Genomic DNA, 288,358 nt, shown 5'->3' with positions numbered 1-288,358 from the left:
ATTTTCTGTATTAAACATGTATTGCTTTTTAAAAAAAAACAGATTCATCAAGATATATAATTGGCCACAATAAATTGAACCTATTTAAAGCATGCCTGCATGCTCAGCCTGGTCTGACTCTTTGTGACCCCATAACTATAGCTCGGAAGGTTCCTTTGTCCATAGGGTTTCCCAGGCAAGAATACTGGGGTGGGTTGCCATTTCCTTCTCCAGGGACCTTCCCAACTCAGGGATCAAACCCACATTTCCTCTCTTGGTAGGCAAATTCTTTACCATGGAGCCACCTGGGAAGCTCATATTTAAAGCATAAAAGTGGATAAATTTTGATGTAGTGTGCGTCACTGAGCCTGTCTCCACATGAAGGTGATGAGCTGTCCCTCATCCCCAAAGTTCCCCTGTGCCCTTTGTGACCCTGAGCATTCATCCCTCCCCGTTCCAGTGCCAAGCTGCCGTCCCTCATTTGGTTTCAATTTCTAGAATCTTACATAAATTGACGTGTATAGCACACATTCTATTTTGGCCTGGCTCCATTGTCGTTCTGAGGTCCATCCAAGCCGTCGTGCATGTCAGTAGTTGTCTAGCACCACTGAGCAATATTCAGTTATCTGGCCACAGCGCAGTCTGTCCTGCAGTCAGGTTAGTGGGCATTCCGGTCGCTTCCGCTCGTTTTTACAGGTAACGCTTCCATAAACATTCATGTCTTTATGCCTGTAGATATTTCATTCGTTCTTGTGTAGACAGCTCTGAGTGGAATGGCTGGGTCACACAGTGACTCTTTAACTTTTGAGGAACTGCCAGATTGTTTTCAAGTGAACTGTACCACTTTTACATTTCTACCAGGAGCATGTGAGGCCATCTTGCTTTCTTTTTAAACATTACTTGAGAAATAAGTGACCATCTGCTGCTTTAAAGGGACGATTCAGAAAAGTCAGAAATATCTAGAGTGAGAAAAGTTAAATTTCCCTTTCATTCCATTCCTTTCCTAGCTTCTCATATATACTTGTCACTAAGAGCTCGGTGCGTGTTCATCCCAAGCCTTTACTTTTTGCTTGGGCAGGCATGTGCGTGCGTGCACATGTATTTTTATGTGCAGATGTGTGTGAGTGGATTCTCTGGTCCTGCTGCCCTGGCTCTAGCGTCTTCCTGCACAGTGAAGCCTGGAGACCTCCCTTGTTGGGTGCCTGTGGCTCTACATCAGTCTTTTGAATGGTCACCGAGCATCATACTGTAATCATCACGGCAGGAAAGAGGTTTTTAATGCAGTGAGAATTTATTTACCTGTCGCGTGAAAGAGGCAGGCCTCTTGGAAACTGTAAATGAATGTGAAGTTTCTTTTTCTTCTCACACTGAGAAAGGGCCGCCGCTGGAGAAGGATTGAGTTTCTTGCAGTCAATCCTGGTCTCCTGGTAGCGCCATAGGCTTGGCCGCCCTTCTGGAGGGTGAGAGAATATTCTGTGAACATTTACTGGATGCCACAGATTTAAACAGCTCTCCCCCCGTGTTATGTGTATGCATATCTCGTGTCTGTCAGAGCAGGATTGCCTTTTCTGGTCCCCAGCGGGGGGAGGCTTTGTCAGTGAGGAGGTGCACATACATTTAGTCATTCTGAGAAGGGCAAAAGGGCTTCAACTCTTCAACTTTCAGCTTTGGAGATGAGTAAAATTAGGAGTTTCTTTTTTATCATGTGAGAACATTTACCACACCTGCCCAATGTGGTGAGAGAATTTACTCTCTGGTTTAAAACAGACAATAATGTAATCTATGCCTGATGAACTTGACAAAAAGGCAGAACACAGCCTTCTCCAAGTGTATAGTTTTTTTTATTATTTTAACAGTCCAGTGTTGCTGGGAATACATTAAATGGTTCCTCTTTATACCTCTCTCAACAATTATCTGGAGGCTGAGTCACTTATACATACATAAACTTAGGACTATCTTATAATATAGTTATATACCCTGCACTTAAATTTATATCATAAACATGTTTTCATGTTATCAAATATCAATTCAGAAGTTAAATACAACTATTGGTAATGTCACAATATTTCAGATATGGCTATTCCATAATTTTCTAACCATTCCCTTGTGATTGATTGATTTTTGCTAATAGATGAAGATTTTAAGTACCACTAAGTGAAGAAAAGTTATGAAAACACTCATCGTGATTCTTGGAAATTAGGTTCTGGTAGCTATACTGTCAGCTATCAAGTCTTGAATTTTTTTTAACTCATCTGATGATAATGCTTTCCTCATTATCCTTAAATTAAATGTTTTATGCTACTCTTTTTTAACTTTACTCATCTTAAAGACTTCAGTCTTTAGAAAATGTACAAAATCTTTACTCATTATTGGATAGCAGCTTCTCATTACACATTACTTGCTAGTCTGTGATAAGTGTGGTGGGTCAAAGGTCTAAGTATCTGTGTGCAGCTCTTCATCAGGGACCTGCATGTCATAGTCTGTTTCACACATGGTGTTCCACCGTACGTCATCTGCAAAGAATAACTTAGAGACATCATGACATTACCCCCTGTGGTGGTGGTATAGTCACTAAGTCGTGTCTGACTCTTGGGACCCCATGGACTGTAGCCCGCCAGGCTCCTCTGTCCATGGGGCAAGAATACTGAAGTGGGTAGCCAGCCCCTGGGTTGCCAGGGGCTCTTTTGGACCCAGGATCAAACCCACGTCTCCTGCATTGTAAACGGATTCTTTACCAACTGAACCACCTGGGAAGCCCACATTACCCTCAAATCACCTCAAAATGCATTTCTAAAAAGTAAGAACACTTTCCTATGTAACCAAAAATAATATGATCACACCAAAAATTAACAATCATTCTTTAACATTATTTTTTTTCTTTAACATTATTTAATAGCCGTATAAATTCAAATTCCACAAATGTTCTCCCAGATATCCTTTATAGCTTATTTGTCCAAACCAAAAACAAATTTCAGAACATACATTATACCTGGTTATCATGTCCCCTTGGTGTCTATTAATCCAGCCTCTACTTTCTTTAGTCTCTTTCTTCCCTGAACCTTTTTACTGCAACCACTGGGTCTGTAGAGGTTCCTTGCATCTCCATGAGTCATTTAGCTGGCTCTTCTTTCCCCTTCATTTCCAGGAAGTTAACACGTTACAGGATGACTAGACCCCAGGTAAATATCTTTGGCTAGACTGCATCCCAGGTGATGCTGTGATTCAGAATGCATGACACCAGGGGACACATAATATCTGGTTGCTCCACCATTTCTGAGGCTAAAATCAATTCTTAGTTTAGGGTGATGGCAGTCTGATCGTCTGTTGTACAGTTAGGTATCTCTTCTGATGACCAGCACCATATTGTTGCGGTTTGACTTTGGTTCCATACGACTCTCCCAGGCCCCATCTGATGTTCCCCTAGTGTCTTCAACACAAGTGGGTAGTCCTCACTTGGACCTGCCTTCCCGTAAGGACTTGCGAGATTATGATTGTCTAAGCCTCTCATCCTTCTGCACTCAACTAGCATTCTTCTGTGAAATAGAGCTTTATCTCATCAACTGCCACTATTTGGTTACCCTGCAACATAGTTTCTACTGGAAAGGGATTAAAGGTATTTTCCCCTTAATTACGTAGTTTCCAAATAAGAGGTTGTGAACTAACTGCCTCAAATGAGTTTCTTCTGATTTTCTCTTTTTAAAGTATCATTATGGACTCATGACTTTTAATATATTCAGTGGGTGTGTTTTTATTGAATTATTTTTGACTCCCATGATAATAATATTCTCATCAGAAACCAATGAGCCAAAACTGAGTGTAATTTAAAATAAAGTTTCAAAACAAGAGTGGTTCCAAGTATAACCTTCACACATTCTGGAAAGAGGAAGTGCTACTCTCTAAGAGAAGGATGGAAGGCAATTTAATTAATTATTGTTATCATTATTATTCACATTCGTGTTCGCTCCTCATCTTCAAGATGTGGGAGAATTCCAGATGTGCACCTGACGGACGGTCCCATTCACTGATTGTCAGCGAGTTAGGTGTGTATTGTTACGAAGGCAGCACAAATAAACTTGTATCCAAGGTCAGGATCTAGTTGACTGGCCTCCACTTTGAGAGGCTCCCAAACACAAAATTTTTAAGATTTTTCTCACATGCAGCTGAGGGCCTGACCTAGGCCCTCTTTTTCCCTCACATAACAGCATATAGAAACAAGATCAGAGTCCAACCCTCAGAAAGTCATGGTTTCCCCACCTTAGTTTGCAGAAGCAGCAAGGAGGAGACTAATGTTGTTATTGTTAAAATGGCTGTTGAGGCAGGTGTGTACACAGGGTTCCCTGCCCTCAGTGACCTCCACGGTCCTGCAGGACGCTCTTGGATTGACTTTGGCCTGTCTCACTCCTGGTCTTCTCCCTGCGGAGCAGATGCAACTGGGGAGAAGCCAGGGCATCCCTGCTCCCCGCTGGTACTCGGCCCTGTTGTGTGTGCTCTCGGCAGAGGCTGAGGCACGCTCCCGGGCCACCTCTTGTGCCGTAGTGCCTCAGATGGGAAATGCAGAGGCTGCCATTAATCTGCAGGTTTCTTCAAAGGAAGAACAAATGTTTATATTGTTTTTAATAAATTTTGTTAATTGAAGTGTAATTGATTTACAGTGTTGTGTTAATTCCTATTGTACATCAAAGTAATTCAGTTATATGTGTGTGTATATATACATATATATATATATATTCTTTTTAAAATATTCTTTTCCATTATGGTTTATCATAGGATGTTAAATACAGTTCTCTGTGCTGTACGGTAGGACCCAGCTGTTTATCCATTCTGTATAGAAAAGCTTACATCTGGTAACTCACCTCCCACTGCATTCCTCCTCCAACCCCTGCTTTGGCAACCACCATCTGTTTTCAGTGTCTGTGATTCTGTTTCTGTTTCATAATAAAGTTCATCTGTGTCATATTTTAGATGCCATGTATAAGTAATATAATATGGAATTTGTCTTTCTCTTTCTGACTTAACCCACATTGCATGATAATCTCCAGTTGTATCCATGTTGCTGCAAATGGCATGATTTTGTTCTTTTGTATGACTGAGTAATATTCTGTTTTATATATATATACACTTGTTGTTGTATAGTTGCTAAGTCATGTCCAACCCTTTCGTGACCCCATGAACTCTACAGGCTCCTCTGTCCATGGGATTTCCCAGGCAAGAATGCTGAGTGGGTTGGCATTTCCATCTCTAAGGGATCTTCCCAACCCAGGGATCAAACCCGTGGCTGCTGCCTCAGCTCCTGCATTGCAGGCAGAGTCTTCACCACTGAGCCGCCCTGTATACATATAAGAAGGTGTGGTATATATGACCACATCTTCTTTATTCGTGTGTCAGTGGGCATCAACGTTGTTTCCATGTCCTGGCTATTGTGAACAGTGCTGCTGTGAACATAGGGCTGCGTGTATCTTTCTGAATTATAGTTTTGTCTGGGTGTATGCCCAAGAGTGAGACTGCTGGATTATATGGTAATTCTATTTTTAGTTTTCTGAGGACCCTTTTACTGTTTTGCACAGTGACTACACCGTCTTCCATTTCTTTCAGTAGTGTAGAAGGGTTCCCTTTTCTGCACACCCTCTCTAGAATTTGCTGTTTGTAGACATTTTAATGATGGCCATTCTGACTGATGTGAGGTGGTACCTCACTGTAGTTTGGATTTGCACTTCTCTAATAATTGGCAACGCTGAACATCCTTTCATGTGCCTATTGGCCATCTGTGTTTGAAGGAACAAAATTTTCGAACCAAATTTTACAGCTGTAAGACTCACTTTGAAGGGGGCGACAGAGGATGAAATGGTTGGATAGCATCATCTGTGCCATGGATATGAGTTTGAGCAAATTCCCAGGAGATAGTGAAGGCTAGAGAAGGCCGAGGCACTGTCGTCCGTGGGGTCGCAAAGAGTCGGACATAACTTAGCGACTGAACAACAGGACTCACTCTACCTCATGGGAGTAGAGACTGTTTTCTTCATCAGTGTGACCCCAGAGCCTAAGATGGTGCCTGTCATATAAACCGTTTCACTATCATTTGATGAACAAATAAATGAACTTGATAACCAAAAGTCCATTGCTGGCCATATATAAATTTTATGTTCTCAGGAGAAAGAACTCCACAACAGTGACAGGGGCAATGACCACCAGGCGGGGAAGGAAATGCTGTGACAGCGCCTTCTGTCTCAGGCGGGCCCTGGGGCTGTTGTGGATCTCGGTTGTCCCCAAGACAGGTTGTAGTAAACCATATGCATGTCCCTCACAGCTTTCAGTTTCTAAAAATAAATTGCTTTTTTTAGGTAAAAGGTCAATAAGTTCTTGCAGTTAGTTACCCTGAGAGATGTAATTGGTGAAGCATAAGGAACTGATGGACCTCAAATCACTTGTGCACTTTAGCTTGTGATGGAACACCAGTATGTTCTCATGAGGTCTGACCTGTGATTTTGCTTCTCGTATCTGCAAATAATCAGGCATGACAACACACACACACACACACACACACACACACTTTTGCAAATACAGTTCACTCATAGGCAGGGTCACCTTACCCATAGGACTTTCTTCGCTAAAGCTTGTCCCATCCCCACCTCCCCACACACACACAAATGCACTAGCTGGGGTAAATGGTTTTATGTGAGACTAGCAGCCAGTTAAAAAAACCTTTTAGGAATAAGACAGATGTATTCAGCAAGCGTCTGGCTCAGGGAAAAACAAATAGTCCGCAAACCAAACAGCACTTCTGGGCTTTCTGAGCTTTTGACATTTTAATCAGCATTCTTGATTTTACTCATAATCCATCTTCCCTTTTAACAGTAAAAATAAATCCTCCCTTGAACTTTTGCCCTCTAAAGTTTTGATCTCTGAAGGCATTCTTTCATAATAACTCTACTACCCACAAAGGGTATCTGTCCTAGATTAAGCAGGTTTGGGATAAATGCTATTCCCTGGCCTGCTCTGGTTTCCCAGAAATGACGCCTATCTCTCTGGACTAATTAAACTCCTTCCTATAAGGCCAGTGTACTTGGACCTTGTGTTAAATAGAGTTACATTTTTTTTCCCGTCTCTCTTAAAACAATCCCAAGTAGAAGACCCAGAAGAAATATGCCCAGCTGAGAGTTAAGCAGGAAAATGTCGGCAGTGGACCAGGTGTCAGTTCAGAGACTTAAACTGAAAATCTCTCCTAGTAGCAGAAAAAGAGTGATTTTTAAAATTAAGGTGGGCAGGAATGTCACTCAACTATTCCATCTTTATTATACCCCTTGAGCTTAATTTCCTCATTATGCCAGTGTTGATGAGACCAGATGAGAACCAACCTTTTCTACACTATAAAGCTCCCCCGGAGCTCTGTCAGGCCTTTATCATCCATTTTCCAGATTATCCTTGTGTTCTGCCTGCTCTGAAAGTCACATAGTGCCTTTTACTGAAAACATAGGCACCTGGCCTAAGTATTTTGACAAAATCTAAAATAAAAAAAGACTGGCTTCCAGGAAGGAAAATCTTTACCTGCCAATGAGAACTCCAGAATTCTGTTATGAGAAAAATTATAGTTTTTGTTGGCTGATGCTATTATTTTTATCACCTACAAAAAACATTTATTAAGATCAGCTCCTGATAAATGCAAATCCACCATCAGAATTATTTTAGGACCTCAAAGTCCTTTCCTGTTCATTTCTTTTCCTGCACACACACACACATATACCCATACATTCATTCATATACATACAGACACATATGCACCCATATACGCATATGCACACACATCCATATAGCACAGAGGTATATGCACATATATACACACATACTGGACTTCCCGGTGGTGCTAGTGGTAAAGAATCCACGTGTCAATGCGGGAGACACAGGAGACACAGATTTGATCCCTGGGTCGGGAAGATTCCCCTGGAGGAGGGCATGGTAACCCACTCCAATATTCTTGCCTAGAGAATCCCATGGACAGAGGAGCCCGGTGGGCTACAGTCCAGAGGGTAGCAGAGAGCCGAGCACAGCTAAAGCAACTTAGCACACACACATACACATATACTATATACTGTACACTCATGGACATACTCTTTCATTCTCTTGGAATAATTTCTTGAATCAGTTATTACTTGCAGCTGCAAATTTTTAAAATATATATGAAATCTTCACTTTCTCCCTCAAAAATAACAGTGATTGTTCATCACTGTGATACGTAGAGGCTACCAGAGCCTTATTCAGTGATTGAAAGTGAAAGTGAGTTGCTCAGTCATGTCCGACTCCTTGTGGCCCCATGGCCCATACAGTCCATGGAATTCTCCAGGCCAGAATACTGGAGTGGGTAGCCTTTCCCTTCTCCAGGGGATCTTCCCGACCCAGGAATCGAACTGGGGTCTCCTGCATTGCAGGCAGATTCTTTACCAGCTGAGCTATCAGGGAAGCCCCTCTATTCTGTGATTAATATATGATTTATATGCCATTCCAAGGTTCCCAAACGCTTATTTTTCAAAAAGCAAGTGAACTTTATTTCAGTTCTTCACACCATTTAATAAGTACTCAATGTAATATTCCCTGTGAAAGATCCACATTCATTCACCTATTACTCTTCACCATTTGAAAATGAGAACTAGACAGCACTGGTCTTTCTTGCTAATTAAAGATGAAAATTCCAGCATAAATTAGAGGCCTGGAGGGGGTCAGACATTTTTCTGATAGGTGTGAATGGATTAGAAAAGTTAAACCAGACTTCTCGGTTAATTATAAGATTAAAAATTACCTCTGCAAAGCAATTTTTTTCAATACAGAAAGAGACTAGTTTCCATTTCTGTCCCACATCTTGTATTATCAACTTGTGCTTTCCAGAGAAACAAGATCCTGCATTTTGCTTTTAAGTCCAACTGCTAGAGCCATACTTTTTACCTGTAAAATAACTCATTTAAGGAGCAATGCCTCCAGCTGTCACTTCTCAGAGAGCTTCCTGGAGGCCTGCGAGCTCCCAGCTAGTGGGAACAGGTTGGTAAAGTAAATCAGCCTTCTCTGAAACCCATGATTTGTAACTGTAAATGAACAAATACTGATTGCTACTGTAAACATCCCATAGCAAACATTTTCAACCTTGAGCTTCAAAATGACAGCTTTCAGAATTATTTTTTTTTAATAATGACGTTACTGGAAAACTCTTTGCTCTTTTAGTAAACACAGACTCAGCTTTTTGACGAGATAAAATATGAATCCATGTTTAACAGAACTGACTATCCTTTTCCTTTAGATCTAAATAAGGTACTTTCAAAGTAGTCGTGTCTACAGCTTCTCATTCTCTCAAAATTTCTAATTTTTTTTACATTGAGGTTGCTTTTTTGTTTTCGTAGTATATATAGCATATAAATACAAGTTATCAAATATGCCATCTGATTTTAACTTTAACAAAGGATTAAAAAAAAAAAGGTATTAGGTATAGTAACAGATTACCTCCAAAACTCTAGGTAAAAATGTAAGTAAGTGCATTTAGTTTACCTGCCACTTTGAATGCTTCTCTGTGGCTGTGTTTACTTCCCAGCAGTATTGTACCCTATAGTCTCCCAAATCTTCCCTTGACCTCAGAGGTGATGCTGAAGGGCTGATTCATATTTTGGCTAAAGTACTTACAAGCCTGTCAAGAATATTTCAGAGTAAAGAAGAGAAACATGAAATGATTCTTTCGTGAAACATTGGTGCTTTTTGCTTGATGGCACACCCTGACAGTTGTTAGAAGAGCCATGTATGGAAGCATTTATTTTTAACCTACTGTTTATATACTTATTCACTATTCCTGGAAATAGATGTATTAGCCAGTATTTTTTTTTTCCTGAAAATTGAGTGCCTAAAAGTGTGAAATACCTGGAAAGGCTTTTTTATAAAACAAAAAAAAAATGATGGCTGTTCATTTAATCCATTTCACAAGAAAAGTGCAAACTTAGCCAGTATTCAAACTGGTACATCTTTGATAAAATTATCATGATTAACCAATTTGCCCCAAAACTAAAAAAACTATTTTTTCACATCACAATTGAAAACTAAAACTAGATGTGTGAGAATCATTACTTTGATTTTCCAAGTCACAATTAAATTTTTATTTTGAACTCCATTTCATGGGGAAGGATCTGTACCCCACCCACCCACCTTCCATGACTTTTCTATGAGGCTGGTCTAAATGCCAGTAGATAAGAGCTCTGTAAATAATTACGTGCTTCAGACAGAATAGAATTATGGTCTGGTTTTGTTGACATTGTTTTTTGGTATTATTCGAGTTCAGAGGAATAGGACTAGGGGAGTAGCTGTTAGAATGAACAAGAGAGGGTCAGTGATTTTGCAAGTTATTTCAGGAGATGTAGTCCCAGGATATGCAGGAGGAGAGAATGGAGAACTCATGGAGGATTCTGAATCATCTTACTGGTGATGGAACAGGACTAAGACAGATTGGTGGATTATCAGTTCTCTTTAGATGTGTTGAATTTACACAGCTTTGGGGGCACTTGGAAAAACCTAGATATGTAAATCGTAAGCTTCTGGAAATATAAGTTGGGTATGCAGGTGAGAAGCATGGCTTAAAGGTGCAGGTTTGATGGTCATCCTCCTACGTGAGAGATGAGACCGTAGGAATGAGTGAAATTACACAGACAAGGAAGGTACAGTGTGAAGACAAAGCAGCTGAGGAGAGACCCCCACAGACAGCACTTTTCAGAGGGGAACAGAGGAGGAGTCAACCATGGAGAGCACGAAGAAGCAGGGAGGAAAGAGAGGAGCAGCAGAAGCCAAGGCGAGTATAAAGAAGGAAGTGGTCCGCACTGGGAAATGCTGCCAGGCTGACTCAGACAGGTATGAGGTTCGGCAAATAGGAGCTCATCTGATGGCTTTTGAGAAGTCTGTTCCAATAGGGAGGAGGAGAGCAAAGCCAGACTGTGGGGGTGACTGAGCTGTGACGCGTGAGCAGGGAGTACTCTCCTCAAAGAGGTTAGCAATAAAGAGAAGGAAAGAGTTAGGGCAGCCCACGATAGGAGAAGTTTAGACAAAGGGAGGGTTGGTCTAGGGCTAATATTTGTTATTGCTCTGTTTCATTTTTAATCTGGAGGAGACAAGCATAATTTTAACCCACGGGGGAATCAAACAGAGAGAAAGGGAATGAAGATCTAGGAGCTAAGCATTTATATATGAATATATAGGAAAGTGAAAGTATTAGTTACTCAGTCCTGTCTGACTCTTTGCGACTCCATGAACTGTAGCCCTCCAGGCTCCTCTGTCCATGGGATTCTCTAGACCAGAATACTGGAGTGGGTAGCCATTCCCTTCTCCAAGGGGTCTGCCTGACCCAGGGATCAAACCTGGGTGTTGTGCTATTGCAGGCAGATTCTTTACTGTCTGAGCCACCGGGGGGGGGGGGGGGTGGTGGAATATATATATATATATATAATATATATATATATATATATTTATTAAGGGATAGTATTAAGGGAGTTGACCCAGCAGAGGTAGGAGGAGGTGGATGGGACCATGAGATCTGGGTCATACTTAGCCTTAGGCAAGAGTTTCTCCTGAGAATCAGTAGGGAAAGAAGTTATGTGGGTGTTCTAGAAGATGAGGTAAGAACTTAGATTATGTAGTCCCTGAGATACTTTGCATTTAATGACTTTGCCCTCTCTTTCTGGGAAAAAAAAGGGTGGCAATAATAAATGATGATTGATAATCACTGATCATTTTGGTGTAAGTCACATCAAAATGCGTATGCACCTTTGCCATAAAAGGTGTTACATGTAATGCAGTAAAGAAAATGAACCTAATGCTTTTACCTTTCCTGTATAGTGCATCTCTGTGTCCAAAGACATATGCTGGTTTCCTGTTTAATTTTGTTATAAAATATCTGCTCAGCCATCTGGAGAAAGAACAAAAGAGAAAAAAGAGGAAGAAAGCTAACAGCAGAGGGCTGCAACCAAAGTGAAAATATCTAAATGTTGGCTTAGTGTTTGGAGTGATCACCTTCGGGTGGTCTCCATACAGGTCTACTGATATTTCTGCCTCGTTTCTTGTTTACAGAGAACAGACTTGAGGCTTGACCTTTAGAAGGAGGGTGCCTTGATTGTGGTGGGCACATAAAACACTGACAAATGTAACAAGGGTGCTTTTGTATTGGCTTTTATCTTATTTTCTCTTTATATCACTAAATTATAAAAGTAATGCCCACTTAACACATTATTGGTCAGAGACATATTAACACATGCTGGACCTTATTGACTGGAGTGTTTCAATATTCACTTACAGAGCAAGTCGTTGGCCACAGACGTTAGTTTCAAAAATCCCCCAGTGAATAAAGGGTTAATAATGAAATTAAAATTACATACAATGTATAGTGTAGGGATCAACCACGGCACACACCTATCCCCATGCTATTACCCCGACCTGGATTTGAGTATAAGGAGTTTGGTGCATCACCTTTATGACTATGTCTGTATTTATAACTGCATTTATAAGTAACTAAGTGGAATCTTTCAATGACTGTGATTCTGCAACTTGATTTTGTCACTTTATTCTATATTATGAATATCTTTCCATGTCAGTGCCCGTGGATTCTTCCTGGGCACTTTGACAGCTGCAAAAGACTCCACTTTATTGCAGCACAGTTCATTTAGTCATCACCCCAAAAGAGGAACATTTAAACAGTCTCAGGGTTTCTACCACATCAAAGCCACAGTAAACATCTCCGTACGTACTTCTTCACCCTCTTGTTTTTTTCTTAAATAAATTCTTAGAAGTGAAGACAAATCACTGGGTCAAAGGGTGTGTGCATTCTCAGTATTGATACTAATTTCCAGTTTGTCCTCAAAAAAAGAGAAGACCTCCTCCATTCTTTATCCTCCAGCCAAAGTTTTAAAATATGTCATTTCCTTATACCCTAGGCAATACCAAGTGTGGGTAATCTTTAATATTTCCTCACTTACTGATGAAGACAATGGGAGCATGAATTCAGGAACTTCCCGGGAGCTTACCCTTCTAGAAAAGCTGAAGGGGATCATCTGGGGTGGGGGGCGGGGTGAAGAGAAGGGAGGGGAATGATGCTCGAAGACTAGAAAACTTTAGGGGACAGCCACTTGGGTCACGTGGAAGAGAAGCTGAGCCAGAATATCTCAGCAGCTGTAAAGGCCAGAAGAAATTGAAGAAAAATAGTTCAAAAGTTTTTATGAAGTAAATACAGTTAGTTATGTGAATTCTCTGGTTTTGGAACAAGAGCAACAACAACAAATAGATGGCTGGAAGGATTAAAGGCTGATCAAGCTGGTGGTGTAACAGAGTCAACTGGTAGGAAATAGAAACTTCTCCTGGTGGAGTGATGACCTGAAGAAGTGAGTCAAGGAGAAGAGATGCTAGACCAGAAGGACATAGAAGGCTCACAAGGTCACGGTTAGGTCAGAGGCAGGCCAGAGGTAAGGTTTAAAGGAAGTGCAGGAATTGGAGCAGCTCAGATAGTTGGGGCTCCTCTGGCGGCTCGGATGGTAAAGAATCTGCCTGCTTTTCAGGAGACCCGGGCTCGCGCTTGGAAAGATCCCCCGGAGAAGGGAATGACTACCCACGCCAGTATTCTTGCCTGCAAAATTCCATGGACTGAGGAGTCTGGCAGGCTACAGTCCATGGGGTCGCAAAGGGTTGGGCGTGACTAACACTTTCATTTTTCAGAGCTGGTGATGATCAGAGAGGGTCACTTCTGAGCTGTCAGCATGGCAGTGAAGCAGCTTCGGGCTCAGGCAGAGCCAGGATGTAGGGGCACCAGCCAGGTCATCCTCGGGTGTGCTTGAGTGCACGCGGGATCTGCAGATTGGTGGAAGATGACTGACGGGAGACAGGCAGCAGCGGGTGACTGCAGACAAGAGATGACTGAGCGAAGGGTCAGTAAGTGGCTGAAGGAAGTGGTCCCGAGTAGTCCCTGCAAGGGTCTGTGTGTCGAGGGGCACAGTGGTGGGGAGAAGGAAGTATTTATCTTCTGGGACTGCTTTGAGGATTCAACTAAATATCACATTTTAAACATGAAGCATTTGTTACTGAAACACAGTTCACTGTGCAAAAAATTTTGACAGCTATGATGACACATCATAGAGGGTTTTAAAATACATACCTACTTTAAAGAAGCAGATCTTCACACTATTGTAAATTCTAACTGAAAAATACATGGGGCCTATGGACAATCTCTCAACACACAGAACCTTCTCTGTGGATACAAGCAGAGATCCTAGGGAAGAAACTAACTCTGTGGTTTTAATGGTTTCTATCACACAATATCAGATAGATAGATTCACACTAAATCTCTTATAATGCAAAACTTTTTCTGTCCTATACATGCGGCTATTGATGTCTAAGTTGTCTTCTGACTTATATTCAGGTCTCGCTATTTTTCAGTAAGACCAGATAAGAACAGTTAGGGACCACAGATCTTTGCTTATGTTCACTGAAAGTTTCAGTTCTGTGCGTGTTAGACGTTTGGAGTTTACCCTCCACAGGTTTGTTCAGGGATGTTTCTATAAAGTCCCAACCACATTTCTCCTCCACTGTACCTGCTGGTGCTGGGGAGGGTTTGCAGGCTGACTGAGTGCAGGCCAGATAAAGACACTTCAGTCCTGGACAGACAGCCTCCCCTTAGGGTAACACCAGATGGAATACCCATTGTAGCAGTAAATCAGGTACATTACCTTTTTTTTTTTTTTTTGCATTTTAAAAACCCTTTTAGTTGAAGTGAAAGTGTTAGTTGCTCAGTCGTGTCTGTGACTCAGTCGTGACTCTTCACCACCCCATGGACTGTAGCCCACCAGGCTCCTCTGTCCATGGAATTCTCCAGGCAAGAACACTGGAGTGGGTTGCCATTCTCTTGTCCAGGGTAGCTTCCCGACCCAGGGATCGAACTCGTGTCTCCTGTGTTTCCTGCATTGGCAGGTGGATTCTTTACTGAAATATTTATACACAAATACATACAAATTTGTATAGGCATTTAAATTTTCAAAGACTTGATTGAAGTTATACATATAGAATATAACTCATTATTTTTCACAAACTAAAAATACATAACTTGTACACAGATCATGAAACAGAATAGTACCATAGCACTAGTACCCCAGAAGTCACCCTTTGCTCCCTTTTAATCAGTAACAGATAAAGAGCTATAACTTATCTCTGTATCCCTTTGGTTTTTAGAGTGCTGGGTTATTTTTTTCCTTGTGAAGTTAGTTTTTCTAGTCATGACTTATTCACCAATACTTTTAGCAAAACAATGACATTTTGGGCAACAGTAACTCCTACACTGGATGCTAACATATTATTTACGCTTTGTTAGGAATTCACACACTGGACTGTTTGAGGTTTGTTGTGCTTCCTCTACCCTCTCTGCCTTGCTTTCCCAGGCTAACTCTTGCCAATCCCTCAAGATTCAGTTCAGGGATCTTCTCAATGGTTTCCTTGAAGTCCTAGATTGAACTAAGTGCCCCTTATCTAGTTTCCCAGAAAGTGACCAGTTATATGAACGTGACCTTCTAATGGGTCTAGCTGTTTTGCTACACAGTTAGGAGGCTAGAGAGCAGGGGTTTCAATCCTCTTTGCTCTCCCAACATCCAACAGACATTTAAGGCACAGGGCCCAAGCCCTATTAAATATGTGAAATAAAATACTATGGATATTATATAGTATATATTAAATATATAACATATAGTATGATATATGATAAAATATATGATAAAATAAGGGTTTCCCACCTACCAATGCAGGAGACATAAGAGACTCAGGTTCAGTCCCTGGGTGGGGAAGATCCCCTGGAGGAGAGCTTGGCAACCCACTCCAGGTGGTATTCTTGCCCGGAGAATCCATGGACAGAGGAGCCTGGTGGGCTACAGTCCATGATGTCACAAAGAGTCAGACATGACTCAAGTGACTTGGCATGCATGCACACATAATAAAATAATGTGAGTCCATGACAATGAAAAGAAAACCACATACCTAAATTAGTAATAGTTTTATGAGATATCTTCAAAATGCATCATTAAGTCAACTGATCAGCTAGAATTCAATTTGTAGTTATATAAAAACATAAGGGTTAAATCACAAGAACTAAATAATTTGTTCTCGAAGACTCATAATTATGAAAGTTATATAAACCAAACTCAAAATAACATTTAACACAGGAAATAGGGATAGCTGGATGTTTGATGATATATGATGCATGTCCAGGAGAAGGTTTGCCCAGAGCAGCCCCTCCCTATCCCCCAACACACACAGTATCTGGAACCCAGCAGGAACTCACAAATGTTTGTTGAGATGTTCCTGTTTGATTTCAATTCAGTTCTTCAAGCATTGCTCAGGGGTATTATAGCCCAGCCCTTGCTGGGGGCAGGGGGAGGGGGCAATTCAGGTTGATCATGTAATAAAGATTCCATCCTTCAAGGAGCTTGAAATATAGCAGTGAGAAAGACAGACAAGTATAAACCAACCAAGAATGACACCCACCCCATTGAGAAAACTTCCATCCATGAACACAGCTCCACTAGGCGATTCAGATTTTGCAAAGGGACTTCAGAGCCCTATCTTTGTGAGCAGAACTTCCTGAGCAAATCTAAGTTTTCCATTGTCTAAGATGGAATGCAGTTGGTAAACATATTTCCATTGACATTAGTCCAGGTAAACATGTAGCAAAGATCATAGATCTAGGAAGGCCCACATTCCTAAATAAGATACTAGAATAGCTACTCCATCACTGTGTACATTGTGTATCTCTTTTTGCAGTTTGACTCTTGAAATAACAAATCAAAAAGTGCATCTCTGGACAGTTTTACTGCCTCACCTGATGAAAATTCTGGTTCCTTGCTCAGGCCAACCTTCTCTCCCTCAATCATCATGCTCACCCACAACTCTTACACACACCTTTTAAAGACCAGCTGGAATTCTTCTGCCTCCTGAAAGACTCTCCTGAACTTCTTTTTACCTTCAAGAGAGTTGACTTTCTCTTCTCTGAACTCCCATTCCCCATATTGCCTGCTCTGAGATTGCTTTGCAAGCTTGCGTCTTCCTTGACTTGATCATAAGACCTTGTTTGAAAGGGACAAATCCCATCTTGCTTATTGTTCCCTTCCCCAGAGTGTCTGTTGTATATCAGGTTTTCTACAAACAATTGCTGAATATAGGGATTGAGTTTGTGGGTCTGACTCAGATGCAGACATGCGCATGAGGCTGTGGAATGAGGTTTGGTGCATATCATCGTATTGACTCAGTGGGTAAAGAATCTGCCTGCAGTGAAGGAGACAAGGGTTCAATCCCTAGGTCGGGAAGATCCACCCAGAGAAGGAAATAGTAACCCACTGCAGTATTCTTACCTGGGAAATCCCATGGACAGAGGAGCCTAGTGCGTTACAGTCTATGGGGCTCACAAGAGTTGGACTTAGTGACTAAACCACCATCACACCATATATATAGTAAATTATTCTTGTACTTCACAAGGAGGCATTCCTAACCAATTCCTAACATTTGTTAGGTAGTCTTCAGTTTTTGATGTTTTTGGTGTTTTTTTTCCTTTGGGTTGTTTTAATTTTGGAGATTTAGATCAGTGACACTAATCTATCATTTGAGCTAAGACATTACCATCATCCACACAGTCTTAAAGGGAGTTGTAGTATTTTATGGTGAACCACTTCCTTGCCTGACCTCCTTGAAAACGTATGATATTTATTTCACAAATCTAACTTGTCAGCACCCTCTAATACTCTGTGGTCACCTGGAGCATTTTGAAACCAATTGACTGAACGAGCAAATAGAAGAACTGAAAATAGCCTCATGCCCATTAGTTACCGTTGTTGTTAGTAGTTAAGACATATCCGACTCTTTCGTGACTCCATGGACAGGCAAGAATACTGGAGTAGGTTGCCATCTCCTTCTCCGGGGGATCTTTCCAACCCAGGGATGGAACGCATGCCTCCTGCATTGGCAGGCAGATTCTTCACCACTGACCCACCAGGGAAACCCAATCAAATGCCATAGTTCCCGTAAAGACTCTTTGAATCCTGCATTCTTCCCTTCTCTCACGTCTTGACTACTTTCTCGGTTGTAGTTGGATAGGGTGGGGGGAGTTACAGAGGACCCTGGTAGTATCACATGGACAAAGCCATACTCCTTCTTCAAGATAATCCCCTTCCCCTGAAATGATTCTCCCCTACCATTTCCTGCCTACTACAGGAGAAGTTCAGTGTTTTGTCAAACGTTCCTTTCCTATACAATCTTCAAGATTCATATTTTTTAATGATTTTCTTTATTACTTTCTCTTTTAAGTAGAGCGTCACCTTAGTCCCTCAACCCTACCCAAAGATTTATAGAGTAGGGGACTCTCAGGCGTCCTGAATCCTCCACTTCTTCCCTGAGATTCTGTCTTGGCCATAGAACCTGGCACACAAAGGGGGCTCTGTAAATAGTGGCTGAAGGAGTCACTATGTCAAGACCAAGCAAATCTGTCACCTTCCCGTTCCTCCTTTTGCCTAGTCTAGGTTGTGAACACCCCCACATTGGTGGCCTGGTGTTAAGACTAGTCATTTGTAAACTCATAAAAGTCTCATTTTGTAACAATCTAAAAAGACAACAGTTGATCTTTATTTACATTGAGCTCTGCTAAAAGGTGGACTTCCCAGATGACTCAGTGATAAAGAATCTGTCTGCCAATGTAGGAGATGCAAGAGATGCATGTTTGATCCCTGGGTTAGAAAGATCCCGTGGAGGAGGAAATGGCAACCCGCTCCAGTATTCTTGCCTGGAAAATTCCATGGGCAGAGGAGCCTGGTGGCTTGTAGTCCATGGGGTTGCAGAGTGGGACATGATTGAGTGACTGAGCATGCATGCTGCTAAAAGGTATACAATAGCCTTGGTTGTATGCCTCCCATCCAGTCCTTCCAGAGTGACACTCATGTGTGCACACACACAAACACAGTTTTTTAAATTGTCACAGTGATTAAAAAAAAAATAGAAGGAGGCTGAGAAACTCATGGCTAAAGTAGGGTGGAGCTCTTTTCCTTCCCAGCTCGAATTATTTGCTCTGGCAATCAACACAAGCTAGTAAGCAGCACGGGTTCAGCCTTTTCATGAGCCAGATTCATCACTTTAAGACCAAAATACATGTTCATATTTGCTGACTCTATTTAGACAACTTATGTAATAACACTCAGCTCAGCTGGATAGATGGGCTAACAGTGATATTGTTAAAATCCTTGGTACAGAAGATTTTAGATTAAAGTAGAATTTTAAGTTAAAATCACTAGCTGATGCAGCTTTGCAAAACAACTTAAAAAATCACCAAGCCCCAGACGTATCCGCCAATGAAATATTTGCATTATCTACCCACTGCTTTGACTCCCCTGCATTAATAGCACTCAGTAAGCATGGGAATTTGCTAGCAGGAAAATACACTTAAGTTTCCTTAGAAATGCAAACTGGTGAAGAACTGTTTACTTAAATTTCTTAAAAGTGTTTATGAAATTCCTTCTTTATCCACAGCATCTAGTAAAGTGACCTTCTCTCTATGTGAATTCAGTGAGTACCTATTACAGTAAGAAAAAAAACTAAAGATTTTGAGGATTAATTATGGAAATGGAATATGTCTAGCCTAGTGTAGGCACTAAATAATGGCAACTCTTATTATCAAATTTGACAAACACTCATTGAACAGAAACGTAAGGAATGGCATAGCAAAGCAGAACTTTAAGTGATCTTAGAGGGAGTCATCATGCGGGGGTGGAGAGGAAGTCTCGGGATGAGAGCCTGCCTTCAGATCCTGCAGGGAGACAGAGGTTCTGCCCAGATACTACTGGGAGGCCAGTCAAGTTGGCTGAGCCAAGCCAGTGGCCCCAGACCATCCTTCCATGCCCGGGAGTGCTCCAGGGACATACAGAGCAACCTCTTGTCCCTGAGGACTGAGATCCTTCCATGGGTAACTGCCTGCATATCATTCCTGGATCATCCAAGCAAAGGACTCCTAACCATGCCCCCATCCAAACAGAAGAAATTCCCCTTCACCCCCTGCTTTTCAGCAGTCATGGGATACTCAAGATCCCCTACACAGAGGGTGAGGGCCTTATGTACAGAGGGATGGGGATAAATTTGGAAGAAAAAGCTCTGTCACCTGTGTTTGGGTGGAACTAAATGGTCAGGAAACCCTTGCCAAGAAGTCAAGAGATTTGAATTTCAGACCTGGTTCTGCTGCTCTTATTCCTGGCCAAGACACTTTACTTTTCTGAGCTATCTTTCCTCATCTGAAAGTATTATATCCTTCTAGCTCCTGCTTTGTCTCAATTTAAAATTATCCATTTAAATTACTTCCATTTTACTGTATTCACTACTTACCTACTAAACGTTTTCATTGCTCCACCTCTTTTTCTAAAGACATCATCCATTTGTAAGTAAGCTTTATTCTACAGAATTTATCTGCTACTACTTTATTCTGGCAGTTACAGTGTCAAGTTAAAAAAGTATTGAGCTCAGTTCTTGGGAAAATTACTAAGCTCTGTACACAATTTACATTAAATAAAACAAATACGGTGATAAATGAAAAGAAAAATGAAATTCTTGAAACCAGAATATGATTGAATATGCACCATACCAGAATAGTTCACACCTGCTTTCTGGTTTTGCTCTTTAGAAACATATTTGTATTAGTTTCATCACTGACTCAAGCTTCAGATGCCCCCACCTAGTCCTCTGAAGCCTTGGACATGTGACCTTGGCTCTTGATCTCTTCATCCATAAATGAACCAGGTGGAACCAGCTCTCTAAAATCCTGTCTAGATTTTTAGGTTCCAATTGTGATTTTTTTTTTTTTCAACTGTGACCCATATTAAGTTGCACTGTGTAGTAGCCAAAATCAACCTAAGCCCCCAAAGCATTATCTACACTAGCTTGTCTGTTCCTGAAATAGGGATAATGGCAAACATCCTCCCCCAGCTTTGAGTGTCCCAGGTTCTCAGAAGGCTTCTGGTTCTGTGCTTCTTCTCATTTCAGTGTCTATCATGTGGAGCTCACTTTCTAGTTTACAGGCTGCCTCCTCAGTGATTGTATCTGCTTGTGTTTCTGCCTTCTGAGCCTCTGCAATGCCCCCTGAATGGCCTAGGCCCAGTCATCGGCTTTCACCCACCAAGCCCAACACTCCCTCCACCCCACTGACATAATCCATCTCTTTCTAGACCTCTGCCTCTTCTAGAACAGTGGTTCTTTTTTGTCTTCTTGGCCACACCATGCAGCATGTGGGATCTTAATTCCCTGACCAGGGATAGAACCTATGTCCCCTGATTCGGAGTCCAGAGTCCCAGCCACTGGACCACCAGGGAGGTCCCTCGGGACAGTGCTTCTTAAAGAGTGGTCCACAGTCAGCCCTGGAGGTCGGTAAAAATTGCAGATTCCAAAGACCCAAGGTTGACTTCGTGATTCAGGATTTCTGGAGGTGAGGCCAGTGAAGCATTTGTACAACACGTTCCCTGATGATTCTAGGCATAACAGTTTGAAAGGCATAACTGCTCTTTCACCAGTTTCCGTTTGCGGTTTTGTTGCTGTTGTTTGTTTGTTTTTTAAGGGGAAAAGCGCTATATTAGAGATTTTTTTTAACCAAGAATGTAAGAAAAAATAGCAGTGGGGAGCGGGTTGTTCAAAGCTCTGTCCAGGAATATGGCAGCTCTGGTGCTAGTAGCCTATTTCAGCCAAGTAGGAAATCTTGGAGAGGAGAGAATTAAGTCTGGGACGCCCCACGAGACCGTTGGAAGGTCAGGAGTCAGCAGTCGAGGCAACGACCATTCGTCGGGGCCGCCAGGGCACAGGAAGTGGTGGGCAAGGCCGGAGCAGCAAGGCCGGCTAGGATGCCCCGCGGCTCTTGGTTGTGATTGGGTGCCAGGCAGCCGCGCCTTTCCCGTTGCCGTTGGCAACGGCGGCAGCTCCAGAAGTCGGCGTGGCGCGGGAAGGCGGGACTTCCCGCGCCTAGGAGCAAATGCGCAAGCGGCGGTTGGCTGGTCACGAGGCACTTCCTGTCGCGTGATCTTGAGAACCAATCAAAGTGTGTAACTCCCTAGTCGCGTGCGTCTGTTTCCGTTAGCAACGCTCCTAAACAAGCCGTCCTGCCTCCGCGTCTGGCGTGGTCTAGTGTTTCTCTGCGACCCCGGGCCTGGTGAGGCTGAGCTTGGCCTCTCCCGCTTTTCCAGACCGCTGACTGCCCCCCGCCTCAATGGTGAGTAGCCGGCCTGTCGGCGCCACCGCGCGCCCAGGAGAGACGCAGAGCCGCGGCGTTGGAGTGATGGCGTGGCCTGCGGCGGAACTTAGTCCGGCCCTGGGCCTCTCTGAGGAGAGGACGCCGCGCCGGGTGCGAGAGGCTGTTAACATTGGCCGAAGCCCTGCCGGGATAATCCTTGGTGGAGCCCTCTTCTAGCAGCCGCGCTCCGCCGCGTCACTTCATTCCTCGCTCCTGCCTGAAGGGCCTAGGCCGAGTCACACCTCAGGTGGCTGGCGAAGAGAGCTGGAGGGAGTCGTCTGCCAGCAGAAGGCGCAAAGCGGGTTTCTCGTTCCATTCCAAAAACTCCCAAGTTTATACGCGTGCGAGCACACACTCACACACATCCCCCCCCCCCCACACACACACCCTTTGGCAGCATTAATTATGTTAACGAGCCAAGGAGGAAGAACGTGATTGAATATAACTTTCTTACGTGAGAGTGATACAGAATCCCCAGGCCCCCTTTTATACCTGAGAAAACTTAAGTGACAGTCCTTGTGTTTTGTCTGTTCAAAAGAAGGCATGTTTTTCCTGGATGCTAGAAAATAATCCCGTTTGTCATTCCAGCTTATATAGAATGCCAGCTTAAACAGCAGCGGTCCGTAGAACAAGACACAGTACTGAAGTGTTGAGGAAAAAAAAGATGAATCCAGAGTTGGGGGCACCACCGAAATAGGCTACTGAAATACTTCAGCAATCAGAATTCCTCTTTAGCCCACGGTGTATACCAAGCACTCTTGCAGCTGAGGGTACAACAGTGAATGAAACAAACCATCTCCTACCATTCTTGGAGCCTGTCCCACACGTTCTGTTGGTTTCCATAAAATATCATGAAAAAATTGAAAAAATGGTGGTGATGTCACAAGAAAATTGCAATCTGTTCGCATTCTTATCTGCTGTCATTCCATTTCCCAGGCTAATGCTATTTCTGCTACTGAAATCAGCTGCTTATTTCCGCTCCCTTTCTTCACTCCCATCCATTTTAGACGAACTTTTCTGTCTTTTGTTCTAAGTTTCATTCTCAGTTTCAGTAATTTTTTCTTCTTGGTCTGGGGACAGTGTTTACTTGACAGAAGAGAAAAGATACACATTGGGCACTTACTCTGCACAAGGCACTATATGAGGAAACTGTATGGTATAAGGAATGATTCATGCTGTCATGAGCTTACAGTCTACTTGAAAGAGCAACACCTAAGGAAAAAAAAGACAGCTAATAATTTTTGTTCAGTCTCTAGGTCATGTCTGACTTTTCGACCCCATGGACTGCAGCACGCCTGTCCTTTATTATCTCCCGGAGTTTGCTCAGATTCATGTCAGTTGAGTCGTTGATGCTATCCAACCATCTCATCCACCTGTGTGCTAATTTTTGGAGGAAGGCATAACTAGAGTTAATTGAGGGCATGTTGGGAGGATTCACAGAGTAGGTAAAAAAGGTTTGCTCTTGAAGGATGGGTAGGAATTTGGTGGTTTTCTGGAGAAAACCATGCATATACTTCTGAGAGCCAGTTATATGCATTTCTTCTCACCTCTGCAGTGCAGTGACATGTTGATAGCTTGAAACCAGCCATGCTGGGAGTTTTTACACTGGAAATTTGCAAGGGCTGCAAATCAGTTTTGTACCCCCACCCTCACCAATGCCCGTTAAGCATTCACCAGCACACCCTGGGTCAGATTCAGATTCTTGAATAGGAATGGAGAGGTGCTTTTAATCAAGGACTGGGGTAATGAGAGTGAAAGTAGAGGATGTTCAAGGCTGATAAGCAGACTAATTTGACTGAATAGGAGTGTTCTTAACAGTAGAATCTTGGGAAATGGGGTTAGAGAAAGGGTTTGGGGAGTGGAGGGCTTATGAGTATAGATTTAATACTGTAAGCAAAAATAATTGAAACTCTATGAGATTTTTTTTTTTTTAGCAAGTTGTGGCATCGTTTTGAGATTTCCAATTGTAGGATATTCTTGCTGACACTTCTCTGAGTATAGAGATAACATCGTTTCTAATGTAGGTATTAAAGTTTATTTCAAATGCCTGGTGGAGATGTGTCTTCTTGTGAGTCACAACTCAGGTTGATTTGCAACTGTAACATATCTTTGTTCTTTATTTACTTAAATTCTGCCATTTTTCCAAAAAGGATTTGAAAAGCAGTGGGGACTTCAGAGTTAGATTTCCTGGTTCAAGTCTCTGCTCTCCCACTTGCCAATTCAATAGCATAGAAAAAAAAATTCTTTGTATCTGTTTTCTATCTGTAAAGTAGGTTTATATTTACTTTTTCATAGGGTTGTATTGAGGACTAAATGAGATCATGCTTGGCACTTTGTAACTTCTGAATGACTTTTAGATGTTGTCATCGTTACTGTTTCTAATGTTTAACATTAGAAATTAGAAATTTGACATTGACATTTGAAATAGTTCGAGGAGTTGGCTAACAATCCATGTTAACTAAAACATAAGAAACTTCTTCCTTATTTCTGTTCGCATTGTCTATCCCTAAGGCAAAAAGTTAATTACCAGTTTAATCAAATAAGGTAGAGTCAGGAAATGTAAGTACATACCGCAAATGTGTTGGTTTACATTGGCCAAAATACCTCACCTGATTGTTTTGAAGCAGTCTGCTGCTGCTACTGCTAAGTCGCCTCAGTTGTGTCCGACTGTGCGGCCCCATAGACGGTAGCCCACCAGGCTCCTCTGTCCTGGGGATTCTCCAGGCAAGAATACTGGAGTGGGTTGCCATTTCCTTCTCCAGTGCATGAAAGGGAAAACTGAAAGTGAAGTCACTTAGCAGTCTACCGGATAGGTAACCATTAGAGAGCATCATGGTATCTTGGGTAATTCTTAACTTATTGAACTTTAACTGAAGTATTAAAAATAACATGGGGGAGAAAAAGACTTGATGGAGCCGTTCATGTGATTGGGGGTGCTGGTTTGTAAGCCAGCCTGTGATACTTGAGAGATGCTTGTAGGTAACACCTTGAAAGAGATGATGTCATCCAGGAGAGGATATAGAGTGACGAGTAAGGGTCTAAGGGCAGCATCCTGGGAAGTGCAGCTGCTTACGAGGCAAGCTCAAGAAGAGAAGGCTGCCAGTGAGATCAAGAAGGGAAGGTGGGGTTAGCAGGCAGAGAATGGAGCAGCTCAGCAGACAGCAAAGCATCAGCCACAGTAGTTGGACTTGTTATAACAAGTTGCTGGTGAGCTTTGCAAAGGCGGTTGGAGCAGCATATAGAGTGTGGAGGTACAAGAGCAGAAGAGAGCTAGAGAAATGCAGTGGTAGCTGGAGGGGACCTATGGTTTTGTTCTGGTTTCACACGAATGAGGTTTGTGTGCAGCCTTCTCTATAGTCTGAAGGGAAGAAGAAACCTCTGTAGAGTGTTGAGAGGAGAAGTGATTGGTTGAAGTCCCCCAGGAGTTTGAAAGCGAACAGATTAAAGCCATGAATGACCTTCAAAAGAATGAACTGAAAGAGTTCAGTTCATTTGTCAGGCACGTGTCCACTGTGTGCCAGGCACTATGAGGAGTCCTGGGGATACTCAGAACCAGAGGGACAAGGTCATGGCCCTTGTAGTCTTATGTTCTACATCTACAGGTGACGATGTATGTAGATGCAACAAAGCCACGGTGAGGGGCTTAGACAGTGAAGATCACACCCAGTGACCTTCGTGGTGTCCTCCACAATGTTGGAGGCAGCCCTGTGTGCTGAGAGTAGGAGATAAGCCTGGAAAAGAGGACTGCAAAATATACCTTTGTCTCCCATAAGAAGGCTGTGACACATCAAATTATTCTTAAAGATAATTCTAACTTATTTAGTCCCCTGCATTAGATGTTCAATTTTATAATTTCCTTCTGTAATTTTCAGTGTAGCTATAACATGAAAAAGAACTTAATCAATCTCTAGCTTGTAGTTGTCAAGCTCTCATCTGGTTGAAAATCAAGAGCAATTGATGGCTGCTTCAAAACCAAATATATTTTTTAAGGCTGTGTGAGATGGAATAAGGTTAAGTTGCTCTAGTAGAGATTTTTTTTTTTTATAAAATGTGCCTTAAAGAATACAGAAGTTTATCTCTCTCACACTTAACAGCCTTCTCACTGCTCATCTCAGGTATGTGGGTCTGTGCTGCTCCATGAAGTTATCCGGGGTACAGTTCCCTTTCATCTTGCTCCCCCAGCCCCAAGGCCAATGTGCTGTCTGCATGGTTCAGCAGAGTCTCACCTCTAGGTTTCAGAGAAATAGGGGGTGGCAGACATGTGCCCCGTGGAAGGCCCAGGCTTTAGAAATAGCTTTCATTCCTCTGTTCACATCTGTTGCTGAGAAGTAGTCACTTGATTCATGCCTGACTTCAAGAGTGCTGGAGAGTGTTTTCTAGTTGGGCAGCCAATGCAGGAGATGTGGGTTTGATCTCTGGGTCAGGAAGATCCCCTGGAGAAGGAAATGGTAACCCACTCCAGTATCCTTGCCTGGGAAATCCCATGGACAGAGGAGCCTGATGGGCTACAGTCCAGGGGTCACAGAAGAGTTGGACATGACTTAACGACTAAACAACAGCCATGCGTCTGGAAAGATGGAAAGAAGAGCATTTAGTAGACATTTAGCAGTCTGCACCACAGAAGAGCCTGTACGTTTTCATTGCTGGTTCCTTTATTATATTTTCGAGACTAATAAGTTACTTCTCTCTTTCAGGCAGAGTTGGGTCTAAATGAGCACCATCAAAATGAAGTTATTAATTATATGCGTTTTGCTCGCTCAAAAAGAGGCTTGAGACTCAAAACTGTGGATTCCTGCTTCCAGGACCTCAAGGAGAGCAGGTATCAGAGAATGCTGAGGAGACCCAGTGGGAAGTGACAGTCGTCCTTCCTGGTGGGCAGTGTGGGGCAGCTGAAGCAGAGGCCATACAAACCACTGCTGGGATACGATCCGTTACCCACTGCAAGCAGCTACATGTAAACCGATATGTGAAATTCAAGAAATCAGATTGTGGTGGGGGCGGTCTGATGTTAAACATGCGCATAGGATAGTTAAGGGATTGCAGAGTTTCAGAAGGGCAGTCAGGAAATTGTTAAGGGCTGCTGGGTTAATAATTGGCTTGCTGTAGTAGAGATTCCAGAACTTTAATTACTTGAATTATGAATTAAAAGAGTAGAGCCATAAGACATGGCATTTAGCAAGAAAACACCTATACAGTTTTATATTGAAATAGAAGAGGAGAAAACAGCAGGAAACCATGACAAGCTTGCTAACTAGTACCAAAATTGTTAGCTGACTTGTCGCAAGAGGTGATAATTTGTTTGGTTGGACTAGTAATGGGAGATAATAAAAATCCATAGAAAATGTAGTGATAGAGGATAATGGGAAGCAGCCAAAATGACTGAATAATAAAGAGACCTCAGGGTGCTTGGGGGTCAGATTTTGGCACACCTGAATGTGAGGATATAAATAAAAAAGGTCTTGAAGTGACCTGCAACTGTGGTAGACTCTAACATCACTCAGTAGCAGAGACCATCAGCTGTAGACTTTATCTGTTCAATTTATTAATCTAGTCTGATAATCTGACTTCCTGACTCACAGCAGATAAAAGCAGCAGTCTGATTGGTGAGACTGTGAGATAGCCAAAGAAGGTACTTCATTATTTACTTTACACATTGGAGTTTGGAGTACCTTAATTGCTGTTCGTAGTAATGAACTTGGGTTGCTCAAAAAACAACATATTTTTAAGCAGATTTAGTTTGGTCTATTAAAGAATATAGAAAGATTGTTAATATATTTAATAGGGACTTGAATCTGAAATAAACTTCTGGGTTTTTAAGAGTGGTTAAATTCCTTGGGTTGCTCAAAAAAAAAAAATACAAAAAATATTTTTAAACAGATTTAGTTTGTTCTATTAAAGAATACAGGAAGATTGTTGATATTTTTAACAGGGACTTAAACTTCTGGGTTTTTAAGAGTTGTTAAATTCTGCTTGGTAAACAAAACATTAAAGCTTGGTAGATCAAATAATATTAACTTGCGTATAACTGTGAGAGAAGTTTGGTGTGGCTCCCTGCATTGTGTCCTTGTGGACACAACGTGTCCTTAATCCTTTTGGAGTAAGGGAGAGGATGACCAGCATCAGGGCTGTAGCTCTTCACCCACTGAGTGTCTGAAGGATCAAGGACCTTGGGGATGGAGGTAGGGAGTGGAGAGGCCTGTTATGTAAACCTGTCATTGACCGTAGGAGGCCTGCATGGATGCTTTCTCAAGGGTTCAGTTGTCGGGCATGTTTCCGAGATTACTGGAAATGACGTGGGGTTGAGTCACACCCCAGTGGGCACATTACCTCCACCTCCTGAGCCTGTGTTCCATCTGCGAAGTGACGGGATTGAAGCAAATGCCTCTGGGGTTCCCTTCCAACCAAACATCCTCTGTGAAAGAGTGGGATTTTAATACTTTTGATGATGTCCATTTTTATGGGGCTTTAATTAAGTTCAGGGTTTTTTTTTTTCTTTCAGGTCTCAAGATGCTAAGAAAAGCCATACATAAATACTACTAATTTTTTTATAGGCATTTACTAACTTGTGAATAGCTTATAAGGTCTTTGAAATGCTAGACAACTAATATAAAGAAAGGGAGGAATTACACCTCTCAGGTGACTTATGAAATAATTAAATGTGATAAAGCTAATTTTCACCAAAAAGCTAAAGAAGAATTAGATAGTTTGGGGCTTGTTTCTGAGCACATAACTTCTATGAAAGGATGTGCACATTTGAAGAGCGAGCCACAGTTTAATCATTTAGCCAGCCATCAAAAACTAATTGAATCTAAACTATTTTCAAACTGTTTTACGAATAAAGAAGCTAGTTCCCAGAGAGACTTTCACTGTAACCTTTTCACCCCTTCAATGACACGTTGGGGGCTTCTTAGTTTTGTTTTTCATTGTAAATGGTTTTTGTTGTTTACGCAGAGGTTTTGGACCGTGGTTGTTTTTCAGGCTTGTGGAGGAGACCTTCACCGTCGATGAAGTCTCTGAGGTGCTGAATGGGTTGCAGTCTGTGGTCCACAGCGAAGTGGAGTCTGAGCTCATCAACACGGCCTACACCAACGTGCTGCTTCTGCGGCAACTTTTCTCACAGGCCGAGAAGTGGTACCTCAAGCTGCAGACAGATATCTCTGAACTTGAAAACAGGTAGTAATATCTTTTTCCACAGTTGTGACCATAGAGGCCCAAGCATGCACTTGAAAGCTCGTGACTGTCTCTGCTGTTGTTTTTCTTGAGCATAGTGTGTGAGAAAATTTGGGTAGGATGACAGCAAAGCATCCAGTTAGTGAGTCATCTCCTAGGTGCCCCTCAGAGTCCTCTTCAGAGCGCCCTGCTTCCACTGTTCCTAGGTGTGATGAAGGCCTCTGAGGTCTATGAGATTGCTCTGAAGGTGATGAGTGATTATTCCTCATAGTAGCTTTGGTTAGCCTGATCAATATTGTAGTAAGTTTTTAGAGATAGGTCAACTAAGAAGTAGAGGTTATGAAACAGATTTGAAAAATTAATTCAACTAGCATCAAATCACACTTAGTAGTATGGGAAGTTTACTTCTAAATTAATTGCATTAAAATTATATACCAATCTTTAAAATAGGGAAAGTTTTCTTGCGAAGTTTTCTTAGAAAGTTTTGTAATCTGAACAACATCAGAAAGCTCCCTTATATTTTAAAAATATGGTAAAATCAGTGAAATTGATACTCTGCGAAAAGTCATGCCAGGCATCTGGAAAGACTGACGTGAGCCCGGGGGCTGTTTGCTAAGCACAGATGCAGCACGGCTCACGGTCTGTGCTGAGCGTCCCTGGCTGTGGCCTCGGGTCGGGGAGGAAACCATATAGCTTCACCGACTGTCAGTAGGTAATCGATGAGAAAACTTTGAGAAATTGACCTGTTAAGAAGCTTAAAAGAGTAGTTACCACCATTCACTATAAAAGCTTTTGTATAGTCAGCATCCACATACTTTTGCAAATAAGAGGAAATGTTCAGGTGGAAACCATCTGTCTTCTTTGAGAATTTACCATACTCAGTAGATGTGAACTAATTCCATTTTTCCCAGGCTATTCTATTAAAACCAGTGTTCCTTGAACCTCTACCAGATAACAATGTATATTATATTAGAGCAGTTACCCTTTGAATTCAGTTCAGTTGCTCAGTCATGTACGACTCTTTGCGACCCTGTGGACCATGGCACGCCAGGCCTCCCTGTCCATCACCAACTCCCGGAGTCTGCTCAAACTCATCTCCATTGAGTCAGTGATGCCATCCAACCATCTCATCCTCTGTTGTCCCCTTCTCCTCCTGCCTTCAATCTTTCCCAGCATCAGGGTCTTTTCAAATGAGTCAGCTCTTCGCATCATGGCCAAAGTATTGGAGTTTCAGCTTCAACATCAATCCTTCCAATGAACACCAAGGACTGATCTCCTTTAGGATGGACTGGTTGGATCTCCTTGCAGGCCAAGGGAGTCTTCTCCAACACCACAGTTCAAAAGCATCAATACTTTGGCTCTCAGCTTTCTTAATAGTCCAACTGTCACATCCATACATGACCACTGGAAAAACCATAGCTTTGACAAGATGGACCTTTGTTGGCAAAGTAATGTCTCTGCTTTTTAATATGCTGTCTAGGTTAGTTATAACTTTCCTTCCAAGGAGGAAGCGTCTTTTAATTTCATGGCTGCAGTCACCACCTGCAGTGATTTTGGAGCCGAAAAATGAAGTCAGCCACTGTTTCCACTGTTTCCCCATCTATTTGCCATGAAGTGATGGGACCAGATGCCATGATCTTCGTTTTTTGAATGTTGAATTTTAAGCCAGCTTTTTCACTCCTCTTTCATTTTCATCAAGAGGTTCTTTACTACTTCTTCACTCTCTGCCATAAGGGGGGTGTCATCTGCATATCTGAGGTAATTGATATTTCTCCTGGCAATCTTGATTCCAGCTTGTGCTTCATCCAGCCCAGCATTTCTCATGATGTACTCTGCATTTAAGTTAAATAAGCAGGGTGACAATATAGAGCCTTGGTGTACTCCTTTCCCTATCTTGAACCAGTCTGTTGTTCCATGTCCAGTTCTAACTGTTGCTTCCTGACCTGCATACAGATTTCTCAGGAGGCAGGTCAGGTGGTCTGGTATTCCCATCTCTTTAAGGATTTTCCACAGTTTATTGTGATCCACATAGTCAAAGGCTTTGGCATAGTCAATAAAGCAGAAATAGATGTTTTTCTGGAACTCTCTTGCTTTTTTGATGATCCAGTGGATGTTGGCAATTTGATCTCTGGTTCCTCTGCCTTTTCTAAATCCAGCTTGAACATGTGGAAGTTCACGGATCATGTATTGCTGAAGCCTGGCTTGGAGAATTTTAAGCATTACTTTACTAGTGTGTGAGATGAGTGCAATTGTGCGGTAGTTTGAGCATTCTTTGGCACTGCCTTTCTTTGGGATGGAAATGAAAACTGATCTCCAGTCCTGTGGCCACTGCTGAGTTGTCTAAATTTGCTGGCATATTGAGTGCAGTACTTTCACAGAATCATCTTTTAGGATTTGAAATAGCTCAACTGGAATTCCATCACCTCCACTATCTTTATTCATAGTGATGCTTCCTAAGGCCCGCTTGACTTCACATTCCAGGATGTCTGGCTCTAGGTGAGTGATCACACCATTGTGATTATCTGAGTCATGAAGATCTTTTTTGTATGGTTCTTCTGTGTATTCTTGCCACCTCTTCTTAATATCTTCTGCTTTTCTTAGGTCCCTACCATTTCTGTCCTTTATTGAGCCCCTCTTTGCATGAAATGTTCCCTTTGTATCTCTAATTTTCTTGAAGAGATCTATAGTCTTTCCCATTCTATTGTTTCCCTCTGTTTTCTTTGCACTGATCACTGAGGAAGGCTTTCTTATCTCTCCTTGCTATTCTTCGGAACTCTGTATTCAAATGGGTATATCTTTCCTTTTCTCCTTTGCTTTTTACTTCTTTTCTTTTCACAGCTATTTGTAAGGCCTCCTCAGACAGCCATTTTGTTTTTTTGCATTTCTTTTTCTTGGGGAAGCTCTTGATCCCTGTCTCCTGTACAATGTCATGAACCTCTGTCCATAGTTCATCAGGTACTCTATCAGATCTAGTCCCTTAAATCTATTTCTCACTTCTACTGTATGATCATAAGGGATTTGATTTAGGTCATACCTGAATGGTCTAGTGGTTTTCCCTACTTTCTTCAATTTCCCTTTAGCACTTTAAAAGTACAGTGTTGACTACAAACTTCAGACATGTTATATTAACATTGTAGTTTATTTATGGCAATTATATTGTACACTCAGTAAGTATAATAATAGGTGCTATGGGAATTCAGATTTTAGTGCATGGAACTTCATTCGTCTGCCTTTAGTAACTATACCATTTTTGACGTGACAAGGTTTTGTTCATCTTGCTCTGTTGTCTCTGGCATATGATAGGTTGGTACCAATGTTTTTATTTGTCTTGTGTGTATGATACAAATCTATTCTAAACAATTATTTTTTCATATTTTCTTTTATCTTCAAGAGAATTATTAGAGCAAGTTGCAGAATTTGAAAAAGCGGAATTTATATCTTCAAATAAAAAGGTAATTTTTGGTCCATATCTTAATAGCCACTGTTTAACATCCTCAAATTGCTTAGAGCATTCAGATGCTGAAGTGAGAACTCTGAAGGAAAAGCATTCAGCTCAAGACCAGAATTCAAAAGTTGCCTTGTGGATTTTTAGGCAAAAGAAAAGCTTTGGAAGTTACTATGAAGAACTTGCTTTGTCTGCTCTCTCACACACATGCATGCACACACCCACCACGCCCCTTCAGTCCCCCTGCCTCCCAGCTGTGCAAGCTCTTCACTCAGGCATCCAGGCACTGTCACTCCCCAGCTGTGTGACTGAGACGACGGAGTCTCGTTCTCCTCATCTCTCAAGTGCAAACAGTACTCGTCATGACCTGCTTCTCTCTTTAATCAGTCTTATTATCTGCAGTCTTATTATCTTCCATTGTGTGCATGTACCACGAATACTCTGGCATTGCATAGTAAAATACCACCGAGATGAATCCATGAACATACACATACAAAACAGTTTTCTGATTGTTCCTTGGGAACTTAGCTGTAGCTAAGAAATTTCTGGTTCAGAGGGCATGAATTCTTTTGCTTTAATACATATTGTAGAATGTATGTATCAAGCTGTGTCAAGTTACTCATCAGCAGTGTAGTTTACCTAAATCCTCATCATTATTGCAATTTTGGGGAGTTCGTGCAGAAATCTAGCTTCCAGCTCCCACAGTATAAAACCTCAGTCCCCAGGTACTAGGATCTTTATCTGCTCTGGCTTTGACTACCATCCCTCCCACCTTTCTCTTCTGCCGGTTTGTTTTGTTTGTTTGTTTAAAATACAAGGAGGATGGGTTTCATTTTTATCTAACTTTTGTTGGGCACTGTGGGCCAGGCTCTGTCCTAAGCACTGGTCTGTAGTAGAGAAGCAAACCAATGAATGGCTGACATCCCATTGATAGGTTTGCACAGTGTCTTCCACTTAGAAAGTACAAAGGTTCAGTGATTACAGGTACTTTATTTGGTGGTGATTTCAGTTTGGCTTTTTTGTTTCATTTCAGTCCATCATAGACAGTATGAAGCCAAAACTTGCTCCACTTCATGAAGGTGGAGCAGCAGAACTCCTGAACAAGGTAATGTTGCCATCACTTTGAGAAATGGGAACTCTAAGGATGTATGCTGGCTGCCTGCACAGCTCTAGGTGGAGACTGGGGTGGAAGGTCCGGCTTCTGTCCACTGAGGGTAATTAGTCTGTCAAAAGTAGTTGTCCTTAATGGTACTTAGTAAGAGGTTTATAAAAAATAATTACCAATATACAGCTATTTTTCATGACTATTGTGTTTTCAACATTATGCTAGATGTTGTTACATAAAAAGGAAAGTAATACCTGGCCTTTTGCCCTCAAAACCTTCTGGTCTCATTGGGAAGGGATAACTAACATTCTAGAAATGGAGGAGGAGACTGCTAACCCCTGTGCCACAGGGCGGCAGAGAAGACACAGTGCCATGTGGATGAGAGTGGCAGAGGACTGGCTCTTGGGTGTGGTGGTGCCCAGGCTGGGCTGGAAGGCGAAGATACAGTGAATTGTCAGGAGAGAAGGGCCAGGAGGGGACAGAGTGGGCAGCAGTCCGAGGCAGAGTGAAGGCTGGCATGCCTTGGAGCAGAGTGCAGACTCTCTGCTGGGCAGTGATGTGTGCTGGGGCATGATGAGACTGCACGGACAGGTGACGCTCGTGGTGGGGCTGCTAACGAGTGAGGGCCTTGGGCCTCCACTCATAGACACCACTTAGGGGCTGGACACGGGGTGTGGGTTGGTGGTGATTGTGTTTTGAGGATAAGTGGCAAGTGCCATGCTGTGTAGGCCAAGAACCAAGAGTTTCAGGATCAGCTAGGTGAGAGATGGCAGAGAGGGGACTTTGGGAAAAGGCTGAGAATAGAGGGCTGAAAAAAGTCTGAGAGACTGTGAAGGAAGGAGCTAGAAGTCTTAGAGCCAGAGATGACTCATAGATGTTGAGGCTGGTGGGCTGGGTAAAACTGGGATATTACCAGTAGCCAGGGCATGCAGACTCTGGAGTTTCTGTGTAATTTAAAAATTAAATGTATGAGTGAAACAAGTAATTTCAAGGATGAAAAGTACTCTGGCTAACATAGTAAAACTTGAATTTACTCACAAAGGAAATTATAAGACTTCAAGAAGAGAATGAGAGATTGAAGTCAAGACTGAAGACCATTGAATCACAGGTAACTGAGAAATACTTAAAACAAAAGTATTGAAAGCATTACTTACAGACTAAATATTGAATGTTTCCTGTTTACTCTTGATTTTAGGCAACAAATGCGTTGGATGAGAAATCAAAGCTGGAAAGAGCACTGCAGGATTTACAGCTTGAGCAGGGGAATCAGAAGGTGAAATCAGTCTCAGCTTTCTTACATTTTCCAGCTAGAATCAAGTTATAAACTTACATGAGGTCTTAGTTACTATTATGCCCCACCACCGGCCACTCCCTGAGGCGGAGGCCACCACTGTTGTCCTGCATCGAGACAGACTTGTCCAGGAAAGGCCACGTGAGCGCCTGCTGAGGGCAGTGGGGGCACATCCATGGCTCACGTGCTTCACGTGTCCCAGAGTCCATGGGCATCTAAGATTTGCTTAATTTTTTAAGTTCTTTTCCCTTTCAGTTTCCCATTGCAATTCCAATGGGAAAGAGAGAAGAATGGAAGAGTTCTTAGTTAATTGGATTTGTTATTGTGGTTTAGTTGCTAAGTCCTGTCCAAGGCTTTGCAAGCCCATGGACTGTAGCCCACCAGGCTCCTCTGTCCATGGGATTTCCCAGGCAAGAATTCTGGAGTGGGTTGCCATTTCCTCCTCCAGGGGATCTTCACGATCCAGGGATCAAACCCCAGGTCTCCTGCATTGACAAACGGGTTCTTTACCACTGTACCACCAGGGATTTGAATTTGGGTTTTATTACACAGAACTTATTTTTACTTAAATTTCCCTTCAGGAGTATGATAAAATGAATTTATTAGTTGTGCATCTTCAGATCCATCTGTATCTAGCAGGGCTTGTGTAAAATAGTGAAATTCAGTGTTAAAAGTTCTCCAGGTTTGTCTGAGTGGAGTGACCGAGCCCGGCTCCACCCTGGAAGTCGTCGTGGGCACCATTCTGCCTCGTGTGGCCTTTGCATCGAGATGAGATGCTGTAGTAGGACCCCGTCAGCGGGGCTGTTTGACTGAATCTTCATTGCAGCACTGACTTTCCTCGTGGGTTTAGTGCCATTGTAAATGTCTACTAAACAATCCCCAAACTTGTTTCATTAGACGTTGGTTACCCTTTTTCTGTGGAGAATGTCAAACTTGTAAGAATAGAGAGACTAGTGTAATGTAACCCAGGTACTCATGACTCAGCTTTACCACTCAGTCACCAAGGCATGGCCAGCCTGTTTCATGTTAACCTTCACTTTCTTCTCTTCTCCTCCATGGTTTTTTGAAACAAATTTCAGACATTACATTATTTCATCTGTAGATACTTTTTTAAAATAAAAGGATACTTCTTACATGGCTAAAATGAAAGGAAATATATATGATTTTCAATCATTATATACCAAGGACCATAAATTTATAAAACAGCTGAATACTCTGGAACAGTTGTGTAATTTCTCAAAAGTAAAACAGTTGCATTTTTGGATGATAAATTTGTTTTACAAGCCATTGAAGACTTTGCTCCAGTTTTACTTTTTTAAGATTTGGCAAAAGGAAAATGCATACAGAGATACAGTGAAATAAAATCTTTTTCAAGACCAGGTTTCAAAAATAAGGATTTTTCTTTTGTTGATAGTAGTGCTTCATCTTCATAGTTAGCAATTATAGACCATTTTCCTGTCTTATTAATATTGCTCTTCTTTACATAAAAAACTGTATCTGGCAAAAAACATGATCTAAGTAGAGAGAAGATCCAGCTGCTTATATTACACAAAGTGTACGAATATGTTTATATCAAATTAAGATAAAAAACTTAGTCTTATAAATGTAGCGAGCCATGTACTCAATAAGCATTAATTAGGCTCTCATAATACTGTGAAACATGTCTATTACATTTTTTATATAAATTGTATTAATTTTATTATGTTTCCGTCTGTATCATTCAAAATTCTTCACCAGGATTTTTTTGACCGTGCTGTGTCTTCACTGAGGCGCGGGCTTTTCTCTAATTGCAGCGAGTCAGAGCTTCTCTTGTTTGTGGTGCTTGGGCTTCTTATTGCAGTGTCTTCTCTTGTTGTGGAGCTTGGGCTCTAGGGCATGTGGGCACAGTAGTTGCAGCTCCCGGGCTCTAGAATTGTGGTGTACGGACTTAGCTGCTCGGCTACATGTGGGATCTTCCTGGGTCATGGATCGAACCCCTGTCTCTTGCATCAGCAGGCAGATTCTCAACCACTGAGCCACCAGGGAAACCCCTCACCAGGATATCTTTTACCTTGACTTTTCAGTAATGAAACCTGCTTGCCACCCCAACTGTGGGAAACACAACCTTGTCCAATTTAGGATCTCACCTCTCTTGTTCTTCTTTTGGAATCCCAACAGCTCATAAATCATGTTTGACATACTTGGAAATCAGTGACCGCTGGGTGACTGTGTGTGTGCGCAGGACACCATGCACTGGGTGCCGAGTGACCCTCAGGACTGCAGCGGCGAGGGAGGCTGGCGTGTGCATGCAACACACAACCTCCTCTCTTTCCGTCGATGAGGTGTTGAATCTAAAGCTGTTACTATTTAGGATGTGAGCCTGAAATTATGTGGATGTGCGTATTTTTCATAGGATTTTATAAAGGCCCAAGACTTGAGTGACTTGGGAAACACAGTTGCTGCTTTAAAGAGTGAGTTTCAGAAGACACTTAATGACCAGACAGAAAACCAGAAATCCCTGGAGGAGAATCTAGCGACGGCCAAGCATGACCTACTCAGGGTGCAGGAGCAGCTGAGCATGGCTGAAAAGGTCAGGTTTGCCTGTCCACATCCCATTAAGTGATGAGTGCAGTGTAACTAAGGGAAATGTGAACAGCTGCAGATTCACTTTATTTATTCTCAAGATACTAGGCACTTTGTCTTTTAAAAGATTTACCACTTTTGGTAAAAAGACGGTTCTTTGACACTTGAATATCTGTAGTAATAAAAAGCCTGTACTCCTTCCTGTTGTATGCCTACACCCACCGCCCTGCACCCCATGTTGCTTTTCCTGATCATGCCGTTTATAGTCTGGCAGAGGAGTGGGTGGTGTTTTTCTGAAGGGGTCTGTCCCTGTTTCTTAATTTACAAGCAGTATGCAGAGAACTATTCTTTTCACGTTAGGGATTAGACTCTTAAGAATGTACAAGCCAAACTGTAATTAAAGTTAAAATCCTCTTCTTAAAATACTGGCACTACTTTGGGATTTAGAAAGAAGAGCTTGTCTGTTTTATCTGAAAATGAATTTACTGTTTCAAATAGATTTCCCACATCTAGATTTCCCATGTCTGGGGCATAGTATGTTTGAGTTATTTGTTAATATTGTACTTCGGAAATGTTACCATTTTATTGGCTTCTCACTTGAAAGAATGTATTTTTAAAGTTTGAATAGTCTTAATTTTATACAAATACATTAGAAATAAATTAGAAAATAAAATGAGCAGAGTATTAGTAAATGAGGGCAAAAATGTATATTTTCATCAGATGTGTTCTTTCTTTCCTAAATATTTCTTGTTAACGGACTGAAATTTTTCCCTTTGTAGGAATTAGAGAAGAAATTCCAACAAACAGCGGCTTATCGAAACATGAAGGAGATTCTTACCAAGAAGAATGACCAAATCAAAGACCTGAGGAAAAGACTGGCGAAGTAAGCTGTGCTGACCCCGCCCCTTGGATTGTTCCCCTGCTGGGTTGATGTCTGTCCTTCATTAAGTCTAGTCTCGTGTCCGGAGAGGTCAGGCCAGTGGGGACTTGCTTTGTCACTCAGTCCGGCAGCCTGTGTTTGGGAAAGACAAAGGGGCTCTGGCCAGGCCTCACTCGTCACACCCACTGGGGTTTCTTCTCAGGTTCAGCTGGACCTTTAGAGTCACTCAGGGCCACACTGGGCTGCCTTTGCCCTGGATTCTCTCGGCAGGATGTTGGACAGACACCTCAGCAAGCGCACGGGGCCGCGCCAGACATTTCTGCTCAGCGGTGTCCTTGCTGCAGCCCAGGGTCTGCTCACACTGTGCTCCCACGTGACACTTTCGTTTTTTAATTGCTCAGTTGTGTCTGACTCTTTGTGACCCTGTGGACTGTAGCCTGCCAGGCTCCTCTGCCCCTGGAATTTTCCAGGCAAGAACACTGGAGTGGGTTGCTCTGTCTTTCTTTAGGGGATCTTCCCAACCCAGGGGTCAAACCTGAGTCTCTTGCACCTCCTGTGTTGGCAGGTGGATGCTTTACCGTCTGAGTCACCAGAGAAGCCCCCACTTGACAGTTCAGGTGCTACAACATGAGACCCGTGTGTGGCTGCCAGAGCCAGCGAGCCTTAGAAGGCCATGCCCCACGTAGGGGCGGTGTCTCTGGTACAGTTACGTGATGCTCCGGCAGGGATGTGTCCAAGAACTCACTGCACATGGGGAAGCCTAAGCCCTGGTTTCTGCCATGGATGTATGGTTGGCCACAGTTCTTGTGGTCCAGATGGAGTCTTCTAATCAGGGACATTTCTGTCATCAGTGGTTCTGCCTGGAAACTCAGCTGACATTTTACTTTTATCAGAGTTCCGAGGTACCAGAGCTGAGAAGTGAATCCCAGATCAGACTTCTCCTTAGAGAAGGGGGTTGGTTAACCTTGTACTCACAAGGCCACATCAGCTGTTTGTGTCCATCAGGCCTTCGATTAGACAACAGTCTACTAAGCTGACACGGGTGTAGATGCCACATATAGTAGAGACTTGGAGCCTGATGGCATGTCAGTGGTTATCTGGTCCATTCTCCAGCTGCAGAAGGGATCATCCTGCTCACCCCCATCAAGCCTTGAAAGAATCTGACTTGTGCCACAGAGGTGATTTTAGATGAAGGATGCAACATTACTGGCTTAGTCACTGGAAGTGTTTTAGGTAAACTCATTTGGTACAACAGTTGACACTATGCTCTTAATTAAATACATATCTCTTTCCAGATATGAACCTGAAGATTAAAAACTGATGATTTCATCTGGAAGCTGCCACAATATGAAAGTACAAACCCTTTCTCACCTCAGGCATGTATTTGAAGCAGTTTGTTATATTCCCTCTGTTTAGTTTTCTAAGATTTAGACTTTGCTTATGATATTTAGAGCTAGAGTGCCTATTTCAGCTACCAAATTGAGAAGAGAGAAAACCTCCTGACTGATTCTGGCTGGTCATCCCAAACTCCTCTCTGCGAGTGCTCCAGATTCTTAGTTCAAATGCAGTGAGAATTCTTTATAGTAAAGAAAGACTTATCGTTTTACATTCATATAAAGAGTACACCTTTTCAATAAATGTTAAAGCTAGCTTTGTCTACAGTTGTGCATTCCCTAGAATAAAAATATAGAATTATTAAAGATAGTTTATTATAAATAAACCTTATTTTTAAAAATGAAATCTAAATTGTTTTCTCTATGTGATCATCAAAAAAATATATAAATTTGTTGAAAATGTGAATGCCATCTATTATAGGCATCATTTTTACCAATTATAATGAAAGTTAAAAGTGAACATGAGGATTTGATTAACTCTTCAGTCAGACATTTTTTGCAGCATACCTTATCATAAGTCTGTGTTACTGATGAAGAAGACAGAGGCATCCTTGTACTTCTACAGTTAAGAAAGTATCTGGACTCAGAATAAATGTAATCTTATACTTCAGTTTACAGAATATTCTATGAAATTATGTGTTGAATGAGAACACTTTTTAAAAGATCTCTATTCAACATAGAATCAGTTACTAGACTTGAGATTCAACTTTTGATTATATTTACTTAGGTACATCTATAGTAACTTCATTTTCAAGAGGTTTTGATTATATTTCCGTTGGCCTGCTTTTTGTTGTTTATGTTTTGGGATAAATCATTAGAAATTAGGTATCTGTACTTGCATAATGCAACAATATACTATAAGGATAAACAAAAATAATGTTCATAAAGCATTAATGCTTCAGAAGGAAAGTACTTACTTTTAACACAGTATTTAGAAAGTAATCATTCCCACTTCCACAAGATTCTGTTCACCAGGAAGAGTTTACTGATTCGAGGAAAAGGTTTTTTATTTTTATTCAAGCTTTTAATACTAGCCTTGAATTTGTTGTTTTTCTTGTAGGTTTTATATTAAAATACTGAAGGAGCAAATGATAAAGGGTAAGATAACGTCCCCCTGAAAGGACACAGAAGGCAGTCTCTAAAAGATGGCTGAGTGAGGGGAGTGAGGGAGGAAGCCCGTCCTGAGCAGCCCCGCCTGCGTGGTCACTCCTCGCCCGGCCCTCACTGTGCGGGCACGCCTTGGGGTCTGGATCCTTTTAGAGCTTCCACTGAGTATTCCAGTCACACACCACACTTCTCTAGGCCAGAATTCACTCTCTCTCCAAAAACTATGCCATTATTCAATGGGCCAGGATGCTCTATTAAATTCAGAAACAGACTCTTTTTTAAATGGCTTGGTATCTTTTAAAAACCATGTATTTTCTTCTTACCTTAGTTTGATGCATAGGGAAGAAAGTTATGTTGAAAAACCTATGTCGCTAGGTAGAATTTCAGCTTAGTATTTTTTTCTTTTTTGATAGCACCTTTGAAATATTCTGTATATCCAGCTCAATAATAAATCAAAAGTCTTTATGATACTATAAAACCTAACTATGCCCTGCATTAAGATAGATAAATGTGGCATTCCTTGGCATAAATTAACAGGATGATTCTTCACCATATAAATACTTTTTGTGCCTGCTTGTGTCAGTGTGTGAGAGTGTAACTCATGTGCTTAGCAAAATGCAGTACTGAAGTTTGTTTTTTTTTTTAACATTTTCCTAGTCTTATCTCATTTAACTAAGACAGTCTTTTTAGTTGCTGTATTTTGCATTTGTAAGAAGGTCACCTCAAGCCCTGATTGAACTTTCAGTGTGCTAAGCTCTACTGACACCACAGTGGCTGTCACAATGCAACTTTAGTTTAGCTTAAATACTCAAGGCTCCTGCTAAATTATGACTCAGACCTTTATGGACAAAAATAAAATGTAAAGGGTTTTTGTTACTGATTTCCTCTGCTCAGAATTTAAGTGTTCATTTTTTCCTCATAATCCATTTTGAGTCATATTAGTGTTTAATGATCATTTGTTTATGGCTTATATAACTCATAAGGAAAATACTGCTCTACATTGAACTTGTTATCCTATGTGATAAAACCTTTGCTATTTGTTATTCCATTCTGATGAGTTGAAAAGAGTTTATAGAAATGTTTACTTATTTATTTATTAATGTTGAAGTATAGTTGATTTACAGTGTTGTGCTAATTTCTGTTATACAGAAAGTGACTTAGCCACACACATGCATATACTTTTTTATGTTCTTTTCCACTTAATGGTTTATCCCAGGAGACTGCATACAGTTCCCTGTGCTATACAGTGGAGCCTTACTCATCCGTTCTAAAGGTAATAGTTTGCGTCTGCTAACGCCAAACTCCCAGCCATCCCTCTCCCTCCCCACCTCCCCCCGGCAGTCACAAGTCTGTTCTCTAAGTCTGTGAGTGTTTCTGCTTTGTAAGTTCATGTGTATCATTTCTTTAGACACCACATATAAGTGATATCATGTGATACTTGTCTCTGATTCACTTCACTTAGTATAATCATCTCCAGGTCCATCCCTGTTGCTGCAGATGGCATCGTCATTCTTTTTGACGGCTGAGTGATGTTTCATTGTACGGACATACCGCAGCTTCTTTCTCCACTCCTCTATCAGTGACATTTAGGTTGCTTTGCTGTCTTGGCTGTTGTAAACAGTGCTGCAGTGAACCTTGGGGTGTTTGTATCCTTTTAGAACCAAGGTTTTCTCCAGATATACGTCCAGTAGTGGGATTGCTGGATCTTATGGTGGCTTTTTTTTTCCTTCAAGGAACCTCCATACTGTTCTCCACAGTGGCTGTACCAATTACATTGCCACCAACAGTGTAGAAGGGTTTCCTTCTCTCTACCCCCTCTCCAGCGTTTATTGTTTGTGGACTTTTTGATGATGGCCTTTCTGACCGGTGTGAGGTGATACCTCATTTTAGTTTTGATTTGCATTTCTCTACTAATTAATGATGTTGAGCATCTTTTCATGTGCTTCTTGGCCATCTGTGTGTCTTCTTTGGAGAAATGTCTGTTTAGGCCTTCTGCTTGCTTTTTTGATTGGGTGGTTTGTTTTTTCTTTGGCATTGAGCCATGTGAGATGTTTGTAGATTTTGGAGATTAATCCCTTGTTGGTCACATCATTTGCAATATTTTCTCCCATTCTGAGGGTTTTGTGTTACAGTTTTCTCCGTTTGTTGATGGATACTTCGGTTGCTTCCATGTCTCAGCTATTGTTAATAGTGCTGCTCTGAACATTGGATGCATGTGTCTTTTTGAATTAGTCTTTTCGTTTTTTTTCTGGATATATACCCTGGAGTGGAATTGTTGGATCATTGGGCAGTTTTGTTTTTAGCTTTTTGAGGAACCTCTCTATTGTTCTCTGCAGTGGCCACACTAATTTACACTCCTACCACAATACATTCTTGCCATGTGTTTTGGTACTTAGAAGTAACATCTTTAGACCTGCTGCCTAGTCCACTTAGATCATTATATATTCTAAACAAACAAGCCACCTTACTCTTAATCACCTTTTTGAGGTAAACTTGACAGCAGTAACATACATGCATTTTAAGATCCTGTTGGATGGATTTTGGTTGGTGCAGTCACCTGTGTATGCACTACCACAGTTAAGATACAGACATTTTCATCACCTACAAGTCCCTCCTGCCCCTCTCCAGCTAGTCTTCTCCACCCTGGGCCCTGGGAAGCCACTGATGTGCTTTCTCTCACGATAGGTTAGATTTGCCTTTTCTAGAATTTTCATATGATCTCACATAGTGTGTCCTCCTCTATGCCTGGCTTCTTTTACTCAGCAAAACATATTTAAGATTATCCATATTAGTGTCTGTATCAGTAGTTCATTCCTATTATTGTTGAGTCATATTCCATCATAGGCTATCTCACAATTTTGTTTATCTACCCGACTAAACCTTAGAATACCTTAACCAGTATTTACTACACTTCACTTGGGAGTTGAAGATTAGACACTCTCTTTACACAAATTTGAGATGCCTCCCTTCCCTGACCTCCAAATGGGGATGGGGTAGGTGGTAGACATACAAGTCCAAACATTAAGGTGTGGTTGGGGCTGAAGCTACAGTGTCGTGAGTTACAAATGTAAAGGTGGCTTTTAGAACACAGTCACGAAAGATACAGAGGTGAGTGTAGGTGAGAAGCCCAGGGCCCTCCAGTATCACAGATCATGGAGAGAGGAAGAATAAGCTGAGGAGAGCAAGGAGGGAAACCAGAAGACAGTGCCGTCCTGGCAGCAAGCCTGCAAAGGCCCCCCCAGGAGGAAGGAGTGATCACCTGGGTCAGACTCCGCTGGGTGGTCAAGGGAGGGAGGCCTGAGAACTGGCCGCTCAAGTCAGCCACGTGGGGGTCATCGGTGACCTGGACAGTTTTAGTTAGAGCAGTGGTAGCCGGCCTGGAGCAGGAGACTGTTAGAACCAATGGGAGGAGAGAGTCTGGAGACAGAGTGGATGTAGACCTCTCTTGATGAGTTTTCCTAGAAAATAAAGTAGAAACAGGGCAGAGGCCAGAAGGAAAAGTGGGATCAAGCAGAGGGATTGTTTTTCTTGAGATGGAGAAGCCACAGGCTGTATTCTTACCAGAATGCCCGCCCTGCAGAGCTGGGGTCTGGGTTGTCCTGTTAACTCATGCCTTGCCCAGTGCCTAGAGCAGGGCCCACCCAGCACAGGGGGACAATCAGTAGTTACCTCTAAGTAAACTGACGAATCAGACTTGATAAACCAGAAACTCACATTATATGCTAAATGGTGATAAGGGCCAAGGAGATAGAATGAAGCAGGCAAGAAGGGTATAAAATGCGGAGGTGGTGGTTGACCTGTTAGCTAAGCTTATCTCTGAGGCCTCAGGAGAAGGTGACTTTTGAGCAAAACTCTGAGGAAGTACAAACAGCTATAAAAAGAAAAGAAGCAACAGGCAAAGGAGAAAAGGAGAGATATACTCATTTGAATGCAGAGTTCTAGAGAATAGCAAGGAGAGAAGAAAGCCTTCCTCAGTGATCAGTGCAAAGAAAGAGAGGAAAACAATAGAATGGGAAAACCTAGAGAGCTCTTCAAGAAAATTAGAGATACCAAAGGAACATTTCATGCAAAGAGGGGCTCAATAAAGAATAGAAATGGTATGGACCTAACAGAAGCAAAAGATATTAAGAAGAGGTGGCAAGAATACATAGAAGAACTATAAAAAAAGATCTTCATGACCCAGATAATCACGGTGGTATGATCACTCACCTAGAGCCAGACATCCTGGAATGCGAAGTCAAGTGGGCCTTAGGAAGCATCACTACGAACAAAGCTAGTGAAGGTGATGGAATTCCAGTTGAGCTATTTCAAATCCTAAAAGATGATGCTGTGGAAGTGCTGCACTCAGTACTCCAGCAAATTTGGAAGACTCAGCAGTGGCCACAGGACTGGAAAAGGTCAGTTTTCATTCCAATCCCAAAGAAAGGCAATGCCAAAGAATGCTCAAACTACCGCACAATTGCACTAATCTCCCACGCTAATAAAGTAATGCTCAAATTTCTCCAAGCCAGGCTTCAACAGTACGTGAACCATGAATTTCCATATGTACAAGCTGGTTTTAGAGAAGGCAGAGGAACCAGAGATCAAATTGCCAACGTCCTCTGGATCATCGAGAAAGCAAGAGAGTTCCAGAAAAACGTCTATTTCTGCTTTATTGACTACGTCAAAGCCTTTGACTGTGTGGATCACAACAAACTGGAAAATTCTTCAAGAGGTGGGAATACCAGACCACCTGACCTGCCTCTTGAGAAATCTGTATGCAGGTCAGGAAGCATCAGTTAGAACTGGACATGGAACAACAGACTGGTTCCAAATAGGGAAAGGAGCATGTCAGGTATATATTGTCACCCTGCTTATTTAACTTACATGCAGAGTACATCATGAGAAAGGCTGGGCTGGAGGAAGCACAAGCTGGAATCAAGATTGCTGGGAGAAATCAATAACCTCAGATAGGCAGATGACACCACCCTTATGGCAGAAAGTGAAGAGGAACTAAAGAGCCTCTTGATGAAAGTGAAAGAAGAGAGTGAAAAAGTTGACTTAAAGCTCAGCATTCAGAAAACTAAGATCATGACATCTGGTCCCATGACTTCATGGCAAATAGATGGGGAAACAGTGGAAGCAGTGTCAGACTTTATTTTTTTGTGCTCCAAAATCACTGCAAATGGTGATTGCAGGCATGAAATTAAAAGACGCCTACTCCTTGGAAGGAAAGTTATGACCAACCTAGACAGCATATTAAAAAGAGGAGGCATTACTTCGCCAACCAAGGTCTGTCTAGTCAAGGCTATGGTTTTTCCAGTAGTCATATATGGATGTGAGAGTTGGACTATAAAGAAAGCTGAGCGCCAAAGAACTGATGCTGTGGAACTGTAGTGTTGGAGAAGACTCTTGAGAGTCCCTTGGACTGCAAGGAGATCCAACCAGTCCATCCTAAAGGAGATCAGTCCTGAATATTCATTGGAAGGACTGATGCTGAAGCTGAAACTGCAATACTTTGGCCACCTGATGCAAAGAACTGACCCATTTGAAAAGACCCTAATGCTGGGAAAGACTGAAGGCAGGAGGAGAAGGGGATGACAGAGGATGAGATGGTTGGATGGCATCACTGACTCAGTGGACATGAGTTTGGGTAAACTCCTGGAGTTGGTGATGGACAGGGAGGCCTGGCGTGCTGCAGTCCGTGGGGTCACAAAGAGTCAGACACGACTGTGCGACTGAACTGAGGAAGTAAGAGAGCTTGGCTCTCTCCAGGCAGCATACACCTTGGTTAAGTAAGCAGGGAAAATATTTTGAGCTCCTCAAGTTCAGGAGGAGACATTTTTGTTGCATATACAAAAAAATTGTCTTGCAGATCTTTTTTTGTTGACTCAAGTGTACTTTAGAGAGAAATTGAAAAGGTGGGGAAAAGCAGTTAGAAGGGGGATCATTTACAAGGGACCCTGGGGACATGGGAAGTGGACAATGGAGTGGAATTTTGAGGGGAGGAGATTTGCAGCCATGTATAAAATGAGTGTGGAGTGGTGGTGGTCAGGCTCCTTCTTCTGGAAAAGGTAGCCGGAGCCAGCTCCCATGTGACTTCTAAAGGGAACACTCGCTGGGATCCTGCATCTGTGCCGTAAAGCTGCATAGAGGATCCTGCCGTGAAACCATGTTGAAGAGCCCAGCAGTGCTCCTGAAACCTTGACATCCCTACAGAGCCCCTGGGGGTCTTGCTGAAAGGCAGGCTGTGACTCAGGAGGCCTGGAGCGGGGCCCGGGAGTCTGCATTCCTCACAGGCTCCCTGGTGGTGCCCCTTGTGGGCCAGTGACCACATTTTGAATACGGACAGGCACGAGAAATCCAGTATAACTGGAAATGTTGAGCTTGTGAAACGAAGCATGTGTGTTTTCTGGCAGAGTGAGATTCACAGGGCTTGTCCTGTTATGAAATGAGAGAACAGGCACAAAACAGCCCAGCAGGCCACAGTGAGACCCCTTAGGGGGTCACTGATTGAGCCTGTCGGTGTACTCTGACCCTGGAGAATGTTTTCACGGGGCTCTGTCTGTTTTTCTCCCCCAGATTATGCCTTCTAGTGGGTCCTGATTGCTTGTTCCTGGCAAAAAATATTTGAGGTGAAGAAATAAATTTAGCCAACACCAACACAAAGCACCGAAGGGTTCTTCAAGGCTCTCGGGCCGGTGTTTTCACAGCGCTTGGCTGGATCTTCCTAAGGCAGGTGATCAGCTGAGTGTCGTGGGGAGGAACTGCGGTGTTTTCCAGATAAGCTTGTTTCTTCATCTGTTCCCTCTGACCTGAAAAAAACCTCTTTGTTCCGTCCAGGCCTTTCTAAATAATGCCCACTTGGTGCTCTTTATACACATGAGTTCCTTCAGACAGCAGAAGGATCAATGTACAGAAAAGCCTTTCAGGTTATTCAGTTGAAACAGTTGTCCTTTGGAAGTGAGCCTGACGAGCAAAGGACACAGCCTGTTGCATGTGCTGTTTTCTTTAACCTTACTTTGAGCCTCACAAAGCCCTGAGTTTTGACCAGTAATTAATAGTCAAGTTGTTGTTCAGTCGCTCCATTTTGTCCGACTCTGTGCCCCGCCATGGACTGCAGCACGCCAGGCTTTCCTGTCTTCCACTGTCCCCTGGAACTTGCTCAGACTCAATGTCCATCGAGTCGGTGATGCCATCCAACCATCTCATCCTCTGTCATCCCCTTGCCCTCCTGTCTTCAGCCTTTCCCAGCATCAGAGTCTTTAGTATTCAAAGAGTAAATTATACAAATTCAGACATTTATATTATGACTTCCCTATCATTTTAGATTAAGTCTTTGCATTCAAGCCTTAGACTTATCATTCTCTTTTATCTTAAACTGCCATGGAGCTCATCTGTGTCCCGTTAGTTTTGTCCTATCTCACAGCAGAAACGGCACTGGAAATACAGCCACAGCCTGCAGCTGCCACCCCAGGCCCAGCTCTGTGCGGTCACTGGACTTCAGTTCTCGCCAGCAGTTCTTCAGCATCCTAGGGACTCTCTGCTTCACCGACACATGCCAGATAGTCTCAGTTTAGTGGAGAACTTCAGTTCAGTTCAGTTGCTCAGTCGTGTCCGACTCTTTGCGACTCTGGGGACTGCAGCACACCAGGCTTCTGACTCCATTGCCAACTCCTGGAGCTTGCTCAAACTCATGTCCACTGAGTCGGGGATGCCGCCCAACCATCTCACCCTCTGTTGCCCGTTTCTCCTCCTGCCATCAGTCTTTCCCAGCATCAGGGTTTTTTCCAGTGAGTCAGTTCTTCACATCAGGTGGAGATACATCACAAAGTATTGGAGGTTCAGCATCAGTCCTTCCAATGAATATTCAGGACTGATTTCCTTTAGGATGGACTGGTTGGATCTCCTTGAAGTCCAAGGGACTTTCGGGAGTTTTCTGTAACACTACAGTTCAAAAGCATCAATTCTTTAGTTCTCAGCTTTCTTTATAGTCCAATTCTCACATCCATTCCTAACTACTGGAAAAACCATAGCTTTGACTAGATGGACCTTTGTCGGCAAAGTAATGTTTCTGCTTTATAACATGCTGTCTAGGTTGGTAATAGCTTTTCTTCCGAGGAGCAAGTGTCTTTTAATTTCATGGCTGCAGTCACCATCTGCAGTGATTTTTGAAGCCCAGGAAAATAAAGTCTGTCACTGCTGCCATTGTCTCCCCATTTATTTGCCATGAGGTGATGGGACCAGATGCCATAATCTTAGTTGCTTGAATGTTGAGTTTTTTGTTGTTGTTTTAAAAGCAATTGTATTTTAATTATTTATCATGTAATTGTCAGTACCAGCTCTTACAGATACATATTTGCAAGCATATCATTGAAGTTTCTTTCAGATTTTCAATTCAAAAGTCAATTTAAAAAGTCAAACTCTATTTGTAGAAAATCAATAGACACATTATTGCACGTCCACATAATATTATTGTTGGACAATCTGTTCACCAGCAGTCCCAGGGTTTTCTTCATTTGTTGCAGAGTCCAGATGGTCCATCATCTGATAGCTGCTACCTTTCCAGAACTTTTTCATTTCCTTTCGTCTCCAGGCAACAAGCAAAGCAGTAATAAGTGTGCAAGGTACTAAATATAGGAGAGCAGGTTGCCCCTTTTCATCAGCACCAGAACAGCAAATGTAAGAATCGCGCCAACAGCATAGGCAACTGTGGAGGAAACAGAGTATATAGAAGAGCCAGCCTCAACGTCAGGTCTTCCACAGTATGCAGTCCACAGGCCTGGTACAGTGACGTCTCCACAGCCCGACATTGAAACTGGCCTGAGGGAGGGGGGATTGGGATGGGGAACACATGTAACACCATGGCTGATTCATGTCAATGTATGACAAACCCACTGCGATGTTGTGAAGTAATTAGCCTCCAACTAATAAAAATAAATGAAAAAAAAAAAAGAAACGCATGACACACACACACATTACTGAGAAATAGGCCAGTTTTGGTCCCCTGATGACTACTGGTAACTTTTCATTATTTCCAAAAGGTCCAGCTGCAAGTTCAACCATGATACTCTCACCATTCTTTGTGATGAATGGTGTTATGAAAACAAAAAATGCATCATAGAGGAGAAGGCCCAGAAGTATCACACATGACTTGAAGTTGGGTAACTTCAATGTTTTAATTAAATTCAGACAGAAAGCAATCTCCAAGATCTCCTGTAAAATCCAAGCCCACCTATCTTCATTTCTAAATACAGCCCAAACAACAGCTACTGCTATGCACAGTCCAGAGAGAAAATTAAGTCTCACTTCAAAGCTCTTGCCACAACAGGTAATCGTGCATCGTCCCCATTGTATCTTACGAACTAGTGCAGCAAGAGAATTGTACAGACTCATCGCTGATGCTATGCAGAAAATTGCTATCATAACATAAACCAACCATTTGTAGAAGAAATAAAGTAAGACCATCATAATACAGCAGATGACCACAAATATAACTGTTAGAGGACTAAAAGTAAAATATTCTTCCTTCTTTTTCCTCACTTCTCTATCTTCAGTGTTTGTCATTGCCTTCATGTTTTCCAATTCAATTAGCCCGCTCCAGTATCCTCCTAATGCCACAGTGAATACAGCAATTACAAAAATAACCACCATAGTATAGTCAGAGTTAGGCCACGATGGAGAATACATTTTCACAATAATGTTATCTCCGAGAGTCTGCTTCATATCTTTAAAGTCTTTGTGGTTTATAAATGCAATCAATATTTTCACATCACGATATTCAGATTTGTTCCCTGAGGGAGGAAGTAGAGGACACTGTTACTGGCAACCAACAAAGCTTCAGCACCTCCTGTTTGTGCAATTTTGGCTTTTTCCAGAAAATGGCAGGTTCCCCACTGTACCACAACTGCTTTGTTCTTTATTCCATCAGGAGGAATATCAGAAATGTTGCAGAGTGGTGTGGTAGATTCATCAAACTAGTGGAAGTTGCATTTTCTAGGGTACTTGGAAGAGATGTCCAGTGAGGGTTATATAGCTTGCAATAAGTAGTCCATAGATGGTGAAGGCGTGCCATTTCCAGAGGCATGGAGGATTGCTTCGTGAGAAGCTGTCAGAGGGAGCAGGAAGCCCCAGGACAGGGCGGCCGCGGCGGGGGTCAGCGGCGGCTGCCGACCCATCGAACTGACGGCGGGGGTCAGCGGCGGCTGCCGACCCATCGAACTGACGGCAGGCGCCGGGCGGCGCGTGCAGGCTCAGCGGGGCAGGCTCCGGGTCCCGTCGCGGCGCTGCCTCGGTGGCTGGGCGGGACTGGGTCAGACCATGGAGCTTGACTGGGGCCGCCGCGGCTGCTGGAGCCGCCGCTGCGGCGCCCGAATGTTGAGTTTTAATCCAGCTTTTTTCACTCTCCTTTTTCACTTTCATCAAGAAGCTCTTTAGTTCCTCTTCACTTTCTGCCATAAGGGTGGTGTCACCTGCATATCTGAGGTTACTGATATTTCTCCCAGCAATCTTGATTCCAGCTGTGCTTCATCCAGCCCAGCATTTTGCATGATGTACTCTGCATGTAAGTTAAATAAGCAGAGTGACAATAGACAGCCTTGACGTACAGATTTCTCAGGAGGCAGGTTAAGGTGGGCTGGTATTTCCATCTTTTGAAGAATTTTCCACAGGTTATTGTGATTCACATAGTCAAAGGCTTTGGCGTAGTCAGTAAAGGAGAAGTAGTTGTTTTACTGAAATTCTCTTGCTTTTTCTATGACCCAGTGGATGTTGGCAATTTTATTTGTGGTTCCTCTGCCTTTTCTAGATCCACCATGAATCAACATCTGGTACTGTCTCCCATTTTACAAATGTAAAATGTAAACGCAGGTTATACACTCATTTTTTTCCAAAGTCTGTCAATAGCAAATATAATTAAATGCCTAAGTGTATTTACAGTGCTATAATATATATTATACATGCCATATAAAAACTAAACACATTCTCTGCAAGTTATAGGGAGAAAAAGGTGTTAAATAATCCCCAATGAAAGAGTCGGGCAAATCCTGAATGTAAAACATTCTGCAATTTAAACAGTCAGTTTTGTCTCTTCAGAAAGTCAATGTCATGAAATTTAAAAGTTGGGAAAACCGTCCTAAAATCAACTCTATTCTTACCAACTGCATGCAATCTGTGACCCTAATTAGATCCTGGAGCACTATGAAAATCATTTGGTACGATCTCCCTGCAATGTTCACTTTGCATACCATCACAGAGTCTAAAGTTACTCACTTCTGTAGATCATTTGAACTCTTGTGCTGTGCGGTGCTCAGCCACTCAGTTGTGTCCGACTCTGCGACCCTGTGGGCTGTAGCCTTCCAGGCTCCTCTCTCCATGGGATTCTCCAGGCAAGAATACTGGAGTGGGTTGGCATTTCCTTCTCCAGGGGATCTTCCTGAACCAGCAGGGATTGTGTCTTCTGGGTCTCCTGCATTGGCAGGCATATTCTTTACCACTGTGTCCACTCTTCTAAATTACATGCTATTTTACTTTTTCAGACCTAAGTTCTATTTTCTAGTTTTTCAAAATCCCCCAAATTGAACAGTCCTCTGCAGCAAGACCTTTGTCATGGATTAAGGGCTCACCATGATGTTCTGGAGCTTCATCATGAGCCATCCTGATATATATTTCATTCGTTTTTTTTTAATCCTAAATAAGATTGACTGGACTAAATGAATCCGTAGTGGAAAATGCTGAGCTCCTAGTACTTTTTTTAAGTATGGGTCTGTCTCAGTTTCTTTTCTCAATCTAGAATAAGCGTACACTATTTTATTGCCCTGTGTATTTTATCTGGGTATCTTCTTCTCATGTATTCTTTACCTGTTTCTGAGCAATCTTCCAGAAAATTTCTGACATATCTTTGAGTTCATCACATTTCTCTTCAGCTGTGTCTAATCCACTTTTAAACCCATTCACTGGGTTTCTGATTTCAGCTATTTTTCATTTCTAAAAGTTCCATTTGGTTCTTAATAATCTGTTGTCATTTTTCATTCCTTGTTCTTTACTTTTTATTTTCTGCTTTATCAGTAATGGAGAGAGAAGTATGGAAATCTCCATCATGATATGTCCACTTCTGCTTGTTGTTCAGTCACTCAGTCATGTCTGACTCTCTGCGAACCCATGGACTGCAGCACCAGGCTTCCCTGTCCCTCACTCTTTCCCGGAGTTTGCTCCATTGAGTCGGTAATAACATCCAACCATCTCATCCTCTGTCGTCCCCTTCTCCTCCTGCCTTCAATCTTTCCCAGCATCAGGCTCTTTTCCAGTGAGTCGACTCTTCTCATCATGTGACCAAAGTATTGCAGCTTCAGCTTCAGCATCACTCCTTCCCATGAATATTCAAGGTTGATTTCCTTTGCTTCCCAGCTTTTGAAGCTATATCTTTCTGGTGATAGATGTTATTTCTATCATTAATAATACTCTTTAATAAAGTCTATTTTGTCTGATGTAATATAGCTCTCCTTAGCTTTCTTTTAGATAATGTTTCCCTGCTATTTTCTTTTTATCATTTTACTGTAAATCTGTGATCTTCTATTTGATTTTTCTCTTGTATGTGGCATGTAAATGTATGTGTGAATTTTTAAATTCTGGTCTTATAAGTCTCTGTCACCATACACATTACTGATAACATCAAAGACATGTCCCCACCAATTGAGCCAACAAGCCTACAGTAACTGTAATACCAGATAGTAATTTAGTATTGAATATTTCCCAGATCATGTGACTCTGAAATTCATTCTGATCCATTTCCTTTGTATTTCCAAGAATTTATGTAAGGACTATTTTCGTTGCAGCATTCAGTTCAGTTCAGTTCAGTCAGTCGTGTCCAACTCTTTGCGACCTGATGAATCACAGCACGCCAGGCTTCCCTGTCCATCACCAACTCCCGGAGTTCACCCAAACCCATGTCCATTGAGTCGGTGATACCATCCAACCATCTCATCCTCTGTCGTCCCCTTCTTCTCCTGCCCTCAATCTTTCCCAGCATCAGGGTTTTTTCAGATGAGTCAGCTCTTCGCATCAGGTGGCCAAAGTATTTCAGTTTCAGCTTCAACATCAGTCCTTCCAATGAACACCCAGGACTGATCTCCTTCAGGATGGACTGGTTGGATCTCCTTGCAGTCCAAGGGACTCTCAAGAGTCTTCTCCAATACCACAGTTCAAAAGCATCAATTCTTCGGTGTTCAGGTTTCTTTATATTCCAACTCTCACATCCGTACGTGACCACTGGAAAAACCATAGCCTTGACTAGACAGACCTTTGTTGGCAAAGTAATATCTCTGCTTTTTAACATGCTGTCTACATTGGTCATAACTTTTCTTCCAAGGAGTAAGCGTCTTTTAATTTCATGGCTGCAGTCACCATCTGCAGTGATTTTGGAGCACAAAAAAATAAAGCCAGCCACTGTTTCCACTGTTTCCCCATCTATTTGCCATGAAGTGATGGGATCAGATGCCATGATCTTAGTTTTCTGAATGTTGAGCTTTAAGCCAACTTTTTCAGTCTCCTCTTTCACTTTCATCAAGAGGCTCTTTAATTCTTCTTCACTTTCTGCCATAAGGGTGGTGTCATCTGCCTATCTGAGGTTATTGATATTTCTCCCAGCAGTCTTGATTCCAGCTTGTGCTTCCTCTAGCCCAGCCTTTCTCATGATGTACTCTGCATATTAGTTAAATAAGCAGGGTGACAATATACAGGCTTGACGTACTCCTTTTCCTATTTGGAACCAGTCTGTTCCATGTCCAGTTCTAACTGTCGCTTCCTGTCCTGCATACAGGTTTCTCAAGAGGCAGGTCAGGTGGTCTGGTGTTCCCACCTCTTGAAAAATTTTCCACAGTTTGTAGTGATCCACATAGTCAAAGGCTTTGGGATAGTCAATAAAGCAGAAATAGATGCTTTTATGGATCTCTCTTGCTTTTTTGATATCCAGTGGATGTTGGCAATTTGATCTCTGGTTCCTCTGCCTTTTCTAAATCCAGCTTGAGCCTCTGGAAGTTCACAGTTTACATATTGCTGAAGCCTGGCTTGGAGAATTTTAAGCATTACTTTACTAGCATGTGAGATTAGTGCAATTGTGCGGTAGTTTGAGCATTCTTTGGCATTGCCTTTCTTTGGGATTGGAATGAAAACTGACCTTTTCCAGTCCTGTGGCCACTGCTGAGTTTTCCAAATTTGCTGGCATATTTTGTGCAGTGCTTTGACAGTGTCATCTTTCAGGATTTGAAATAGCTCAACTGGAATTCCATCACCTCCATTAGCTTTGTTTGTAGAGATGCTTCCTAAGGCCCACTTGACTTCACATTCCAGGATGTCTGGCTCTAGGTGAGTGATCACACCATCATGATTATCTGGGATGTAAAGATCTTTTTTGTATCGTTTTTCTATGTATTCTTGCCACCTCTTCTTAATATCTTCTACTTCTGTTAGGTCCCTACCATTTCTGTCCTTTATTGAGCCCATCTTTGCATGAAATATTCCTTTGTTATCTCATTTTCTTGAAGAGCTCTCTAGTCTTTCCCATTCTATTATTTTCCTCTATTTCTTTGCATTGGTCACTGAGGAAGGCTTTCTTATCTCTCCTGCTATTCTTTGGAACTCTGCATTCAAATGAGTATATCTTTCCTTTTCTCCTTTGCTTTTCACTTCCCTTCTTTTCACAGCTGTTTGTAAGGCCTCCGCAGACAGCCATTTTGCTTTTTTGCATTTCTTTTTCTTGGGGATGGTCTTGATTCCTGTCTCCTGTACAATACCATGAACCTCCATCCATAGTTCATCAGGCAGTCTGTCTATCAGATCTAGTCCCTTAAATCTATTTCTCACTTCCACTGTATAGTCATAAGGGATTTGATATAGGTCATACCTGAATGGTCTAGTGGCATGTGTACTCTTAATTGCAGCATGTAGAATTTCATTCCCTGACTGGGGATCGAACCCTGGATCCTCTGCTTTGGGAACCACAGAGTCTTAGCCTCTGGACCACGAGGGAAGTCCTTCCTGCTTGAATTTAAAAGGACTCCCACCACCTCATTTTTTTTTAGTCTCAGGAATTGGAGAGGGTCAGAAAAGATCATTTGAGAGTCCTGGTAGAACACTTACATCTCAAAGTCACAGGAGTAAAGAAACGGGTTCCTCTTAGAAGACCAGCTTCTTCTAACTGCAAATGCAAAAACCTGTTTTGGAATATCAGAAGAGCCCCATCTTGGCCATTTTCATGGTGGTATACTTCAGTTCTCAAATAGCCAGTTCAGTTTAAACAAATCACAGTAATAGACAGTAATATTTAGTAATAACATGTCATTCACCCACCTTCACACTTCAGACAAACTTACCTGTTCTGAATCAGGCTCGAGACCACATTTAAACTATCGGTTTCTAAGAGTGTCTCGACCACATTTTCAAGTTACCAAGGACTCTAAATGGTCAAAACCAGGGATAGAAGATTTGAACGTGTGTGTCAAGACACTCATGCACACACACACAAGATGAAAGCCAAACCAATTCCAAAAGACTTAAACGTTGATGCAATAGGATGAAAGCCTACACATAAGTGATGTCATCCCAGTTTCCTTCCCTTTTACAAAGCAGTTCTAATGGAAAGATGGTGTTACAGTCTAAAGAGCCACTGAGGGGTGGTTGTCCTCCAGATCCCAAGGAGTATTGAGGCTAAGCAGTATTGCAATAAGATACCATTTATGTCTTTTATGGGAACATAACTGAAGATCTCCCAGTTTTGCAAAATACACCCTAGGAAACTCCAAAATGGAATAGAGTTACGGTTTCCCATTATTCTTTCACACGGCTGGTATTAGTAGAAACAGGCAGATCAGTATCTGATGCCTCTCAGAGTCACGGTTCCCTAGCACAGGAATGGAAAATTTCCCAGATGGGGCTGCAGACAAGCCTTGGTCTAACAGGGACTTTCCCACTTACCACTCAGGCAATACCTGATGGGCAAAGGATTCCTCAACCCAGAATGGAAAATCCAGTAAAAGTGCTCCACTCAAAACCGGATGACTGAGTCCCATGCCTTCCCCTCCCCGAAAAGGGAAATTCTAATCAGAGCAACCCAGTAGAGAAGAATAGCCTGGTGTCCTCACACAGAGGTTCTGCCACTTGCCAGAGAAGTCAGGCTCAAAGCCTTGTTTCCGTCACCGTGAGTCTAGAGCACCTGGGTTAGCAGCGAGTCTGGGGGTTTGTTCCTGAGACGGGCACTCAGGCAGCTACGGGACAGGACCCACCTGCCACCACCAGCCAGGGGTCAGCGTGCCATGGGCAAGATGCCCACTGGGGACAGCTGTCCTTTCGTGGTTGCCAGTATTTTAACTGAACTTGAGTTCTGCTCAGCTGCTGCACAATAGCAGGGTGTGGGGAAGGAAAGTACAACATTTATTTGCAGAGCATCAAGCAAGGAAAACAGGGAGCTCAGGCTCGAAAGACCCTAACTCTTTACATCTTTCAAGAAGAGTTTCTAAAGGCAGCATTTGGGGTGAGGGCTGCAAGGTGGAAGACTTCCTTTGTGTTGTTGTGGTGGGGTGAGGTGACTGGTTGGTGTTTCAGGAATCTTAATTATCAGCCTTCTGATTCCAGTCTGAAGTCTGTGTACTTGGAGTCAGCAGATAGTCACCATCCTCCACGTGTGAGGGGGTCTTAGTTTCTGCCTAAAAACTCAGAGATACGCATCAGATTGTTACGTATGTCCCCTGAGGGGGAGCTAGGACTATGTTTTATCACGGAATTAATTGGTTTTCCTGCTGAACCATTTGCTTTTCCTTCTTTCTGTGTTCCCTCACTTCCCTAATTAGTAACAGGCTTGAGTCTGCTCTTTGGAATTCAGGGAAGGCCTAGGAGACTAAAGCCTTTTTCTGCAGACAAGAAGCAGGGGACATGGAGAAACTTCTGTACCCGGGGGGCCTCGCAGGACCCTGTTCAGTTTCACTGTCTCCTCAGCATCACACACATAACAGAGGCCTGTGCACACATCGATGCACACACAGATACACATTTATATACATGTGTGCATGCACTGACAAGCATGTATGCAGGCACACATACAGGCACACACAAATACACGCACAGTTGCACACATAAACACACACAAGCATGTGTGTATGCATCCACACAAGCACACATGCAGACACGCACAAATACATGCACATGCATATGTGCGCACACTCAGCCCCGGGGCAGGGGCTTCCCCAGACTCTTTGGAAGACCCTCCTCTTCACCACCTGGGCTGGACCAGTGACCCCAGTAGCTTCAGCATTTCTTCTGCAGAACCTCCTCCTGATGGCTGCCAGATACCTTGTGTGCACCGTGTGTGTGTGTGTGTGTGTGTGTACATGCACGTGTGCGCGCCCCACAGGAGAATAAGCAGGTGCCTCAGACAGCAGGGGAAGGAGGACCATCAGTCGTGAAGAGGTTTTACCTCAAGTCCCCAAGCCGGCTCAAGGCACACAGTAGCAGGTGGGCAAGAAAGACTTGAGTGTCTGAAGAAATCTTCTGCAACATGGGACTCAGGCTCTTGGACAGAATTTATACTGAAGTGCTCAGATCTTGGGGCAGGCTTCTCATGTACCCACAGCCTCCTTGAGACTCAGCCGTGTGCCTGGCACTGGGGAAAGAAGGATGACTGTAAGACATGATTCCAGCCACAGCCCAGAGGGGACACGTATGTATCTTGCTGTTTTCCTGCCAACGCAGCACAGAAAGTGTCAGAAACCAGATATGCACCCAGTCCTGAGGGCGGGGGAGAAGAAGGAATGGATTCTGCCTGGGGACAGAGTTGCTGGCGCTTCTGGAAAAGGGTAATATTCCATCTGGGTCGAGAACAGTGGACTGGCTTTTCCCAGGTCAAGAAAGGAGAGCCTGTTCCTGGTTGAGGGAACTGTCCTGAAGTATAAAACTGCACCGCTGTTCCCAGGAGGTGAAACGTCTAGCCTCTTCTGGAACCTAGGTGAGCAAGGGTCAAATTCCTCAGGGCCCAATTAAAGAGAAAAAAATTCCCAGAGCCTCACAGACCAGGCTGAGGAGTTTGGACTTTTATCTTGTGGGGAACCGAGAGCCACTGATGAGATTAAGTAACAGCGGGATCACTAGGGTGAGCACATTACTGAAAGCTGCGAGGCTGTAACTTGTGGGGTAAGAATCTGGAATCCTGGCACGGGGCTGTGACCCACACCCACACAGCTGAGTCAGGGCCATCCCCCCTGGCTCCACCCTCGTCCAGAAATCAGATAAGGCGCACAGGCTGGCTTATCCTTCGGGGAGTGAGTCCTGCGTGACGGGGCCCAGTGAGACCGGACAGGCCGGTCCACGCGAAGGCTCCTTTCTCACTGCCTGTCGCGGGCCCCCAGGAGCACTCGGGGTGCGGCTTAGCTGAGCTGAAAACCCTGCTGCCCGTGGGCCCTGGCCCCTGAGAGCTGAACTGCCCCCCTCGCCCCTGCCACACAGAAGTTGCTTCCCCAGCCCCAGGTCCCTGTAGAGCCCTGGGCCAGCGCCTACAGGCTGGTGAGCGCCACCAGGTACATATTCAGGAATTGTGTGTGGGAGCTGATTGCTAAACACAGTCATTATTAAAAAGTGAGTGTTAGAAACCAGATATGCACCCAGTCTTGAGGGCGGGGGAGAGGGAGGAATAGATTCTAGCGGCGGGTAGAGCTGCTGGGGTTTCTTAAAAAGGATAGAATGGACCATCTAACAATTTAAATCAGAAGTAGTAAATCCTCAAAGCCCACCGCTTCCTAAATTATTTTCTACACTATCAGCTCTGTTCTTATTGAGGTTTCTGTCATTGCACTTGTATGGTGGACATTCAGTTTAATGGTGAGCTACTGCACTTCTCTCCAAACTCCTCTTTCAGTGACACCACGTTGGTAGCTTGGAATCAGCCGTAGTGGAGACATCTACACCACTGGTTAACCGATGTATCAGCACTCCTCCCACAGAGAGCCAGTGGTTAAACATCTGCCAGGCTGCTGCCGCTAATGCCCACCGCTGCTTTGCTGGCCCCCCATGGACGACACCCCCTTCCCAGGCCTGTTCTGTCCCCTCCTAGCGGCCACGGCAGCGCAGTGGGTCTTGTCAGGTTACAGTCTTCTCAGGTGGAGTTCAGGAAGGTGTGGGGGCCTCAGCAGGACTCCTGAGGACTTACTTAGTCCTGTGATGGGGGTGCCTCTGTGTGCTGCCCACAGCCCCACCCAGGGCCTCACACCGGGGACAGGCTCCCACGATGTCTGGCGGTGTGACCGGACGGAGGTGCTGGCTTGATCCCCGGTGTAGGGAATTGAAGAGGGCCTGGCCTATGTCAAACCAAGAGATGCCAAGCAGCCTCCTGTTTCAGGTCACAGGCTGGGCATCTCCCTAAGGTGTCCTGTTCCTGAGCAACCACATAGCCGGCTTCCCTCTGGGAAAACTCATTTATGAGAATAAGAAAGAGCCAAGTCGATGGCTGGAGGCAGCAACATGCCCTCTTTACCATTCAACAGCATTAAAAGGCCACCCAGTCTATGTGTCACTGAGGCTTATTTTGCCACAGATTTTAATTATCTCATCATGACCCTGGAGTTGAAAGACTTATTAAAAAAAAAAAAAAGAAACCAAAGGGGAACACTGAAATTAACCATTGGTAAATTAGGACTTTATTAAAGTTAAGTGTCTATTCATTGGTAGATGCAGACACCGGCAGAATAAAAAGGCCACTCACACACTGAGAGGAGAAATCTGTGATTCACAAAACTGACCAAGGGCTCATATCCAGAACACATAAAGAACCATACCCACAGCCATTTAAAAGCTGGCAGAAGACTGAGGCCCTCCAGGAAAGGGTGTATGCAGATAACCCCATCAGCCCATGGCAGGGTATGCACTGCTGAGCTTAAAGCCACAGTGAAGGGTCGCTGCACACCCACAAGGCTGGGTAGACCTTTGAGAACAGAGCAACTGTGTAAGCTGGTGCGGCCTCTCTGCAGACAGCCTGGCAGCATCTGCTAAAGGTGCACGTACGCCGACCTTATGGCCCCGAGTTCCCAGCAGTGAGTGGATTCATGCACCCAAGGGCTCCTACTAGATGGCATTAACACTTTATTCATCACAGCCACAAACTGGAAACAACACAAACGTCAGCCGTGATGAAGGTTCACTCACACCTCGGAAGACTAGGCAGCAGGGATAAAGGACATTGTCCACTGCACGCTAGAATGTGAGTAAGTCCCACCGAGGAAGCCAGGCAGCACAGAGTATATATTGCAAAAGTTCCATTTTGGAGAGGTCAAAGCAGCTGAAACTGACCCATGGGATAGAAACCAAGGGGGTGGGTTCCTTGGGTAAGGAGGGTGAGGGGTTAAAAAAAAACCTCTAGACTAAAATCTAAAAGTCAAAATCGTCTCCCTGTTGCATTGAGAATTTGTTCTGCTTTGCTTTTTGGAGGTAGGAAGGTTGACAGCAGGTAATATGTCTAAGGAGCCCCTACCTTCCTCACCACACCCCACTTTCATCATCTGCCACCAGCCAGGGGCAAGTCTAACCAGAGACGGGCGCAATGGTGATTTCCTTTTGGCATCACATAAGATTTCCACTGGCAACTCTGCTTTTCATCTCTTTAATTTTACTCATTTATCAAGTATTTTCTTAACTGTTACTATATACCAAGTGGACTGTTCAAAGTATGTAACTATTAGTGTGTTACCCATTCATTTATTCAGCCTATAATAATGGCTTCTTTATTGAGCACTTAGTATGTGCCAGATAGTAAGCTAAATTGTTAATTCTCACATGAACCCATGGAAAGGGGAATATATCTGTTCGTGCTATAGATAAGGAAACAGGCTCAGAGAAGTTAAATGCCTTGTTCAAGGTCACAGCCAAGTCAGTGGCTTTGAATCAGAACTGAGATTCAAAGCCAGATCGTGCATTATTCCAAAGCACCCGACTTAGTCGCTGCTAGGGACCTCCTTAAACCCAATCACCTTGAGAGACTGATAGAAACAGGAGGCTTCTTAGGTCTCAAACTGAGGCTAATGAATTGGAATCTCTGGCCCCAGGAGTAGAATATCCCACCGCGGTTGTTGGAAACCTGGTCCGGCCCCACCTCTCCCTACCGAGCCATACAGCTGGCCCTGCACGCAGTAGGCGCACACAACTTATCTGTAGATGGAAGCAGGTGGCTGCGTGGGTCACTCCCGCTCCGCTGGGGAGGTGGGGGAGCCCCTCACTTTTTCCCGATCTCTGAACAAACGTAAGCCCCCTCCTCTGGGAAGCCCTCCTTGACCACCCCAGCCTAACACCCACCCGCCCCGCGCCCGCCCCGTAACTGCTGACCCCTTTGCTTTGCCTTCGTTGCCCTCCTTGTGTCTCTCTGTCTTAAATATGGGGTAAGATAAACCATATGGAGTTATCCTTTCTGGGGGTAAAAACTGGTTGAAATGGGCTCTTTCGTCCAGTCCACTGAAGCCTTTACCAGAGCGTCAGCTCCTGGAGGGCTGGGGGACATCTGTGTCGTTCACAGCCCCATCCCCAAAGTGTGGCACGCGGGTGGCCACACTGCGAATGACGCCTCCCCGGAGCGCGCAGCCGACACACCAGCCCCCACGTGGAGCCGCAGGGGCCGGGGCGCGTCCCTGGACGGCGCGATCTCGGGCTCCTTCCCGGCCGCGGCGGCCCGGCGGCGGGGTGGGGCTCGCCGTCACCCATTTACTAGCCTCGCCCCTCCGACGGGCGCGCCGTTAATGAGATTAGCAATTAAAAAGCGGGCGAGCGGCCGCGGCAGAGGCGTGGGGCCATCCCCTGGCCGAGCCGGGCGGGACGGCGCTCCTGGCGGCCGCGCACCCACCGCGCCGCGCGCGGAGCCCCGGGGCCATGGAGAAAACGCGGGCGCTGTGGGCCAGCCCGCTGCAGTTCGTGTTCGCCTGCATCTCTTACGCCGTGGGCCTGGGCAACGTGTGGCGCTTCCCGTACCTGTGCCAGATGTACGGCGGAGGTGAGTGCCCGCCCGGGCTGCGCCCACCCCGCCACGCCGGCGCGCGTCCCTTCCCAGCCGGGCGGCCCGGGCCGCGCTTGGCTTGGTCCCGTAGTGCGTGCCAGGAAACTGAGGCTCAGAGAGCGAAGCGATTTGCCCAGAATCACGGAGCCCGGAATTGGACCTAGGACATCTCAGCCCACAGCGGGAGCCCTTTACCAGAGCGCCCTCCCGAGCCCTCTGGGGCGGCCAAGCGCCCTCCAGCACCCCCGTCACCCCGGTCGGTCAGGCTGCCGCGCTTCGAGCAGTAGGAGTCGTCAGGGACACTCTTTTCCTCCCTCCGGAGGAGAAGTGCCGATGATCCGACTGCTAGTGTGTAAACCTTAGGTTTAAGTGTAAAAAGTGAGCAGGAAATAGTGTTTAACAGAAACTCGTTATACAACTTTCAGATCTGAAGCGCATTCCTGGCAGCATGACTTGAAACTCAAGATAAAATGATCTTGAGCTAGTTTTTTTTTTTTTTTAACTTTTTAATCACAAGATTGATTTGGGTTTGGAACCACAGCAGGCAGGAAGGCTAATCACTGTATTTCACTTTAGTTCGTTTTTTGCAGCATTTCCCTCACATCGCAGGGCATCCCGGTGCTTTCACTAGTCAGCTGCACACCCACACAGCACCCCTACCTTGCCGGGGGCTGGAAGCACCTTCTAGGACCTGCCAAGGAGCCTCGGAGGCGGCCAAGTGCATTTGAGGGAGGCAAGGTGGCAATAGGGATTGAAGTCTCAGCATTAAAAAAGTTTTTGAATTATTCCATTTCTAGAATTTTACCTAAGTAAAATAGTTCTGAGAGAAGGCAGACACCAGAAGGACGGCCTCCGTCTTTAAATAAGAACAAGACGTTGGAAACTTCCTAAGCCCTCAATTAAAGGGGATTGCTTCCATGAATTATGGAACATGCACGCCATGCATGATGCTCTTGGAAGCCATTAAGATGATGTTTTCAAGAAAAGTATTTGAGTATTTTTTCACGTCATACATTAAACAGAGGGAGGGAAGTCAGATTCGAATCTGTATAAAATGGGTGCTCTTAATTATGTTTGAAGCTATGCAAAGAAAAGGGAATGAGCAAAAACATACCCAAGAGAATAAAACAACAGATATCTCTGGGTGGTTTTTGCTGACCTTGTACTGTGTGCGTGTGTGGTGTCTTCTATAATCAGCATGAGCTGTTTTTTTCACAATAAAGGACAATGGAAGATGTTAGATCAAAGTATTTACCAAATCTCAGCCATTTAAGAAGACTAAGACTAAAGGCTCCGTCACTCTCACCCCCAACTCCCAGCTCAAAAAACAAAACAAAACAAAGATGGCAAAAGGTTGTACAGGTTTTTAAAAATAGTGCATTCTTAATCCTCTGAATCCTTTTTAAATTTGAAAGGTATATATAATATGTATCATAATTATGTGAAGTGCATGTGTTGTCATATGCTGTAACAGCTTGATAATTGACTTTTGAAAGAATGGTCAGGATGAGATGTCCACATCATTCTGTGTTCAGCACACCTACCCACCATTCCTTTATCCTGGCTACACGTTTCCCAAACATCAGGCCAGGTGAGCCGTACTGTCACATGGCTATTTAATCCCTTGTTTCTAACAACACCATCGCCTGAATAGTCTGCAGGTAGACACTGGTAGGGAGGGGTGGTTCTGAGGTTGAATATAATTGACCCTGGAATGACATGGGGGTGAAGAGCACCCATCCTCCATGCTGTGGAAAATCCCCATATAACTTACAGCTGGCTCTTTGTATCCATATTTCCTCTAGAGCCACGGTTCAGCCAAATGGGGATTATATAGTATTATTGGATTTACTATTGAAAAAAGCATGCGTATAAGTGGGTTCATGCCTTTAAGTCAGGGTTATTTAAGGGTCAACGGTATATATAAGTTGCTGGGGAGATGGTAAGACCTTCAAGACCCATGAAAAGAAGGAAGAAATCTTGTACCTGGTACAGAGTCCACTTAAGCTGATAGGTGGAAAGGTAGATGGATGGATGATGCTTGACCAGAGAATGGATACTGGACAGAGGATGGATTGGGAGGGTGGGGAGAGTGGATGGATGAATGGATGGATCTAGGGTGGACAGATGTAGCTTAGGTGGGTGGCATCCTCTCAGTCATGTGTCTGCAGATCAAGGATCAAAGAGTTTATCCTGTCTCACTGAGCATTTGCCCACCCAACACCTATCCCTGTTGTCACCTCATCTTCCAGCACCCCCTCCAATTATCCTGAACAACTCTTTGTTTACTGAACACTCACTCTGCCTGCACACTTTGCTCAAGCTACTTGTCCACCTGGACGTTAGCCTGGGCCACTCCCAGCACCTGGTCTGAAGGACTACACTTTGTTCTCGAGTTTCTGTCGCCCACTACCCCGTCTCTGTGAAGTGGTGGGGTCAAAGGAGGCACCCAGTGAATGTCTGTTGAATGAAGAAGGCAGGTCTGTTAGGAAAAGCTGCAGCGTTTGGGAGGCGGGGGAGCTGGGGGTTCCCCAAGCCTTTCGATGCCGCGATGTCACCTACAGAAGTGATGTATGTTTACACTCTCATTCTGTACCTGACCGGTAACCACCACATCATGAAAAGCTCTAGCCGGGTGTCTAACTTCCCTCCTGCACCGAGCTGGCTTCCACCACCCCTACCCCCCACCTCCAGCCAACAAAGAGCTTGTTTATAAACCGCAGAGCCAGGCCACGCCAAAACACTCCCCAGAATAAAAAGGATTAGGGTCCCGCTCCTCTCCGTCAGGCTCTGCCCCTGACCAGGGAGGCTGGTTCCCTCCCTGGTCTGCGGGCCGGGCGGCACGAGGAATGTTAATTCTGAGATTACATGCCAGGTGCTTACAGCGCCCCGGCACTGGAACAAAGGAAAGGCAGCGAAGGAATTGCTCACAGTCCCTGCTCGGCAGGTCAGCGGGCCTTGGCGGCCTTGCCAAAATCTGAGGCCGTGGTATTTAGGAAGAAATCAGGGTACAAACGTGTTGCATCCTAACATGTGGAAAATGAGTGCACCCACGGTTGACTTTTATATAAATTTTCTCTTCATTGATGGCCCAGTGGGTAAAGAATCTGCCTGCAGTCCAGGAGACACAGGATACACGGGTTCGATCCCTGGGTCGGGAAGATCCCCTGGAGGAGGGCATGGCCGTCCACTGCAGTATTCTTGCCTGGAGAGGCCCATGGACAGAGGAGCCTGGCGAGCTACAGTCCATGGGGTCACAAAGAGTCGGACACGACTGAGCACATGCTCAAATCATGGAGAAAACATGGAGGAATAGCAAGTTATGTGGCTAATGGAAAGGTGGCTTACTTTTTTCCCCTAAATTTTCTCTATATGATATTTAACCCTTAAAGTGGGGTAGTTAGGGGGCATCTGACTTGGCAATAGGGTGATGTCACTTTTCCTCAAAGCCCCTCCTGCTCCTCCCTGGAACTCAGATCTGTGCATCTCAGATTTGCCCACCGAAGCTTCTTGATAAACTACTGGCCCCACCCCTAGAGATTCTGATATGGAGATCTGGGGGGAGGGCAAACTGCATTTCTGACAAGCTCCTAGGTAATACCAATGGGCGCTGCTGGCCCGGGGACCACAGTTTAGAAGAACCCCACCCCACCAGGCCACTAGCTGCTGGGAGCCAGGCAGGGGGGCTCCGTTCATGTAGTGCTGGCTTTGGAAGGAGAAGCAGGACTTAATTTATGGTGTTTGCTGGTGTGTGACGTAAATACTCAGAAGATGGTCACGTTCAGACGGCAAGTGTGGTGTCCAGGGTGGTGTGGGGTTTGAGGAGATGTGCAGTCTCGACAGCTGGTGTGAGCCGGCCCCGGCACGCCTGGAGCCGCAGCGCTCCGGCCGGCACCCAGGCTGGGACTGAGCCACACCAGGTCAGTCCACGGATGGACAGGCGGACACACACCCACTGCTCTCTTATACTGTGTGTGTGCGTGTGTGTGCGTGCGCACGCTCAGTCTCTGGCTCTTGGTGTTTCTGCAGTGCTCCTGGATGGAACAGAATCCTGAGTTTCAGAGGCTGTAAAGTGTCAAGCACAATTTGGCAAGTAAGCTTGAGATGCTGGGTCCCAGGCGTCAGGAAATGCGGCCGGGCGGTCCCTTGAGAGAACACGTCTGTGGCTCGTCCTGGGGTTTCTGGGTTCAGTCCTGGTAACAACCAAGCTCTTGGGCTCCTAAGACATTCTGGGCACCTGGAGGGTGGACACAGGGGACTGCACAGAGATGCCAGCAGAGTTAGCTTGGGGTTAGGCTGGGCCCCAAATAGGGAAGAACCTTTGTATTCTAGCACAAGTTAATCACTAAAGGGATGTTGCCTTAAGCTTGAATTATACATAATGAGCCATCTCTGGCAACCCTGGCTCCAGGGATAAGAAGCATCAAGCTAAAATAGCTTTGTTTAGCTCACAGGAAGGACTGCCTGGGTGGCTCAGTGGTAAAAAAAATTCACCTGCCGATGCAGGAGACCCAGGAGACTTGGATTCGATCCCTGGGTCAGGAAGATCCCCTGGAGGAGGAAATGGCAACCCACCCCAGTAGTCCTGCCTGGAGCATCCCCTGGACAGAGGAGCCTGGCGGGCTATGATCCTTGGAGTCACAAAGAGTCGGACACGACATAGCGACTGAGCGCTCAGCTCAGACACATCCTGATCAGGCCCACAGTGAATGGCTGCCTTGCTCTTCCCCACAGCAGGCTGACCGGAAGCAGGAAGTGCTTGGCTTTACCCCCCTCCCCCTTCCTATAAAAGAGCCTGAATTCTTACTCCGGGCTTTGAGTCCGCCATCTTCTCAGTTCGCTAGCTTTCCAACCAAAGTCGCTCTTCCTTGCCCCCGCAACTCATGTTTGCATTACGTGGCCCGGCATGCAGTCAGCAGTGCACACGTGGACTCAGTAGCAGATCTTGCCTTGGGGAGTGTGTGAGTAAGGCCCTGGAGGCCTCAGGACCGCCTGGCCTATGCACCTGGGCTTCAAAATTCTCCAAACCGCACTGGCTTCCTCAGTGCTTGGCGTTTGCAGCTGGGAATTGATATTTGGCATCTGATGGGCTCCGTGTAGTAAGGTAAATCGCTCTGGTGTGTACAGCCGGAAACTTTATTTCCTTTGGGTGTGGAGCTTTTTCTTCAAATTAAGGCAAGTTTTTATGTCTTTGAGTGGGCTAACCTGTTGGAGAGAGGAAGGAGTTGTTGGACTTTGACCTGGTTCGTTTGCTTCTTTGTTTTCTGTTCTGTGTTTTAAAAAAACGCGTACAGATTTATTTTTGGCTGCTCTGCATCTTCCTTGCTGTGCTCGGCTCTGGTTGCCAGCGCGGGCTCTAGGGCACGTGGGCTCAGGTGCCCCGCGGCATGTGGGTCTTCCTGGACCAGGAGTGGAACCCGTGTCCCCTGCGTCGGCAGGCGGGTTCTTAACCCCGGGACCACCTGCTTTCTTGGATGTTAGCATTTGTATGGGCCGTCTATATTTTGTCTTGAATTTCGGTCTTTAAAAATGGGAAAATTTTCAACTATCCCTAAAGAAAGCCCTCTGAGGCATGTTTTGGTTGAGTGATCTGATTAAGGCTGTGAGCTATGAGCGGAAGGTGATGCTGCTTTACTGTGACCCTGAGTAGCCACAGTACCTGTTAGGATGCCCTCCTCAAGGGCTTCAGGCGGGGTTACCTTGGGACCCTGTGCATCAGGTACTGCCAGCCTTGCTGTGTTAATGGCATCGCTCGCGGTCTCCTATGTTGTTGGCATGTGTAAAACCCCGAGACCAAACTGGAGGGTTTATTTAGGATTTTCTGATTGTCTTTGGGCTTTTTTGTTTCATTTTGTTTGGTCCTGTTCCTCCATTTACAGCCAAATCAATTTGATGATATTTAAAACACTTAATGATGTCACATGGAGGAGAGTAATAGAAAAGAAAAAAAAAGAAAACCTTCTCTTATCCTAGGGATAAAAGAAAGGTTCCGCTTGGTTCCTAAAATCACCAAACGCCCCAGCCTAGAATTCAGCCTGGTTGTTTGATACCAAGGCAAAGGCACCCTTTTGTAGTTAGAGGTAATATATTGCTATTTATGGTCTTAGGGTGGGCTGCTCTGTGAAGAATTGGGGGAAACTGATGAAATTCTCTACATGCAAGCGTTTGTGCTATTACATCAGAGAAAATAAGAAAAAGAAGGTAAAGTGAGTGAGGACAGGTCGCTCCAAACCTTAACTCCTCCAGCTGAGCCCAGGACGGCCCCTCCTTCCAGGGATCAACCAGAAAACCCCGTGTTAGTTCTGGGGCGCCGGGACCCGGTCTGGTATCACCATCTAAGACCCAGCAGGGCACCAGTTGGGGCCAGAAGCCACTCCTGGGACAGGGCGACTTACCTTACCCCGTCGTCTCGTGGGGCCCTCAATGCCAAGCACCTGCTGGCGAGGTTTCTCAGACGTGTTTATTTGCAAAGATCATGACCCCCTTACAAGGAGGCTCTCCTACACCTGAACCCACTTGGCGTATCACAGCTGAACCAAATTGTGTCTCCATGAGGGAGGCCCGCTCTTATTAGAACTTTGCTTATCAGCACGTCCTGGCTGGGCTTTGAAAAGCGGACCCAAAGCAAGAGAGTCTGAACAAAATTCAAGCAATTCAGCAAAAACCGTATGAAGACCCTTGTAAATTTTTGGAAAAGATTTATCAGGCCTACAGACATTACACTAATACAGATCCTGAGGCCCCCTGAAAATATAAGAACGGTAAACTTGACCTTTTATTGGTGGGGGTTAGGGAATACCTTACAGCAGGAGAAAGTTGCAAAAATTAGTGCGTTTGGAATGAACCCTTCTCAGTTGGTAGATGTGGCTTCCTAAAAGTGTTCAACAGGAAACAACAACAGAAGAAAGAAAAGGCAAAATGAAATGCCACCTTTTTGGAAGTGGCACTGGATTCCATCAAAAGTGAGTAACCCAGAGAGAGTTTAAAATCCTGGGCACTATACTAACCTCTCCACGAGTTTGTCTCCAACAGGTCTGCCTGTCCAATGAAGTAAATGGTCATTTCATTGTAACTGGAGACGTGTCAGCCTGTTTGTTTAATTTTGTCCAAGTAAAAAGTCACAGCTAACACAATTTTCCTCACGCTTCTGTCGGTGGCTGGGCACTTCTCTCCCGGTCTCATCAGGCCTGGCTCACATGACTGTATTTGCTGGTGGGTCTGCTGGGCTGGAAGGCCCCCCACATCTCGGCAGTTGGTGTCGCCTTGGCTGGACCCCTTGGCTCTCCTCCGTGTGGCCCCTCACCCCCAGGTGGCCTGTGCGTGGTGGCCTCAGGGCTGTGCTCCAAAAGGACGAGGCTGGAGCTGGAAGGCATCTTGAGGTCTGGGCTCTGCAGCCATCATGGTGCCCCCTTCCCCACATTCTAGTGGACAAAGCCAGTCCCAGGGCCCGCCCAGACCCACGGGCGGAAATAGACTGTGCGTCTCTGCAGGAGCTGCCAAGAGCATGCGTGTGTGTCGGGGTTTAGTCTCCCACACTTGTGCCCCATTGACATGCAGGGGAGCAGGCTCACCAGTCTCAGGCCTCTGTCAGCTTCTCTCTGATGCCAGGCCCTCCTCATACAGAGCCTGGGTCAGAATTCTTGTATAAAACGAGCTTGAGGAACAGTCCAGTTGGAAGAGGGTTTGGTGAGTGGGCTTGTTCTCAAACTGATCACAAAACAAAATTCTTTTATTGAGATTTTTTTTGCATGCAGAAAAATTCACATTTTTTGGTGTACGGTTACATGAATTTTGACCAGTGCAGGCAGCTGTGTTATCGGCACCGCAGTTATGGCCCGGTGTAGTCAGCCCCTCCTCACTCCAGCCAACCCCTGAAGCCACACCTCTTTTTCCCGATAGTTTTGCCTTTCTCAGAATGTTGTATGAATGGAATCACACAGTGCGTCGCATCTTTTGAATCTGGTATCTTTCACTTAGCATAATGCTTTTGAGATTCTCCCATGTTGCTGCTTGGGAGAGCTTGGTTCTTTTTTTTAATTGGCCAAGTACCACTTCATTATATAGATGTACCAGGGTTTGTTTATCCATGCACTCACTGAAGGACAATTAGATCGTTTCTGGTTTATGACAGCTGTGAATACAGACACTGTAAACGTCGGTGTGTAGGTTTTTGTGTGAATGCAAGTTTTCATTTCTCTGGAGTCAATACCCAGGAGCGGGACTTCTGGGCCAGACAGTAAATGTGTGCTTAACTTCAGAAGCAACTGCCAAGCTGCCTTCTAGAGTGGCTGAACCGTCTTAGATTCCCACTAGTGACGTATGGGAATTCGCAAATCCTCATCAGCGAATTGGTATCGTCAGCCTTTCCTGTTGTAGGCATTCTGTTAGGTGTATGCTGTCATCTCATGGAGGTTCACATAATGCAGTCTCCTAATGAACATCGTTTATGTATTTTCTTCAGTGAAATGTCTGTTCATTTTTGTAGCTTTTTGAACATGTTGTTTTCTCATTTCTGAGTTTTTATTAATATCTATTCTGGATATAAAGAAACATGGATGTCTTTGTCAGATGTGTTTCCCTGATGCTTTCTCCCAGTTCCTAGCTTGTCTATTTGTTTTCCAGACTTCTTTCATGAAGCACAGTTTTAAAATGAAGCCCAATATCTTATCAACATTTATCAATATTTTCTTTCACAAAAAGCTTTTCTGATGTTGTATCTGAGAAATCTAGGCCTAACCCGAGGTCAGAAAGACTTTCACTTGTGTTTTCTTCTAGAAGTTTTATAGTTTTAAGTTGTCCCTTTGGTCAGTGATCCATTTCAAGGATCCTTTTTTGGGTGGGGGGTGCAGTGAGCGGTGTATACAATGTGAGATATGGGTTGAGGTTCATTTTTTTCTGCATATGGATGTTCAGTTGTTCTTATTTGTTGAGAACGTGATTGTAGACCAGATCCACTGGGATTGTGTGTCGGTTGGGTGGTGGGAGGGGGTAGTAGAAACCTCTGAAGGGCAGGGCTGAAGAGCCCTCATATTCCCATCTGGGCACCAGGCCTTGAATTTCCAACCTCCCCACGGACGGTGGACCATCAGGCAGGCTCTGTGAGAGAGAAAAACGTTCTGTGGACCTTGCCAGGCCTCCCGTGGTTACTGTTTAACGTCTTGGGTGAAATCAGGCTTTCCTTACCACCACTGAAGGCTGCTCCAGGCAGGCCGTATCAGCACAGCCTGTACTGACGGTGTCTGTTGGGCGGGAGCCCCCCGCCGCCTCTGGGACTCCTTGCTGTTGAGAGGAGCCGGGTGAGATGCTGCCGCCGGGCGAGGGCCTGGCAGAGTCCAGAGATGAGGGGCGGGATTCGCCGTGGCCTGGTGTGAGCTGGGTGTGCAGAGCCCTGCTGGTGGGGGCCTGCTCCGGTGCGCACACGCTCGCGCCTTTCTCTCTGGGGTGAGAGGGTCGGGCGGGGGCTGTGCGTGGCCCTGGCGTCAGCCCTCTCCTTCTGGGATTTCTATCCCGAGGAGATAAACGCACAGACCAGACTTCGTTTACGATGGCAGAAGACTGGCAACAGCCTGAGTGTCCAGGGACTGGTGAGGAACTGTGGGCACCTTCTCCTAGTGGAAGGTGCACGGGTGGTCCTGAGAGTGGTCGTGAGACCCTGTCGGGGCAGAAACGTGGCCTATAGGACAGCACGTGTGTACAGTGGAGGCTTTTTTTTTAAAAAAAAATCTATTTGGCTGTGCTGGGTCTTGTTTGTTGCATGTGGCATCTTGTTTTGCGGGACGCAGAATCTTTCTTGCGGCCCACGGGCTTAATTGCCCCGCGGCATGGGGGATCCTAGTTCCCTGACCAGGGAGTGAACCCGAGGACCCTGCATTGGAAGGCGGGTTCTTAACCACTGAACCAGCAGACCAGTCCCCAAGGGAGCATTTTTGTGAATATTAGATGTGTCTATGAGCATATGTACTGTGTATACCGTAATACTTCCAGAGCCAGTTCCTTCTGTAAGCAGCCCTTAATCCCTGCAGCTGTAGGGTCAGGGTTTTCTTTTAATCAGAAGTCCTGCCCTCCTCTCCCAGTGAACCTTTTTTCAGGTCCACTGCCAAGGAGCCAGGAGCTGGGGGACAGATGTCCGAGGGTGTGTGGAGGAGGAGGAGACGGGACCAACAGCAGAAACAGTGGGGCAGGTGGGCTGGGGGACGCCCCCCCTCCCAGCAGGCTGCCAGCCTCTTTCCCTGTGTCTGGGGGTGGGGGCCCTGTCTTAGCTCTGTTCACTCACCCTGGTCCCCACTATCACCAAGGGTGCTTGTCTGCTGGTGGCTTCTTGGGAACCAGTGGGTTTAAAGTCTGTACTAGTCATAATGGTGGTGGCGTGTAGTTGCTCAGTCATGTCCGACTCTGCGACCCCATGGACTGTAGCCCACCAGGCTCCTCGGTCCATGGGATTTCCCAGGCAATACTGGACTGGGTTGCCACTTCCTTCTCCATCACCCCGACCCAGGGATAGAACCTACATCTCCTGCATTGCAGACAATGCACTTTACCACTGAGCCACTTGGTAACCTGTTATTAAAATGAGAATTTAGGCTGAGGGCCACTGTATAAAACAGACATACGTACAACAGAAGTGCTCTTTCACGGGAGGCGGTGGCCTGGGTTCTGTCTATTGGGGGCCCTTGTCTTCACACAGACCTGTCAAGCCCCGACCTCATCTCTGAAGACATAGGCCCTGCGGAGTACTGTGGCTCTCAACAATCATGAGGCCACTGAAACTCTTCTGCCCGGGTGACCCCTCATGGGCAGGAAGCAGGGCTGCCATCCTCCCATCCTCCCCACACTCAGCTCGGGGCCTGCCCAGAGGAAGTGTTCGGTGAAACACCTGTTTAGGGTAGCACCCCCCGTGGGGCACCAGGCGGGCCCCGTGAAAAGCCCAAAGGAAGTACGTGGAGGTGGGTGGCCGTCTGGCCGGATCGAGGGGCGACGTTCAGAACAGTTAACCACTCAGCGGTCCGGGCTCCGACCTGCCATTAGTTGCTTTAGGAGAAATGGAACGGGGGTTTCTGGCAGAGGTGGGGGGGCCGCTGAGGCACTGAAGGCGCTCAGGGGTCTTGGGACAGCGGCAGTTTACCACGCAGGATGGAAGTATTTAGAAATGTTAAGGACTGATGTGGCCGCATATGATCCATGGATGGAATGATGAGTCGAAAGATAAAAGGCTAGAAGGATGGGTGCATGGACAGAAGAGTGGGGAGGTGGAAGGATGGAGGCTGAGTAGACAGGTAGGAGGACGGGTTCTGGGGAAAAGGTAAAATACAGGAATGGATGGGTGGGGCTTCCCTGGTGGTTCTCTGGTAAAGAATCCAATGCAAGAGACATGGGTTCCATCCCTGGTCTGGGAGGACCCCACATGCCACAGAGCAACTACACCACCACTACTGAACCCGAGCTCTAGAGCCGCGGGGGGCCACAGCTACTGAAGCCCGCTCACCGCAGCTGGAGAGTGGCCCCCGCTCGCTGCAACCGGAGAAAGCCCGCATACAGCAACGAAGACCCAGCCCAGCCCAAAATCAATAGGATACATTTTAAAACCGTGTTTAAGAATGGATGGATGAACGGAAAGTTAGGAGAAGGAAGCGGCGAGTAGGATGGGGGAGTGGGGAGGGTGTGCAGGGGAGGGAGGGAGGGTGTGTGTGGGGAGCCCCGGGTGACGGCTTCGGCTTCGTCTCTGGCCGCCGCAGGGAGCTTCCTGGTGCCCTACCTCGTCATGCTGCTCGTGGAGGGCATGCCGCTGCTGTACCTGGAGCTGGCGGTGGGGCAGCGCATGCGCAAGGGCAGCATCGGGGCCTGGAGGACCGTCAGCCCCTACCTCAGCGGCGTGGGTAAGTGGGCGCCCCCGTCCCCCCGGGAACAGGGAAGTAGGGCTTCCCTAGTGACTCCACGGTACGGAATCTGCTTGCCAACTCAGGAGATGCGGGTTCCATCCCTGGGTCGAAAATACCCGCTGGAGGAGAAAACGGCAACCCACTCCGGGATTCACCAAGACTCGGACGCCACTGAGCGATTAACTCACGCTACTGATGGCTTGTCAGTATTCTCGCCTGAAAAGTCCCACCGACAGAGGAGCCTGGCTGGCTACAGTCCAGAGGGTCTCAAAGAGTCAGACATGACTGAACAACCGCACACACACACACAAGAAAGGAGCGGCCCAAGACAAGAACTGTAACCAGTGTCTGGGCCATTCCATCAACCATCGTGGGAACCATGCAATGGCTCCTGCTAATTTCTGACGCCTCCCCCATCGGTGCTGGCCCGTGTGAGTGTGAGCTCACTAATCGTCATCACACCAGAGGGCTTGTGGGGTGCTGTCAACATCTCTAGTGCATGAAAAAAGGGGCCCAGTGAGTAGCAAGAGGGGCACTGCCTTCCCTCCCGCCTCTTGAGTTACTTTGAGCTGGTGTCTGGGGCGCCCTCGTGGGATCTTCGCCCAGCGTGGCCCTGGTGTGCCAGGCTCCCCTGGGAGCAGGACGAACTTTGGCCAGCAGTGGCCACAGTCTGTTCTGCTCACCTCACACACACCCACACCCCCACACCCAGGCGGAAAGGGAAACAGGAAAACACAGGAAAGTTTTAGGAACAGGGCGCGTGTGAACTAGCACGTAACTTCATCTCGGGTACAGAAGTGTGTCCAGAGGCCTCACACATCCAAGCGCAAGTGCCCCCTTGTCTTGAATGGCTGTTAATTTTTAACACAGAGGTGTGTGGTTTTACGATCGGCCCGAGCCGTCAATCACAGAGGGCTTCTCCGAGGCAGCGTTTGTGGCCTGATAGGAAAAACACCAGATGTGGGTGCCAGCCGGGGATGCTGGTGAATGATTACCAGCCAGCTCTGTGAGGCGGGGTGGGGGTAGGGGAAGGCCCGAGGAGAGGTCCCAGAGCGGGGGCCGGGCCTGGAGGCACGCAGTGGCTCTCCAGACCCCCACAGTCTGCTCCGGTCCCCTGGCACCCCAACTGGTTCCCCGCAGGCCTGGCCAGCTCAGGGGCAGCCCCCGTCCCCTCCACGCCTGACACCCCTCACAGCCTGCTCCCCACCACCACCGGGGAGGGTTTGGCACCAGTGACCCCGCTGTAGGCAGGCCGAGGAGGGCGCAGCCGTGACGTCCAGCATCAGTGACAAAGCGCTTCTCAGGGAAGGTGCGAATCCCAGCTCCACCACTTGGGAGCAGCGTGGCAAGGGCTGTGTGTCGGCTTCCCCCTCTGCAAGGTGGGCCTGAGGTCGCTCTGCAGCTGTCAGGCCCCTAGAAGAGCACCCAGGGCAGCGTCGCCGGGGAGAGGGCGGCAGAGGGCGAGACGAGCCTTAGGAAGCGCGCGCGGGGTTCGGGGCGCTCCTCAGGCCCCGCGCCCCATCTCTGCAGGTGTGGCCAGCGTGTTGGTGTCCTTCTTCCTCTGCACATACTACAACGTCATCAACGCCTGGGCCTTCTGGTACCTCTTCCACTCCTTCCAGGTGAGCGGACGTGGGCTGGGGCAGGAACGGGCGGGGGGTGGCCGGGCACCCTGGACCGAGCAGAGGGCTTCCGGGCTGGCGATCCATGGACCCCTGCTGTTTGTGTGATGTGTGCGTACATTTTTGGAGAGTGGGCCCACAGATTTCATCGGGTGCGCTCTGAAGGATGTGACCACCCCCCTCCAAAATATTAAGAACCGCTGCCTGCTGGGCCATGGGGAAACCCGTGGGGAGAGCTGATGGGGAAGGGCCCCCCCTGAGCATGACTGCATGGCCTCCCTCCTCTTTCCACTTCCTGCCTCTTACCATGTGTCCTCCAGGTTTCTGACGCTAGCCAGGTCCCTCCTTGTCTTTGCAAACGTTCTCCTAGAAGGACCACCATCACCCTGTAACACAATAGAGGCTCTTCCCAAAGATACACTGTTGAAAAATGCATTTCTGATGATAGCCCTAGTTGATGCTCATTGTAGAAAACGTGGAAGGGACTGGGACTTGTGGAGAACAGAGGACCCTAATTCCACACTGAGAGGGGGGTCTTCATGTCTGAAGCTTCCCCTCCACGGCCTGTGTTCACATCTTTTCCTCAAGAGTCTGCCCATCCGCTCCCAGGGCCCCTCCTCGTGCAGCCTCCTGCACCTCAGCCTCTTCCCAGACGGGGGAAGACGGGGAAGAGACGGGAGCCCACTGGGGGGATGTCTCCCTCTTCGCCCCTGAGCCAGGCCTTCATGAGCCAGACCCTGTCTCCAAGGTCAGAAGCTACATGGGCCTGGTCGTGGACTCTGAACCGACCCCAGCTTGTGAGGCCAGTCTCTGGAGCATTTGAGTACACCATTGGGTCTTTGGGGCCCCAAGGAATGCTTGGGAGAATGACCTCAGTAGTCAGGAGCTGGCATCTATTCTCAGAAGGTGCTATATTCACATCCAGCTGTAGCTCTCCACTCTGCCACACCCAGGTTGTCTCGTGGGAGAATGCCCGGACAGGAAGGACTCTGCCCTGAGCTTAGCTATGCCTCTTCTTCCTCTCCCTGGCTCAACCTAGAGTTCCATGAAGACTAGTCACAGCCTTGCCTCTCTTCCACCTTCTGGGTAGAAGCAGGGCAGCTCCTCTACTCTCCAGCCTATTGCAGAGTAATGGTCTCCGGTGACCATTTCCCTCCTCTGTGCTGGGCTGTCATGTACGGTTGAGCAGGTTGTGCACTGCACAATGCCATTCCAACTAAGGGGTGGCCATACATGCTGCAGGCATTGTATATATATAGGCATCCTTAAGGCCATTTTCTGAAAGTGGAAGCATTGTGTGTTCTTGTAACAAATCAAGATGATTTGACCGTTTTCCAAAGGCAAAGTGTATAAATAAAGTAAGGGGGTACCATTTTCTAACCCTCAGAAGTGTAAAAGTCAGGGATTCCTGGAAATCACTTGGCCGTTCATTCCAGCCTTCACAGGTCCATGCGCCTCTCCCCTGCCCCTCTGCCATGAGGCCTCCTCCATGGCCCCATAGGAATGGCAGTACCTCCAGCTGCAGACACTCACTCACGCTTGCTCCGGGCCAGCTAGCGCCACCAGCACGTTAGAACTATCCCCTTGTGTAATCGCGACCACATCCTGTGGTGCTGATGCCCGAGGTTCCTGAGGGGGCCTTCAAAGCCGGAAGGCTGGACGCAGCAGCCTGGCCACAGGGTCTGTGCTCTGGTCCAACCAAGTCGGGCTTCCCAGCTTTTCCCCCTGGGAGCTCCAGGCTAATAAGCATGTGAATGCAGGGATCTCAGCTTCCTCACCTAGTGATTCAGGGGGCGGAGAGAGGCTGGGTGCTGAGAAGTGGTCAGTCTAAGTCCTTCCATACTTAAAGCTTCTCCATGCTGGCTGCGTGCTGGGATCACCCGGGGGAGCTTTTAAAACTCTGAGACCCAGGCCCCACCCAGACCAGTGAAATCTGAGTCACTGCCGATGCAGTCTGGGCATCAGAGTTTTTAAAACCTCCCTTCCTCTGAGTGATTTAAGTCACGTACCTGTAGCCACGGTTGGCGACCAGCCTGTGCTGAACAACAGCAGCGATGCAGTGAATGGACGCGGTCAGTGCCCCCAGGCCAGGCAGACCCCGGGGGCTGTGGTCTGGGCTTCAGGGCCTAAGGGACCCCCCACCTGAGAGGGCGCAATCCTGGCTGTCACTACACCTAGGTTTACTCCACGCGGCCATTCTATCCACGAGTCCCCCTCGCTCAGCAGTCCAGCCCGAGGGGCTGCAGGGCGCTGGTCCACGAGGGTGAAAGTAAAAGCTGTGAGGCCAGGAGGTCACGCGGCTTCACTTCAGTGCCTCCTGTGGGTCAGAGCAAGTCACAGGTCAGCCCAGGTCGCGGGCAGGGGCAGAGGGGGCCACCTCTCAAGGAGGGCCGCTGGTGGTCACCTTGGGGAGCATTTTAGGTCAAAGCTAGAAACCGGCTGCGGGGGGGGATCGGTTTCTGCCAGGGGTCCCAGCAGCACAGGGCCTAAGCACTTTGCAGGTGACCAACGTGGTCTCCAGCTCCTTACCAGCAGAGTGGCCCTAGCCACTCAGGCATTACCTAGCCCATCAGGTAATGCTGTTGGGCTCATTTCTGTTTCCTGTGAAATACAGGGGTTGAACCCATTGGGGTTAGACTTGCCTCTGTCAGCAGGGAGTGTTTGTCTCATGAAATCTGATCCACGCGGGGCTGGTTGTGGCAGAGCAGAGGTGGGACCCTAACCCCTCCCCTCCCCCACTCAGCTCCGCACTTCTTTTTAGCTCTTGGCCTTGCGTCCTGTTCATCACCCCTGCGCCATTTAGGCGCTCTGGTTGCTAAGGGAGAGAGAACCCAGCTGGAACTAGCTGAAGCAGAAGTCGCCCTTACTGGCTCTACCTGCAAAGTCCAGGAGTGGAACCGCTTCAGGTGTAGCTTGACTCAGGCTCAACGGGATCAGTACCTGCATCAGTACTTTCTGTCTTAGATACAGAAGAAGGCTGTGGTGGGGACGAACCGCAGCCCCCTCGAACTTCCAGACACAGTGACTGTTAGGAAATGCCTGTCTCCACCTCGGTAGCGAGGGCAGGACCCCAGTCTTATTCCTGCTGGGGTTTGCTAGGGGCTGGTGGAAATAAAGACCACCCAGATGAGAGCAAGCAGGGGCTGTTTATCCATAGCTTGTTCTAACGAGGGAGTCACATGACTTGCATTTGACAGAGACTCCAGGGCAGGCAGAGCACTGGGGAATTGTGTTGGGTGTGTGACTGGTTAGGGGAGGGTCTCTGGCTTTTTCCTCTTGGCCCTGAGTTGGAGGGAACACAGGTTCAGAAGGCTGCAGTCAGCGACCAAGTCCTGACCATCCGAGCTGACTGTAGGTGCTGTGCTTTGGGTTCCTGGGCTGGAGGCTACAGAGGTTGTGGGTCAGAGTCCATTTGTCATAGACGGTCTGGCCATTGTCCCTTTGATTCGGCCTCTGCCACCCACCATGGAGCTGAGACGTTTTCAGCAGACACCCACGGGGTCGCTGGGAGTGTGGGGCCCCTGCCCGCCTGGCCCTCTGCCCAAGCCCCGCCTGTGCCCGGGGTGGGGGAGAGCCTTTGGCTCCCCTCTGCCTTCAGGAGCTCCTGCCCTTCGGGGACCAGCGACTCTTCCAAGAGCCTCCCCTCGGGCCGCCTCCCGTCCTCCCACCCCAACCTTTGGCCTCCGCCCGCACCTCTGAGCGTAACGGTGCTTTTGACCCCGCAGGACCCGCTGCCGTGGTCTGTGTGCCCGCTGAACGGCAACCGCACGGGCTACCTGGAGGAGTGCGAGAAGGCCTCCTCCACGCAGTACTTCTGGTACCGGAAGACGCTCAACATCTCGCCGTCCATCCAGGAGAGCGGGGCGGTGCAGTGGGAGCCGGCGCTGTGCCTCATCCTGGCCTGGCTGGTGGTGTACCTGTGCATCTTGCGGGGCACCGAGTCCACCGGCAAGGTAGGACTTGAGGGGTTAGCGCCCCGGGCAGCGGCGAGGCCCCTCCGCCGTCGGCGCTGGGGAGGAGGGGCGGACGGCGATGCTGGAACGAGTCTAGCCGCCGGAGACGGCCAGCGGTCCTGCAGGTCGCAGCCCTGAATCTCGAAATGCGGACCTCCCCCGTCCCCGCAAAGATGAGCATGTCTGTCCCAGTGACCTGCCTGTACCACCCAAGGGGTGCCAGGCAGCACGACCTAGTTTTCCTCTCTGTGAAAACTTGTCATGTCGACACGCGTCCCCGACACACGCTGCACTCAGCCGCACCGCGGGGAGAGCCCCTAGGACTTGGGTGTCCGTCCGACCCTCAGAGCTTCTGAGATGGTCCGTGAGGGGTACCTCTGAGCACTGGGACTTTAAAGGCTCTCCAGGTGACCCTATGAGCAGCTGAGTCGCAGAACCTCTGGTCCAGGCTGCTTTCCATGACCTAGAGAGCTGTTGGGCCTGATTAGAAACCTTTTCTCTTCGGCATGTCCCTAAGTTTATGGTCCTGGCGGAGCGGGGACGTTTCTCTGACCCGCTCCGGGTGGAACGCCTTCCTGGAGGGTTCCCCTCACCTCCCGTCTCTCCAGCTGCAGCAGATGCTCCGGGCATGCATGTGCCCACCTCGTGCCCAGTCACGCCTCACAGTGCATCCATCGTGGGTGGGACACGCAGGTTGTTTCAGTCTTCAGGCCTTCACAGGAGATCTCACTGTCCACTCACCTGAGGCTTTCAGAGGTGAAGTCCTGCCCGAGGGCAGAGCCAGCAGACCCCGCTTTGCCCCAGAAACTCCCCGTCATTTTCGATTGAGCACCTCCTGTTGGCCCACACTTTTCATGACTGAATCAGTCCCGGCTTTTCCCTTCTGAAGGTCGTAAGAGCCCACCTGGCCTCTTCCTCCTGACCAGCCCGGTTGCCTTCTCCAGCCCCACCTTGTGTCTCTAACTCTGGTTTGTTAATTAATGGCTGTGCTAGTCTTAGTCGTGGCATGCAGTCCTCACTGTCGCCTGTGGCATCTTTCCATGTGGTGTGCGCGCCTCTCTCCAGCTGTGACGTGTGGTCTCAGGAGTCGTGGTGTGACAGTTTAGTTGCTCCGCAGCATGTGGGATCCTAGTTCTCCAACCAGGGATCAAACCCCCGTCCCCTGCACCAGAAGGCAGATTCGTGACCACTGGACCACCAGGGTAGTCCCCCAACTGTGTGTTTCTTGAGGCATCAAGGCCAGAACTACCCCCAGTATTTTAGGTGTCCGGTGACACCCTAGTACCATGTCTAGTAGGATATCTTCTTTCGGTTTTCAGGGCCCCGTGATGGCCAGCATCTTAATCCCAATAACCCCCTTCTCAACATCAAAAACCTGAGATTCTACAGCAACTCACTCTGTCCCATCTTGAAATTTGGAGGATATTTTATGCTCAGAAAAAAGGTTTCCAAACTGGCCTCTGCCAAATTATCATGAACATGATCCAGAAGATCCGAGGGCAGTATCTGCAAACGTGGAGATTCAGTGAAGCCATCCCTTTTCCAGATCACTGAGAAACTTGCCAAATGAGGACATGTCATAACATGAAAACTTACTTCTTCTTATTGTCTATTTCCTCGGCTTAAGCCACGCCCCTCTCCATGACAAAAGTGCCCCAACAACTGTTAATTTATGGTATACAGCAAAGTGATTCAGTTATGAATATTCTTTTCCCTTGTGGTTTATTACAGGATATTTAGTGCATCCTGTGCTAGACAATAGGACCTTGTTGTTTATCCATTTTATATATATATATGTATTTTGTAGTTTGCATCGGCTAATCCCAGACTCCCAGTCCACCCTTCTCCCGCCCTCCTTTCTCCTTAGCAACCACAAATCTGTGGGTCAGTTTCTGTTTTGGAGACAGGTTCATTTGTGTCATATTTCAGATTCCACATATAAGTGATATCATGTGGTATTTGTCATTATCTTTCTGACTTCAGTTAGTATAACTTCTGGGTCCATCCATGCGGCTGCAAATGGCATGATTTCATTCTCTTTATGGCTGAGTAATAGTCCATTGTTTACATATATCACATCTTCTTTATCTGTTCATCTGTTGATGGACATTCAGGTTGTTCCCATGTCTTGTCTGTTGTGAATACTGCTGCCCTTACATAAGGCTGCATGTATCTTTTTTAATGTTAGTTTTGTCTGAATATATGCCCAGGAGTGGGACTGCTGGGTCCTATGGCAACTCTGTTTTTAGTTTTCTGAGGCACCTCCATATTGTTTTCCCTGGTGGCTGTACCATCTTACATTCTCATCAACAGTGTAGGAGGGTTCCCTTTTCTCCACACCCTCTCCAGCATTTGTTATTTGTAGACTTTTTTTTTTTTTTTGTAGACTTTTTAATGATGGCCTTTCTGATCGGTGTGAGGTGATGCCTCATTGTAGTCTTGATTTGTCTGATGACTAGGGATGTTGAACATCTTTTCATGTGCCTGTTGTCCATCTGTATGTCTTTGGGAACATGTCTATTTAGGGCTTCTGCCCATCTTTGGATTGGGTTGTGTTTTTGTTTTGTTGTAGTTGTCACTGAGTCATAGGAGCTCGCAACAGCTCTATTTATGGGGGTGAATTTTGTTAAAGCCTGTGTGCTGTATATTGGCCTTCTTTGTTGGACTCTGCTTTCTTCCCCTCCAAGGTTTGTTTTCAGATTATTGAGAAATGGTTTTTCCAAGTTCTTTAGGCTGGATCACATATCCCGCAGTCCTTCTAGCTTCCCTGATTGGGGAGAAGTGAGCCAGCCTGGTCTCGACTGAAGAGAGATTTCCAGGAAACTTGTTCACCTGAGGTGAATGGGGGCGGCTACCAAGGACTGACTCTGTGTCCTCTAAGCGCCCACTGGTCACAGACCACGGTCACCCTCCCCTGCTGTCTCTTGCTTTCCTTCAGCTCACTGGCCAGATGCCCTTTTCTTTCCACTTGCCCATTCCCATCTTGAACCTGGTCTATCTTCGTGTAATCTCATGTGGCTGTGTTACTCATCTCAAGTTACAATATCCTCACTTAGGAAGCAATCACAGAAGACACGCCCGGCGTCTGCCTGCCATCCCCGGGGTCAGAGGGCAGAGCACCGCGCGGGCGTCCTTGGAAATCCGTGGGGCGATAGTGCCGCACCTCGGTGGGCGTGGAGGGCCGGGTGCAGCTGGACTTGAGTCACCAGCTGTTTCTCACAGGGGGACCCAAACATGAAGGGAACTGCTTTTACTTTAAAAAAAAAAAAAGAAAGAAAGAAAAAAAACCCAAAACAACACCCCCCCACACCCAACCAGACAAAATGACCAAGCAAACAAACAAATTTGCAAAGTGCTTGAAAAGGGGCTTTGGTGCACATATGAGTTGATCTGCAGAAAAACAAATTCCAGCCCTGTGTGGGCATCCGTGCACTTGAAGGTCTCTATTGTAAGACTTTGTGAAAAAAACTGCCTAGCATTGAGAGGCTACTTCCAAAGCTACCATGAAAATCAAAGATCAAACATCAGTGAACCCATGACATACATCAGCAGGGAAAGAACTGGTTGACAAATTCCACTGGTATGCACCTTTAAAGCCCGTGGAAGGCCTCTCTCTCCTTCTGAGGTGGCCCACACTCTGTATGTGGGGTGTGCTTCCCTCTGAATAAATCCACTTCTTACCGTTAAAAAAAAAAAAAGCCCGTGGAAGTGAGGCCTTTCATAAAAACCTTTGAATTTCTATTGTATTTTTCACAGGAATACCAAATGACACTGCTTTTCCTTTATACACTCATGGCCAAGCTTGTCTCAGGCCCCAGTCCTGGGGGTACCTGACCTTCATCCAAGCTCCTGGTTGTTTTGTTTTGTTTTGTTTTTCCTTTCAGAGACGATATAAATCCTGTAAGGGACTGCTTCCTGCTCTGCTTGGGCCACGAGGAAGCTCAGAGATCAGTCTGGCTCAGAAACTGTGTAGCACCTCACCTATTCCATGAGCCGTCTTTTCCTTGGGGCTCATCTTCCTGGGTTGCCCACATTTTCTTTTTACACGGATATCTCATGACGTATTCCTGTGGGCGGCCTTGAGTCCTTTCTGGAATAAGGTTGAGTTGAAGGGAGGCTGGAGGACAGAGGATTCCAGGACCTGTTCCCTCTTCTCCACTGAACAAGAGATTTCCTGGGGGTCACACGCGTGGGCATCCATGCCCACCACCCAGTTTCCCAAACTCAGAACCCGTGTCTGACCAAGAACCACAATGCCTTCCCAGCTGCCGGTCGCCCAGACAGCCAAGATGGTGCTGCGGCGTTCCGTGGGGATGGCGGGTCTGCCTGCCTTGGGCCTGAGGGCCCCGTAGTGCCCGCTCCTCCAGGGAGCTGACTCTGTGCTCTGGTGCCCACAGGTGGTATACTTCACGGCGCTGCTGCCCTACTGTGTGCTCATCATCTACCTGGTCAGGGGCCTCACGCTCCACGGAGCCACCAACGGCCTGGCGTACATGTTCACTCCCAAGGTATGGGCTGGAGGGGAGGGGCCCCAAGGGTACCCCCATTCATCCCCCCGCCCTCCAGGATGGGTGGAAGGGGGAGACCAAGGCGGGTGGAGCAGTCATGAACTCAGGGAAGTGGATGTGAGCCTGCCAGGCAGTGAGGGTCGTGGCTTCCATGTCCTCAGCCAGGGAGCCCTCACGCCTGTGAATTCTGGGCCCTGACTCTGTGGTCCACGTACATGCGTGTCCTCACTGCCCCCAGCCTCTGCTGCCCCAGTCTCACCCCAACCCTCCTCTCCAGCTGCAGACCAAGCTGTTCACCGGGAGCATCCCTGCAGTCAGCTCACCCTCCTGCTCACACTTCCAGTCACCCCTTTCCCTATGGGGGTGAATCCACACATGGCAGGGCCCCCGTGATCCTGCCCCATAGCTGATGCTCATCAAGAGGGCCACTGTCGCCTTTGGGACAGGGTCATTTAGCAAGTCTGGTCCCTGGAAACAGTATGACTATAGCAGCATTGCCTCTAATGTCAGTGCTGGGTACAACTCAGCCTTGGGCACCAGCGCCTCCATTTCTGGAGGCCGAGACCCATGCAGCGTCTGGGTCATGGATCAGGGGCTCAATTCGTTTGAAAACTTGTATCCGACACTGTCTCCTCTGGGTAAGAGGCAGTGAGGGGTGTGACGTGAGGATGTCTTTTATATGCTGAGAACCTGGCAGGGTACAGGCAGGGCCAGGAGGACTGGGTTCGAGCCTCAGGCCTGCCCCGGCTGGCTGTGTGCCACAGACCCGTTCCTTCCCCTCTCTGGGCCCCCTCCCCCTGCTGGTCTCAGAGCCTGGGGTTCCCACCTGGGGTTCACCCACCCTGTCCCCACTGGCTTTCCCCCACCAACTGCTCCCCACAGATGGAGCAGTTGGCCAACCCCAAGGCCTGGATCAACGCAGCCACCCAGATCTTCTTCTCGCTCGGCCTGGGGTTCGGGAGCCTCATTGCCTTCGCCAGCTACAATGAGCCCTCCAACAACTGCCAGAAGCACGCCATCATCGTGTCCATCATCAACAGCTCCACGTCCATCTTTGCCAGCATCGTCACCTTCTCCATCTATGGCTTCAAGGCCACCTTCAACTACGAGAGCTGCTTGAACAAGTAAGCCTGAGTCACCTGGTGGGCCCTAGGCCTGAGGGTGGGCAGTGAGCCTGCAAAGGCCTGAGCTGAAGGGCCTCTGAGAAGAGGCAGATCCCAGAAATCAAGGGGGTATTTTGATACCCCTTGGGGCACTGTCTTTGCTGCCCTCGATCCAGGATTTAAATCAGACCCACCAGCATCTGCCTAAGGGGATGAGGGCAGTTTTGTGTATTCAGAGCACTTATAGCACCAATAGAGCATTCAACATGTAAGAAACCAGTTTCTTCTGTCCCATCTCCCCTGCCTCAGAAGTAACCAAGAGCTCCCCAGCTGAGCCATGGAGCTTGCAGAATCTTTCTGGTGCCCCCTTACCCAAAACATAAGAAACATCATCCAGAAGGTATGCTGTCCAGTACAGCAATCCCTAGCCACAAGGGGCTATTTACAAATGTAAATGTAAATTGATTTAACATTAGCTAAAATTTTGTTTTGTTGTTGTTGTTCAGTGGCTAAGTCGTGTCTGACTTTGCCACCCCATGAACTTCAGCACACCTGTCTTCCCTGCCCTTCACTGTCTCCCAGAGTTTGCTCAAACTCATATCCATCAAGTCAGTGATGCCATCCAAACATCTCATCCTCTGTCACCCCCTTCTCCTCCTGCCTTCAGTCTTGCCCAGCATCAGGGTCTCTTCCAGTGAGTCGGTTCTTTGCATCAGGTGGCCACAGTATTGTAGCGTCAGCATCAGTCCTTCCAATGAATATTCGGGGTCGATGTCCTTTTAGGATTGACTGGTTTAATCTTTTGCTGTCCAAGGCACTCTCAAGAACCTTCTCCAGCATCACAATTCAAAAGCATCCGTTCTTGATATAAGACTGGTTTCCACCTCAGTGTAAGGTAGTTGAGATCAGCCTCTCAGTGGCACTAGCCTCATTCGAGTACTCATTGGCCACGCGTGGCTAGTGGGTATGAGGTTGGAGAGCACTGATGTAGAACTTGCCCATCATCGCTGGAGGTTCTCTCAGACAACGCTGGTCCAGAGATTAAAACAGCCCACCCAGCTGTGTGGGTTTGGTTCCTTTGGTCATCACTGTTTCTGTCTGAGGCTCCTTCAAAGTCATTTACAATCACCCTGTCCTTTAAAAGCTCACCAGTCAACACATTCCCTAGGTGGGAGAGGGTTTGGCGACAGCGACCTTTGTAATCAGCTGCTCTGCCCTGCAGGGTGATTCTGCTGCTGACCAATTCTTTCGACCTTGAAGATGGCTTTTTGACAGCCAACAACCTGGAGCAAGTGAAAGATTACCTGGCGTCTGCCTACCCCAGCAAGTACAGCGAGGTGTTCCCACAGATTAGAAACTGCAGCTTGGAATCGGAGCTGGAGACGGTGAGCTGCTGGCAAAATCTTGACTTGCTTCACCCACACGCTTCACAGGGGCCTTTGACCCTGCCCATGAGAAAGGGCACCTTGAGGGGTACACACACCCCGTGAAAATCAGGGAAAACTGAATTTTCTTCCCTGCGCCTCTTAGAGGACGAGCGCCCTGCCCACCACGCTCCCGGGTGCCGCACGGGGATCCCAGTCCCTACACAGTTCCTTTGGGACCCCTGTGTCCCTTGTTTCTTTAACTTGGCTCTTTTCAAAATTTAAAAATAGAGGAAAGGATGAAGAGTAATTAAACACCCACCTGTCCACCTCTCAGAATGAAAAATCTAAACATTTTGTCAATTTGGGGCTCAGATTTTCTTTTTTATGTAAAAGGAAAGAACATTTTAGGGACAAAGGTAGAATTCTCTGTTACTCTCCCGAAAAATCTACCCTACTCCCAGAGCCCAGAAACTTCATTTTGACAACTTTATTACCCATATATATATCATGGGTAATGCTGTCATTTTCCTTGGCTGTTTTTAAGTGGAAATAAGTGGTCCTGAGGGAGATCTTTCTCATTTAGCATTTTATTTGAGATTGCTCTATGGGGATACATACGGACTTCCATTCATTCACTCTAAGAGTGACATTTTGTTCTATCATAAATATCCCACACTTGATAGAACCTGAGCCACCAGCACTGGAAGCCTGGCGTCTCCAACTGGACCCCAGAGAATTCTCTATGAACTTCCTTACTGATAAATATTTGGGTTTTTTAAAAAAAATTCCCCCAAAATTGCTCTTGTATACATTTTACAGAATTAAATTGCTATGCTGGGACCTCTATTTTTAAAAATGTAAAAAAAAAATTTGAATTCTGCTTGATTTAAAATCTGTTATTTTCTTATAAACATCACAATGATTCAGTTACACATAAATTTTTTTCATATTCTTTTGCATTAAGGGTTATTATAGATTATTGAATACAGTTCCTTGTGCTATAAATATTACCTTGTTTATCCAATATATCAATAGATATATGTGTGTGTGTGTGTATATAAAAGTTTTCATCTCCAGGTTCTAACTCCCAATTCAACCTTCCTCAGCAGCCCCCCCAGGCAATCACAAGAATATTCTCAATGTTTGTGGCTTTCTTCTTTCATAGAAAAGTTCCTTTTAGTCATATTATTTTGTAAGTTATTATTAATATAATTTTATTTTATAATGAGTTGATTTACGCTATTGTGTTTGTTTTGGGTATTCATCAACTTCAAACAGTTATACATAAAAGTATATCTATTATTTTGCAGATTCTTTTCCCATATAGGTTATTAAAGACCGTAGAGTACAATTTCCTGTGTTATAGAGTAGGCGTATTTGATACCTGTTTTATATATATATTAGTGTGTATGTATTAACTCCAAATTCAAAATTTATACTTCCCTGACCTGAGTTTTCCCCTGTGGTAACCATAAGTTTCTTTTCTAAATCTACGAGTCTGTTGCTATTTTGTAAACAACTACATTGGTATCCATTTTATTTATTTATTTTTTAAATTTATTCATTTTAATTGGAGGCTAATTACTTTACAATATTGTAGTGGTTTTGCCATATATTGACATGAATCAGCCACAGGTGTACATGTGTTCCCCATCCTGAACCCCCTCCTACCTCCTTCCCCATCCCATCCCTCTGGGTCATCCCAGTGCACCAGCCCCAAGCACCCTGTCTCATTCATCGAACCTGGACTGGTGATCTGTTTCATATATGATAATATACATGTTTCAATGCTATTCTCCCAAATCATCCCACCCTCGCCCTCTCCCACAGAGTCCAAAAGACTGTTCTATATATTTGTGTCTCTTTTGCTGTTTGGCATATAGGGTTGTCGTTACTATCTTTCTAGATTCCATATATATGTGTTAGTATACTGTATTGATGTTTTTCTTTCTGGCTTACTTCACTCTGTATAATAGGTTCCAGTTTCATCCACCTCATTAGAACTGATTCAAATGTATTCTTTTTAATGGCTGAGTAATATTACATTGTCTATATGTACCACAGCTTTCTTATCCATTCGTCTGCTGATGGACATCTAGGTTGCTTCCATGTCCTGGCTATTGTAAACAGTGCTACGATGAACATTGGGGTACATGTGTCTCTTTCAATTCTGGTTTCCTCAGTGTGTATGCTCCGCAGTGGGATTGCTGGGTCATATGGCAGTTCTATTTCCAGTTTTTTAAGGAATCTCCACACTGTTCTCCATAGTGGCTGTACTAGTTTGCATTCCCACCAACAGTGTAAGAGGGTTCCCTTTTCTCCACACCTTCTCCAGCATTTATTGTTTGTAGACTTTTGGATAGCAGCCATTCTGACTGGTATGAAATGGTACCTCATTGTGGCTTTGATTTGCATTTCTCTGATAATAAGTGACGTTGAGCAACTTTTCATGTGTTTGTTAGCCATCTGTATGTCTTCTTTGGAGAAATGTCTGTTTAGTTCTTTGGCCCATTTTTTGCTTGGGTTGTTTATTTTCCTGGAATTGAGCTGCAGGAGTTCCTTGTATATTTTTTAGATTAATTTTGTCAGTTGCTTAGTTTGATGTTATTTTCTCCCATTCTGAAGGTTGTCTTTTCACCTTGCTTATAGTTTCCTTCATTGTGCAAAAGCTTTTAAGTTTAATAAGGTCCCATTTGTTTATTTTTGCTTTTATTTCCATTACTCTGGGAGGTGGGTCATAGAGGATCCTACTGTGATTTATATTGGAGAGTGTTTTGCCTATGTTTTCCTCTAGGAGTTTTATAGTTTCTGGTCTTACGTTTAGATCTTTAATGCATTTTGAATTTATTCTCGTGTATGGTGTTAGAAAGTGTTCTAGTTTCATTTTACAAGTGGTTGACCAGTTTTCCCAACACCACTTGTTAAAGAGATTGTCTTTTCTCCATTGTATATTTTTGCCTCCTTTGTCAAAGATAAGGTGCCCATAGGTGCGTGGATTTATCTCTGGGCTTTCTATTTTGTTCCATTCATCTATATTTCTGTCTTTGTGCCAGTACCATACTGTCTTGATGACTGTAGCTTTGTAGTATAGGCTGAAGTCCGGCAGGTTGATTCCTCCAGTTCCATTCTTCTTTCTCAAGATTGCTTTGGCTATTGGAGGTTTTTTGTATTTCCATACAAATTGTGAAATTATTTGTTCTAGTTCTGTGAAAAATACTGTTGGTAGCTTGATAGGGATTGCATTGAATCTATAGATTGCTTTGGGTAGTATATTCATTTTCACTATATTGATTCTTTCAATCCATGAATGCGGTATATTTCTCCATCTATTTGTGTCCTCTTTGATTTCTTTCATCAGTGCTTTATAGTTTTCTATATATAGGTCTTTTGTTTCTTTAGGTAGATGTATTCCTAAGTATTTTATCCTTTTCATTACAATGGCGAATGGAATTGTTTCCTTAATTTCTGTTTTCTCATTGTTAGTGTATAGGAATGCAAGGGATTTCTGTGTGTTAATTTTATATCCTGCAACTTTACTATATTCATTGATTAGCTCTAGTAATTTTCTGGTGGAGTCTTTAGGGTTTTCTATGTAGAGAATCATGTCATCTGCAAACAGTGAGTGTTTTACTTCTTTTCCAATCTGGATTCCTTTTATTTCTTTTTCTGCTCTGATTTCTGTGGCCAAAACTTCCAAAACTATGTTGAACAGGAGTGGTGAGTGAGAGTGGGCACCCTTGTCTTGTTCCTGACTTTAGGGGAAATGCTTTCAATTTTTCACCATTGAGGATGTTTGCTGTGGGTTTGTCATATATAGCTTTTATTATGTTATGTTCCTTCTATTCCTGCTTTCTGGAAGGTTTTTATCATAAATGTATGTTGAATTTTCTGAAAGACTTTCTCTGCATCTATTGAGATAATCATATGGTTTTTATCTTTCAATTTGTTAATGTGTATTACGTTGATTGATTTGTGGATATTGAGTAATCCTTGCATCCCTGGGATAAAACCCACTTGGTCATGATGTATGATCTTTTAAATATGTTGTTGGATTCTGTTTGCTATAATTTTGTTAAGGATTTTTGCATCTATGTTCATCAGTGATAGTGGCCTGTAGTTTTCTTTTTTGTGGCATCTTTGTCTGGTTTTGGCATTAGGGTGATGGTGGTCTCATTGAATGAGTTTGGAAGTTTACCTTTCTGCAATTTTCTGGAAGAGTTTGAGTAGGATAGGTGTTAGCTCTTCTCTAAATTTTTGGTAGAATTCAGCTGTGAAGCTGTCTTGTCCTGGGCTTTTGTTTGCTGGAAGATTTCTGATTACAGTTTCAGTTTCCGTGCTTGCGATGGGTCTGTTAAGATTTTCTATTTCTTCCTGGTTCAGTTTTGGAAAGTTGTACATTTCTAAGACTTTGTCCATTTCTTCCAAGTTGTCCATTTTATTAGCATATAGTTGCTGATAGTAGTCTCTTATGATCCTTTGTATTTCAGTGTTCTCTGTTGTGATTTCTCCATTTTCATTTCTAATTTTGCTGATATGATTCTTCTCCCTTTGTTTCTTGATGAGTCTGGCTAACGGTTTGTCACTTTTATTTATCTTCTCAAAGAACCAGCTTTTAGCTTTGTTGATTTTTGCTATGGTCTCTTTTGTTTCTTTTGCATTTATTTCTGCCCTAATTTTTAAGATTTCTTTCCTTCTACTAACCCTGGGGTTCTTCATTTCTTCCTTTTCTAGTTGCTTTAGTTGCAGAGTTAGGTTATTCATTCAATGTTTTTCTTGTTTCTTGAGGTAAGCCTGTATTGCTATGAACCTTCCCCTTAGCACTGCTTTTACAGTGTCCCATAGGTTTTGGGTTGTTGTGTTTTCATTTTCATTCATTTCTATGCATATTTTTGATTTTTTTAATTTCTTCTGTGACTTGTTGGTTATTCAGCAGCATGTTGTTCAGCCTCCATATGTTGAAATTTTTAATAGTTTTTCTCCTGTAATTGACATCTAATCTTACTGCATTGTGGTCAGAAAAGATGCTTGGAATGATTTCAGTTTTTTTTACTTTACCAAGGCTAGATTTATGGCCCAGCATGTGATCTATCCTGGAGAAGGTTCCATGTGCACGCTTGAGAAAAAGGCGAAATTCATTGTTTTGGGATGAAATGTCCTATAGATATCACTTAGGTCTAGCTGGTCCATTGTGTCATTTAAAGTTTGTGTTTCTGCTGGGGTCCAGCCTCAGCAGGATCCAGGGGTACCCTCAGGATGAATGGCGTCAGTGAGAGAGAGAGAGACAGAGAGATACAGAGAGAGAGAGACCAGACTGGGGGTGTGCAGCAGAGTCTGGCAAATCTTTATTTTTTACCGTAGCTTTTATATTTTAAGTTAGTACATTTTTAAGGGGAAGATAGTTTAATATTACATCAGCTTATCCTTCATGAAACCAGGGTGTTTTCTGCATACTTGTTTGTGAGAGTCTTGTACATTATCTTCTGGCCATGGGGCCTATTGACATTTTATGACCTAGGTGAATGCAAAGCACTTTTCCGTAATCTATTCTTTAATGAACACAAAGGTCAGTCCTTTTGCAGAAGTTATCAGTTAAATTTATCTAAAAGGTTTACCACACAAAGACTCTGCAGCTCCGGGGTGAGGCAGCCTCTCCCTGTTTAGCATTCCTGGTTAAAATTAACAATTCAAAACTCTTATTTTTCTAAATCTTTAACTATAACCACTTTTAGAATAATATTTTTGTGTTCTCTAATAGGGCTTCCTCACCCCCAAAGGGCTCTGTGCCTATCAGGGCCTTTTGTGTGATCAGGTTCTTTATGCTGTTTATGATTAAGGTGTTGTGAGCAGTCATGTGTATTAGTATGCATTTGCCAAGCAGGCTAGAATGCCAGCAAAGGAGTTTAAATTGAAACACTCCTTTCATCCTGGATAATCTTATAGGATTCCACCTTCCGGCAGACATATTGATTAAAGTTCTAAGTTGATTCTGTTTGGAGAGAGATCGGGGAAGGCCTTCCAACTATGTCACAGAAATTAGGGAGTAGTCTAATATAGCAAGCATCAGAAAGACAGAGATCATCTTTAAGGTGAGCGCTGGGGCAGCTTTGCGAAATCCCTGAAGTCCTGATCTGCCTTGCTTGTCAGGTCTTCTCCTCACGACCTTGTCATGGGTGGGATCTCGTGAGCTGGCTCCGGCATGTTTTCTTTTTAATTTTCTGTTTAGTTGATCTATCCGTAGGTGTGAGTGAGGTATTAAAGTCTCCCACTATTATTGTGTTATTTTTATTAATATTATAAATAAAAGAATTATTATTAATTTTTCATACTTGCTAGCATTTGCCTTATATATTATGGTGCTCCTATGTTGGGTGCATATATATTTACAATTGTTATATCTTCTTCTTGGATCAATCCTTTGATCATTATGTAGTGTCCCCCTTTGTCTCTTTTCACAGCCTTTAAAGTCTATTTTATCTGATATGAGTATTGCTACTCCTGCTTTCTTTTGGTCTCTATTTGAGTGGAATATCTTTTTCCAGCCCTTCACTTTCAGTCTGTATGTGTCCCTTGTTTTGAGGTGGGTCTCTTGTAGACAGCATATATAGGGACTTGTTTTTGTATCCATTCAGCCAGTCTTTGTCTTTTGGTTGGGGCATTCAACCCATTTACATTTAAGGTAATTATTGATAATTATGACCAACCTAGATAGCATATTAAAAAGCAGAGACATTACCTTGCCAACAAAGGTCCGTCTAGTCAAGGCTATGGTTTTTCCAGTGGTCATGTATGGATGTGAGAGTTGGACTGTGAAGCAAGCAAGCTGAGCACCGAAAAATTGATGCTTTTGAACTGTGGTGTTGGAGAAGACTCTTGAGAGTCCCTTGGACTGCAAGGAGATCCAACCAGTCCATCCTAAAGCAGATCAGTCCTGGGTGTTCATTGGAAGGACTGATGCTGAAGCTGAAACTCCAATACTTTGGCCACCTCATGCAAAGAGTTGGCTCCTTGGAGAAGACCCTGATGCTGGGAGGGGTTGGGGGCAGGAGGAGAAGGGGACGACAGAGGATGAGATGGCTGGATGGCATCACCGACTCGACGGACATGAGTTTGAGTAGACTCCGGGAGTTGGTGATGGACAGGGAGGCCTGGCATGCTGCGATTCATGGGGTCGCAAAGAATCGGACACGACTGAGCGACTGAACTGAACTGATGATCCTGTTGCCATTTACTTTGTTGTTTTGGGTTCGAATTTTATACCCTTTCTGTGTTTCCTGTCTAGAGAAGATCCTTTAGCATTTGTTGGAGAGCTGGTTTGGTGGTGCTGAATTCTCTCAGCTTTTGCTTGTCTGTCAAGTTTTTGAATTCTCCTTCATATCTGAATGAGATCCTTGCTGGGTACAGTAATCTGGGTTGTAGGTTTTTCTCTTTCATCACTTAAGTTCAAAACCTGAGAACACCAGAGAACGCCTGACTTCAGGGAACGTTAATTGATAAGAGATGATCCAAAAACCTGCATACCTACACTGAAACCAAGCACCACTGACATCTCAAAACTCACTAGTGGACACTTCATTGCATCAGAGAGAAGAAATCCAGCTCCACCCACCAGAACACCGACGCAAGCTTCCCTAACCAGGAAACCTTGACAAGCCACTTGTCCTGCCATTCCCTTCTGGGCTGAAGAGTTTTATTGAAAGATCAGCTGTTACCCTTATGGGAAGCCCCTTGTGTGTTATTTGTTGTTTTTCCCTTGCTGCTTTTAATGTTTGATCTTTGTTAATTTGATTAATATGTGTCTTGGGGTGTTTCACCTTGGTTTTATCCTGTTTGGCACTCTCTGGGTTTCTTGGACTTGGGTGACTATTTCCTTCCCCATTTTAGGGAAGTTTTAAACTATTATCTCCTTGAGTATTTTCTCATGGCTTTTCATCTTCTTTTTCTGGGACTCCTATGATTCAAATGTTGGGGCATTTAACATTGTCCCAGAGGTCTCTGAGGTTGTCCTCATTTAATTCTTTTTTCCTCTCTGCTTCATTTATTTCTACCATTCTATCTTCTATCTCGCTTATCCTATCTTCTGCCTCCGTTATTCTACTGTTGGTTCCCTCCAGAGTATTTTTTATCTCATTTATTGCACTATTCATTATATATTGACTTTTTTATTTCTTCTAGGTCCTTGTTAAACATTTCTTGCATCTTCTCAATCCTTGTCTCCAGGCTATTTATCTGTAACTCCATTTTGTCTTCAAGATTTTGGATCATTTTCACTATCATTATTCTGAATTCTTTTTCATGTAGATTCCCTATCTCTTCCTCTTTTATTTGGTTTGGTGGGCATTTACCCCGTTCCTTGACCTGCTGAGTATTTCTCTGCCCTTTCATCATTTAGATTGCTGTGTTTGGGGTGGCCTTTCCGTATTCTGGCAGTTTGTGGTTCCTCTTTATTGTGGAGGTTCCTCCCTGTGGGTGGGGTTGGACAAGTGGCTTGTCAAGGTTTCCTGGTTAGGGAAGCTTGCGTCGGTGTTCTGGTGGGTGGAGCTGGATTTCTTCTCTCTGGATGCAATGAAGTGTCCACTAGTAAGTTTTGAGATGTCAGTGGTGCTTGGTTTCAGTGTAGGTATGCAGGTTTTTGGATCATCTCTTATCAATTAATGTTCCCTGAAGTCAGGCGTTCTCTGGTGTTCTCAGGTTTTGAACTTAAGCCTCCTGCCTGTGGATTTCAGTCTTATTCTTACAGTAGTGCCAAGACTTCTCCATCTATACAGCATTGATGATAAAACATCTAGGTTAATGATGAAAAGATTCTCCACAGTGAGGGACACCTGGAGAGGTACACGAGTTACAGGGAGAAGAGGGAGGAGGGAGAGAGAGGTGACCAGGAGGAGAAGAGGGGGAATCAAAAGAGAGCAATCTAGCCAGTAATCACTTCCCTATGTGCTCTCCACAGTCTGGAACCCTCAGAGATGTTCACAGAGTTACACAGAGGAGGAGAAGAGGGAGGAAGGAGACAGAGGTGGCCAGGAGGAGAAAAGGGGTAATCAAAAGGAGACAGACAGATCCAGCCAGTAATCAGTTCCCTAAGTGTTCTCCACAGCCCGGAACACACACACAGATTCACAGAGTTGGGTAGAGAAGAGAAGCGGGAGGGAGGAGATAGAGGTGACCTGGTGGAGAAAAAGGAGAGTCAAAAGGGGCAGAGAGCAATCAAGCCAGTAATCACACTCCCAAGTAAAAATGGGTACTGAAGATTGGGTTCTTAAAGGTACAAAATTCATAATAAATACCAAAAAGCAAAGATTAAAAATAGAGTAGAGGTTAGACTCTCAAAAATACAATATTAAAAAAACAAAGTCACAAAGATTATAAAATACATATATGAAGTTTGCTTTAAAAATAGAAAAAAAATTTAAAAATGGTAATAGTAAAAATATCTCTAGGAATTTCTCTGGAGCTGTTGTGGGCAGTGTGGGGTCAGTTCAGTTTCAGATAGTCCCTTGATCCGGCTTATACTTCTCAAGATCTATAGGCCCTTTCCAGTGTAGTTGGTGGTAACTGCAGAGTTTTAATCTGTTGCACCTGTCACTTCCAAAGCGGTTCCCTCTGTTTATTTTAGCTTCTTCTGTTTGCTGGTCTCTTCAGTGTTTAACTTCCGCCCTGACACAAGGGGGCGAAGGTGGTCACTTATTTAGGCTCACTTGTTCAGCAGTGCTGTGGGGAGGAGGGAACACTGCTAACAAGTATCAGTGACGTGTGGGGAGCGCGCGCAGCGTCAGCCGCACTGGGTTTGCCGCGCTCACGGCGTGTGTGGGGAGCGCGCGCAGCGTCAGCCGCACTGGGTTTGCCCCGCTCACGGCGTGTGCTTTCATGGTCTGCTCTTCCCAGGCTCTAGTTGCTCCGCCGGGAACTGTCTAAGGCGGGCCTTGGTTGCGTGCACTTTCCAGGTCTAAGCCTCTCAGGTTCTCGGGTACTCCACAAAGGTGCAGACTCGGTTGGGCCTGCGTTTTGGGCCCTTCTCAGGTCGGAGCAGCTCAGGAGACCAGGTGCTTGGGGAGCGCAGTCACCCCCAGGCGGGGGGGTGCGTCTGATCGCCTCCCCCGTCCCAGCCACTTGGTTTTCTGGGTGTACAACGGGCACGGCTTCTCAGGTGTGCCGTCTCTTCTGGGGGGCTGATCTCTGGCTGCGACCCTCCCAGAGGATGTCAACAGTCCAGAATCCCAAGAACTCTTGGTTAGCAACGGAGCCTGCTTGCAGTTTGGTAGAGGATGCCTCTCTGGGGCTGCAATTTGCCCCTTTCGGGCTCTGGCTGCACCCCGCCTGCTTGTCCCAGCAGGGAAGGGCTGGTCCACAGCAGGGTAGCTCTCCTCTGGTATTCACTCAGTCCTTTGTTCTGTGAGTGGGCCCGGCAGTACCTCAGGTTAGGGCTTTTCACGGGATAGTCCTCTCTTTCTGTTTTTTTTTCCCCCTCTCTCTGGCTATCCCACAGTTTGGGTTGCTGTCTCACATTAGTTCCCTCAGACTGCCCTCAGGGCATCTGGGCCCGGTCCTTACCCTAAGAAATGCTGCCCGCGCCCCCCTGTTCAGCCCCTGCTTGCTGGTGGCGGCTGTGAGCACTGGGAGTTGCCGTTAGGCACGTAATCTGTGGGTTTATGTATTTATTTATTTTGCCTCCTGGTTATGTTGCTCTCTGAGATTCCAAGATTCCCCACAGACCGCCAGTGAGAGTGTTTCCTGGTGTTTGGAAACCTCTCTCTTGTTTAAGACTCCCTTGCTGGGACGCACCTCCATCCCTGCCTCTTTTGTCTTTTTATCTTTTGTATTTTGTCCTACCTCCTTTTGAAGACAATGGGCTGCCGTTCTGGGTGCCTGATGTCCTCTGCCAGCGTTCAGAAGTTGCTTTGTGGAATCTGCTCAGCGTTCAAATGTTCTTTCGATGAATTTGTTGGGGAGAAAGTGGTCTCCCCGTCCTATTCCTCCACCATATTAGGACCGCCCCCCCGGTATCCATTTTAAAGTGACATCTATAAATGGTGTCATGTAATGCTTATTATCTATCTGGCAAACTTGACTAGTATGATCATCTCCAGTTCCATCCATGTTGCTGTAAATAGAGATTTCATTCTTTGAGCTGAGTAATAGTCCATCCTATGGATGGTGCACATCCTAGGTTTATTCTGTCAGTGGACAGATGGGGAGTTCACATGCTTGTTGTAGGCAGATGGGAAAAGGCCAGTGGACTCCATGTGTGATTGTTGTCGATGGTTTTCTCTTTGGACAGACAGGCAGGAGTGGCACTGCCAGCTCTTCGAGGAGCCACACCTTTCCTTTCCTAAGGACCTTCTCTACTTCTCTCCATAGTGGCTGTGAGAAGTTTACCTTTCCACGTATACATTGCACAGGGTCCCTTCTCTCCAGGCCCCCTCCATCATATATTCTGTGTAGTCTCTTTAATGACTGGTGCCAGGAGATACCTCCTTGTAGATTTCATTTGCCTTTCTCTAAGCACTAGAGATGCCCCCCCGCCCCCCGCCCCCAGGGGGTTTAAAAAGGAAAACACAGGTTGAGAGAACTTTCCCCTTGGTTTGTCACAGGTTGGCCCATTTTTGAATTTGTCTTCGATTACCTCATGCAGAAAATTTCTTGAGAGCTGTGTGGTCTTTCACAGCCCCTGAAGCCTTTTGCATAGTTAAGTACCCAGAAGCACAGGGTTTTAAGGCTGTTGCTCCTAAAAACGGCCACAAGGCGGCAGCACTTCTGCGTCAGCTCTCTGGTAACCTAGGTAACCAGAGTCTGGAGAACTTCCTGTTTCTTGCTTGTCAATCAGGTGCAAAGTGCCCTAACAGACACCCAAGGGCTTGTGTCTCATTTCTCCTGGCTCCATAAACTTCTAGACAGATCCCAACAACTGTGCTGGTGGTATGCAACTGAGGGACTGTAAGGAAGGAGGCTAGAGGTACCTATTCACCAGAAGCCATGAAGACCAGGGGGCTTGCTCTCCTTGCCCAGGGAGTCCACCACCCTTGAGCTGTATGAGACTTGGTTTACCTGTAGGATGGCTCGACTGTATTTAGAGATCAGGGTCCCATCCAGAGGAGAGCAGGCGCTACAGGTCCAAGGTGGCTTGTATGCTGGCTGTCCCATTCTCCCCCCGGTCACCGGGGCTCATGACTGTCAAAATAGGGATCCAAGCCACCTCCGCATTCCACGAGATGAGCTCAACCAGAATCAATTAGGCCTGAGTGAAACAGAGGAGGCATTCTTACATTGAATTTTTATTTTCTCCTTGAGTATGCTCAATTTACAGTATCGTCTTTTGAGTTCAATAGGACCTGGATTCAAGTTCACATAAACAAGGACCGATTTTTCTTTTGATTCTTTTGTGACAGTGTTTGTAGAGTAGAGTTGTCTGTGTTATGCAGTAGGGCCTCATTAATTGTTTATTTACATTTGTATGTATATTAGCGTGTACCAGTTCAGGCTAACCTCGTGATTTTTTCTCTCCAACCTCGCCATCATGCTCCACCAGAAACTCTGAATTTTTTTGCTGAGGGTGAGTGTTTACGTTTCCCTGTCAATTATTACAGTTCGGTTCTAGCTTCCACCTAGAAGTGGTATCATCAGCTTGGTCTTCCTCTGTCTGACCTGCTTGAGTTAGTGAGGTCTTCTCCGGGTCCATGCATACTGTTGGCAATGGTGTGTTGCAATTTGGTTTTCTGAGTAATAGTCTGTTGTACACATGGTGTCTTCTTTGTATAAGATGTATACATACATCATCTTTGTCCGTTCTACTGTCACTGACAATAGTCTGCATGCCTTGCCTGTTGTAGGTAGACGGGAAAAGGCCAAGGGAGGGAGTGTGTGATTTTCACTGCTGATCTTCTCTTTGGACATAAAAGCAGGAGCGCGTGGCCAAATGTACAGAGCTGTAGTTCTCCTTTCTTAAATAGCTTCTCTACTTCTCTCTATACTGGCTCTGAGCAATTTACCTTTCCACAAATACCTTGCTCAGGGTACCTTTTCTCCAGGCCCTCTCCATCATGTATTGTTTGTAGGATTTTTGATGATTTGTGTCAGAGATACCTTGTTGTAGATTTCATTTGCATTTCTCTAAGCAGTGGAGATGCTGAGCATCTTCTCAGCTGCTTTAAAAAGAAAACCACAGGTTGAGTGAACTTTCTCCTTTTGAAATTGGCATGTGGCAAGCAGACTCTTCTATGAATTTTTCTTCCGTGACCTCCTACAGAACTTCGTGAGAGCTGTGGTCTTTCACACCCTTCAAGCCTTTTGCTTATTAAGCACCCAGAAACATAGGTTTTACAGTCCACAGGGTTGCAAAGAGTCGGACACGACTGAGTGACTTCACTTTCACTTTCAACGTAGGTTTTAAGGTGGTTGATCCTAGAAACAACCACTGTCAAACTTGGGATCCAAGCTACCTCAGGGCTCCAAGATATGACCCCAGCCCAGCCCAGCCAGGCCTGAATGGAAAAGAGGAGGCATCTCTAAAGTGAAGTCAAGTTTTATTTTCTCCTGGATTATGATTAATATACAGAATCGTGTATGAGTTGAATGGGAATTGGACTCAGGTTCAAATGTGCATGGGATGACTGTTGCTTGGATTCTTTGGGACACAGTTATTTGCAGAGTGAAGAGAGTTGTCTGTGTTCCACTGTAGGGTTTCCTAAATCATCTATCTTAAATATATATACAAATACATGTATATCAGTGTGGAGCTGTGAACTCCAAGCTCATAGTTTCCCTCTCCACCCTCCCCATCTTGCCCCTTTGAAAACAAGTTTGACATTTTTTTGGTGAGTTCAGTGCTATCTGGGTGTCCATGTATATGTGATATCATGTGTGCTTGGCTTTTTTCTGTCTGAGTAGCAGTCTGTTGTTTATATGAGGCCCATCTTCTTCACCCTTTCTTCTGTCACCGGGCATTTTCATAGTTTCCATGCCTTGCCTGTTGCAGGTAGATGGGCAAAGGCCAAACGAGCGCGTACATGTGTTTCGAACAATCGTTTTCTTTCCTCACATGCAAGCAGGAGTGGGACTGCCGGAGCTTTAGGGAGCGGCACCTTTCCTTTCCTAAGGACCTCGTCACTTCTCTGCATACTGCCTGTGAGCCACTCCGCTTTCCACAAATACCTTCCTCAGAGTCACTTTGCTCCACACCCTCCCCATCAGATATTCTGTGTCGTCTCTTTGAGGACAGGTGCCAGAAGATACTTCATTTGAGATTTCACCTGCCTCTCTCTTAAGCACTGGAGATACTGGGCATCTTTTCAGGGACCTAAAAAAGAAAAAAAAACACGCAAGTTCACTCTACTTCACCCTTTGATGCTGGCTTATCACCAGTTTGTCCCAGTTGACTTTTTATGGGCTCACCTCCTGCAGTAGATTTCTTGGGAGCTGCGGCCACTCACAGCCCCTGGAGCCTTGTGTATATAAAGGAACCAGAAGCGCTGGAGGCTGCCGTTCATACAGGCGGCCACAAGGCGGCAGCACTACTTCATCCCCACTCTGGTCTCCCAGGCAACCAGAGTCTGGGAGAAAGCCTTGCTCCTGGGATGTCAATCAGGTCAAGAGTGCCAGAAAAGACACCCAAGGTGGGTCTCATTTCTCCTTACCCCTTGAAAGTTCTAGACCGATTCCAAGGCCTGCACCAGTGGCATGCAGAACTCTAAGAAAGAGGCCAAAGTACCTCTGCTCCAGAAGACTGGGTGACTTTTTAACTCACTCTGCCCTGGGAAACACCATTTTTTAGCCATAGGAAGTTTGGTGTACCTGCAGGAAGGCTCATCTAATTGGATCCCATCCAGGGCTCACCAGGCACTTCAGGTCTGCTGTGGCCTCCATGGAAAGTTGTCACTTTCTCCCCACTTAGAGGAATCATGACTTCTCTTTGAGGAGTCATAGCCACTTCGGGTTCCAGGATATGACCCCATCTCGAATTGTGTATTCCTGAATGGAAAAGAGGAGGTATTTCTAAAGTAATTCACTTTTTATCATCTCCTAAACAGTGCCGTGTTGAAATCATTAGTAACTGGACTCAGGATCACATATACAAGGACCATATTATCTTTGGATTTTGGGTGATATTCATTTCTGAGTGAGTAGTTATCCCTGCACTGCAGTAGGCCCTCGTTCACTGTCTATTTAAGATACAGATATATACATAACATATATATATATATACACACATATACACACACCTCACTGAATACCAGTGAATCCCACCTCCTAATTCCCCTCTCCACCCTCCACATTAGCCGTGTCAGAAGAGTTTCTTTCCTGAGCTGGCTGTTTCCATTTCCTCGGTGTGTTAGTCCGTTCTTTCAGAGCGTCCACCTGTAAGTGGTACCGTGTGTGCCCGGGCGCTCTGTCTGACCCACTTTAGGTGGTGAGATCCCGCCCGGGTCCATCCACACTGGTGTCAGGCCTGTGCTGCCATTCGCTTTTCTGTCTGAGTAGCAGTCCGTTGTTTATATGAGGCCCGTCGTCTTTACCCTTTCTTCTGTCGCCGGGCATTTCAGTAGTTTCCATGCCTTGCCCATTGCAGGTGGATGGGCAAGGTCAATGGAGCGTGTACGTGTGTGTTTTCGAACGATGGTTTCCTCTCCCCACACGCAAGCAGGGGTGGGACTGCCGGAGCTTTAGGGAGTGGCACCTTTCCTTTCCTAAGGACCGCGTCACTTCTCTGCATACTGCCTGTGAGCCACTCCGCTTTCCACAGGTACCTTCCTTCAGTCACTTTTCTCCACACCCTCCCCATCTGTGTCGTCTCTTGGATGACAGGTGCCAGGAATACTTCGTTGTAGATTTCACCTGCCTTTCTCTAAGCACTGGAGATACTGGGCATCTTTTCAGGGGCTTTAAAAAGAAAAACACACGTTCACCCCCCAGTTGGCCCTAGCTGATGTTTTCATCCCTCACAGCCCCTCAAGCCTTATGCACATTAGGTACCCAGAAGGATAGCGTTCCAGGCTGCTGTTCATGGAAACGGCCACAAGGAGGCAGCACTTCTCCACCCCCTACTCTGCTCACCAGGGCGGCCGGAGTCGGGGAAAAAGCCTTGTCCCTGGGATGTCCGTTACCTCATTTTCCTCTCATAATCAAGTTCTAGACCAATTCCAAGCCCTGCACCAGTGTTATGTAGTTCACGAATTTTAAGAAGGAGGGCAAAGGGGCCTCTGCTCCAGGAGCCATGAAGACTGGGTGACTTTCTAACTTGCTCTGCCCCGGGATACGCCATCCTTTAGCTGTGGGAGGTCTGGTATACCTGCAGGAAGGCTCATTTGGAAATAGAGATTGGGTTCCCATCTAGGGGATACTAGGAACTATAGGTCTCCTTGGAAAGCTGTCACCTCCTACCTTCCTCACAGGGACTCATGACTTTCCATCGAGGAATCCCAGGCACCTCAGGTGCCAGGATATACCCTAGGCTTAATCAGTTAAGCCTGATTTCAAAAAGGATGCATTTTTAATCTCTTGCAGTATCGTAGTTTACTGTGTCATGTTTGAGTTCAATAGGAACTGGATTCATCTTTACAGACGCCTGCAGTGATTTTTCCTCACCTGCTTCTGTATGCTCTTGTGTCTTCTTAGCTGTGCCTTCACCATCTCAACTCCCAGGTCACCTCCTCAGTCCTGATTAGGAAGCAACAATTATTCCAAGCTGTTAATACTTTATTAGTAGAGAATGATGTAAGTTCGGGCAGAAAAAACTACTTCAAACACTGAGTGCACTAAGAGTCAAGTATGAGGTCTTGACAAGTGACATTTCTCTCTAGCCCAGGTCAACCTCAGAGTGTGGGATCTCCTCGCTGATTTAAAGGTGCCCCAGGTACCTTAGCAGCGGCTGTGTTGAGGGAGTCCTAACCTCCCTGGGTGTGTAACTGTGTGTTCCTACCTCACACAGGCTGTTCAAGGCACTGGCCTGGCTTTCATCGTCTACACGGAGGCCATCAAGAACATGGAAGTGTCCCAGCTGTGGTCCGTGCTCTACTTCTTCATGCTGCTGCTGCTGGGCATCGGGAGCATGCTGGGCAACACGGCCGCCATCCTCACCCCTCTGATGGACAGCAAGGTCATCTCCAGCTACCTGCCCAAGGAGGCCATCTCCGGTGAGTGGGCCAGGCACCAAGGCGGTGGGGGCGTGGGGAGCCGGGCAGAGGCTGTGTCCTCAGGACTCACCTACTCCCCGAGTCACTGCCGCATCCTCTTGGGAGTCCTGCCGTGGCGCTCTCAGGCACTCTGGGAATGTAATTCACCCCACATCTGGTCCTCCACATCATGGGGAAGTCAGGTGGTCACCCCAACCTTCAGCAAAGGCCAGATTCCCCAACATGGCCCTCCAAGCTCTTCAGGCATTCAGAGAGCCTGCTTTTTTGTCTGTGCTGACCTAAGAATAACCATGACAATTTGTACATTTCTTAAACACACTCTCAGTGAACCACCACCGACTCAAGGTACAGAGCCTCCCTCTCACCCAAGAGCCCCCTCCCGCTGCTGTCCAGTCAGCACGCCCCCACCCCAGCAGCTACCATCTGAGGGTGTTCCTGCTCTCACACTATACTTACCCTGTCTGTCTGTGGCTGTCATTCAAACTCAGTCTGTGAAATCCACTCTGGTTCAGTTCAGTCGACTCTTTGTGACCCCGTTGGACTGCAGCACACCTGGCTTCCCTGTCCATCACCAACTCCTGGAGTTTACTCAAACTCATCTCCACTGAGTCGGTGATGCCATCCACCATCTCATCCTCTGTCGTCCCCTTCTCCTCCTGCCTTCAATCTTTCCCAGCATCAGGGTCTTTCCCAGTGAGTCAGCTCTTCGCATCAGGTGGCCAAAGTATTGGAGTTTCAGCTTCAGCATCAGTCCTTCCAATGAACACCCAGGACTGATCTCCTTTAGGATGGACTGGTTGGATCTGCTTGCAGTCCAAGGGACTCTCAAGAGTCTTCTCCAACACCACAGTTCAAAAGCATCAATTCTTTGGTGCTCAGCTTTCCTTGTAGTCCAGCTCTCACACCCATACACTCCAGTGGCAAGTGGCAATCATCTGTCTCTCTTCTGTCTGTGAAAAAATCCACTGATACCCCACACACAACGTATCTGCCCATTCTGCTCTCAGTGGACAAGCATGCCTCTCCACTTCACTCCACCACCCACCTGCTCCGCTCCAACCCACAGTGTCTGGAGGACCCTGGGACCCCCAAGCCCTGCCTCTGATGACACCATTCCAGCACATGTACAACAGCCCATCAGCGCCCACCAGTGCCTCTCCTCCCAGGAGCCAGCACTGTGTGCCTACAGCTCCCCGACGGCTCACAGCCTGCTCTCCCCTCAGGACAGCGGTGGGGCTCATGGCGGGTGGCAGTGGACAGCGAAGGGGGGAGCGTTAGGGTCTCATACTTTTTGGGGGGGGGGGTGTCTGAATTCCATCACTGTCTCTTGTCGTGCTGTGTGACGTTGGGAAAGTTACCTGACATCTCTGAGCCGTGGCTCCCCCCACCCTGTAAAAGGGGGCTCGGCTCCTGCTACCTGACTCACAGCCTTCAGGAGCCGGCGGGGGACAAATGCCAAAGGCGCCGTGGGATCTGGGTCAGCATTTGTTTCCTCTCCCCCTCCCTACCCCTCTCTCTTCCGGTCAGATGGAGTCCTCTACTGGGGGTCCTGCAGCTCAACTCTCCTCCCCCCAATTCACCTCCCACAAGCTCGAGTTGTTGGGATAAACAACATAAGCAGACCCACAGCCCGGGTGAGATCACTTAGACAGCAATGCCCCAGTTTTACCTTTTACACTGAGTCGGGTGTCCGCTGCTAGACCCCTCCGTGAACGAGTGTCGGGAAGTCCTGCTGACACGCCTCCCACCACCTTGGCCCCACGGAAGCTGGGTGAATAGGTGCTGTCTAGGTGGGTGAGCAGGGGTCTTGTGGTCCCAGGTCTGGTGTGCCTCGCCAACTGCGCCATCGGCATGGTGTTCACCATGGAGGCCGGCAGCTACTGGTTCGACATCTTCAACGACTACGCTGCCACGCTGTCCCTGCTGCTCATCGTCCTGGTGGAGACGGTCGCCATGTGCTACCTGTACGGGCTGAGCAGGTAGGAGGCGCCGCCTGACAACGGCCGGGAAATGCACCCACGAAGGCCACGACTCCCAGCACTTTCTCAGTGTAGTTTCCAGAATCCTGGAGAAGTCTCTCCAGTCTACAGTAAGACAGATACTATCATGCTATTTATAAACTCAGGTAAAAGAGTCAAGTTATAAGAGACAAAGAGCGCGCTCGCAGACAGGATGGAGATCACAGTGGTGGGCTGCAGGCACTACAGCTGCTGACAGGCGGCAGGGCTGCCCTCGGGGTCCCCGGGGCTGAGGCCGGCTTCGCGGGCGTCTCCCCAGGCCCTCTGTGCCCGCGGCGCTGGGCGCTGCCCTCCTGTCTGCATTAGTGGCCTCCACCTGGAGGCCAGGCCCAGGGGTGCGTCCTGATGTCCACTCACCTGTGGGCGGTCCCTTTGCCCCGCTGGTGGCAGCCTGTGCCCTTGACCTCCCGGAAGAGGGCCCCGTGGTCGTGTCCAAGCACCACTGGTGCCCAGCACAGAAGCTTCCTACGCACAGACAGCTCTGTGGCCTGGACCGCCTGCCTCCAAGAGCACGGGTAATCCAGACTTTCTCTCCCCACTCTCCAATCAGATTTGAAAGCGAGCTCAAGGCCATGACCGGACGCGCCCTGAACTGGTACTGGAAGGTCATGTGGGGCGGCGTGAGCCCGCTGCTTATCATCAGCCTCTTCATCTTCTACCTGAGCGACTACATCATCACAGGGACCCTGCGGTACCAGGCCTGGGACGCTGCCCAGGTATCTGCCGTCTCGGGGGTCTCGCTTTCTGAAACCAAGTGCCTCTCCAGAATAGGGGCAGTTGTTTGTCGCAATGGGGAACCATCATCCAGCTCCTTGCTTTCTTCAGCCTTTATTGGAGTATGGTTGCTTGACGATGTTGCGTTTGCTCCTGCTGCGTGACAGAGTGAATCAGTCAGACTTACATCCATTTCTTTTGCACTTTCTTCTCATTTCGGTCACCGCAGAGCTCTGAGCAGAGTTCCCTGTGCTACAGAGCAGGTTCTCAGTAGTTATCTATTTATACACCATGTTACATATGTCAATTCCAATCTCCCAATTCATTCCATCCCCCTCTCCCGCTGAGACCTCATTGTAGTTCTCATTTCTCTAATAATTTGTGAAATCCGAGTCTTTTGTGTTTCCATATAGAGTGTGGAATGTTTTGTTCCAACGCTGTGAAAATGTCCTTGGTAGTTTGATAGGGATTGCACTGAATCTGTGGATTGCTTTGGGTAGTATAGTCATTTTCACAGTATAGAGTCTTTCAGTCCAAGAACACGGTAGATCTCTTTATCTGTTTGTGTCATCTTTGATTTCTTTCATCAGTGTTTTATAGTTTTCTGAGTACAAGTCTTTTGCCTCCTTAGGTAGGTTTATTCCTAGGTATTTTATTCTTTTTGTTGTGATGGTAAATGGGTTTCTTAGTTTCTCTTTCCAATCTTTTAGTTAGTTATAGGATAGTTAGTGTATAGGAATGCAAGAGATTTCTGTGCGTTAATTTTGTATCCTGCAACTTTAAACAAATTCACTGATTAGCACCCGTAGTTTTCTGGTGGCCTCTTTAGGATTTGCAGATGACATACTATACACAGAAAGCAGTGATATTTTACCTTCTTTTCCAGTTTGTATTCCTTTTCTTTCTTTTTCCTCTCTGATCACTGTGGCTAGGACTTCCAAAATGATACTGAATAAACCCACTACTGCATAGCACAGGGAACTCTGCTCCATGTTATGTGGCAGCCGGGATGGGAGGGAGTCTGGCGAGAATGGACACATACGCATGTATGGCTGAGTCCCTCTGCTGTCCATCTGAAACTATCGCAACATTGTTAACCAGCTATTCTCCAATACAGAAAGTTAAAAGTGAGCATCCCAGAAAAAGTCATAAAGTGATGGATATAAAGATTCCCACTTACTCTTGTAGTAGGCGCTGTTCCTGCTATGGTCATCTGGGAATTCATCCCTTTTGTGTGGACATGGGAGTGATTTGTGAACTCAGAGCCGAAGTGCTTGCTTTCTGTTTCCTTAGATGTACATGCTGTTTGGCTAAAACTCTGCAAGCTTCTTTATTACCAGTCTCGGACATTTTTAAAATGTCTAATTCCTGAGTAAATAAAAAGAGGGGGAACAAAATCATTAAGGGGGTGTACTCAACGATTTCAGAACAGACTGAACATATACAATATACCCTTTCACTCTGATTATGAGAGAAAGAGGCTGTTATAAAGTCATAGAAATAGTAATTTGAGAGGGCAATTTATTCAGTTTACATGGAAAAGAGAACACTAGTATCTTCACCTACAAATACAAAGCAGGTCTACAAAACCACACTTCACATAAAGCCCCCAAAACAGGTAGTGGGGGGAACTGTGTTGATTAAGAATGGTCCTGTTCCTGATCTTAGCGGAAATGCTTTCAGGTTTTCACTGAGAATGTTTGCTATGGGTTTGTTGTTTATAGCCTTTATTATGTCGGGGAAGGTTCTCTCTCTGACTACTTTCTGGAGCGTTTTTAGTGTGTGTGTCAAAGCCTTTTCTGTATCTGAGCGTCACGTAAAACACAAAGAGCAACAGAGGTCCGTGGGCTGCTTCCCAGAGCCACACTCGGCGTGGCGTTTTGGTTTACACATCATATGTACTTTGGTTGACAGCAGGCTTCCTTGGCAAGAAGGCAGCATTTGTTGGCTTTGGGGCCTCAACTGGTTTGTCATCCATTTCGCATTTAAGGAAACGTCACAAATTCTGCCGACTTAAGTCCATCAACCCTTCTCTTGAGACGAGAGCTGCGTTACTGGACTTAGTAGCTAACAATGCACATGGCGGTTTTGAAGTCATTAAATAAAATTTAAAGTCCAGCCCTCTCGCATCACTGGCTGCACTCTGGGGCCGGTGGGAGCTCCTGCCTTGAGCACCAGCCTTTCTTATTCCCATGGGCGCTCCCAACAGCAGGCGCGCTGCTTGTGTTCAGGGCTCAGGGGCTGCGTCTGCCCCGCGGGTCCCTAGTGACTGTGCGCGGAGCGGGGCGTCTCCTGACACTCGGGTTCTCTCCTCAGGGTCAGCTGGTGACCAAGGACTACCCGCCCCACGCCCTGGCCGTCATCGGGCTGCTCGTGGCCTCCTCCACCATGTGCATCCCACTCGGGGCCCTGGGCACGCTCATCACACGCTGCCTCAGGCGGGGAGACACAGCCCCCGTGGCCTGAGAGCCGAGCACCCCAGGACCGACGCCGGCTGCTCGCCCAAAGCGGGGCACATCAGCTGCTACCGGAAATCCTGACTCCGGATGCACTCGGTCCGCTGTCTTCTCGCCGATCAGGAAGGTGAGGAGGTGACTCCCCGAGGAGGAGCCCCGTCCCGCCCAGCAGGCGGCCCTGTGTCCCCGTCGCCTCCCCGCCACCAGAGAGGCAGGATTCCCACGGCGAGTCTGGAAGGTGGCTGCTTGATGGCAGCAAAGTCCAACAAGCAGGGTGCACTGTGAACTGAAATCTGACTTTAATTTTTATGAAATAAAATTTTAGCAGGTTTTTTTTTTTTCCCCTGAAGAAATCTCAAAACGTTAGAGGGCATTCGTTTGTAGAGAAGTTGGTAAAAGGAGTTTTCGGTGCCTAAGATGACAAATCTGAATGTCATCAGTGCAAAATAAGTTCTATTTTCAGTCACGGTGAACCTGCCATCAGCTGTGTTCTCCTTCCCTGAGAGGATGGGCTGGCCATAAAGAAAGAGAGGCTTCGCCCAGGGCTCACACAGGAGGTCACGATTCCCTCACCTGCGGCCTCTCCGTGGGGCCAAGGCCAGTCCTCCCCATGAACAAACCCAAACCCCAGTGTCTCAGAGCCTTCATGAGCTGCCAGAGCCACTGCAAGGATGAAAGTGAAGCCAACATTCCCATAGGCAATATTTGGACATAATGACCAGCTCTCTATAGGAAAGACCATGATCACAGCTTACAGTCAGTGTTAAATTACTTACCTGTACATAAATTTTTCTAAAATGTATAGAAAGATTGGTCTCAAACAGAGCTTCTTTTAAGTGAAGAAACCGTATTTATGACATGGCATTAGTCCACCGTGCAAACATCTGCTATCTTTTTACCTGTAGCAGTAAGTAGGTCAAGGTCATCCTGACTTGAGAGGGTCCCTTCCTGTTCTAACATTCCTGAATCCCATGATCTCAGTGAAGCACAGGAAGGTTCTTTGGGTAGATTGTACAGACATCTTTAAAGACACTTAAACACTCACCTGGGACATCAGCTGGAGATGGCTTTTCTCTTACAACTTAAGACCGCTTGATGGTGTGGACTAAGCTGGAGAGTCACATGTAAATCAATGAAGTTAGGACAGACCCTCACCCCATATACAAAAATAAACCCCAAATGACTTAAAGACTTAAATAAATATAAGAGTCGCAGAAGAGAACATAGGCAAAACATTCTCTTGACAAAAACCATACCAATATTTTCTTACGTTAGTTTCCCAAGGCAATAGAGATAAAAGCAAAAATAAACAAATAGGACCTAATCAAACATATAAGCTGTTACACAGCAAAAGGAAACCATAAAACAAAAAAACCACCTAAGGACTGGGAGAAAATATTTCTAAATGATGTTACTAACAGGGGCTTAATTTCCAAAATTTACAAGTAGCTCATACAACTCAACAATAATAAAGCAACCTAATCCAAAAATGGGCAAAAGACCTAAACAGACATTTCTCCAAAGACAATGTACAGATGGCCAATATGCACAAGAAAGATGCATTATTAGAGAAATGCAAATCAAAAACTACAAATTAAAACATCACACTGGTGAGAGTGACCATCACTGAAAAGTCTACAAATAACAAATGCTGGAAAAGTGTAGAAAAAAGGGAACCCTCCTATACTCTTGGTGGGAATGTAGACTGGTGCAACCACTCTGGAAGACAATATGGAGGTTCCTCACAAAACTAGAGTTGCCGTATCATCTAGCAATCCCACTCCTGGGCATATGTCCAGACAAAACTAGAATTCAAAAAGATACATGCACCCTTATGTTCTTGGCGGCACTATTCACAATAGCCAAGACATGGTAACAACCTAAATGTCCATCAGCAGATGAATGGAGAAAGATGTGGTACGTATATGCAATGGAAGATCACTGAGCCATAAAGAAGAACAAAATAATGCCATTTAGGGCAACAGGGATGGACCTAGACATTATCATACTATGTAAGTCAGAAAGAGAAAGACAAATATCATGATATCACTCATAAGTGGAAGCTAAAACACAATGCAAATGGACTCACAGAGAACAGACTTGAGGTCGCCAAGGGGGAAGTATGGTGGCTGAAGGATGGCCTGGGAGTTTGGGCCTACTATATACAGGATGGACAAACAGCATGGTCCTACTGAAGGGCACAGAACTGTATCCTACATCCTGTGATAAACTGTAATAGAAAAAAAAAAAAACACCTGGCTTTAAAATGTATGCATTTACGTACCACATCTAGCCAGTCCTGTGATTTCTCATCAGAGGTTCTTCAGTGTCCAGACCCCTCAGCTATCAAAGCCTGAAGAGTGGGCACACTTGACAGTAAATAACACCGAGTCTGTTCCTACAGCCTTACAGCTCGGTCCCCACCTCAGCCCTCAGTCACGATCCCTTAGGACAGAGGCCACCCCTCTTGGGGATGTTCCTCCGCGGGGCGTCTCAGCCCCGAACGCCAGGGCCCTTAGGAGTGCAGACACAAATTCTGTCCTCAAGCAGCACCGCACTCACAGCGGTTGGACCTCGGTGGTCCTCCACCACGGTGTCCCTGCCAGCCCCCTGGCTGCACTTACCACTCCTGGTGCGCAGGCCACCCCCTGGAACCTGCCCACCTGAGAACCGGTGCCCTCCTGAAGAGATGGGGAACGGGTCAAACGTTCAGGCACATTTACATCAAAAGTGACCTTTAAAAGTCCTGAGAGCACTTTTGAGCACTTGTATGGAAAAGTCACTTCTCCAAAATAATTTCTGCTCACAAAAGTCAAACACATGAAGAACCATTATTATAGACTAATGTGCTCCAGATGAAAAGTATCTCCAGTTTCGGTTCAGTTTTATCCTGGATTCTGAGAACTGCATGAAGAGCAGAACATTTCACAGTCATCCTCTTGAACCACTAAGTCCTGTTTCAAAAAGGCCTTTCCTGGCTGTTTTCTAGGGACTGCACCAAAGTAGTCATCTTGGCATCCGTCCACCCTCCTTCAAGAGGCTGGAGAAAGAAAGGCACATTCCATCCCCACACCCTTAGCAGTACCATGACATCAGGACCAGACAGGAACTCCAGAGAGCCTTCTATTCACACTAAGAACACGCCAACTCCTAGTGCTAAAAAATCAGGTAGGGAAATATTTGTGTTTTTAGCCACTGTCATAATAAAACCCTAAACAAGTATCTCTCTCGATCTTTTTGGTCATTTATGGGATGTAGTTTTGAAATCTCTAAACACAGATTTTCCCCCTCATTCTGTAAACATACTACCTAATTTTGGAAAAAAAGGAAAATAAAGGAACAGAGAATCTGTCTGCTCTCTTTTTTATGTTTGCTTCCTCCCATGCACTGACCACACCAGTGCAGTAGTGTGTGAAGGCCATCACCTGAAAACAGAGTCACATGGTAACAGGAAGGCCAGCATCCCAAAGAAAAATCAGGGAAAAAATTCCAATTTGCTGGATTTAAGCAGCATGTGAGCTCTTCTGAATTGCTGCAGAATGTTTCCAACCCTTTTGAGAGACAGAGAGGTCCTGGGTAGTCTGCCCACCTCAGGATCCCTTGTTGGCGGAGGCCACGAGAACCCACTCAGTAGGCCTGGGTGTGACCTCAGAACTGTCCTGGGGTGGAAAGGCTGTGTTACCTACTGTGTTAGGTTTTTTTTTATAAGTTATTGTACATAAAAAATTATGGCTATTGCACTTTATAGACAGAAAAGCTGGGGAAAAGGACTCACCCAACATTTTCTACTGAACATTCAGGGAAAGAAAGAAAAAGAGTGACCAGTTTAAAAATTCCTTTTAAGGCAAAAAGTACATCTACAAATAAGAAATTCTCAACCAGAGCTTTCTGACCGGTCTCTTCAGGGGAATCTCGGGTCCTTTGGCTACTGCCCACCTGCACAGGATCCACCTTCATGGAGTCTGTTAAAAGCAGCCCTGGGGAGGTTCTAGGGACAGTTCTGGTCCCTGGACTTGATGGCTCTTAGACTCTAGAAGGGAACAGAAACAGTAATAAATGATACGATTACAGACTGCAATCTTTTCTAAGGAGGAAATAAACAAGCCCAGTAACGGTGTGAGAGGAACAATGCTAATATCAAGTGGCTGAGGAGGAGAAGCGGGCCTGAATTTTGAAGAAGAAGGAACTGTAGTTACTGGAATTGCTGGAAGGTCCATCTAGGGAGAGGCAATAGCAGTGCAAAGGCCCGCAGGGAGAAGGAGCAGAAAGGAGGCCTGCGGCTAGACTGGGGAGGAGAGAGAAGGTGGGTGGGCTTAGGGAGCAGAAGGGGACCTTTTGGTCCCCTACAGAGGTCAGATGAGTCCTGGTAGCCATGACAATGAGGTTTCATTTTCTTCAGAGAGCAGCATAATCTCACCCGAGGGTCTTAACATGGGACCCTGTGTCAACCAGCTGACATTGCAAGATCACTCATGGCTGTGGAGAAGGGACCACAGGGGCTATACATGGGGTTAGTGAGTCCACAGGCGAGACGGTGGTTGGTGTGGACACTGACGTGAGGAACTGGTGGATCTGAGGTGTATTTTAGAGGGAAGAGTTGCCAAAACTTGCTTATGGACAGGATGCATAGTTGAAAGAAGGAGAGGGATATAATGTCACACTTACTGGGTGGATGTTGGTGGCATTTTCTGAAATGGAGAAAGCTGGGCATGGAACCAACCAGTCTACAGAGTATATAAATCAAGAGTTCTGGAAAAAGGAAAAAAGAAAAAAAAAACCTCTGCTAGACTGCATTTAGTTTGAGGCAACTGTGAATCAGGGGGGAATATGGGGTAGGCAGTTGAACATTAGAATCTAGGCTTTGGGAAAGATCCAATCTAGAGGTATATTTTTGGGAATCACAGTATAAAAATGCTATTCAAAACCAGGGGTCTAAACAGCATCACCAGGGGCAAGTGTGTACGTGGAGAAGAGGGCCTAGGGTGGAAAGCTACAAAAACCCCAGTGTTGCAGACACAGCCACGGCTTCCTTTCCGTCCTTCTCACAGAGAGGGGGTCTGTGTGCCTCCCCGGGCCTCTGAATGGGCTTCTGAGTGCTCCGACCAGGTACCTGATGTCAGAGGCTCGACCACAGAGGCCTCCACCTGGATTACCGGACCCCTCACTCGGGCCGCCCCGAGGCGGCAGGGCCATGCGGAGGTGCTGAGCTCACAGAACCAGTGGCATCCACCTTCCAGCCTCCCTTGTGTCACACCAGACCAACCTGGGCCAGGGAGACCAGCCCCTCTGTCAGCTGAGAGACCCCCATACGCGCCCCCTGGATCACAGGAGTCACCCTCCTGACTCACAACACCGTGAGACTGCCTTCCAGCAACAGGAAGCCAGGACAGGGGTAGAGCCGGGAGGAGACATGAGCAGGCGAGAGTGCGGAGTAAAGAGCCCAGGAGGAGGTCTGCTCCCAAAGGCTCAGACAGAAGGACATCTCCAGGTCTCCTAGACACGACTGACGAGCTGTACTTTCTGCTTCTCACCTCAGAGTCTACGCTTAAACCTGACTGTAACAGGAAATCAATTTAGGACATGAAATGTAAGCCGATATTTTAATGGATGACACAGTAGCTCTGTACAGCTAGAAAACTAAATACACAAGAGGCATGAATCACTGAAAATGGTGAATGAAGAAAGACGAACGCCTGGGCCTTGGGCTAAAACAAAAAGGAAAGACAAAGTCATGCTCAGAATAATCAGTGAAAGGAAGTGCTAAGAACAAACAGGCCATCTAACCAGCTCAGCCAGGACCAGGGCATTCGTGGTGACAATTACACATGTCACAACAACTCATTAACTATTCTGCTCCCCAGAGTGAAACCCCATTCATGGCGCCTCTGCATGATGTCCAACACGGAGGACGGGAGCTGGACCTCGGGGAAGACCTTCCGCCTGTAGACTTACCTGGACTTCTCGGCAGGTGTGTGTGTGCATGGCGATTGTAGGGAACTGCCGTGTGGATGAGAATCAAAGACTGTGAAGAGACCAAGTTCAACCCTCAAGTGAGGTCCAAATACAAACCAGAGCCCACGTTCTTCAACTCCAAGGCCAAGTGCTTGCTCTCATGTGCGCCTTATCCAAATTCAGCTTCACAGGATGCTCTGTAAATAAAAAAAAATCCCAGACAAAAAATTCTGGTGCTGCTGCGTTACACACACATCCCTCTCTAGGAGTCACTTTTCAAACCTCTGACAAGCCCAAGAGCTGAGACAACTGTGACTATATCTGATGTCTGCAAATGGCTCTCATCTCAGATTCCTATTGTCAAAAGAAAAAAAAAGCTATGAGCAGGACTCGGGTTACTGCAAAACACCCCCCGGAGAATCCTCTGGCCCACAGACTGAGGAGCTGGGGCCCCGAGCTCAGGGCAGAGCCAGACCACCCTGCAAGAGGCGTCGGAGTGAGGATGCGTTCTCGGCAGCGCAGAAGCCCGACGCCCCTGGCAGTGGGGGGAGCCGCAGTCCTACAGAGACAGTGCTGTACCTCTCCCGGGAACCACGCGGGACAAGAAAACTGGACCGCGGGTCGGATCACAGCAGAGTCCCTCCCGGGCTGTGCTCCTCCGTCCCGCACTTCAGGTTTGGCCACACGACCTGCTCTGACCAATGAAATGTGAGCAGAAGGGGCTGTCACCTTCAGGTGGAAATGTCTCCCTTTCCTTCCTGCCAGGACAACTGGTCATGTTCCCGTGTGAAGCTGTCCTGTCACCAGGCCCCAGAAAGCAGACGGCACGTCACAGAGCCGCAGCAGGCCCTTCAAGGATACACAGAAGCAATGAGAAATAAGCCTTCGTGTTTTTTTTATGCCCTTAAGATCTGTGGCTCATTTGTTACCTCAGCATAATCTGATCTACCTGGATGGACACAGACCCTTTTCCTACTTTACAGGGAGGCAAAAAGACCTAAAAGGTGAAAACACAAAATTATCTCACAAGGACCCCCTTGGAGTTGAGCCATGTGGCCCTACTCAGGCACAAGCAGTGGGAGGGAATTTTTGGTAAATTCAACACCACTGAAGTCACACACTTCTTCCACCAAAAGTCACAAGAAAATGAAGAGAGGTCACAGACTGGAAGAAACATACAGTACACATAACCCACAGAGAATTCCTCTACAGACAAGGATTCCAACAAATCTTTAAGGACAGGCAATCTAACAGAAATGGGCAGAAGACCCAAAGGCACAGCACAGCAAACACCTGATTCTCACCAGCTCTGAATCACGACTTTGGATCGCTCCCTCTTTCCAGGCTACAACTAGACTCGCAGAGAGCCCCCCGCCCTGTATCCGCACCATGCGTGGTCCCCTCCCCGAGTGCGCTGACCCAGTGACTTGTTTCTAGTGCAGAGAATATGGCTCACGTGAGAGATGAGAGGACACTTCGGAGATGAGGTTAAAGAAGAATGTGACTTACTGGCTTTGATGAACCAAACTGCCAAAACGGAGAGGCCTATGTGGCAAAGAACACAGTATTTTAAAGATAATGATGACCGTGCATTGCTTTGCATGATTCTTAAAATTCTGAAATAAAAAAGAATATCCCTTTGAAGACAAGGCACAGGAATGACACCAAAATTAGTTAGAAAAGAATATGTCATTTTATTTTCACTTACAGATGAGACAGTACATGAATTTAGGAATAAAATCACTGCAGGTTTCTGAAATATTGACACCTCAAGGTCTAACACACTAACATTAGCCCATTCACTGCAAAACAGCCACATCAGCAGTTCAGATTTGGTCTTTGTCGTGGTTGTTGAAATAAGTTCTTAACGTGAAATGCCCAGTACGTCACAGTAGACATGAACCGAGTTTTGATATTTCCTCTTTGGAACAAATGATGCTATTTACAAGTTAAGAGTAGGCAGTTCTAATTACTTACCCTATTGTGAGTGTTAACGACTGACTTTAAGCTACAGAGGGTTTTCCAGCTATTATTTCCTTTAGAGTTTCTAAAAGCAACAACTCTTATTAATGTTTATCAATGATAATGTTGGAAAAAAGGTGATGTTAAAATCAAGGCGCTTTTTAGAGATATTTAAGGACAACAAAAGATATTATTACCATTGGAAAAAAAAAACCTGTACATATTTTCAAGCACAACACAAATATTGCAGCAGTATTTAATCGAACTATTGTAAAATAGTGGCAATTACACTACCTTAGATACTTTCTAGTTTTTAAACCTCATAATTACAATTTCAATATACAGTTTCCGACTTATTAATTAGAACTATGCACAGATTCTAAAGCGTATTCTTCAGGTTTATTTCTGCACATAAATTAAAGCTGTAAGTTGGTCCTTGATTTGGAGAACGATAACTACCTGGAAGCACTAAATTTCAGACACACTTACTGAGAACTAACAAAAATAATTACAGAGTGAAAAGTGTCAACACTACCGTGCGTGGAAAAGCAGCTGCTGCCTCCAAGTGCAACATGGAATTCGGCATGAGACGCGCTCAGGGACCCGCGTGTCTCGAAGAAAGACCCTGGGAAAGCTCGAGGGTCAGGAGGGAGGCGCTGACCAAGCGAGGGTGTTTCCCACACCGGGGCGATCCCGAAGACCGAGGCGGCTTTGGACCTCTAGCATGAGGAATAGACTTTACATTCGCTGATTTCATTTACACCTTTTAAAAAAGATAGAGTATATCTGAACTTTTTTCATCACACTTAAACTGCACAGTTCAAGCTGACTGAACTCGTAAGGCAGCCCAACTAGAACTCAAGAGGAACACCAGACCCTGGTCTCCTCTTTCCTACTATGTAGTCATGGACAATTTTGTCCAACTATCTCTATGTAGGAGATTTACACGTTATGAACAGACTAGAGTTAGCTTACTGTTAAACTGTTAAGAAAAGTTCAAAGGTATATGGAAAAGTAAGCCTGCTAATAGCAACTGCTTCTACAGTGACAATAAATTGAGCTAGAAAAATAATTTTCACTGTTTCAAATGAGGGAAGAAGCTAGATTTTTTAAATATATTACTCATTCTTCAATGGCTGATTAAACTGATGATGTATAGGTTCCTTCCATCCTGTGGGTTGAATTCAGGTTACATTTTAATTACAGACTAGCTTCAAATTATAAATATAACTATGCCAATATAGTAAAGAGATCATCAAGGCAGTAACACCAGATCAACTCTAAGTCATCACCCCCACACCAAGCACAAGATGTGCTCCTGGATAAACGATTTACAAAGATCTCGGCTGCCGTGGAAAGCGGGTCAGTAAAGACTCCAGTTCTGCATGATGGAATCTTCCAGGCCAAGCCGCTTTCCACAGACACAAATTCAGTCTATCTTTTCTTTTTGGACCAATCTGGGAGCATCAACAAAGTCTTTGCCATTGTAAAGAATAATAAAAAATGTTCCAATGCTTGCGACTCCCCAGAAGAGCACATAGGCCAGGGTTTCTGTCCACGTGTCACCTGTTGATTTTAAAAAACAAAGAACTGATAAATAACAAGTCATTTTATTGACACTAGTTCCAGCTTTCAGCTGTTTAGCACATCTTGACAGCATTAAAGTTTACAAACACATCCAAAGGAAAAACATAAGAACCTCTCAGTTAAGGTTTGAACCAGTGGTTCTCTAACTCTGGCTGGCTCGAGAATCTTCTTCAGGGCTGGAAACAGTGTCAGCTGCTGGGCTCATCCCCAGCCTGTGTGCTTTGGCAGGCCTGGAGCAGGGCCCCAGAAGCTGCATTTCTCACAAGTTCCCAGATTATGTTGATGCTGCTGGTCGAGAGACCACACTTGAGAACCACTTGACTACACTTCCCTGGTGACTCAGACATTAAAGAATCCACCTGCAATGCAGGAGAGCCGGGTTCGATCCCTGGGTCAGGAAGATCCCCCGGAGGAGAGAATGGCAACCCACTCCAGTATTCTTGGGCTTCCCTTGTGGCTCAGCTGGTAAAGAATCTGCCTGCAATGTGGGAGACCTAGGTTCGATTCCAGGGTTAGGAAGATCCCCTGGAGATGGGCAAGGCTACCCACTTCAGTATTCTGGGCTGGAGAATTCCATGCACTGTACAGTCCATGGGGTTGCAAAGAGTCGGACACAACTGAGCGACTTTCACTAAAAACCAAAGTAGGGGCTAGAAATCAAACACTGTCATATCTAAACACCACAAACATCATTATGTTACAACAACTAACTGACATCAGGGATTACTATCCACAGCATCCAGTCCATCTTCACTTGTACAACATGCATATTTATACAGTTGCTAATTCTAACAGCTCTGGGTTTTAAAGCTCTTTCTGGATAAAGAGAAAGGCGGTTCCTCACAAGTCCACCCTGGTCACTCCCTAAAGGGATGGTCCACTGGTTCTGGCTGAGTCTTGGTCCTGATGTCCCTGCCTTTGCAGACGTTCTAGAGGAAAATGTGTGTATATAAAAAGACCAAGATAACAAAGCTAACTCAACAGTGGCGTGGCTCCCAGAAAAGGCATCCACTGGGCAGTGTGTTAAAGAAAGAAGTCAGGGGATTGAGGGCGTGGACAGAACCGTGAGCAGCACAGTCTGCTGATCCCTCCTTTTCCTTCCTGCCCCGAACGTGACACAGGCCCCCATCACGGCACACAGCGATGCGGCACTTGAGAGCCCCCAGCCTGTTTTTGGACTGTGAGAGTTTTTACATATTCAAACAGCTGCAAAAACAGTGTGCAAGAGAGACCATATGTAGCTTGCAGAATCTAAAATACTTATTGTCTGGCTCTTTTCAGAAAACATACGCTAACCTCTGCCCTAGAGTAACAGAAGGGCAGCTCCTTCCTGTGTGGTGACCACCTTCACTGCTAAACATGCGGGGATTACAGAGGCGAACAGGCTCCGAGCCGCCCCTGGGGAAGCTGGCAGAATCAGTGTGGGGGGTGAACAGGAGGCCCTAACTCCAGAAACGTTTGCTGAGGGCTTCCTGTATCCAGTATTCTTGCCTGGGAAATCCCACGGACAGAGGAGTCCAGTGGGCTATAGTCCATGGGGTCACAAAGAGTCGGACATGGCTGAGGCAATCTGGTACGTGCACCCTGAATCCTAGGCGCAGGAGGTAAAATAGTAAGACAGGTCTCTGCCTTCAGAAAGCTGCTGGTGCACTCAGAAAGATGAGCAAGTATGCAAAGCATGACTACCCAATGGGTGCTGGACGCCACGGAGCAGGGCGCCTCTGAGGATGAGACCCCGCAGTGCTCACGCTGTCAGGAGAGGGGAGTGCTCTTGAGGGAGGGACACGCCGTAGTGTGGAACCCAGAAAGGGGGAGCTGAGGTCTGTGCAGGGAGGACAAAGGGACACTCTGAGAGGACGGAGGCTGAGCGCAGAGGCGCCCCTTCAAGTGCCTGAGGCTGCACCTCCAGGCAAAACACGAGTGTCACAGACTCTCACTCTCAGAGCACCGAATGTTACTAAATAAGCAGCTAAGTAACTTAACCCCGTTAACTTAGTGACACAGGAAAATATTGAGAGGAAAAAGAAAACCAGTAAGACCCGTTTGTTAGCTCAAGTTCCTAGGCAATGTTTCTATTTAAATTTACTATGTATTAATCTATAATAAGACTGACTCGCCCAACAATAGGTGGTTGGTCACATAAACTATACATCCATCAACGGAATACTTTGTAGCCATTCAAAGTAAAAGACATGGATAAATATTTATACTGCTCAGTGAAAAAGACAGTACAAAAAAGTTTATAGGATCTGCCTTTTGAAAAAAAAATCATACACACCTACAAAGACTAAAACATCAAAACGTTAAAGAATAATTAGCTTATCTCTGAAAGGCAAGGTGATAACATTTTCTTTTCTAACTGTATTTTCTGTAATTACTATGTATTACTTTGGTAACGAGAAAAAAAAAAAATTTAAAAGCTTAAGTGGAAAAAAACACGCCATCAAGCTACCGAGTATATGTTTTCCTTCCTGTCACATCTAAGGACTCGCGTCACCTGCTCCCTTTACTCAGCTTAACGGGACACACCATGTACTGAGCAGGCGCAAACTCAAGATGCTGTACAGAAAAGTTCAACAGTCTAAAAGATGAATGTGAAATGAGTGCAGACTTACCAGCCATCAGCAGACAGATAATGCACATGGAAAAGGCAACAACCATGATAATAGGCAACTGGAAAAGGAAACAGAAACCACCACGTAAGATGCTAATCAAAGATTGTAAAATCAGCTGTCTGCTTTCCCTGAAAGACAACAGAACACTTCTGTATCTGATATACAAAATACCTTTCTTTCAGCAAAACATCATTAGAGTTTTGATCATAACTGCCCAAATCTTCAAACAGGTTAGAAGAGCTGAAGAAAGCGGAGGGAGGTCACCCAGATGTCTACTCAGACTCTAGGCGCCCCACTCCAGGACACCCTGCCCACTGGCATGAAACCCCAGAGAGGCTCTTGCAAAGTCTGGTGACCGAGTCAAAAACGAGAGACGTGACGAAAACATACACTGACTTCCATGTCACAAGTTTGCCTCCAGCAGATCCTGAAGCTCGGGGGAAGCAGTGTCTCCCCGAAAGGAGAGGCCCTCACTCCTGCTCCATGTCTGTGTTCTCACTTAAACAGCATCTGCAATGGACATCTAGGTGCCTCCACGTCTTGGCCATCATACACAGTGCCGCGATGAACACTGGGGCGTGTGTCTTTTAGAACTGTGGTTTTCTCGGGGTATATGCCCAATAGTGGGGTAGCTGGGTCATATGGTTGATGTATTCCTAGTTTTTGTAAGGATGCCATACTTTTCTCCATAGCGGCTATGCAGTTAACATTCCTACCAATAGTGAAGGAGGGTTCCCTTTCCTCCACATCCTCTCGAGCATTTATTGTTTATAGATTTTTTTTAATGTGGTATATATATACAATGGAGTATTACTCAGCCATAAAAAAAGAACAAATCTGGGTCAGTTCTAGTGAGGTGGATGAACTCAGAGCCTGTTCTACAGAGTGAAGTCAGAAAGAGAAAAACAAATACTGTGTATTAACCCACATATGTGGAATCTAGAAAAATGGTACTGATGATCCTATCTGCAGGGCGGGAAATACAGATGGAGAGGATGGACACGTGGACGCAGCTGGGGAGGGGCAGCGGGACGAGTGAAGAAAGCAGCACGTGGTCATGTGTAAAATGCAGAGCTGGTGACGAGCTGCCGTGTGGCGCAGGGAGCCCGGCCTGGCCCTCTGATGACCCCGAGGGGCCGGGTGTGGGGAGGGAGGGGGCTCCACAGAGAGGGGCCATGTGTGTAATTACGGCTGATTCACGCCACTGTACTGCAAAAGCCAGGACAATGCTTTGAAAAGGAACAAAACCAAACAAAGGATCCGCAAAGGACAGTCAGCTGTGAGAGAGGGCGACATTCCACAGTGACCTCACTCTTCTCCCTGATCTGCTCCTTGCGGCAACTTAAGTGTTCATGTTCCATTTAGAGCAACATTATGTTTTATGTCAAGGGGAGTTGGACCATCTGTACCTTCAGTCACAATGCTGTTAACAACTTAAAAAACATAAAGGTTTCTTACAGCCAGGAATTTCAGATCTCTTGGAACACTTAACGGACTATGAGATTCTAATTCATCCACTGAATAGTTCCCAAGAAATAAGTCTATGGAATCCTAGAAGAGAAAAAAAGCAAAATAATAACTCCCAAATTAGGTATGGGGAACAGTACAAAGATACAGCCACCAAATAACCACAAATTAGCATCAGAAAACAAACTTACTTGTCTAAATCCATCAGAAAAGTTGTTCTTGTAATACCGTATTAATGAGTTCCAGCCATCCATTATAAGTCCCAACTGAGTTCTCTTTCCAGTTCTGGTTAAATAAGAGATTAAGTTTTGAGTTACAGATTTGCATATTAAATTCTCACACTGTTTGCAGCCAATAAGTATGTGGTATGGAGATAAATAAATTATAAAGATTTCTTTTTTAAAATTCCTGAATATATAAAGAAGACATCTCACAAAAGAAACCAGTACTGAGTCCAAGAAATGTGCATCCTCTTTCTAGAGCATTACCACAGGAGACACAAAGAGGAAACGTGCTCAGTTCCACTCGCAAAGACAAGAAATAAGAAGAGAAACGCATAACCCACGTTAAGTGGCATAAAGTAAACAGACTAGAAATCTTATCTTGCTCCCAGAGAATCCATACAGCAGAAAAAGACCCAACCACATTTGTAACAAATGCAACACATCCCAACCTCTCACTACCCAGTACGGTCCTTGAAACCAGCCCCAGCATCACGTGGGCACACAGTCTCGGGGTCCTCCCCAGACCTGCTGAATGGGCCTGGGGTGAGTCAGGTGCTCCGCAGGCGGTTGAGAGGAGCTGAGGTGCCCAACCCCACTGTGCACCAGAATCACCCAGGGATGCTAAGAAGCCACCGGCGCCTGGGCCTCATCTCCCCCGAGTCCCAGCTTAATGGCCTGGGACGAGGCCCAGGCACCAGTGGGAGCTCTCGTGTGAAAGTCGCCCGAGCGGTCTACCATGCACCGGAACAGTGCACCCCTGGACCGGAATGTGACTTCGGCGCACAGCTTACCTGGTAAAGTCAGTCTTCAAGGCACCAGTGCCTGCATACTGTTTGGCACAAGCATTTGCATTGTCAGCCCAGGCTGTGGGGGAAAAAAAGGAAAAATCAGTTAATAATCATTGACAATCAATGCTCTAAATCCAAAATATTTATTTCAAAATTTGAATAATCTTGCCTCTGTTCAAGAAATGACCTACCATTTTTGTAAATCTTCTCAAATTCATCTTGTTCTTCAAGCTTTTGTCCCACATGCAAAACTCCTAGTCTCTGGAATAAGAATCATACCCACGTTTACATGTTAACAGATTTCAGCACATGTGATTTAGGAACAAAAAGCAGAGTCTTCAGAGTTTCACGTGGTTGCTGGCTGCAGGCGGGAGGCGCTCTCCTTGTAGGTGGGGACCACAGCCCTCTCCTGCTCGGCCCGGCTGCAAACCCTCTGTCTGGGCTCCCATCTGCCACAGCCCCTCTCTCCCCTGAGCCCCAGACCACAGCCCCAGCGGCAGGACTGTGTAAACCCAGAGGCGGGGCAGAGGGAGAGGCGGGGAGCACGCAGTCAGTGCTCCCTCCTTCCCTGCCGCCCCCAGCCTCCCATCACCTGGACCCTCTACCCGCTTCACAACTCAGCACCCCAGACTGCTGGCTCCACACTTACCCCTAACCCAGGGGCCCTTTGAGAACTGGATGAACGCTACCTTCCTCCCTCACCACCAACTGCACCGAAGCACAGCCCTTTGCCTGTCATCTGACAGGACTCCGGGCAGCCTGAGTCTCTCTATGGACTCCCCTTTGGAGTTCACTGACCACAGATTAGGGACTCCCGCCTTGGTCTTGTTTCGGACCCGCAACCCTCTTAGAACCACTTATCTTCACTGCTCGCCTCCGATGACCCTTCCCTCACTCCCCCAGTGACCGGCCCTCTCTGGAAGGGGACAGGCACAGCTGGAGGCCCCACGTCAGCGGGCCCTGAGGCTGGACAGGCTCCTGCCCGAAGGCTCTCTACAGGTTGCTGAGCTTTTATAGGACTGTTTTTAGCATGTAAATTAGTTAAATACAGATTACAGAACCTAGTCCAACAGATTTCTGTTAACCAGCCTTGGAAACAACCAGTCCCAATATGGTTTCTACTGAAAACTATCCTCTGAAGTAAAGCCATCAGACTGACAAGGACACAGCATCACAGAAGCTAGAGTACTCAAAGGCGGTGACCACGCCTTCGGCAAGACCACGTGAGGATTCGGGGAGGTGTTTTACTCCACAATTCTTCTCAGAGTCCCACAGAATTGCCATAAACAGAGATGAATGCTTACAAATAATTTAGGCAGGAAATCATTTGGGATGCATTTTGTTTGCTCCTTACAACAACCACCACTGAGGTCTGGAAATCTAGGCTGTATGTATTTTTAGCTCCATATATAAACAAAATAAACTATTTATACCTACTCTTTCTCAACAACACAGTCACACTGGTGCAGCAAAGCTGTGTCACAAAGTATTTACCTGGGTGTTAACATCCCTTGCCAACAATAAAAGAGATGCAAACAAAAAAACCTAGAGGTACTACTCTGTACTGTTAGAAAACCTTTCTAAATAAAAATACTTAATGCTAGCAAGATTCTTTTATTATTGCTGGCTGAGTGCAAAGTCACTTCAGGCATGTCAAACTCTTTGCAACCCTATGAACTGTAGCCCACCAGGCTCCTCTGCCCATGGGCTTCTCCAGGCAAGAATACTGGAGTGGGTTGCCATGCTCTCCTCCAGGGGATCTTCCAAACCCAGGAATCAAACCCACATCTCTTATGTCTCCTGCACTGGCAAACAGTGCCACCTGGGAAGCCCCTTGGAAAGTATAAATTCTCTTTAACCCAGTAGCAGTTAACTCAAAGGAAATAATTCAAGCTAATAATATTATACACAGGTGTATTCTCTACAATCTTATTTATAAGCCAAAAATGTAGCAACCTAAATGGCTTACTGAATTACAGCACAACAGTACAACTCTTAAAAAACTATAATACTAGAGCAAAATAGCAAACTTTAAAACTGTATACACACACTGACCGTGGTCATGCACAAACTACACCCATGGATGCCAAGACACAAAACCACAAAGAGCTGGGTTAGGGCGGGGGCATATGAATGTGTTTTATTATTGGTTTTGAAAAATTCTTTACTTAATAAAAGAAAAAAAGCATGTGCACCTGAAGCTGGGCCTGAAGTGACCGGCGAGCCAGCAGGCTCTGGATCACGTTGGTTCTGTCCAGACAGTCCATGCAGTTGCTGCGGAACACGCCCTCCTGGGTACTCAGCACCAAGCCGGCTGGGTCCACTAGAAAATAACTAACACATATTTGTATAAACACTCTCATACCAAAGCCAGCCAAGCGGTCTTCCCAACCCAGGGATCAATCCCAGGTCTCCACATTGCAGGCAGATTCTTTACCAGCTGAGCCACAAGGGAAGCCCAAGAATACTGGGGTGGGTAGCCTATCCCTTCTCCAGGGGATCTTCCCCACCCAGGAATCGAACCAGGGTCTGCTGCATTGCAGGCGGATTCTTCTCTGAGCTATCAGAGAAGCCCTCCCACTAAGGACAGCCCTCTTATAACACAGGTCTATGTCAGAAACATTATTAAAGCCAGTAAATTAAAGGACAGACAGGAAATGTACAGTTCAGGTATATTTGATGACCAAAGACCAAAAGGAAGTTTGAACAGAACAGACAAGACAGACTCTATCTCAAAACAACTGTAGCATCAAGGTCACTTCACCCAACAGATGTGAAGGAGGAGTTGGGAGTTCTGTAACAGATGCGATGGGCAACACCATGTCTCCCAAGGCCAGAAGAGGGCTTCCTTTGACATAGTGCATCTATGGCCCCTTCTTCAGTCTCCTGTGCTGTATCAGAACTCGAGTTGTTCATTAAAAATGAACATGCTTGACCTTCACTTTTAACAAACAATTCAGAAATAAACTGAATAAGATCTCTAAAGAAAGGATTGGATATTGTGCATTAAAAACATTTTAAAATCTTTTCTTAAAATGGCTAACATATGCAAATAGTGCACAGTTTATGGAGTATAATAGGGTATTATTTGAAAAATCTGTTTTACTTTCTCTCCTGAACCACCCAGATGTCTGCACTGGAGCCAAACACAGTACCAGTTCCTGTGGTTCCGTCAGTTTTAACAATCTGTTCAAATAATTCTATGAACCCCCATGTTTGACAACATATAGTGTGGTGGTAAAGAGCACAGACTCTGCCAGCAAAGTTTGCTAGCCTTAGTTCCTAGGCAAGTTACTAGCTGTGTAATTTTAAGTAAATAACCTAATTTCTCAGAGCCTGTATTTTCCCACCCACAAACTGGAGACAGCAGCACCACCAATAGGCTGCTCTGCAGTTAAACGAGATCATGTATAATGCACATAAAGTGCTCGGCAGAGTGCATGGGACAGAGAATACAACGAATACTAAACAGTATTAAATTAACCACAATTATCCTCTAAAATCAAAAAGTGAAGGGGAAATACAACAGACTCACCACAGGCTAAAAATCATGACCTTAAAAAACAAGGGCTTAAGGGATTTCCCTGGCAGTCCAGTGGTTAAGATTTCATGTTTCCAATGCAGGGGACACAAGTTAGGTCCCTGGTCAGGGAACTAAGATACCATATGTCAGGATGCCAAAAAAAAAACCAACAACAAAAACCAGCTTAAAAGAATGTGTTTAGACTAAAGATATACAAGAGGTTCATTCCAAACCGGTGAGGTTCAATTAGAGTATGTATATACAGAGTGCATGTGAGTGTTGGCATCCCATTAGTACTTATAAAATAAATACTTCATATTTTATAAATATTACTTCTTGAACTATAGAACAGGTCTAAGAGATAAGTATTATTATCTCCACTTTCCAGATGGAGAAATCAAGGCTTGCCCCTGTCCACACAGCTAATAAGAGGCAAACTGAGATTTCCAACACTCTGGATAGGGTCCCAAAGCCCAGATTCTTTCCACTTTCTCCTAAATCCCTGAGAACAAATATGAAGAGAGGTCTGAACGTCACAGTTTCATGAAAGGGGTCTACTGTCCCTGTGGAACATGCTGACTGCAATGGACACAGATTTTGGCGTCAATCTCTCCTTCTTTCTTAACTCTTGTGGGGCTGTGATTAACAGGTGAACTCAAGGAAATACCCCCCTGACAATGTTTCTCTACACCCCAATAATGATATAGGTCAACCCCTCTACACTAGCTATTCTCAAAACAAAACCTCATGGGGAAGGGGTGGAGGTGGGGGAAAAAAGCAGATTAAACTAACTATAGCTGGGATTAATGGAGAAGGAAATGGCAACCCACTCCAGTGTTGGCCCAACCCACTCCCATTCCAGTATCCTTGCCTGGAAAATCCCATGGACAGAGGAGCCTGGTATACTACAGTCCATGGGATCACAAAGAGTGAGACACAACTGAGTGACTTCACTTTTCTTTCGTTACCAATATAGAGACTCTCAAAGATTTTAAAATAACAGAAACAAAAGGTTGTAACTAAAGAGTAGGCAGAGGCAATTCTTGGAGAAGGAAATGGCAACCCACTCCAGTATTCTTGCCTGGAGGCCAATGGACAGAGGAGCCTGGTGTGCCACAGTCCATGAGGCTGCACAGAGTTGAACATGACTGAGTGATTAGCAGCAGCAGCAGGTATTATTTAATATGCATAAAAGCATATTTTTCTTAAAGCTGAGCAAAAGACTACAGGAGAAGCTTTACTATGTTACCATGAAACTGAAATTAACACAGTACATTTGGCTTGCCAGGATTAGAACTACAAAGGCAAAACCAAAATGAGACTAGTTTCCAGATTCCTACTTCTGGCTCTAAAACAGGTAAAGACTGATATGCATAGAGTACAATCCATCTGTGAAGCCACACAGTAATTAACACCTTAACACACATAAGTACCATAAAGATATTTAGACCCTTCGGTCCATTATCCTACCCTGAAGAATTTAACAATTTAACAGAAGTAAAAGTATATTTATACCCAGTGATTCACTGAAGCACAGTATTTCAGGGAAGGAAGAGAAAAGGAAATGAACCAGCTGCCCAATGTGAAGAAGAGCACTTAGCCAACTGTGCTATGACACAATAGAACACAGCAAAGCCCCTAAATGCTAACATTACAGAGTCTTGGTAGGTTAATGACAAAAAGTGGTAACATATTTAGTGAAAAGAACTGAACATAAAACAGTAGCAAACTATCTTTAATTGTGTAAAAATTTGTAAATGTGTAGAAGATAATACATAAAAATATGAAAATACCTAGACTTGGGTCGTTTTTAAGAATTTTAAAATACTTAAAAAAATCACCAAGCCTAATCTTTCAGAAAACAAAACTAAAACTGAGAACAGACCAGGGCTATGAACCTAGTGAACTATGTGTGTAGGTCTGCTGGATAATGCGTAACATATGATTAATGTATGCACCTGTCTCATCCCTCAATTTCCACAGAGAAGTAGCAGAGCTTACCTTAATTCATCTTGCATTTCTGCTACCTGATCCAATAAAATACTTAGCCGATCCCACCTCATATTTTTACATTCCTTATGGAAGTCAAAGGCAATGTACCTAACAAAACAGAAGATATTCAGAAAGTGACTAAAAATCAATCATTTTTTCTTTAATAATGCCTTCATAAGCTGATCCTCCTCTCTAAATATATTTCACCTAGGAACATACATTCACTCTGGGTTTACCACTATACACACACACACACAGAGGCATGCACAGATATGCTGACCTTCTCATGCTCATATCTACTGAAGGAAAAAAATACGCACTTGTGTCTTTACATGTTTTTCTAGAGGCTCTAAGATAGGAGTCAACAAGCCAGCAAAAAGGCTAGAGACATGAGCTCAGGCACAGCAATGAGGCATGTTAATATAAAGTAGCCTTGTCCAACTGAGTTATCCACTGTGTATTTATTCTCTGCCCCTAGGTGCCAAGAATAGGGTCCCTTTCTGATTTTCCAATCAATTAAGATATTCCAAATGGTCAAACTTGATTCAGGCCAAGGAGGGCTGGACTGTGTTGAGTACTAGAGGCTGTGAGAAGAACAGAAACAGGATGGCCCCTACTCCGGTTGTGACTTGTTCATCCTGCCAAAATATTCACTTTATCAAATATCCATACATCACACACACATGTGGTAGAGAGAACTTTCTAGTCTGTCAATCTGTAATGGGTTGTTTTCAGTTATCTGATATTCAAGAGGCATAAATCTCAAAGCTGGAACACATCTAACAGTGAAGATGTCCTCCTAGGAACTCGAAAATGCTGCCCCTTGAGTGGGGGAGAAAATCATTAATCAACTCCCAAAAGTCAAAAGAGGAAGAAGAATGCAAAGAACCTGGGCACCAAGGTACCTGAAGATTCTCACACAAGCCACTTTCACCCAACTTCCTACTCAAGCATCAAGTCAAGTCATGGAGGAGGACTAGAAGGACACTATACACTCTCATCTACAGAGCAAAATTCAGATTAGGCGCCTGCTCTCATGTGACCTCCTGGCTCCAATGGCTGAAGGGACAGGGTAGGACAATACAGGGTAGGCTTCCAGCAGGTCCAGAGAGCGGTTCTATCACCTCAGCGGTTATCTCAGGGCAGAAGAGGGGCCTTAGACACCAGCATAAAAACAGAGGTTAGCCAACCATGGGGCCTTGTTGTTGTTGAGTCGCCTCCGACTCCTGCGACCCCCTGGACTGTAGCCCGCCAGGCTCCTCTGCCCATGGGGTTCTCCACACTGGAGCGGGTTACCATTTCCTTCTACAGAGGGGCCTTACACGTTAGCATAAAAACGGACGTTAGCCAACTGTGAGCTAGACTTTGGGCAGACTGAGAGTGGGGGAAGCACTTTCAAAGGCAGCTCCACTAAAACTGGTGGCATCATATTTATTTTTGGAGAGCTCTGATCATGGCTATAGACTTGTCTGAAGAATTTAAGTGGCTCATTAGCACCTAAATGCATTTGGATTCTTCAACTTACATCCTTCTAAAATTATGTTTGTGTCTTCTCAGAGTATGTCTTACATCATTGTATTTCGGTAACAATAGCTTTAGGGTTTCACTTCTTAGCAGAAGGAGCCTTCCAAATGCACTGGAACACCCAAAGCACAACTTTAGACTGACATATGCCTCCAGTTCTCAAAGTTAGCTTCTGCTGCAAACCCTGGAGGCAAGACTGCCTACGGAAACCCTCTGAAGCACAGAAAAGGTCTTAACCAGGGGTGTACCCAGCAACCAGGAGATAAACTTTTGCTAGACTATATGATACATGCTGAGCTTTAAACCCACAGATTCTGATTTTTCAGGTCTTAGATATATTCTGAGTAATTCCTCTGAATATTTTAAGGCACATCTTGGATAGGAATCACTTGTCTGATTCATGCAAAGTGTGTTTGGGCAGGTTCCACTGTGAGAAGGCAGAAATGTGCATGAAGCAAGGGTCTGAAGAATTTGCTAGAGGTTTTGAGTTGGACAAAACAAACTTAATTTCTTCCCCAAAGGTTCATTATGTCCTATTTTTGTTTATGTTTTAAAATTTTCTATAGCTTAAAAAAAATTGTTCCCAAATAACCCAGTACCATTTCTTTGAAAGCCTTCCCCACTGCCTGTGACCACTTCCTACCTGAGTACACCCCCACCTCCTAACCCAGTTTCTGGATGCAGGACACTCCAAACGGGCTGACTCCTCACCCTGCACACGTCCACAGGGCAACTACTAATGTTTTAGGGTCCCTCTCTTTTCTGACAGAGCTACAGAGAATTTCTAACTATTGTCTGGTGACTTACAGGAGAGACAAGCTGCCGCTCCAGACAAGGCCACCACTCAAGAGTAAACTGCTCCAGCTTGTGTGGGGTCAGGACCAGGCAGACGTGAGTAACTTAAAGACCCAATGACTGTGGCAACACAAAGTCTCAAGGCGAGGATTTTAACCAAAATTCAAATGAAAACTCAACTGTTAAATTATTCTGTACAAATGAGCTTATTTATGTAGAAAACAAACTTATGGCTACCAGGGGCTATGGGGTGGCGGGGGATAAACTGGCAGACTGGGACTGATACATACACACTACAATACATAGAGATAAAACTAGTAAGAACCTGCTGTGTAGCACAGGGAACCAAGGAACTCTACTCAGGATTCTGTAATGGCCTATATGGGAAAAGAATCTTAAAAAAAAAAAAAAAAAGAGTGGATATATGTATAATTGATTCACCCTGCTATTTACCTGAAACTAATACAACATTGTAAATCAACTATACTCCCAGTAAAAATTAAAAAAGAAGTTATCCTGCAACATGAACTTTTTATGTCAGAGAAAATTTCAAGCAAACAAAATCACGCTTTGAAAACAACCAACTGAAATATGTCTAGAGAGAGATCTATGTACTTGCATCTACATGAAGTGCACATCTAACCTGAAAAGCCCAACAACAGATTTCTAGTGAGGTACCTGATCATTCCGTTCCCCAAGGAAGACACCATTGTGGCAAATGCCTGTTCAAGTGGCTTCTCTGAGCCCTTCTGATTTACCTGTAAAAAAATTAAAACCACCATAGTTTTAAGTTTAATTAAAAGGAGACAGTGACATCAGCAAAATGGCAGACTGTGAAGCTTTAAGCTCTTGTACCCTCACAAAAACATAAGAGAAAAGAGATGCTGTCTAAACCAAATTTGTAGGAACTTTGGAAAACAATAGAAGGTTTTTACCAACCAAGCAGATGTCCAATCAAGATAAAGCCATCTTCAAAACTGGAGGACAATTTTGCAGCATTTTTCCTGCCCTTACCTTACCCTTTCTCCAGTGCAGTGACAATCTTAGCTTAAGCAGCAACAGTTCTCAGTCCCTCTCCTCTAATTGGAGGGAGAAGACGAGAACTTATTTGCAAACTATTGTGTATGTTTTGTTCTGATCTGAAGGAGTGACTCGGCGGTCTCTGTCCTGCATAAACGTGAACACAGGCAAGGAAAGTGGTAAACACTGCTCATGTAAGCTGCAAGAGGAGTACAAACCAACAGATAGATGCCTAGGGCAAGATATTTCAGGTGGTGACATAAAAAAGACCATCTGAAGCCTGCAGAAGCAGCTGGGGTATTAATGATAACTCTTCGGGAAAATAGGATATTAAAAAACAGCCACATTCATGGAGGGTTTTAGAAAGCCATGTGCATACCCAAGCAAGATGCACACTGTGAAAAATCCTAAAAAGACCTTAAGGCTTCACCTCAAGCTAATCCCTAGGTTCAGAGCAAGCCTAACTAAATATGTGAAGGACTGCTCCACCACAGAACCAGTCAGCAGAAACTGGGAGATGGGTTTGTTCTCTTTTTTGGCTTTTCCTTTGTCTACTTCAGGTCCTGATACTCAAGGAAATTTCTATCACTGTTAGCTGACAAAAGAATAGAGACTTCAGTGAGCACACACAAGGAACAGTCTTTGCAAAAATAGTCTGGAAAAGTCTCAAAACAAATGAATTACTATAGCATTCAACAATCAAAACAAAAACAAAACAAAACAACAGAAAACCCCTAGGAAAGAAGAATCTGACTTTCTGAGTTACTGTATTATGTACATACAATGCCCTGTTTTCAATAACAACAAAATCATAAGGTATACCAAAAAAAAAGGAAGACAAGGCTTAGTTAATGAAAAAGGATAAATTGATAGAAATCATCTCTATAGAAACCTTATTTATAAAGAACTTTCAAAATAACTGTCCTAAATATGCTCAGAGCTAAATGAAAACACAGACAAAGAAGTAAAGGAAATCAGGAAAACAGTATATTAAAAAAAAATGAGAATATCAAAGAAACAGAAATTACTCTAAGGAACCACACGGTAAGTCTGGAGTACAGAAGTACAAAAGGGAAACTAAAAATTCACTAAAGGAGTTCAACAGCACATTTGAGCAGGAAGAAAAAAGAAACAGCAAACTTGAGGATAGAACAAATGAAATAATCAAGTTGAAGGAGCAGAAAGAATCAGAAAACTGAACAGTCTAGGGGACTTGGGACACCACCGAGCATACAATATATTCATTATAGGAGGCCTAGAAAAAGGAGAGAAAGGGGCAGAGAGGTTATAAAGAGAGAAAATGGCAAAACAACTTCCTGAATTTGATGAATATATAGAGATCTTCAAATCCAAGAGGTATCCAATCTCCAGATATGACAAATCCAAAGAAATTCACATCAGACATTATAATCGAACTACTTAAAGACAAAGAGAGATCTTGAAAGCAGCAACAGAGAAAGGACTCATCACATACAAGTGATTCTGAGTAGAATTATATGCCAATTTCTCTTCAGAAACCGTAGAGGCCAGATGGCCACGAGATGGTATATTTATGTACTAAAAGGAAAAAAAAAGCACTGTCAACCAAGAATTCTATTATCTGGCAAAACTGTAATTCAAAAATGAGAAATTAAGATATTCTTAATTTTCAAAAAGCTGAGGGAATTGGTAGCTCAGCTAGTAAAGAATCTGCCTGCAATGAAGGAAACCCTGGTTTGATTCCTGGGTCAGGAAGATCACCTGGAGAAAGGGCAGGCTATCCATTCCAGTATTCTTGGGCTTCCTTGGTGGCTCAGACAGTAAAGAATCCATCTGCAATGTGGGAGACCTGGGTTCGATCCCTGGGTTGGGAAGATCCCCTGGAGGAGGGCATGGCAAGCCACTCTCGTAATCTTGCCTGGAGAATCCCCATGGACAGAGGAGCCTGGTGGGCTACAGTTCATGGGGTCACAAAGAGCTGGACATGACTGATCAACTAAGCACAGCAGACCTGCCCTAACAGAAACACTACAGAGTCCTCAGCTTAAAATGAAAAGGCGCTACAAAGTAACTCAGAGCCACAAAAGAGAAACAGTCTGCATAAGATAAACAAGACACAAAGGAATAAACATTACGCAATATAATGTAGATGAGGCACTTAGAACAGGCAAATCTACAGAGACAAGCAGAATAGTTACCAGGAGTTGAAGTGAGAGGGATAATAGAAGGTTACTATTTAAGGGGTACTGAGTTTTTGTCTGGTATGATGAAAACTTCTGGAAATGGAGAGTGGTGATGGTTGTACAACACTATAAAATAACTTAAGGCCACTGAACTGCACACTTAAAAATGGTTACAATGGTAAATTTTGTTACATTAAAAAAAAAAAGATGCTAAGGTTTTGTTCCCCAAGAAATATAAAGACACATACCAGATTGATTATGACTTGTTTTCCATAAATAATTATTTGTGAATCAAAATGCCTTTGGAAACCGTCCATCTAGAAAGAGGGGGAAAAAAAAGTTATATATTTTACCAGATTACAAGAATACTTACAAGATGTTTAAAAGGATCTCCTTAAATGTCCTATCTCTATATTCAAGAGAATGACATTAAGCTGTCCTCTAGATATTCTTAATACCATGTAGTAAGTAGTAATTATAAGCCATTCTACTCTGAGCTACAATATTACTATTTTATTTCAGAGCTTAATCTCAAATAGAATACACTAAATATTTTGAACAGCATAAAGTTGCAAATCTCACTGAGATCTCTAAAATCAAAATTTACTGTGACGTTCAATTTGTTTTTCCACATTTTAATATGCCGTCTATACAGTCTCTTGGTTTAGAGGTCCACTCTGTGCCAGAACCAAGGAGAAAGGCCTCAAAGACACTGAAGCCTGACTTATGAGGAATACATGCTCTATATGCAAATTATAATTCCAATAAGCTTCTATTCATAGTCAAAGAAAATAGCATGGAAGATACACACATGATTTGCTACTTTGTTGATCAGTGGCAATGGTTTGTACTTGAGGTTTGGTCTTTGAGACCAGTAAAGTGGTATTGATCCTCGAGTCTACAAAAAAAAAGAGAAGATATGTAAAAAGAAACATATACACACACACTTGTTTTTCTCAGCTTTCTGTCAGGGGTGTGTAAGTATCAATGACTAAAAAATAGAAAAATAAACATATGACCTATTAACTATGAAATAAATTCATGTTTACCTGCTCCTAAAGTCGTATTTTGTGGGGAAACATTTGGAAAGGACTTTTTCTGATTTTACATACATGTACTTGTGGACAGTTGGGCTTCTCCTAAATTCTAAAATAAATCAATTTATCTACAAGTAAAAATTACCAAGTTATGTCTGCTATATAATTTGGCATTATAATAAAATGAGAAAATTGCTTTATTCATTCTCAAAAGATTATTTTTATGAACTTAAAAATATTTTTAGCCATTAATGCTCTCGACCAACAAGTGATCCACTGCTCAGGTACTATGTCACAATGAGGTGCACGGCAGGTCACGTCAGGCATAAGCCAGCTGCCTGTCCTGTCCTCACCGCCCTGAAGAAGTCTGACGGGTTAAGCATACAGATGCTCCATTTCCACAACCCCTGCACCGCCTACCCTATCTCTTCTGTAGGGATTTAATTCAAGGGCTGGAAACAGAGGAAGCTGAGCACCAGCCAGCTTAACGCAATATCCTTATTCTGGGTGAACTCTGTCCACACCATAGACTGCAATATTACTTTTAAAAGGAGAGAAAAGGAGATAAACTCTAACAACATAACAGGAAATCACAATCCAAGCTGAGAAGACCAACTGGCTGGCTGCCTCACAGATGCGGTAACTTGCCTGTACAAACGAAGCCCTGCTCCCACTGTAGTGCACAATTTGTTCTGTTTCTACAAAGTTGGCTGCATGGCCTTCGGAATCAATTCCTGAATTGGAAAAAAAAATTAATATATTACATAACAAAAACATAAGAAACTCGCTAATTCACTCTTAACTTGAAGAGAATTAAGTCAGTTCAAATTAGTGGAAAAGTACTTTCAAAACTAAATTTCAAACAAATGCAGAGTACTCCATCAGAAAGCTAACAGATGCTTGCTCATTTACATGGGCTTAAAGGCAGTATTAAGGACCTATTAATAAACAAATGATGTTGACTGCTATTTACTATATCAATTATTTATATATACACAATTCCCCTAAAAGTGTTTCTCAAACTTTGTACATACATCTTTTAAAGAAAAAACAAGTTTTCAAAAATCTCTGAGAGTATATTATGACATAGATCCCAGTTTGAAAAACACTATTTTGGAAGTTAAACCGTTAAATACAGTATTAAATGCGAATGTGGGCCATTTTGTTAAGTTTTTGTTATAATGATGCAAGTAGCCCAGCAGATGCTGACAACTTTAACTATCAAAATGAAAGCACAAAAAAATTGTACATAATCCTACAATTTCTAGAACTCCATGTATACACCCCAAAAAACTAATTTGAAAAGCTCTGCTCTTATTTAGCCTTGATTTAGTTAGTTCTTTCAAATGTTTGAAGCATTACCTTCCTATCTTGTTTACATTATCTATTTTAACTAAGAAAAGTTTGCTAAAAATAAGCAAAGGCAATAAGCAAAGGCAATTAGTGCCCGACTCAAATTATCAGGAAAAAAAATAAAAAGGAGATTTTTAACAATCTCAAATACTTAACATCCTTTCTACCTGACATATTTCTAAAACACATAACACTGAGGTGTAACGTATAATATCACTGTTTTTGTTAACATATTTACCAGAAGGGGAAAAAAATTATGAGTCAAATCAGCAATAAAACGCCTTTTCAATACCTTCTAAAACCACTTGTTGAAGCATGGGCTATACTTGGTTCTGCCCAGAATTTTCATTAAGGATAATAGGTAGTTATTTTAAAAACTGAGATTGAGAATAAGAGTTAAGAGAGTGTTTATGTGTGAAAGAGAGGATTTTTAAGAAGGGATTTTCAATATATATTTAGTTTAAAAAAACCCAAGGTACAAGAAAATGTACACAGTATACAACCACTGTCTACAAAAGGAGAACACACTTGCAGTAACATAAAAATTATCTGAAAGATAAGAAACTAACAACAGATCAGCTGGTCAGGGGTAAGATGCAGCAGATACAGTCAGAAAGGAGAAATATTTTTTAATTGCATATCTTTTTATATTTCTGACTGCATTGCAAATTTAAAGCTTCTAATTAAAAAATATGACTCCATCCAAGACAATCCAGATATAAAGGCATTGCTAACTTTAATCCTGGTTCTATAACCTTGGCCAGATAACTCACTAAATGTCTGTCTTCCTCTGCTATGCTAAAGATTAATGGAATGACTTTTACGATCTCCTGACCCAAAACTTTCATGATTTACCATAGAGTAAATCCATAGAGTTTTATTTTGATATACTTTGGCTTAAAAAATAGATTCAGGGAAACGTCTCTTCATAATGACAATAACTTGTAATACAGATTTTAACACCCTGGTTTAAGCAAATTAGCATGTTGCTAGTACAAAGTCTAGAGAATAAATGCTCCAATGTAAATCTTAAAAGCTGAAGGCACAAAGTCAAATGTCTAGCTTTATACATGCAAAGAAACCAAGAGCAATAAAAGAAAATACTTTCTGATATGGGTTTAGGTTACACTATAGTGATTTCAGCTATGCTTTCAGACATTCAGCAAATAACATGATCGGTCCCTCTTAAAGCCTTAAGCGGCAGTCTACAGCGTCTCATGAACTGTAGTAAAGCACAGAAGACCTACCTAATTATTATTAGGAAGCAGGAGATAAACATTTAGCGAGGCTATCAGATGATAATGAAAACAAATAAAATACACAAGGTTACATTCATGTCACCAGGAGACAAACACTAATTAGAGACAGATACAACCCAGTACCAAATCGCACTGACAAAATTCATCTCACCTCTCACATAATAGCGCACACCAGCTCTGAAACAACTCCTCCTCGAGATGAGAATCCAATCAAAGTATTTTCCATTAATAGAACATGAGTGCATGGTAATAACTCAACTACATTAAGAAAAATACAACACGTGGAGAAATCATATGTATTATTTTCAGATGAAATTTGAATCTCTCTACCCTAGTTAGAAAGACTCTGTCTCTAAAAGGAAAAAAAGCACAGAGAATATGCAAGTCTTTTTGTTTCTTCATGAGTATTCACAAGCCTTTACTTCTGATTGTGAAGTTCTATCAAGTCAATGACCCTATAATGACATATTCAGTGTGTTTAAGGGGCTCATTAGAGTGTCTCTATTTATACAATATGATCTCCTTTCCCTGACAGTCCCAACCACCCTGTGAAAGTAAAGAATTACATGCTAACCACATCACAAAAAAATCACCTTTGAGTGAAAAACACACACACACTTAAAAACAGATTAGCCTTCAAATGAGAAATGGAAAAAAGACTAGGCAACTGAAGTTTATGTTAGATATATTACATACATAATTACAAATAACAGTTGGTAAGCATATGAAGATTTATAGGTCAAACTGTAAATTAAAGATTATTCAGAAGCAGATAATTAAAAATTATCTCCCCCTTCCTCATGTGTTTGGCCAAGGTTTTATATATATAAAACATTTTTCTTAATATAGTTTGATTCATCCATTATAAGCATAGTATCATAATAAAATATCTATAAACCTACTTTCAACTTCCAAACAGTATCAAAACCCTGAATCTAACCATCTGCTCCTTGATCCCATCCAACTGTCTACTCACCCACAAGGCTTGTGGAGACCAGTCTCCTGCCTTTTTAGTGTAATCCCTGATAGCTCAGTTGGTAAAGAACCAGCCTACAATGCAGGAGACCCCAGTTCGATCCCTGGGTCAGGAAGATCACTGGAGAAGGAATAGGCTACCCACTCCAGTATTTGTGGGCTTCCCTTGTGGCTCAGCTGGTAAAGAATCCACCTGCAATGTGGGAGACCTGGGTTCGATCCCTGGGTTGGGAAGATCCCCTGGAGAAGGGAAAGGCTACCCACTCCAGTATTCTGGCCTAGAGAATTCCATGGGGTTCCAAAGAGTTGGACACAATTGAGTGACTTTCCCTTTTTCATAGGCAACCATGACTTAAAAACACACAGCCTGTGTTATAAGAAGGGCACAACACTCTTAATATAACTCCAAGTCCTTGTTTATGCCCCTAGTAAGTACCTAACAGTCATCATTACTGCATGAAGCAGCAGTTCGGTCCTCTTTGGTGTCATATGAAATCTGGAAGGACCGTATCACAAAAGCCTAATTCTGCTGATGCAAATTGCAGTGTTCAGGGTCGGCTCTAACAGTGGTGCTATGGATATTCTGGTATACAGAGGGGAAGGCCTAGTAAATTCACAAGGAAATGCTAAATAATTTTCAAAACAGTGATACCGAATGGCACTAAAATATGCATTTTTTTTTTAGCAATATGAATTTATAATGATTCATCCTTCTCCATCACCTGGTATCATCAGACTTAATGACTCATCTTGAGCTCCCAGTTCACAATTCTTTAAAAGCACAGTGCTAGAGAAGACTTCAAAGCAGTTATTTATGCATTCATTGGCTCAAGTTATCTCTTTGGAGCAGGGCACAAAGATGAATCAGACAGGAGCCTGCCCTGAGAGAACTGAGTAAAGCATGGAATATGTCTGTTTTATGAATCATTTTCTTCTGAGTACAAGATGACTATCCTTCCAGAAAGCATGGAGGGGACAAGAGAAAAATAAAGTCATGCAGAAGCCCATCATCATAACACAAATTTTAAAATGTCAATGTGTTCACTTCTAATCTTGTATCAATTAGTGACTCCCAGGGCCATGCGCTCCCACGTGGGATACACATTTCACATGCTGTCCTCAACTTCTGACTACTGCTCACAGCTAATGGCACTGCTTCCAATTCCAGTGAGAAAGTAACGGCCACCCACATGCCCCCACCACACCTGCGTCCCCACCGGCCTCCACGCCCGCACACCTGCGCCCTTTCTACCACGGCGGCTGGGCTGGACAGTCCAGCGGGGGAGCTGTCCTTGCCGGGCCTGGGACCTGTGCACCCCCTCACACTCAAGGACACTGCGCCAGCACGGGACTGTGCGCCCACCCTCTCCAAACCCTGTCTTCCCGGGATGTGGTAAGAGCCTCCACCTGGGGAGGGGAGTGAGGGGAGCAGGAGCATGCCCTCCCTCTCTAACGGTCCTCTCTAACCGACCGGCAGCACATCAGCTGACGGACCTCTGCTTTGGGACACAGGTCTCACTTGGCTGGTTCTCCTCTCCCTCAGCGGCCTTTGCTGGTTGGTCTTCATCTCCCCAACTTTGAATCTTAGAGCCACTCTGTGTGACTCATCCTTTGCCTCACTCACTCTGATGCCCCGCTTCAAAGGCCCTCTGTCCTCACTGGGGCCAACAGTCCACGGCTCTAGCACTGACTCACGATCTAGAACCCCCTGCAGGCTGTCTTCTCTCCTCCACACCTTTTTCTTCTCTACGTACCTTTCTCCCTTTGATGCTCTCATCCCATAGCTTTGAATGCCATCTGTACCCTGAGGACTCGCAAATATATGTCTCCAATGTGTACTTCCCTCCTAAACTCCACTTTCATTAATCCATGTTTTCCTGCCATCTCTACTTTGATATTCAGAGACATTTCAAGCTTAACATGTCCAAATAAAGTCCCGGATACTCCAGCCTCCCTCCCAACTCAGCTCTTCCCCACCTCAGTGCATGGCTTCCTTCCATTTACTCTGGCTGAAATCCTTAAGATGCATACTAAACCCTCTGTCCTTCCCTGTGCACCACAATTTGTCAGAAACTCCTCTTAGTTCTACCTTCAAAACATATCTGGAGCCCACTGTTGATCACCATCACCTTCCATCCAGATTACGACAACAGCTCCTAACCCCCCCTTGTATCCCCTCCCCGCTCCCCTTTGGCTTATTCGCTCCACCAGGGTCTGAGTGACCCTGTCCGACCATGCCGATTCTCTCCTCAGATCCTGAGCGTTCCTCCTGACAGTTAAGGACCCAGCTGCTGAGGGCCGGCAGGACGCGGGCCCAGCTGCACCTCTGAACCCAGCTCCCACCTGCCCCGTCCACTCTCTGCCCTAGGAATGCTCCCGCCATGGGCCCTCTGTTCTTGTTGGTCTCTAAGCACACGGAACATCTGACGACAGCTCTAGCCAAAAGTCAACACCAGACAAAGAACAATGCAGGGCTTCCCTGGTGGCTCAGTGGTGAAGAAACGCCCTGCCAACGCAGGAGACACAGGTCTGATCGCTGGTCTGGGAGGATCCCACAAGCAGCGCAGTAACTAGGCCCGTGCTCCAGAGCCCAGGAGCCGTGGCTATCGAGGCCCGCGCACCCCGGCCTGTGCTCAGCAAGAGGCCGCTGCAATGAGGGGCCCGAGCACTACAGCGAAGGGCAGCCTCACGTGCTGCAACTACAGAAAGGCCTGCACACAGCAATGAAGACCGCCACAGCCAAAAACAGCTACATTTAAACACTGTTTAAAAGCCAACGTTGAGCTTCAGATTCAAGGCTAAATGGATAATCTGTTTCTGTAGTCTCATTTACCATTATTTGCCCATTCACAATCTCATTTTGGAATTAAAAAACACACACACAAACAAGTGGCCCAAATCCTTAAAGTGCTACCTAAATAGAACATTTGCTACTATTTTACCCTTAGGAGAACTTAGGAGAGCTTCAGGGAAAAAGCAAAACAAAACCAGAATAAACAAGAGCTTTTATCCTGACATTTTCTGATTTCTATTCCCTCACAACTGTAGAAAATCTTTCCTGCATTACTATTTTCTGCTTTTACGTATAATAAGCATGATAATTTAAGGAAATCTTATTAACATAATGAACAAATAAATCACAGACTGCTGTGTCAGCTCCCAAGCTTCTTTGGGAGTACTTGAGAGAGAGACCCCCTCAGTTTCTGCAAGCAGAGTCCCAATCTTGGGCGCTCACCAGCACATTGTGTGGACCCTGTAACAGCCAGCTCAGTCTGCTCCCTATTTTTATTAACATGATGATGTCTCTGATGAAGACGTTTTTAAAATGAACTTACAATTAGATAACCATTACTCATTCTGTACTAGTACCGTACCTGCCCCACAGGCATTACTCTTCGTAAAAACATCTATGTTTCATTTTTTCTGGGGCTATTTCAAATGACAAATATAATTTTCAATTGTAATTCTCCTCTCCAAGTTGCCGGTCACCCTAGTTCCCGAGTCTAACTTTCTTAATTACTAAGAAAATGTTCACTAGTCAGGCTAAAATTACTCTTGTTTATTGATACAAAGTCTAAAAAGCCAAAACACAGTGGACATATTTCTTCTTTTAACCCAGGAGCCCCAGAATTCTGGGAGAGAGAGAACATGATTCAGTCAAAAGAGGTCATTCTATTTAAAAAAAAAAAAAAGTCATTTACAACCAATTTACAATCAGTATTCTCAGATTTTATGTTAATAGGTTTGATTTTATTATCAAAAGCAGTATCTACTAATTCTAAAATACCCTCCTCAAGTAATAGTTGAGACTGTCTTTAAATCTGCCTTATAATATTTAAATAAAGACTGCCAGAAAACTAAAGAGTAATATGTAAGGATACAGCCATGTAATACCGGAAGGGCAAACCGATGGACCTGAAATGAAGATAATGTTTAGGAATAAATATAATTTGATAATAATAAAAAGAAGCACTATATAAAAAAAAATTTTCTAATGTAACATTGCCTTTTCAATTTAAAAAATTTAAGTATTTGCTGGAATCATTTGAGTTTGAACATTCATAGATTCTGGAACACTAGTAAGACCACATGAAGGGTCAGAATGTTTATCTCTGTCAGTTTTAGCCTACAACAACTGCACTCCTCCAGGCAGTTCAATCTACTTTCCCCAAAAAAGCAAAGCAAATGTCAAGAAATGAAGCCATCAGGCAAATCTATTTACCTAGATTCCATGCATTACTCTTCTGAAGTGGGCCTCTGTGTTTATACTTCATTTGTATAGACCAGTACAGAGGAAGGTGACATCTATGCATGTCTACCCTGGGTGACTGAAGGGAGTCAGGGTCCCTTACAGACACAAATGCAGAGCTTTCCACTTGCCTGGGGAATTAGCTATGGCCCAATTTCTACATTATTCATTTTCCAAGACCTATTCTCTCTCTCTTCCTTACAGAAAGGAATGTTATTTTTACTCATATATTTTTTCCTGTATTTAAGGCTTCCATAGAAGATCAGAGTAAAATAACTAGGCTTCTTCAACCTAGAATGATGTGAGAGGGTGGATCTAGTTGAAGTCTACAAGTTTATAAACAGTTAAATTAGGTTTCTTTACCAAAATCTTTAGTGATTAACTAGCCATTTTGTAACATATATTCAATTACAACTTGGACAGTGACAAATAAGCTGGTTTTATTTAGTGTACATTACCTCTGGCTGAGCAGAAAGTTCTCGGAGAAGATGACCATTCCATACAAACCGTTGATCTGCCTGAGAGAGAAGTTTTAAAATTAATGTGGGCTCAGTCGTGTCCAATTCTTTGCAACCTCATGGACTGCAGCATGTCTCTGTCCTCCTGCAGACTCCTCTGTCCTCCACTATCTCCTGTGATTTGCTCAAATTCACGTCCATTGAGTCAGTGATGCTATCTAACCATCTCATCCTTTGTTGCCTCCTTCTCCTCACATCTAAGCCTACATATAATTTTACAAGTAGACGATTATAGGCTTCAGTAAGTCAGTCAACTAAAATACTGATTTAGGCTGAACTATATAAAATTATCACTTTTATGGATCAAAAATGGTCAGTTAGTGGCAATTTCATATGGTCCAAGCTAACAGATAACTGACGCAACTTTATAAATGCTATCTGCCCCCTAAACATATCTATTTTTGTTAACAAAAAAATATCAAGGCAGCAATTATCTAGGTTCCTGAACAGCAGAAATTTCATGTTAAGACCATCTGAAGTCTAGTTTTAAAGATACGTTTAATTTTTAAAAAACGGTGGGGGAGGGGGAAATCACAAAAAAACCCACACTAAACAAAAGCATATTTTCCAAGTTAATAAGCTGTTATTTTCTTGTTGTAAAAGCTACAGAAAGAAGTTCACCTCTTAAAACATTAATTTTACAAGCACAATGGTGTTGTTAATGTTCTGTTATACCACAGACCACTGAGAGCTAGGAAATGACCAACATGTGTGTTCAAGCTAGATTTCTGAAAACGCACAAATGCGGTTCTTGATCCTGTCTGTGAAACACTTTTTTTGGGATCTTGAATTTGGAAGTGTGATGTCTACTTGAAACATGGTATGTTTTCAAAGCTCCATACATGATCCTGATACAGCCAGGACTGAGAAAAATCAATATATATTTTATGGATGAAATAGAGGCATGCTCCTAAAAATTAAAAAATAGATTAAAAAATTTTTTTAAATAGAAGATTAAGCTTACCCTTTCCAAGAGACTCATTTCCTGGAATTCTGGACTAGTGTTGGAGAGCCGCTGCAAAGTATGGGTCAAATCATATGTCGTTGAAAAGTAAAACCCATCCATACTCAAGACATGGTTCATCATTGCTAGGAAAGTTTTATTATCTTGTAACTGCAAACAAAGGAGAGAACACAGTCTATCTTATCCTTGAAAAGGCATCAGCGTGATCACAGAGTCAAAGTAAAAACCTCTAAGTCAAGCCCTGTTAAATGTCATCAGCCCAAAGACTGGACAAGGGGGATCTCGCCACTTCCCTAGGACCAGGGACAGTTCCTGACACATGGACAATGCTCAGGGCACAGGGCATTACAGTAACTGGTAGGCAGACCTCCTTCCCATTAGCATCCTTCACAGTTTTTACTCTAAAGGGCTGAAGAGGTAGTTTAATAAAACATTACCACCTTAAGTTATGACCTACTGAGTCTCAGATACTTTACACAGATTCTCTGTCATGTTCCCAGAAACTCCTTGCTAGGTTAGCATAATTATCCTCATTTGACAGAAGAAAATAATCAATGTGGGGCCCAGTAACACAAAGGGTCAATGACAAGAGAATAAGTCCGTCCTCATTCCTAAGAAACTTTACTGGTTTGTGCTAGTTGGGAAGTCAAACGGAATTCTTTAAAAAAAAAAAAAAAGCAAAAAGGGAAAAGTCCAGGAGAGAAAGCAGTGGTCAAGGCGGTAATGAAGGAAGACCTTGAGCTCACCTCCTCCCACAGGCACCAAAATTACAACTATTCACAGAGCAACTGTCTTTGAAAGCAACCTGAAGACTGGTAGGGCATATTTCACAGCTAAAGATATAAAGAAGGAACAATGAGATGGGTAAGAGGGGTGAAGACCTGGTATGGTCAAGACTCACACCCTCAGGTAGGTGATTCACAAATGGGAGGATTATCACAGCTGCCGAGGTTTTTCCCAGTGAGCAAGGGGTCTGAGCCCTAGGTCAGCTCCTGAGGTCAACGATCTTATACCAGCAAGACAAGCTCCCAGAAATGTTTGGATCTGAAGGCCAGAGGGCCAGTAGGGTTTGTGTACAGAGCAGGACAACTGCAGGAAACAGAGACTCTTCTCCTAAAAGGCCCATAAAGAATCTCACACGCTCCAAGTCCTAGCTTGGAGGCATCTGAAAGGAGCCGGGGTGAGACCCACTGAGTGATCTTGGCAAGTCTCCTGGAGAGGCAGAAGGCAGCTGGGACTGCCACTGTGGATGGAGAGGCTGGCAGCAGCCACTTTAGGGAGCTCGTTCTACCAGAAGGACAGTGGTGCCAGCAGGCCCATTCTGGAATCCTCCTCAACGCCTCTTAGTGTGGGGGCTTATGTGCCCACAGCTGGCTGGCGACGGTGCCGGGACACCCCAGGGCAGACGACAGAAAAGGACAATGAAGCGAAGGCCTGGTTCTTTGAGAAGGTAAACAAAACTGATAAATCAGGGGAAAAAAGAGGACCTAACTAAATAAAATCAGAAATGAAAGAGGACAAATTGCAACAGACTCCACAGAAACACAAAGGACAGAAGAGATTATTACAAACAACTATATGCCAGCAAAACAGACACCCGAGGAGATGGATACATTTCTAGAAACAACCTCCCAAGACTGAATCAGGGGGAGATAGAAAATATGAACAGATTTACTACCAGTAATGAAACTGAATCAGTAATTTAAAAACTACCAAAGTCCAGGATCAGACAACTTCACCGGTAAATTATACCAAAGAGTTAATGCCTCTCCTAAACTATCTCAAAAAACTGAGAGGAAGGAATGCTTCCAAACTCATCCCATAAGGCCAGTATCGCCCTGATACCCACATCAGATAAAGTTATCACACACACACACACACACACACAATCATAGGCCAGTATCACTGATGAAAACAAACACAAAATCCTCAACAAAATATCAGCAAACCAAATTCAACAACACATTAAAAAGATCATATGCCATGATCAACTGGTACTGAGCCCAGGGATGGGAAGACAGTTCAATATCCACCAGTCAAACAATACACTACATTAACTGAAGAATAAAAATCATATGATCAACACATGCAGAAAAAGCATTTTACAAAATCTATTATCCATTCATGATAAAACCTCTCAACAAAGCATGTGTGCTGTGCTTAGTCGCTCAGTCGTGTCTGACTCTTTGCGACCCCATGAACTGCAGCCCACCAGGCTCCTCTCTCCATGGGGTTCTCCAGGCAAGAACACTGGAGTGGGTTGCTAGGCCCTCCTCCAGGGGATCTTCCCAACCCAGAGATAAAACCCAGGTGTCCTGCATTGCAGGCGGATTCTTTACCATCTGAGCCACCAAGGAAGCCCATGAATACTGGAGTGGGTAGCCTACCCCTTCTCCAGAGGATCTTCCCAACCCAGGAACCAAATCAGGGTCTCCAGCATTGTAGGCAGATTCTGTACCAGCTGAGCTACCAGGGAAGCCCATAAAGGGAGCATACCTTATTAATAAAGACCATATATGATAAACCTATAGCCAGTATCAAGTTTAACATGGAAAATCTGAAAGCATTTCTTCTAAGGTAAGGAACAAGACAAGGATGCCTATTCTTACCACATCTCAACACATTAGATGTCCTAGCCAACTTGGTAGACATAAGTTTGAGTAAGCTCCGGGAGTTGGTGATGTTCAGGGTAGCCTGACGTGCTGCAGTCCATGGGCTTGCAAAGCGCTGGACACGACTGAGCGACTGAACTGAACTGAGCTATAGCAATTAGATGAAAGAAATCAAAGGAATTTAAACTGAAAAGGAAGAAGTAAAATTGTTACTGTTTGCAAATGAAATGATACTACGCATAGAAAACCCTAAAGTAAAGATGCCACCAAAAAAACTAGTAAAATGTTGGGATATAAAATTAATATATTGAAGTCTGTTGCATTTCAATACAGTAACAATGAACTAACTGGGAAGAGAAATTAAGGAGAAAATCCCAGGTACATCTGCATGAAAAGAATAAAATATCCAGGAGAAAAATCTAACCAAGGTGGGAAGAAGATCTGTCACTGGAAAACTATAAGATAACGATGAAAGAAATTAAAAATGACATAGACTCACAGAGACAAACTGATGATTACCAGTGAGGAGGGTAAGAAGGATGAGGGAGGGAGGTATGGGAGTCTAAGGTATACAAACTTCCAGTTATAAGTCATGGGGATAAAATGTTCAGTTTAGAGAGGACAGTCGATGATACTGTAGTAACCTTGTATGGTGACAGATGGTAAGGAGATTTATTGTGGTGATCATTTTATAATGCATAAAAATACTGAATTACCATGTTGTACACTTGAAACTGATACTGTAAATCAATTATACTTCAATAGGAAAGAAAGGAAGATTCAGTAAAAGTAATATTTCTACTTATTTTCTGATAATCATTTTAGCTGGCTTTCACAATGAGTGCTAGGACTGACATTAGTTTTTTTTTTCTTGTTTAAAAAATTTTTAATATCTGTAATATTTAATGTTTAACAAATGATTAACATTTAATCTACATATTACAGATCTACATACTACAAAATTTTTATTTTGGCCTCAACATTGTTTTGAAAAGTGAAAGATACAAATAAGCAATTAGTTACACAGTCTGACAACAAACTAGAGCAATCAAGATGAAATGTTCAATATTACTGGGCCATTAAATATAAACATTTTTATTGCCTTAAATTATTATGTCTCAGAGGATGAATATATTAATATGTTGATTGATATACAAATAACAGAAAAAAGAAATTTTAGGTTTAAAGTATAAAAGCCATATTCTACAGCTTTGTTATTTTTGTTTTAAGTTGCTGTTGTGTTCGACTCTTTTGCAACCCCATGGACTATAGCCTGCCAGGCTCCTCTGTCTGTGGGATTTCCCAGGCAAGTATACTGGAGTGGGCTGCCACTTCCTTCTCCACGGGGTCTTCCTGACCAAGGGATCGAACCCCTATCTCCCGTGTTGGCAGGCGGATTCTTTACCACTGAGCCAACAGAGAAGCCCATTCTACAGCTTTAGTTAATCAATAAGACAATAGCATTAGGACTAATTTTTTTTCATGTTTATTACAGGTAAGATACGTGTTTCAAAATAGCTTTCTTTTAAAAACAAACTTTTTGTAATTCTGGGAATAAAAATAAATACAATGTAAAAATTTTACAAAGCAAATACCATAAAGTACATTTAGAAAACAAATACTCAATAGATATAAATCTCAAACACAATGTTGATTTAAGGTAATTTTCAAAAAACAGAAGTGTTAATGCCATTCAACTTAAGTTTTTAAAAATACTTCAAGCAAAAATAGCTTTGTTTGAATACGAATACAGGCAGTCTTGTCTTTGCACAATAGGGTTGGACCATGCAAATGACCAAGCTATCCTTCTCAATAATCTTAACCTAGTTAATAATCAATAGGAAAAATTATAACTGTTGCATAACAGATTTTTAAAAAATCAAAACATTAAAATACTCCTACTGTAAGTTATAAACGGAACAATGAAAACATAGTAAAATTAATATTATTTAGTATACTATAATTTAAAACATCGAGTATTTAAAATATTTCATTTCTTGGCAAAACTGTATCACTAGTAGCCCGAACAGTGCCTGTGCTGCCCCCACCATGTGGCTCATGAGGCCACCCTTTCCGCACCCTGGGGGACCATCACACACCTGAGCCTGAACCAGTTTCTAACTCTTAAATAGGAACTTAAATCTATGTGTTGAGTACATGGGCATTTTCAGTTTGTCCTTTTCTCTTTTATGAAATTTCATATTTTAAGAATTGAGTCAGTTAAAAAAAAGAGAACCACCCAAGAGCAATAAAATATATGAAGGGAGATATATCTCTCTGGTCAGGGAACTAGATCCCACATGCCACAACTAGGAGTCTGCATGTCACAACTAAAGATCCCTCATGCTGCAACTAAGATAGGGTGCAGCCAGATAAACACATTTTTTTTTAAAACTTCACGGAACTTTCTGTGTTCCACCTTCTTTCCCCACCCACGCCATGGGACTTCTTCGGGTTCTGCAATTAGTAAGTGTCTCCAGTTCTTACCTGAATATCAGTTAAGTGCAACATCGTCTTCTTATAAGAAAGGACATCAAAATCTGTTGCTTTCCAGATTACATGATTGAAAAATTCACCTATTTTTTTCTTTTTGGTAATGACAATTAGATAATTACCTGCAAAAAGTAAAGCCAAACTTAGGTAAATAGAAACAAGACAACGAGAAAGCCAAAAGTAGCAGTCCTTTAAACTCTAGAGGCAGGAGTTGCGTTAAATAAAGGACGAGTACATTTTTAAGGCAATCTTATAATTTATGAATAGAGAGATGAGCATATTATTTAAAAATATTTTTTTGAAAGGTCAAATTTTTTCTCAAAAAGGTAAAAGCCAAAGCTTTTGGTAACCAGAGTAGTGACCCTAGCAGATGGAAAATAAGAGTCAGAAAACACTTCTCTCTCCCCGCCCACCCCCCACACATTACGCCCTAAGCATACATGCCTCTGCTAATGCGTTTCCCAATGTGGAGCTTAAAGCACCACAGGTCATGAGATTCGGCCACTGCGGGACAGTGTCCCGTCTACACCCACCATGTCGTCCCGTTATTCTAAATGGTAGAGAGATGTGCCGGGCAGTGTAACTAACTGGTTACGGTAACACTCCAAAGATGAGAGGTCAGGAAGAAGAAGCCATCACAGCACCATGTGTTAACACACCAACCCTGATCTTGGCCGTCTCCTCTTCCTCCCACAAATAAGCCAGGGAAAGCCCTTACCACTAGATTTATTCCTCAGATCTGTTTGGGGCTCTAACCACAAGGGCCCTCTCTGGAAGCTTTCCTAGGTATACCTCTCTCCCAGAACTTGTCACACTGTACTGTGGTAATTTACCATTTAATGCCTCTCTCACTTGACTGTAAACTGCAGGACAAGAGGGACCTGCATCTTTTATAAATACAACAGCATTCAGCATTTTATAAATATAACAGCATTCAGTTATATTCAGCATACAACTGTATGCCTGATACAAGAGGAACTTTTTAAAAGTATGAAATAAAATTTAAATTTGAAAAATCACTCTTCTAATGCCTAGAACCAGGTAACATTCTCTAACATGCTCTATGTCATAATCAACCCCAGTAAGCAGCTGAAGGTATAGCATATTCTGGTTCATCAATGCATTAAAATTTTTGTGTAAACACTCTTAGAATTTATGAAAAATCTCTAGCAGACTAGAGATTTCAACTCTAGTTGAATAAAGCCAAAATCAAAACTTAAAAAAAAGGAACCTCAGGCTTATAAATTTAACCACTTGCTGCTAGGGGAATATTACTTTTAGAAATTAAGTACAAATACCTAAACTACAGATTCAATGCTTCAAGTAAGATATAAAGTGTGCCGTCATCTTTATACTCTAGTAGGGTCAATTTCATTACCTTTTCCCCCACTTGAGCTCATTTTCTTACCTGCCACCAGATGGATTGTGCCCAGTATACCAAATATTGGTCTTGTGACTGCTGAAGGAGGAATATCTTTCTTGACTTCAAAGAAAAAAATAAAGGAAAAAAGAAAACTCATTGAGAAAAAACTCAGCAACAGAAAGAGAAATTTAGTTTCATTTCAACGGTTACTTCAACTAAATCAATATGCACGCTTTGTTCTAAGAAAGCTACAGCCCTTCATTAGTGCTAGACCTCTCATTTTGGCAGAATATAAAATAAAGATGTCCATGTTACATCACAAAGGTCTCTGCCTGGTCTAGAAAATGGTGCCAAAAGTAACATGCTTCAGCAACTTCACTACGTAAATTAAGGATTATTTCCTCGGCAACTTTCAACCAAACTTATTCAGCCTCTTGTCAGAAACCAAATCTATTCCTTTAAGGGAATTAGAAAGTAAATGGAGGTTGAGATGAGATGTTAATTGCAACATGCAACAAATGGAATGTAAAATTCCGGTATTCCTGTATAAGAATGTGGGAAGTGGAGGCAAAGATCAAAGAGGAGAAGGAGGCAGGACAAGCCTCCTCCTGGTGCCTAAGAGCTGATATAAGCATCCAGGGAGGCAGTATCATTGGCTGCGATTTATCAGTAATGCCCTCATTAATGAAGAGTACTTTAGATAACAAGGTGCATTTCACAACTGTTAAACTTTAAGCCAATGTGCTACACAAAACATATTTTGTAGAACTCTAGTTTAGGGAATAATGGCAAAAAGGAGGGAAAGCAGGATCTCCCAGGCAAAGAAGAGTATTCTGCTAACTCTGCTTCCTCTGAGTCACAATGTACAGTGGGAGATTAAAGGCTCTGAGAAGGCCTACAGTAAAAGAAAGCTGTTCCATGGTTTAATTCAAAGTTTTCCAAATTTACATGGCTATAAATTGTTTCTTTCAGTCACATTTTAATTATCATCCATTTTGAAACACTGCTGTCTTGTTTCCTAATGGCAGTCCTGTAATTCTAAAATTTACTTTTCTGTCAATAATTCAATTTACTTAGTAATGCTATGCCATAACTAACTGCCATGAAAAATGGGAATACCAGTGCAATAAAAAGCTCAGAGAAAACTCTGAACATATTGAGATAACTGATAAACTTAAATGTACTACTGATAGAGCTGTGAGTTACAATAACTAGAGTGTAACAGCAATGGAAGTGAAAGCGTCACTCAGTCACGTCTGACTCTCTGCGACCCCACGGACTATAGCCCACGCTCCCCTGTCCCTGGAATTCTCCAAGCAAGAGCACTAGAGTGGGCAGTCATTCCCTTCTACAGGGGAATCTTCCTGACCTAAGGATTGAACCCAGGCCTCCTGCATGGCAGGCAGATGCTTTACCATCTGAGCCACCGGGGGTGATAATTCCTAGGACTATGATAATTTTTCATGGGAGAAAAAAAAATCTCCTCTTTCTGTGGCAATGGTCTGCATTCCCAGTGGTAAAAGGTAACTGGCAGAGAAACTGGGATCGACAGGCTCTCATCATCACTGGCTTAAGGTCAAAGCATCTCTTCATGTGTCTACCGACAACTACTATCATTTTTACATCCACACTATTCAAGACCTTTAGCTTTGTCCACTCAAATGGGTTGGCAATCTCTACTTACAAAGAAAATGTCACTGACAGGTCAAGAGAGTAATTGAAAATACATCTACACTAAAGCTTTTATAAGACACTAGGTTGTATCAACGAGGTATAAAGAAGTATGGGGACTAAAGTTTAGAAGGAAACTAACAGTGGATAAAACCAGTCAGCCGTTCTGAGAGAGCAGCCATAAGCAAGTCATAGGAAACGCCACATTACCAGACTAAACAGCATCACTCCATCAGGTCAAACGAAAAGTTATACACAGGACTTAACGAAAACGCGCAGATAACCAAGGAAACAGACCTACAGTCCTGCCTTTCTTACCCTTTAGTATCCTAGGCAAAATATCTGCATGTTTCCCTTTATCCATTCGAAGGATAGTCACTATTTACTGAATGCCTACTCTACGGTCAGCCAAATACTGCGCTTCAGAAAAAAATAATAAAGAGTTCTGTCTAGAGGTGAATTTTTAAATAAGTGAAATATGACTTTCTAAATGTGATTCTCACATGGTACATTGATTTGTCACCAAAATTATTTCACATTAATCTAGTCAGAAATCAGTGTTCCACACAATTGCACAACAAGTTGTTTTTCACACCCCAGGGAAGCAAAACCAAAATATACATAGATTAGATTAAGCTTAGGGAAACCATTCTGCCTAAAACACAAGTTTTGGTGATGTATATATAATTTTTCATTTATTAAATTATCCTCACAGTCATGAATATTTTAAAAAACAAAGCAGTTGTTAAAATTCCGCACACTTTATGCTGAAACAACTTTCTCACACTCTAATACTTTAAATTTTATAGTTAGAGAGGGACATTAACATATCAACAAAATCAATCCTGTTATAGTGCCGTTAAGAGAACAAATAAAGAATTAAGTTTTTTAATCCTTAGAAACAGTAAAATGCTAAAAATTTCAAGAAAAAGCATAAAATCAAGGCACAAAAATCAAATGAGGTAGTTAAGAATTAAATTTTTTCTAAGAAGGCACTCAGAGATCCACACACCGACACAGATCTCGTCAGTTTAACCATTACTGCAACTTAGGTGTAAAATCTTTCAGGACACTTATAACCCTGGCCATGAAATACCTGAGAGTGTAACTTCTGTGGACACACGGTCGATGATAAGTACATCATCTGCTCCATCATCACAAGCTTCCACATAAAATTTTTCAGGGGTGATGTGCCTAAGAAGAAGTTCAAAACCATAAATAACTAAAGGAAATAATGCGGACACTTCCCATAAACCTACTGCAACAATGTAGTTAAATTTGATATCACTGCCCAGCTTTGAACAGATAAAGCTGTTATGCTGTCCTTATGTGTTCACTGCAACTCTTCTTACTTAATTTAACGCTGGTAAGGTTTTAATCTGCTGTAACATCACCACTTTGACTTACATAAGACAATCATACTAGAATCTAATTTAGAGCCAACACAGTGCAGAGGGGATGCAGCACAGCAGTCAGGAGCAGAGTCCCCGGAACCAGACCAACTGTGCAGTGTGAACTTGGGCGCATTCCTTACCCTCTGTTCTTCAGTTCCCTTACCCACAAAATAAGGATACCACCAGACTCATCAAAGAGCACGGCTGTGAGGACGGAAAGAGCTAACCATTGACAAATTCTTAGAACACTTAAAACACAGTAACCAAGATGTAAGTATTAGCCAAAAATACTAAGAAACACATTTCCAGGAAATTGCTTAAAATAAACTTTAACATTTTGGTATTTTGTTAGAGTGCCATCTATACGTTCTTGGGGGGAAGAAAGACACTCTGGAAAATAAAAAATAAAGAGGGTAAAATCAGAGTTGGGGAAGAGTACTCAAAATGTATGCAACTTTGTAACCTGAGTTCAACAAAAATGAACAGTTGGATCTGCAAGAGAGAAACTGGGTAACTTCAGCAAGCAACTGAGCATGGTTCAGGAAATAACTGCCTCAGGAAATAAGCATCAACAAAAACAACACAGTGAAAATATAGATTTGCATGCACTAAAACCAAAGTTTTAGAAAAGGCAGAGGAACCAGAGATCAAATTGCCAATATCAGCTGGATCATCGAAAAAGCAAGAGAGTTCCAGAAAAACATCTATTTCTTCTGCTTTATTGACTATGCCAAAGCCCTTGACTGTGTTGATCACAATAAACTGTGGAAAATTCTTCAAGAGATGGGAATACCAGACCACCTGACCTGCCTCTTGACAAACCTGTATGCAGGTTAGGAAGCAACAGTTAGAACCTGGACATGGAACAACAGACTGGTTCCAAATAAGGAAAGGAGTACGTCAAAGCTGTATATTGTCACCCTGCTTATTTAAGTACATCATGAGAAACGCTGGGCTGGAGGAAGCACAAGTTGGAATCAAGATTGCCGGGAGAAATATCAATAACCTCACATATGCAGATGACACCACCCTTATGGCAGAAAGTGAAGAAGAACTAAAGAGCCTCTTGATGAAAGTGAAACAGGACAGTGAAAAAGCTGGCTTAAAGCTCAACGTTCAGAAAACTAAGATCATGGCATCTGGTCCCATCACTTCATGGGAAATAGATGGAGAGACAGTGGAAACAGTGGCTGACTTTATTTTTCTGGGCTCCAGAATCACTGCAGAGGGTGATTGTAGCCATGAAATTAAAAGACGCTTACTCCTTGGAAGGAAAGGTATGACCAACCTAGATAGCATATTAAAAAGCAGAGACATTAAAAAAAAAAAAAAAAAGCAGAGACATTACTTTGCCAACAAAGGTCCATCTAGTCAAGGCTATGGTTTTTCCAGTGGTCATGTATGGATGTGACAGTTGGACTGTGAAGAAAGCTGAGCGCCGAAGAATTGATGCTTTTGAACTGTGGTGTTGGAGAAGACTCTTGAGAGTCCCTTGGACTGCAAGGAGATCCAACCTGTTCATCCTAAAGGAGATCAGTCCTGGGTGTTCACTGGAAGGACTGATGCTGAAGCTGAAACCCCAGTACTTTGGCCACCTCATGCGAAGAGCTGACGCATTTGAAGAGACCCTGATGCTGGGAAAGACTGAGGGCAGGAGGAGAAGGGACGACAGAGGATGAGATGGCTGGATGGCATCACCGACTCGATGGACATGAGTTTGAATAAACTCCGGGAGTTGGTGATGGACAGGGAGGCCTGGCATGCTGTGATTCATGCGGTCGCAAAGAGTCGGACATGACTGAGCGACTGAACTGAACTGATCCCACTTGTTTGATTTAGGATGAATAGAATGTTAGATTTCTAATTTAGAGAAATAGATATGCAACAAGCAACAAAGGTTTACTGTACAGCACAGGGAACTACAGTCAGCATCTTGTAATAATGTATAATGGAAAATAATTTCAAAAATAACATGTACATATAACTGAATCATATACATAAAAAGAATTCTACTTTTTGAAACTTAGTAATGTTTATCTTTTTGCCAGTTTTTCTAAATGTCTTATGGATATCTACTAACAATGTATGAGATACAAAATTTTAAATATATTTGTGCAAGATATGATTAATATAAATTAAATATAAATCTATATTTAAATTATTAATCATATCATTCAAGATGTTCCTATTCTTATTTTTTCTGTATTTGATAAAATATCCTCAGAGAAATGTTAGTATGTCTCACTCTGATTATATATATATATTTTCCCCTTATATTTCTTCTGATTTTTGCTTTATGTATCTGTTTCTTTGTTGTTAAGTGTCTAATGGTTTATGAGGTCTATCTTCTCTGTGAATTGTACCTATTATGATTAAAAATATTCATCTTTCTTTAAAATAAATAAATTTTTTAGACTAAAGGTAGGGTAGGGAGACTGGGGGTTAAGGACAAGGGGATTAAAACAAAAATAAACAAATGGGGTCAAATAAACTTAAAAACTTCCTCATAGCGAGGGGAACCATGAACAAAATGAAAAGCAACCTAAGGACTGGGAGAAAATATGTGCAAATGACGTAACCAACAGCGGACAAACTCTTAAAATACACAAACAGCTCAATATTAAAAAAAAAAAAAACAACCAATCAAGCCTCTTCAACAAATGGTAATGGGAAAACTGGACAGCTACATGTGAAAAAAGAAGAAAAGAAATTAGATCATTCCTTAACACCATACACACACAAAAAAGCTCAAAATGGACTAAAGGTCTAAATGTGAGACTGGACACTATAAAACGCCTGCGTGCTAAGCTGCTTCAGTTGTGCCCAACTCTGTGTGACCCTGTGAACCATAGCCCGCCCGGCTACTCTGTACATGGGATTTCCCAGGCAAGAATACTGGAATGGGGTGTCATTTCCTCCTCCAGGGCATCTTTCTCACCGAGGGATCGAATCCGTGTCTCCTGCATTGGCAGTCGGGTTCTTTACATTAGTACCACCTGGGAAGCCTAGAGGAAAACATAGGCAGAACACTCTCCAACAGAAATCACAGCAGTATCTTTTTTGATGCAACTTCCAGAATAATGGAAATTAAAAACAAAAATAAATAAATAGGATCCACTTAAATTCAAAAGCTTTTGAACAGCAAAGGAAACAAACCAAATGAAAAGACAACCCACAGATTGGGAGAAAGTATTTTCAAATCATTTGACTGTCAAGGGATTAGTCTCTAAAATTTACAAACAGCTCATGATGCTTAACAAAAACAAACAATCCAATCAAAAAATAAGTGGAAGACCTAAACAGACATTTCTTCAAAGAAGACACACATGAAAAGATGCTCAACATCACTCATTATTAAAGAAATGCAAATCAAAACTATGAGGTACCACTTCACACCAGTCAGAATGGCCATCACCAAAAAAATCTAGAAATAATAAATGCTGAAGTGAGGGTGGAGAAAAAGGAACCCTCTTGCACCGTTGGCACTTCCCCGGTGGCTCAGATGGTAAAGTGTCTGCCTGCAATGCAGGAGACCGGGGTTCAATCCCTGGGTTGGGAAGATCTCCTGGAGAAGGAAATGGCAACCCACTCCAGTACTCTTGCCTGGAGAATCCCACGGATGGAGGAGCCCGATAGGCTACAGTCCATGGGGTCGCAAAGAGTTGGACACGACTGAGCGACTTCACTTTCACCTTTCTTGCACTGTTGGTGGGAACGTACATTGATGTAACCACTATGGAGAACAGTATGGAGGCTCCTTGTAAAACTAAACATAGAACTACTGGGCACATACCCTGAGGAAACCATACTGCAAGAAGACACACGTACTCCTGGTGTTCACTGCAGCACAATTTACAACAGCCAGAACATGGAAGCAGCCTGAATGTCCACTGACAGATGAATGGATAAAGAGGATGTGGTACGCGTATACAATAGAATATTACCCAGCTGTTAAAAGAAAATCAGGTCACTTACAGTGATGTGGATGAACCCAGACTCTAGCATACAAAGTGATGTGACTCAGAAACAGAAAAACAAATACCGTATATTAACATGTATATACAGGATGTAGAAAAACAGTACTGATGAACCTATTTGCAAGGCAGGAATAGAGATACAGACAGAGAACGGAGTGGACACGGGAGGGAAGCAGCGGGTGGAGGAACTGCGGGAGCAGCACTGACATGCTCACCACCGTGTGAACAGGTAACGAGACGGAAGCGGCTGTGCAGACGGGGAGCTCAGCCTGGTGCTCACCGCTGACCTCAGGGGTGAGACGGGGGCGGAGGAGGGGGGTGATACATGTATGCACAGGGCTGACTGACGCTGTTCTACAGCGGAAACTAGCACAACAGTATAAAGCAATCAGACTCCGATTTAAAAAAATAAATTTAAAAAGAGTGCACACTATGATACACTTTGTTAACGCACCCCTATGTTTATAGCAGCAGTATTCACAACAACTAAGCCATGGAAACAACCGAAATATCCACAGACAGAAGAATGGGTAAGGAAAATGTGTGGTATAGAGATACAACAGAATATTACTCAGCCATGAAAAGGAATGAAATAATGTCATTTGCAGCAACGTGGATGGACCTAGAGAAATACAAATATCGTACGATATTGCTTATATGTGGAATCTAAAACAATGATGCAACTGAACTCATTCACAGAATAGTGAGCATTAAATAAGCATCTATTAAGTACTTTGGCTAAGCATAACAGGGCTAACTCAGGTATAATAACTTTCTGTCATTAACAGAAACATTCTTTAAAGGAGAATAAGAGAGAAAAGTTGCAAGTTTTCATTATAGGGGCCTAAACACAGGACCCTAAAGGGTAATCAATCCGTATTTTAAGAAATACAAAAGAAGGCATTGATACCTTTGCCAATGGACAATCTCTAAGCAATTTACTTTTGTTAGGAAGATACTGAAATCAATTTATATCTCAATTTTAAAACATTCTTTTTTGGGGGGAGTGGGGCATAGACCATGTGAGATCTTAGATCCCTGCCCAGAGACTGAATCTGTGCTCCCTGCTTTGGAAGCTCACTGGACCACCAGGGAGCCCCTCAATTTAAATATATTCTATTTGAACATATATAACTGGAATACATGAACAGCAACATATTATCTATATTGTTGCTTTTGCTGTTTAGTCACTAAGTCATCTTTGACTCTTTTGAGACCCCATGAGCTTCAGACCACCAGGCAGTCTCCTCTGTCCATGGGATTTCCCAGGCAAGAATACTGGAGTGGGTTGCCATTTCCTTCTCCAGGGATCTTCCCAACTCAGGGATCAAACTCACATCTTCTTTACCACTGAGCCACCAGGAAAGCCCTAGCTACAGTTTAACTCATATCCTTTCCCAACTGTATTAAGCTACTAATTTTACCACATATTTCTAATTAGATAAAATTATTCCAGTAACAGTATTCTAAAAAGTAAGAATACCTACTTTTTTTTGCCCCAGAATTACAGTGACAAATCTGCCTTTCTCATAATTCCAATCTTTTTAAAGACCCAAAGTAATTATTTTCTAATATATCTGGATGGAATTCACACCAATGTAAATCTGTTTACAAGAAATGCATTCTTCAAATCAGAATATGACAAAAACCAATCTGAGAAAAAGTTACCTTCCAAAGAAAGAAACCAGAGTAGCATATCAGGGGTAAATCCTCACCCAAAACATCAACACTACATAATAGAGAGGTCTGATTTATCAAAGACATAGGTTCGGAAATTTAAAAAAAAAAACAACTAAGAATTATGACTGAATGTCTTTCTCCATTTATTTGTAAAGATTATGAGTCTATAATAAGAAAAAAGCTTTTAGTATAGCTTTTTTAGTCAGCTTTTGAAAGACAGCATAAGATGCTGGTTACAACCCTGCTACTTATTTTAGGAACCACTTTTACTCTGCATGCTGCTGCTGCTGCTAAGTGGCTTCAGTTGTGTCTGACTCTGTGCAACCCCATAGACGGCAGCCCACCAGGCTCCCCCGTCCCTGGGATTCTCCAGGCAAGAACACTGGAGTGGGCTGCCATTGCCTTCTCCTTACTTTGCATAACTATTTAAAAAATCTGAACAGTTTAACTGCAGACAGAATGTGCTGAAAATTCAAGAGTTTTACTGCAGAAATGATTGTGGTAGGCAGAATTCTAAAGATCACTGCCTAAGATTCCCACTCCTAATTATTCAATCTAGGTACTGCCCTGAAGATGGAATCAAGGTTACTAGTCAACTGGACTTTAAAAAGGGAGATTATCGGACTTCCCTGCTGTGGGTCCAGTGGTTAACATTCCACACTTCTACTACAGGGGGCGTGGGTTTGATCCCTGGTCAAAGAAGATACACATGCTGTGCCCTGTGGCAAAAAAAGAAAAGGGAGATTTGGATCGCTGGGATGGGCAGAAGACAAAAGCAAAAGACAAGGGAAGAGTCTGTCAGAGAGAAGTGGCAGAAGTGAGGAGGAGAGATTCCAACCACGAGAAAGATGTGACAGACTGTCGGTGATTCCTGAGATGCTGAGGCCATGCAGAGACAGGAGAGTGGCCTCTAAAAGCTAAAGGTGGTCTCAGGCTGACAGCCAGCAAGAAAAAACCAACCTCAGTCCAACAACTACAAGAAAGTAGATTCAGTCAACACGCTGAATGAGCTTCTAAATGAATTCCTCCCCAGTCTCCACTATGAAACACTTGATTTTAGCCCACTGAGACTCGTATTGGACTTCTAAGAGATAATATACTTGTATAGTTTAAAGTTTCTAAATTTATAGTAATTTGGTACAGCAGCAAGACAAAACTAATACAGTGATCAAACCCCTCCTAGAATGAAATAACCTCCACACTAACCTCTGACCAAAACACACACTTCATCTTCCTGGCAGAAAGCAAGGAGATGTTTCCCTCAATTGAATCTGACACCTGGTGTCTGAGTTTCTAAGTGATAAAACTCTTTAAAAACTGTTTTTAATGTAATGTCCTTATATTTTATTAAACCAAGTTTGTCCCCCTTATGTCTTAATCTAGGTATAAGTAACAATGTTTCCTTGACTCACAAGGATCTCTGAACACATTGATTTCTAGGCCATCCTACCAAAAGATGATGTCTTTAAATTCTAGTAACGCAGTACGGTGAAAAAATTGTAAGTTTTAAACTCTTACAAACCTGATTGGAATTTCAACTCCATGCTTACTGTCATAAGTCCCTGAACAAACCACTGAACTTCCCAGTTCAGCTTTCTTCATTAAAAACTGATAAGCAATGGGTGAGGGTAAATCAGAGAATACATGTGACATGCCTGGTACTAAGAAGAGAGCCCACAAAACGGTGGCATTATTTTTTTCCCCCACTCAATGGCCCTGGACCACTGAGTGCTGGATTTATTATCTTCTGCTGTCTTAAAGTCTCTGGGGAGAGGTGGACAGGGAGGGACCCTCAGGGTTCAGAGGATGGGGCAGAGCTCGGTGAGCCCCTGCCCACTTGGGCCCCAGGGAGCCTGGTGAGGCCCTGGGCCTGATCCTCTGCACTCTGAGAAGCCCCTGCAGTTGCACGGTGTCTAAGCCCTGCATCATCCCCAGGTCTCTTCCTGCCACGGAGGTCCTTAGCCTGGAGCCACCCCTACCTAAGCTCCACCCTCCAGAGGCAAGGCCATTTGGGGCCTTTTTTCCCTATTGCTATTGTGATTCTATTTTACCTTCTGGTTACTGTTTCACTTATATTTTTATTTTTTTCTAAACTATCTCTTTTCTTATTTTTTATTCTCTGTTACTGTTCTGCTCCTTTTTATCTTCTTGCGGCACCACGTGATTTGCATAATCTTGGTTCATGTGCTTAAGGCTGGGCCTGAGCTCCTGTGGTGGGAGCACTGAGTCTGACCTGCTAGATTAGCAGAGAACCTCAGACCCCTAGGAATACTGGAGAGAGGTATCTCTGAGGTCCTGACCTTGGCACCAAGGCCCAGCTCTGCCCAACTGCCTGCAGACAACAGTGCTGGAAGTCTAAGGCCAAACAACCAGTGAGACAGGAATATGTGTATCCTAAGTCGCTTCAGTCGTGTTTGATTCTTTGAGATCCTATGGACTGTAGCCCACCAGGATTCTCTGTCCATGGGCTCCTCCAGGCAAGAATACTGGGGTGGGCTGCCATGCCCTTCTCCAGGAGATCCTCCTGACCCAGAAGATAGGAACACAATCCCACCCAGCAAAAAGAAAAACAAAAGGAACAGATGGCAAAAAAATTTTTACAGGTGAAAGTACAGGTAAAAGAACCTACAAGATCAAATAAATGAATAGGAAACAGACAACCTACCTAAAAAAGAATTCAGAGTAATAATAGTAAAGATGATATGAAATCTTAGAATGGAAGCACGGACTGAGAAAACACAAGAAATATTTGGGACTTCCCTGGTGGTCCAGTGGTTAAGAATCCATCTTGCAACACAGGCTTCTCCAAGCCGGGCTTCAGCAATACATGAACCGTGAACTTCCATATGTTCAAGCAAAACGGCAGAGGAGCCAGAGATCAAACTGCCAACATCCGCTGGATCATCAAAAAAGCAAAAGAGTTCCAGAAAAATATCCATTTCTGCTTTATTGACTATGCCAAAGCCTTTGACTGTGTGGATCACAATAAACTGTGGAAAATTCTTCAAGAGATGGGAATACCAGACCAGCTGACCTGCCTCTTGACAAACCTGTATGCAGGTCAGGAAGCAAGAAGTTAGAACTGGACATGGAACAACAGACTGGTTCCAGATAGGAAAAGGAGTACGTCAAGGCTGTATATTGTCACCCTGCTTATTTAACTTATATGCAGAGTACATCATGAGAAACACTGGGCTGGAGGAAGCACAAGCTGGAATCAAGATTGCTGGGAGAAATATCAATAACCTCAGATAGGCAGATGACACCACCCTTATGGCAGAAAGTGAAGAAGAACTAAAGAGCCTCTTGATGAAAGTGAAAGAGGAGAGTGAAAAAGTTGGCTTAAAGCTCAACATTCAGAAAACTAAGATCATGGCATTCGGTCTCATCACTTCATGGCAAACAGATGGGGAAACAATGTAAACAGTGACAGACTTTATTTCCTTGGGCTTCAAAATCACTGCAGATGGTGACTGTAGCCATTAAATTAAAAGACACTTGCTCCTTGGAAGAAAACCTATGACCAACCTAGACAGCATATTAAAAAGCAGAGACATTACTTTGTCAACAAAGGTCTGTCTAGTCAAAGCTATGGTTTTTACCAGTAGTCATGTATGGATGTGAGAGGTGGACCATAAAGAAAGCTGAGCACCAAAGAATTGATGGTGCTCAATGGCTTTTGAACTGTGGTGTTAGAGAAGACTCCCGAAAGTCCCTTGGACTGCAAGGAGATCAAATCAGTCAAAGGAAATCAGTGCTGAATATTCATTGGAAGGACTGATACTGAAGCTGAAGCTCCAACACTTTGGCCACCTGATGCAAAGAACCGACTCACTGGAAAAGACCCTGATGCTGGGACAAGCTCAGCTGGTAAAGAATCTGCCTGCAATGCAGAAAACCCAGGTTCGATTCCTGGGTTGGGAAGATCCCCTGGAGAAGGAAATGGCAACTCACTCCAGTATTCTTGCCTGGAGAATCCCATGCAAAGAGGACTCTGGCTGGCTACTGTCCATGGGGTTGCAACAGTTGGACATGACTTAGTGACTAAACCACCACCTGATGCTGGGAAGGGTTGAAGGCAGGAGGAGCAGGGGACGACAGAGGATGAGATGGTTGGATGGCATCACCGACTCAATGGACATGAGTTTGGGTAAACTCCGGGAGTTGGGTGATGGACAGCAAGGCCTGGCGTGCTGTGGTCCATGGTGTCGCAAAGAGTCAGACACGACTGAGCGACTGAACTGAACTTGTAACTCGGGGGACGCAGGTTCGGTGCCTGGTCAGGCAACTAAGAGCCCACATGTGACAGAGAAACTCAGCCCGCAAGCCACAACTACCGAGCCTGAGAGTCACAAGGAAACATCCCACATGATGCAACTAAGACCCAAAGCAGCCAAATAAATAAATAAACATGAACCCAACAAAGGAGCACCTCAATACATAAGGCAAATGCTAACCGCCATAAAAGGAGAAATCAACGGCAACACAGTAATAGTGTGGGACTTTAACAAGCCAGTTACACTGGTGGACAGATCATCCAGACAGAAAATAAGGAAACACAAGTTTTAAATGACACCATAGGCCAGAGAGACTTAATTGATAGGACATTCCACCTGAAAGCAGCAAAATACACTTTCTTCTCAAGTGCATATGGAACATTCTAGAATAGATCATATCTTGGGTCACAAATCAAGCCTTGGTAAGTTTAAGAAAACTGAAATTATATCAACCATCCTTTCAGACCACAACACTGTAAGAGGAGAAATCAATTACAGAAAAAAATACTATAAAAAACACAAACACACGGAGGCTAGACAATACACTACTAAATAACCAAGAAATCACTGAAGGAATGAAAGCAGAAAACAAAAAATACATAAGGCAAATGACAATGAAAACACAATGGTCCAAAACCTGAGAGACCCAGCAAAAGCAGTTCTGAGAGGGAAGTTTACAGCACTTCAACCGCACTTAAAAAAGAAAAATCTTACATAAACAATCTAACGTCACACCTAAAGCAACTAGAGGAATAACAACAACAGCAACAAGGAACAAAGTCAGCAGGAAAAAAATCATAACAACCAGGCAGAAATAAATGAAATAGAAATAAAACAAAAGCAAAGGTCAATAAAACTAAAAGTTGGGTCTTTTGAGAACATAAACAAAATTGATAAAACTTTAGTCAGACTCATCAAGAAACAGAGAATTCAAACCAGTAAAATTAGCAATGAAAAAGGAGAAATTACAAGTGACACCTCAGAAACATAAAGGGTTCTGACAGACTACTACAGCAACCACACGCTGTGCTGTGCTAAGGCGCTCAGTCCTGCCCGACTCCCTGTGACCCCAGGGACTGCAGCCCACCAGGCTCCTCTGTCCATGGGATTCTCCCGGCAAGAACACTGGAGTGGGTTGCCCTGTCCTCCTCCAGGGGATCTTCCCTGCGTCCTGTGTCTCCTGCATCGGCAGGCAGGTTTTTTCCCACTACTGCCACCTAGGAAGCCCTACAAGCAACTATACCTCCCCCAAAAGGAAAAACTCTTGGGAAGGCACAACTTTCCATGAACCAGGAAGAAACAGAAAATATAAACAGATCAACCGCCAAGTAATGAAATTGAAACTATAAATAACAATCTTCCAACAAAAAGTGTCCAGGACTAGATGGCTTCACAGGCAAGTTCTACCAAATCCTTAGAGAAGAGCTAACAGCTTTCCTTCTCAGACTTTCTAAAAACTGCGGAGGGAGAAGCACTTCCAAATTCATTCCACAGGACAACCACCACCCTAACACCAAAACAAGACAGAACATATCAGAAAAAAGAAAATTACACACCAATATCATTGTTGACCACAGACGCAAAAATCCTCAACAAAATACTCGCAAAGAGAATCCAACAACATGTTAAAAGAATCATACACCATGATCAACTGGTATTTATCCTAGAGATGCAAGGATTCTTCAACATACCAATCAATGTGACATACCATATTAACAAATTAAAAAATAAAAACCATATGATCATCTTAACAGATGCAGAAAAAGAGTTTTACAAAAGTCAACACCCATTTATGATAAAAAAAAAAAAAAAAAACCTCCAGAAAGTGGGCAGAGGGAAACTCCCTCAACATCACGTAGGCCAGGTATGACAAACACAAAGCGAACATCCTTCTCAACATTCTCATCATTCTCAAAAGACCTACACTCAGAAAACCATTCTCATTTAGTGAAAAACTAAAGGCATTTCCTCTAAGATCAGGAACAAGACAAGGATGTCCACTGTCACCACTCTTATTCAACACAGCTTTGAAAGTACCAGCCATGAGAATCAGAGAAGAAAATGAAATAAAAGGAAAAAAAAGTACAATTGTCACTGTCTGTAGATGATATGCTACTAAACAGAAAATCCTAAAGATGCCATCAGAAAACTACTTAGCCAATCAACGAATCTGGTAAAGTTGCAGAATACAAAATGAATGCACAGAAATCTTTTGCATTACTACACACTAGTAATGAAAGATCTGATAGAAAAATTAAGTAAACAATGCCATTTTCCATCACAACAAAAACAAAACACCAAGAAATAAATCTACCTAAAGAGGAAAAAGATCTTCACCCAGAAAACCATGAACACTGATCAAAGAAATCAAAGATGATGTAAACAGAGAAATTTACTGTGTTCCAGAATCAGAAAAATCAACACTGTGAAAAATGACTATACTATCCTAAGCAATCTACAGAGTCAATGCAATCCCTATGGAATTACCAATGGCATTTCCCACAGAATCAGAACAAAAACTTTTACAATTTGTATGGAAAAACAAAAGACCTCGAAAAGCCAAAGTAATCTTAAGAAAGAGGTAGGTGAAGGAATCAGAACCCCCCAATTACAAACTATACCACAAAGCTACACTAATCAAGACAATATGGTACTGGCACAAAAACAGAAATACAGATCAATGGTGCAGGATAGAAAACCCAGAGATAAACCCAGACACCTATGGTCACCTAATCTATGACAAAGGAGGCAATATACAATGGAGAAAAGACAGTCTCTTCAAAAAGTGATGCTGGGAAAACTAGACAGCTACATGTAAAAAAATGAAGTTAGAATACTCCCTGACACTCCACACAAAAACAAACTCAAAATGGATAAAAGACCTAAACATAAAACTGGACACTATGAAACTCTTCGAGAAAAACATAGGAAAAACACTCTGACATAAACCGCAGCAAGATCTTTTTGGACCCACCTCCTATAGTGATGAAAATAAAAACAAAAACAAACAAACAGGACCTAGTAAAACTCAAAAGCTTCTGCATAGCAAAGGAAACCATAAAGAAGACAAAAAGACAACCCTCAGAATGGGAGAAAATATCTGTAAACGAAGCAATGGACAAGGGATTAATCTCCAAAATACACAAACAGCACATGGAGCTCAATATCAAAACAACAGCACCTTCCTGGTCTCAATTCAGTTCAGTCACGTCTGACTCTTTGTGACGCCATGGACTGCAGCACGCCAGGCTTCCCTGGCCATCACCAATTCCCAGAACTTGCTCAAACTCATGTCCACTGAGTCGGTGATGCCATCCAACTATCTCATCCTCTGCTGTCCCCTTCTCCTCCTGCCTTCAATCTTTCCCAACCTCAGCGTCTTTTCTAATGAGTCAGTTCTTCATGTCAGGTGACCGAAGTATTAGAGCTTCACAACTGGAGCTCCTGGTGGCCCAGTGGTTAAGAATTCACCTACTAAATCATAGGTTTGACCCCGGATCGGGGAAGATTCCACAAGCTACAGGGCAACTAAGCTGTGCACCAAAACCACGTAGCCTGTGCTCCAGAGTCCACAGGCCACAACCACCGAGTCCACATGCCGCAACCACTGAAGCCTACGTGCCCTAGGGGCCATACTCTGCAACAGGGGGAGCCACCAAAAGGAGAAGCCAGTGTACTGGAACTAGAGAGTACTCCCCACCTGCTGGAACTAGAGAAAGCCTGGCTGCAGCAATGAAGACCCAACACAATCAACAATAAATTAACTTCTAAAAAATATCAAAATAAAAACAACCCAATCAAAAAATGGACAGATGACCTAACAGGACTTCCAGTGGCTCAGTAGTAAAGAATCCACTTGCAATGCAGGAGACTGACAGGAGAAATGGGTATGATTCCTGAGTAAGGAAGATCCCCTGAAGTAGGAAATGGAAACCCACTCAGATATCCTTGCCTGGGAAATCCCATCAGAGAAGTCTGGAGGGCCGCAGTCACGGGGTCCCAAAAAGAAGAACACAACTGAGGGACTAGACAACAGCAACAAAAGGCACACGAACAACATTACCGACCAAAGCGACGCAGATTGGTGAGGGATCGCCTTTCACCAGCCTGGACGACCACCATCAAAAAAATCTACAAACAGTAAACGCTGGTGAGAAGGGGACTGTTCTGCATCGTGCTGGGAGTGTAAATTAATATAGCCATTGTGGAGAACTGTATGGATGTTTCTTAAAACACTAAAAACTTCTATGACCTAGAAATCCCCCTACTGGGCATATACCCTGAGAAAATGACAATTCAAAAGGACACATTTATCCCAATGTTCACAGCAACACTATTTACAGTATCCAGGACTCAGAAGCAACCTGAATGTCCAAAAACAGATGAATGGATAAAGAGAATGAGGTACATATATACAACGGAATATTACTCAGCCATAAAACGGAATGAAACTGGGTCATTTGCAAAGATGTGGATGAACAGCCACCATGGAGGTTCATTAAAAAACTAAAAACATGACTTTCCTGGTGGTCCGGCGGTTAAGAATCCACCTGCCAAAGCAGGGGACACAGGTTCAACACCTGGTCCAGGAGGATTCCACATGCCACGGGCAACTGAGCCTGTGCTCTAGGTCTGTGAGTCACAACTACTGGAGCCTGCACACTCTAGGGCTCACAAGTCACAGCTAACGAGCCCGTGGCACAACCACTGAAGGCTGCACACCCTAGAGCCAGCAAGTTGCAACTACTGAAGCCTGTGAGTCTAGAGGTCACTGCGATGAGAAGCCAGTGCACCCAGAACAGTCTCCACTCAGTGCAACTAGAAAAAGCCCACACACAGAAACAAAGTCCCAGGGAAGTAAAAAATAAAATAAATAATTTTTTTTAGAAAGCCTAAAAATAGAACTACCAGGAAGAAAGTGAAGTGAAAATGAAAAGTGTTAGCTGTTCAGTCGTGTCTGACTCTTTGCGAATCCATGGACTGTAGCCTGCCTGGCTCCTCTGTCCATAGAATTCTCCAGGAAAGGATAATGGAGTGGGTAGCCATTCCCTGCTCCAGGACTACCCTACCCAAGGACTGAACTGGGTCTCCCCCACTGCAGGCAGAGTCTTTACCATCTGAGCCACCAGGGAAGCCACGGAACCACCACATGACCCAGCAAACCCACTATTGGGCATATACCTTGAAAAAAGCATAATGCAAAAAAAAAAAAAAAGCATAATGCAAAAAGACACACGCATACCCCAATGTTCACGGCAGCACTGTTTACAGTTGTGAGGACATGGAAGCAACCTGAATGTCCAACAACTGATGAGTGGATAAAGAAGATACGGGACATATATACAACGGAGTATTGAAAGTGAAAATGAAAGTCGCCCAGTCGTCTCCGACTCCTTGCAACCGCATGGACTATACAGTCCATGGAATTCTCCAGGCCAGAATACTGGAGTGGGTTGCCTTTCCCTTCTCCAGGGGATCTTTCTAACCCAGAGATCGAACCCAGGTCTCTCGCATTGCATGCGGATTCTTTCCCAGCTGAGCCACAAGGCAAGCCCACAATGGACTACTACTTAGCCATAAAAAAGCTAGAGAAAAACTCTCTGACATAAGTCACAGGAAGATCTTTTCTGACCTACCTCCCAGAGCAATAAACACAAAACCAAAAATAAACAAATGGCACCTAAGGAAACTTAAACGTGTCTGCGCAGCAAAGGACACCATAAACAAACAAACAGACAACACTTGGAATGGGAGAAAATATCTGCAAATGAAGCAATGGACAAGGAATTAATCTCCAAAATATATAAACAGCTCATGCAACTCAGCATCAAAAACCAAACAGCCAGCCCTATTGAAAAACGGGCAGAAGATCTAAATAAACACTTCTCCAAAGAACACATAGAGATGGCTAACAAACACATGAAAAGATGCTTAACATCATTAATTTTAGAGAAATGGCAAAAACTACAGTGAGATATTACCTCACACCATTCAGAACGGCCATTATCAAAAAGAATCTACAAAGAATAAATGCTGGAGAGGGGGAACCCTCTTGCACTATTGGTTGGAATAGCCACTGATATAGCCACGTGCTAAACTGTACAGGAGAAACTAACACAACACTGAAAAACTCCTGAACGCAATAAAAATTATCTTTAAAAAATGGACGATCTAAAAAAAAAAAAAAAAAAATGGACGATCTACTGTATAGCACAGGGATCCCTGCTCAATATCATGTAACAACCTAGACGGGAGAGGAACTTAAAAAAGAAGAGATACACACGTTTATGTTTTTTACAAAAGACAAATACCATATGGTCTCACTCAAATGAGGAATCAGGAGGGAAAAAAAACCCTGAGCTCACAGACGCAGAGAACAGCCTGGTGGTTTACAAAGGCTGGGAGAGGAGGGTGAGCAACATGGAGGAAGGGGGTCAAAGGGTACTAACTTCCAGTTATAAAATAAGTATCTCATGAAGATGTAATGTTAAAAAGAATAAAAAACAAAACTGAAAAACTCTCCTTGAGAACAGAAATAAAAGATAAGAGCCGGGTACAGGCTCTGGACTTCCGGTTCGAGATGGCGGAGGAAAAGGACCTGCGCTCATCTCCCCCTGCGAGAACACCAAAGCGGCAACCAGCTATTGAACAGCCCTCTACAGGACGCTGGAACCCACCAAAAAAAGAGATCCCGTGTCCAAGGACAAAGAAGCTGCAGCAAAGACGGTAGGAGGGGCATAATCACAATCAAATCAAATCCCATACCCATCACATGGCTGACCCACAAACTGGAGAAAAAGAAGACCAAAGACATTCTCCCCCCGCTGTGAAGGCTTGGAATCCGCTGGGCTTCCCAGTCTGGAGATCGGACAAAGGGACCAGGAATCCCCAGGGAATCTGGCCATGACGGTCAGCAGGATTGGATTACAGGACTTCCACAGGACTGGGGGAACAGAGACTCCAGTCTTGGAGGGGACCAACAAAATCCTGGGCACATCAACACCTGAGGAAAGGAGCAGTGACCCCACAGGAGACTGAACCAAAGCCTCCTGCTGGTGTTGGAGGGTCTCCTGTGGAGGCGTGGGTCAGCAGGGGCTCGCCACAGGGAGGGGGGCACAGCAGGCCAGGAAGGTCCCCCTCAGTGTAGACCCTCCTGGAAGTCACCATAAAACCTACCAGAAATTCTGCAGACCCCAGGGCTGGGTCACCTCAGGCCAAACAACTAACAGGGAGGAGCGCAACCCCACCCATCAGCAGATAATTGGATTAAAGCTTTACTGAGCAAGGCCCTGCCCTCCAGAGCAAGACCCAGTTTTTCCCACCACCAGTCCCTCCCATCTGGAATCTTACACAAGCCTCTTAGCTTCCTCCATCAGGGGACAGACAGAAGAAGCAAGAAGAGCCATGATCCCACAGTGGTTCAAAGAAAAAACATATTACAGAAAGTTAATCAGGATGAAAAGCAAAGTTATGTCTCAGAGGAAGGGACAATATAAAACCCCAGAAAAACAACTAAATGAAGTAGAGATAGGAAACCTTTCAGAAAAAGAAGTCAGAGTAATGATAGTGAAGATGATCCAGGATCTAAGAAAAACAATGAAGAAGATTCAAGAAATGTTTACCAAAGACATATAAGAACTAAAGTGAGTGAAGTCGCTCAGTCGTGTCTGACTCTTGGTGACCCCATGGACTGTAGCCTACCAGACTCCTCCATCCATGGGATTTTCCAGGCAAGAGTACTGGAGTGGGTTGCCATTTCCTTCTCCAGGGGATCTTCCTGACCCAGGGATTGAACCCAGGTCTCCCGCATTGTGGGCAGACGCTTTACCGTCTGAGCCACCAGGGAAGTTCCCAAGAACAAAACAAATAAACAGAGATGAATAATAAATACATTAGAAGGAATCAGTAGCAGAATATTTGAGGCAGAAGAACAGATAAATGGCCTGGAGGACAGAACGGTGGAAATCACTGCCACAGAAGAGAACACAGAGAAAAGAATGAAAAGAAATGAAGACAGCCTAACAGACCTCTAGAACAACATCAAACACACCAACAGTAGCATTACAGGGGTCCCAGAAGGAGAGAGAGAGAGGAAGGACCTGAGCACAGAGTCCCAGGCAGGATAAACCCAAGGAAGAACACACTAAGACACACAGTAATGAAACTGACAAAAGTTAAAGACAGACAAAATATTAAAAGCATCAAGGGAAAAATAACATATAAGGAACTCCCATCAGGCTATCCGCTGATTTCTCAACAGAAACGGTACAAGCCAGAAGGGACTGGCACCATACGTTTAAAGTGATGAAAGGGAGGAATCTACAACCAAGAATACTCTACCCAGCAAGACTCTCCTTCAGAGTGGACGGAGAAATCAAAAGCTTTCCAGACAAGCCGAAGTTAAGAGAATTTAGCACCACCAATCCAGCTTTCCAACAAATGCTATAGGAACTTCTCTAGGCAGGAAATACAAGAGAAGGAAAAGGCCTACAGAAAATAAACCCACAACAATTAAGAAATAGTAATAAGATCTTACACACCGATAATTACCTTAAATGTAAATGTATTAAATGCACCAACCAGAAGACATTGACTGGGTGGATGAAAACGTGCAAGTGTGTACTTTCACTTACCACACTACTCTGCTTGACCCTCCAAATTGTACATAATTATTTTATACTGTTTAATTATGTTGCCATTATGGCTTGCAACTGTAATTAACTTTTATTTTTTGTCTGGCTATTGATTGTGAAAACTGACAAACATCTTTCACTATTGTGATTATGTAACTATTACTCACTCAATACCACTGCCTCAGGTTTGGTCAACAGAAAAATAACAGAACTCTGTATCACCAAAACTACAGTAGAAAAAACTGCAGTCACTTTTCAAAATCCAGGTGCGTATCAGAATTGTCTTGAAATTTTTTGAAAAATACAAATGCCCAGGTATTGTTTTTTTCCTCCAGAGATCCAGATATGTTTCTAATGAGCAGTCATGTTTAAAAACAACTGGACTATATGGTAATCTTTTATGTTTAAAGATCTAGCTTACTTTTAAATGATCTAGTTTGTTTCACTTTTTCTATTTCATATTCAGTACTCCCATTTCATTTATTTTATTCTCCAATTTCTCCATCTCTTTTTTTTTTCAAGTTCTTTCTCAAGCCTTTATCAAGCACAGTAGAAAAACTTCTGTACACATATAAACAGTATGTATAATATATATTAGAAAACTTATGAATTTTTGCCTAATTAAAAAATTTATAACCTTTTGATAACACTTGTTTGACATAGTATGAATAGAATGCTAGATTTCTAATAAAAAAATAGATATGTAACAAGCAACGAAAGTTTACATATAGCACAAGGAACTATAGTTGATATTCTGTTACAACCTATAATGGAAAATAATTTCAAAAATAATATATGTGTATAACTGAATCACCTTGCTGCACACTGGAAACATTTTAAGTAAACGATACTTCAATAAAATGTATATATTAAGAAAAAAAAAGAGCTGCATAATAGGAGAGCACAGAAAGGAAGAATGGGGAGAGGATGAGAGGGGTACAATCCAGGACGCTCAACATCCACTGAGCAGGAATTTCAGGACAGCAGACAAGAAAAAAAGAAATCTATCAAAGAAATAATGCAAAGAAACCTCAAACCAAAGGACAAGTTTCCAGATGTAAAAGGCCCACCAAATAAACATGGAAAGCGCGCGCACGCACACACGCACGCGCGCATACACACACATACACACACACACACACACACACACACACACACACAGGCACATTAAGCGTAAAACTTCAAAACACCACAAGATACAATCCTAAAGTTTCTAGGGGAAAAAAAAAAAGCCAAAAAAGTAAGAGAAAGAAGTACTGAAATATTCAACAGTCAAACTACTGGATTACTCAACAGCATCACACCGTGGACTATTCCACAGCAAGGTCTTTAATTCTAAAGGATAATAAAATCCTAGCTGAGAATTCTATACTTAGCCACAGTATCATACAAATGTACCTGAGGACAAAATGAAAACATTTGCAGATGTGCAATATCTGAAAGATACTTCTCTTTCACTCTTTCTGAGAAAGAAGGAAAAGTTCTTTCATCAAAATGGAGTAAATCAACATAGTCAGAAGCCAAAGCAGGAGAGAGGTAAAAGAAATTGTCGTGACGATGGTAAAGGGAGGGTCCAGGACAACAGCTTATACAACAGGCCTAAGGAACAGCCAGTCAGATTAAAGCACAGAGGACACGGCTCCTGGAGGCGAGACTGAGAAGGAAATGAATCGACAGCTACCTGACTTATCTGAGAGGAGTTTTATTGCTGTCCCAGAGACTGAAGATTTATTAGCAATAAGGACATAAAGAAAAGCCAAGCAAATAAAATACAGGCACTTTTTTTTAAAAAAAAAAAGCTTGTTTTGTACCGGGGTCGAGCCCATTAACCAACAATGCTGTGGTAGTTTCAGGTAAGCAGCCGTACACATAGGTGGATACATTCTCCCCCGAACCCCTCTCCCTTCCAGGATGCCACATAACATTGAGCAGAGTTCCACCTGCCATGCAGTGCGTCTTTGTTAGTTATCCATTTTAAATATAGCAGTGTGTACATGCCCATCAAAAAGACACTTTTTAATTCAAGGAAAAACAAAGCATTTTTATACGGAAATGTAATATTACAATATACTGTTGATGTCCTTTGAGTCAATCCTATGCAACCATAACAATGTGAACACTGGATCTCTTAAACTTACTACATTGAGAGGAGAGAAAGAGAGGTACAAAAACTAAATTCCTATTTTCTGAAGCAGAAAGTCATCATATGACTGAAACTGAAAAAAATCAGGAACTGGCACTATAAGCATGTAGTTTACAAGGGCAGAGGAAAAAATCAGAGGAGACTGCCTAAAACATAAAAGCAGACCTCTGGGACAGTGGGACTTGGGAGTGCAGAAGAGTGCTTTTATAATAAGCTTCGCGTACTGTTTCATTTTAAACCGTACACTTGTATTAGATTACAATGAAAATTAAGTTTGAAAAGGTGTTAAAAGAACAAAAACAAAAATAAGAGTAACTGTGGATCAAGGTGAAAAAGAGTTCCATCTAGCCCAAGGGCTCTGGGACCTTTGCTGGATCTAAGTTACTACTGGTGCTGCCAGCAGGCTGCTCTGATCAATGTTATTGAAAACCGTTTACAAATTGGAAAAATGAAGATATGAACAGTGACTGCTACCTAATCAACATTTCTAAGAAGAGTAACTACAAGTAACAGCTCAGAAGCCAACTAATCATGACAGCAGATACCATTCCAACTCCCATCTTGTTTAGTCCCTCAATCCTGTCAGATTCTTTGCGATCCCATGGACTATAACCAGCCAGGCTCCTCCATCCATGGGATTTCCCAGGCAAGAATACTGGAGTGGGTTGCCATGTCCTCCTCCAGGGGTTCTTCCCAACCCAGGGATCGAACCCACTTCTCTTATGTCTCCTGCACCGGCAGGCGGGTTCTTTACCCCTAGTGCTACCTGGGAAGCTCTTCTGCAGTTACACTGTAACCAATAAGAGGAGAAAGAGGAATTGGGTTTTCTCTGATTAGAAGCTCTACAAAGTATCACTAAAGCCAAGTTCTGCCTGGAGTTTTTCCAATATTAACCAGTCAACAGGCTACACCAGGTTCTCAATGGATTAAGTACACAGAAACTAAGGAGACTCAGTGATGAACAAATATGTAGGCAAGGGACTTCCCCTGTGGTCTAGTGGTTAAGACTCCCCGTTCCCAATGCAGGGGGCATGGATTCCATCCCTGGTTTGAGAACTTAAGATCCCACCTGCCCCTCTCTGTGGCAAAAAAAACCCTAAGATAAAAATAAAGATTGATTCTCTGGTTTGCAAGTGTGTGTGTGTGTAAAATTTTCTTCCTGGTGCAAAAGGAAAAAAAAATGGCCCTCAACTGATGTGATAGTTTTCACTTCAGCAAAACTCTCAAATTACTTATCTTACAAGGTAGATTTTAGAAGTTAAAGAAATTCCCTGTGAGAAGATTATTTGATCATTAACTATACTGTTGATAATCAAATCTCTAAAGTTCAAGGTAATATCACATACTAAAATATATTGGTGAGGTCATAAGAATCCAGTAGGTATCAACAATTCTCTTTAACTCAACAGGAATACTACCTGGTGTCTTTCAAGACAGGGGATTTGACATCAACCCAGAGTTCTGGCTTCTGTTAAGATGACACAGTTTTTGGAAGACACACCAAAACAGGCACAAGCTTGCACTCTCTCTTCTTGATCCCAGAGACCATGGACTTCAAAACCCATTAGGTTTTAAAAATAAAGGGCCGTTAGGCCCATGGAGATGCGTGGCCAAGACGGCAAAGGTAGGAAGACTGTGAGCCCGCCTCCTCCCACAGGCACAGCAACATCACATTTACGGAGCAACTACCGATGGGACACACGGCAAGACCAGCAGAAGAGAGCCTCTCCACCTAGAGACACAGAGGAACCCAAGACCGGCAGGAGGGGAGGAGGCGCAGCGCAGCCGAGACCCACACCACCGGGCAGGTGAGCCCCCAGAGGGAGGGAAACCCCACTGCAGAGGCCCCCCGAGGCACCAGGGCTCCACCCCACATGGAGTGGGCGCTCCAGCTGGGTGCTCCTCCCCTGGGAAGCTCAGTCCGAGCAGCATTTCACTTTGAAGGCCAGTGGGCCAGAGGGTTGTGAGAAACAGATTTCACTTTTAAAGGGTGCACACAGACTCTCATGCTCCAGGACGCAGGACAGAAGCAATCGTTTGAAAGGAGCCTGGGTCGGGCTCACCCTAGGGAGCAGGATGGTGGCAGACATCTTTCACTCTATCACGAGGTCACTGGGAAGTGCCACTCTGGCATCCTCTTAGCTCATGAGCACAAGGACCTCGCCCCACTAGCTGTCTAGCCTGGCCTGACCCCACAAGCGTCAGTACTGGGGCACCTCAGGCCAAGCAACTGGCCGGGCAGAGACACAGCCCACCTACCCACCAGCAGACATGCTGTCTTAATGCCCGAGTCCACAGCTGCCCCACGACCCAGCCCTGTGCACCGAAGGGCCCGGGATCAGCCCTAGACACCAGGGTCCCGGGACTAGCCCCAGGATCCCCAAGGCCCTGCAGCCAGCGGCATAGACCCAGCCCCACCCACGAGTGGGCTGGCACCGGCCCCAGGACCAGCCTCACCCACTAGTGAGTAGGCACCCCCCCGGGGGCCCCCTAGGTCCCAGCTCCACAGTCCGGTGGGCAGACAACAGCCCGGGACCACTACAGCCCCACAGCCTGCCGTATCAGAACCCAGCCGCTCATTCTGAGTCGGAGCTCTGCCCACCAGCGGGGCAACACCGGCTCTGCAGCCGGTGGGTACAGCCAGCAAAATCACCTCCATCCCGGAGGAGTAGTGAAGGGATACGCAGAACAAAAAGGTGTCAAGGACGATGTCAAATGAGAAAACACGCTGGGCTGGGGGCGGGGAGGAGAGGAGTAAAAGTGCAGGCTGGTTAAAATGCTTTTCATTTAAGAGATCAGCAGCTTAAAATGATGACTGACAGAGACTTCTACACGTAAACCTCGCAGTAACCACAAACCAAAAATCTATAACAGATACACACGCACGCACACAGACACACACAGGACTTCTTCCAAGTGCACAAGGAACATTCTCCAGGACAGTGTGTTGGGAAAACTGTGGACAGCTACATGTAAAAGAGCTAAACTGTTCTCTCACACCATGCACAAAAGTTAATTCAAAGTGGATTAAAGATTTAAATGTAAGATCTGAAGATAATAAATTTCTAGAAGAAAACACACGCAGAATCCTTTCTGACATCCATCTCAGTAATATTTTTTTTTTTTTTTGCTATGTCTCCTCAGGCAAAGGAAACAAAGTCAAAAATAAACAAATGTAACTACATCAAACTAAAAAGCTTTTGCACAGTGAAGGAAACTATGAACAAGAGGTAGCCTACTGAATGGGAGAAGTTATATGCAAATGATACATATGATATAAAGAACTCTAACAACTCAAGAGAAAAGAAACGAACAATCTGATTAAAAAACGGGCAGAGGATCCGAATAGACATCTTTCCAAGAAGATATTCAGATGGCCAATATGCACATGAAGAGGCGCTCAACATCACTAATCATGAAGGAAATGCCAATCAAAACCACAATGAGATACCGTCTCTCATTTGTCAGATGGCTATTATCAAAAAGACAACAAAGAACAAGTACTGGCGGGAACGTGGAGGAAACGGAACCCTGTGCGCTGGTGATAAACTAGTGCCGTCACTATGAAAGAAAGAAAGCAGGCTCCTCAAAAAATTAAAAACAGAACTACCATATGATCCAGCAATTCCATCCCTGGGTATTTAACTGAAGAAAACAAAAGTGGTAATTAGAAAAGATAAATGCACTCCTACGTTCAGTGCAACATTATTTACAAAAGCCAAGATATGGAAACAATCCAAGTACTCATCAATAGAGAAACAGATAAAGATGATGTGTTTTATATATATACACAATGGAATATTACTCAGCCATAACAAAAGAATGAAATCTTGCCATTTTAACAACCAATGAACTAAAAGGGTATTATGGTAAGTGAAATGAGTCAGAAAGAGAAAGGCAAAATCTGTATGACTTCAACTGTATGTAGAATCTAAAAGACAAAGCAAATGAACAAACCTAATGGAACAGAAGCAGAACCAGATACAGAGAACGGGGTGGGGGGGGGGGAGGGTTGCAAGAGTAGAGGGAATTAGGGGGAGGAAAGGAATACGTGAGGGAGATGAACAGGTACAAACTTCTAGTAAGAAAATAAATGAGTCAAGGGTACGAAGTGTACCACGTGGGAAATACAGTCAGTAGTGATTAACATCTTTGTATGATGAAATAGCATAACCAGACTTATACACTATGAAAAGCACAGAAATACCAAATCATTATGTTGCGTACCAGAAACTAACATAGTGTTGTAGGTCAATTACACTTCAAAAACAAACTCATAAAAAAGAGATCAGATTTGTGGTTATCGGAGGCCAGGCAGGGGGAGGTAGAATTGGATGAAAGCAGTCAGGAAGAGAGATGTGTGAAAAATCTGAATGCTCACTGTACTGGATAGACTACATATGCCTTCATCACAGACTAGCCCAGTCCACATCTGTTCCCAGGGTTCTAGCGCCTCCGCCCTGGTTGACCTCATAGCTATGACAATTCTTTTTTAAAAAGAAAAGCCACTTCTTAACTGAGGAAACAGTGTTTCTTTAGATATAAGCTGCAGCCTGATTCACTTTCTAGATTTCCTGCCTTACACATTTTTCACCTGACATTTTAACAGGAAAAAACACCTTGCAATGTTTCCAATAATGGATTTCTGTTGTTAACTGTCTTGTAATTTCAAATTTGTCATTGTTTGACATCAAGCTTACATAAATGATTTAAATGAAATAGGATCCTCAGAACTGCCTGGATGTTAAAGTTGTATAAATTTCAAATTCCCAACAAATCACTATTGTTTTCTACATGTTCAAATTAAAATTGAACATGTCCATTATTTTCAATCATAAGTAACTCATTTCCACACCACCCAGGACTAAGATGAGAGCGAACTGAGATAAGAGAAGAAAAGGTAATGTACAAGGAACACCACAGTGTAATGGAAATCAGTGGACTCTGGACCTGCTGCGTCGCATGGCCAGTTCTGTCTGGCTGTGTGACCCAACTGTGGGGCCAAGGGCAATGACCTCCCTGTCTTCCACGATGACAGAGAATACACATCAACCTAGACCTCACAGAGGCACTGGAAAGATAACACCATCCAAGAAATGACTTAAGTTGCTGCTGCTACATCATATACTCCAGATCACCCCAGACTGATCTTTTTAAAGTGCTAGTACAAGGAAGTTCTTTTCATTTACTCAGGTGCTCCACTGAGGACCTGCCACGCACCAGGCTTTATGCTAGGTACTGAGGAGGACTAGAGAAGAAATCAACATTAAGATGTTTCTAATATGTTCTACATACTTGTAACTCGGTTGGAGAAACAAAGTATACGTAATGATTTCATCATTTCTAGGCGCCAAAGTGGGTGCTTCAAACAAGGCTATGGATCAATCATTCTAACTTTCAGTCCTCCTGTCCATTAGATCCTAAGTGCACTGTTAATGAATCCTAAGAGACAGGACGTGCAAACCCACATGGACATCTGGGGTCTAGTCCTTGTGAGAGCCGACTGTTATAGGAGCTCAGTGAAGAGACAGACATGGGGGGAAAGCTTCACAGAGAACAGGAGTTATCTGTTAAGTACGCTGATTGTGTCTATACTCTGTCATCCCTTATAATAATGATACTGTGAAGTAGAAACCTTCCCGTTTTACAGATTAAATCCCATTTCAGGGAGAGTAAGTAACAGGGTCAGGACACAAAGCAGCAAGGGAATATAAGTCTGTTGCAACTAAAAAAGCTTGCACTCCCTCAGCTCTACCACAGATGTGATCAGCATGTACAGATGGGAGAGAGGAAGACCTTCTGGATACGAAGATCAAAATAAGACCAACCTGGAAGTAAAAAGAGGGTGGCCAAATCTGGTGAAATGAGAAACAAACAAAAGGCATTGAGCAGTTATGGGAAATAAGGTTAGGGGACAAACTGTGAAGAGGCAAGAATACAGGTGGCTAAGAAATGTGGACTTAATCCTATGGGTCAATAAAGTGGAACTGGAGACTGTAAGCAGGAGAGCAGAGGATGAAATGCAGGCATTAGGAAGGTGAACATCATATGACAGAGACGGGCTGGAAAAAAAATGTTCGGCATAACAAAAAGCAAATTGTTAAAATCCCAAGCACTTCAATATTTAAATAAACCCAGTAATAATATTTTCATTATAAAATAATCATATTATCTCTTGTACAGATCTCTTAAAACACATCTCTAGGCACTTTAGAAAATGACCATTGTGTCCCACTAATTCTTTTGTGGGACAGAAACCACTTCTACCTCCAATGCATCAAAAAAAAAAAAAAAACACCTCAGGTCAGAGGCCACATTTTAAAATCACGCCTCAGAGCAGTAAGGGCCAAACAGAAGAAATAAGAGCAGACTCCAACACACACACGCTCCTTGACAAAGAAAAACAAAGTTGTATCTTTCAAAAAAAAAAAAAAAGTTGTATCTTCATTTACAGAAGCACTTAGAACTATTTTTGCAGGCAGAAAAAGTTAAGCAGTGACAAACTGGAGCATGACTTTCATATAACCCCAGATTTGCTTTTTCACCAAACATTTATAGTTTCCATTTCTCACAAAAATCAATACAAAAGCATCAGCCTCACCATGTAAGTGCCAAATTTCCTTTCTCTTTTATGGATATAGAGCCCCACCCCCCACCCCGGCATTTTTTTTAAGGTCTGGGGACTGATGCATTTCAGTGCCTCCTAGACAGTTATCGCTCTAACTCTCAAGTTCTCCATCCCATTCAATCTTGGCCACAGGAAAATTCAATCGCATTTCATAACCTAATGCTGAGCTGCAATAAAGCCAAGGCTCCAAACTGCTTCAACACAATTGACACCTGGTGTAGGGTCACAGTAAACCCTTCAGCGACTATCAGGTAGGCAACAATAACCTAATTAGCCAGCACGGCCCACGTGACACCAGTCTGGCCAGCACCACAGTCAAAGACAGCTTGCTAGACTCAATTAACCAACAAGGATCACCTTGCAAAGGAGAACCAGGAGAGAATGTGTGCAGCTGGGGTTTTCCAAGGGAATTAGAGTCAAGAGACTGTGGCAAGGTGGGGGGCGGGGAGCAGCTGAGGAAGAAGTAATCATCTTTTACTCAAAACATCTGATGTGGACATGACCTCACTTCCAATTCTGCAGCCTTAACCTTTATCTGAACCTTCCAGAAAGTTAAGTGAGCCTGATTCTGTGAGCATAGGAAGTGTCCAAACCACATCTTTCTGTCCTCCTTTCACTGTAGAGGAAATGTGATATATCTGCCTAAGTCCCAAAATATTTTAACTTATTTAAGGATAGATAAGCTTCTGGAAAATTACATTTGCTTCTGCTGCCCAAGACATTCTGAGGTACCAATCACTGGATTTTCAGTCTAGAGATAAAATATTAAAACACAAAGTGAGTAGAACAAAGTTATTCACAGACAAGCAAAGTGCAGGGGATGATGGTAAGGCTAAGGGAAATACACGTTACTGCTTTTTAATCCAGGACAAACCTCAAACCCTACAAACACCTAATTCATAACTCTTAACAACCAGAGCCTATTTTCTCAAAGCCTCGAGAGCTTGGCTTTACCGAAAACTCGATCTGCAGAGCCAAAAATTCTCGACAGTAGCCCCTGGCTGTCAACACGGACTTAGGAATCTGCTTTATGCTTGGGCGGGATAACATTTAGAGCCAAGTAGACATTTTTAGGACCTTAAGAGTACTGACTTGTACTTTTAAAATTTTCCTGCAGTCTAAAGACTGGTCGGGAAGGTTTCAATGGCCAGCTAGACCAGGTTTATCCACTCGTGTGTGTGCCTTTAAAATGCTACCATGGGCCCCTGAAACAAGAAAAAAAAAACTTTTTCTCTCCTAAGCAGTAAGGATAAATTTAGACGCCACCTCTGCAAAAAAAAATAAAATGGGAAGGAGGGCGCCCGGAGGGCTGCATGCTAACGCCGGGCCCCGCGAGCAGCTCAGCGCCCCCGCCGCAGGCGCTGAGGCGGAGTCCAGCGGAGAGAGGCTGGCGGGACTGTCGCTCCCGGGCCTGTGGCGACTCCGGCAGGGACCCAGGGGCGGCCGCGCCTGGCCAGAAAGGCGGGGAGCGCGCGGGACTCTCACACCCGGCCCGCCGCCCCGGGCGGGGACTCAGGAAGCCTCCCCGCGGCCGGCGGCCGACACCTGCCCCCCACCGCACCTCGCTGCCCTGCAGGCCCCCTCGGACAACGGCCCCTGGCCCGCGGAACTCACAGCTTCAGCTGCTCGTAGGTCGTGGCCGCCATCCTGCACCACAGCCTCCTTCCTCCGTTTCCGACCGCGCCGCCCCGCGCCGCCACCTCGGCTCCGGCGCTACCGGTCACCCTCCAACAGCGGCCGCAGGTCCCAGCCTCTTCCCACCGCCCCGCCCCGCCAGGCTGAGGGAGAAAACGGGACGCGGCGGTGGACAAACTTAGTGCGCGCGCACTGAGCGCCACAGGCGCACATTCCGACGCGACGCCGTGGGAGGGCGAGGACGAGCGCGGTGACGTTGCGGCTGAGGATTGGCTGAGTGCGTTGGCTGGGGGGAGGCGGAGCCTTGGGAGCTTGTAGACCCGAACCACACAGCGCCCCGCACAGCGGCGGAAATACAACACTAGTGTCGTGGAGCCTGTCGTTAGGTGCGTAAGGCGTGATCTGAGCTCCAGTGCAAACCTAGCTTGTACAGGGCCAGTGGCGCAATGGATAACGCGTCTGACTACGGATCAGAAGATTCTAGGTTCGACTCCTGGCTGGCTCGGGGTGTACTTTTTGTCATGTCTGGGCTTGATGTTAACAGGGTGTCCTTAGAAAGGACTGGTGAGAAGGGTGAATGTCTCGAATCTTAAGGCTTGTGTTGCTAAATCGTGTCCGACTCTTGGCGACCCTATGGACTGTAGCAGGCCGGTCTCCTATGTCCTCCGCTCTCTCCCTGAGTTTGTTCAAATTTATGTCCATCGATTCAGTGGTGCTATCTCATCCTCTGCTGCCCCTTGTCCTTTTGCCTTCAGTCTTCCCCAGCATCAGAGTCTTTTCCAGTGAGGCGGCTATTCGCATCAGGTGGCCAGAGTATTGCAACTTCAGCATCAGTCCTTCCAGTGGATATTCGGAGTTGATTTCCTTAAGCCTGCTCTGTCCGAAATGTCATCTGTTGAGCTGGGTTTGGAACCCGGAGTTGTCTCAGGTGGTTTGTAAATTGCAAAGTGCCGTAATTAATGATACACACGAGGAGACTCTGTAAACGGGGTACATTTAGGAAAACACAGCTAGGATGGTGGTGGGTAGGGGGTGTGCTGTGGCCGGAGGTTAGCTAGCGGATGACACAACTGCGCATTTAAGGCAGGGGTTCTGGCCCTATTTCCAGTGGAGCAGAAACCCCCGCGGCGACGCGAGGAGCCGCGCAGTCCGTTTCCCGGGATCCAGCGAGCTCTAAGCTGCAGCGGAGGCGGGAACGCTGCAATGCGACTGCGCGCGTTGGCTGGGGGTCCGCGAAGTGTTCGGGGGTCTGCAGCCCTGTCCTTTCAGAGGGTGTTTTTACAGTACCAAGACCCCAGGGAATCTAATTTATTACAGCTCCTTTTATTGGTGCCTGAGTGGAAGACCTAAGAAGGACGGAAGGTCTGTGTTGGAAAGGAGAGTGAAACCTGAAACGTAACATCTGACACTGTCCATTCACTAATCATTCAATCGATCAGTAGTAACTCTCCAATACGTTTTTTCCTCCTGAAGAAATTACAGGACATTTGTAAAATACAGAAAGGTACTGGGAATTAAAAAAGAAAATCCAAATTCCCATCACGAGATCATATTAACGTCATAATCTCTCATTACAATCAGCGTCATAATTTTTTCTTATGGACTTTTTTCCATATTTTTTAATATAAATAAACCTATACACGTATTTTTTCCAAATCCTTTCAATTGAAGGAAATTGCTTTACAGAATTTTGTTGTTTTCTGTCAAACCTCAAGTATTTTTTCCAAATTTGAGATTAACAAATGTCTTTGTGTTCTCATTTTGTTCCCTTAGCTTTCATCTGAGACTTATGGTCATTAAATATTCCTTGAAGATAGCCCATGAAAAAACTAGATATTTTAAATATTAACCTCTTTGTTGGGAATTTGGGTTGTCAGTTTAATACTTTTTAAAAAATAATGCTGTTGAATTATTTCTGATATGTCTTAAAATTTTTTAGATGTTGAATGATCAGACAGACATTTTTAAGGTCCATTTCATGGATGTTTTTAAGACTGATACATACTTTCACATTGCCTGCCAAAAAACTAGATACACATTTCCATCAATACCATCAGTTTCCCTGAATGCTAATGAGTATTATAAATTTCATTATTTTTTGCAATTTTCATAATTGAAAAATGGAACTTCCTTTTGCTTATATTTATTACTTGATGTATATATTTTATCTTGATATATGTACTAATTTTCTTAATAGATTTGTTGAACTTTTAAATATATTAAGGTTTTAATTCTTTAGCTGTCAAACACATTGCAACATTTTTAGTTTATTTACATTTTCCTTTGCCCTTTATTTTTGAACCTCCAGTAATTTTCACTTTTATATACTCAATAATTACCTTATGATTTTTTTTCAAATTGGTTTGTTTGTATTGCTTTTTTCCATGTACTTTGATCCACTTGTAATTTATTTTGTTGATCGTCCCCATGGAAAAATCAAGTAAGTCTTCAAACCTGTAACTTGAGCAGTGGCTTCCCTGGTAGCTCAGATGGTGAAGAATTTGCCTGCAATTCAAGAGATCTGGGTTCAGTCCCTAGGTTGGGAAGATCCCCTGGAGAAGGGAACAGCTACCCACTCCAATGTTCTTGCCTGGAGAATTCCGCAGACAGAGGAGCCCGGAAGGCTACTTTCACTTTCTTTCAAGAGCTCTGCTTGCTCCTTGAACTGTGTACGTATATGTGCTGTGCTCAGTCCTGTTTGACTCTTTGTGACCCCCTGGAATGTACCCGCCAGGCTCCTCTGTCCATGGAATATTCCAGGCAAGAATACTGCAGTGGGTTGCCATTTCCTCCTCTGGGGGATCTTCCTGACCCAGGGATGGAACCTGCATCTCTTGAGTCTCCTGCAGTGGCAGGCCGATTCTTTACCACTGAGCCAGTGGGGAAGCCCTTACTTGGACTAGTTCAGTCAATTCCACAATAGTCCCATAAGTTAAGTTCGGTTGTTATAGCCATTTTCACAGATGAGGGAACACAATTTGCTTATGTTCATTGAGCAGTTAGGTGGTAGAGCCTGAGTTAGATCTTGAATCCAGGCTTTTGATCCCAAAAGTGCCCTGCCCAAGGCTTCCTCTGCACCAAAGGGCTGACCACATGAGTAGACTCAGGGTCATTCCCTCTCTGCTCATGGATGGCAATCACATATGCTCCTGACCCCTTCTTCCATGCGAGAGCAACCAGGAGACATCTCTCGTCCTGGGCATACCCCAACCCAGACGTTTTCCCCAACTACATCTTCATCCCCTGTAGGGTCAGTTGTAGAAAAACAGCAGCCTACGTCTGTAAAGTCGGAATAGCCACTCTCGTTCCTTGCCCCTTCCCCTTGCAAGACCTGCCTTCCTGCACATGTCTGCCTTAAATCTAGAGGGTCACTCACCTCTGGGATTCAATATCCTGTGATAAACCATAATGGCAAGGAAAAAAAAAAACCCAGAGCTCTAAAAGACCAAATCCTGTTAGCAAAAAGCACCATCTACTTATTACTCCACACACAGAAAAGAAGATCCAGGAAACATCATTATGGTGGAGATCACTTTAATAGTCTACAAATTAAGGCAGTTTTATTGTCATGAGATTTTGAATAGTTTTACAGTAACAGTAAAAAATTTTGAATAATTTTATCATAATATTCTGAATAATTTTATAGTAACAATATTCTGAATAATTTTATAGTAACAGTAAAATTATGAATAATTTTACAGTAACAATATTTTGAATCAAAGTAAAAGAAGAGTCACAGGGAGGGGACAATGATTTCTCTGCCAAGTGAACTTTTCATCCACTCTATGGAAATTTCCCACATCTGTCCAGTTCTGGCTCAGAACAAATGATAGCTAACACATCTTCCTCATCTTTTTCCTATAGCTTTTAAAAGTTGTTAATACTTCAGATAGTAACTGGGAAATCAGGACTCATTCCTGGCACAAAGGAGAAGACAAAGCATGTGGTTTCCTGGCCCATAGTTTGAATAAGTGCATCAGACAGCAACAGTTTGGGGTCAAGTCTTGCACACGTTCTTTGCAAGAGCACCAGCAGCCATCATAGCCCTCCTAAACTTTCACACTTGTAGGAAACAGCACATAAACATGGCCTGCAAAGAAGTGTGAATTCCAGATCATTCTCTCAAATTCTAACATTATTCTTTTTCATCGTGGGTGACTCGAGCCCAGGGAAACAAGTCAATGGCAGGACCTGAAAGCATTGGAACTCTTTGATTACATCACTGGCCGCCCAGGACTCAGGAGAACAACCCCAGTGGACTCGGCTGAAAGCGGTTTCCACTCAAGCGCTATAACCACGGAGCAGCAGAGTCCTGCCGCCACATGCAGACAATGACCCAACAGGACTCAATGCCCTTCCTTATAAAAAATGAACAAATCACTTTCTACTCAGCCATGGATGGGAGGATAACAGCAGAGAGAATCCTGATACTATAGGCCCAACTGGCTTTGCTCAGGGCACCCAGACAGTCTTTGAAGGACCCTAGCTGGGGTGTAAAAAATGACAAGAAAAAAAACTAAGGGGCAAAGTGAAACAAGGGGGAAGGTTGGAGGCTGGCTCTGGGGTCTGGAATCAGCCATAATTCTTGTTTTATCTAAAGTCGAAACTCAAAATAGGGCTATCTGCTCTACCTTTTGAAACAAACTTACTCATCCTGGTCTAGGAAGCGCTTGTGTATTCTGTGTGTGCGTGCTAAGTTGCTTCAGTTGTGTCCAACTCATTGCAATACTATGGACTGTAGCCCGCCAGGCTCCTCTGTTCATGGGATTCTCCAGATAAGAATTCTGGAGTAAGTTGCCATTTCCTCCTCTAGGGGATCTTCGTGACCCACGGATCGAACCCGGGTCTATTATGTCTCCTCCATTTGGCAGGTGGATTCTTTACCACTAGTGCCACCTGGAAAGCCCATGTTCTTTCTACACACCTATAAATAACTACCTGTTACAGCTTGATTTGGTTAATAAATTATAGAAAGTTTAAAATACCTGGTAAGTGTGCATCTACTCATGGCTTTTGTGCAAGGGCCTGAGGAGGAGACAGAACTGGCACAAGATTCCTACCCAGTACCCTCTCCAGGGGAACCTGATAATAAGAGAAGCTGCTGCTCAGATTTCTAGAATGTCTAGAAATTCTGTTACTGTTCTTCTTCAATGGTATGAAATATTTGCTGAGATACCGAAATTGCCTCAGTCGAGTCCACTTTAAAATTTTCATTTCAAAAATCAATCACTGGTTTTTAAACAACAGTTGCTCTTCGAACAACCCTAGGGTTAATCCTCATATAACTTACAGTCAGCCGTCTGTAACCATGGTCCCCCTGCATTGTGGATTCAACCAACCACAGATTGTGTAGTACCAACTGCCCGCGGTATTTAACTACTGAAAAATAGCCACGTATCAGTGGACACAGGCAATTCAAACCTGTGTTGTTCAAAGGTCAACTGTTACCCAATTTGCAAACAAATCCTCTACTTCAGACGTGGCTCCAAGGCAGTTTTCTTTGCTCTGCTTGACTTGAAAGTGGAGCAAAGTCCTGTCATCAAGGCCAGAAATCAACCTAGGTTGGCCGAGGCAGGTTAAGACATACTGACTGGCTCCATCTGTCCACCAGCCTCACGGAGGCTGAGCTGGATGATGTACTGGGAAGGGAGCGGTGACCCCAGGGTTGGCTTCCCCAGCCCCCCTACACTCACGGGTTTTTAAGAGGCTCAGCCTGTGAAAAGGAACCAATGGAAGCAAACATCACAGCCTGGGTTGAAGAGACATCTGGCCAAAGCATCCCAGCAGAATGAAATTAACCGAAATGGAGAAGCCAAGCCACGGCCAGTTCCGTGCTGCTCACAGGCAGCTGCCACCAAATGAGCCAAAACATGGCCTAGAAGCAGAGCAGGGCCAGTGAAGTGAACAGCCTGTGAGTCCCTTGTGCCTTTGGGTTCCACGGACACCCTCCGAGGTCCCAGCCACCCAATCCCTGACTCTGGGTGTGAGGCCAGGAGGCAGAGAGCAGCCGCCGGCCTCCGTGTTCCCGGCCGGGCTGGCAGCAGTGAGACGGCCCCTGCCTTCTTGCAGCAAGGCCCAGGGCTCCTCCCCATGGGCTGAGAGGGTGAGTGCCAGCCAAGCTTTTTCTTCCCCTTTCTTCTCATTGAAATACCAAAGGGTACTGACCTCTGGCCTTGGGCGTGTGACAGACTTTGGCCTTGAAATCCTGCCAGTGTGTGGCCCTTAGCCCCCGCCACCCTGGGGGAACCAGGGTGATGCAGTGAATAAGGCAAGAGTACCCAGTGTCAATCAGATCTGTCCCCAGCTGGCCCTTAGCTATGATTTCAGTGTTCTGACCCACTGGCCTGACCTGGGCAAAGCCAGAGATTCCTGACATGCACTGGCTGCGTCCAGCGTGATGGCTGAGTCCCTCCTTAATCTGAAGCTCTTTTCTGTGAGGTATTTTTTGTGTGTGTGGGAGACTGAAAGTAGAGGGAAACAACTTTTTTAAAAAGAAGGGAAAAAAAAAAAACAGACAAAAGCAGTGTACCTTAAACTGGTTTCTTCAGATGTAATGCCTGGGCCAAGAATTGGGCGAGAGAGAAACCTGTGAAATGAATATAATAACTTATGCTGATTCTCTCTCCCAGGCTGGCTTTGAGATCTCACACACACACAGTCTCCTCGTTTATAAGGGGCTAGGTCTCAGTACATGCGGGCACCCTTTCCCAAAGCCCATGTTAAATAAGCGAAACACAAGAGGATCCCCACAGAAGATCCTGAATCCTGCCTTTGCAGGAGCAACTCTGAAGTTCCAGACTCTCGAGAGCTCCAGAGGGAAAAGGGCAAACAGGCGGGCAAAAGAGGCCTGGCGCCCGCACCAAGTTCTCATCCCAAAGCCCACTTGGATAGAACAGGATCGACCTCTGCCAGACCCCCCGGCTGCCTTTAAAGGCATGAGGATCTGCAGGGGCACCAGAATGCTATCCAGGTACGAGGAGGAAATTCCATCTCATTTCAAATCTTGGTTCTGCTTTAACCAAGTGAATTCCTCCTAAGATGCAGAGCACATGTTAGAACTTCCCTTTTGCAAGGATGCAATTAAAATTTGCAGCCATTCTACAGAAGTGAAGCTCTGGAGTGGAAGGAAGTCTTAAATTATGGTGTGTGTGTGGGGGGGGGGGGTGTTTGGGTGTGTGTGTATGCAGTTGGGCAGGGGTGTTTGTGGGGGCGGGGAGGGGGTGTGTGTGTTTGGGAGGGTGTGTGTGTGTCTGGGAGGGTGTGTGTGTGTCTGTGTGTGTGTGTTTGGGAGGGTGTGTGTGTGTGTCTGTGTGTGGTTGGGAGGGGATGTTTGGGTGCAGGTATTTCCCAAAGTGGAGGGAAAGGACTGAACACACTGGCAGCTGAAATCTCTCTCCAGAGCATGCGCTGAGTGCAAGTCTCTCCCTCTGAAGCATGAGCCCCTCCCAGAAGGACAGGAGGGTTCACTCGGTCGCGTTACTGAGATCCATCACATGCCACGCGCTTGCCAGGGTGTCTTCCTGAGTCGTCTGATGAGGATGTGGCAGTGGAGAAAGGCACTTGGAAAATACACAGTCCCAGACCGGCAGGGATCCCCTCCCTGGTTCAAGGAAAGGCACCCCCTGCACACACGCAGGAAATCACCTGCCTCCCCCTGCTCGCCCGGCCCCAGTCCCACCCCAGGGGTGACTGGGATGAACCGGTGGGCTTCTCAGGGTGCAGCCCTGGCTCCTTGTCTGGCCGTGAGATCTGCGGGAGGCTCTGGCTAGAAGTGGTGCTGGCGAAGGGCTGCGGGCGAGGGGCCCTTCTCCAGCCTCTTGACATGGCAGGAGTGGCAGAACAGGTGGTCCTCCAGCGGGTAGCACCGGTGACCGTCTTCATCATTGAGCTCCAGGCCGCAGTCCTGGAGTGAGGCAAAAACAGGCAGTGGTGGCGAAACAAAAAACAGACTGCAAGAGCTCCTGGATGCCTTCTGATTTCAGTACCTTTAGACCATGAGATTTCTGCACCTTGTCTTACATCCCTGGATGTCTTCCAGTGTCTCCTGGTTGTAGGTTCCCACAGCCTACAAGTCTGCGGGAACTTGAATAGAATTTGTATCCTGCTGTTGCGTGAAAATTGTATAAATCTTATGCTGAATTGGTTCACAGTGCTTTTCAGGTCTACTCTATTTTTCTACTTGTCTGTCTATTCTGTTAATTTTTGAGAGTTTGATACTGAAATTCCAACTAAAAATTCTTAATTTATCTACTTAAAAGTTGTAATATATAGTGGAACTATATGTAACTTTGATCTACATTTTCCAAGTCTCCTGTAAATGTCTTATCATACTTTCATAATTAAAATAAACAGATTGTAGGAGTGACATGAAGGCAAAACACAGACCCAGAAGCCAGCAGAGGGTGCTGTCTGTCTGGGCAGAAAATGCCAGCACAGAGACGCAGTTCCAGCCTGCCCAGGGAGGGTCTGGACTGTGCTCTTCGATGCCTGAACCACTGGCTACAGGAAGCTCTCAGCAGTTGCAATGGTGCTGCTAGGAAATGAGATGTCATGGCAGGGCCAACACAGACCAGATTTCTAGAAATAGGATGGGAAAAGGATATGGAATAGCTCCGGAAGAATCCTTTATCTAGACTGTGCGTTGAATCAATCACATATTGGATATATCAGTTCAGTTCAGTGGCTCAGTCGTGTCCGACTCTTTGCGACTTGAATAAAAGCACAGTCCAGCAAGTGCCTCAACGTTTTTCTCCAGCACCTGGGGTACCACTGACAGTGATTCCCACCTATTTCTTCAGTGCTGGCAGTGGAGTCAAGCTGTATGTCCCCCACGCTTGCTGTTCTCCCTGCCCACAGCTCACAAAATAAATCACTCCTTCTGTGGGTGAGTCCACTTAATTCTGGCTGAAACTCCACAGGCACTTTCATCATTTGTGTCCTTCACAACCCCCGGCCCTCCTGACAGTGATGGGGCACCAGTGACTCCTTCAGCCTGGGGTGTGACAGCAGAGATGGGACCGACGGGGTCCACCTGCCTTCACACCTACCAGTGACATGCCTGTTTCCAAGTGGGGCATGGCGCAGGGGTGGGGAGGGTTTTTTCATGATTTTCAGTGCTCAGCTGAAGAAAGGGGCGCCTGGCAGACAGAACAGCCTACAAGCTGAAGGGGAGGGAGTCTATTCCCCCAAATGACACACCTGCCTGACAATCTGGCCCCGCAAAAGGATCTGAAACCCATGCTTCCCGCCACCCACTCCCTTAACTCTGCAGCTTCAGGGAGAGCAGCCATGACCAGTTCAGGACTCGGTGTTCACAAAGGTGGAGAAAATAGTAAAAAGACTGTTATACCCAATCATCTGCATCGTTTGCAACCTCCACCCCCCACCACCAAATCAGGCTTCACCCCACTTCTTCCATCAGCTCTGGGGCAGAGCCCCTGGCCCACATCTTGCCCCCATCAACCCATGATGCTTCCTTCTTGGACTTTTATGACGCGTTCTGAGGGCCTTCTAGGGCAGGGAGGGGCCCGCCTACCTCACAGTGGTAACACTCCACGTGATAGTCTCTGTCCATGGACACGACGCGGATGGTCTCGTCTGAACCCTAGACCGAAAGAGAGCAAGAACCTGAGGCTAGCTGGGGGGCCATCGGGCTCTGTGGCCACGGGGTGGGAGAGGGCTCCAGGGTAGCAAGACAGTGGCCTTAGGAGAAGAGCAGAAATCAGCCGTGGATACTAACAGTGGCAGGAAAAAGGACACAATTAGGGGATGAGGGGGAAGTGAGGGGGATGAGGGGGAAGTGAGAGGGATGTGGGTCTACCATCTGGAATGCTGGAGTCAACAGTGAAAAGACCACCTACGGGGTCTTGTTCATCTCTTGTTGTCTAATCTGGGAGTTAGTATCAAGTCAGAGACTACTTTGCAGAGACTTCCCCCACACGTCCACTGCAGCGGGCACACGTTCGATCCCTGGCTAGGGAGCGAAGATCTCGAATGCTGTGTGGTACAGCCAAAAAAAGAATAAAAAAAATTTTTTAAAGAAACTGACCGAATTACAGGGACAAATAGGGTGTAAGAAGGGCACCAGGCTCAGGAAGGCAGCTAATAAGAGAGAGGCTTCTTGGTGCGGACACCACCGTCTCAGAGCTGAGATTTTAGAATTTTTAAACAGACAGAAGAACAGGGCTTCCTGGGGACCCCAGCTGATAGAGAAACCACTTAGAATGCAGGAGACGCCGGTTCAATTCCTGGGTCGGGAAGTTCCCATGGAGAAGGGGTAGGCTACCCACTCCAGTCTTCTTAGGCTTCCCAGGTGGCTCAGATGGTAAAGAATCTGCCTGCAATGCAGGACACCTGGGTTCTGTCCCTGGGTTGGAGAGATCCCCTGGGGAAGGGCATGGCAACCCACTCCAGTATTCTGGCCTGGAGAATCCCCATGGGCAGAGGAGCCTGGCGGGCTACAGTCCACATGGTCGCAAAGAGCTGGACATGACTGAGCGACTTAGCACAGCACTGCTCGAGAACAGGACACAGATCTTGTAAATGACCCAGGGAGGTATGTCTTGGAAGACCCCAGGAGCAGAGCTGAGAAAGCATCTTACCTCAGGAGGAAGGATGGGAAGGCCACAGGCTGCACACTTGGGGGCCAACACTCTGTGGGGAGAAGCAGAGAGCGGTCGGGCTCGCCCCATCTCCCGCCCGTCCCATGTCACACGAACCCCTTTATGAAGACGGGCCTGGCACACTCTTGAGACTACTGCTTTGGGCTTGTTCCCCAGCGGCAACAAGCGCACGTGACCCCCTCAGTCCACTGGGGGTGGAGACTGGCCTGTCTGTTTACCCCCACTCACGGTGTCTGGTGAAGCCTCAGGCAAACTGGGGGTGTGGAGGCCAGCCCTGAATCGGCGCCTGTTGAAGTCTGGTAAGGCTGGAGCCACAGGGCTTGGCAGACTCCCCTAGAGGCCTAGCCAGGGCATCCGATTATAGGTTTCTTTGGTCCTGTTTTCCCAGTAAACATAATTCCTTAACCAGTTCCTGTCCGTATCGGCATCCACTGCCCCCGAGGCCCGGGCTGCACCCCTCCAAACCACTGCACACTAGCTGCTCCGTGGAGAGCGGTGCAAACGGCCTGCAGACACGCCTCCGCGGGTCCCCCGCCCTCCACTCTGCAGGGCTGCAGCCAGCGTGGCTGGCGTGAGCGGCTCTTCCCACCCCGTCCCTCCTTACTTGTGGTAATCCCGGACACAGTAGATCTTGTTCTCTGAGTCCACGGTGAAGGGCACCCCGTCCAAACACTCATTACAGATGACGCAGCGGAAGCAGCCGGGGTGGTAGGACTTCCCCAGGGCCTGCAGGATCTGGGGGCGCAAAAGGAAGAGGCCAGGACTCAGCAGGGATTATAGGGAAGGAAGGGAGAGACACATCAGACCAAGAGACCACATGGGAAAGTGTCACCCTCACACCGGTCCATCCTCAAGGAGATCAACCCTGAATACTCGTTAGAAGGACTGATGCTGAAGCTGAAGCTCCAACACTTTGGCCACCTGATGGGAAGAGCTGACTCAGTGGAAAAGACCCTGATGCTGGGAAAGACTGAAGGCAAAAGGAGAAGGTGGTGGCAAAGGATGAGACGGTTAGATAGCATCACCGATTCAAAGGACATAAATTTAAGTAAACACTGGGAGATAGTGGAGGACAAAAGAGGCTGGTGTGCTGAAGTCCACGGGGTTGAAAAGAGTAGGATAGGACTTAGTAACTGAACAACACTCATCCCAGTTTCATGTGGACCAAGTCAAAAGATGATGACAGACTTCCCTGGTGGTCCAGTGGTTAAGACTTCACTTTCCAATGCAAGGGGTATGGGTTCGATCCCTGGCTGGGAAGCTAGGATCCCACATGCCTTCAGGCCAGAAAACCAAAACACAAAACCTAAAACAGAAGCCATATTGTAACAAATTTCATAAAGACTTAAAAATGGTCCACATCAAAACAATTCTTAAAAAAAAAAAAAGATGATGAGGCAGGAAAGGCTAACCAAGTTACAGGCATAAACAGGAAGAAACCCAACGGGATCCTTCTCCAGCACTTATAAATCTCCAGCAGGGAGGGTTCTCTATCAAAACCCATGATTCTCTGTACGAAATGATGCAAAGCAAGGCCATGAAAAGACCCACCCCAGATTTGAGAAGCGGCTAGTACAAGGAAAGACAAAACTTAACTCCTTAAGGAAACAGCAGAGCTCAGAAAAAATCCTCTTAACTTCTCCCTCCTGAGTGCCCCTTCTAAGCAGCTTTGTCTCTGGTTATAATCCAGAAGCCGTGACTCTTATCTCAAATCCAAGTGTAAGTAAAGCCTCTTTGTTATTGCTGCTTTTAAACACAGCCAAGAGAAAGCCCCAGGCACCTTCTTCCTCTAAGTGTCATTAGATCTGGATGTGGTTGATACCTGGGACTGTTAGAGGCCATCCTGAAACCAGGACAGAGCCTAGACTCAGAAGGTGGGAGAGAAATGAACATCCTCGGTGATGGAGATGAGTCAGCAAATTAACTCTCCACCGAACTGCCTACCCCCCAGCCTCTTAGGTGAGATAAAACACTTTTGCTGATAAGTTCAATGGTTCTCAAAGTTTTGCCTCTGGACCTGCAACATCAGCGTCCTTTGGGAACCTAATTAAAATGCACGTTCTTGGGCCCTGCCCAGCAACCGGTGTTTTAGTATAGTGATTCTGACACAGGCGGAAGTTTGGGAACCACCAGCTTCTCAAACTTGAGCTGAGTTTCTGTGATTTGCTGCTCAAAGTACCTCCAATAATTCAGCAGCAGATTCGTTTCTGGGATTACCTGCACCATGACACTCAGCACAAACAACACAACCGTGGAATCAACGCCAGCGAGCCTGCACCAAAGTGCCCGTTGGTGAGGAATGTACAAAGCAGTCATGAGCATCCCCAAGTAGGACCACACAAAAAGCCTCCCACCAGGCAGAAGGGGACTTGGAACTAAACAGAACCTCGGCAGAGGGTCGTGAGTTCCGTGGGAAAGCTGTGCCGTGTCCTGGCTCCTTCCAGTGCCCGACGCTGCCTGCAGAGGCCAACACCACACCTCACAGCTTGCAGTCCGGGGGGCACCAGGAGGACACGGTGCTAGTCCAGCTCTCCTCAGAAAGCTCAGCTTTCAAGCTTCCTCATTCCCTCTGGGATTTCATTAACCTCCCAGCCTCCTCAAGCTGCCCAAGTAGGAAGAATAAGTGGCTGGGCTTCAAAGACTCCTTGGCAATCTGGACCTTGGAACGCATTTTGTCCCAGTCTAATGCTGTCGTGGCAGAGACAGACCCTTAATTTAACCCACACTGTGCCAGAGGGTAATGATGCCATTTTGCTGCACTCTGACTAGCTATAATAACTTTTTTTCAGGTGGGAAATGCCCAGTTTCAACCTCCAAGCCCAGAGTATTTCCCTCAATGAACAAAGATGGAGCAGAGACAGACAGTTTACATCATGAGCTGGACAACCGAATTGTAACTGAAGGAATGGTAACTGAAAGAATCTTTCTCTATATTGTTATGATTCTTAGTGGCAATTATGAGTTCTATTGTTAAAACTAAGTGTCACTAACAGACAGACATTGGCTGAAAGTTTTCAAGTCTGAGAGCAGACCTATAAGAATCCAGGGGCGATTTGGCTTTATCCCACAGGGTAGAGAAGGTCTCCAAACTTAGTTCCTTTCCTTCCTATATGCACAAGCTGATCCTTATGCCTTTCAACCGGGAGTGGCTTTGTAACTTTCTTTGATCAACAGAATGAGGAAGGGGGACTTCCCTGGCAGTTCGGTGGTTAAGACTCCAGGCTATCAATTCCGGGGGCATGAGTTTGATCCCTGGTCAAGGAACTAAGATCCCATATGTCTGTCAGCATAGCCAAAAATAAAAAAAAAAGGAATGAGAAAGAAATGATGTTCTGAGATTTTTTTAAGCCAATGATGAAAGAAAACTGGTAGCTTCCACTTCCTCTCTTGTTGAAAGGAAGCCAGGCTAGACTATTGAGTAAGATTAGTGGCCACAGGGAGAGAAGCCTGGAGGGTGAGAGGTCACCTTGTGTACCAGCTGAACACAGCTGAGGAAGTGACCCCAGCCATTGCCACATGGAGCAGAAGAACGGCTCTGTCGAGCCTTGACCTAATTCCTCACCCATGGAATCATGATCAATAATATTCATGTAGCAATAGATAAGGGCTTCCCAGGTGGCTTAGTGGTAAAGAATCCACCTGCCAATGCAGGGGACGTGGGTTCAATCCCCTGGGTGGGAAGATCCTCTGGAGTCGGAAATGGCAACCCACTCCAGCATTCTAGCCTCACGGACAGAGGAACCCGGAGGCCTACAGTCCATGGGGTGGCAAAGAGTTGGACACAACTGAGCGACTGAGCACACACACAGCAATATATTAATGCAACACCCTGAGACGGAGCGAAGACTTAGTATATTGAGAAATAAGAACAGGGTACAGTCACGTTCATAAATTTGGACACTGTTGGCCTCAAATACGGTAGGTTTGTTGGAAGGGCTCTAAAACCAAGGGCAAAATCTGCTAGAGAAAAGGAGCCCTGTGGAGTTGGGCAGGGACCTGGGGAAGGTGGGAGTGAGGCAGGCTCCACCTGCCTCCTCCAGGGGGATGGCTGGAGGCCCGTGTTCCGAGGGAGGCCTCAGCCGCTTATGAGGACGCCGCTCACGGGGCCACGCTGTGCTGCACTGCGTCAGAGCCTGGAGCGCAGCAGGGTCTCCTCCGCCCCGGTTCTCTGTTTTCCACCTGTCAGCATAAAACCAGCTTATGTCCATCAAAGACATGCCTACGAGTGTTCATGGCAGCTCAGTCATAAATGGCCCAAAACTGGAAAACACCCAAATCCCCATCTGCAGGAAAATGGATAAATAAATGGTGCTATATCCACACAGTGAAATTCTACTTAGCAATGAGAAGAAATGAACTTAAAACACACACAACAACATGGATGAATCTCCAAAACATTTTCTAAGTGAGAAAAGGCAGATCAAAGGAGTCTATACTGTATGATTCTACAGTATGGAGTTCCAGGACCAGTGAAACAAGTCTGGGGCCACAGAGGTCAGAATGGTGGGTGTCTTTCTGGATATGGAAAATATTCTAGATCTTGATCTGTATGGTGTTAACATAGGTATAGTGGTAAAGAACCCGCCTGACAATGTAGAAGATGCAGGAGACAGGGGTTAGATCCCTGGGTGGGGAAGATTCCCTGGAGATGGAAATGGCACCCAATTCCTTTCTTGCCTGGGAAAGCCCATGGACAGAGGAGCCTGGTGGGCTACAGTCCATGGGGTCGCAAAGACACAAATGAGCGACTAAGCACACAGACGCATAAACATTCATTCAGCTGTGCACGTAAGACATGCACCCTCTGGGGTGTTTCTCAATAAAAAATGGTAAAAGAAAAAAAAAATACAACTAGTTTAATTCCCTTTGCCAGAACAGAATTAATGGCTCAGCTTAGAGAGGTTAGATTTAATTCTTGCAATGAAAAGAATGGGATATAATGATTCTCTCTGACCAATATATGAAAGAAATTCGACAGGGCTGATGTCCAGTGGTGGACAATTTGATCCCTGACACAGAATAAGAACCCTGTACTCATAAACCTCACAAACTGAGGAGGCCAGGAAGGAAGACCTGTCCCCACTCAGGATAAACTCAGAGAGTCACGGCTGAGTGGGGAATGGAGCGGATAAAACCCGCTCCCTGTTCTGCTTTCTCAGAACTAATGATGGGGCCCCACCCTCATCTTAGGAAATGATTAAGCTGGGAAGAACATGGGGGAAAAGCAACTATGTTTATCTGATTCCAAAGCAGCTAAGATTTCGCCATGAAAACACAATGTTTGACATCTCACCTGGGATGCCACAAAGATCAGAGAAAATCAAAGAGAGGCCAGCATGACGTGAACAGCCCAGAGGAGGAGCGCACCCTCAGAAATGACCCTGTATGGACTGCATGGTGAAGGATGCAAATTCCAATAAAAGCCAAATGCGGGGCTACTACAGCAAGCAAGGTGCATGGGGTCTTCAAATAAAACCAGCCATAGGGACTTCCCTGGTGGTCCAGTGGTTAAGAATAGCCTCCCAGTGCAGGGGACACGGGTTCGATCCCTGGTCTGGGGAAGACTCCATATGTTGCGGGGCAACCAAGCTGAGGAGCCGCAACTGCTGAAGCCCATGTACCTAGGCCTGTGTTCCGACACAGGAGAAGCCTCTGCAGTGAGAAGCCCACGCATCACAACTAGACAGAAGGCCCCACTTGCTGCAACTAGAGAGAAGCCCGCACAGAGACGGAGACCCAGCAGAGCCATAAATAAATAAAAATAAAACCAGCCATGATCACAAATCAAGGTAGGAAACATTGTTTTCAACTATTAATTTATTTTTTCCTGTCAATGCCTCCCCCCCACACACACCATGTTATCAATATTACCTTGTTTGCCTGACCCTACTCACCATGTCCATGATCAGATGTCCACAGAGGAAACACCTGTCCGCGGACTGCTGGAAACCAGAGTACTGCAGAGAAAAGAGAAAAGAAAGTTTAGCCCAGGCGGGGCAGAGGAATCTAGCTACTTCCCCGCCAGCCGCAAGGATCACAAAGAATGTCTTAGAGAGACGTGTCACTCTATTCAGGAATCTGTCGTGTCTCTATGGACAACAGTGTGGTGAATTACAGAATACCCTCCGCCACAAGAGCCATCACAAATGCTAATACCGCTCATCTCTCAACAGTTGCACCCAGGCATCCATGACAGGCCAGGCTCTGCATAGGAGGCTGTGCAGAGACAGGCATCAGCCTCTAATCCAGTGGTGCCCAAGACACGTTCCCTGGCATCACCTGAGAACTTGTCAGAGTGCAAATTCTTAGGCTCCATCCCTGACGTATGGAATTGGAAAATTGGAAACTAGGAGCAGGGGATGGAGGGGTAGCGGCAATCTAGGTTTTTGCAAGCCCTCCAGGGAATTCTGATGCATGCTCAAGTTTGAGACCACTGCTCTACATTTTCAAAACAATTCTGCAAGGTATGTACTACACTGTTTCTCAAATGGAAACAAAGGGAAGCTCAGAGAGGTTAAGTTGCTTTCTCATCGTCACAGAGCCTATCCGGGGTAAGGATGGGATTCAAATTCAAGTCTGGGTCTGGTTAAAAAGCCAGTGCCTTGATGGAAGCATATATATCACCATAGGCAAAATAGATAGCAAATGGAAATTTGCTGTATGTCAGGGAACTCAAACTGGGGTTCTGTAACAACTTAGAGGGGTGGGAAAAGGTGGGAGGGGGGAGGGAGGTTCAAGAGAGAGGGGACCTGTGTACACTTATAACCAATTCATGTTGATGTACGGCAGAAATCAAACCAATATTGTAAAGCAATTATCCATCAATTAAAAATAAATAATTTTTTTTAAAACCCAATGCCTTTTACAATCAGCTTCAAAGAAACTGGATAAATATTATTTACCTTATCTTACCAAAACACACATACACATACACACACACACACACAGAGCTGGAACCTGGAAAGAAATCAGGCACTCACCTCAGAAAACAGACTAAATACTACACACTGGAAGATACTAGAAGCTTAGATATTAAGAATACAACTTAATAAGGGAAATGTAATAGAAAGGTTGACTCATTGGAAAAGACTCTGATGCTGGCAGGGATTGGGGGCAGGAGGAGAAGGGGACGACAGAGGATGAGATGGCTGGATGGCATCACCGATTCGATGGACATGAGTTTGAGTAAACTCCGGGAGTTGGTGATGGACAGGGAGGCCTGGAGTGCCGCGATTCATGGGGTTGCAAAGAGTCGGACACGACTGAGCGACTGAACTGAACTGAACTGAATAGAAAGGAAGGTGGAAAAAAAAAGGGAAATTTTCTGGAGCCTTACACCACATAGTACAGGGGTTTGCTGCCCGGTACTTCTTCCTGATTCTCGGGTAACAGTTCTTCATTTTTTAGTTGTATTTATTTTTATTTTTGGCTGTGTTGGGTCTTCCTTTCTGCGTGTGGGCTTTCTCTAGTCACAGCAAGCGGGGCTTACTCTCTAGTTGCGGTGCACGGGATTCTCATTGCGGTGACTTCTCTTACTGTGAAGCATGGGCTCTAGGCATGTAGGCGCCAGCAGTTGAGGCACACGGGCTTAGCAGTTGTAGCTCCCGGGCCCTAGGGCAAAGGCTTGGTTGTGGTGCATGGGCTGATCTGCCCTGTGCTATGTGGGATCCTCCCGGACCAGAGAAGTTCTTTATTTTTGCTTGAGATCCAGCCTTGCTCTGCCACCCTGTGGTCCCATGATTTCTGTGGGGCTGGCCCCTCATGCTAGGTTCTGAGGCAAGGACCTGGTCAATCAGAGCCTTGCATGCCTCCAGCACCCAAGACTTTGCCCAGGGGTGAGCAGATAACTCACCCAGAGCCCATGGGACTCTAGGAGCAGGACAGGCACTCAGCCCATCAGATCTGAAGCTAGGAGACAGTCAACTCTGGTATGGCACCACCATCTGACTATCGCATCACAGTGCCAGTGACTAAAGTTGAGCACGTGGGAGGAAACGACCCCCTGGGGGCATGCAGGAATTGGTTTCCTTGGGTTTGCTTGTCTGTTACTGGCAAACATGAGTCATCTTGAGTCAACCCACACTCCATGAAGAAGCTGGTCCCGAGCCATCTCTGGGTCTCACAGTGGTCATCCTAGTGACCGGGCACGGCTCCTTGCCTGGCGGTGTGTTAGGGTCTGAAGATGTAAAGGTGAACCAGCGCGTTCCTCCCTCCCTAGGAACTTTCGGTCAAGTCAGGGGAAGACTTGTAAATGGACAGGCAGTGCGCTAACCGCTGGCCAGAAAAGGCCAAGGGCGGCAGCACAGAGGAGGGGGGATCCACTCTGAAGTCCCGGGGAACAGGCAGGCTGAGGGGGATCTGGGCAAAGAAAGAGGGAAGGCATTCCAGGCAGCGGACGCAGCACAGGCTGGCACACGGGGTGGAACGTGGGCGTGCAGAAGCGCAAGCCCCGGAGTGAGTGAGACGCAGGGCTGCGAGGGAGGCGGCCCAGAGCGCAGGGAGCTTCCGCGCATGCGCCGAGCCCTGGCGCCCGGCCTGGGCGCCGAGGCCGTGCAGCTGGGTGCGGGCGGCGGAGCCACAGGGCCGGGGCCGGGGGCGGCGCGGTGGCAACAGTGCCTGGCCGCGCTCTAGGAGGGAGAGGAAGGAGGCGGGGTGCGGGAGGACGCGGGGGCCCTGTTCTCAGAGGCTCAGGCCCTGCCAGCGGTGCGGCCTCCAGGGGGCGCTGGGGGCGCCGCAGAGTTAAACCACCTTCTGCCAGGCCTGCTTGGGTGACAAACTCACCAGGAAGTCTTCCTCGCAGAACACTTTGCCATTGACGAAATAAAAGGCTTTTCCTCTCAGCTTCCGGCCTAAGGAAAAAGCACGAAGGCAGGGTAAGAAGAAAATGTTCATAGGCGGTGGAAAAGGAGACAAGAAGGGCAAAATCTTGTAAAGCAGAAATAATCATGCCAAAAACAATGCCAACTGTTAGTAACAGTTTCTGGTTTCTGGAAGGTGACGTGGCCCTTGGTAACGGGCAGACTCAGGCCAGAAGACAGGGTTCCCTGATGGGTGCCGCCTGGCAGGCTGACTTGGGAACCATCCGATACCTACTTCCCGCACCTCCTCTCTCTGAGAAAGAAGATGTTGGGGGACATATCGGGGGAACAGGCAACAGTCTCCTGGGAAGCTGCCGTTTCCCACAGGATTGTGACCCTCACTTCTGACACCTTCTCCAGGGAATGCTGGAGACAACCTGTCAGGAAAGTCCTATAAACTGGTCAGCTCTTATTTTCCTTACTTTCACATCTTTTCTCATCTGAAGGACAGAAAACACACTCTGTTGAAAAGGTGACGAAGTTTCCTATTTTCTCTTGATCTTGGTGGGGTGGGCGGGAGTGGGAAAAATTCAAAACACCCTGACTGCTCAGATGTAACTTTAGTTTCCAGAGAGCTAGGACGGTGACAAGAAGAGCACTCTTCTGTCAATTCTTTGGACCTCTTTTGAAAAAAACACCTGTTCAAGGTAAGTGGGAGCATCTCTGTGGGAGACCCTAGGTCTGTATTCAGCAGCAACCCCAAATCGAGACTATTTCCAGGGACACACACAAAACACACCCAACAGACTTTGTGGAAGTTTCAGAAGCTGAATGAATTCTGAACACTAGTGGGATCAAGACCCTTAGGCCAAAAGTCCACCTGAAACCAAAATCACCAATGTCAAAAACGCTAACGGTGCTCGAGACACACAGAAATCCCCCCATACATGATGGGTGTCCTTGCTTGTGACACCCCAGAGCAGGCAAACAGCACAAGGAAACTGGGGGAAGGGTGCTAATGAGGACTCGTCAGACCTCAGAGAGGACTCTGAAAGCATCAACGTAGGGGAAACACCGCAAAAAGGGAAATAAACCCAACTACAAAAGCAAACCTCCAGACAGACTAAAGACCTCAGACTTTCTGTGAAACACAAAAGCTATTGTGTTAGAAAATACAGGTGACTGTCTTTTGACTTTGGCGAGGTAAGGATTTCCATCCACTGACCTTCCACTAGTAATGGGCTTCCCTAGTAGCTCGGTAAAGAATCTGCCTGCAATGCAGGAGGCCCCAGTTTGATTCCTGGCTTGGGAAGATCCCCTGGAGAAGGGAACAGCTACTCCACTCCAGTATTCTGGCCTGGAGAATCCCATGGACTACAGTCCATGGGGTCGCAGAGAGACGGACAAGACTGAGCGACTTTCACTTTCATGGTAAGCTCATCAGGAAGGCCCTGATCCTCTCCTGGCCTCATCAGACCCTTTGTGTGGTGTTAGCTGCTGCCAGATTCACCGTTATCTCACTGTCGCCCCAACCCTCTGACTGGTTCCTCTAGAATGGTTTAATGCTCTGAGCATGTGCTACATTTCCTGAGGATCTAACTGTAATTTTAACTCAACCTTGGGCTAAGAGGGCTTGGTAATCGTCTAACTGAGGGCAATAAATTGAATAGAAGGAAAGCAAGTCAGGGATGAGAAGATGGCTACAACATAGCATTAGTATCTAAAACGCATAAAGAACATCAATAATCCTGAGGAAAAGACAACTGTGTGTGTGTTTGTATACCTAGACAGGGATAAACATGCAGACTTATATGACTGCAAAAATAAGTGTATGCTCATACATACATGTAAACCAAATGTCAATAGTCTCCTCTGAGTAAAGGAAATGGTGATTTTTATTAGTTTTCTTTTTTCCCCCCTGCAATCACTACGTGTATTACTTTTATTGCCTGAACAACAAACTTTAATGGAGTGAGAGTGTGAAGGGCAATGGGGCGTATGTTAGAAGTCTTTAGCTCTCCAAACTTTCCTTCTGTCCTCCCCTCAGAGTTGTCCTAGGAGGTTCTCATTATAGAACCTTCACAAGCACTTCCCAACTAAACTAGAGTAAAAAGAATGAGTACCTACAGCTCAATCATTTTGGGGTCCCTAACAGAATCCTCTGACATCCACAGAAGTTTGATTTAATAATGCTACTGACTTACAGTTCTCCCCCTCCATCAAAAGATTCCAGAGGACTCAGAGTTTCAGAAAGGAAAGTGAGAACAAGAGTGTCTTCTCCACCTTGTGCCCCGAGCAGGCTCAGGGTGAGAACCAACGTGCTGCTTCTCTACGCCAAGGCAGCAAGGACACGAAGAGCCCACCGTTAAGAGGAGCTGCCCAGACGTGCAGGGAAACAGTCTCCCCCGCCACACACACGGTCTGGCTGCAAGTCTGTGTCGCGCCCTGGCTCTGCTGCTCCCACCTGGGGTGTCCCAACCAGGATGAACCGGTGCTGATAAGAAAAGAGGAAGCAAGGCTGCAGCTGCGAAGGAGGTCACTAGAGGGAGCAAGCAGGCTGCCCGGAAACACACAGGACTTCCAGAGCGAGAGAAAGCTTCCCAGCCAAGGTGTGGAGAACACCCAGCTCTTCTCTTGGAATGGGACCTGCGACGTTCTAAGGAATCTCGGCAGGAATTAGCTTTTTGATTTAATAGAGGGTAGATCACCTCTCTTCCAAAAATCACAGAGGAAAAGGATCACACACACCAAACTCAAACCCTGTAGCATTCTAAGAAAGATAAAGGAGAGCTGTTTCACATATGATAACAAAGATTTTTTTAAACAATCACATCTGTTTGTGATGGCCGTCAGTGCATATTTCTGTAAGCTACAGAGAAGACTGTAAAATGATAAGCTCACCCTGGAGAGGAAACTCTTAAATTATTTATCTCTGACTCAGTGGGGCTGTCTGGGACTTAGCTTAGGGAATGAATCAGAAACATGAATAAATGTTCACTTGGATCCAAACTGGCAGCCTTAGAGGAAGTGATCACATAAAGCAGAGTGCATTTAAATGTAACCTGTAGCCGTTTAAAATACCCTTCAAATAAGTGTTTCAGTGGATGAGAAAATGCTTTACTATAGGAGGATACTCAAATTACGTGAGTAAGGGGAAAATGCAAGCTAGATACCTGCAACTCCATTTACAGCACAATTCCATTTTGGTAACCTATTACCCCCCCACATACCACTGATGCTGACAAAAAAAAAAAGGAATATAGCATACTAAGTTCAGTTCAGTCGCTCAGTTGCGTCCGACTCTTTGCGACCCCATGAAGCGCAGCACGCCAGGCCTCCCTGTTCATCACCAACTCCCGGAGTCCACCCAAACCCATGTCCATTCAGTCGGTGATGCCATCCAACCATCTCATCCTCTGTCATCCCCTTCTCCTCCTGCCTTCAATCTTTCCCAGCATCAGGGTCTTTTCCAGTGAGTCAGCTCTTCGCATCAGGTGGCCAACGTACTGGAGTTTCAGCTTCAACATCAGTCCTTCCAATGAACACCCAGGACTGATCTCCTTTAGGATGGACTGGTTGGATCTCCTTGCAGTCCAAGGGACTCTCAAGAGTCTTCTCCAACACCACAGTTCAAAAGCATCAATTCTTCGGCGCTCAACTTTCTGTATAGTCCAACTCTCACATCCATTCATGACTACTGGAAAAACCATAGCCTTGACTAGACAGACCTTTGTTGGCAAAGTAATGCCTCTGCTTCTTAATATGCTATCTAGGTTGGTCATAACTTTCCTTCCAAGGAGTAAGCGTCTTTTAATTTCATGGCTGCAGTCACCATCTGCAGTGATTTTAGAGCCCCCCAAAAATAAAGTCAGCCACTGTTTGCACTGTTTCCCCATCTATTTGCCATGAAGTGATGGGACCAGATGCCATGATCTTAGTTTTCTGGATGTTGAGCTTTAAGCCAACTTTTTCACTCTCCTCTTTCACTTGCATCAAGAGGCTCTTTAGTTCCTCTTCACTTTCTGCCATAAGGGTGGTGTCATCTGCATATCTGAGGTTATTGATATTTCTCCCGGCAATCTTGATTCCAGCTTGTGCTTCCTCCAGCCCAGTGATTCTCATGATGTACTCTGCATATAAGTTAAATAAGCAGGGTGACAATACACAGGTTTGACATACTCCTTTCCCTATTTGAAACCAATGTGTTGTTCCATGTCCAGTTCTAACTGTAGTTTCCTGACCTGCATGCAGATTTCTTAAGAGGCAGGTCAGGTGGTCTGGTATTCCCATCTCTTTCAGAATTTTCCACAGTTTATTGTGATCCACACAGTCAAAGGCTTTGGCTAGTCAATAAAGCAGAAGTAGATGTTTTTCTGGAAGTCTCTTGCTTTTTCAATGATCCAGTGGATGTTGGCAATTTGATCTCTGGTTCCTCTGCCTTTTCTAAAACCAACATATTGCTGAAGCCTGGCTTGGAGAATTTTAAGCATTACTTTACTAGCATTTGAGGTGAGTGCAATTGTGTGGTAGTTTGAGCATTCTTTGGCATTGCCTTTCTTTGGGATTGGAATGAAAACTGACCTTTTCCAGTCCTGTGGCCACTGCTGAGTTTTCCAAATTTGCTGACACATTGAGTGCAGCACTTTCACAGCATCATCTTTCAGGATTTGAAATAGCTCAACTGGAATTCCATCACCTCCACTAGCTTTGTTTGTACTGATGCTTCCTAAGGCCCACTTGACTTCACATTCCAGGATGTCTGGCTCTAGGTGAGTGTGAGTAATCACACCATCGTGATTATCTGGGTCGTGAAGATCTTTTTTATGCAGTTCTTCTGTTTATTCTTGCCACCTCTTCTTAATATCTTCTACTTCTGTTAGGTCCATACCATTTATTATTAAAGGCCCATGTCCTTTATTGAGCCCATCTCTGCATGAAATGTTCCCTTGGTAACTCTAATTTTCTTGAAGAGATCTCTAGTCTTTCCCATTCTATTGTTTTCCTCTAGTTTTTAGCACTGGTCAATAGTATTACAGGAAAATTTCACTTTCTATTTTGTATTTTTCTTTCAAAAACTTATCTATTGTTATATAGCACTGACGGGCTTATTCAAGGGAAATTTCACTTGCCACTTTATACCTTTGAATATTTACAATTTTTTCTATTATTTTAATACAGCAGAAGATGGTATAAGAGAAATTTTACCTTCTGCTTCACACATTTTAGATTAAAATTTTCTAGAATCATATATTCATAATGTGAGAAACAATACTTTCTTCTTAATTTTCAAAGGAAACTCATGTAATAATGTGAAAAGTAAAAAAAAAGAAAAAAAGTAAAATTCAACTAAGTAACGAAGAAATTCAAAGAAAAAAGACGGGAAAGGAAATCTGTCCAAGAATGACAGTGCCTCCGGATAGACATACACGGTGTCTGAATGACTGTGGGGGGTGAGGGGGGAATTCGCTAGTTGTTTGCTTCTTTATACTCTCCTCAACTTCCCCAAACTTAATAATGAGCAGGTGTCAGTTTGATGATCATTCTGAAAAGTGCCCAACTGGCTAGACAAATCTCTCCCTGTCCGGTCCCAGAGCTGAGGAGTCCCATATCCAGACCCCAGAGGCGAGGGGCGAGGGCAGCAGACAGAGGTTGCATCTGTATTTCCTCTATTACCAAAAAAATATAAATAAACAAGGATTTCCCCCACAGACCCAAGAAGGTGGGACCTTCCTCTGCTCTGAAGGACTCAAACTCTAGTTTTCACAAAAGTTTTAAAAGATCCACACCGCCCCCCCCCACCCAGTTTAGAAACTGACTTCCACACCCATAATTAGTTTGCATTTTGTCAAAGTGAGAAAAAGAAACTAACATCTGTTGATGGCCTCCTGTTGTTTCAAGTACTGTATTTAGAAGTTTCGTACACTAAAAAATAGTTCTTAAAGTATCTGAATACAGTGCCACACACGTTACTACATCACTAGTCCCCTTTCTGTTCCCACCTTCCACGTTCCGTTCACAGAGACATTTCACAAACCAGTCCCTGTCTCCTACTCTAGGATGCATTCAGTGGGGAAAGAATTCACCAAAGAATTAGGCAGAAATTGGACCCATCATGTGTCAACATCGCGGAGCAGTGTGGGGATGCAGGAACTAGGGATCACTGGACATGACAGCCAGTGATCTGTGGCCAGCAGTCTGGGTTTCCTCTTCTCTTTCATAAAGACACCATGTGTTGCTGTTTACTCTCTGACTCTGTGAGACCCCATGGACGGTAGCCCACCAGGCTCCTCTGTCTGTGGGATTTCCCAGGAAAGAATACTGGAGAGGGTTGCCACTTCCTTCTCCAAGGGATCTTCCTGAGCCAGGGATCAAACCCACGTCTCCTGCATTGGCAGGCAGATTCTTTACCACTGAGCCACCGGGGACGCCCTAAAGACACTATGGCAAGTGAGTGTAGTTGCTCAATTATGTCCAACTGTTTGTGACCCATGGACTGTAGCCCGCCAGGCTCCTCTGTCCATGGAATTCTCCAGACAAGAAAACTGGAGTGGGTAGCCATTTCCCTCTCCAGGGGATCTTCCCGACCCAGGGACTGAACCCAGGTCTCCCGCACTGCAGGCAGATTCTTTACCAGCTGAGCCAGAAGGGTACTTACAGGTCAAACAATATCATCTCCATTTCCTACATTAGGAAGGCTCAGCAAGGCTCGCCCAGGTAGTAAGCGGGCAGGTTGGAAGCCAGGCTGTCTGACGCTGACGTGTGTGCTTGTTCCATTGCACCATGAGCCCGCCTGCGCAGTTTACCATTGGCTGAGTGCACACCGCCATGTGGAATCCAGTCTCTCTCTCCCTCCCAGGGAATGGAGAAGGGCATTTTCATTTTTTAAAGCACTTTCTATGTATAGGGCACTTTAGCTACCCTGTATCCCTTTAACTGTCTTGACAATTCTGTAAAAATCCCTTGCGACTGCACCCATGTGGGGTATAACTTGACTGGTGACGACCCCCATCTTCTACCCTAGGCACGCTGAAGGAAGGTAAGGCCATGCAGAATACAGCAGGCAAACTCATCCTGAAAAGCAGGGAGGCAGAAAGAAGGTCTTCTCCAGGCTGACTCACTCTAGATCCAGCCAATGAAACAGACACCGATGAACTGGGAAATTCCTGGAATCACAGCCGCTGCCCTGAAAGTTCCAGGCAAGTGGGGGACCCCGAATCGTCCTCACTGACAAATAAGCACCACCAGGCGGCGCCAGACCACAGCCAAGGCAGGACAGGCAGGCCCCACACAGCAGGGCTGAGACCTCCAGGCTGGTTGGTGGGTGCTGAGGCTGGCTGGGGTCATCTCATTAAACCCGGCAATAATGTGACCCCAGACTGTAAGCAGTTTACCTCCACTGACTGCATTATATGCAGTTTCACTGAGTTTTCATGTTGCAGATGAGGAAGCAAAAGCTAAAGAGGTCAAGCAAATTTGGCTGTGTGGCCAAAGTCAAGTACGAGAGCTGGGGTTTGAACCCAGGCCTCACAAGAAACCCTCTCCAGTATTCTTGCCTGGGAAATCCAATGGACAGGGGAGCCTGGTGGGCTACAGTCCATGGGGTCACAAAGAATCGGACACAACTGAGCAACTGAACAACAACCACTCACTAGTGCCAAGTCAACACTCTTCCCATCACACTATACCATCCCTTTGCCCTGGAACAGACTGTGGGAGGGGAAGAAGGTGGATTTCTTGACCTTCCCAATCATACATCTTCCCCATGTGACTCCCCTGAGTGGTGGTGACAAGTCACAGTCCGCACACTTCCTATGGTGGCACCTATTTGGAGCCAGCGGAGCCGTGCCAGAGCTCATACAGACCAGAAGATAAAGCAGAATGGCCAAGGTGTGAACACGAGAAAACAGGCCAGCAGTTCTCGGACTTTAGCATGCTTTAGAACACACAAGATTTCTACAGCCCCTCCTCAGAGATTCTGACTTAGTAGGTCCGGGAAGGGCCTGAGGATCTGCCTGTCGAATGACTTCTCAGGTGATGCTGACCATGTTGGTCCAGGGACCACACTTGGAGAACCATTGAGTTGGGCTGTGCCTCGGGCCTGTCTCTGAGCCAGCATCTCCACTAGAAGAGATTCATCTTTGTCAAACAGAAGTGCTAAGCCCTGGACCAGGACTTCCCTGGTAGTAGTTCAGGGCTTAAGAATCCACCTGCCAAAAAAAAAAAAAAGAATCCACCTGCCAATGCAGGGCATGTGAGTTTCATCTTTGGTCTGGGAACTAAGATCTCACATGTCACAGTGCAACTAAACCCATGTGCCAAAACTACTGAGCCCGCGTTCCCTAGAGCCTGTGCTCCACAATGAGAGAAGCCACCGGAACAAGAAGCCCACACGCTACAACTAGAGAGTAGCCACCTAGTATCGCAACTAGGGGAGGTCCGAGCAGCAACAAAGGGCCTGTGAGCTGCAGGTAAGGCCTGGTGCAGCAAAAAGTGAACACCCAGACCATTCCTATAACAATCAGCATCAAATATAAAGCTGTTGAGAAGGAAGAAGGTGTGTTGGGTTACATCTTTGCAACTCTAGTTTCAGAATCACCCTGCTTCAAGCAGAGGAAGTCCCTGAAACGGGAAACAGCTGGTGACATGCACACGAAAAATATTCCAAATGAAGAGTTTTTCCAGAGCTATGGAATATAGTAGTCAAAGCCGCTCTTTATTTTCTGATCACAACAATAGCTCATAAAATATTGACTAATAAATGTACAGACTCATCAAGAATCCACTCCAAAAAGCCACTTCCCATAGATACAGTGAATATTTTATATACATCTACAGGGACACCTTCAGATGAGAAATGTGGATAAAGTCAGTGTAGTTTAGTCAAGGAAAGAGCAGCTGAGGACGACACAAGAGGTCGGCCACTTAGTGTGACAAATAAAACTAAACTTGCAATACTCCCCATTCTTCCTGATTTCTAGAAATAGAAACAGCTCATCTATTCTGGAAAAGTAATTGGCCCTTAGCGGTAAGACCTTACCGCAAATTTGTTTCCAAAATATCTCCCTGAAAAGTAACAATGCAGTTTTCCCGACAATGAAGATACTTGCTGAGTGAAGTAAAAACCAGGAATCCTTCAGATATGTTTTTATTGTACTGTTCCAACCGGTAACTTCTACCTGTGCCATCCACATTGGCTACCAGCCCATACATGGCCATTGATATGTAATTCTGTATTAATCAAAAATAACATTAAAAATTCAGTTCAAGGGCTTCCCTAGTGACTCAACAGTAAAGAATCCTCCTGCCAATGCTGGGGACGTGGGTTCGATCCCTGATGCGGGAAGATCCACGTGCCGCAGAGCAACTAAGCCCGTCTGCCACCACGACTGAAGCCTGGGCTCCCTGAAGCCTGTGATCCACAACAAGAGAAGCCGCTGCAGTGAAAAACCCATGCACACGAGAGAGCAGCCCCCACTTGACGCAACTAGAGGAAAGCCCGTGCAACAGTGAAGACCCAGCACAGTGAAATAAATAAATTCTTTTTTTTAATTCAGTTCAGGAGAAGGAAACGGCAACCCACTCCAGTATTCTTGCCTGGGAAATTCCATGGACAGAGGAGCCTGGTGGGCTACAGTCCATGGGGTCGTGGAAGAGTCAGACATGACTCGGCGCCCAAATAAGAACAACGTTTCAATGTATAATAAAATTAAAATGTCTGCTCAAAAAAAAAAAAAAAATGAGTTCAAGCTTCCTCAAGCAGGGTCTGGGGAAGGAGCGTCAGGCGTCATGTCAGGCTTCGAAGGTGGACGAGGAAGCTAAGGCATTCAAGCACAAACAGGAGGAGAAGCAGAAGAAACTCGAGGAGCTAAAAGCAAAGGGCAGAGGCCTTGGGGAAAAGCCCCCTGGTCACATGTGGAATTAAGAAATCCGGCAAAAGGGAAGCTATTCCTTGTGCCAAGGCAACGATGATCCTTAGTTCCATTCCTGTGTAAACATCTGGATTCGCTGCCACAACAGCTGTTGCCACCTATAGCTAGAATTAAATGTTGTCTTGGAACCTCCTGTACATTTAAGAATAAACTTTTGTAAAAACAAAAATCAGTTCAAGTATTTGAACAAGTACATTTCAAGTCCCCGGAGGCCACTAGTGACCAGGGCAGCTCTGGAACACCTGCGTCATCCACAGAGGTCTACCTGATCTACTTCTGCAAACAGCTTTTCCAGAACAGGTTAACTGTTAGAAGGCATTGCTAGCCACAAAGCAACAGAAAGAAACCAAGCAAACTGGTTGGGTTCCAATGAACAGTCCACTGGACTCACGCTGGAGTCCACATAGGCTCACGCCGGCCCAGTGGGACGAGGAACAAAGCAGAAAGAGGAAAGCGGAAAAGCACTCAGGCTGGGGTCCTTGGCTTCGACTTCCCAGCAGTGAGAGGCTGGCTGGTCACCTACACCCCTGGGTCCCTTCAGAGGAGAGGACAAGATTAGGGATGACAGTGTGCCCAGCACGGCATCAGCTCATACTAAGCATGTGCCATAAGTCACTGTTGCCAGGATCCCATCGAAACCTTCAGTTTCTGAAGCAAAAAAATCACCTCCACCTCCGTTTCCCTCTTTGTCCAAAACCTCCAGATCACTACTGCTTTCTCAGTTTTTCTGTGCTCAAGGGCCAAGTCTTGGGGGTTTTGTTTTTAATTTCCATCTGCCAGACTTATTTTCTCATAAAATACAAAAACGTGGGGAAATGAAAACATATGAAATCCAAGCCTCAATTTGCTTTGTCAAGTTGTTATGAAAGTGTTCAATGTCTGTTGAAAGTGTTAGAAAAAGCCTCCATGTCTGTGCTTCTGTCCTCACTGGTCAAGGACCACACTGTTGAGCAGTCCACTCCACACTCCAATCCTCTTCTAAATCGCTACTCCGGAGTCCTTTTTTTTTTAATCCTTACAGTTTTACAAATCCATTCTCTTCTTGTTTTCCACGTCCATTCTTCCAGACCATCGTCATCTGGGTCAGGAAAGAGAACGCTGCACAGAAAGAAAAAAAAAAAAAAACCCCAGAGCTTTGCAGAGGGTCTCCTTGGAGGATTTAGCAGAGCACAGATCAGCACAGGCATGTGAAGAAAATAACCACAGCTGCGGCCGAAAGACATCCAGAAGGATGAGAGAGAACAGTGCCTGATGTTCACAAGGGCCGGAAACGGTTTATTCCCAGCAGACAGACTGGGAGGACGCGTGATAATCCAGGCGATGCTGAGTAAAGTTGTGCCCTGTGTTGGAGGGAATAGTTAACCCTAGACTGATTCTGCTGTATAAAGAAGGCTGAGCACTGAAGAATTGATGCTTTTGAACTGTGGTGTTGGAGAAGACTCTTGAGAGTCCCTTGGACTGCAAGGAGATCCAACCAGTCCATCCTAAAGGAGATCAGTCCTGGGTGTTCACTGGAAGGACTGATGCTGAAGCTGAAACTCCAATACTTTGGCCACCTGATGTGAAGAACTGACTCACTGGAAAAGACCCTGATGCTGGGAAAGATTGAAGGCAGGAGAAGAAGGGGACGACAGAGGATGAGATGGTTGGATGGCATCACCGACTGAATGGACATGGGTTTGGGTGGACTCTGGGAGGTGGTGATGGACAGGGAGGCCTGGCGTGCTGCAGTCCACGGGGTCGCAAAGAGTTGGACAGGACTGAGCGACTGAACTGAACTGAAGTCTGCTGTAAACTCATTTAGCAAATCATAAAAAATCACCCTGGAAAGGATCACTGTTTCCAAGTAACTTATCTGCACCCCAGAAGATTTAGCTGCTCAAGATGATTTAATAGAATGTAAAAATACCGAGGACTCAATAAGGTATGGTTCACAATGCATGGCTTTCAGTCAAAGATGATCCGATAGGCAAAGAAGCAAGAAAACACATCCCATAATGAAGAAAATAATCCATCTGTGGAAATCAACCCAGGTCTGACACAGACATTAGAATTAGTAAAGAAGGACAAGTTACTATTGTTCTATTCCACGTAACAGTAAACAACTTTGCCCCCAAAGTTAAACAGCGACCCAGAAGATATTAAGAGGCCCAGACTGAACTGCTAGAGATGAAAAGTATGTCAGAGATGAAAGAGACACTGAATGGGATTAAATGCAGATTACACATTGCAAGAGATAAAATCTATGACATTAAAGGCACAGCAATAGAAATTGTCTGAAATGCAACAGAGAGGAAAAGAATTTGAGAAATGGAAAGGCCATGAAGTGAGCCGTGGGACTTCAAGGTGCCAAAATGGGAATTCCTTGGCAGTCTAGCAATTAGGACAGGGTGCTTTCACTGCCGAGGGTGTTGGTTCAACCCCTGGTGTGGAATTAAGATCCTGCAAGCTACAGTGTGTGTGTGGGGGGGACTATATACACACACACACACACACACACATATATATATACACACCAAACCAAGGGACCACTGGGTCCCTGAAGTGGAGGCTCGAGGGGAGAATGGCAGAAAATTTGAAGAAATGATGGCCAAAATACTCCAAATTTGATGAAGACTATTATAAAGTCACAGATCCAAAAAGTTCAGCAAATCTCAAGCACAGGAAGCATGAAAAGTATACCAGGTACATCATGATCAAATTTCTCAAAATCAATGACAAAGAGAAAACCTTAATCAGAGGAAAAAGACGTTACATACAAAAAGACAAAGATAAAGATAGCTTTGGAGTTCTGGTTGAAAACAAGCCAAGCAAGAAGACAGTGAAACAACATCTTTAGAAATGAAATAAAAAGCTATCAACCTAGATATTTCTACATATATATTTTAGGATAATTTATGTGTGTGTGTGTGTGTGTGTGTGTATTTTAAAACCAAAGTGAAGTAAGAATGAATTCAGACGTTCGAAAGCTGAAAAGAATTCTTCAAGGCAGATCTGCACTACCAAAAAAAAAAAACTTAAGTCTTTCAAGGAGAAAGAAAATGGAACCAGATGAAAACCTGGATGTAAACAAAGGAATGAAAAGGACCAGAAACAGTAACTATTTTTGTTGTTGTTGTTATTAGTTAAATCTCTTTAAAAGATAATCGATTCAGTTCAGTTCAGTTCAGTCACTCAGTCATCTCCGACTCTTTGCAACCCCATGAACCACAGCACGCCAGGCCTCCCTGTCCATCACCACCTCCCGGAGTCCACCCAAACCCATGTCCATTCAGTCGGTGATGCCATCCAACCATCTCATCTCTGTCGTCCCCTTCTCCTCCTGCCTTCAATCTTTCCCAGCATCAGGGTCTTTTCCATCAGCTCTTCGCATCAGGTGGCCAAAGTATTGGAGTTTCAGCTTCAACATCAGTCCTTCCAATGAACACCCAGGACTGATCTCCTTTAGGATGGACTGGTTGGATCTCCTTGAAGTCCAAGGGACTCTCAAGAGTCTTCTCCAATACCACAATTCAAAAGCATTGATTCTTCGGTGCTCAGCTTTCTTTATAGTCCAACTCTCACATCCATACCTGACTACTGGAAAAACCATAGCTTTCACTAGATGGACCTTTGTTGGCAAAGTAATGCCTCTGCTTTTTAATATGCTATCTAGGTTGGTCATAACTTTCCTTCCAAGGAGTAAGCGTCTTTTAATTTCATGGCTGCAATCACCATCTGCAGTGATTTTGGAGCCTCAAAAAATAAAGTCAGCCACTGTTTCCCCATCTATTTGCCATGAAGTGATGGGACCAGATGCCATGATCTTAGTTTTCTGAATGTTGAGCTTTAAGCCAACTTTTTCACTCTCCTCTTTCACTTGCATGAAGAGGCTCTTTAGTTCTTCTTCACTCTCTGCCATAAGGGTGGTGTCATCTGCATATCTGAGGTTATTGATATTTCTCCCGGCAATCTTTATTCTAGCTTGTGCTTCCTCCAGCCCAGCGTTTCTCATGATGTACTCTGCATATAAGTTAAATAAGCAGGGTGACAATATACAGGTTTGACGTCCTCCTTTCCCTATTTGAAACCAGTCTGTTGTTCCACGTCCAGTTCTAACTGTTGCTTCCTGACCTGCGTACAGGTTTCTCAAGAGGCAGGTCAGCTGGTCTGGTATTCCCATCTCTTTCAGAATTTTCCACAGTTTATTGTGATCCACACAGTTAAAGGTTTTGGCATAGTCAATAAAGCAGAAGTAGATGTTTTTCTGGAAGTCTCTTGCTATTTCGATGATCCAGAGGATGTTGGCAATTTGATCTCTGGTTCCTCTGCCTTTTCTAAAACCAGCTTGGACATCTGCAAGTTCACGGTTCATGTATTGCTGAAGCCTGGCTTGGAGAATTTTAAGCATTACTTTACCAGTGTGTGAGATGAGTGCAATTGTGCGGAAGTTTGAGCATTCTTTGGCATTGCCTTTATTTGGGATTGGAATGAAAACTGACCTTTTCCAGTCCTGTGGCCACTTGATTAGCGCAATGGAATAAAATTGAAAGACCATAAGTAAACCCTAACATTTAGCATCAATTAATTTTTGATGAATATCCCAAGACAATCCAACTGATAAAGACTGGTTTTTTCAACAGATGGTGCTGGTTTTTCCAACAGACTGGTTTTTTCAACAGATTTGAACTTCTGCCTCACACCACATACAAAATGAACTCAAAATGGATCAAAGAGTTCAACCTAACAACTTAAACTATAAAACTCTTAAGAAAATATGGGCATGCATCTTCTCAACCTTTGATAGGGCTATGTTTATTTAGATAAAGCACCAAAACCACAAGAAACAAAAGAAAAAATAGATAAATTAGACTACATCAAAATTAAAAACTTTTGTGCTGCAAATAATAATGTCAAGAAAACAAAACGACACAGAATAAGAGAAAATATTGGCAAATTATATATCTGATAGATTTATATGAAGAACATATAAATAACCATTAAAATGTAATAATAAAAAGACAAATAACCCAACTAAAAATGGGTAAAGGGTCCGAATAGACTTTTTCCAAATAAGACATACAAACAAGCCCATGAAAAACATGCTCCCCATTACTGGTCATCAGGGAAATGCAAATCAAAACCACACTGAGATTCAACTTCACACTCACTAGGATGGTCAGAATCAGTCAGATAATCACAGGTGCTGGCAGGAAATGTGGAGACACTGGAACATTCATACACTGCTGGTGGGAATGTGAAATGGTGTCGCCACTTTGCAAAACAGTTCCTCAAAAAACCTAAACATGGAGTTACCATATGACCCACCAACTCCACTCCTAGGTATCTATCCTAGAGAACTGAAAAAAAAATATGTCCACACAAAAAACATGCACAGGAGTCCTCAGAGCAGCAAACGGCCAAAAAGTGGAAAGCAGTGTCCACTGACTGATGAATGAATAAAACGCAGTCTATCCGTACAGTGGATCAGTATTCAGCCATAAAGAGTGATGAAGTTCTGATACACACAGCATAGTTGACTCTGGCTAACATGATGCCAAGTATTAATAAAAGATGCTAGTTACAAAAGACCACATGCCTATGAATCTATTGATATGGGACATCCAGAATAGGCAAATCTATAGAGGAGAGGTTGGTTAGGGCTAGAAAAAGAGGGATGACCAGTGCCACCTTTATGCCCCCCGATATTTCCTCAGTGCTAACTGTGTGCTCTGCTTATAGTAAAGGTGGCAGATCAAGGGAAAAATCAAGATCAGTTAAACACTGTCCCCATTCTCCCAAAACCAACCTCAGAGTGGGAGGTGCAGACCCGGCCAACAGTTTCAATCTAATCATAATTCCACACACCCCAAGACAGGTATGGTGATCCTGAGATGGACAGGAGACCTGTACCCAAGGGGCCACAACAGAGGCTGCAGTGGAGGACACCGCTCAGAGAGCAATGAGCACCTGTTGGGATGAAGCGGGAGGCACAGGGGTAGGAAAGCGGGGTGGGAGACGTTCAGTGTGGCCGGAGGTTCCCAGGGACACGGGGTGGAGGAGACGGTGGCAAGAGAGCGGACGAGAAAGGGGCTGGAACCACCTGGAGGAATGTGCTCAGCGTCAATAAAGGAATCAGACTATGAGGTTATGAGAAGAAGTGGCTGAGGTCTCGGAGGTGGGGAGTGGGCCCCTCGCAGCTGTGTGGATGGAGCTGGGCAGGGCAGCCGACAGGACCTGAGGCGGTTCGGAGGAACAGAGAGGGTCTTCCCCCCGTGGGGCACCCAGACAACCAGATCCCCAGTGATGGCCACTGCTGCTGGAACTCTCTGCCCAGGCGTTGGATCTGCCAGACTCCCAGGCTGGCTGGTGCCCCAGCGGTGCCTATGGTCCTTGATCCACGCCTGGCCCCTTTGATGAGGGTTCTCTTCCCCTTTAAACCTTCACTGGCAGGAAGGTCACACTGGCTTTGAAACATCAAGTCAACAGAATCGTATGCGGCAGATGCTTCAGAAGACCACGGGGCGACGAGGAAGGAGCATGAGACCTATTTCTAAATGGGAGAAACAGAAGAACATAAAAGCAAGCACCGTGATGACTTCTGAGCACTTAAAATGTGGCTAGCGTGACCAAGGAATTAAATTTTTATTTCATTTTAATTAATGCAGTTTCAATTTAAATACGGAGAAGACACTGGCACCCCACTCCAGTACTCTCGCCTGGAAAACCCCATGGACGGAGGAGCCTGGTGGGCTGCAGTCCATGGGGTCGCTAGGAGTCGGACACGACTGAGCGACTTCACTTTCACTTTTCACCTTCATGCACTGGAGGAGGAAATGGCAACCCACTCCAGTGTTCTTGTCTGGAGAATCCCAGGGATGGGGGAGCCTGGTGGGCTGCCGTCTATGGGGTCACACAGAGTTGGACACGACTGAAACGACTTAGCAGCAGCAGTAACTTAAATAGCCACACGCAGCTACTGACTACCATATAGGACACTGCAAGTCTCTACTTCCTAAACCATAGTTCACTTATCAGTAAGAAACAATCAGTAAGTTTATTGTTTTTAGCACTTTATACATCACAAAGGCACTACTTAGCCACATTGTAAAAAAAAAAAACCAAAAAACACGTGGGAGAAGAAAATCACCCATAACCCCCAAAACAAAACAAATAACGTCAGTTCTGGAGAATCCTACAGACAGAGCAGACTGGCACACTATGGTCCATAGGGTCACAGAGAGTCGGACACGGCTGAAGCGACTTAGCACGCATGCATACTCACGCGGGCGTCATTTTTGCCAGGTTTGTCATCACGGGGCTAACGTTAAGCCAAAATTTGGGCGCCCAGTGGCCCAGTCAAGTTGACACATAAAATTAACCATCACAGGGCCAGAGTGTGGGACAGAAATGTAAAAGAACATTTGAGAGATGGAATATTTGAGAGAGAGGAGATGCTCTTAGCAGGATGAGATCACCAAGGAGACCCAAGCAGTGACTGTGATGGAAGCATAAAGCTCAGTTTTCTGTAAAAGTTCTCACTCCCTAAATCCAGGATTCTGACACTCACTGCAACATCATGTGTTAATTAGGGTGCAGTGAGCCCCTCCATGTCAGAGCACCCTCCACTCTATTTTTAGAGTTGAGGAGACCCTGGGTACCACCAGGGCTCACGTTTGGTCTGGTTTTATTGAGGGAATGGGTACAGATTTCCACCCTAACCATGCGTATGCAAGTATCAGGTGCTTGGAATGCGGATGTGGCAATTAATGACACAGGTCACACTGGAGTTACCCTCACAACATGGCTTAAAAGTCCCAGACTCCTTTCGTGTCCCAGGCACAAAGAAGTTGACGCTTTCCTGCTGTCAGGGACGTCATGGCCTCGGATGGCAGCAAGAGTCTGCTCTGGGAAACCAAGTCCGCTCCCAATTCTGCTGCGTGCAGCAGAAGGGGATTCGCTAGAGAGGGACATGTGACCCTGTGACCACACGCCAAGTGAAAGCCTCTCCTCTGACCCGCACAGCCCTCTGCCCAGCTCCGTCTATTTTGGTGGTTTCCTGATTCTGCCCTCGCCCACTGGTTCCCTTTGTCATCTGCCCACTCTCCCTTTCTCACATTCTTGATCTTCAGCTTTTCCCCAAGATCCAGCTGACTCATTCAGCTCACACACCAATGATGAATGTGGTGAGAAATATCGGGATTGACTCAACAGCTCAGAAAACTCAGGGATCAAAGGGCTTAAGAAGGAACAGACATCTAATGAAAGCCCTTAATCCATTTCTCTCCTATGGGTGCATCACACCCGCTACCGAATTCTGACTCCCCTGTTCCAAGTACCAGGCCACTCTTGTGCATTCACACAGCGAAAATATCCCAGGACCCAATCTTTGCTGTCACACAGCACCCAGGCAGAACTGAACCTGAGATGTCACGGCAAGATCCCGTGTCTCTCTAAGCAAAGCTCGTTTGATACAATGGCTGCAAGCAAGGGCTGTGGGTCCACACGGTCCTGGCTTCCAGTGTCAACCAGGCTATTCAACATTGATATAACCAACCAGAAGGAAACTCAACTTTCCAAGCCTCTGCTCATCTGTGAAATGAGAGTAATAACAATGCTGAACTCACTCGGGTTGATAGGCCGATTCAATGAGCTAGTGCGGGTGGAGCGCTCGGGGCAGGGACAGGCTGACAATAAGCTAGAAAGCTTACCTGTGAACTACTTATAAATACTGAGATGACTCTCAAGGAAGCAGGCCTGCCACGAACTAAAGGGAGACCTCCTTAATTCAGGCTTGACTATTTCAGAATCTGGACATCTCTGAAAGCTGGGTTGCTGAGGCAGCATATACGAGACATCACTTTGCCAACAAAGGTCCATATAGTCAAAGTTATGGTTTTTCCAGGAGTCATGTACAGATGTGAGAGTTGGACCATAAAGAAGGCTGAGAGCCAAAGAATTGATACTTTTGAACTGTGGTGCTAAAGAAAACTCTTGAGAGTCCCTTGGACAGCAAGGAGATCAAACCAGTCAATTCTAAAGGAAATCAACCCTGAATATTCATTGGAAGGACTGACGCTGAAGCTGAAACTCCAATACTTTGGCCATCTGATTAAAAGAGCTGACTCATTAGAAAAGACCCTGATGCTGGGAAACATTAAGAGCAGTAGAAGAAGTGGTCTACAGAGGCTGAGATGGTTAGATAGCATCACTGACTCAACAGACAGGAGTTTGAGCAAACTCTGGGAGATGGTGAAGGACAGGGAAGCCTGGCATGCTGCAGTCCATGGGGTTGCAAAGAGTCGGACATGACTGAACGACTGAACAACCACCATGATTTTAGAGGTGATGCTTAGACTTATTTGGTAACAAAAACGAAACACCCTCCAAGGACCTTCTGGTACTTTAGCTGTGACCTTCCTGGTGGATGAATCATCAGTCACTGATTTATTCACTAAGAACCTCTGTCCCACAAATCTGTGCTCATTTCTAGTTGTTTTATTTACTCAAAGGAATGAAATGGCACTTTCTAGTGTTCTCACTGCAGACTCTCATTAACTCTATAGATAGAGTTCCCCAGATGTTGTTTAGCCGACATGTCAAGCCTGACTCTTTGCAACCCTATGGACTGTAGCCCGCCAGGCTCCTCTGTCCATGGGGATTCTCCAGGCAAGCATACTGGAGTGGGTTGCCATGTCCTTCTCCAGGGGATCTACCCAACCCAGGGTCGAACCCTGGTCTCCTGCATTGGCAGGCGGGTTCTTTACCACTGAGCCACCTGGGAAGCCCCTTTCCCAGGCAGGGCCTAAATAAAGGTGTGAGATCTCACCAAACAACCCCTTTACTACCTTTAACGGGCATGGATGTTTGGGTTTTGGAAGGTGGGATGGGCAGTGGCATATATTCTTAGTTTTGCTGTGTATCTTCCCTAAGATATGGTTGGCAGATTACAGTGCATGCCTACCTCCAAGGAACCCAAGCACTAGGTCACAACACTCAGACACCTGCTCCGGCCGTGACCTGCACACCTGAGCCCTGTCCCAGGAGGGGACCCCATCCGGCCCTCCTCTGAGCTCAGGCCCACAATGGGCATATTCCTCATTGGCCTTGGCACTGCCTGCCCCCAAGACCAGGGCACCCTCATGGTCCATGAGCTTCTGGAAAGAAGTATCTCTTATCTAGTCCATTATTTTTTAATACACGCAGCTGAAAAATAGTAGGGCTATGAATCAGGAAATTGGTTTCACCCATGATTCCCGGGTGGAATTTATTTAGTCTTTACAAGATGAACAAAAGTTTACTTTCTGGACCTAAAACGGCCTGGGGTGAGGACACAGAGCCTAGCCTTCTCTCTGCCTCATAGTTTCTTCTGGAAGGTGCCAAGGAGACTTCATTTGACTCCACAAGCCCAGCAAACTTTTTCCCCCTTCTTGTTCAGCCTCTCTCGAGCCCCAGACAGGCGCCAGCTTCTCCTTGGACCGGCCACTTGACACAAGGTGTGCAGACACGCCGCATGTGGCTGCTGGCCAGGGCCATGCCCTCCCCCCACCCGGCTGTGCCCACAGCTCCTGAGAGCCTCCAGTTGGGGGCATGGCCGCCTTGGGTGGGCAGAGCCCGTTGCGGAAGAGGGAGACGCACTGCACGCATCTCCATGGCAACCAAACACGCCCACCGCTGGAGGAGCCCCTTGAGAAAGAACTTCAGCAAACCACGTAAACGCCCACGCATCGTGCCCTGAATGCTTGCTTCTGGGAACCAACTCCAAGCAAACAACTCAGCAGAGGGAGAAAAACAGACAGGCACAAAGACGTCTGCTGAAGCCACGTGTAATGTGTGTGTGTGTGGCTGACTCACTCTGCTACGCAGCAGAAACTGGCACAATACGGTAAAGCAGCGATACTCCATTAAAAATTAAAACAAGAAACCCCAGACGCGCTGTGTGCCATCAAACCGTCCAACGGCTCAGCTGACAACCATGTAACTATTGAAAGTATTAAAAATGAAACTATTTATTTTAAAACTGGTAAAATGACCACTAATGTAACCAAATGTAACCATGTAACTGACAAAATTATCACTATTATTACAAAGATGACAGAGACGTGGCTGAATGTATGACACAACATTAAATCAAAAAGGATACAATATCGGTGTACAAGACGACAACTCTAAGAAATGCGTATAAATGCGGACAAAATCTAGAAGGGAAAACATTAGTGAAAATGCCTGTTCTAGAATGATAACAAGACAGGTTTCTGTCTTTAAAACTCTTTGTGGCTGTCATGTGGTTCCCACAACTAAAAATGAACCGGACATTGTTGTCTATTGGCAGATGGGGAACTTCCATCATCCAGAGGCAGGGGTCTGTCTGGGCGTGTAGACAGCTTGCGACAGGAAGGGGGCAACGGACCACACGACCACTCAGCTTGTGCAGACTGGCTGCTGAGCACCCCATAATGTACACGGCAGCCAGCGGCCCCTCTGTCTAGTGTCATGCGAGAGGGATAAAGGCACCTCCGCCAGGCCCTTTTTGTTGCTCACGAAGGGGATAAATTGTCTGAACTAGAAGTAGCTCGTTTTATCTTTAATGGTCAAATCCATCAGGCCTTGGCCTTGCCTTGTAAGTGCGTGAGAGCTCAACAAGATGCCAGCGTTATGTTTTGATAAAGTATCAACAGGATCCAAGAAGCGAGTGTGTGAGAGTGTAGGAGTGTGTGCACATGTGTCTGTTCCTACAGAAACACATCGCCATGGTGTTTCAAGCCAGATTACTTTCATAAATGAAATGAGGAAACAGAAAAACACATACACCAATATGGGAAAAAAACCACACTCATCACATACACTTTAACCAAGCAAACAGACGTTCGAGGCTAACCTAATCTAGATTTAGAAGCCGTGGATTCAGCTCAAACGTTCGGTTCTCAGCCTCGAGAGAGGCCCGTCCCCTCTCGGACCACATTTTCTCTTCCACCAACAAAGTCGGGGACGGCGCAGATGAGCCTGGCCCTGGCTGTGTCGTGCCCACACACCAAGGCTCATGGAAACACACTCGAAGACATGCAGGGCCAGGATGCGGGGCACCCTGGCACCGCCCTCTGCTGAAAGCATTCACAGGCAGCAGTGAGTTAACTGAACAAAGGCAGATCACTGCTGGCGTCCACGAGAAGCTGCTCAGACACGTGCCTGGGTCTCCAACCGCCCCTGCAAGTGGAGAGGAAGCCACGTGTTTACCCACAACTGGAGTGCCATCACACTCTGCCCTAAGGCCTGGTTTGCTGGCACTGGAACTGCAGAGACAGTGGTTCATGGTTTATGTGAGAAGGCAGGGTGTGCCTAACTCAGGAGAAAAGGTTCCTTCCTGCTCAGGGAACAAGGAAGGCTTCCTGGGGGAGGAGGCACTGGAGCAGGTGCTAAAGGCAGGACTGAATTTAAATGCATGCAGTGAGTGGGGAGAGGGGTTTCCAGGGAGCCAATGTGGAAGAGAGAAATTCAGTCAGACTGTACTAAGAAAGTAGGAAGCAATAAAACAGAGACCAGACCACAAGGGCCTTAAATGCTAGAGCAAGCACAATCCCAAAGCAGCTGTCGTCTTAAGTGTGTGTATCTGCCGTAATTTCAAAATAAACTCAACCGATTAAGGAACTGCCAGCTAGCCAAGCAGCCACTGGTGGAACCAATGGATTCCACAATAGCTCTTTGCCCCCAAGGACTTGCTAGTTCAAATGGTAATTGCCTGAGGTATAAAAACAACCTCTGCTCAATATTTGTTTTCTCTTTTCCTGGAAGATAGAGCAAATATCAAGAAACAGTTGCAAGAGCCAAGAGTCTGAGATAATTTTTAAAAGAAGGCATGATCACAACTCTTTACAAATAAGACAACACAGGTCAAATATTTTATTTAATTCATCAATTAATGAGAGACCAATAAGATGTGATTGGCTTCCCAGGTGGCTCAGTGGTAAAGAATTTGCCTGCTAATGCAGGAGATGTAAGAGATGTGGGTTCAATCCCTGGGTTGGGAAGATCCCCTGGAGAAGGAAATGGCAACCCACTCTAGCATTCTTGCCTGGAAAATTCCATGGACAGAGGAGCCTGGTGGGCTATAGTCCTCCCATGGGCTATAGTCCATGGGGTCGTGAAGAGTCAGAAGTGACACACACACACACACAAAAAGATGTTACACCTGGGAGACAGCGAAGAACCATCTAGATGCAGGCCATCAGAAATGCTGGAGTAAATTTCTTAATAGATGCCAAAACTGGTCAGTCTCCACCAAACACAGTTTGCAGTGCTGTGGACAAGAACCACAGACTTTGCCGTCAAGATTCTACAACTTACGGCTCAAAGGCAAGGAAAGGCCCAGAGATCCAGGGAATCCGATAACCAAGAAAGTCCTACATTCCCATGCAGGTGCTAGGAGACTGTGTAATCCATCTCAAGTGAAGTGAAGTGAAAGTCGCTCAGTCGTGTCTGACTCTTTGTGACCCCATGGACAAGTCCATGGAATTCTCCAGACAAGAATACTGGAGTGGATAGCCTTTCCCTTCTCCAGGGCACCTTCCTGACCCAGGGATCGCACCCAGGTCTCCTGCATTGCAGCCAGATTCTTGACCAGCTGAGCCGCCAGGGAAGCCCAATCCATCTCAAAGTCTTTCACAATTTTCCCTACAAAGGTGAATACTGATCAAGGTGGAAACTCTTAGCATGTGTTTTATGGAAAACCTAGGTGAGGATGAAGCCTGAGGTTGGGAACCAGGCATACACTTGTGTCGTCAAGACATGGCAGGCCCACGCCGACCCGGGGAACGTCAGACTGGGAGCCCCGAGGCTCTCAAGGGCTGTGCCACAAACCAGGTGACAAAGACCCTCCCATTTCTGGAGGCTCCTAAAATGAGGAGCCTGGCATGAATCCCAGGTGCTCAGTCTGGCCATGCCTGGGAGTCACCTGAGGAGCTTATAAATCTCTCATGCCCCACTCTGGAAACCCCAGACCTAGAGCTTCCGATCATGCTGGTCAGGGTGAGGCCACAGCATCACTGGCTTCTAAAATCTCTCCACCTCCCCAACACCACCCCAGTGAGTCTAATGAAAAGTCAGGACTAAGGACCACTAGGCCAGACGATAAGACCCCTTTGTCCTAGACACTCTTTGGGCTTTCTTGTAATGTTTTTTTTTAAATAACGGCTGTCAACCTCGGTGCAAAACTGGAGAAAGTCAGTGGGACATTTTTCAAAAACGCTCCTCAAAATTAATCTTTGGTAGATACCATGAAACAAGCATAATTCATGACTTGGTCAGACCTGACAAACAGCCCAAATGTGTTAGAATCTTCCGCCATGTTTGCCACTCATTCAACAAGCAGTATGCTGAGCTGAGCACAAGCCTGGTCTCCTGATTAGATGTTTTAGGCATAACGTCCACAAAGCAGTACAAAGATACCCACAGGTGTTGCTAAGAGGCACCCACATGTGTATGGCGTGCATTCACACAGGCATTCACACACACGCTCACACTGTTCACTCAGAAAGCAGCCTCCAAATGCAATACCGGGGCCAAAGAGCTAGGAAGGGACCCGCTTCACACTGGGGTAACTGAAGAATCACCTTTTGGTTGGCTGGTCCCCACAGTGGGGGAGAGAAATGACAAGAGGGCAGAGGATGGTGAATCCCAGCGCTCTCCTCCCGACTCTTCTGAGACCTCTGATGTTATTAGGGATAACTCAACTACACCAGAGTGGGCGCCAGGCAGTGCCTGGTACTCTGATGGGCCTTGAGCTAATAGTACAAACCCCTCTTCTAGAGGACACTGTCCTGCCTTCCCGTAGGACCATGCAGGGACATGGGCCAAGTGTCTCCTGGAAGGATGCTCTTCCATCTCCTCCCTTCCTCGGTCCTCCTGCTCCTCACCCTGGGCTCCCCTACCCCTCCCCCCCCACATACACACACACACTTACTGCAGGCCGCACAGGTGAAGCACGCGTCGTGGTAGAGGTTCCCCATGGCCTGGCAGGCCTGGCCGGCCCCAAACACCCCCTTGCTGCATTTCACACAGGCTCCTGCAAGGGAAAGAACACAGCAGTGAGTGGGAAGAGAAACACTGTAATGTGCGTCATAAAAAGTCAATGGCCAACAGCAAGATACCCAGCCCTCCCCATAACCAGCCCATCCCCGAATCCCGAGGATCACTCCTCTAGAATGTCTCTCTCTCTCGCTCTTTCCCTCCATCCGTCTCTCAACTGTCAGTCCTTTCTGCTGCAGGAAACAGCCCTGGGCTCATGTTCAGGCTCCCTCCACACCAGCATGTTAATGCTCAGAAAACCTCCACTTCTTTCATCTTCTTCCTTGCCCAAAGCTTTCTGGGGACTTCCCTGGTGGCCCAGTGGCTAAGATTCCTCACTCCCAATGCAGGGGAACCCGGGTTCAGTCCCTGGTCAGGGAACTAGATCCCACCTGCAGCAACTAAGACCTGGTGCAGCGAAATAAATGAGTAAATATTAAATTTTAAAAGGCTCCAACCATTATAAGACAACGTCCAAACGCTGCACCATGATTAAAATAGGCCAAATATGCAGGCTAAGTGAAAGTTGCTCAGTCGTGTCCAACTCTTTGCAACCCCATGGACTGTAGCCCGCCAGGCTCCTCTGTCCATGGAATTCTCCAGGCCAGAATACTGGAGTGAGTAGCCTTTCCCTTCTCCAGGGGATCCTCCCAACCCAGGATCGAACCCAGGTCTCCCGCGTTGCAAGCAGATTCTTTACCAGCTGAGCCACAAGGGAAGCCCAAGAATACTGGAGTGGGTAGCCTATCCTTTATCCAGCTGATCTTCCTGACCCAGGAATTGAACTGGGATCTCCTGCATTGCAGGCGGATCCTTTACCAACTGAAATATGAGGCAAGCTCAATATGCAGGCTGGGCAACTTCAAATTATTTTCTTCAAGTCTCAATGGGACCCACCAACAGGGACTTACTAACCTCACTTTTTACAAAGATCGATCAGGCCTCCAAGCCCCAGGTCCGTCCGACCGCACGGCCAGTGCGCCTTCCTGCCCCCACCCCGGCCACTGGGTCTCAGCTCCTGGCCTGCGCCCCGGGCTCCCCCGCCTGCACCCCACACCCACCCTCTGCTCTCTTTACGTGGTGCCTTACGTGGGCCAAGCCACATAAAGCGGGGTGTTGGGGTCTCCCTCCCAAAGAACTCTCTCATTATAGGCAAATGAAAAAAAATACAATTATGTAAATAATACATGAATTAAAAAAAAAAAAAAGATTCAGAAAAGAAATACACCAAAACTGTAAAATTATGGCTGAATTCACTGCTTTGCATCTTCTGTATTAGAAAAAAAAAAATCTTACATTGCTTTATAGCTGAAAAATGTCTAGTCTCAAAAAGTATTTTGTATCTGGTTTTTGTTTGTGGCCATGCCGAGCAGCTTGTGGGACCTTAGTTCCTCGACCAGGGATTGAACCCAGACCATGGCACTGAAAGTACCAAGTCCTAACCACTGAACTGCCAGGGAATGCCCCTGGATCTGTTTAAATGTACTGTATAGTGTTAAAATTTTTGAGAAACAGATTATATACTTATATACAATTTATATATAAAATACAAATAAACATATGTAATTTTTCCAAAATTTAAATACATATGAAAAGGTCCTCTAGGCTTCCCTTGTGGCTCAGTGGTAAAGAATCTGCCTGCCAATACAGAAGACATCAGTTCAATCTGTGGTCCAAGGAGATCCCACCTGCCAGGGGGGCACCTAAATCAGTCACAACTACTGAGCCTGGGCTGTAGAGCCCGGTAGCCACAGCTCACGAAGCCTGTGTGCCCTAGAGCCCGTGCTCCTCAACAAGAGGCCCTACCGCAGTCAGAAGCCCACAGACCGCAGCGAGGAAAGACTGCTCAGGGACGCAGACCTAGCATGGCCAAAAAACAAACACAAAAGCTCCCCCAGCACTCAGCAGGGTGACCAGGGGCTCAGCCAGCCTTTCTGGTTCTGTCCGATCTTTCAGGCTGTTTTCAGATTGCAAATTCACAGCCACATTCTGCCTACAGGGCCAAAAGTCCTGTGTTTCAAAGTTCTTATCATTCCAAGCTGATAAACTACATCACCTTCAAAGGAAGTCCAAGTTGACACAGCCTTCATGAAATGAAATGCACCTGCTCCAACCCCAGCAGGTCCACAGAGAATGCATAAGCCCAGGACCCGCACGCCGCTTCACCAACACTAGGAAGCAGGTGCAGCCGTCCGTAAGAACGGTCCTGCGTCAGCTGAGAAAACCAGCTCCGGAGAGAATGCGCTGTGCCCAGCTCTAGGGATCACAAGCGGTGGTTATTTGTAGTTCTTCTGTTTCAACGCTGTATTATGAAAACGTTCAAGCATGAAAAGAAAAATGGAAAAGAATCCCATGTGCCCACAACCCCAATTCTACAATTAATTGTTAGTACTTTGCTGCCTGTCCCTCAATCAACCCAACCAACCGAATTGTGATGCATTTCGCAGTAAGATGAAGACAGCAGTCTGCTTCATCCCAAACACTTCAGTCTGAATATCATTAATAAGATATAATAAGAGGTCATTATTTGCTTACAGTTATCTTTTTCAAGATAAAATTCAAATAGTGAAATGCACAATCTGTAAGTCTATCACCCGATGAGTTTTGACAAGTAACCTATGTAATGTAAACACCAAGTAAGATACAGAACATTTCCAACACCCCAACAAGTTCCCCAAGGCGCTTCCCTTCCATCTTCTCTTACTGGTTATGAAATTGCCTGTATATGTGTGTGTGTGTGCATGCACGCACACATGCAGGATGAAACTATTGGATAGCTGGTATTTCTTTACCTAGCCAACAGCATGATACAATTGAAAACTGCAAGGAATTCAGAAGCATCAGCATGTCTTTTTGTCTGATTATTTCATATACAACATAGGCTGTTCTTAAGTCAAGAAAGACATCTATTCTGGAACTTCCTTGGTGGCCCAGGGGCTAAGACTCCACACTTCCAATGCAAGGGGCCCGGGTTCAATCCTCGGTCAGGGAACTAGATCCCACATGCTGCGACTAAGGAGCCCACACGCGCAACCAAGACCCAACACAGCCAAGTAAATACAAGAAGTACATCCGTCCTGGGCAAACTGCATTCCTTTGCTGGCACATTCAGAGCTGCCTCCAACGAGCAAGCAAGAGTGGCGAGGGCAGGATTCTGCCAGCACCACTCCTCTCTGGGGCTCACCCCTCTGGAAATCAGCAGTGCTGGCGGCTGCCGCTGGGAGCCAGAGGACCGGCCGCTGAAGCAGGTGGGCCAGGAGCGTGTGCGGTCGTGGAAGCAACCGGGCAGGTGTGCCGGCACCGGATACACCTACTGTGCTGGGGCAGGTTCCTGGCTACCTGGGCACTGGCCCATCTGTCCTAGCGAACTGGGAGCGCCTTCAAGATGGGGTCCACATCGACTGTGAGCTGGTGCAGCCACTGTGGAAAACAGTCTGGTGGTTCTTTAAAAAAACTAAAAATAGAATTACCATATGATCCAACAATCCCACTTCTGGGCATGAAAAGACAAAAACTCTAATTTGGAAAGATACATATACTCCAATGTTCAATTTACAGTAGCCAGGACATGGAAGCAATCCAAGTGCCCATCAACAGATGAATGGATAAAGAAGAAGTGGGGTGTGTGTGTATATACACATACATAATGGAATATTACTCAGCCGTAAAAAGGGATGAAATAATGAGACAGCAACATGGATGGACCTAGAGATTACCAAACCAAGTGAAGTAAGTCAAAGATAAATTTTATACGCGATCACTTATATGTGGAATCTACAGAGTAACACAAATGAACTTGTTTACAAAAAAGAAATAGATTCACAGAGACAGAAGACAAACTTATGATAACCAAAGGAGAAAGAGGGCAGAGAGATAAATTCGGAGGATGAAATTAATAGGTACACACTACTGTATATAAAACAGGCAACAAGGATTTACTGCGCAGCACAGGGAAGCACATTCAGTATCTTATAATAGCCTACAGTGGAAAATAATCTTAAAAACAACATATACAGTCATTCAGCTGCTAAAGAATCCGCCTGCAATGCGGGAGACCTGGGTTCAATCCCTGGGTTGGGAAGATCCCCTGGAGATCTTACTTACCCACTCCAGTACTCTGGCCTGGAGAATTCCATGGACTGTGTATAGTCCCTGGGGTGGCAAAGAGTCGGACACGACTGAGTGACTTTCACTATATTATATATACATATAAAATCCAAATTGCTTTGCTGCACATCTGAAACTAACACACTGTTATAAATGAACGATAATTCAGTAAAAAATAAATAAAAATGTTTAAAAAGTAAAATAAAACAAAACCTCCAACAAAAAAAAAGATGGGGCCATGTCTCAGCTGTGGCCCCAGAAGTGTTCAATGAAGAATCGCTGAGTTGAATCAGTTTCCGGGCCACCTCCCCTCTGCCCTGGCCCTCACCCGTTGTTCCTGGGATACACATGTCCCCTTGAGTGCCTTTTACAGAGATTCAGAGTCTTACCGTCTCTGAACACCTGTAGTCCCTGACAAGGTGCACTCGTGTGCCCTCAACAAACATACATAAAAATAGAAATGGATGGCATGGACCTCTGCTGACCACTTCCAGGGCCACTGTATAATACAAACACAGTGATGGAGGGGGCGAACTTTCTCTTGAATGGCAGTTATTGGACCACGGTGAGGTATCAATAATACTGTTTGGTGATTCTGGGGTAGATTTTCAGATCATCCGTCCCAAGCGCCCTGGCACTAGACTCTAAATCTTTACAAAGAGCAACATAGGCTGGTTTGTCCAGCAGCAACCAAAGCCGGCTCAAAGCAGCCTTGAAGGAACATCAAAGCAACATGAGTGTGGTTCTGTTCACGGACACAGAACCTCCCCACGCTCCACATCACTTCTTCCCTCTTCATCACCGCGGCCTCTGTGCTTAAGCCCCACAGAGATGCCGGCTGCAAGGCGCAGAGGAGCGCTGAGACTCAACAGCATGGTCAGACTTCCACCAGCCATGTGGTAAGCGCAGGGCCCGGGAAGACAGCTCGCCCATGGGGAGAGGCGGGGTACACCTCCTGAGTCAGAGGGATGGAGCTGACTCAGGATGCCGTGAACTCAGCTGCTGCGGGCTTGGAGAATAAAGTCAGACCACCTCTCGCTCCTGCTCACAAAGCGAGTGGCCGGATGGCAGCATCTTCCAGTGGACACTGACAACTGCCCAGGCCCCCCGGGGCTTCCTGCTCCATTATCTCTCCACATCAGGCCTTCCTCTGCCCCTGCAGCCAGTGGGGAGACTCTCTGGCTTCCTCTTGGTCCACAGGCTGGGACCTGCTGACTGCAGCCTCCCCCTCACTCTCTCTCTCCTTGGGGCTGCCGACATCCTTTCTCCCCACGCGGAGTACCGCGTGCAGATACAAAGCAAGGAAGGAAGCCACTTCTGTTCGAAACGCTCAGTCACGGACAGAGGCGGTCCCCAAGAAGCCAAGGAGGTAGGAAAACACTTCATCCCTGTGGCCTGCGGTGAATGGATAGCAAAGCACTTCGGGGGCAGGAAATAGACTCAGTCTTCCTTTGGCAGGGGAAAAAAAATATTGAAGTAAATTTCATATTCTAGGAAATAATGTTCCTACCAGAGCCCAGGCTGGGCTTGTTCGTTCAGTGAACGTAGGGTGTGTGCCCCTTTCTCAAACCCAAGTTCCACAAAGGTGCTGTGATGAAGGTCATTCCGCTGGCAGGTTTGAAAGATGGAATCTGAGCCCAAGTTCTAACTCAAAGGTCCTGTTAGCCCCATCTGGTTAGCAGTCATGTGGCTATTCCTGCCACACACGTGGAGTCCCCCTCCCCAAAGGGGGCTCCTTCATCACCATCCCCCCACTGCCCAACACACAACCTGTTCAGGGATTCAAACTCAAGGGAAGCTCCGCCCCAGATCTCCTACTGGTCATCCGGCCCAACTCCCGTTCTGGCCCACCCTATACACCCGAGGCCATCTTTCTGCCCAGAACCTCCATCCCAAGGCCCCCCCCGCCCCGGTGCAGAGCCCCTCTGTCCCTCCTGCCCTCCTGCCGGGGACACTGCAGCTGAAGGATTCACCCACCAGTGCTTCTCCACCTGGAGAAGCATTCATTCTCCACTCATTCGGAGCCAGGCTCCCTGCAGATGCTGGCAGCAGGATGGCAAGCAAGCTGACCGCACTCTGGCCCTGCCCTCGGGGGATGGTCATCCAGGGAGCCGAGAAACCAGAATCTGCCCATGCTGATGGGTGAACTGACAGACATCACCCGAAGTCTTGTGCTGTGAGCTCACGAAGGGGCCAGCGCTGAGCAGAGGCTCGCGTTTGTGAAATAACAATACATACAGCGCGGTTTCTGCCTCCAGCTCCCCAGTTTGATCCCAGTTTCAGACACAGAGCCCCTAAATCTCTTGGAACATCCCGGGCAAAATGAGCATCCTTGGTTCTACTGAGGAGGTTCTGGGTGGGCTCCTGGTTGGGCGCTGGTCACCAGAAAGACCAAGCCAGGCTTTCAAGTTTGGAATTTTCAACTCTAACCCTCCACCTTCCAGGGAGGGGAGAGGGGCTGGAAAATGAGTTAATCGATCATGCCTATGTGATGAAGCCTCCTCAACGGGCAGGGTTCAGAGCACTTTGAGGTTGGGGAATACATGTACATACCAGGAGAGGGACACACCCCGACTCCCCGGGGCAGAAGCTCCCGTACTCGGGCCCTTTCCCTATGTATCTCTTCATCCAACTGTTCGACTATATCTCTTATCAAACCCTTTACAATAAACCGGCAAATGTGTCTCCCTGAGTTCTGAGAGCCATTAAAGCAAATTATCAAAGCCAAGGAGGGGGTGGTGGGAACTCTGATTTGTAGCCGGCCAGCCAGAAGCACAGATGACAAAGTGGGAGGGGGCTGTCTTGTTAGGGCTGAGTCCTTACCCAGTGGGGGCTGTGCTAACCCCGCCTGGCATCCGATTGAACTGAACTGTAGGGAACTGAACTGTGTGGGAAAAACCATATATCTGGTGTCAGAAGCGTGAGCACTAGTGGTATAGAGGGAAAACACAAGTGAGGTGTTTTTTTTTCTGAAACAAGACTCAATGAGGGGTTGAGTCACCAGCCACTGTTGGCGCAGTGGTCAAGAATCCTCCCGGCAATGCAGGAGACATGGGTTCAATCCCTGATCCTGGAAGATCCCATAGGCTATGGAGCAACTAAGCCCGTACCCAACAACTATTGAGCCTGTGTCCTAGAGAGAGCCCGTGATCCTCAGCAAGGCAAGCCACCGCAGTGAGAGGCCGGAGCACCACAACTGGAGAGCAGTCCCCGCTCCCTAGAACCGGAGAAAAGCCCACCCAGCGATGAAGACTTCTCTTGGCGGTGGCTCCTCTCGTTGCAGAGCCCAGGTTCTAGGCACACGGGCTTCACTAGTTGCCCCGGGAAGTCTCAGTAGGTATGGCGCACAGGCTTAGCTGCCCTATGGCATAGGGGATCTTCCCAGACCAGGGATTGAACCCATGCCCCCTGCATTGCCAGGTGGACCCTCATCTGCTGTACCCCCAGGGAAATCCTCGCAGCTTTATTTTAACTCAAGGAGTCTTCCAGCCTTGCCCCATTTTCTTTCCGTCCCTGAAGGACTGTTGTCCATCCTTGCCTGATATCCAGTATCTTGAAAACCGTTGGTTTATATACTAAATCAAGCTGGTCTAACTCTCGTGGTATACAATAGCAGCTTTCCAACAGCTTAGAGGCGGAGAAACTTTTCCCAAAAAAAGTATCAGTGGAACCGCAAGTATATATAACAGACAAAAGGGAAACCATGATGGCTGAGGTGGGACAGAACCTCCTGGAACATCTCAGGCCCCTGAGACAGTTCCAGGAAGATTATTTGAGAAGCAGTCACACAGCATAACTGATCGAATGCAGACACCACCCAGCCGAGCCTGGGCAGCGTTCCACGTGAAGTAAGTGATCTTGAATTGACGTTAAATTGATCTCCTGCACACCCAAAGCCAAAAAACAAATTGGGTTTAGGGCCATGGCAGGTTCCCCCCTGGCTTGCAAAGGCAGGATTTACAAACCAGGAGGCCGGCAAAGCAGCCTGAGTGTGAGGTTTTGGCTCCAAAAGAATTCCTGCTTCCTTCCTGCAGACCGCCGGACAGCTGGGCTGAGGACCCTGCAGCCATCCTTCAACTGACACACAGCCAACCTGGGTGACGACAGAGTCGGCCCTTTTGTTGTCAGCACGGGGTCTGAAATAAAAAGACGCCGTCAGCCCAGCCGATGGGACTGGCCTGGCAACCATTCCCTTCGGCTCACTCCTGGCCTTGTCCAGGTGACCGCTCCTCTCCCAGTGAGGACGGGAGGCCTCTGGGAGGCGGGGGCATCCTTTTTAGCTCCACTCTTTTAGGTCCACGTGTGATGCTGGACATCACACGACACCACACAGCCACGGACCACATATTGCACTAAAGGGGGCTGAAGCCAGGCGCAGGGCACACAGTCCAGTTAGGGGTGGTTGGGTGAGCAGATCTGAATAAATTTTAGTCTGCACGCAAGTTGAGCAAGGCTTTTTCTCAGCAGAAGGTTGCAGCCTATGGACCTGGAGGTCAACAGGTTCTGGAAGAGGTGCCAAGCATTTGGGGCAGAACCAGACCAGAGGCCCCAGCAACAGACTTCTACCAGTCACCACATAAGCTCACGGAGAAATCCCCCAAGGCAGTGGGAGCCGAGCCCCTGCCTCCCAGGCAGACGGCCGCTTCTCGAGTCTGGCTGCAGGTATCAGAGTGGATGCCACCCCTCCACCTCCAGAGACTCAGGTTCCAGTCTGGGGACGGGATCACAGGTCCTCAGCTGACTCTAAGGTGTGGCCAAGGCGGAGAAGCCCGGATGCGGAGGACACAACCAACCCCACCCTCCCTGGCCCCGGGCCTCCCCCGCCTGCCCGCTCTCCCACACACCCTGCAGTTCCCAGGTCAAGGGGCGAAATTCTCACCACACTGCAAAGGAAGTATTTAAGGCCATTCAGGGCTACGGGGTCATTGCGCCAGCTACTTTCTTCACTCTCGAAGCGACTCAGAACCGACGGCTTCACCTCACTGCAGTGGGAAAGGGAGTGTCTCGCAGTTTCCCAACCACCACCCTAAGCTCGAGCTCACTTGGCCAGAGTACCAGCGGGCGTGCTTCTGCCCCGGGGCACGCCCATCCCCTGGCCTGAATCATTCCCTGCCCTCCACTCTCTGGAGGAAAAAAAGTTCAGGGTATCCCCAAGCAAACCCTGCACCCGACTCTCCCAGAGTGAGCCGTGGCTTCTGGGCTTGCCCACCAACATCCTCCCCGTTCCAGAGCCCGGGTATCTTTCTCAACTCTAATAGGAAACAGAAACAGCCAGTCAGCGTAGGAAAAGGTGTTCCACCTTGCTGTTATTGCTGCTCAGTCGCTAAGTCGTGTCTGACTCTGTGACCCCGTGGCCTGCAGCACACCAAGCCTCCCTGTCCTTCAGTATCTCCTGGAGTTTGCCAAGTTCGTGTTCATTGAGTTGGTGATGCCATCCACCTTGTCAGGAGCCAAATGCAAAGGTGGATGCCACTCCTCACTGTCTCGGGAGCAGAGATGAAAAACAATGGTAAAAACAATAATAAGAGTGTCACGGAGGGTGCAGAGAAAAGGGTATCCTCGTTCACCATTAGAGGAAGCATAAATGTGGATGGCCTTTCTGGAGGGCCTTGGGGCACCATGTACTAAATAAAAGCCTGAATAACCTCATGCCACCGGATCAAGAATTTAACAAGGCTAAAAAAATAAAAAAAGATGCTGCCCAAAATGGATATGCAGAGACAGTAAGTAGATGACCTGGGGACAGGGGGTCAGGGAGAATCTGCTAAGGAGCGGGCTTTCTTTTGGAGAGGGAAGAAGGTGTTCTAAATTAGATATGGTGATGATTGTACAACTTGGTGAATATACTAAAGGTTGCTGAATTGTACAGAACCAAAGGATCAGATTTATGGCATGTGACTTATATCTCAGTAAAGCTGTCATAAAAAAACAAAAATAGTCATCAAAACTATTATTAAAACACTTCAGTATGAATAAATGAAAACAAGTATCCAAATGAAAAGGGAAAAGTTAAATAAATACTACACAACTTTAAAAAAATCATATTCTACAGCAATGCCGTCCAATAGAGCTTTTCCTGTGATAAGAAAATGTTCTCTTCTACACTGTCTATGATGACAGCACGTGAGATTGTTGAGCCCTTGAAATGCAGCCAGTACACCTAAGTATGGGCTTCCCAGGTGGCGCTAGTGGGTAAAGAATCCGCCTGTCATTGCAGGAGATGCAAGAGACAGGGGTTTGGTCCCTGGGTCGGGAAGATCCCCTTGAGTAGGAAATTGCACCCTATTCCAGTATCCTTGCCTGGGAAATCCCAGGGACAGAGGAGCCTGGTGGGCTACTGTCTGTGGGGTCGCAAAAGAGTCGGATACCACTTAGCGATGAAACAACAGCAACAACTGGGTGATAATCCATTTCTATTATTTGTTTTGAAGATAGATTCTCAAGGTAGCTCACTTTTAACATCATTCTTCTTTGTGAGAAGGCGCAAAATTGTGCCTGTTTCCCAGGTTCTTTGCACAAACATAAATGTCAACCTCCAGCAGAACCCATTTCGAAGGCCGAGTGGTACAGCATTTACATCACTGCCCACTTCCTGTCTGATTATTCCACACAGAGCTCTCCTGACGTGGTTCAGTTTCCCAGCAGCATCTCGGAATCCCCATGCTGCCCCGTCTGCTTTCCTCCTGGATCATTTTCTTGCCTTTGGCCTCAGAGTCCTTTGATTTCTCACATGAGGCTCCGTTGTGTTTCACCTCCCTCATGTCTCAGCTCAAACGAGGCTCATCAGATAAACTACTGGTTGGCCAGTTAACTGCGAATTTTAAATAAACAGTGAGTAATTTGTTAGTGCAAGCGTATCACATGCAAATTGGATTTTTAGGTAAGTGAATAACTGTGTCGTATAAGTAGGTCGGGCTTCTCAAGTGGCGCTAGTGGTAAAGAACCTGCCTGCCAGTGCAGGAGAAGAGATGGGGGTTCGATCCCTGGGTGGGGAAGATCCCCTGCAAGAGGGCATGGTAGCCCACTTCAGGATTCTTGCCTGGAGAATCCCATGGAGAGAGGAGCCTGGTGGGCTACAGTCCATGGGGTCGCAGAGTCGGACACGACTGAAGTGACTTAGCACGCACGCACTTAAGTATAACATGCATGAAGAAAACCCCATAGGACGTTAAGTTTAAAGCTTGATTTTTCACAAAATAAGAACTCCTGTGTAAACACCATTCAGATCAGGAAGTGGAGAGCTTCAGAATCAGGATCCACTGCTGCTGAGCCTGAGGATGGCCCGGCACCCCTCCCCACCCCCTGCCCCGTGGTGGATCTGGAAAGTATGAGTTCGGGCATAAACCCTGGGTTCATATCTCACCTTGGGCACAGGCGTGATTTCCTTGCGTGCCAAATGAATTTTAATAGCATACACATTTCATGGGGTAACTCTGAGCATCACCTGAGATCACGTAAGTGCCTGAAATTGCTCCTGGCACATGGGAGGTGCCCAGGAATAGTTCATTTCCTTCCCTCCCTTTCCAGGAAAGTTGATTTTCCTTCCTAGTTTCCTATCAGGCCTGAAACTGAGAATGAAAACATATCAACCACTCTCCTGACAGTCACCCACACTCCAAACTCCTCACAAAACTCCTGAGTCCTTCTGGGGAGGAGGGGCAGATCTGAGCTCCCTCCATTTCCCCACTGTGTTCTAACCGCACTGGGGGGAGCAACTGCTTCTGCCCTGGATATGCTCAATGGTCATTTGCTGGTTGCATGAATAAATGAATGAATGAACGGACAAAGCCACACTCCCCGCCCCTGGCTCCTCTCCTGCTTACAGGGCTCCATGCATTTAAGGGGACCACCGTGACACAGAGAGGCTCTGAGATGAGTGACCCCAGGTAGGCTTAGACAGGAAAGAATCTGCCAGCAATGAGGGAGACCTGGGTTCGATCCCTGGATTGGGAAGATCCCCTGGGGAAGGGAATGGCTACCCACTTCAGTATTCTGGTCTGGAGAATCCCATGGACAGAGGAGCCTGGGGGGCTACAGTCCACGGAGTCGCAAAGAGTCAGACACGACTGAACAACCAACACACACACACACAGCCATGAGAAGCCTCATACGAAGGTCTGACGCCAGAGGCAAGCTAACCATGTGCAACCAGAAAGGAACACGAATAAAAATCATTTTTTCCAAGGAAGAAATCAAGTCTTGAACTTTCCTTAGAAATAACAAAGCTGATTTTAGAGACGGTAAAGATCCACATTCACCCAAGATGAGAAAAGGGTGTGATGGAGAAGAACAACAAGACAAAGTGAAAGATGCCGGTGGAACTGTGACGCTGAGGGGACACGTCTGTCTCTGCAGTTCCCAGAGTCCTCCCCACCCCATCCTCCCTCTCCCTCCCCTGGGGAGTCAGGAGCAGAGAGCTGGGCTGGATTGAGTCTCCAGCTTCAGGGATGGTGGGAGAGAAACACCAGCAAAAGATTTCCCCTTAGAACAAAGAGGAAGTCTGGAAGCAGGCTTTGATGGGTTCTGTGGCTGAGCCAGTGAGCCATCTTGGACCAGTTACTTCATGGCTCAGTTTTCCCATCTTCAAAACGGGGAAGTAGTCCTGGGCGCGCTGCAGGGCTGCGGGGAGCCTGAGAGGCAGCAGGGCTGAAACCCCCGCACGTCACTCCTTCCTAAACAGTCCTGAACCGCGCGTGGGAACGGTGGTTTCAAAACGGAGGTTTTAACGTCACTTCTGGGCTCGACTGAGCGTGTAACACATTCCCCTTTTTGAGAAAAGACAAAATAAATGCTTTTAAAGACTATCCCATTTAGAATCTGCAGAATGAATGAGCTACCTGTGAGGCACGCAGCAGACATGAGTTTCCTGGGCAACCGGGAACCAAGACATCTTTCAGGGAGGGGCCTGAACAACTCAGCCAGTCAGAGAGAGGAGCCTGGAATGGTGATGTCCAGCATGCATGGGCCGGGAGAGGGGAGGAAGTGGAGGAGAGAAGGTTGGTTGGACGACAGCTCCAATTCTGAGCGTGAGCAATGGGGCAGAGGGGAAGGGGGAGTTTTTTCTGAGCCCAGCAGTGACAAGACCTGGTCGTTTTAACAGGCCAGTTGGATCAGATCTAGGAAGACGGGAGCCCAAACAGAAGACTTCCTAACGATCAGAACTGGCCGACTCAGGCTGAGGTCCCTGGACTGCCGGTGACACAGAGGAGAGAAGAGGGGTTTTCTGCTTCATGGAGCCGGAGGAGGGGGGCAGGGGGGTGGCACGGGGGTAAAGGCTCCAGGCTCTCAATTCTGATTCTTTAATAACTTGCATGAAACTAGACTGGCTGCTCACCCTGCAGAAAAATCAAGCCAGAAGCTGGAATGACACAGAGTCCCCCAGAAGTTCCAGAAACCAAACAGAAGTACCACTTTCAACAAGCAACAGAACTAGAAAGTGCCTCTGAACTTTGGCTTTGTGACATCCTGAGAGGCCCCCAACCACTATGATTCTAGCCAAAATCTAAATATCTTTGTGTTTAAAACAGTCTGTCTTGGAAAAAAAAAAAAACTGTCTATCTTGGGACTTCCCTGGATGACCCAGTGGTTAAGACTCTTTGCTTCAAATGCAGGGGACCCAGGTTCAATCCCTGGTCGGAAACTGGATCCCACGTGCCGCAACTAAAGATCCTGCACGTGGTAACGAAGATCCCAGTACAGCTAAACGAATAAATAAATACTTAAAAAATAATAACAGGTTTAAAATAATAATAATAATAAAATAGTCTGTTTTAAGCACGATTATCCCTATGTAGAATGATGGATGCCTTTAATTGGCTTGACCAACAAGTTCGTTTATGTTTTTCCATAAGATGTTACAGAAAAACCCAAACAAATTTTTGGTCAACTCCAATATTATTATTTTTGTCTATTATGTTCTGACTTTTCTACAGTTGGTTGTGTTTGTTTAAACAGTTTTAAAATGGCAAAAACCAGAGGAAAGCTGCTGGAAAAAAAAAATCAAACCCTTAAGACAGCATGGTAACTACCAAAAAAGGGATGGAAATCTCTTGCAAAGATATTGCAACAGAAGAAACTGGAAGGGTATCAGCCAAGTGACACCAGCTTGCAGAGCAGGTGGTTTAGAAAGCGACAAGCAGAACAGAGCCCAAAGAAATTCCGGAGACAGGTCAAGTCAACGACCATAGAACTGGTGCAGCCACTACGGAAAACACCATAGAGGTTCCACCAAAAACTAAAAACAGAACTACCATACCATCCAACAACAATTCCAATTCTGGGTATATATCTGAAGAAAATGAAAACACTAGTTCAAAAAGACTCTTGGGAGTCCCTTGGATTGCAAGCAGATCAAACCAGTCAATCCTAAAGGAAATTGGCCCTGAATATTGCTCCAGCACTTTGGCCACCTGATGTGAAGAACTGACTCACTGGAAAAGACCCTGATGCTGGGAAAGACAGAGGGCAGGAGGAGAAGGGGGCGACAGAGACAGCTGGGTGGTGTCATGGATTCAACGGACACTGAGTTTGAGCAAAGTCTGGGAGACAGTGAAGGACAGGGAAACCCGGCATGCTGCAGTCCATGGGGTCACAAAGAGTCAGACACGACTGAGCGACTGAACAACAAACAATTTAATAAGATACACACATCCCAGTTCTCACAGCAGCACTGTTTACAACAGCCAAGACATGGAAGCAAATTAAGCATCCATCAACACATGAATGGATTTTAAGAAGATGTACCCCCACACACACACACACAATGGAATACTACTCTGCCATAAAAAAGAAGGAAATTCTGCCATTTGCAGCAACATGGATGGACCTAGAGAATATGCTACTTAGTGAAATAAGTCCAACAGAGAAAGACAAATATTGTGTGATATCATTTATACAATAGTACAATACAAATGAATGCATATGCAAGACAGAAACAGTCTCACAGATAGAGAAAACAAACGTATGGTTACCAAAGGGAAGAGAGGAAGGAAGACGGACAGATAAGGGGTGTGGGATTAACAGATATCAACCACTACGCAAAAAAAAAAACCAGATAAGCCACGAGGGTGTATTGCAGAAAAGAGGGAACTATAGCCATCACCTGGTAATAATTTATAACAGAGTATAATCTGCAAAAATTGAATCATTATGATGTATTCCTAAAACCAATATAATCTTGTAAATCGACTATACTTCAATTAAAGATATTTGCATACATACATACACCCCACAGGAGGGCTCTCACACTGCTGGTAGGAGTGTTACAGTCCACAGCCACGCTGGGAAGCCTTCTGGCAGTTGCTGGAAAAGTTAAACATACTCCTACCATATGATCCAGCATTTCCATTCTTAGATATGTACCCCAGGGAAATGAGCACGTATGTCCACACCACTGATCACAGCAGACATTCATCATGGCCCTACACCGAGAGAACCCACAGTTCCTTCAAAGGGAGATACAAAAACGTGTATTCATACCACGGGGTATTACTAGGCAGAATAAGAGGACCAACCACTGATACAGGCAACCACAGGAATTAATTTCAGACACTCTCTAGGTGAAGTAAGGCAGACAAAAGAATACTACAGTAGATTCTCATGATTCAAGGCAGTTATGCTCCATAAAGTCACCACAAACACCAAATTGTTCTGTTGTGGTGCAGTTGCTAAGTTGTGTCTGACTCTTTGCGACCCCACGGACTGTAGCCCACCAGGCCCCTCTGTCCACGGGATTTCCCAGGCAAGGATATTTGGGTATTCTTTTTTTGGGGTTGCCATGTCCTTCTCCAGGAGATCTTCCCGAGCCAGGGACTGAACTCACGTCACCTGCATTGGCAGGTAGATTCTCTGAGCCGCTGAGCCACAAGAGAAGCTGATACTGTGAACAGCAGGTCACTGCTCTCAGAGGAAACGCAAGGTTAGGTTCCTGTGAGCCTCTGGGCACAGGAAAGCCAGTGTTCTATTTGGGGTTCATACCCACTGCTCTGCTTCTGGACTCCAGAGCTCTACCCAAGCTCTGGAGCTCTGGCCAAGCAAGACAGGAAACCATCCAGAGACACACGCGAGTTCCATGCCGTCACACTGAAACTCTCTTATCAGCAAGATGTGGTCACATCTCAGGTTTGCCCTGGGGAAGAGGAACTCTCCAGGCTTACAGACTAGCCCACCCGCCACCAGCCACGTCACCCAAGTCCTTGCTCAACAAGCTCATCCTTCTGCTCAGATGGGTGGTCAAGGTCTGACAGACATCAGACAGCATCCCAATTACCATCGGGCACAAGTGACAGAGAAACTGTGTCTGCAGCATCCACTGCGTGTCAGCCTGCCGGCATCGTAACCAAAACATTTCCATTTTTTAATCTGATTGCATAACATGATAAATACACACCATGATTCATTCATTCAATAAACACTTTACAAGTAACTTCTACAGACCAGGCCCAGGATTTTGTATTTAGAATCTTGTCACTAAATTGATGTTTGGTTTGATTTCCTCACTGTCCTTATTTCTTTTTTAAAATTATATATTTATTTATTTGGCTGCCTTGAGTTAGTTGCAGCACTTCAGATCTTTCCTTATGGAATGAGGGCTCTGTTGCCTCGAGGCATGTAGGATCTCAGCTTCCAGACCATGGGAGACGGACTCTTAACCACTGGACCACCTGGGAAGTCTTTTCCTTATTTCTTAAGAGCTGGTTTATCATAGAACTTCGATTTTGTTTCCCAAAAGAAAGCAGTTCTGAGTTCATGAGCAAGGCTGATGATGACCAAGCACTGTTAGTGGGGCAAAGGCATTTCGCCGTCACCTCTGCTGGGACGTGATCTCACAGAGGGACGTGGCGGGTCAACCAGGAGAAATGCCTGTCATCACCACCCACTGGCCTGCTGCCCGGGGAGCATCTGTTGTTTATCACACCCTCCCCATTCCAGCTTCTGTGCTCTGTGGCTGGGCTCTCTGCAGGCCAGCGAGGGACCCGCTTCCATCCAACTGATGCCCATATGCCCCCTCAATCCAGTGTCTGGGTCCCGCCTCCAAAACACCGTCACCCCTAGAGCCAGGCGTTTCCTCCCAGCCAACAGCCCCGAACCCAAAATCAGCTCTGGAGGGTCGGGGCACAGGAGAGGAGTCAGAATTATAAGGAGCCCAGGCCCTCCAGTACCCGTCAGGTGAGGAAACCAGAGCAGCGAAGTGGAGCAGGGTGTCCAGGCCAGCACAGCCCTCTAGCACCGCTAGGAAGGCCCACATCTCGCTGCCAGCATGTTCCACGTGACCGTAGCTGTCAGCAAATGTGCTGGGGCCCAGCCCTGAAATCCGCCCCTCTAAATTCACTACCTGACTGCACCAGCAGGAAGCAACGCAAATCAAGGAAGGGGAGAGGGTGACAGAACAGGAGATGCTTTGGCAGATGGGAAACCTGACCTCCTCCCCGGGGCCAGCCCTGCCCGTCCTGTGAGCAAACACGGCCACGACTCGGCTCCACTCTGCTGAAAGGAAACCATAAACTCAGCTCACGGGAAGGTTCAGCCAAACAGGGAAGCCGCTGTCAGGCTCCCAGGCAGCAAAAGGCCAATCTGCTACTGTCTTCTGAAGCTGAGGTGACTGTTACATGCAGTCAGGCCCAGGGCTGCCGTGATGGGTGCCCCTGACTCAGGGCTGCATTATAAGATGGGGACCCTGTTTATGAGGCCCTGAAAGACCTGAGTCACTAGACCTCCCAGGACTGACTACAGAACTCAAGTCCCCTCCTGTTGAATGACAGCATCGCAGAAGGCTTCCAGAACCTTCTATATGTTACAAAGACATGTGTGGGTGGAAGGACTCCTAACTTCCAGTGACCGGGAGTAACCAGACCGCGCTCCCCCGGGACACGTGGAGACGAATCACAGAACAAAACAGATGAGGGCAGAGCTTGGCCAAGTCTAAACTCGTGGCTCTCAAAATGTAAAAATAACCTGGCCCTAAAGTATTCCCTCAGAAACACTCAGGCAGAGAGTCTCCAGCCTTCCAACATGACCCTGAGGTTCTGCGTCCAGCTGGTTTCCCTGGGAGGGGACAGATGAAAAACAAAACCTGACACAGATATAAATATTTGCTGGCAAGTACAACCCTGCAGTTGACACGCCTTGGAAATTTTGGAGGCCTGTTTTGATTTAGGGTAAGGTTTCTGTTCAGTTTGCCAGATGGACTCTGAGCGTAGCTTCATCTGACATTTGGGTTTAAACATCTAGACACACGGCCTGGGGTTGATACTGACCTTGAGACCAAGACACTCTGGCTGCCCCCAAGGAAACTGGGCTGGCACACCCCCATCCTTGCGCACAACACTTGGGGGTGTCACAGGGCACTACCTACGGCATGGCCCACTCGCCCTAACCCACACCCTCCAGGGGAACAGGAGAAGTCCAGGGCCTGACGGGCTGTGGGCAGTCAAGACTCCTGAGCAGCCCACGTGTGTATTAACACCCCTGAGCTTCCATGGTTCCGTCACCACCCGGCAGGGAGGGGCTGGTATGAGCCCCTGGCCCCTGGCCTGAAGGCGAACCACACCTGGCTGCAAGAGGGGGATACGCCCCTCGAGCCACCTCAGGCATCCCCCCACCATGGCCTGCCTTCCTCATCACTCCATCTGAAACGGGGGAGACCTCAGGCCTGACCTCCTCGTGGCCACGATGCCCCCTGAGGTCCCGCAGCCGAGGGCCAGTGCAGCACGCAGGTCAGGACCCCGGGCTCAGCAAAGCTCCTTAATAAATATCTCAGGCAGGTTAATTCACTTCTGTGTACCTCAGCTTTCCCGTCCATAAAACGGGGGTCGTAAGATAGGGTTGTTGGGAGGATTAAACACCTTAATGCGTGAGAGATGATTAGCAAAGTGCCTGACACAGAGCAACTTGCTTGATAAATTTTAGCAAAACTACCTCAGAGCCATAACCCAGGTGAACATCCTTTCTTCTTTCCCCCCCAACACTCTAAGTGAAGTCCTTCCGTTCCTTCAACAGACATCCCCCCAGCCCCGACGAGGGGTCTGATAGGCCCTGAAGGGCCAGGCCCCGAGGCCACTATCCCCTGCCCCGTGCTAAGCCTGAGACCTAGAAACAAGAGCCCATGGAGGCGTCCTGGGATATGCCAGCAAAAGCAAGTTCAGTGACCCCATGGCGAGTCCCCCTGCTGTCACCCACACTAGGGACCCCAAGTTTAATTAGAATGAGAGGGCTTCCCTGGTGCTCGGTGGTAAAGGATCCGCCTGCCAATGCAGGAGACATGGGTTCAACCCCTGATCCAGGAAGATCCCACAAGCCCATGCACCCCAACTTCTGAGCCTCTGCTCTAGAGGCCGGGAGCCTCAACTACTGAAACCACTCGCTGCAACAACTGAAGACGGTGCGCCCCACAGCCCATGCTCCGCGACAGGAGAAGCCAGCGTGATGAGGAGGCCATGCTCCAAAGCTAGAGAGTGGCCCCTGCTGGCTGCAACTAGAGAAAAGCCCACACAGCAGTGAACAGCCAGCAGGGTCAAAAATAAATAAAATTAGAATTAGATTGAGAGCCTCAAAAGGCTTCTGGGGTGGGTGACCCCTGTAATACCACTGTCTCCCCATGTGTGGCTGTTTCCTAAAGGACATCTTCAAGTCCTTCCTAAACTCCCTTTCATCAGACACACCCTGCGGAGCAAACTGTCTTCTAGCTCAGTAAAGGCTTCCACATCTGGTCAAAGGGCCAAGACCCATGCTCCATCCTGCATCACATGAGCTCTGGCCACTACTGGGGATGAGAAACTGTCTGCAGAAAATCTGAACACTGGTTATTCTAAGGACAGAAGGCAAGTCAGTGATCTGTGGTTCTTGTTTTAGTTGAATGCATTTTCTGGCGTGCCTGAAGTAAAAAATGATTACTGCTTACAACTGAAAATGCAACTCTCACTAAACAAAACAAGTTGTATTTTAATTCTGTAGAGGCCTGAAAGGGATGAGAGCCTTTCCAGGCTCTTGCCACTGTGGATAATGCTGAGGCCCAGGCCCTTGCTACTTCACCAGCTAAGATCCAGGCGTCTAACTGGACCCACAGCTACACGACTTTGGGTCAAGAAGGGCCCTCAGAGGTGCCCTGGGGCTCAGTACGAGAAGAGCAGGTGGCCCCACGTCACACCTGGGGCTGCTGGTAGCCCGGGGCCCAGAACACCTGGCTGCCTCACTCCCAGATGCATGCCTTTCTTCCACAGTTCCTCCTCCCCAGTGGGAGCCATAAATCAAGAGATGTAAAGGAACATTAAAAAACCTCTGGCATGAATAGCCACATTGGGTCAATTCAATGTTCTGGGTTATGAATCAAAAGAGCAGGAGGATAAGATGGAAAAAACAAGGCATGCATTCCTGGTCACAAAGGAACAGAGCAGAAACGTTTCACAGAGTGGGGGAGGACCTCAGAAAGACAGCCTGATGGGAGGAGGCAGCTGCGGTGGGAAACCACTGTCAGGACCCACCAGGGCTGCAGCTGGAGACCCGCTCCCCGCCGCGTTCCCGAGGGGGATCGCCGGGGGCAGCCCAGGCTGGCCGGGGGACATGGGCTGGGCAACAGCAAGAGCAGAAGTCCTGGGGTGAGAAGGAACGCTGTAAGCTCAGGACCAGCCATGAAGTCGGTGTGACAGGAACTGGTCATCATGGTGGGGCTGCGGGGGACACCCCGAGTTTGGACCTGAGGCTGGGGTGACAGGACAGCGGCTGTCACTCCAAGTGCGAGGACTTGAGTCTGACCCTCGAGCGTCCTTCCAAGCCCAGTGCTAAGAGCAGAGCAGGGATCGGACATGTATACCTTGCTGACAAGTGAACCCAGTGAACAGATGACTCACTCTGCATGAACTCTGGGGGTTGTTCAGAATCCCTCCACCCCAAAATCTCAGAAGGGAAATCCTACAGAGAGAGGTAGGGGTAGGAACAGGGCTAAAGCATATGATGAACCGTCTATCTGTCTGGACCGCAACACAGAGGACCCAAACAGTATCGGAGCCCTGACCGCTGACCACAAGGGAGCTGCCGCTGTTACGGAGCGAGCTGGACAGTCCTGCTGACGGCACTCATTCCTTGCTGTCTGAGCCTTTGCTGCACCCTGATCAGCCCTGAGCTCTCCTTCCATCCAAAACTTGCCGTGATAGGTTTTTTAAATCATCTCAAGGTTGTAGGGAGTTTCCTAGGTGGCACTAGTGGTAAAGAACCCGCCTGCCAATGCAGGAGATATAAGAGACTCAAGTTCGATCCCTGGGTTGGGAAGATCCCCTGGAGGAGGACACAGCAACCCACTCCAGTATTCTTGTCTGGAGAATCTCATGGACAGAGGAGCCTGGTGGGCTACAGTCCATAGGGTTGCAAAGAGTTGGACAGGAGTGAAGCAACTTGGCACGCATGCACAGGTTTTAGAAGTTACTTTAAACCACACGATTGCTCAGAACCTCATATTTGCAGTCAGAAGCCACAATTATGCTTGGAGAGTGGTGATCACTGTGGGGGGGCACATGGCAGGGGGCTTCTTGGGTTCTGGTCCTGTTTTGTGCTTTGATCTGAGTTCTAGGCGTGTTCACCCAGTGAGCATATATATGTGAGTTTTATTTTTGTTGTTGCTGTTTAGTTGCTTGGTCGTGTCTGACTCTTTGCAACCCCATGGATTGTAGTCTGCCAGGCTCCTCTCTGTCCATGGGGTTATTCAGGTAAGAATACTGGAGTGGGTTGCCATGCCCTCCTCCAGGGAATCTTTCTGACCCAGGGACTGAACCCACATCTCCTGCATTGGCAGGCGAATTCTTTACCACTGAGCCACCTGGGAAGCCAGTATGTGTATACTATACATCAATTTTTTTTTTTTTAAGTGTAAAATACATACATTCCTGGTTTTGAGAGGAATATTACCTGGCCTACAAAAAAAAACAAAATCCATGTAAACTATGCAATTTTTAAATGGCTAGGAGTCCCCACGTCTTATGGTGTGCACCTGTTGGGCTCGACAGGCAGAATTAGACTCTTGAGTGTCATTTACAAAAGTTACCAAAGGATCAGAAATTTACTTCCATGGCTACCGAAGCCTGGATCCAATAGGTCCAAATTACCATACCATATTTCCTAAAGGAATGTGGGCAGAAGTTTCCACACTTGGTCACGCCAGCTACTCAGACAGGCCCAGATGTTTAATGATCTTCTGCCCACTTCTGCTACTTCAGCGTTTGGTTTGGGTTTACTGCAATGCCTGATGTCTGGGGTGGGGGGGAGGTGAGTGGGGCCTCTGGGGTGCACACAGGCCACTGTCCTGAAACTTGGAGGGGCCCCGCTTCTACAGGACTGGCCCATGTTGTTTTCTTTTATATGACAAAAGCTCAGAAAAATCACTCTCTATTGTTCATTCAAGGCTGGACTTCAACTCCTTATTTCAAGCATCAGTTGCTAATAAAGCCAGATAAATAAGCTCAAGTCATGTCCGACTCTTTTCGACCCCATGGACTGTAGCCCACCAGGCTCCTCTGTCTATGGAATTCTCCAGTCAAGAATACTAGAGTGGGTTGCCATTTTCTTCTCCAGGGGATCTTCCCAACCCAGAGAGAGAACCCACGTCTCCTGCATTGGCAGGCAGGTTCTTTACCAACTGAGCCACCAGGGAAGCCTGGAAGTCAGATGAGACTTAAAGGGTCATTAAGACAACTTGCAGCTCAATGTTGAAGAGACGGTCAGATGGGAGGGAGCAGAGAGGACATCTATGGGTTCCTTGTCTGGACTGCTTGCTTCACCTCCTGTGCTGCTAGTAAAACAAAATCAGGTGTGACAGATTCCCTGGCCCCTGGCAGGGCTGGGCCATCCCCGGGAGGAGTCACACCTCTCCTCAGGCTCCCAGGCTAAGGCGGGTCTGCTGTTAACAGTTTTCCGAGCTCGCATACTGCTGCAGGAACATCCACCCAAGACAGCAAAACTGAAGACGCAGCCAAGCGTGCAGGTGGGCAAGTGTCCATCCGTCCGCCTGCTGGGTGACAGAGACCCTGGAGCCAGCTTCCTCTCGCCCCACCGCCCCACTCACTGGCTCCTAACAGAGTGTGGCTCTCATGGGTGGCCCCAGCAGTCCCCCGTCCCCCACATCAGGGGGCGGGGGACACCCCAGGGGGCACTGCAGGTCTAGAGTCCTGAGCCTGGAAAGGGCGGGGAGCCCACTGATGCCCCCGCAGCAGCTGAGCCGAGACTGAATCTGGATGAACCCACAGGAAACATCCCCCTCAGCCCGGAAACGCCGCCCAGTTCTCCATTCGGGGAGTCGGGGCCCCAGCCGGTGTGGCAGCCCCACCACCGACCGCGCTGTGGTCCTGAACACTTCACGGCCTGGGTTCCTCAACTGTCAACAGAAGATAGTGGAGTCTGGCTGTGAAGGTTAAATACAGGCGCTCAACAGACATCACAGTGATTAAAATCATGGCCAAGGTCACCCAGAGTGGGGTCTTATCTGCCCTGGACAGGGGATGTGGTGGGGTGCCCAGATCGCCCTTCACTGAAGGAGCCTGGCCCGGGGCTGGGGGTGCAGGGGGGCGGCCCTCAGCTGTCAGCCCCTTCGGGCATGGCCCCAGCTACACGGAGGCACCTTGCCGATGATCCCCAGCCGGAGAGGACCAAGGTGGGGGCCAGGCCATCTCACCCCAATTCAGGGCAGCTCTGAAGGGCTTTTCCAGTCCCGGAGCCCCTTGGGGTCGGCCCAGGCTGGTCAGGCCCTCAGTGCAGCCGGGGTGTCTCTCTTGCCCACTCCTGCGTCCCCCCGCCCTCCACACACACGGTCCCAGCAGCGTCCCCTAGGCCGCCCCCTGCACAATAGACTCTGCCTCGGAGTCAGCTTCCCCGGCCACCCCGCCGGGGACAGGTGGTTTATCTATGTCTTTTTCCTTAGAAGGGGAGGAGACGCCCGGTGTGCGGAGGACAGATGGCCACTGGGGACGAAAAGGTGAGCGAGGTTAAACAAAAACCGCGAGGGCCTCTCCACATTCTCTGCAGTGAACCCACATGTGTGAAATGGCCACACTGCGGCACCTTCCAAGCGCGAGGCCCGGGAGGAGGAACCCGACGGCGTCCTTTCAGCAGCATCAACTCTTTCCTCGAGGAAGAAACACACAAAGTGGCCACAGAGGAACACAGCAGAAGGACCAGGGGAAGCAATGCCTTCCTGGGACCAAAGTGTCCCAAACCCACAAGACCAGGCCATGGAAAGTGCCAGAAAGGTCCGCAGTGATGAGCTGATCAATAACCGGACACTGAGGTGTCTTCAGACCCAAGGGTCCCCAAAGGTGGTCTTGGGGATTCACCAAGTCTTCCCACAACGTCATGCCCAGGAAGGGGTCCAGGTAACCAACCCAAACATCAGCTCCGCTTTGCTTCTGGATAGACTTACATTGACTCTAACGGGGACCATTGCATTTCCCTGATTCTCTCTGGTAAGAGCCCTGTATCAATAGATAATCTTCCCGTTGTTCAGTGGCTAAGTTGTGTCTGACTCCTTGCGACCCCACAGACTGCAGCACACCAGGCGCCCTGTCCTTCACTATATCCCAGAGTTTGCTCTAACTCACGTTTTTTAGAAGTAAAATTTCATCGTTATTTAGTGTGTTGGACAGACAGAAATCTTTCAGGTAACACCAGATGCAGAGAAGAGAAAGGCATCTGCTGATGTGAGCCCCTCCACAGGCCAAGCTCCCCGTGCTACGGAGAAGGGGAGAGGCCTGGAAGGGACTAGGGTGTGTTCAAGGTCCCACAGAAGGGCTGGGCCACACCCTGACGGTCAGGTGCTGGCAGGAGACATGTCCTCCTCGGCCATGTGGCCGGTTCCATGGGAGCAGCTGAAGCTCAGCTACAGAAGCTCTCCTGTTGATGGGCAGTGGGGTCCCCCCATGAGCCCAGCGGAGGGCAACGAGACAACACTTTAAGGGTGCAAATGGAGTCCACCGCCCCTGGGAGTTTATCCCAGGCTAGGCTTGCAACTTGCAGTTGGCCTGAAGTCCAAATGAGGCTGCTTACGTGACCAGAGCACACGCACAGAGGCTGACACTGAGTCAACTCAACACGTGCTGGTGTGGGACAGCTGCCAAGACGCGCCGTTCGGAGGGAAAGGCAGAGGGCAGGTGGGCAGCGGGCCGGGCTGCGACCCACGGACAGAGACACGCACGTGCTCACACACCAGGATGCTCGGGTACAAACAGGGGTGGGAAGCAGACTGACGTTTCACTCCATCTGTTCTTCCATCTTTGGAGTTTTCTACATGCCACTGTGATGCTTAGTGAAGAAATAAGAGAGATATGATTCCCTCTATATTTCACATAAAGGTAGAATAGGTAAGGTCAGAGGGATAGAAAACAGGTTGGTCACTGCCAGGAGCTGGGAGAGATGAGGGGTTCAGAAGCAACTGAGCTGTGAGTGTGGGTTTCCTCTGCGGGTGATGAATAAATGCTTTGGAACTAGACAGGGGTGGTGGTTGCGCAACATGGTGAAAGTGCTAAATGCCACTGACTGCTTTTTAAATTAATTAAAGAGCTCAATTTTATGTTATAGGAAGTTCTTCTTGATTAAAGAAAAAAGTAAATAAATAGTAAATGATAGTAAGTAAATAAAACAGGCTTTCACCCGTCTGTGCTTGGGAGGCAGCTGGGCAATGCTGGTTAGAAGAGTGGGCAGGGGGGCTTCTCTAGCGGTCCAGTGGTTAAGAATTCGTCTTGTAACGCAGGGCACGCAGGTTCGATCCCTGGTCGGGGAACTAAGATCCCATATGCCACAGAACAACTAAGCCCTGGCACTACAACATTCTGTGGCCCACGAGCCACAACTAGAGAGTCCACCCATGGCCACAAAAGACCCCGCACGACGCAACAAAGATTCCTCACGCTGTAACTGAGGCCTGACGCAGCCAAATAAATAAATAAAATATATTTAAAAGAAGAAAGAACACAAATTCCTTTTTTAAAAAGTATGTGAGAATAGCACATATTAAAAAACATAATAATAATGATAAAGAGGAATGGGCAGGGAGGCCCAACAGTGGGGCTCAGACCTCAGCTGTACCCAGCAGGCCCTGTGAGACCTGGGATCAGTCATCTGACCTCTCTGAGCCTCAGTTTCCAGGCTGGTGAAATGGGCTTCCTAAGGTCACATGCATAAAGTAAATAGGCCCCGAGGGCCTCTGCTCCTGCTGTCTGCCCTGCTGAGCATGCCCTTTCCCAGGGCAGACTCGAGGGTCACCCCCTTACCTCCTTCAAGCCTAGCTCCAAAGCCACCTTCTCGATGGGATTTCCCCTGATCACTGGCTTGAAAACCAGAAACCCTGGCTCGACGCCCTGCCCTGAGGCTCCATCCTCTCCACTTCCTGTTTCTCTCCCTCACACCTGCGTATTTATTTTGTTCATCTCCTGCCTCCCTCTCCTGCACCACCTGCTCTGGAGAAGTAGGGGTTTCTATCTGCCCCGTTCATTATGTACCTCAAGGCAGGTGCTCAGTAAATACAGGATGAATGAATGGATAGCGTTAGCTAATAGATCTGCTATGATCTGCTGTGTAAACTTGCCTCCCTCCGAAAATAAAACTGCTGTTTGTTGTTCAGTGAGCTTGAAATTAAAAATTCAAAACAAATACTGTATTTCACATATATGTGAAATCTAAAAAAAACCAACACACACAAACAGACACAAAAAACATAAACAGAGGTATAGACACAGAGAACAAACAGGTGGTTGCCTGAGGGGAAGGGAGGTAGGGGAGAAAAGAAATAGCTGAAGGAAGGTAACAGGTACAAAGTTTCAGTTGCAAAATAAACCAGTCATGGATATGAAATGTACAGTATGGGGAATATAGTCAATAACAATGTAATATCTTCATATAGTGACATACTGTAACTAGACTGACTTGTGACAAATAGAAATGTACAGAAATACTGAATCATTACGTTGCATAATAGGAACTAACATACTGGTGTAGGTCAATTATACTTCAAAAACAAACTCATAGAAAAAGAGATCAGATTTGTGGCTACCATCAGGGAAGGTGTGTGCTTCTTTGGGCTTCCCTGGTGGGGTTCAGACAGTGAATGAATGAATGAATGCATGAATCTACCTGCAATGCGAAAGACCTGGGTTTGATCCCTGGGTTCGATCCCTGGGCTGGGGAGATCCCCTGGATGAGGGAACAGCTACCCACTCCAGTATTCTGGCCTGGAGGACTCCATGGAAAAGAGAAGCCTGGCAGGCTACGGTCCATGGGGTCGCAAACAGTCAGACATGACTGAGCGACTTTCACTTCACTTCAGTGGTAGGTGGAATGGGAGAGGGGGAATGGGACACAAAAGCAGTGAAAGGCATAAACTTCCTAAGGATATAATGTACAACATGATAAATATAATTAACATTGCTATATGTTGCAGATGAAAGTTAACAGAGGAAATCCGGAGTTCTCATCACAAGGAAAAAGTAATTTTTTGAAATGAGAAGAGATGATAGATGTTCACTAACTTTATTGTCATCATCACTTTATGCTGCATATAAATCAAATCATTACATAAATCAAATCATTATGCTGAGGCTCTCCTGGAGGCTCAGTGGTAAAGAATCCTCCTTCCAACGCAGGGAACAAGGGTTCGATCCCTGGTCTGGGAAGATCCTACATGCCACGGGAGAGCTGAGCCTGTGCATCACAACTGCTGAGCCCACACTCTAGAGCCTGTGCGCCTCAACAAGAGTCGCCCTAGCTCGCCGGCAACTAGAGAGAAAGCCCAAAAGCAGCAATGAAGCCCCAGCACTGCTGAAAATAAATAAATAAATTTGCTTAAAAATTAAAAACCTTTTAAAAAACAAAAACTTACACATCTTTTAGAAAAACTATTATGCTGTGCATTTTATACAATATCGTGTGCCAATTATCTCAATAAAACTGGGAGAAAAATACAACAGTTTAAACTAAAAAAAAAACAAAACCAAAACCCACAGTATTTCCAGAGAAAAGTATTATTCCCAAGGAGGGGAATTTGCAAAGGAGAAGAGATGGTTCACAGTGAAAGGATGTTCACAGTGAGACGGTGCTACATGCTCTAAAACATAAACATCGAGTAAACAGCCACCCTGACCTCTGACTGCCCAGGGTGGTGTGAGCGCTGTTCCTGCGAGGCTCTCATGAGAAGCAAGAACACAGTGCCCGGCCTTGGACCTGTCCCTCCAAGCACCTTGGGACAGAATCATTCATTCACGCAGGATGGGGTAGACGGACAGCAGCAAGCCAGTCACCCTGCCTATGCAGGGCCTTCCCTGCGCCCCACCAACAGGCTTCACGCGGGGAAATGGTGACCTCAATTACGCACAGTTCTAAAAATGAAAAACTAACACAAAATATGGATACCATGCATCAAATAAAATGAGAAACTGTTGTACAGCTCAGAGAACTCTACTCCATGCTGTGTGGCGGTCTAAATGGGAAGGCAATCCAAGCAAGAGGTATATTTATAGCTGATTCTCTTTGCTGAACGGCAGAAACTAACAGAACATTGTAAAGCACCTATAATCCAATCAAAAGTAATTTAAAAAAAAAAATAAAACTCAGGCTCTTCTAACAACAGGCTGTCTTTCTAGTTAGCTCTTCTGTGAGACGGCTACATCATTACTCAACAGGGTGGCATCTCTGCTTTTCTGCTGCCTCCAAACTCCGCATGGAGGAAAAAAAAAAAAAGCTGAAGCCAGCAATCTCCAAGAGTTTGTGGCTTTAAAAAGCGAATAAAACAAAACCTACAAGAGGGAGTACAACCATCAAGGAGCATCTTCTGTTCTCTTAGGAGCCACGACTGTGGGTGTAACCTGGCTGCCAGCTAGGAGTCAGGGTGGGGGTGCTGAGTTGGAAGGCACCTAATGCATGGGTCTCCAATTTCCCAGAATGTCAGGTCCGGGGCTGGCTTTGTGAAAAATGCCAATTGCTGGGCCCCACGCCAGAGTTTCTGATGCAGTAGGTCTGGGGTGGGGCCTAATAATTTGCATTTTTAACTAGTTCCCAGGCAAAAGGACGCTGCAGGTTCAGACTACACTTTGAGAACAACTGCTCTAGAACAAAGCCTTCCAGGTCAGAGTTTCACCTCCCTCCGCTGAACGCAGGACAGGCAGGCAGACACACGTGCACACAGGGAGCCGCAGAGAGCCGGGTCCAACCCCTAGTCCTCTAATAGCCAGACTCCCCGGCACAGCCAACAACTGATGGAACGAACCCTCAGGGGTACAGAGACCTTTTAAGAAGCCCGTTCAGGTCCCGCCTGAGCCAGTCACTGAGACAGGTTCTAAGTCACTCCTGAAGCCCTTGAAATCCAAAGTCACAGATTTCCCTTTCTGGGGGGAGCAGTCACGAGCAATCCCGCCCTTTGCACATGGGTAACCACTGGCGGCAAGATCCGCTTTCTGCCTAGTGATGATCTCAAGTCTCTTTTCAAGTTTCAGAAGCAGCAGCTGAAAGAGGAAATTAAAAAAAAAAAAAGACAGCCCACTCAAGGAGAGTGACAGCATCCCTGGTGGGGGATGGGGGAGGGGGGACGCTTCCCCCTAATGCCCAAATGCAGGGACCCCATCACCCGCTGTGGGCCACCACGCCAGCCTCTCAACACTCACCAAAGTAATCAGCCTTGGGGTGAGCATCCATCTCCCGCTCCAGACGCTGGGTGAGGGCTTCTAACTTTAATTCGGCGGCCGTGGGTCCAAGCTCAGGGCCCGGGATGAGTGTCTGGCAGGGTAGCCTCACTCTGGGAGAACTCGGCGTCTCTGGGAGCACAGGCCCCAGGCTACCATCAGAGGCCCAGCCGGAGGCACCTTCTTTACAAGATAACTCAGGCAGGGTGGACATCACTGGATGGACAAGGCTGTTGGGGCTGAGCTTGGGACCAACGCCAGAATCTGTACAGCCAGGCTTGGGACCCAGCCCAGGGACGGCACCCGCCTGCATATGGTCCATGCTGGCTGGCGAGGATGAAGGGGCAGAGCTAGAAAGGTAAGATTTGGGCCCATCTTGGAACCAGGGTTGAGGGTCCGCAGTGGGTTTGGGCATCGTGCCTGAAACCTCACTCCCTACCCCTGAGTTTGTTCTGGGAAGAGACCCTTGACTGGGCCGGTTCAGGGCCAGGGGCGCTGAGAAAGAAGGGGTCCTGGGCTGAGCAGACCTCGGGAGGGCCCCATTCTCTGGGCCCGGGGAAGGGAGGCCAGGGCTCACTCGCTGGGAGGAGGCGGTGGTCCAGACGCCCGCTGGCTTCTCGCTGTTGCCTCCTCCAAGCCCACAGTCCTGGCCACTCTGCAAAGACCTGCCGGAGCCCGGGGAGAGCTGCTGGTGGTACAGGTGAGGCTCCCTGGAGGGCTTAGACAGCAGTGGGTCGCTCCCTGGGGTCCCAGACCACCCACTTCCTACACCCAGCCTGATGCCAGGGGACACTCCCGGGTCGTCGGCCCACTTGGGGCCTGCCAAGGACAGGTTGTCGTAATAGTCTCCGTGGGTGAGGCAGGAGGGATCCTCACAGGGGCCCGGCCGATGGAAAGCACACATCTCAGAACTCGTCATGCTCTCCTTGGACCCACAGTCTTGGCTGCCTTGCCTCGAACCCCGGACGTACAGCTTGGCCCTCTGCTCCTGGGGTGGGTACGAGGGCTGCCCAGGCGCCGCGGTGGTGGTCGTCCCAGGGGCCACGGTCGGGGCAGCGAGAGGGGGCTTGGCAGCGCCGTCCGCGGCCAGCCTGCTGCCCCCACCAGCTTCCCGGTGGGCGGGTGGGCCCAGGCGTCCCCCGCCGTTAACGGGACCCCGGCTCCCCCTGGGCAGGGTCTCCTCCTGCAGGAGCTGCTGCTGCTGCTGCTGGAGGTGGATTTTGGCCATCTTGGTAGCAAACACCCTGCGGGTTTCCTCAAACTCCGGGTTGTTGCCTGCACCCTTGTCCACTCGGAAGAGTCCATCTTTGGAGGCCTCGTACATGTTCAGGTCCTCAATGAACTTACTGGCCTCCAGGCCCAGGTCGTCGTACTTATCCATGTTGCTGACCCGGCCTAACCTAGTTGAGTGCGTGGAGGTGGGGCGGCGGGGTTCCTGGCAGACGGCGGACACTCAAGTCCAGCCCAGGACAGGTACAGCCTTCCACCTGCCCACCATGAGAGTCATGACCCTGGGCCTTAGAGTCCAGAGGATGCTGAGGCCTCAAAGTCACTTGGGCCCAATTTGCTTCCAATTCCCCTTCCCCTCGGAGGTGTCCGCGTGGGGGCGGCTGGCGGCTCTTGGCTGTCCGAGCTGGCTGTGAGTTCTTTTCTCCGTTTCAAATCATAAAACGGAAAAGAAATACGGAAGAAAAAAAAAAATCACATCCTCCTTAAGCAACCAAACTCAAGACACCCACAAGAAGGCAGCAGCCGCCGGACAGGAGGGAAAGTTGCTCAGAGAGCCGAGCGCAGAGGGCCCCGGACCGGCCGGGCCGGAGCGAAGGCGCGGCGGCGGAAGGCGCGAGCACGTACCGGGCGCTCGGTCCTCCGCGGCTTCCCCTGGTGGCGCGGAGCTGCGATCGTGGCCGGCGCGGGGACGGATCGGGGATCGGGATCCGGGGCACACGGGCCGGCCGGGCCCCGGCGGGAAGTTCACGGCAGCCGGGCGGGCGGTCTATTGTCCGATGGCGGCGGTGGCTGGGCGCGCGCGAGCCGGAGGGCGGCGGGACGCGGAAGTGAGTGCGCCGGACGCCGTCCCCGCCGCTCGGTCGCCGGCCGGGCACGTCGCGGGCCTGCGAGGAGGCGGAGGCGGAGGCGGCGGCCGAGGGGCGGGGGCGCGGGAGAGGGGCGGGGTCGGCGCGCGCGGCGGGCGCCCAGGGGCAGGCCCGAGCCCGACGCGGCTGGGGAACCTGGAGGTGTGTCTCGCGCGCCTCTTCCAGCCCTCGAGCGCCGGGCCGCCCCCCGGAGAAGTGCTACCGGGCTCCGGTCCTTGGGCAGAGCGGGGCGGAGGCCACTCCGCGGGGATCCCTGGCAGGCGACGTGGACGGCTTGCGTGGACCGGAGACGTGCAGCTTGAACTTTGCGGGAGTCCCAAGGTCGCGCGCTCCTCGCCCCACTGTGCCTCAGTTTCCCGAGTGGAAAGTCAACCCCTCGTGCCGGCTTGGCCCCGGCCGTGCCCTCGCTCCTACACAAGGTGCAGGATTGGCGACTCACGGAGTCACCTGGGGGCTGGCCCAAGTCCTCTTGGACAGGTAGGGAGACTGAGGCACCGAGGGAGAAGTGTCCAAGATGCCATCATGACTAGCAAAGCGTGGATGGGTGCCCAGTTCCTCTGAAAGGGTGTTAAAAGGCACGTTGTTGCCCAGAGCGAGCGTCCCAAGTCCCTCTGTTCGGCCATAAAATCTCATGCCCTGCTGACTCATTATTCAAGAGAGGATTTCTGACCCCCGAAAGTAGATCCGCGCAAGGAGCCGCCAGGCCTGACTCCGGGGCACCCTAGCAAGGCCCACCACTCCCTGCACCACCTCCGAGGTGACCCTGGAGAGGTTTCATTTCCCAGAGAGCAGACATCGTGATCCTAAAGCCGATACCAGACCGGTCACTTCCCTGGTTAAACCCTCAGTGCTTACCAGGGACTTGGATTGAAACCGACCCCACAGCGGCCTTCCTGCCCTGGCAGGGTCTGCCACCCCGGGGCAGGTTTGGTTGGGGAGTCTTCCCTGCCACTAGTTGCAGGAGCTTCCTGGTGTCTGCCCAGAGCTGGCCTCTAAACTTCAAGATGGCTCATCCTTACCATCTCTGCCAAAATAACACTCTCTAGAACCCTTCTTTTTCAGCACCCTCTTTATTTCCTCATCAGTTTTGATCACTATTTATATTTATCTGTTTACATGTGGTTTTTTTGGTGGTTGGTTGGTTTTCCACCCCATTAGACCATATCTGTATGCCCAATATCTATATGTCACAGTACTTAATGGTTGAATAAGTGAATTAGTGAATCTATTTGCCAGCGTTGTGACAAGGAACCAAATAATGCAATACATATGAGAGTGCTTTGTACTCTGTAAATCCAAAATGTGGTTCATTTTGTGGCAGGTAGACAACCTCAGACATGCAGATGACACCATGCTAAGGGCAGAAATGGGAGAGGAACTAAAGAGCCTCTTAATGAAGGTGAAAGAGGAGAGTGAAAAAGCTAGCTTAAAATTCAACATTCAAAAAACGAAGATCATGGCATCCAGTCCCATTACTTCATGGCAAATAGATGGGAAAACAATGGAAACAGTGGGAGATTTTATTTTCTTGGGCTCCAAAATCACTGCAGATGGTGACAGCAGCCATGAAATTAAAAGATGCCTGCTCCTTGGAAGAAAAGCTATGACAAACCTAGACAGTGTATTACAAAGCAGAGACATCACTTTGATGACAAAGGTTCATATAGTCGAAGGGATGGTTTTTCTAGTAGTCATGGACAGGTGTGAGAGTTGGACCACAAAGAAGGCTAAGCGCCAAAGAATTGATGCCTTTGAATTGTGATGTTGGAGAAGACTCTTCAGAGTCCCTTGGACAACAAGAAGATCAAACCAGTCAATCCTAAAGGAAATCAGCCCTGGATATTCACTGGAAGGACTGATGCTGAAGCTGAAGCTCTAATGTTTTGGCTACCTGATGCGAAGCACCAGCTTGTTGGAAAAGATGCTGGGAAAGATTGCGGACAGGAGGAGAAGGGGGCGACAGAGGATGAGATGGTTGGATGGCATCATTTACTCAATGGACATGAATTTGAGCAGACTCCGGGAGATGTCGGTGGACAAGGAAGCCTGGCCTGCTGCAGTCCATGGGGTCGCAAAGAGCTGGACACGACTGAACGACTTAACTGAACTGATTGGAGGTACAGAGAATTAGCTGAGAGTGACCCAGGGATGCAGCTGCAGGGAACTGGCTGATTAGGGCAGTGAAAACGTGAATGGGCTGAGGAAGAATTCATGATGGAAGCATGAAGCCTCCCCCTGTGCTTCCCACTGCCACCTCCACTCCCCGCCCCCCCCACGAGATCCTGGCCCTGAACTGCAAGGAGGCCAGCCAGCACAGGGCACTAGAGACCTCCAGCTGAGGTTCCGTTGCACAGATGTGGGTGTGGAGTTGGGTCTAACCAGGGCTGCCTCTTGCCAAGTGAGCGCAATGTAACTAGAGGGACAAGAGAGTCACTGTCTCTTCTGCCCAGAACTGCTCCACAGATATGCCTCTGTCTCCGTCCTTTATAGCCCTCAGGTCTCCACTCAACGGTCATTTCCCTGGGAAGTCTGCATGCCCCCTGTCTATCCCCAACCCCACCTGCCCCCACACTGACCAGCTGTCTCCTCACCAGAATGCAAACATCATGAGGCCCCAGATCTCTGCCCATTTTGTTCTTCACAATAGCCCAGGAAACCAAAACAGTGCCTGGTGTGTGGTAGGGCCCCCAAATGCTTGATAAATTAATGCATGTGTCACATCAGAAGAGGAAGTACAGGTGTTACCATCCACAGAGAAAAAGAATTAATTGGACTTCGGAACTCCCTGGTGGTCCAGTGGTTGAGAATCCGCCTGCCAATGCAGGGGACGCGGGTTTGATCCCCGGTCCAGGAAGACCCCATATACCACGGGACAACTAAGTCTGTTTGCCACAACCACTAAAGCCCGCATGCCTACAGCCTGTGCTCCACAACAAGGGAAGCGACCGCAGTGAGAAGCTCGTGCCCCGCATCTAGAGAGTAGCCCCTGCTCACCGCAACTAGAGTAAAGCCCGCGTGCAGCAACGGAGATCCAGCACAGCCAAAAATAAATCAATAAAACTATTAAAATAAGTTAATAAATAAGCTATAAAGACATGCCCATATTAATTAAATCAACAACAACAACAAAATAATTCATTGGACTTAACAGTGACCCAGATTCAGAGAAGCAATTCAGAGAAGAATACAGAGGAGACTGTATTCTTCCTCTTATAATTCTGTGTATCACTATAAACCTTCTGCAGATCTTGTTTGATCACCTTGTACCAAATATCTGATCTGCCTCGGAGATCGTACATCTTGCCAGGCAAGAGTATGACTACATAGAATTGTACGTGTGTGTGTCTGAACGTATTCAGGAATGTATTGGACTGAAGAATAGCTGTTTGCATGCATACATATATGTTTTTTATATAAATGCGTATAAAGGATCATTGACTAAACAGCATTTGAAAAACCCTCGTCCAACGGACTGGAGGCAGTAAACGGTGCTCAGACAGCCAATGAATTACCGGGGGGCCCAGGAGGCAAAGGGGCCCCGTCCTTGGACGGAGCCCTGCTTATTTTGCAGTTAACTGAAAGGGCCTTTCTGTCCCTTTTGCTGGGCTACAGGGAATGTCCCAGCACACAAAGCGGTAAGTGTCCCAAAGCTGGAGGGCTACTTCAGGGAGAGCGCTGAAAAGAATCTTTGTATTTCAGCCAGGCGGATGGATAAAGAACTAAGAACCCAGGTTCCTCTGGGCTCTTTCCATCCCACGGATGCCTCAAGCAGGCCAGGAAAGCCTGGCCCTTCCAAAGTGTTTCCTGAAACTTAGGCTTTCTCTCTGGTCCCAAGTTTCACTGTGGAACTGTCCCATGAATGGAGAGAAGCAGCTTCGATGAAGGCCCTTTCCTGGCACTTCTAATGAGCCTGTGTCTCATGACTGTCTGCCCTGGAAAGCTGCCCAGGCCAGACCCAGCTATAAGGACCACGACCTTGCCCTGCGTGTGCTGCCGGCGCCCGCTCTTGACCGGTCTCAGCCCCACACCCCGGGCCTTCCGCTGCACAGGAAGACCCAGCTGCAGGCATGTGCCTGGCCTCAGGGCCCCACGTGGCCCCCCGCAAGGATCCCCACACGCCCACGGGGGAGGGAGGCTGCCCCTTGGCCCTGGCCCAGCCCCTCCCGGGCCATCTGCTCAGAGTGCAGCGAAATATGTTTAGCAGAACACAGTGAACTGGAGTGCTGATTTTTGAATCAGCACCAATTTTCTGCTTACTCCTTTTTTTGTGTGGTTGTTAAATAAGTAATACAAGTGTACGGCTTCAAGTCCAAAAGGTGCACATGAGCACATGTGGTGAAAGGAGTCTCTGGTGCCCCTCCAGACACACCCTATCACCAAAGTACACAGGCATGTACTTTTCTTTCTTTCTTTTTTTTTTTTCACACAGAAAGTAAAAGTGCACTGCCCTTTGCTTTTTGCATTTAACAATACTCTTGGAAACCTTTTCACACCATTTCACATGCAGCTGGCTCGTTCTCTTAGAGGGCTAACATTTCTTTCTTTGGGTGAGTCATGGGTTTCTTAACCAGTCTCCTGTTCACAGACATTTAGGCCGCTTCCAAGCTTTAGCTATTACATATTCTGTGGCCACGGCTGACTTATAAACCGTATCACACCTCTGCAAGCAGGGCCCTGGGATAAACACCCACGAGGCAGGCATACTCTTGAGAACTCCACCATACTGCCTGGATTTCTTCATCGTCACCAAGAAGCTCCGCCTTGCTCTCTGCTGGTTACTGTCTCAATGGAGTCAGAGTTAGAACCGTTGATGAGTCACAACAGGAACAATGATCATGAAAAGCATCGTAGCACCTACGCTTTGCCCAGCACCATTCTCTACACTCAGTACATGTTACAGTGTTGATTCCTCATAATAGCTCATGAGATAGAATCTATTCATGCCCTCCTTTTAAAAAAACAAAAACAAAAACTATTTTATATTGGAGTATCACTGATGAAAAATAGAAGGCAAAAAGAGAAGAGGGCGGCAGAGGATGAGATGGTTGGATGGCCCTGCCGACTCGATGGACATGAGTTTGAGCAAACTTCAAGAGACAGTGAAGGACAGGGAAGGCTGGCGTGCTGCAGTCCGTGGGATCACAAAGAGCTGGACACACAGCTGAGCAACTGAACAACCACAAGGCCTGATTAATAGTGTTGTGATACTTTCAGGAGGATAGCAAAGCAACTCAGCCATACATAGACATGTGTCCATTCTCCCCCAAACTCCCCTCCTGTCCAGGCTGCCACAGAACATTCATATTATGCCCTCCTTCATACAAGTAAGGAAACGGAGGCACAGAGGAAGGAAGGAACTTGCTTGAAATTCCATAGCTAGGAGGCCTCTGGGATTGGAACACAGGCGGCCCAGCTCTGTGACACATCACCTCTCATGCCAAAACCTCCTAAGTAATCACTTGGCCACTAACGCTGCTTCCAGGCTGTGTGTATCAGTGGGTGCTTGCCTGCAAAGCCCAAATGGGAAAGTGTATCTTCTGTTTTCAACAACACTGTGTACCCAGAAGAAGGATGGACCAGCTTGTGCACTCTGAGAGGGCAGGGACCAGCTCTGCCTTGTTCACCCTGGTATCTTACATGCTGCTCACCTAGTTACTGTTGAATGACTGAATGAATATTATCCTGGATAATAATACTGCTAGGGGACTTCCCCGGGCTCCCCAGGTGGCCCAATGGGAGGGAATCCTCCTGCCAGTGCAGAAGACTCAGGAGATGCAGATTCGATCCCTGGGTAGGGGAGAGGCACTGGAGGAGGACATGGCAACCCACTGTAGTATTCTTCTTGGAAAATCCCGTGGACAGAGGAGCCTGACGGGCTACAGTCGAGGGGGTCACAGAGAATGAGGTTGTTGTCGTTGTTGTTGTTCAGTCACCCAGTCATGTCTGACTCTTAGTGACCCCGTGGACTATAGCACGCCAGGCTTCCCGTTCCTCACCATCTCCCAGAGTTTGCCCAAGTTCATGTTCATGCCATCCAGCCACTGCATCCTCTGATGCCCTCTTCTCCTTCTCCCCTCAGTCTTTCCCAGCATCAGGGACTTTTCCAATGAGTTGTCTGTTTGCATCAGGTGACCAAAATACTGGAGCTTCAGCTTCAGCATCAGCAAGAGTCAGGTACAAGTGAGCAATTGAGCGCACACACACACACACGGGGACTGCCCTGGTGGCCCAGCAGTTAAGATTCCATGTTTCCAACTGCAGGGGGTGTGGTTTGATCCTGGGGAACTAAGATCCTGCATGCTATATGGTGTGGCCAAAAAAAATTTTTTTTGCATGCTAGTAATAGCTGATATTTATGGAGTACCAGCTAAGAGTTTGCCATAAATTATCTCATTTAACCCTCACAATGGCTCTCTGAGATAAAGTCCATCATTACTTCCATTTTACAGATGGAAAAACAGAGGCTCACAGAGGTTGAGTAAGTTGCCCAAGGACACACAGCTGGTATTAACAGATGAATTGGGATTTGATCCCTGGATGTCTGCTCTCTACCGGAGATTTCTGAGGTCTTGTCTGCACCGAAGTTTGTGAGTCCACGAATTTCCCACTTAGGAATTGACCTCCACTGGATGCAGCCTGAAGATAAGAGCCACATGTCCTTTTTTTTAAAAAAATTAAATAAACTTAATTTTTAGAGCAGTTTTAAGAGTAGAAAGTACACTTTTGTGTACTCCAAGTAAAATTTTCAGTTTTATAGAAATACTGAGTGGAAAATACAGAGATTTCCCACATGCTTCCTGACCCTACACACATAGCCTCCTCCACCATCAACATCCTGACGAGAGTAGTATAACTATTACAATCAATGGATTTATGTCAACACATCACTATCACCCCAAGTCCATAGTTTACCTGAGGGTTTGTTCTTGGTGTCATATAGTCTATGGATTTGGACAAATGTAAAATGATGTGTATCCACCATTATAGTGTCATACGGAGCAGTCTCACTGCTCTAAAAGTCCTCTGCCAGCTCATCTCTCTCTCCTCTAAGCCCTGAAAACCACTGGTCTTTTTCTGTCTCTGTAGTCCTGCATTTCCTAGAATGTCATATAGTTTCAATCATTTCAGATTGGCTCTTTCACTGACTAAGTCTCATTGAAGTTCCCCCCATGTCTTTTCATGCTTTAGAGTAAATAGGTTACAGGTATCCGGGGGGGAGGAAAAGCTAATAAAGTGTAAAGATAGAAAAAAGAAAGACAGCTAAAAATGAAGCAACTGAGTCTGTGGTCCACCTGGAAAATACCAGGGACGAGCCGAAGCAGAAGGAGGTCTGTCTACCCCAGGGCCTCCCGAGGAGCTGCCAGCCCTCTGCACAGGGCCCCAGGCTAACACTTTAATTATGGTCTTCAAGTGAGGACGAACAGAGAAGCACCAACAAGAATGAAACAAGATGTGTATCACATAGCTGCATGTCTCTGTCCCTTTACCAGCCAAGTTGCCCATACGGGGTACAAGGAACTCATTTAAAAAATAAACAAAACCTGGGTCTTCTCTGGCAGTCCAGTGGTGAAGGCTCGGCACCTCCAATGCAGGGGGCATGGGTTTGATCCCTGGTCAGAGAACTAGATTTCACGTGCTATGTGGCAAGGCCAAAAAATTAAAAGAAAAAAAAAAATCCTGGGGGGAGGGATAAATTAGGAGGTTGGGATTCAGATGTGTGCTTAATCGTTCAGTCGTGTCTGACTCTTTGTGACTCCATGGACTGTAACCTACCAGGCTCCTCTGTCCATGGGGTTCTTCAGCAAGAATACTGGAGTGAGTTGCCATTTCCTCCTCTGGGAGATCTTCCTGACCCAGGGATCAAACCCTCGCCTCCTATGTCTCCTGCATTGGCAGGCAGATCCTTTACTCATTGAGCCATCAGGGATTAAAACATATGCTCTTCTGTATATAAAACAGATAGTCAACGTGACCTGCTGCACAGCCCAGGGAACTCTCCTCAACACTCTGCAATAACCTATGCGGGAAAAGAATCCAAAAAAGAATAAGTCTATGTCTTTGTCTAACTGAGTCAGGACGCTGTACACCTAAAACACAACATTGTAAATCAACTACATTCCAATATCAGATAAAAATTTTAAAAATTAGTCCTGTGGCCATATTATGAGTGTGGAGTTTTGTGCGAGTTTAAGTATGTTAAACATACTAACATTCTATTTCATTACATGTAAATATTTAAAATATGCCACAAACTTTGAACTCTATTCTGATGCTATTTGTTTTCAAACATACTGGGAGCCTCAGCAAATCAAAGCAGCCAGGACCTCTCCTGACCTTACGAGGTGCCATCCGCTGGGGATCTGGGAAAAAAGAAGTTAAAAAAAGAGCATGTGTCTCTGTTGTTCAGCTCTGTCCCCGAAGAGAGGATAGGAATCTGGGACAGGCTGATGAAGGATTTAGGACATGGCACGGGGTTCCAGTGGGAACAGAGAGGGAGGGTGCATCCAGCCCACCCAGGGCTGGCCCACTGTTCTGTGGGCTCCAGAAATTTCCATTGCTTCTTTGTGAGACTGGAGATCCACAGTTGTAGGTAAATGAGACGCCCAGTTTTTGTTAAACAAATGAATTTCATGATCAAGGGCTTTCCATTTGCAGAGCATATTTGAATATATAGATAAGATATGTATTTGTCTCTTGTGTAAAAGATGCCTGGGGTGTGAAGGATGGTGCTCAGTCAGGGGGCCTCCTCAACCCTCTCCTCTCTGCTCATCACAGACGTTCCATTGACTCCTCAGGCTACGTGGTGATCACCACCGACCCCAGGTCCCGCCCGCTGGAGTCCAGGCCACCATAGGAAGACTACTCCACTGTCTCCGTCTCAAACTCTAGTTCTCAGGAAGAAACTCTGATTGGCCCGAGGTTAGGTCAGCTGATTCCCCAGCTCACTCACTGTTGTCAAGGGGTGGCCGTTGCCCTGTATTAACAAGGGCTCTGTGAACTAAGTAGACACCGCAAACAGGGAGGGGAAATGTCATGACCCTTCCAGTCTGCTCTGGAAGGGAGGGACTAGAATTTTCCGTGCCCCCTCTTCAGCTCATGGAGAGACTTTGGGGGTGAGGAGCACCTGTCCTTGACCCTGGGCTCCACATGCGAGTGTGGTAGGAGATACTCGAAGCTGCAAGCGAACAGGAACAGGCGTCATTTACTTCTCAGCCAATTCTTTGTGGTGCTAACAGTGAGGCCCTGGAGCCGATGGAAACAATCCATTAGCCTTTTGGTTGTTCGCCTCCCCACCACACCCCCACTGCTAACACACACATGTGGCTCCCAGTCGAGTAAAGGGGGACATGAGAGTCCTCTGCACAACAGAGGCACAGGCATTTTCAGGGAGTGTGTTATGGAGATAAGGTAATATTTAAGGGGCCATCTGAAGGCTGAGAAAAAGCCAAGCCCTCAGACACCAGGCGAACATTCGTGCAGAGGGAAGGCAGCGCCCAGCCCGGGGCAGGAAGGCCAGTCAGGGTGGCTGGAGCCCCAGGAGCACTGGGAGCTCAGCACTGTTGCTGAGCCTGGCAGGGCTGGGGCAGAGGGGTGCTTTCATAGCTGAATTTGGCTTTGAGTGTTGTTAAAGCAGGGCTTCCTGGGCGGCAGAAATGGTAAAGAAGCCGCCTGCCAATGCAGGAGACATAAGAGATGCGGGTTCGATCCTTGGGTCGGGAAGATCCCCCTGGAGAATCCCATGGACAGAGGAGCCTGGTGGGCTACCGTCCACAGGGTCACGAAGAGTTGGATACGACTGAAATGACTTAGCATGCCTGCACGTAGTTAAAGCAAGTAGTGATCTGAACTAAAAACAGTGGACCGGCTTGAGATAACTCGGGAGATTGTGGATGGAGGTGCGGGAGGCAAGGAAAAGGAGAGAACCAAGGGGAATTTCTAAGTTTCCCACTTGAGCAATTGGATGGTTGGGTGATGGGTGATGCTCATTTATTGGAGGGTAACAGGGTACATCATGAGAAACGCCGGGCTGGAGGAAGCACAAGCTGGAATCAAGATTGCCGGGAGAAATATCAAGAACCTCAGATATGCAGATGACACCACTCTGTAGCAGAAAGTGAAGAAGAACTAAAGAGCCTCTTGATGAAAGTGAAAGAGGAGAGTAAAAAAGTTGGCTTAAAGCTCAATATTCAGAAAACTAAGATCATGGCATCTGGTCCCATCACTTCACGGCAAATAGATGGGGAAACAGTGCAAACAGTGGCTAACTTTATTTTCTGGGCACCAAAATCACTGCAGATGGTGATTGCAGCCATGAAATTAAAAGACGCTTACTCCTTGGAAGGAAAGTTATGACCAACCTAGACAGCATATTAAAAAGCAGAGACGTTACTTTGCCAACAAAGGTCTGTCTAGTCAAGGCTATGGTTTTTCCAGTGGTCATGTATGGATGTGAGAGTTGGACTATAAAGAAAGCTGAGCGCAGAAGAATTGATGCTTTTGAAGAGACTTGCAAAGAGTTGGACACAACCAAGCAACTGAACTGAACTGAACAGGGTTGGAGGGAGAAATCAAGAGAAGAGGCGAAGAAGCCAGCTGAGGGGCCAGAAGGGAGGTCTGGCTGGACGTTAGGTCTGGAGTCACTGGTGTTGGACATCGTGGGCCTGAGGGAGCTCACCTGGTCCGAGGATGGGGGGTGGCGTGTAGCCAGAGGAACACTGCCCAGGATCAGGTCTTGAAGTGCTCAGAGCGAGGTGAGGGCCAGAGGAGGAGACTGAGGCAGAGAGGCCAGGGAGCCTCCAGGAGAAGAGGGGAAAGAGTATGCGACATTAACAGGAGGGTCTATCCCTGTCGTGGGTTTGCACCATGGCGGTCACTGGTGGGGCAGTTTCTGGGAAGGACCATGGCTTCCCCATGGTGTCATGGGGACATGGTCTGGCTCTATTTCATTTGGGTAATAAGGAAGTGGGTGATGCCAGGGCAGAGGGTTTGGGGACCGCTGTGCTAAGTTCGCAGAGCAACGTGAAAAAGGAAAACAGTGCCTGTGACATTTACATCGGCCGGCATGGTTGGGGTGTGAGCTGGGAGGGCAGCCTGAGAAACAGTGAACTGGGGACCGGAGTGTGAAGCCGCTCCCCGTTGCCACACTCCCCGCCCCCGCCCCACCCCCCAGGAGGAGAAGGGCCCGGCCACATGGAGAACCTGAGCCCTACAGACAGGAAGGAGGAGCGCCCTGTTTATTTCTGTCTGCCTGATTTCACATCTGCTGACGTCTTCACACCCACCCCCCCCCCCCCTTCTTGAAGCCTCAATGGTTTAGGAGCTAAAAATGTAGCCCTGAGGCCAAAGCTATGTGTCATGCTTGGTCAGTTTAGCACAAGCAACCTACCGGGGAACTCAAGATGTGAAATACTGAGAGGTAAAAAGGTTCACGATCCTCGAAACCTATAAAAACACAAACCCCTGAAGATAGAAAAGATGTACCCCACGCCCTCTGAGCGCGACGACCAAAAGATGGAGCAGGCGTCCGCCGGGCACCCAGCACCTCTGAGGGCTGGCTGGAGCCACTGTTTCTTTTTCCTGTCAAAATAACTGGGCCTTTGGGGTTGAAAATGACTTCATGGTTTCATTTCCTTCGAGGACATCCAGCTCTCATCGACATGAACATGCTTCATGGAAACTCCTGCTGCAGCGGTCTGGCTCTTCTGGGTGACCTTCATCCTAGTGAGCAGGGAAGCCTGGGCCCCCGTCCTGCAACCCCCACCCACTGGAGGGCTGACCTGCTGGGATTCCCCAGACCCCAGGCTTCTTCCCCTGATAGGGCCCAAGCTTACTGCTGGGCTGGGAGAGAACGGCTGGCCCTGGTGACCATGGGCAGGCCCTCCAGTCTCCTACTGTGGGGGAGCAGGACTGCCTGACGCCCCGATGCCAGGCTCTGAGCCCAGGGGCTTGGGCGTGAGGCCACACGTCCCACAGGCTGCGCCCAGCCCCTGGCTGAGCTTGGCGGGGACAGATGCTAAGACAGGCCTGTTCCTGGGAGATGCGGGGCTCCTCCGCAGGCAACTCTAGCCTGAGGAAGACCTTCCTTTGCCCTTCCTTCTCTCCTTCCCCGGGGTTAACCCGCATCTCCATCTGCAGGTTCTCCCAGCCTCCTGCATCTCCCCTCCCCCCTCCTCTTATGCAGGCGTTTTCTCCAAGACTCTCTCTCACTTGCAATTTCATCTTGGTATTTGTGTCTCAGAGGACCCAAGCTGGGCTTCCCAGGTGGCTCAGTGGTAAAGAATTCATCTGCCAATGCAGGAGACGCAGGTTCAATCCCTGAGGTGGGAAGATGCCCTGGAGAAAGAAAGGGCACCCCAGTCCAGTGTTCTTGCCTGGAGAATCTCACAGACAGAAGAGCCTGGTGGGCTACAGTCCAGGGAGTCTCAAAGAGTCAGGGCACACACACACACGTGGACCCAAGTTAACACACCTGGAACTTCCAGAAATGGATAGGAGTGCCGTGCACAGTGTTCATTGCCTAGAGGGCAGGGTCTCTCTCTCTCTCTTTTTTATTGGAGGATAATTGCTTTACAATACTGTGTTGGTTTCTGCCATACATCAGCATGAATCAGCCATAGGTATACCTACGTGCCCTCCGTCTTGAACCTCCCTTCTCAAGGTCAGTCTTATGCACAGTCTTATGTCAAAGCCTGCCTCTAACTGGGGTCATCCCTCTGTCCCCTTCTGAGGAGACACAGATTCCCTCACAAGGGTTGCACGCAGCATCCCCATGCCTCTTGGTGCTGGCTGCAGCACGCTGACGCTGAGCCCCAGCCGGTCTTAATCCATCCACCCAAGTCGCTGTGCGTCCCCATGACGGGCGCCTGGGTGAGCTGGTGATTCCCACGTTCCAGTGTGACCTCACACTGAGGAACGCAAAGGGCATTGGCACACAGTCAGCAGTCCCTCCTCTTGCTTGTCGGGGAGCGTGACTTTAACTGGGGATTGTGGGTGCCAGGAGATTAGAGAAGAGGGGGAGGGTGGGGTAACCCGGTTATTTTACCACTATGGGGAGGTGTGGGAGCGTCGGCGTGTGGAACGTGGGCAGGAGGTTAGAGAAACCAGACAGGAAGGAGTAGCTGAAGACCTGCACTGGGCTGATCAACCCCGCCCCCCCTGAATTCACGTCCTTCCTGGAACCTCAGAATGCGACAGTATTTAGAAATAGAGGAGCTGCCGATGTCTTCAGTCAAAGGGATGTCAAACTGCGGACTTCCCCGGTGGTCCAGTGGCTAAGACTCTGCACTCCCGATGCAGGGGGCCCAGGATTCGATACCTGGTCAGGGAACAAGATCCCGCATGCCACATGTAAGAGTTTGAGCGCCACAACTAAAGAGCGTGCACGCCACAACGAAGATCAAAGACCCCTCGAGCTGCAACTGAGACCCAGCACAGCCAAAAAAACTCATATTTTTAAAAAGGCGGCATCAAACCGGAGTAGGGTGGGCTCTAAATCCAACATTGACTGGTGTCCCTACAAGAAGAGGAGAGACACAGGAGCCAGGAGGAGAGGCCATGTGAAGACAGAGGCAGAGGCTGGAGCAATCCGAGGGTGAGTGAGGAATGAGGAGATTGCTGGCAACCACCGGAAACTAGGACGAGGCAAAGATTCTCCCGTAGCACCTTCGGAAGGGGCATGGCCCGGCTGCCAACCCTGACTTTGGGCTTCAGGCCTCCAGAACCATAAGAGAAAAGATATCTGCAGCTTAAAGCACAGAGTTTGTGGTCCTTTGTTACGGCAGCCCTGGAAAATGATACTGCAGAGGCCCACGGTGAGGCACGTTGGTGAAAGCGTTGTAATAACAGCTCATTCATTCATTCAACAATTATTTAGTTGCACCTAGTCAGTGTCTGGCCCTGTGCTCAGCGCCCAGGAAGCTTCGGGAATGAAGTAGATGTGCCCCTGGCCCGGGGGAGCCCCCAGCTAACAGGAGACAGATGAGCCTGGGACAGTCACACAATGGATGGAGAATCACGCGTTGTAAAATGTGCTGGGGAAGGCAAAGAACACATTCCTATGAAAGCGATGGGGCATGAGGGAGCTGAGGAGTGGAGTAGTCAGGGAGGACTCTGCCAGGAGCTGACGCTTCAACCAGGACTGTGTTGGAGGCCAAGGGGAAGGACCAGAAGAAGGGTGGCTGGGCATCTGGACCGAGCGGGTGGCGGGGCAGCGCTCACCCTTCAGGAACTGAAAGAGGGTGTGGCTGAGCTCATGAGCTGGGTGGGGTGCGGCTGGGAGAGGGAGGCAACCTCCTAGGGCTTCTGGATTCAAACATCAGTGAGAACACGGATTTCCCTGGTGGTACAGTGGATAGGAACCTGCTTACCAATGCAGGGGACATGGGTTCAATCCCTGCTCTGGGAAGATCCATATGCCGCAGAGCAACTAAGTCCGTGTGCCACAACTACTGAACCCAGAGGCTGCAACTACTGAAGCCCACGTGCCTACAGCCCCGGCCCCCCAACAAGAGAAGCCATCACAATGGCACCACATCGAAGAGTAGCCCCTGCTCACTGCAACTAGAGAAAGCCCACCCTTGGAAACAAAGACCCAGCACACCCAAAATTAGTCAATTAATAAAAAAAAAAATCAGTGAGAACACTCCCAGCTAAACCCTCACCCCAGGTGGTGATGCTCAGGAATGAATTTTAAAACACGGAGAAGAGGGTGGAGGCCCGGATGAAAAGTCATGATGAAGTGTTGTCATCTCCTGGGCAGCAGTGGGTCACCTTAGCGGAAAACGCACCCTACACTCCTTCTTCAAGTGTGTGCAGACCTCAGACTGAGTCTATATGGAGAAACGGGCCTACATTTGGCCTCCAAATTGAGAGGAAAAGGCAGGAAAGCGGAGGGTGGAGGGTCCGCCCTTCTGCCTTTTACAGTAAAGCACCCTGACTGTCCTCTGAGGCTGGGTGGTGCCTCTGCAAGCGTGGGTGCCTTAATCAGGGGCAGTGTTTAGAGAAGAAACGTCTCTGGGTCTCAGCTCTCTCAGTGCTGCCCTGGATCTCAGAGGCCCTGCTGCTCCTGCACATGGGAGTTTTCTCCCTGCACAGAAAGGAGGAACCTGGCAGGAAAAGCTGGGAAGGTCGAGAAGCGGGTCTCCCGTGGAGGGTCACAGACGGTGGCACTCAGCAGGGCTTCCCTCCCCTCTCCTGTGACTCGGCAGGAGCAGGCCAGAACCCTGGGGGAGAGAAATTCTCAGCACCTCTGGCTTCAACGGAAGTCTCACTGTCCCGTGTAGGTCTCCATTTTTATGTCTGTGTGCCTCTCATCTCTTTACTTGATAGTATGTGTTCATTTACCCACTCACTCTTTTTTCAAACAATATCCATTGTAGTCAATATTCTTAACTGCAAACAACATCACCCTCAAACAAAACCAGGATCTTTAACATGGCCAAATGGGCTCCCACCCACCTCTTCAGGGTCCCCTGCCCTCACTCACTGTTCTGGTCACTCATGCCTTGCAGTTCCTCAATGATGCTGAGCACTTTCTTGTCACCGAGCATTTGCACAGGTTGTCCCCTCTGCTGGGACCACCCTACCTCCCAGTGTTTACCAACTCCCACCCCCTCTCAGAAGCTGGAGCTCTCCCACTGTCCTCATCATCCCCCCCACAGTACATTGCCATCTCACTTGGACATCATCCAGCTGCTACTGCTTCTGTCTTGAGTGTCAGGGGATCCACCACCACTCTTGGGAACCCACCACTAGACCTGAGGACCACTGATTCCCACCAGAATGGGTGGCCCATCCAGCCTCATTTTCATCATGTGACTCTGGCACGTATACTGATGGAAATGTTCTTGGAAACAAGCTTACAGAGTGAAACCGGGCAGGTGCCAGAGTGCCTTCAGTCAGTGAGGATGTCAGGAAGGCCGTCTCTGGGTCACCGGCTGCTCACCCCCACTCTCATCCAGTCCTCCTCCATAGGAAGTCAATGCCTACATCTTTCCTTCCTCCAGGGAATTCCCTAGTTCCATCTAGGTAGGCACAGAATGCTCCAATATGCTTCTCCTCCCAGGACAGCCATCCACAAAACCTGCCCAGCAAGGTCAGTGCTGACGTCCCTGCCTTTGATCACTTTGCTGCTCCTCTTCCTAACCACCTGACAGGGCTGTGTCTTTCAGAAGGGCTGGGTGTACGGATCAAGGACCTCTTTGCTCTGGGCCTGACTGAAGACCCAGTGCAAAACCCTGTTCTAAATGCCATGTCGACCCTACACCCCTCTGGTAACACACTCATCCAGACATCTGTCTGTTCATTCAAAAATAATTTAGGAAGTGTTCATTTTTGACCCAATTCACAACCACTATCTATTGAGCGGAAATAGTGAAGGATGAGACACAATCCTTGTTTTTAAGGAGCCTATGTGTTGAGGGAATGGAGTGGGGGCAGGACAGAGTAGAAATCCAGGTCATTCCAAAGCAATGGGGCAAAGGCATGGAGGAAGGTGTGTGTGGCCGTGGTAGGGGAAGAACTCTAACGTAGCTAAAAGGTTCCAGGAAGGTTCCCTGGAGGGAAGCCTCAGAGGTGAAGAGAGGTTGGCCTGGTAAAGAAGAAAGTCATTTATAAATCTGGCAGAGTACCTGGGGATAATGTTCAGGGTTGCCAGATCTCCTTAGCCACCTGTTCAGAGGCCATCTCTGCTGGAGGGAGGGGCCTGATACCCACTCAAGACTTGAAACTAAGTGAACTGAAACTACCAAAGCTATGACTGAGTCCCTGAAGAGTTTAGCAAGTCCTTTCTGGGAGGGCTACTACCCACCTCATCCTCTAGTGTGCTTTTATAACTATACCTGGCATACGGTTAAAAAAAAAAAGTTATGACACATGAAGAAGCAGGAAAATGTGATCCATCAAGAGAAAAGAAACATAACAGAAACACACACAGACACTCAGGTGTTGGAACATTTTAAAGATGAGGCATTTAAAATAACTTTAAGTATGTTTAAGAAGTTATGTAAAAAGATAGACAAATATAGGAAAAAATGGCTAATGTAATAGAAAAATGAAAACCTATTTTAAAAAAGCAAATGGAAAAATTTGAATTAAAGTATATGGTATCAGAAATGAAGAATTCCTTACATAAGTTTAACAGCAGACTAGGCACAGGTAAGAAAGAATCGGCGAACTCAAAGACATGCAAGTAAATATATAATTCATACGACCCAGGAATTATAGTCTTGGTCATTTACCCCAGAGAAATAAATGCTTATGTTCACACAAAAGCCTATACATACAAAGCTTTATTGGTAATAGCTAAAAACTGGAAACAATTTAGATGTCCTAAAGATAGTATGTACATACCATGGAATGCATCTCAGTAATAAAAAGGAACAGACTACTGATAAATGCAAAAACTTGGATGAACTTCAAGGGAATTGTGCTGAGCTAAAAAAAAAAAAAAAAAAAAAAAAAAGCCAGTCCTAGAAGTTAAATACCATATGATTCCATTTATGTAACATTCTTGAAATGACAAAATTATAGAGATGGAGAACAGGTTAGTTATTGTCAGGGGCTAGGGATAGGGTGATGTGGTAGCGGGTAGGGTGGTTATAAAAAGGCAACTGAGGGATCCTTACACTCACTCTTCTGTATCTTGACCACAGGGGGGGACACATGAACCTACCATTGTGATCAAATTGCACTTGACTAAACACATGCACACACATACACCAGATCAGTACAAGTAAAACTGAGGAAATCTGAATAAGATTGGTGGATTCTATTAATATCATTATCCTGATTGTGATATTGTACTGTAGTTCTGCAAGATGTTATCACTGGGGGAATGGTACAAGATCTGTTTGTATTATTTCTTACCAATGCATGCAATTTGATTTATTATTTTTTAAGAAGAAAAAAGAAAAAAGAACAGAACAGAGTACCAGAAGACTGTGAGATAACATCAATGATCTAACATAAATGTAAGTGATATATCAGAAAGGGAGGGGAGTAAAAAAATGGGGCAGCAGTACTAAAGATTTAACAGTAGAGAGTCTTCTAAAATTGTTGAATGCTATTTCACAGATGCATGAATCTCATGAACCCAAGCAGGGTAAAAACAAAGAAAACCATATCCAGGGAGTGGATATCCTCAGGGGAAATACCCTAGTCAAACCACTGAAATAGAGTAAAAGAGAAAACCTCACAAGCAGCCAAAGGAAATAACATATCTTCAGTGGAACAACTAAAAGAATGATGGCTAAAGTTCATCAGAAACAATGAAAGCCAGAAATCAACAGAATGGCATCTAAAATGTTGAAAGAAATTTGTCACCAAGATATCTATATCCAGTGAAAGTACAGGGAGAACATTTTTCTTTTTTTCCACACAAACAAAGGTTGACAAACTTGACAGAATTTACTGCCAGCAGAAGCACCAAGAAAATTCTTTAGGCCAATGGGAAATTATCTCAGATTGAAAGCCAGATCTGCAGGAAGAATCAAGAATACACAAAATGGTAGGTATTTGGGAAAATAAAAAAGACAATTTTTTTTTCTTTTTAAAGCAAAAATAGTAACCAATTTGTGTGGGATTTATAACAAAATAATTTGACAATAATTTTACAGAAGGACAGGAGAGGATAGTTCTGTAAGGGTTCAGTCTGTCCACTGTAAAATGATATAACATAAACTCAAGGAAGATGATTATTGGTTAAGCTTGCACGTTGCAATTTAAGATACCCACAAAAAATAAAAGAAGGAAATATAATAAATACATTATCTATTAAATACTCATGACAACTAGGCAGAATGGGCATTACCACACAATTTCATAGGTAAAGAAACTGAGGCTTGGAGAGGCAAAGGCTTTGCCTGCAGGCACCAGATTGAAAACAGATGCACCAGAACTCAACCCAAGTCTTCAGACCCTTCAAACCCAACGTCCCCCCTCATCATTCTGAGGTTCAACAAGCTTTCTCAGCGCAGGACCAGACTACGAATATTTTAGGCTTTGTGGGCCATAGAATCTCTGTCATAACTACTGAACTCTGCAAAAACAACCACAGAAAATTCATAAATGGCAGTGTTGTGATAAAATTTTATTTATAAAAACAGGTGGAGGGCCAGATTTGGCCCATGGGTCACTGTTTCTCAGTCTTGCCTTATGTTACTGTCCAGCGGTTTTTGTTTTTTTTCTTTTTTTGGCTCTGGCCTAGAGAGGATCATTGTGACCCACAGTCAGAGCCCAGGGCCACCAGCATAGCAACAGGCTCTTTTTGATCTATGGCTGTCCACCTGTCTCCCCTGCCTGGCTTCCATGGCCCCACCCCGCCTTATGACAAACAGAAACCTTAGTTCCTTCTCATTCCTGCCTCAGGGGAAAGAGCCAACGAAAGGCTTACTGCGTCACCTTTTGCTCCCTCACCCTTGGCAACCTTAAAAGAAAGCCACAATGCTCCCTCCTGCAGCAGCTCACTGCCTTCTCACTGTCTCCACGTGGCCTTTGATTGAAGCTCCCTCTCCTGAGGGCCTCCAGTCCTTGGGGTCAGCCCAGCTCTTGACAATCAAGACTTTCAAACACACACACACTATATCTGCAAGAAGCTCACGTGCTCCAATAAAACCGCATGATTTACCTTTATTGATTCTGTGGCAGCCCAGGCAACAAGTCGTAACTGAAAGGCGGAGCAGGAAACCATGCAACTGCTGTCATTTTGTTCCCCTGGCAAAGAAATCCCAGGACTGTCATTTCGGGCTGCTCAGCAGTTTCCAGTTTACAAAATATCCACAGACTATTTTCAGATTTCCCTTCCAGGATGCCCACCCCACCCACTAGCTGGCATCACTGTGTCAACATTGTGATTAAGGAAATTAAAACCTCTGCTGGGTTAACAACGTGCTCAAGGTCACTGAGCCCACTTAGGACCAGAATCATTCATGCAAATATTTACTGAGCACCTACTGTGTGCCTGACGGTGTTCTAGGCCTGAGATACAACAGAGAGGAAAACAACTGTAAGTAAACAAAATAAGGCTGCAAGAGTACCTGCCCTCACAAAGCTGACTTTCTGGAGGGAGAGACACATGATAAGATAAATATGCAAACTGTGTGGTTATTAGGTAAGGAGCAGGGGATGCCGGGGGATGGAGTGGTGTTTCGTATAGAATGATCTGGGAAGACCTCACAGACTGGGGACCAAAGTGGGTGAGAGAACCAGCGATCTGGGGAGGAGCCTTTTCTGCAGAGGGACTCCAAGCCTGAGCTTGGGAGGCAGGCGTGTGCCCGGTGTGGCTGGGGAGCAGCAAAGAAGCCAGGGTTTCTGGAGCTGAGTGAGCTGGGGGCAGCGTGGAGAGGTGTAGGTGGGAGTGTGGAGTGTGTGGACCCATCCTGCGGAGATCGTGTCCTGTTCGCTCCAGGTTCACTTTGCTGAGCACAGCGCAGGGCACGGCTCAACTCACCAGAGGCTGACGGCAGCCAGTGGGGCTGCAGTAGCGGATGTGGGGGAGCTGGACCGTGCCGGGGACCTGGTTCTCCATCCTCACCTGGAGTCTGTCCCTGAGTTCCTTCCTGCAGGGAGCAGCCTCTGACTCACATTCCTGGCTCTTGCGCTGAAAGACCAGCATGCAGATAAAAACAAGATGGGATCTGGAAGTGAAGACCTCCCCAACCCCCACCCCTTGCCTCTGCTTCTCCCTGACCCCCAAGGTCATCCTCTGGGAGGCTCACGTTTATCATCATCCCAGACAGGCTCCAGCCCAGACCTCTGACCCCTGCCCCGGTCCACGGCTGCGCCTCAGCTTGCCTGCCCCACCTGTGACCACGGAGCTCTCAGGCCAGGACCTGAGAGCAGGGACGCCAGCCATGCTGAGTTCTAGGGGCCGCCCTCTCACTCGCCACTTGTCAAGTTCAATCTCTACACAAAGTCAGTGCTCAATACACAGGAGAGCCCGACTTACTACTGTGCTTCCGTCAACAATACAGATGATTTCCACCACAGGGGGTGCTGCCAGAGGAGGGGTCCCTGCAGTTGGACACCTCTGGTGATGGGGTCACCTGAGCACAGGTGAGGATGGGGGCCTCTCTGTGTAACTGTCCACCCTGGCCCCAGCCTCTGCCCTTCCATGCCTGGCAGCAATGACTTAAATTAATCCTCAAGACAAAACTGACCTCCCCACAATTCCCCCAGTCACCTGTGGGGCTTGTCCTCTGTTTGCCAAAAATAAATTACAAGTTACTACTCCCCAAAACAGGCTTTTGGCTTGGGTATGTGTGTGTGTTGCATGCTGGCATGTATGGTGTGGGGTGTGTGTGTGTAGTATGTGATATAATGTGTGTGTGATATATATGTGGTATATTTGCAGTGTGTATGTGTGTGTTGAGGTGTGTGTGTATGTGGTAAGTGTGTGCTCTCTATGGTCCATGTGTCTGATAGGTGGGGGCATATAAGAGTGTATAGTGTGTGTGTTTATGTGTGAAGAATATGTGTGTGGGAGGTGTGTGTGTGTGTATGTTGAGGTGGTGTGTGTATGTGGTGTGTGTGAAGAGTATGTGTGTGGGGTGTGTGTATATGTTGAGGTGGTGTGTGTGAGGAGTATGAGTGTGGGGTGTGTATGTGAGGTGTTGTGTGTGTGTGTGTGTATGTTGAGGTGGTGTGTGTATGTGGTGTGTGTGAGGAGTATGTGTGTGGGGTGTGTGTATATGTTGAGGTGGTGTGTGTGAGGAGTATGAGTGTGGGGTGTGTATGTGAGGTGTTGTGTGTGGGTGTGTGTGTGTGTATGTTGAGGTGGTATGTGTATGTGGTGTGTGTGAAGAGTATGTGTGTAGGGTGTGTGTATATGTTGAGGTGGTGTGTGTGAGGAGTATGAATGTGGGGTGTGTATGTGAGGTGTTGTGTGTGGGTGTGTGTGGGTGTATGTTGAGGTGGTGTGTGTATGTGGTGTGTGTGAGGAGTATTGTGTGGGGTGTGTGTGAGGTGGGGTGTTTGTGTGGGGTATGTGTATATGTTGAGGTTGTGTGTGTATGTGGTGTGTGTGAGGAGTATTGTGTAGGGTGTGTGTGTATGTTGAGGTGGTGTGTGTATGTGGTGTGTGTGAGGAGTATTGTGTAGGGTGTGTGTGTATGTTGAGGTGGTGTGTGTATGTGGTGTGTGTGAGGAGTATGTGTGTGGGGTGTGTGTATATGTTGAGGTGGGGTGTGTGAGGAAGTATGAAGTGTGGGGTGTGTATGTGAAGGTGTTGTGTGTGGTTGTTGTGTGTGTATGTTGAGGTGGTATGTGTTATGTGGTGTGTGTAAGAGTATGTGTGTAGGGTGTGTGTATATGTTTGAGGTGTGTGTGTGCAGGAGTATAATGTGGGGTGTTGTAATCGTGAGGTGTGGGTGGGTGTGTGTGGGTGTATGTTGAGGTGGTGTGTGTATGTGGTGTGTGTGAGGAGTATTGTGTGGGGTGTGTGTGAGGTGGGGTGTTTGTGTGGGGTATGTGTATATGTTGAGGTTGTGTGTGTATGTGGTGTGTGTGAGGAGTATTGTGTAGGGTGTGTGTGTATGTTGAGGTGGTGTGTGTATGTGGTGTGTGTGAGGAGTATGTGTGTGGGGTGTGTGTATATGTTGAGGTGGTGTGTGTGGAAGGAGTTGAGTGGTGGGGTTGTGTATGTGAGTGTTTGTGTGTGGGTGTGTGTTGTGTGTATGGTTGAGGTGGTATGTGTATGTGGTGTGTGTGAAGAGTATGTGTTGTAGGGTGTGTGTAATGTTGAGGTGGGTGTGTGTGAGGAGTATGAATGTGGGGTTGTATGTGAGGTGTGTGTGGGTGTTGGTGTGGGTGTATGTTGAGGTTGTGTGTGTGAATGTGTGTGTGTGAGGAGTATTGTGTGGGGGTGTGTGTGAGGTGGGGTGTTTGTGTGGGGTATGTGTAATATGTTGAGGTTGTGTGTGTTATGTGGTTGTGTGTGAGGAGTATTTGTGTAGGGTGGTGTGTGTAATGTTTGAGGTGGGTGTGTGTATGTGGTGTATGTGAGGTGTGTGTGGGTGTGTGTGGGTGTATGTTGAGGTGGTGTGTGTATGTGGTGTGTGTGAGGAGTATTGTGTGGGGTGTGTGTGTGAGGTGGGGTGTGTGTGTGAGGTGGGGTGTGTGTGTGTGGGGTGTGTGTGTATGTTGAGGTGGTGTGTGTATGTGGTGTGTGTAACGAGTATTGTGTGTGGTGTGTGTGTATGTTGAGGTGGTGTGTGTGAAGAGTATGTGTGTGGGTATGTGTGTGAAGTGGTGTGTGTATGTTGAGGTGGTGTGTGTATATTGAGGTGGTGTGTGTATGTGGTGTGTGTGAGGAGTATTGTGTGGGGTGTGTGTGTTGAGGTGGTGTGTGTGCATTGAGGTGGTGTGTATGTGGTGTGTGTGCAGAGTATGTGTGTGGGGTGTGTGTGTGAGGTGGTGTGTGTGTGTGTTGAGGTGGTGTGTGTATGTGGTATGTGTGAGGAGTATGTGTGTGGGGGGTGTGTGTGAGGTGGTGTGTATGTGTTGAGGTGGTGTGTGTATGTGGTGTGTGTGAGGAGTATTGTGTGGGGGGTGTGTGTGAGGTGATGTATGTGTGTATATTGAGGTGGTGTGTGTGACGAGTATTGTGTGGGGTGTGTGTGTGAGGTGGGGTGTGTGTGTGAGAGGTGTGTGTGTATGTTGAGGTGGTGTGTGCATGTGGTGTGTGTGAGGAGTATTGTGTGGGGTGTGTGTGAGGTGGGGGGTGTGTGTGGGGGGTGTGTGTGTATGTTGAGGTGGTGTGTGTATGTGGTGTGTGTGAGTAGTATTGTATGGGGTGTGTGTGTGAGGTGGGGTGTGTGTGTGTATGTTGAGGTAGTGTGTGTATATTGAGGTGGTGTGTGTATGTGGTGTGTGTGCAGAGTATGTGTGTGGGGTGTGTGTGTGAGGTGGTGTGTGTATGTGGTATGTGTGAGGAGTATGTGTGTGGGGGGTGTGTGTGAGGTGGTGTATGTGTGTATATTGAGGTGGTATGTGTATGTGGTGTGTGTGAGGAGTATGTGTGTGGGGTGTGTATGTTGAGGTGGTGTGTGTATGTGGTGTGTGTGAGGAGTATTGTGTGGGGTGTGTGTGTGAGGTACGGTGTGTGTGTGTATGTTGAGGTGGTGTGTGTGAAGAGTATGTGTGCAGGGTGTGTGTGAGAAGTGGTGTGTGTATGTTGAGGTGGTGTGTGTATATTGAGGTGGTGTGTGTACATGGTGTGTGTGCAGAGTATGTGTGTGGGGTGTGTGTGTGAGGTGGGGTGTGTGTGTGTTGAGGTGGTGTGTGTATATTGAGGTGGTGTGTGTATGTGGTGTGTGTGCAGAGTATGTGTGGGGTGTGTGTATATGTTGAGGTGGTGTGTGTGAGGAGTATGAGTGTGGGGTGTGTATGTGAGGTGTTGTGTGTGGGTGTGTGTGTGTGTATGTTGAGGTGGTGTGTGTACGTGGTGTGTGTGAGGAGTATGTGTGTGGGGTGTGTGTATATGTTGAGGTGGTGTGTGTGAGGAGTATGAGTGTGGGGTGTGTATGTGAGGTGTTGTGTGTGTTGAGGTGGTGTGTGTATATTGAGGTGGTGTGTGTATGTGGTGTGTGTGCAGAGTAGGTGTGTGTGGGGTGTGTGTGTGAGGTGGGGTGTGTGTGTGGTGAGGTGGTGTGTGTGAGGAGTATGAGTGTGGTGTGTGTATGTGGTGTGTGTGTGTTGAGGTGGTGTGTGTATATTGAGGTGGTGTGTGTATGTGGCGTGTGCAGAGTATGTGTGTGGGGTGTGTGTGTGAGGTGGGGTGTGTGTGTGTTGAGGTGGGATGTGTGTGTACGGGGGGTGTGTGTGAGGTGCGGTGTGTGTGTGTGTATGTTGAGGTGGTGTGTGTGCAGAGTATGTGTGCGGGGTGTGTGTGTGAAGTGGTGTGTGTATGTTGAGGTGGTGTGTGTATATTGAGGTGGTGTGTGTATGTGGTGTGTGCGCAGAGTATGTGTGTGGGGTGTGTGTGTGAGGTGGTGTGTGTGTTGAGGTGGTGTGTGTGTGTACGTGGGGTGTGTGTGAAGTGCGGTGTGTGTGTGTTGAGGTGGTGTGTGTATGTGGTGTGTGTGTGCAGAGTATGTGTGTGGGGTGTGTGTGTGAGGTGGGGTGTGTGTGTGTTGAGGTGGTGTGTGTGTGTATGTGGGGTGTGTGTGAGGTGGTGTGTGTGTGTGAGGTGGTGTGTGTGTGTGTACATGGGGTGTGTGTGAGGTGGTGTATGTGTTGAGGTGGTGTGTGTATGTCGTGTGTGTGCAGAGTATGTGTGTGGGGTGTGTGTGTGAGGTGGGGTGTGTGTGAGTGTGTGTGTGTGTGAGGTGGTGTGTGTGTGTGTGAGGTTGGTGGTGTGTGAGGTGGTGTGTGTGAGGTGGTGTGTGTGTGAGGTGGTGTGTGTGTGGTTGTGGGGTGTGTGTGTTGAGGGTGGGTGTGTGTGAGGTGGTGTGTGGTGTGGAGGTGGTGTGTGTGTTGAGGTGGGGTGTGTGTGAGGTGGGGTGTGTGTGAGGTGGGGTGTGTGTGTGTGTGAGGTGGTGTGTGTGTGTGTGCACGTGGGGTGTGTGTGAGGTGGGGTGTGTGTGAGGTGGTGTGTGTGTGTGTGAGGTGGTGTGTGTGAGGTGGTGTGTGTGTGCACATGGGGTGTGTGTAACGTGGGGTGTGTGTGAGGTGGGGTGCGTGTGTGTGAGGTGGTGTGTGTGTGAGGTGGGGTGTGTATATTGAGGTGGTGTGTGTATGTGGTGTGTGTGTGTACGTGGGGTGTGTATGAGGTGGTGTGTGTGTGTGTGTTGAGGTGGTGTGTGTGTGTTGAGGTGGTGTGTGTGTGTTGAGGTGGTGTGTGTGTGTGTGTGTGTGTGAGGTGGTGTGTGTGCACGTGGGGTGTGTGTGAGGTGGGGTGGGGGTACAAGTGTCCAGGACCAAAGCACAAGGTGAAGCGTTTAGGGCTGTGTCACATTTCTACCCTGAATAAACAGCCCTGACCCTTCAGAAACAGGAATCTGAAGAATTTCCCAGGTTTCCGGCAGGGCAAGGGGAAACCTGCTTTCTTCTACCTTTTAATTAAAATGCCCCACCTCCTCCAAAAGATCAAAATGCTCCAAACTGTCTCCATTAATCAACGTGTGAATGTCACGGAGGCAGGAGACTGGGGAGAACTGGAGGCCAATGAGCAGAACTCTGGAGTAAAAATCGGTTGTTTGTAAAGTGGCACAAAGCAGATCTGTGATTTCATTCATTTCTGGAGCGAGGCCTGGAGTCCAGGATAGAGGGCAGGGCGGCACGGCCAGCAGGGGAGGTGATGAATGAATTATTTCAGAGCCACAGTCTGCAGCTTTCACCCTTTCAGAAGGTACACAGTCCTTCCTCCGGGCAGGGGCGGGGGAGGGGGGCTTGCCTATAAATCCCTGTGTCAGCAGACAACTGAGAGATTTAGAAGATAACAGACAGACGCTGACAGCCAAGAGTCTAAAAACAAAAAGGATGGTTCAGGTGGTGCAGGCAGGTGGCTGCCCACCGAAGATGTGGGTTCCTTTCCCTCATGGAGACCTGTTGCTGGGGGGGTGGCTGCCCACATTTCCCAGGGGCGGAAGAGAAGCATGCCACTTTAGATTCGGTCCCTAGAAACCTCCTTATGAAAACTCCAGCTCTCTCTGCCCGTATCTGAGGGCTGGGTATCAATGTTCAGCACAACCCTGAGAGCCAAGAGTAAAGACAGAGGAGTCCTCTTCAGCCTGCCCTCCCCCCCCCCCCCCCCCCCCCGCAACCCCATCAAGCTGGAAAGGAACAGAGTCCCTCCCCTGCTGCCTTCTCCAGAGGCAGACTTATAGGAATGAGAAATAAAGTCTGCGGGGTGAGCCCACCATGGTTTAGGGGTTTATCTGCTATAGTTTCCCTGGTGGCTCAGATGGTAAAGAATCTGTCTGCAACGCAGGAGACATGGGTTCGATCCCTGGGTTGGGGAGATCCCCTGGAGAAGGGAATGTGTGTGGGGTGTGTGTGTGAGGTGGGGTGTGTGTGTGTTGAGGTGGTGTGTGTGTGTACGTGGGGTGTGTGTGAGGTGGGGTGTGTGTGTTGAGGTGGTGTGTGTGTGTACGTGGGGTGGGTGTGAGGTGGGGTGTGTGTGTGTTGAGGTGGTATTCTCCAGTATTCTTGCCTGGAGAATCCCATGCAGAGGAGCCTGGTGGGCTACAGTCCACAGGATGGCAAGAGTCGGACACAACTGACTAATGCTGCAGTTATACTTACGTCAACAATTAGCTAATAATTTTTTAAAAAATTATTGCTAAAGATGACTGGTAGACAAGATACTCCACCAGTGGTCCAGTAGCTGGGGCTCCAAGTTCCCAATGCAGGGGCCTTGGGTTCCATCCCTGGTCAGGGAACTAGTTCCTGAATGCTGCAGCTGAGTCCCGGCTCAGCCAAATAAAGAAAATATTTTTTTAAAAGATACTAGCAGACTGAGCAACTTCACTTTCACTTTTCACTTTCACTCATTGGAGAAGGAAATGGCAACCCACTCCAGTGTTCTTGCCTGAAGAATCCCAGGGATAGCGGAGCCTGGTGGGCTGTCGTCTAGGGGGTCGCACAGAGTCGGACACGACTGAAGTGACTTAGCAGCAGCAGCAGCAGCAGACCACCAAGGTGTTAGTGCATAATTAGGGGTTGCAGTGCAGGTAAGAACAATGTAACTGGTAACTGAGCTCTGCTGCAC

General features: G+C 46.1%; 4 protein-coding genes, 1 long non-coding RNA gene, 1 other non-coding gene and 1 pseudogene across 16 annotated transcripts; 3 read left to right on the top strand and 4 right to left on the bottom strand.

The window, feature by feature from the left end:
- The first annotated feature begins 22,081 nt into the window (after window positions 1–22,081).
- Window positions 22,082–42,071, top strand: LZTFL1 (leucine zipper transcription factor like 1). 2 transcript variants are annotated; one of them, XR_006264561.1, is made up of 11 exons: window positions 22,082–22,237; window positions 26,953–27,077; window positions 29,237–29,431; window positions 32,820–32,880; window positions 33,907–33,978; window positions 35,021–35,086; window positions 35,174–35,251; window positions 37,662–37,838; window positions 38,611–38,714; window positions 40,007–40,087; window positions 41,166–42,071. XR_006264561.1 is itself a non-coding variant. In XM_043443019.1 (10 exons), the coding sequence occupies exons 1-10, from the start codon at window positions 22,235–22,237 to the stop codon at window positions 40,023–40,025; spliced, it is 900 nt and encodes a 299-aa protein (XP_043298954.1). In that variant the 5' UTR covers window positions 22,082–22,234; the 3' UTR covers window positions 40,026–40,451. The 2 variants fall into 2 exon arrangements, 1 of the variants encoding a protein (XP_043298954.1); XM_043443019.1 differs by lacking the exon at window positions 41,166–42,071 and having other exon boundaries at window positions 40,007–40,451.
- Window positions 42,072–49,473: 7,402 nt separating this feature from the next.
- LOC122424675 lies at window positions 49,474–51,369 on the bottom strand (annotated as a pseudogene).
- An 11,599-nt stretch (window positions 51,370–62,968) lies between these two features.
- On the top strand, window positions 62,969–115,932 carry SLC6A20 (solute carrier family 6 member 20). 5 transcript variants are annotated; one of them, XR_006264422.1, is made up of 12 exons: window positions 62,970–63,203; window positions 74,939–75,079; window positions 76,613–76,704; window positions 80,430–80,657; window positions 85,055–85,165; window positions 86,048–86,289; window positions 87,491–87,653; window positions 104,554–104,758; window positions 106,578–106,737; window positions 107,327–107,492; window positions 109,807–110,073; window positions 115,808–115,932. XR_006264422.1 is itself a non-coding variant. In XM_043442196.1 (11 exons), the coding sequence occupies exons 1-11, from the start codon at window positions 63,083–63,085 to the stop codon at window positions 109,954–109,956; spliced, it is 1,779 nt and encodes a 592-aa protein (XP_043298131.1). In that variant the 5' UTR covers window positions 62,970–63,082; the 3' UTR covers window positions 109,957–110,288. The 5 variants fall into 5 exon arrangements, 1 of the variants encoding a protein (XP_043298131.1); XR_006264425.1 differs by lacking the exon at window positions 62,970–63,203 and adding an exon at window positions 72,388–72,502; XR_006264423.1 differs by lacking the exon at window positions 62,970–63,203 and adding an exon at window positions 72,626–72,790.
- Window positions 99,885–105,371, bottom strand: LOC122424446. 5 transcript variants are annotated; one of them, XR_006264427.1, is made up of 4 exons: window positions 105,215–105,371; window positions 104,829–105,036; window positions 102,462–104,736; window positions 99,885–101,925 (listed from the first exon to the last, which is right to left on the bottom strand). It is a non-coding gene; the product is annotated as an uncharacterized LOC122424446 (long non-coding RNA). The 5 variants fall into 5 exon arrangements; XR_006264428.1 differs by having other exon boundaries at window positions 99,885–102,596; window positions 103,225–104,736; XR_006264429.1 differs by having other exon boundaries at window positions 99,885–103,505; window positions 104,211–104,736.
- A 1,636-nt stretch (window positions 115,933–117,568) lies between the features above and the next one.
- On the bottom strand, window positions 117,569–184,564 carry SACM1L (SAC1 like phosphatidylinositide phosphatase). 2 transcript variants are annotated; one of them, XM_043442197.1, is made up of 20 exons: window positions 184,398–184,564; window positions 155,148–155,245; window positions 152,426–152,500; window positions 151,012–151,139; window positions 145,913–146,062; window positions 144,889–144,948; window positions 144,063–144,096; window positions 139,358–139,459; window positions 137,243–137,328; window positions 136,369–136,455; window positions 135,806–135,874; window positions 133,054–133,133; window positions 130,066–130,164; window positions 126,737–126,875; window positions 124,733–124,802; window positions 124,545–124,617; window positions 123,721–123,814; window positions 123,521–123,613; window positions 122,063–122,120; window positions 117,569–119,426 (listed from the first exon to the last, which is right to left on the bottom strand). In XM_043442197.1, the coding sequence occupies exons 1-20, from the start codon at window positions 184,427–184,429 to the stop codon at window positions 119,290–119,292; spliced, it is 1,764 nt and encodes a 587-aa protein (XP_043298132.1). In that variant the 5' UTR covers window positions 184,430–184,564; the 3' UTR covers window positions 117,569–119,289. The 2 variants fall into 2 exon arrangements, with proteins under 2 accessions (XP_043298132.1, XP_043298133.1); XM_043442198.1 differs by lacking the exons at window positions 151,012–151,139; window positions 184,398–184,564 and having other exon boundaries at window positions 155,148–155,222.
- A 286-nt stretch (window positions 184,565–184,850) lies between these two features.
- Window positions 184,851–184,923, top strand: TRNAR-ACG. Its single transcript has one exon. It is a non-coding gene; the product is annotated as a tRNA-Arg (tRNA).
- Window positions 184,924–187,935: 3,012 nt separating this feature from the next.
- On the bottom strand, window positions 187,936–260,676 carry LIMD1 (LIM domain containing 1). The gene is made up of 8 exons (XM_043442086.1): window positions 258,539–260,676; window positions 228,703–228,804; window positions 203,822–203,889; window positions 200,935–200,997; window positions 195,645–195,775; window positions 195,020–195,071; window positions 193,954–194,022; window positions 187,936–192,321 (listed from the first exon to the last, which is right to left on the bottom strand). Exons 1-8 carry the CDS (start codon window positions 259,935–259,937, stop codon window positions 192,184–192,186), a joined length of 2,022 nt encoding a protein of 673 aa, XP_043298021.1. The 5' UTR covers window positions 259,938–260,676; the 3' UTR covers window positions 187,936–192,183.
- Between the last annotated feature and the right edge of the window lie 27,682 nt (window positions 260,677–288,358).

Source organism: Cervus canadensis, chromosome 22 (genome assembly GCF_019320065.1).
Source record: "Cervus canadensis isolate Bull #8, Minnesota chromosome 22, ASM1932006v1, whole genome shotgun sequence".
Taxonomy (NCBI): domain Eukaryota; kingdom Metazoa; phylum Chordata; class Mammalia; order Artiodactyla; family Cervidae; genus Cervus; species Cervus canadensis.
This window is presented reverse-complemented; position numbering and strand designations above follow the sequence as displayed.

Coding starts and splice junctions, on each gene's coding strand:
- SLC6A20 (XM_043442196.1), top strand. CDS start 63,083: ATGGAGAAAACGCGGGCGCTGTGGGCCAGCCCGCTGCAGTTCGTGTTC. Junction 80,658..85,054: donor GCACCGAGTCCACCGGCAAG/GTAGGACTTGAG, acceptor TGGTGCCCACAG/GTGGTATACTTCACGGCGCT. Junction 104,759..106,577: donor GCCCAAGGAGGCCATCTCCG/GTGAGTGGGCCA, acceptor TTGTGGTCCCAG/GTCTGGTGTGCCTCGCCAAC.
- LZTFL1 (XM_043443019.1), top strand. Junction 29,432..32,819: donor ATCTCTGAACTTGAAAACAG/GTAGTAATATCT, acceptor TTTATCTTCAAG/AGAATTATTAGAGCAAGTTG. Junction 35,252..37,661: donor TTGAGCAGGGGAATCAGAAG/GTGAAATCAGTC, acceptor TATTTTTCATAG/GATTTTATAAAGGCCCAAGA.
- SACM1L (XM_043442197.1), bottom strand. CDS start 184,429: ATGGCGGCCACGACCTACGAGCAGCTGAAGCT. Junction 144,097..144,888: donor AACTTTCTGCTCAGCCAGAG/GTAATGTACACT, acceptor TCTTCATTTCAG/GTCCATCGGTTTGCCCTTCC. Junction 124,618..124,732: donor TGAGAAGATTTACAAAAATG/GTAGGTCATTTC, acceptor TTTCCCCCACAG/CCTGGGCTGACAATGCAAAT.
- LIMD1 (XM_043442086.1), bottom strand. CDS start 259,937: ATGGATAAGTACGACGACCTGGGCCTGGAGGCCAGTAAGTTCATTGAG. Junction 203,890..228,702: donor CTTCACCTGTGCGGCCTGCA/GTAAGTGTGTGT, acceptor CTTTTTCCTTAG/GCCGGAAGCTGAGAGGAAAA. Junction 195,776..200,934: donor GACATCTGATCATGGACATG/GTGAGTAGGGTC, acceptor TTGCGCCCCCAG/ATCCTGCAGGCCCTGGGGAA.